A 228,651-nucleotide genomic window follows, 5' to 3' on the forward strand; every position below is an offset into this window, starting at 1 on the left:
AAGACCCAGTTCCCATGTCACTTCGTTGGCAAGTCATTCTTTCCTCAGCGTCAGTCTTTCTGCCAACACCCTCTCCACAAGAATAAATCATTTCCTCTCTGTGCTTCCTCACACTCACAGAATTTGTGTGGCAATGACCTCCTGCATGGACACACAGAACTCAAGTCTCTTTCATCCTTCATAATGTGTGGCTCATTCCTAAACCATGAGCTCTAGGAAGCCGGAGGAAATATTGTTAATTGTTTGCCACTAGTGTCATTTAGTATAGAAGCTTGACATAAGGTAAACCCCTAGTAAATGTTTGGGGAATAAATAAAAGGCACAAACATGATGAGAGAATTAATTTATTTGTGACTTACTTTAAGGTCTTTCTAGTTATAAAATTCTATGGTATAAATATTCCTATTGAATATGAAATAATGTTGTACATTAGAATACAATCTAAATTCTAAATTTAAAATACTAATATATATAGTAAAGTGTACATATAAAACCATATAATATGTGCATGTTTATGTATATATCACTGTGATGATTTTAAGGAAAAGTTTCTTTTTTTTTTTCTTTCATAAAAATGTAGAAGTTTATTGGCAGCAGATACAAACTTCATCTGGGCAGAGGTGTCCCCAAAAGGGACCCCCTGGGGAGGGGCCCCCAAATGGGAAAAGTTTGCTCTCTCTCTCACTAATGGGAAAAATAAAACAAAAAAGTCCTGCCTGTGTCCCTTTGTCTCCAGTTTATATATGCTGCAGTTCCTTGTTTGAACCTGATAAGGGAAAGTTTCTTAATCTTTATTCTTTTCATATTTATAGACTTCTTCTGATAATACAAAAAAATGAAGTGGAGAAAATGAAGAACTCCAAATACTAATGTCTGAGCTATGACTGGCTTTAAATACCAGCACACAGAACTTTCTGTATCTTTCCTCAGTTATAAGACAACAATAAAGATATCTGTTTGCTAGAGCTGGTTTCATTTCTCAATGCAAGAGATAAATACAAACAAAAAGCTGGAAGGCATTCATAGAAAAGCACAATTGAAATACTCGAGAAGATAAAACAGATTCTTACTTCCTCCTGAAAGACACATGAAACTTGGCCACTCATTCAAGTTCACTTTAATAAGAATTTATTGAGTTTCTGTTGTGTCCAATACTGGGGCAGTTATTCATTTACTCAACCTACTATGGGATGGGTGTTTTTTAAGGCAATAGAGATAGAGCAATGAATAAGTAATACAAAAAAAAAAAAAAAATCCCTGCACCCATGGAACTTACATTCTAGAAACATGAAAGACACCAAACACACAAATAAAACATACAGCCCTAACCGGTTTGCTCAGTGGATAGAGCGTCGGCCTGCGGACTGAAAGGTCCCAGGTTCGATTCCGGTCAAGGCATGTACCTTGGTTGCGGGCACATCCCCAATAGGAGGTGTGCAGGAGGCAGCTGATCGATGTTTCTCTCTCATCAATGTTTCTAACTCTTTATCCCTCTTCCTTCCTCTCTGTAAAAAATCATTAAAATATATTAAAAAAACAACAACATACAGTATGTCAGAGAGTGATAATTGCTTAAAAAAACAAAGTTGAAAAGGGAGTTGGGAAGTGTCTGGACTTGGGAAGGGGGCATTGCAATATTAATTGATGGTCACAGAAGGTGAAATTTAAATAAAATCTGATGGAGATCTTGAATGGTTTGGGGAATAAGCAAGATGTACACATGGATATAGTTTTCTCTATAGTCCCATCGACCTTGCATTCCATTAGGTTGTGTTTATTGGTGACCACCTACACTTTTTCATAATTAAAGGGTGCTGTCAGGCTGAAAGAGATACCCTATTAGGTAGAGGTGGAATTTACCAACTTGAGTCAAACTCTGAAGGATGGGGACAGATATTCCTTGAAGGATGTCGGGTAAAGATGACAGAAAGAATGACATAAGCAGAGGAGGCCCCAAGTAAAGAAAAACACTCCCTCTCTAGGGACAAGTGGGAGAGCTTCCCTCTGGGAGGTACAGGATAGAGGTCGTTACGTGAAGTGGAGAAGCCACTATAAGCTGGTGGGAGAAGGTCACACTTGGTCGTAGAGACTATGGAAAGCCACTAAAGTTAACTGAGTAGAGAAGAAACATGATAAAACAAATATTTTAGTGAAATTAATACAGTGGTAGAGTCAGGTTCAATTGAAATAAGGAGAAAGTACAGGCGAGGAGGCCATTTTCAATCTTATTTCTATTATTCAGATATTAATTTACAAGGGCCTGACTAGAATGGAAGGGGTAAGAACAGTGATATTTATAAAGGAGTGATGTTTGTAAAAATAAAGAATACATGACTGGCCTTGGTAGGTGATTAGATTTGAAGGGTAAAGAAGAGGAAGAAGCTAGAGCTGACACAATCATAAAGTTCAGAGAGGTGAACGGATGGTGTCATTTTAAGACCAAGCACTCTGTGATCCAAGCAGGGTGTGACTCGCTCAGGCTCACCCAGTAGTGAAAAGCTGAAGCCAGAACCAGATTTCCTGCTTTCCCCCCACTAGATGACTCCAAAGTTTTAAACCTGGCAAACAGGGAAATAGTCCTGCCAACAGAAATGGGTGAGTATGAAGGGATAGCAAGCTTACAATTGGGTAGAGGAGGTGGAGAGTTTTAGTTTTGTATATGTGGAATTTAAATATATTCAAGTGGAAATACCTGGGAGATAGGCAAAACTTCAGGATTGGAAATGAATCTGTCTCTTACCAGGTTGTGACCTTGGGCAAGCCAACCTCTCTGAGCCTCAGTTTTCCCAGTTGCAAAGTAGGGATAATGTTCGTTACTTAATGGCTGTAATTAATTAATTAATTAATGCTGGTAAAGAGCTTGGACCAGGCTCTGGTTCAAGGTGTTTGTATTTGTTTGTTTGTTTTTGCTAATCCTCACTCAAGGATATTCTTCTTTCCATTGATTTTTAGAGAGAGTGGAAGGGAGGAGGAAGAGGAGAGAGGGAGAGAGAGAGAGAGAGAGAGAGAGAGAGAGAGAGAGAGAGAGAGAGAGGAGAAAGAGAAACATCCATGGTGAGAGAGACACCAGGGATGGAACCTGCAACCCAGATACGTGCCCTTGACCAGAATCAAACCCTTGACCATTGGGCAATGCCATCCAGGGGAAGGTAAGTGTTATTTAATTAAACAAAATAGGTAAGATACAATGTAAAGAAGGTTGGCTTTCCAGAGAGGTAAGAAAAAGAAGATGCGGGGGAAACTAGAGGAAAATTTGAGATGATTGATAGAATGTCTGTCACAGACATCAAGGGAGGAATCTTGTGAAGGTGAAGACAAAATCAAATGACACGAAGATACACAGAAAGAGGAGGCCAAGAGAGGTCACAAGTGGAAAGAAGGAGGCCTTTGAAGTATGCTTTGGACAGAGGGGCAATGAGGAGAGAGTGGAGTCATTTTTAACCACCAGAGAAATGATGGCATGGAGGATAGTAATCCTGGCCTAAACTTCATAGTTGAATACCAAATACTAAGTAGAATAAAGCATGAACTGATATAAAATGGGAGATTTTATGATTCCTCCCTTCTCTCCTCTCTCTCTCTCTCTCTCTCTTTCTCTCTCTCTCTCTCTCATTTTCTTGATTGAAAATTCTCAAAATTTGTGGTACTCTCATTATGTTTTTGTGTGTTTGTATGGAAATCTGTATATTTTCACTGTGTATGGAAGTGTATATCACAAACACTCAGAAACTCAGAGAAGCCCATCTAAAAGGCTGACTTACTATACAGTGAACTAAAAACTCTGGTTTAAATTTTTTTCTCTGAATCATCTATTTGTTCCCAGTTTGAAGAAGTACTCATAGAATTGTTGTATTAGTGTTTTTCTACCTAAATGTTTGCTTATGGGGAAGGGGGCAGAATTTGCCATCCCAAAATATGCCTTTTTGGGATATTGATTATTTTAAGCTGGTTATTTTTTGGAAAGAAAAGACTCAGGAAAAACCTTTGACCTTCCCCCAACTGCTTAAAAGAATTTAGATGGAGAACTGGTCCCCAAAGGGAGATATCATCATAGGTAACTACAGCTTAATATGAACTCATGTGACAGACAGGGAGGAACCTAGCAAGTCCTTGACCAAAGTCCTCTCTGGGTTCCATTGTTAAAGATGGCCCAGCAAACATTTATTTACCAAACATTTGCTTTTCCAGCTCCATATAAATTGCCTTTCTGACCTTTGAAATTCCAAACCACAATCCCCTTCTCCTTAGCTCAAGATGGAATATGTCATATGAGCCTCAACTGCCCCATCTCTCCTCCAGCCCCATATTCTTGTGGAAACCCCATATGTGCATATATAATGAATTTGGTTATTTTTTTCTCCTATTAATCTGTCTCACATTGATTTGATTATTGGTCCAGCCAGAAGAACTTAAAAGGGGAGAAGGAAAATTATTTTTCCTCCCCTACACCTATAAATCTCAGTGCAGTAAAAAATACTTAGGGGAATTTAGAAAGTTCTAAATCTTTGTGTGTTTGTATGGAAATCTGTATATTTTCACTGTGTATCGAAGTGCATTATCACAAACACTCAGAAATTCAAAGAAGCCCATCTGAAAGGCTGACTTACTGCACAGTGAACTGAAAGAAAAAAGGCTTTCTTTTCTTTGGACCTCTTTTCATGTCCATGTAATGTTAGACTAAACTTTGTCTTATATTCTTAAAGGCATTGATATTCGGGAGCAAAAGTTACCTAACCAGCTCTGTAGTGTGGCTAAACTACCTGAGGCAGCCAAATCCAGAGACAGGAATGGGGGGAGGAGGGGTGATGACAGAAGGAATTCAGTGCTCAGGCATTTTAGCATTAGGTTGTAAACTGCAAACCAGCACTGTCCAATAGGAATATAATGTGACCCCATATGTGAGCTACAGATGTAATTTTAAATTTTCTTTAATGCAAGTCACATTTTAAAGAGGGGAAAACAAACAGGTGAAATTAATTTTAGTAATATATTTTATTTACCTAACATATGAAAAGTGCCATTTTAACATGTGACCAACATGAAAATCATTAACAAGGATATTTTGCATTAATTTTTCAATACTGTCTTCAAAACTCGGTGTATATTTTCACATTCAACACATCTCAATTCAGACTAACCACCATTTCCGTCAATAACCACATGTGGCTAGTAGCTCCCACTGAACAGTAGTGCAGCTTCAAACTTAAAATATCTTGCTCTAGTGTAGCGGTTCTCAACCTGTGGGTCGCGACCCCTTTGGGGGTTGAACGACCCTTTAACAGGGGTCGCTTAAGACCATCGGAAAACATATATAATTACATATTGTTTTTGTGATTAATCACTATGCTTTAATTATGTTCAATTTGTAACAATGAAGTTGGGGGTCACCACAACACGAGGAACTGTATTAAAGGGTCGCGGCATTAGGAAGGTTGAGAACCACTGCCTAGAGTGTTTTATTTAAGGGCAAGTTGACAAGAGGCATTACTTAGAGAGAGCTCTAGTCCAGCAAACCTTACACCACCCAGCAACTTGAAATAAACACGGACTTTCCTCTCCACTGAGCATTGGGACTTTCTGACTTTGCTTGAGTTTGGGGCTGGGCTTCCTCCTAGACTTCTCAGTCGGAAACTGAAGTAAACTGGGCTGCAGCATCTTCTTGAATCACAGGAAAACTGCGTGCAGTGTTTCCCCGAGAAAAGCATGGAAACCCACCCACGGTGTGTGTAATCTATAATGTATATTCCTTGGATGGGTTATTCATATTTATTTAAGGAGCCCCAGGAAGCATGATGGGCATATCATTACAAAAGCTGTTTTGTGTTCGGAAGTGTCCACTGACTCATTGTGTTGTTGTTTTTTGTTTATTTATAATCTGCCTTCTCCCGGGCACAGGGTGACCCCTTAATAAAGCCTCGCTTACAGAATTCCCGAATTCGCCAACTCCGGGGGGGGCGGGCGGAAGGTGCGGGTTCCCGCTCTTGCCCACGCGCCCCGGCAGCTTCGCAGCTTCGGGCGCATGGAGTTTCCGGCCTCGCTCCGTGGTCGCCGGGTCATCCGCCCGCGCTCCCTCCGGCCTGAGGTCAGGGCTCGGGAAGAGCGCGCCGTCGGTCGCCGCATCCGGAGGGCCGTCCGCGGCGTGTCCACACCCTCCGCGCCCGCCGCCCGCCTGGCTGCGCACCGGTGGCTGGGCTCGCCGCCGCCGCCGCTCGGAGTTGGGCCCTCCCCCGGGTTATTTCAGCGCCGAAGGTGGAAATGCGGAAGTTTCCAGCCTCCACTGACAGATGAGGCTGGCGACTCGCTCGGCATGCGCGGCGAGGGCTGTGCGGCGCCCCGCGTCCCCGCCGTCTGCACCCCTCGACTCTAGAGGCCGACCCGCGGGCGCGCCATGGCCACGCTGCCGAGCGCAGAGCGCCGCGCGTTCGTGCTCAAGATCAACAGGTAAGATGCGCCCTGCGACTCGCGGCCGCACCCGCCCCGCCGGCGGAGCGCGGTGGCGCCGGGGCCGCAGCCCCCGAGTCCCTGGGCGTCCGCGGCGGGGCGCGCCGGGGACGGCGGAGCGCCGGTCCCCTTGGCCGCTGTGGTGGGCACTTGAGCGCGCACTGGCCCGCGCGGCGGGCTCAGCCAGCTCCTCTCCGAGAATCCCACCCCTCGCGCTGGTCCTCGGCCACCTGTGTCCCTGCTCAGAGCAGCCCAGGGCCGCCTCCCACCCCGCCCGCCTGCGCCGCCCTCACAGGGTTCTGACAGGTGGCGGGCCTGGGAGTGTGAAGGGCGCAAGGGTAGCAGGTCCAGGCTTTTCTCACCAAATGCGCCTTACATAGGCGCTGCTCTGCGAAGGGGCGAGTGAAGAAGTAGCTGAAATGAGAGGTTTGCTCTGAGGCAGTGGTTTCAAGACTTAACTTGTCCTTAGTAGGAATCTTGCCCCTGTCGTTTTATATTTCCAGAAAAAGCTTGGCTCCTGCTGACATGGCTATTTTTATTCCCTGGCCCAAAGGAGCTATGAAGTGGAAAAAGTAATTTTTAAAATTCTCCATTTAAATAAACAAAAGGAATGGCCTGTGGTTGGCATTTTTACATTTATAGCGCTCCAGCAAAGCACATGGATCCAATACTCGCCATCCCATTCATAGCCACTGTTGTACCAACTAAATTCGAGCACATTTGCGGCTCCAAGTTCTCAGCAGAGGTGCTTTAACTGCAGTTTTTCCACCACTGAAAACTGCTGACAAGTGTTTGGAGACATTTTTGTCTTGTCTTGAGAAATCTAGACTGTCTGGTTAAAAGATAATATGAAACTCGTCCTGAAGGATCAACTTATTATTCTACTGCCCTCACTGCGCTAGGATTTGTTAGTCTTTTAGCTGAGCCTTTGAAAGGCTGGTTTCATAGAAAATTTAGGGGCTGCTAGTGTGTGAAGAGGTTTGAAAGAAGGAACTAGAAGTCCAGAATAAAAGAGGCAGTAAGGACTTCCAGAGGGCATATTGAGCTTTATAGGCAATTTTATTTCTACCTGCAGTGTAACTGTGAGCAAACCATTTTTTTTACCTATTTCTTCATCTTTAAAATGATTTTAATTATTAATGCGTACTGTATATATATATTTTTTAAATTAAATCTTTATTGTTCAGATTATTACATTTGTTCCTCTTTTTCCCCCCCATAACTCCCCTCCTCCCAGTTCCCGCCCCACCCTCCGCCCTCACTCCCCACCCACTGTCCTCATCCATAGGTGCACGATTTTTGTCCAGTCTCTTCCCGCATCTCCCACACCCCTTTCCCCCCAAGAATAGTCAGTCCATTCCCTTTCTATGTCCCTGATTCTATTATGATCACCAGATTATTTATTCACTTGATTCTTAGATTCACTTGTTGATAGATGCAAGTTTGTTGTTCATAATTTGTATCTTTACCTTTTTCTTCTTCTTCCTCTTCTTAAAGGATACCTTTCAGCATTTCATATAATACTGGTTTGGTGGTGATGAACTCCTTTAGCTTTTCCTTATCTGTGAAGCTCTTTATCTGACCTTCAGTTCTGAATGATAGCTTTGCTGGATAAAGTAATCTTGGTTGTAGGTTCTTGGTATTCATCACTTTGAATATTTCTTGCCATTCCCTTCTGGCCTGCAAAGTTTCTGTTGAGAAATCAGCTGACAGTCGTATGGGTATTCCCTTGTAGGTAACTGAGTTTCTTTCTCTTGCTGCTTTTAAGGTTCTCTCTTTGTCTTTTGCTCTTGGCATTTTAATTATGATGTGTCTTGGTGTGGTCCTCTTTGGATTCCTTTTGTTTGGGGTTCTCTTCGCTTCCTGGACCCGTAAGTCTATTTCTTTCACCAGGTGGGGGGAAGTTTTCTGTCATTATTTCTTCAAATAGGTTTTCAATATCTTGCTCTCTCTCATCTTCTGGCACCCCTATAATTCTGATGTTGGTACGCTTGAGGCTGTCCCAGGGGCTCCTTACACTATCTTCGTATTTTTGGATTCTTTTTTCATTTTGCTTTTCCGGTTGGGTGTTTTTTGCTTCTTCGTATTTCAAATCTTTGCCTTGATTCTTGCGCTCCTCTGGTCTGCTGTTGGGAGTCTGTATAGTATTCGTTATTTCAGTCCGTGTATGCTTAATTTCTAGTTGGTTCTTTATCATAACATCGAGGGTCTCATTAGATTTCTTGAGGATCTCACTACATTTATCGGCGGCTTCTAGACAGTTCTTAAGAGACCTTAAAAGTGTGGTTCTGAACTCAATATCCTCCATTGACAGTTTTGTCCTGTTTCTTTGTCTCCGCATTTTTTATGCTTTCTTGGTGCACCCCCTAGTGGTCTTTGTGCTCAGTCTTGTTGTAGTTAAGCCTTGATTGTTGTCGGCAATACCAGGGGTGATTTGACCTCCAGGCTAACTGGCTATGAGAGTCCGCTGTGTCTGCAGTGGGAGAGCTTCTGTGTTGGATCTCTAGGGCGGTGCTAATCTAGCATTTGCCTGAGGCTATCCGGCAAATGGCTCTGCGCAGGGCTTGGGCGGGGCAGGTCCCCGGGGGATCTACAAGGCAGGCCAGAGCGAGCAGTTATGGCTGCTCTCAGTTCCGTCCCTAGGGACTCTGCCTCACAGAGTCCCAGCAACCGCTGCAAACCTCGGAGAGAAAGCTGTCTTCGAGTTCTGACTGAAGCCAGACAGTCCCGCTTCTCCCGTTTGAGTCTGGCTCCCTAGAGACTCTCCCGGATCGGGAGCTCAGAGTCTGAAACTCCCTCCCGATTGAAAACAACAACCGCGCCCTCCGCCGCCAACCCGCGCTCCGCGTGCACTCCGCACCTTAGTATTTCACTTCAGCACTGCGCCTCCTCTGAGTCTGGGTATGATATTCTCTTTCCTCCTAGTTGTAGAATTTCCACTCAGCCAGCCTTCCTGTGGTTCTGGATGATGTCCGTTCCGTCTTTTAGTTGTTTTTTGAAGTGGTTGTTTGAGGCAGCAATCTCCGGTGTTAACCTATGCCACCATCTTGGTTTTCCTGCGTACTGTATATTGATGTTGGAGGTCAAAAGGTATAAGGTACATCAGTGATCTCTCTATGGGGATTTTTTTCTGCATTATGTTTCACAGGAGGGGTGATTCATTTGGCGATTATGGGGGTCAAATGAAGTTACTGATGTATGTACCACTTGTCATAGCTGCTGTTCCTCCATCCTTGTGAATTTGAGGTCAGGAACTGTGACTCAGGCAGAAAAAGACTGTGGGTTAGATGAAGTTAATCTAGAGAGAGCAGCAGGACCTGAACTAATCCTGTAGGCATTCTTGAAAATAGCAGTGAGATTGGTGTGGCCTGGCGGAATCAAACCTGCTTGCAGATGAGCTCTCTCTTACAAGCTAACTACGTGACAATGGATATGTTATTTAATCTCTCTGAACTTAGGTTTCTTTATATTTCAAATGATCATAGTACCTATCTTTTATTACTGTCAGGAAGATTAAGTGAAATAGTATGTGCTTGTAGTGCCTGGTTCAGAATAAATGTTAATTAGCCTCATCAGCATTACATCAACTTCATCTTTGTCACCATCATCTCTATTATCACTTCTTTGAGATCCTAAGAAAGAAAGGTAGGAAGAAAAGTTGACATTGGAGAACTTTCCATACAGAGACCAGTTTGGGTTGGGTATGGTGATGCCAGTGTCTGGTTGGATCTGCCTTGGGGTGGATGTTCTCCCTCATATACTGTCTATCTCTGTGCTGAGAATATCGAACACACCCAGTGGCACAGAATGTATGATGCCATCTGACCAAGAAGAGCCCCGCTCAAGTTAAATAAAATATAAAAGTTTCCCTAATTCTCAGGCAACAATAAAGACTGAGTGATCCAATTTTGGGGGTCCTTTTTCCCTTTTGAAACATTTTGTGTATGGGGCCGAAGAGCTGTGCTAAGGAGGTTGGCATAACTTATTGTTTAAAGGAGTGGATTAATAAGGATATACCTAATATTTAAATAATATTAAAATTCACCATTTATTGATCACTTACCATGCCCCAGACACTGCATTACATTTTTAATGGGTTATATCACTAAAACCTTACAAAATTTTTATAGGATTCACATGAAGCCTCAGGTAGAATAGGAAAATGAAGCTTGGAGATGTAGTTGCATAAGGCCATGCAGGTTTTGCAAGGCCACACAAGCAGAAGTGGTAGAGTAGGATTACAGACTGCCCCCAAAACTGTGCTCTTAATTGGCCATTAACTATTTTGGTCCATATATCTTAAGAATTTCCTTTAAAAGCAATAGGGAGTTAATTTAAAAAAAAAATCATTTCAGTAGCAGCATTGGCAAATTGTTCTGTATTCTGGTCAGTGTTTAATATCTAAACAAACTAACTGATATTTTGCAATTTTACAGCTGAAAAAGAAAATGTTTTCCCTCGCATGCCTACATATTATTTTTTAAACAGATCAACTTACAAAAGTACGACAGTGTTGAAATATGGCCATCAGTACACTCAACATGGGTTCATGTTTTCTCAGAATATTTCTACTCAGAATAATACAAACTATCTCCTAAAAATGTTTATGGAGTAAAACTAATATGCTTCCTATTGAGGAAATGTTGAAATCTCATGTATTAAAATTTTTATTTGTAAAGAACCTCAAGAAAGAGTGAGCAGACTTACCTCACAGTAGGAAAAGAATGTCCCCACAGTTCTCAAATTTTGTGGCTTCTTGCAAGCAGCATTGCCCTTTTAGGGGCAGGGCCAAAGTGAAGGAGGAACCTGGGAATGCCCATCAATGCCCATTCCCCCACGATTGCCCTGGCTCTCTCATGCTCTTATGAAGCCTAAATTTTCATGTGTTGAAAATCATCATATAAGACTTTTGTTTTAAGCACTAAGTAATTGTATGACTTGTTACATTTAATCATTTCTCTAGAACCCACAGCTTAGGGAGATATAAGAGAAAAAAAATCCACCATTGACTTTTTTCTGAGCTGGAAGAACAAAATTAAATTTCTTATAAATGGTATATACTTGTCCTTATTTCAGTTTAATTGATACTGACTTCCTGTGCCCAAAGACTAGATCTGAATTAGGCCATTCATAATAATGTTTGCATTTGGGATTTCAGGCACTGCTGCATTAGATGTCATAATACAGTTTTTGTGTGAGCACCAAGACTTATCAATACCTTTATTTATTACTGGCATTTAGGACTTTCATAGATTATAAAAAATATTACTAATATTCTGAAAATTCATTAAACAAAGTCTTTTGTTTCTTTCAAGCACAGAATAGATGTACAACTTGATCAAATATTAAAAATAAAATAAGGAACTTGGATAAAGAGGACAAAAGTGCAAAATGCAGAAAAAACATTAATGACCCTTTGGACATTCAGGATTGAAAGAATAAATGATAATGGCTTATGCTTATATAATGGTTACTTTATGGCAGGTACTGGTCTAAGTCTTAACATATTATAACTCATTTGCCCCTTATAAAGTAGGAACAGTACTATTTCCACCTTACAGGTGAAGAAACTGAGCACAGAGAAGTTATGAAAGTTTTCCAAAAGTCACAAATAGCTAATTACAAGCAGAGCTGCGATTCAACTGCAGGCAGCCTTGGTCCAGAATCCTCCCCCTTAACCACTATACCATGCTGCCATCTCATTTCATCTAAAAAAATTAAAAAAATTGACACTTATTGAGTATTTACTATGTGCCAAGAACTTTATATATCTTTATTTCATCAGTGTAAAAAAGGAACAAAATATTAAGCATAATATTAGTGAGTGATTTATGGAAGATCAATACAAGGAGCTAAGAAGACAGATTGCATTAAAAAACAGCCTCAGTAATTTTGAACATAAGAACCAGAACAAGTTGAAGGTCTAGAGATCTTCCTGAGAAGTATTTGCTACTTTTGTCTGCAAAGATGATGCAAGCATAGCAATATATATGTACTTATATGTATAAATGTATGTCTGCAGTGTAACAGTGCTATTCTTTTTTAAAAAAAATATTTTATTTATTTCAGAGAGAAAAGAAAAGGGAGAGAGAGAGATAGAAGCATCAATGATGTGAGAGAATTATTGATTAGCTGCCTCCTGCATTCCCCACACTGGGGATCGAGCCCACAGCTTGGGCATGTGCCCTGACTGACCAGGAATTGAACTGTGACCTCCTGGTTCATAGGTCGATGCTCAACCACTGAGCCACGCTGGCTGGGCACAGTGCTGTTCTTTAGTAGTGATGGCAGAGGGGGGTGTTGGTGCTTTCAGGAATTACTTCATTTGTCTGATCTATTCTAGACCAAAGACCAATAGTAGAGGCTTCAGGCAACTGAACTCAGAATTTGGCCTTACACATTCAGAATCATTTTCTCTCAGATTCTTGGGAAAGCCACTCGAACTCTAGGCATCTTGTGCAATTGAAAAAAAAACAAAACTTCCCAGGGTGAAATTTTGAGCTCTGACAATTCACATGTATGTGTGAAGCTAATGTTTACTTCTACATGGAAAAGAAGATAAAATTACATAATGTGATAGTGCTCAGGGGACTAGGTCTCCTGTGTCAATCCCCACACAGAGCTAGTGATGGAATGGGGTGATGTTTCCATCGTTTTTATTAGGGACCTTGAGAAGGCAGGCATGTGACAATACTCAGACTTCTTGCTGGAGAAGGCTAAGAAACGGGAGCTCTTAGTTCATTGTGGTGGCGAACAACTGGGGGCTTCTTCACATCTTGGTCAATAATAAAGGGCTAAAGCAAGAGGAATGTGCTATCTCTATCCCAAAAATGTTCCATCTAATTTATTACCAGTTAGCAGCCGTTAAGGTTCTCTAGGCTCTAGGAAAACACAACAGAGTTTTTACAGTGTGGGTAAGTGTGGTCCCTGTGCTTCTGGAGTTTGCACAGTAGTGGTACAGTTTTGTGTATTGACAGTTTGGGGGCACACAGAATAAAAACAGGTTGAAATCTCTGCAAGTATATATGAAGGCATCTGTATGCAGGGGGTTGGTGAAATCAAACAAATGGTAAAGTTAGCATATGGTATAAGACCGTTACATTGTGTCCCATTGCGTTCAGCCCAAATGCAGGATCAGAAAAACAGAAATGGTTGTGGCAGAACCAGAGCTTCTCCTGTCCTTTATTCTTTTCATTCATGTTCATCATTAGAAATAGAAGAGTACAGTAAGCAAACATTTCCACCACAGCTGTTGACATTTGGATGTGTATCCTTCCATTTTTACAAGATTGTATTGTTTATGTTGCCCTAGGATTTGTTTTTTATTTTAAAATATGAATAACTCTCCATGTCAATCCATGTAGATCTACATTATAATTTACCTAGGTTGTATAAAATGGCCTTTATTGGATATGCAATGACTTATTGAATTAACTCTCTATTATTGGGCCTTAAGATAGTTTCCAATTTTTTATAATAATGTATGGCGCTTAATGGAACAGTCTTATGCATACATCTTTATGTGTTAGTGAAAATACTTCCTTAAAAAGTCTAGGAGTGGAATTGCTTGATCAAAAGAGGGAAACATTTTTCAAGCTTTTGCTACACATGGCCAAAGTGTCTCCCAGAAATTATCTCTATTTACATGCCCATCAGTAGCCTTCAGTGTGATAATTTCCTTACATTCACACCCTGCTGGGTTTTATCATTCTTTTAAATCTTTATTCTGACGTTTTGACCCCCTCTCTTAAATGTGTCTGACCTCTTCCTGTTGAACTTCTCTTCTAGGTCCCTGTATGACTTCTTAAGTCATTCTTTGGGGATTAAAATAGTCATGCATTTCTCCCTTTTCCTTTGCCTTATATACAGCTAAAGATGGTGGTAACCCCTGCCTCTCACTTTCTGTCTCTGTTCATTGAATAGGTGGATTAATGATAATGGTAGATTGTTCTAGCAACTTAGTTCGTTTTAACTTCTGTCTTAGACTCTAGTTGTCACACTTTCTCTTGCTTTTTACTTTACAGTATAGTCCAGTCTACCCTTCTTTGCATAAACTTTAGCTCTTTTAAATGAAATGGCAAATAGAAAATCAGAATACCTATCTATTACAAAATAAGGTTCCAGATGGCATACTCACTGTTGTGTTTTCCCTTGAATCAGAGTATAGAGAGATGGACTTTTTTCACATATCTTTGGGTTCCTCTTCCTCTGGGATTGGCTTTGGGGTTAACACAACATATTAGTATTACTCTACTCAGAAATCTCAAAGACTTCATGAAGTTTTCCTATCATTTCCATCATACAATGGATAAAATTCATTGTTCTTCCCTTTGAAAGTCCAACATGAAAATAGCAGACAGATTACCTAATGATATTCAGGCTAAACTGAAATAGATTAAGAAATGCAGAACTGTAAAATAACTGACCCTTCTACTTTCTCCCATCTCTTGACTTTCTGGCACATGGATGAGTTAGTAGGCTTGTAAATCCTAGGCTGGTTAGTTTGATAGTTCGTTCGTTCATTCATTCATTCACTCCAGCTAGTGAGGGTTACTATATTCTAAGTACTGTGGTAGGCCTAGGAAATAAATTTTAAAAAGTCATAGCCTTGTCTGCAAACCCAACTGAATAAGGAGGGAGCCTTCTCTTGCCTCCTAGCCCTCCATACTGGATGTTGTACCTTCAAAATGCTCATCTTGAGGGGTACTACCACTTATTCTAAGGCATTATCCAAAAAACCTACATTTTTGGAAACCTATTTAGAATTGCTCTCAGAGACTGGAGTATAATTATTTTATTTTATTCCTTTTTATTGAGTTTATTCAGGTGACATTGGTTAATAAAATTATATAGGTTACAGATGTACAGTTCTATAATGCATCATCTGTATATTGTATTGTGTATTCACCACCTCAGGTCAAGTCTCCTTCCACTAGAGTACAGTTACTTTAAAAATAAATTTTATGGTATAAAATTCCTTTGGGGGAGAATTTTTTTGTCTTGAAAAGTGTAAAAAATATAGAGTATGATGTGGCAAGTAGCTGATGGCCCAGCGACCAGAGTTAACAAATGTTAACATTTGGTCACTTTTGATTTAGATATTTTTATTTAAAAAGAGAACACTATGGATGTTCAAAACCAAAATTCAAGCGAGTGAATTTGAAGACATAATTGGCTTTCTTATGCGCTTTATGAGTCAGGCAGCATTCCATCTAGCAACAGAAGGGCACTCTGAGGGGCTGTACAAAATGGAAGGTTTGTCCTGGCTGGTTTGGTTCAGTGGATAGAACGTCAGCCTGTGGACTGTAGGGTCCCAGTTCGATTCTGGTCAAGGGCACATGCCTGGGTTGCAGGCTGGGTCCCTAGGCGTGCAAGAGGCAGCTGATTGATGATTCTGTCTCATCATTGATGTTTCTATCTCTTTCTCCCTCTCCCTTCCTCTCTGAAATCAATAAATATATATTTTAAAAAAATAAACAAAATGGAAGGTTTTTATAGGCGGAAAAGGGCGGGACTAAGATGTTAAAAGAGTGTATTATTTCAGGCAAGGACATTTTTTCTTAGGGGAAGGCACAGAGTCTTGTCAACGAAATACCTCACTATTATTGCTCAGCAGATTTCAGGCTGATTGGTTTAAAATTCCAGTCCTGGAAGAGGCTAAAACTGCAGTTAGTTTAGTCATTAACTTTTGGTTTGGTGATGTGGCTTAGCAAAAGTGACTCCATTTTGGCTGTTTTTGTTTGTTTGTTTTTGTTTGTTTGTTTTAACACATAAATTTGAATTCACCCTTTGTTCTTCCCACTACTCCTATTCTCTCTTCTCATCTTCAGAGGCCAGCGCTATCTCCAAGTTGCACTTTTAGTGTGTGTGTGTGTGTGTACCTATCTATAAATGATATTGTATGATTTCTGGAATAAGCCATAGTGACTAGTATTCAAGCAAGCCAGTTAAATTAGGTAATATCAGTTTGAGTTAAAGATAAGATGGGACTATAAAATAATGAAGCTGTATTTTACATGTCTCTTTAAGTAGCTCTGAAATCAATTGGAAAGAAGAGTTCCAAAAGTGACTTCAGGAAGGCAGCTCTTTCAGAATAAACTGGCACTTCTTGTGTGGAATTCTAGAGAACAACAGTTATTTAGATGTGTACATTCTGGGAATGTTTTTCAATCACTCTTTGCATTATAGTCACATTACTCACTTCCTGGAATGGCCAGGAAATTCTTAAAAAACATTATTTTCTCCATCAGATAAATGTGTCCATGATTTTCATTTGGCCTGAGATAAGCTTTTGAGTTGATAACATGTTTATTTTTAGGTAATATGGTTTTAAGTTTATTTAAAATAAATAAAAGGATAAAGATTTTGTCGTATTGCCAGAACATTTGAGTGAGGTAAATATGTGATTAGCAAAAGAGAGTGTGGTATTTGCTCAAAAGTCTTTATGTTGTCACTTTGGCTTAGCATGACTGAATGGGCAGGCTTGATTTTCCTCTGTTCAGGGAGATATGGTGCCTCTGCTGCGCCATACCTCAAATTAGGCGAACTGGGGAGAATGCCCAGAGGGAGAAATGCTTTCCCCCAGTTTCTGCTTCCCCTGGCTGCCACACAGGGCAGTGCCCAGCACACAGCCAGCATGTTCTCTGGTGGAACTACCAGGTTCTCTGTTCTCAGCTTTCTGCTGTGGACTGAGAACGCTCAGGAGAAATTGTGTTCTCATCAAAGTTACCTACCTGGGGCTCAGAGTTCATTAGGGAGGCAAACTAGAGTTGCTTAGGGGGTGCTCGTCCTCATGCAGTAATTTACACTACAATGACAGTCCACTCTCCTTTATGTTAGTAGAAAAAGTCAGGTTCAAAGTCCACTAAAATGCACTTTATTCTACTATGTAAACTAAATGTTGTTTCAAGGCAATAGTGAACACCTTTTCTCTATGGGAACAAGATTGTCACCTCCCATCCTGGACGGCATGTAGCGGGTTCCATTCCGGTCAAGGGCATATACCTGGGTTGCATGTTCCCCACGCCAGTTGGGGCACGTGGGGGAATCAACCAGTTGAGGTGGTTTTCTCACATCGATGTTTCTCTTCCTGTCTCCTCTCTCCTCTTCCCTCCTCCCCTCCACTAAAATCAGTGGAAAAAATATCCTCTAGGGAGGATTAACTCCCCCCCCACCCCCCCACCCCAAAAAAGATTGTCACCTCCCTGAGGACAGTCTGGGTGGTTTGCTTCACCTCCCTAGTATTTTACTCTTTCATTCCCACTCGCCAGCTGTTTTGATGGTGTCCCTTTAGGAGGAGTAGCCAGTTTACCTATTGCATTTTGTTGCCTATCCAATAATTTCATTCAACTCAGCAGTAGTTTTTTTGATTGCCTATGGCTTTCTCTAGGCATTATGAGAGGCAAACAAAACCATAAACCAGTATATGCCCTGGAGTAAGCAAGTTAACATAAATGCAAAAGATGTAGAACACAGGAGATGGTGTTTTCTGGCTGGGTAAGGGTTAATAACAGGAATGTTGACAGAACTCAGAGGGGAAGACATTGCAGCAGCCCTGGAGGGTGAGGAGGTGAGACTTCAGCCAGGTCCCGAAGGGCAAGGAGGTGAGTGACAGAAACTGAACTAATGGGGAGACTAACTATTAGTATGCAGATGGATTGGAGGGGGTTGAATAAGAAGGATAAGGCGGGAGCTTCAGTCATTCCAATATGAGATGATGAGGTCTGGGATTAGGCTGGGGTAAGGAGAATGGAAAGAAAGGAGGCTGTGTCTACAAGTGCTTCCAAGGGAATCTACTGGACCAGAAAAGCAACTAAATGTTTATTCATGTTCTCATTTCGTGAATATTGAGGGCAGTGTTCTAAGTGCAGAGGATAGAGCTGTAAGACAGACAAGGTTATTTTTCTAAAGGAAGTAATTTTCCAGTGGGAACACAATAAAGAAATAAACAAGGAAATATCAGATACAATAAGTGCTATGCAGAGAATGTAAAAGGGCCTCAAGGGGCTGTGTGGATACCTTAGAGAGAATGGTCAAGGAACGAATTCCTGAGGAGAGAACTCTGGCCAAGACAGGCAGGGGAATTAGTAAGTGCTGGGGCTGCTGGGAAAAGTCTGGTGTGTTGGGAGAAAAGAAAGAGCCAATGAGTATGTCTGAAGTAGAGTGAATGAGGGAGAGAGCAGTAGAGATGAAGAGAAAAATAGGCAGAAACCAAACCATGAAAAGGCTGTGTAAATCATGGGGAAAGTTGAAATGTTCATCTAAGTGCCCTGGGAAGGTTTTGGAGCAGAGGCATGGTGTAATTGACTTTTGTGCTTAAAAGATCTCTCTGGTTACTATGTAGGGAAATAAAGAGTAGAAGTAAAGAGAGCAGTTGGGAGGTGGTGCAGTGTCCTGGGGAAAGGTTATGGTGGCAGGACACCAGCTGAGAACAGAGAAGCAGTCAACTCTAAGTGTATTTTAGAGATTGATGGGTTGGGTATAGAGTAAGGGACAGTGAGAGAAAAAGAGAAATCAAGATGTCTTCAATGATCGAGTGATGGGTGGATCTGATGCTTTTAACAGAGATGGAAAAGACTGGAGGATGAGCAGGCTTTTTGGGTGAACCAAGAATATAATTGGGGGCATATTAACCCTTTGAGTGCCAACCAATATTCTAGGAACTATGCTAAAATTGCCAAGGCATTTTTTGCTGATTTTACAGCAGTTTAGGAAAAAAATTATGAATCGCAAGTAAATGAAGTTACATATTCAAAAACTTAAGGAAACCTTTACTACATTGACATATTTAGCAATATCATCATCACTAATAAAAGCAGACTTAGAACTGGACGCCATTTCAAAGCGTTGATAGTGCTCCCGGCACTTTTGGCGAAAGACAGGAGGAGCGTGATCGCGCTCCCCAGCACTCTAGGGGTTAAGTCTAAGATGCATGTTAGGAATTCAAATGGGATTATCTACTATGGAGTTTTGTTTAGGAATTTGAGACTCAGGGGAGAGGTCATAGCTGACTGTTTAAATTTGCAAGTCATTATCATCTGATGCTTTTAAATAAGGAAGGTAAAGAAAATATTGAAAAACTTATCTTGATTTTTTTAAACAGCCACAGCTATATGTATAGTATAATATTTTAATTAAAAAATGAATATGCGCACATCTCACTATCTATAGTATATATATAATACATATAATAGGGAGGGAACCATAAGAACATATGCCCACATGTTTATAAGCGTTATACCTGGATAATAGTATTGATTTAGATTTCTGTTTCTAAGTATATGTGAAGTATGTGTACTAGTATGTGTGTAGTCTTCCAAATTTTCTTCAAAGACTGTTTTTGTAACAAACTCATATTTATAAAAGAGGTAACACCAAAATTGCCATTGTGAGGAAATTGGATAAAGATGGTGCCAATGAGAAATTGTGAAAAATTAGGAATTAGAGTTAGTTTTGGGAGGATAATTTTGTATTTCTCTTATAGAATTTTTATTTTAAGAGAATATAGTAGACTGCACATTTACATATATTTCTTGTCCCTCTTTGAGAGTGGATATTTCTTTCACTTTGTTGAAAGTGATGTGGTCACTTCAAGGTGAAGCTTTAAGACAGTGATGGCCAACCTTTTGAGCTCGGCGTGTCAGCATTTTGAAAAACCCTAACTTAACTCTGGTGCCGTGTCACATATAGAAATTTTTTGATATTTGCAACCATAGTAAAACAAAGACTTGATATTTATTTTATATATTTAAATGCCATTTAACAAAGAAAAATCAACCAAAAAAATGAGTTTGCGTGTCACCTCTGACACGCGTGTCATAGGTTCACCATCACTGTTTTAAGATCTAGCCTGACCTTTGTCATGTCACCTTTCCTCTATTCTACACAACCTGCAGTACTCCAGACAGAGGCTAATCTGTCAGCCTGCCTTCTGGAGCGGCTCGTTTTCACAAGCCACTACGACTTTGGGACTATTTGTTAACACAGCGTCACTGAGTCTAGTCTACCCTAACTAATATAGATGAGCATAAAATATGCAACATTTTCATTGGGCAGCTTGAGCTATAGGCTTAGGGGTTGAATGATAAATCAAAATGGAAAAATATATATTAATTAGGGAGGCATCAGGGAGTTGGGAGTGGGAATGAAGAATGGACACATTTCCTAAGTGGGAAAGTATAGTGGAAGGAAAAAGGAATGGGTGTAGGTGAAGAGTCATCGCCAGTGGGTACAAGAAGAAAGAGCTACAAAAACAAGAAGAATTTGGCCAAGAGATGGCTGACTGAGGTAGTATTAGAAAAGGAAGCTAACAAGGCAGTTAAAAAGGTCAGATGCCAAATTATGAGGACAAATAAAGAGCCATTGGATTTGCCTTGACGGTGGTCAGTGTGAACCTCTGAAACAGCAGTTTTGTGAAGTTGTGGGGAAGGAAGTCAGATTTCACAGGGTTACAGAGGGAGTCAATTTGGAGGAAATGGAGGAAGCTGGTAGAGGCCACTCCTTTGAAAAGTTTGGATGAGGCAGAAAAGAAGTGGGACAGCGGTAACCAGGAGGTTCTGCCAGACTTTGACTTTTTTACACAGTTAGAATATGCGATGCTGGACACAGTATGCTCTGATCTTAGAGAAAAAACTTTTTATTATTCTCATAAAATGTCTTACATGTGGATAAAGATAATCAGAATGACTGATACTGTTTAATGTATAACACCTTTTGCTTTGCATTAGCATTAAGACTCCTAACAATAAGTAAAATATCCTATTTAGATCTTTTCTTCCTAGGATATTTGGACTCTCCCTTGCATTATCTTTAAGAACGTGGTAACCCTTTCTATTTTAGTATCTGTACATCTATCGCCTTAAGTTTGAAGTACAAAAAATTATAGGAAAGAGTACCAACATTTTGCTCTTAAACTACCTATTGTGGGTTGATTTGTGTCCCTCCAAAAGGTTCCTAAGCCCTGGTACCTGTGAATGTCATCTTATCTTGGAGATAGGGCTTTGCTGATGTAATTACAGTAAGATGAGATCATACTGGATGAGGGTGGGCCCTTAAGGCAATCTCTGATATCCATATGAGAAGAGGCACAGGGACACTCAGAGAAGAGGCCAGTGAAGACGGAGGCCATGGTTGATGTTGTACCACCACAAGCCAGGGAGTACCACAGCCTACCAAGAACCACCAGAAGGTGGAAGAGGCAAGGAAAGATTCTTTGATGGGGCCTTCAGAGGAAGCAAGGCCCTGCTGCCACAGTTTAGTGACTTAAAACAACAGTAACTTATTATTCCTCCTGATTCTGTGGCAATTAGGGTTGGGCTCACTGAGGTAGGTCTGCTGGCCTTGCTGTGTGTGGTCATTCATGTAGCTGCAATTACCTGGTGGTTCGACTAAAGCTGGAGAGGCTCAGATGGCCTCACTCACATGTCCCAGCCTTGGTGTTGGCTGTCCCTCTTCACGTGGTCTCTTGTCCCTCAGTAGTGTAGCTTGGTATTCCTTACATGGTAGAGGCAACATTCTAAGAGAATGAAGGTGGACGCTGCAAGGTTGCATGAGGCCTAGTCTAGAACTCATACAACATAACTGCTGCCACATTCATTAGTCAAAGCAAGTCACAAGGCAGCCTGTCTTCACAGGGTAGGGAGATAGTCTCAGATTGTTAATGGGAGGAGCTGCAAAATATTGGGCCATTTGAATCGGTTACAACACCCAACAGAGAAAGTAATCATATCCCATTTCAAACTTCACATATTTAAGCAAAAGGTCTTGTCATTCCTAGCTAAAGTCAAAAGACCCATTTTACTGGCAGAGAAACTGAGAACAGATTAAGTTGACATCTTCAAAGTTACCTGTGAGTCATACTCTGTGAGAGACTCTTTTTTTGGCCCATGGAAGACAGCTATCTGTCTGGAAGAGCTAAACACAGTCCTGCCTGGAGGCAGGAATGATCTTAATAACTCCTTGGGTTTCTCTTAAATCCCATAATTACATTGATGGAGCCCAGATTGCAGAGCCGTCTAGTCCAGAGGCGAAGCAGCAGTTTGAGAAGATCAAGGAGAGAAAGTGCTTGAAAATTGCTGTGTCTGTCACTCACAGGAGCAGGATTTGAGGCTAAATTCAATGACTAGGAAAAAAGCCAGTGAGCTTTTTATCCTCAAGAGTTACCAAACAGGCTTAGAAATTCAGTGACTGCTGTGGTCCAGTGTAAGTTTGGGCTGGGAAGAATTAGAGTGAGTAGAAGAGAGAGGAGGCGAGAGGCAGAAACACCAACCCATCAGGAAGATATGCACTCTGGGCTGTCTTAGAAGGATCACCTTTAGATCTGTCAGGATGGCTTTTAGCTGCTGCGAGGAACAGACCACTTTGTGAACAGTGGCGTAAACAAAGTAGGGGCTTATTTATTTTCTTAGATAACAAGAATTCTAGTGGTTGGCCATCCAGGCTTGGTATGATAGCCCAAGATACCACTGGAGACCCAGATACCTTGTGTCTTTGTATTCTTCTATCCTTAGCGTGTGGCTCTCATCCTCATGGTCACAAGAGGGCTACTGAAACTCTATGCATTGCAAGTACATTGAAGACAGGAGGAAGAGGGAAGGCAAAAGAGGTATGGCAGCCAACTTGGCTCCCCTTTAGGAAATTTTCTAGAAACTCACACATGGCATTTGATAGAGAGATCTCATTGGTCATATCTGTGTTAACGCTACTTACAAGGGAGGTTGGCAAGTGCAGTTTTATTAGACCAGCACATTGCCATCCGCAACAAAACAAGGGTTAAGTTAGAAGGAAGGAGATAATGGTTACTGATAGGCAACTAATTATAACTGCTGTGATTCCCAGCAATTACTGTGGATGTGAATTAGTGACAGAACTTCCATTGTGGCATCATGGTACCTCCACCCCATTAATAATTATAGCAGATTCAAGCTCATCTAATTCCAGGACCCTGGCCTAATGAGGATGTATATCTGGGCTTATAGGTCCAATATTCATCAAGTAAACTATCTACTGTAACAAGCAATACTCAAATCTCAGTGGATTAACAACCTCCCCTCCCCACATAAAACTTATTTCATAGTCATGTTACAGTCTGATGCATGTCAGGTAGCTCTCCCTCAAGCAGTGACTAAGGGACCCAGGTTGCTTCCACCTTATGGCTGTGCCATCTTGTGAGTTTCAGGTTATTCTGGCATCATTTAGCTAGTGACCACGAAGAAAGGAGAGTTAAAGATTGTGCATCCAGTTTTTAAACACTTCAACTCAAAATTGGTACACATCACTTCCAGTCACATTCCATCGACGAGGATCACTTACAAGGTCTAACACACAAGGAGGGCTGGGGAATATAGTTCTAGTCTGGCAGTCACTTTACATTGACAACTCCTCACTGTGAAAGGGGAGCATGAACCCTTGGGAGTCAGCTAGCCATCAGTGCCACAGGATCCCAGTCCCAAAGGAAGAGCCAATAAACATATGTGTCGGCCTGGTCTGCTGTGCTGTTGGCAGACAGATAGCAACCATGTGGTCTCAGTCACAGGGAGATGGGTGTGGAGGCTACAAAGGAAGCAAAACCCAAATCATATGGCTGAAGCACCTGAGATTTGAGGAGACAGTGAGAATAATATAGTAGAAAAACAATTTAAAATCACAGTCAAGGACACCAGAAGTGTCGTGTGCAACTGAACACTTTCTAGAAATCCCACAGATGGATACGGAGCCAGAGTGCTCAGCTATTTTATTTTTTTATTTTTTTTTTTAGATCAATCAGCTTTAAAATATTTCAGGAAAAACCACAAGATTAAGATATTTTAAACTGAGTTTGAATGATTAACTTAGAATTAATATTTTATTTGGCAGGAAACAAGGTATTTCTGGTGTAAGAGAAAGAAGCATTCTAAAACTCCCACTTGCGGAGTAACGGTGTACAGCCCTCCTCTCCATGACAGGACAGTTTTGATGAGCAGTTGAGTCACTTTCCTTTTGTGACTGCTTCACTTTGGGTCTGTTGAATCCTCCTGCTTAATTTGCCTTTTAATCATTTTAATAATCTGTGAAATCAGTCAGCCTTATTCATGTTAACAGTTGTGATAATAACAACTCACAAAGCCCTCACTGCAGAGAGAAAACCGTATAGACATTCAAGTTGGAGTTTGAGGAGGCAAACAAGTCGGACTCCTGTCCCAACTCCGCTCACTGATTCTCGATGGGAACATCTTAGGCAAATTATTTAATTTCCTTTCTTATCTGTAAACCAGAAATAATAACAATACCAACATCACAGGGTCAGATGAAATATTATCTCTGAAAATGCCACATAAACCAAAGAGCATCACACACATATTAAGGAAACGACTATAAAATGGAAATGAGTGCCATATTTAATGTGCGATTAGTCAGTGAGGTGACATGTCATACACCTGGCACAGGGTCTCACTCTTGGTAGATGCTCAGAAAAGTCAAACTAAAAAAGGGCAAGATGAATCCACCTGAAATTAGAGATGAAGAAATGTTAAAACAATAACAACAAACAGCCCTAGCCGGTTTGGCTCAGTGGACAGAGCATCTGCCTGCAGACTGAAGGGTCCTGGGTTTGGTTCTGGTCGAGGGCACATGCACAGGTTGCAGACTCGATCCAGTAAGGGTTGTGCAGGGGGCAGCCAATCAATAATATTCTCTCATCATTGATGTTTCAGTGTCTCTCTCTCCCTCTCCCTTCCTCTCTGAAATCAATAAAAGTATTTTAACAATTAAAAAAAGAACAGCCACCACAACAACATAAAAGAAGGTTGTAACTCATTTGCAAAGCCAGTCTCCATACAGCACACACATACATGCACCCACACACACATGCACACTGCACACACTTAATGGTAAACTTGTAAGGAAGGAAATGTAAAGGCAAAAGAGATATTTGGACTTTAAATTTCCCCATGACCTCACATTTTCTGTTACTGAAAGAGATGACAGACACACCATTACCTTTTCCAAAAAATAACTTTTATGGAAACTTCTGGCAGTTCTGAAAGACTACAGAGGAAACTTGGTAAAGCCACTTAGGTAATGCATGCCAGGTGATCTCAGGAATGTTTATATGAGAGATGGGAAAGAAATGAAATGTTGAAGAAGTGGAACCATTGAGGAAAATAAGCAATTCATCCTAAAGAATAGCAACTAGAGTTATAGATTGAAGACCTACAGACGTGTTTCCTATCTTTTCTTAAAATGAAAAATGACTTCTTATTACAAAAGCTATATAGGGAATTACAGAAATTCAGAAGTGCACATAGCAAAAAATTTTTAAATAAAAATTATTTTTGGTACTTTGACCTAAAGTTAATCAGGATGTTCCCCCTAAAAGTACACACGCTTTAACAGCTGATAACTCACTTAATTTTCATTTGAGATTAAGAAATTAGTAAATTTTTATTCTGCAGTAAGGGAAGGTGTAGGTAAATTTTTTTAAAAAGTGTTTTATTTTGTTGAATAGCAGCTGCTGCTCTCAGAGAAGAAGCACAGCTTGAGCCTTCCCATCAAGTAGTTGTGATGATTCAGGTTTTCCTTCACCTCTTCTCAAACACAGCTATCTTGGGTTGCCACATACAACTGAAGAACCTTAGAAGAATCATACATTTCATCTCTCTGGGTCTCAGTTTCTTTGAGACAGGCTTATTTGCTAACATCGCTTGGTCTGTCCTTTTCTAAACCCTTCACCTACTAGAGCCACTCAAAGGGATGACTGCCAGGCGCCAGACTATCCTTGACAAGCAATTTGGGACCTCAGTCTATCAAAATGACAGCAAGTTGACTATGGCCTTTTTCAAAATTCTGTTTTATTGAGAAGAAGTGGAAAGATCAACTGTATAATTTGTCTTCATTGACAGGGGAAGACTAATACAAATAAGGAGAAACTGAAAAACCAGTGGTATATTTCTTGTCATGTCAGGAGAAAAGTGACCACAATGTGATCACTAATAATTATTTTTAAAAATTAATTCTTGCCCTTATTGAGCACTTACTGTGTCCTTCAGATGCATTATTTTGTATAAGTCTCATAACAGCCTAAAAGATTGAGTGTGGTCTTATTATCCCAAGGGTGTGGATTTGGAAACCGACACTGACCAAGGCTATGCAGTTTACCCAAAGACGTGTGAATGGTAGAGCTGGGGTGGAAACCAGGTCTAGCTGAGACCAACTCAAGCTCTTAACCACCTGTTATTGCCAACCATAGCTGCCTGTATGCCAACTCTCTTGCTGAAATAAGTTTTTATCATGGCCTTGCCATGGAATTTGTTGAGCTTGTTTTTTCCATATGCCGTAATATGTTTAGTTTTGCCTCACACAAGTCAGAGGATTCATTTTCAAGAGAGATGGCCCGTGTCCATTTTAAACACAACCAGAGGTAGCCTTACAGCACCTGAAACTCCTGTGGTGGTATCTCTTCACAGCTCAAATAATGATTTTATGGGTGGTTTTTTTTCTATCTTTTCATGAGAGTGGGCCAAAACAGACTTGATGTTTCTCTGAAATTAGCTAGGAACAAAGATGCATTTTCAAACTAACAATTGTAACTTTTATTCCCCCACCACACTGTCAAAACTAGAAACAATCCACTAAAAACACTGCCCAGCTTTCAGGGGCTTAAGTAACTCAATGGTATAATGCATGAAACTTGATTTTCCGATGGAGGAGAGAATGTTTGGGATGTTGGGAGGTGATCTCTCTATGCTTCAGTGTAACATACATTTCCATTCACATCTGGCCCCTTCAAACCACTGTACCTTTCCACCCCTGAGTGCTACTGACGTTATGAACCACACTGCAAACCCACGGTGGAAAGTCACTGAGGGAAGACATCACAGTGTAAAAGAAAGAGGCTCCGCCTGGTGATTAGACTTGGGTTCTAGTCTCTACTACCAATGAAATTAGAGTTTCAGAAACAAACAAGAAAGATCTGATTGGCCCCCTGACAGTTTAATTGGTTGGCACTTTTTTTTTAATGTTAAGATTCCCAGGGTTCCCCAATTTGGACAAGCGCTGTGTCCTTCTTCCCTACACTTTCCCCTGAGGCCTCAGGTGGCTCCACGTGAAATGGAGTGGGTGGGGTTGTTCTGTATATCTCATTGCCCAAATCTAGATGACTCTGACATCAAATGTGTTTCCCACCCCACCCTCTAGAAGAATATGTCAATGAAAGGGACCCTTGGGCCCACAATCGCCCTTTCTCTCCGCAGCTCTGTCATCCATCCTTAAAGACAGTCTGTGGTACCTGCTACTCACAATCTTAACTGGGTCTTCAATATTAGCTTTCAGAGTTTCTTTGCCAGAATCTACGAAGGCAATACACTTTATGTTGTAATTTAGTTCTCCCTCTCTCTCCCTCTCTCTCTCTTTCTAGTGCATATGGGCGCGCACACACAGAAATGAAAATTTCAAGAAACGATATTCCACTTGTACTGCTTCCAATGCACATTGACGTTTTCTATTCTTTTCGGTTCCATTGTATTTTTTTAAATGCTGGTCACAACCCACTAAATTGGTCTTAGATCAAACTTTAATAAGTTACGCTCTCCTTTTATACACACAGAGCACTCTCTATTCCTCCTTATTTGCACTTATCACATTTTGAAAAACTAAATTTATGTGATTGTTTATTTAATGTCTCCCCACCTATCCCTCGTAGACTGGAAGCTTCAAATCTTTAGAGCCTAGCATACACCTCGCATATAGTAGATGTTTAATAAATATTTATTTGATAATTTATTAATTAATTAATATGGACAGACTTCCCCAGGTCTGCATGGCCCCTCCCTGGAATTCCACCACACTTCTTAAGTCTAATGTGTGCTCCGCAGCTGTGGAGATTTGAAGCTCAAAATTACTGGAGGTGCTCCCCCATCATAGCCCCTGAAGTTTAGCCCCACTGATGTTTTCTTCCTCATCCACCTGTTGGTCGATCATGACAGGTGGGCCAGTGCATTTTGAAGAAGGCTAGTTGCTGTTGACCAAGTTCTTGGGGACAGGTGCCTCCCTCCAAGGGAGATGATGGAAGGGCTAGTTTTATGGCAAAGAAATCTTTGTTTCAAAAGCTTGACAGCCTCTGGAAAAATGAATATTTCCAGTTTAAGTTCTGTTGATAATATTATCATTTATAAATAAGCTAAAATATTTCAAGTTCCATTGTCTCCATGTAAGTTGTGTTTAACAGTTCTTTTATGATCCTCTGGAAATTAAAGGAAAAGAAGAAGAAAAAGAAGACTAAACAAGCTATGCAAACTTTGTGTTGACACTTTAATACCTTCAAGAAAAAGAATCTTATATTTTGTGCAATACAGATCCCAGTAAGCTGGTGGGGTGGAGGGCCTCATTTGAGGTGGCTTTTCTGTGGAGCAGCAACACGGAGGTATTACATACTGCCTCACTCACTCTTCACCCTGGGTGTGTCCCTCAAACCCCAGAAGGCCCCCTCAGTTCTCTTGCTTTGGCTATTTTCTACTATACTCTTCTTGGCCTGTGCCTTTTTGATAAAACAGATTAACACTGGCCTGTTCTTAGCCTCTAGCTCTGAATTATCTATCATCATATGGCCTGATTCATGACTAGATTTATTTGGTCAATTTTATGTTTTTTTTTTCTTTTCAAAAAACACCATTTATCTATGTCAAGTGCTCTTTTCTTCCCCTCTCCCCAATTCCACTATCAGAGCCTGATTAAAATTGGGACATAAGTGATGTTACCTGTAGACTCTCCACCTTCCTAGTCCCTTCCCTGCATAGCTCCACCCACTTCAGCGTGTTCCGAGGTTCTCATCCACACATGGTCTCCAAGGGCTCTATCTGTACCTGTCTGTCTTCTTTTTCCCCAAGCCACCTTCAAACCCAGCCTTCAGCTGATCCACCTTTCGGCATGAATTGGTTTGTGGCTGTTAAGCATTTAGTGGATTATTGCTCACACAGTTACTTGCATTTGTACTGAGACAATGCTGTTACCAAATGTAGGATTGCTGCGTAAGGAAACAAACCTGACTCTGGAAAAGGAGGACTTCCCAGAACCATAATAATCTCATGGATGGGCACTTGTAGCCTGCTATTGTTACTTCATTCTAGGAGACTGAGTGAGGTGAGTGCAAAATTGAATGGAAGGATTGTACTAGAGCAGGGAGAACACACTCTCCCAAGTTGAACCCAATGCACCTTCTCATTTCTCTCCTTGACCCCACTTGTCTTTGTAACCATCATCGTTGCTGTAAATCCTTCCCTTACTTGGCACTTCACAGGATGGGGTGAAGATGGAGGCAAAGGACTGCTGGGAAGTTGTTCCAGATCTTGGGCCAATGGCAAGCTTTCAAGACCAGAGATGGTCCTATGGCATGACTTCTGGGGAGAGAACTGCCTTCACCCTAGTATTCGCATCACCCCAGAGTCATCTCTGAGAGCAGACTCTGTAAACAGTGAAAGACAAGTCACCATCCAAGGCTCAGTCAGCTCAGACTGCAGCCTGTTCCTCCACGAAGGTAAATGAAGAAGGGCAGTGACATTCCATTTACTCCCAGTACCAACCTGACAGCCTCAATAAATTTGCCTTTGAAATTGAATATATCAAACCTTTTTTTTCTATTCCTGGTTGGTTAGAGTGTATCTCATCTGCCATGCCACTTTTGGCCTTTCAAAGATTATCCTATTACTTTTAATAATAGCATCAAGAAAATTCATAACATCCAGAAAACTCTATAAAGTTGCTATTGGCCCAAAGGCCCTCTCTCTTATTTTAGAAGACAGACTTTGTAAGGAGGAGACATGTCTTGTGACCCTGTGAACTTGTTGACTGTATCCCCCCAACTAAGGATCCTTTAGGTTGTCATTAGGTCCTGGCACAAGCATTACCAGATCTCTCAGAGCACATAGGGTTCAAGATGTGAGGGCAAGAAGGGTTGGGTTGTTTGTTATTAAACTGACAGGAAACAGCCAAGGCTCAGGCACTACTGCTTTCAGTTGGGCAAAAGAGGATAAATTAATTGCTTTGTAGAAATTCCTTTCTACATTCTTGAGGGAGAATTTTTCCATATGAGCTAAATGATCAAAATGGGCAGTTTGGGGCTCAATAGCTTTGACATTGTCCCCTGAAGGAAGGAAACCATTAAAGCAACTGATTTCCTGTGAGAAAAGGCTATTTATAATAACCTATCTACTCTACAGAAAATACTCACAGTAGACTCCTAAAAACACTTATGTACTATACTGGGTTTTTCATTGCTGAGAGTCCCCCATTTTTTTCTTCAATGCTTCCCATGTTTTAGGAACAAGATTTACTTATCTGGTGCAGCTGCTGGTGCAATCCCAAATGCATCCAAGTGCTGTCATTTAGCAATGAACAACATCTAAGGGGCATAAAGGGGAGGCAGAACAATTCAAGAAACTGAGGACAGTTGACTAGTAGAGTTGATAGTATGTGTATAATCCCAGAGTGGGGTTGTATGAAGGATGGAGTTGTATCAGTGTCTGATGCAACAGAAAGGTCAATTTAAAACAGGACTGGAAAGAGGTCATCCTTGGCTTTGTCAAGGACAGTTTTTGTGGAGGATGGAAGCTGAAAACACTGGATTAGGGAGTGCGAAGGAGTGGAGGAAGTGGAGGCCGGCTGGCAAGGAAAGGGGAGAGATAGGAAGCTGGAGGATGAAGGTTTTCTTTGCTGATGAAACTGAGTTGACCCAGTTTCTAGGAAGAAGCGAGGAGTCTGGGGATGGAGAGAGCTATTCAAGATAGTATATGATTTTGCTGCTTATGTTTTATTTTAATGCTTCTGTTTTTAATATATTTTTATTATTGATAGTATTACAGATATCTCCCATTTTCCCTCCTTTTACCCCTTTTATTCTAGGATTTTTATGGAAAACATGGGCAGTAAAATCCCAGTCATCTCTCAAAGCAATATTCTTGTCCATGTCTCGTAGGGTAAGGGAAGCAAATGATAAAAAAATAAATAAACAAATGGAACTACGTCACACTAAACAGCTTCTGCACAGCAGAGGAAACCATCAACAAAATGAAAAGGGAACTCACTGTATGGGAGAATATATTAGCCAATGATACATCTGCTAAGGGGTTAATTTTCAAAATATATAAAGAACTTATACAACTCAACACCAGGAAGACAAACAATCTAATTTAAAAATGGGCAAAGGAATAGACACTTCTCCAAAGAGGACATACAGATAGATGGCCAATAGCTACATGAAAATATGTTCAATGTCACTAATCATCAGAGAGAGGCAAATTAAAATGAGATATCACCTCACACCTGTGAGAAATGGCTATCATCAGTAAATCAAACAGTAAGTGTTGGTGAGGATGTGGAGAAACGTCATGCACTGTTCCAGGTACTTCCTCTGCCTTCTCCATCCCATATCCCGGAAAAATACTTGGGGCATTAACAGATTTGGGACTTCAAAGGACTTTGCTTTTATTGAGCTTGAGATTTGGCTTTTGGTGATACACAAAAAGAGAGTTGTGGTTGATGAAAAAGCACCCTCCAATAATTGCTCTTAAATCTTTTTCCCACTGCTAATGTGGGTATTTGAATTTCACTTGGAACATATTCTAAGACTACTCACCCATGGAAGGATTAATGATATTGGAGCTGGGTTCAGAGTCTCAGCGACAAGCCAAAACCTGTTCTCAGTAGTCAGGGTAAAGTTTACTATGCCTTCTTGGGAAAGCTTTTACACAGTAAGCTTTCCGTTGCTAAGCTGCTGGAAAAGGAACATGTCAAAAGTTTTAACTCCTACTGGAACATTTTTTTGCAAGTTACTTGGCCTTTCCTGGCCTACGTTTCCTAATTTGTAAAGTGGAGATAATAATGCCTACCTCAAAGGATTGTTGCGAGGATTAAATTGGATAATTAAGACAGTTCCTGTCAGAGAGGAAGCATTCATTGTGTGACCTAGCATTGTTAATTGTAGTAACAGTAGCTATACATGGTAGTAAGCTTTTCTAGGCTATAATGATTATAGATACTCTTAGGTTAACTCAATTAATGGTTAATTATTTTAAGGAGACACCACAAAGTAAGGAGAACAAGAAGCTACTTAGCCAGAATTGGGTCTGCAGATCCAAGAGTCATTCTTTCTTCCTTTTTTTCTTTCTCCCCTGGCAACATTTGCAAACTGCTGATTTCACATGCAAATCCAGATTTCCAGTAACATGAGGCGTGTGCTTCTACACGGCAGTGACGGTCTGGAGTTGAGTAGTCCCTCACATTTCCAAATGGGTCTGTGATCTTAGCTTTGCCTATGTTAGTGCCAATCTCTGCTGCTAAGCATGGGCCCAGGCCTTCCATGTAAGGCTGTGTAGGTTGCTCACTGCATAAGGCACCTAGCTATGAGGTCAAATGGGGGCTGAATTCCTACAGTCTGGCAAAGGCAACTCTTACATAGCCTGACAGGCCTGAGACTCCAGGTCTCCCTTTTCCCCTCTTTTCTCTACCTGCTCCTCTGCCTCCTCTGCTAGTCCTGTCGACATCTTCCCCTTATGGCTCCTGCTCACTCGTGACTTCTATTGCTTTACAACATCTGCTTAGAGCCTCCTCTCTGTGTGTCTCAATGCTTGGGCCCACCCCATCATGTTTAACAGGGTCAACTAATTTGCCTAAGATCAGACAGTTAGTATGGGATGAAGCAGGATTTGAACTAAGGTTATCATTCTTGGAAAATGATTATATAAGTTAGCAGGAGGATATTAAAGATAATTTCTTGTTAGATTTGCTTATTTAAAAAAATTTTAATTACAGTTGATATACAATATTATATTAGCATAGTGGTTAGACATTTCTATAACTTATAAAGTGATCACCCAGATAAATCTAGTACCCATTTGACATCATGCATAATTATTGCAATACTAGAGGCCTAGTGCATGAAATTTGTGCAGGGGGGGGGGGTGTCCCCTCAGCCCAGCCTGCACCCTCTCCAATCCGGGACCCCTCGGGATCGGGCCTAAACCAGCAGTTGGACTTCCCTCTCACAATCCGGGACCACTGGCTCCTAACTACTCACCTGCCTGCCTGCCTGATTGCCCCTAACTGCCCCCACCCTGCCAGCCTGATCACCCTTAACCACCTCTGCCTGCCATCCTGGTCGCCCCTAACTACCCCCCCCCACCCCCGCTGGCCTGGTTGCCCCCAACTGCCCCCTGCTGGTCTGGTCACCCCTCACTGCCCCCCTCTGTCAGCCTGATCACCCCTCACTAAACCCCTGCCGGCCTGGTTGCCCCACACAGCCTGCTGTTTAGTCATTTGGTCGTCCCTCACTAACCCTCCTGATGGCCTGGTCACCCTACGCAGCCTGCTGTTCAATGATTTGGTCATTCCTCACTAACCCCCCTGCTGGTCTGGTCACCCCATGCAGCCTGCTGTTCAGTTGTTACTGTGAGGGTATCCTGACCAATTTGCATATTACCCTTTTATTAGTATAGATTACTGACTATATTCCTTATGCTGTACTTTATATCCCTATGACTGTTTTATAACTAGAATTTGTATATCTTAATAGATTTGCTTATTGTAAAAAATTTCTTGCAGACTTCCTTGCATCTGTTAGGGCAGGCTTTTATTGTTAACTTTTATTTATAGCCAACATGCATTTAAACTAATTTTCTAATCTAAGGAAAACTGGGAAATGAGCAAAGTTGGCCCTAGGATGTCCTAAGGCACAGAGTGCATTGTTCTGTCCTTGGAACAAGGGTTTGATTCAAAATGCATTTGTCAGAGATTAGCCTTGAAAGCCTGATTTTACCTTCTTTACTCTCCATTCCTCCTGAAAAAAGACTGGATCCCCATTCCCACAATTGCTTTGGGGACTCATTATCTTCTTCAGCCCCCTATACCACCATGTGATGGTCTGGACTTCATTTTCTTAATGTTCCTGCATAAGATTAGTGGAAATAATAGTAGATTAAGCTGATATAATGGTCTGACACCATAGTAGGTTTAGTTTATATATTATTAGAGGCCCGGTGCATGGATTTGTGCACCAGTGGGGTCCCTTGGCCTGGCCTATGGGATTGGGCCGAAACCACCTCTCTGACATCCTTCAAGGGGTCCTGGATTGTGAGAGGGTGCAAGCCAGGCCAAGGGACCCCACCGGTGCACAAGTGGGGCTGGGGAGGGACGCGGGAGGTTGGCCAGCCGGAGAGGAACCACAGGAGGGCTCCAGGGTGTGTCTGGCTTTTCTTGCTCAGTCCCGATCTCGGCCGGACCCCAGCAGCAAGCTAACCTACCAGTCGGAGCATCTGTCCCTTGTGGTCAGTGAATATCACAGTGATTGGTTGAGCAGCCTTAGCATATCATTAGCACATTACGCTTTGGTTGGTTGAACGGATGAACAGACGACTGGACACTTAGCATATTAGGCTTTTATTACGTAGGATTCTCTAAAGTCACTAGTCATTCAACCCAATGAAACACTTCCTATAAGCTTTAGAGTGGTGGGAATTCCAAGCATGGCAAGTAATAGTTGACTTGCCTACTTCATAGCAGTGAGGCTCTGGGTGGGGGAGGGGAGCCTTTGTAAGGCTCTGGAAGTTATGCTAAAATAAGAGACTAGCAAAGCTGGAGTTATGTTCAGCTGCCTTCTTGTGGGGCACACCTTGTTCTTGACCAAAAGGGATGCCACAGGAAGAGCTGTGTGGATGTTGGCATTGTGCCCACCACATATCCTCTCCACCATTTTATTTCAGAAACCAGTTTTAGGCCTTTCATTTCTACAATCTCATTCATGTTGATTCTCATGTATTAACTTCACCTTAGAGCAGTGGTTCTCAACCTTCCTAATGCTGGGACCCTTTAATACAGTTCCTCATGTTGTGGTGACCCCCAATTTCATTGTTACAAATTGAACATAATTAAAGCATAGTGATTAATCACAAAAACAATATGTAATTATACATGTGTTTTCCGATGGTCTTAGTCGACCCCTGTGAAAGGGTGTTCAACCCCCAAAGGGGTCGCGTCCCACAGGTTGAGAACCGCTGCCTTAGAATGTTTAGCGCAATCATTTGATGCACAGGCACTTGATCACCCTCAGGATTATAACTATACATTCATGTATTGAGGGAAGAAGGTGAGGCCAAGATTTTGAATTGTGTTCAAATGCAAGAGGCTTTTAAAGCACAAAGTATTCTAGAACTATAGGAAGTTAAAGTTGTTATTCTCCTGTTGAAGGTCAAAAGAAAGCTATATTTTAGGAAAGTGTTTTTCCTTTGAGTTTAATACTGGAAACTGCATAGGAGAGCATTTCAATAGGAACCATGATATCAACAGTCAGACACATTCTTAATGTAATAGCCAGACTTATGGCAGAATTTGCATATCCTCTGTGGTGTGTGGGTGGCTACTAAAGAAGAATTTGGTCGGCAAGATCTCACTGAGGGTTGCCATTCCATTCCATAGTTTGTTACAGATTAAGGTTTGTGAAGGAGACCATCCTACTAAACCTTCATGGACTCTGCAGAAAATATGAGGCCAGAAAAGGAATAATTCCCAACTCTTACTATTTGGTTACTGGCCAGTTTGCTGGCTTAGCTGAGGACATGCCTTCTGAAGCAGACCCGGTAGTTATTCCAAATTTACTGTGCAGTTCACCCTACTTACGTGAGCAAATACTACCTTTCTTTTATTTTTTCCCTGAAAAAATTCCTTCTCTTCCTTCTTTCCTACTTCCTCTTTCTTCTTTCTTAACTTTTGTAATCTAAAGTGCCTTTATCTTGTTTACGTAGTGGTGAGGAGGAAAATGTTTACTGAGGTTATCCTGGGAACCTTGACCATACTGCCTTATGAATAAGTCATCCCTCCGCTGAGGAAGGGGGAAATCACAGACAGAGCCACACAGACAGTTTTTCCAGGTTCCACCTGAGTGAGCCCCAAGTATGTATTATTACCTGAGATTTCCAGGTTGGTTTAGCAGTGACCTAGGTTTCTTAGTCAGATTTTTCAATGGCTTTGAGTTCATGAGGCAGTTGTTGCCTGTTCTCAAGATGTGCTTAGGTGGGCTACACCTGAACCCCCTGGGGTTGTTAAAAATACAGATGCTGGCTGTGCTTTATGAATTTAAAGTCTCATGAATCAGAATCTCTGGAGATGGGGCCCAGAATCTGCATCACTGACCAGTTCCCTAGCTAATCTTATGGATGCTAAAGTCTGAGGCTCACGGCCAGAAGGAAAAGGATTCCAGGACAAGGATGGCAAAGATGGTGTTCAAAGTTTGGCTGAGTTAGCTAGCCTTGTTATTATGTATTAACTTGAAAATCTAGACGTTTCATATTAAAGTTTTCTTTAAAAGAAAGATTTTTAAAAAGAAACAGCCTCAGTACATAAAAGGAAAGATTGTCATATATGTTCCCAATTACAAGTATTTTGCATTATTTTCTAGGAGGCTAAAGACAATGTCTTTAGGTCATCCTTATAATTATTTTGAGGTTCTTGACAGTTTTGATTTTAAGATGAATAATAAGGGAGAAATCATCAATTAATAGAGAAAAATTAATTTCTTTATATACAATCTTCACCCTTGCCATATATCTTTCAAAAAGTTCCTATAACTTTACCATTCATGCCCTCTAGTCTCTTATAATTTCTCAGCATTAAGAATAATTTGTACCACCCAGCCATCATGGCTCAGTTGGTTGAGCATCGACCTATGAACAAGGAGGTCATGGTTTGATTCCTGGTCAGGGCACATGCACAGGTTGTGGCCCGATCTCTAGTGGGGGGTATGCAGGAGGCAGCTGCTCAATGATTCTCTTTCATCATTGATGTTTCTAGCTTTCTCTCCCTCCCTCTACCTTCCTCTCTGAAGTCAATAAAATTATTTTTTTAAAAAGAATAATTTATACCCACTAGTATATATTTTGCAATAAGTATAGTGTTATAATATTTTTATACAATAAATATAGTGTTATCTAATACTCTGTCATTGTAATGTTATGAAAAAAGTACTGCATAAAAAAATCTCTTTCCCTCCAATTAGATGAGCTGATGTTTTTAGCCAGTATTCTTGACTTAAAATACCTCCTTGGTTCATAACTCAGGCCTCACAATTTCACCAAAGCAAATACTACACTAAAAACTGTCAACTTGAATAACTGTTTAGTAACTGGAGTGTACTCCCATTATATTAGGAAGTGATTTAAGATATTTTTTTTACTTCTGCGTATATCATACTAATATGACCAACAGTACATGATGAGTAAAGGATCTTATTGTAACTAGATAGAAATTTTATTAAGGACGCAGCATTAGAATTTTTATGGCAAGTGGTAGGTAGAACACAAAATAAGCCTCTTTCTATCTGATGTCAGCAGGAAAAGTTATTTGCAGAAATGATCAAAGATATGGTGGCTTCCCAGAAAATGTTGTCAGAAGGCTAGGCCTTACTTCCGGAAAAGGATGAGTGTTAAAGTTAAATGAGTGTAAATATGCCTGTCCGGGCAAGGGGGTCAGGGGACAGGGACACTTCGGAGAGGAAGACGTGGTTCCTTAGGTCAGAACACACAGGCTCTGCTTCAGAACCCGACTCAGTCACCCAACTCTTCCCAGCTTCAGTTTCCTTTTCTGTAAAATGGAGATATGACATATCATGGAAGAGCTGTTATGAAAATGTTTTGGCTCTATAGAATGTGCATAACACTTGGAACCTAAAAAGATATAAACTTTAGAAGCTTCAGGGAGATTTCCTTTGCTCTGTGAGTGGCTAACTTTGGTTTGTTGAGATGGGATCTGGTTACTTTTCCTTTTTGAATAATTTTCCCTCATTTCAATCATCTCCATCCCTCCCATAAATGCGCCAAAAGATTCTCTTGCCTCAGATAACCACTGTCATGAAACACAGAAGTGCCGTGAACTGGAAGATCAGTGGACAGGGCAATGCTTGATACAAAATAATGATGGCAGAAGCTCAGGCATCAAAGCATGCCCTATATAATAAAGAGCTAATATGCTAATTAGACTGAACAGCAGAACGACCATCTGGACGACCTTCTGGATGAAGCCAGGGCTGTGAGGGCCAAGCCCCTTGCATGAATTTTGTGCATCGGGCCTCTAGTTCAACTATAAGCTTCTTAAGGGCAGGACTTTGTTTGCTTTCCTCACTGTAAATCGAATGGGTGATGCTCAATACATATTTGTTGAAAGAATAAATCAATGTCAGACTTCTAGGTTTATGTCTCATCTTTCCTTCCTATTCTTCTTAACTAAGAGATTCTCTTCATTCTCTAGCATTCCTAACCTTGCTCTTTTTCCCAAAACATTCCCCCTTCTAGTCTCTACTCCCCCTCACTTTAGAGCTTTTTTAAAAGGAAATAATAGTTAACCATTTATCGCTTAATAATGTAGGAACAGTGCCGTTTCTTGCCGGGAGCCGGTCCATCCTTGCTGTTTCAAGGGACCTGGCATATATGGCATACTGTTCTTAATATGTTTGCTCACCTTCTTGGCACTATGTGTTTTAACCAAGGTCACCTCTCTGAGAAAGGTTGTTTCCCCAGGTAGGGATTTTCCCCTGAAGTTAGGGAGGGAATAAAACCTCTTAACTAAGTGCCAGGCGGGTAATTAATCACTTTAACTACGAACAATCATGCTTAAGCTACATAATCTTTACTCCCTGGAATGGAGATAAGAAACGCCCTAACCTTTGGAATAGAGATTGATAGGATTGGAATCAACTGGTATAAATACAGATGTAACAAGACAACAGGAGACAGAACTTAGAAGACAGAACCAAGAGAACAGAACCTAGACACAGAACCTACACAGAACCTAGAGACAGAAGAACTTCGCTGGAGAGAACATGGCAAAAGATCCTGGACAGAAACTGGAGACAGAACCTAGCGAGAGAACATGGCAAAAGATTCTGGACAGAAACTGGCCACAGAACCTAGAGACAGAACCTAGCGAGAGAACCTGAAGAACCTGGACTGAACCAGACTACAGAAATTGGCAAGAGAACCTGACTAGAACCTGGCAACAGAACCTGGCTGAAGAACCTGGCTACAGAACCTGGTGACTGAACCTGACTGGAGAACCTGGAGAACCTGGCTGGAGAACCTAGCAAGAGAACATGGACACAGAACCTGGCTGGAGATCCTAACCAGAACTTCGCTGGAGATCCTGACCAGAACTTGGCTAGAGATCCTGGCTAGGCTGCTGATCAACTGAACGCTGTTTCCGTGTCATCCCTTCTTCGCCGACTCCGTCCACACCTTTGGGGACCCCTGGACCTGCTGGGGTCGGACCCCAGCAGTTTCTCTGGTTTAAGAAGCATTGTTTTCACTCTTCAATCTAAAATAAATGTTAAAAGATGGAAATGGTTTGGGACTGGGGAAGAAGGGAATGGGGGAAGTGGTTACTTCTAGGTGAAATAACTATTTGTATAAAGTGGCATACTAAGTAGTAAATGTAAGCGTCATTGAAAGAATGTCTGTTAGAATCTTAATTTTTCAAATTAACTAGCTGGGCAGTGTTAGCTAGGCTGAGGAAGGGTCCGAAGTCTCTGAGCAAGGATGAGAAAAAGGGAAGGCTGGCCAGTAGAGCTGGAATTTGTTTGGTCAAAATAGAGCAGTAGCTCTCAGACGAGAATGTATCAGAATTCCCTGAAGGGCTTGTTAAAACACAAATTGCTGGGCCCCACCCCCAAAGTGTAAGATTCAATAGGTCTGGGGTGAGGCCCAAGAAATTGCATTACTAACAGGAACGTTGATGTTGGTCTGGGCACCACACTTTGAGAACCATGGCTGTAAAGGGCGCTCACAAAGATACAGCCAACCTTACAGTCCTCAACATAGTTTCAGTTGTCCGACACAGGTTGATGCTATGTTCAAGGGCAAAAAACCTTTCTCAGTCGCCTCAATAAGTTCCACAATTTGACAGAGGACACTCACAAAAAGGGAGGGAGTTATATTCTCCCCATTTTACCTAAGAGTAAAAGGCATTTTTAATCCAGAGCTGCAGTCACCTTGGGTAGCAGAAGGCTGTCGGAGTCTTACTGAAGCCACCTCACCAAGACACGTAAATGCTGCTAACTCGCTGCTATGGTCAGCGCATCTGAAAACAAATAGCCCCATTGTATGGCCCTCGATGAAAATACAGCTTGTGGCCTCTAAGTGGCCAAGGAGCTGGCCATGCCCAGGACACATAACTTAGATAAATCACAAACCAGAGTAGAGAAACAAGGTGCTCTTCATCAGTAGCACCCAGCAATGTTTGCTGAGTTTAATTGAGCCCAGGTAGATCAGGAAGTGGGTACAAGAGCTCAAAGTATGCTGAGAACACAGTTTTATTTAGAAATCCCAGGAAGAGACTTGGAAACAAAATAGTAGTGTTGAAAGGAGCCCTCAAGTGACTCTTAGGATGTTCAAGCTCATTCCTGTGTCTCAACAGAAGAATTTATGTTACTCAGAAAGCGGACAGCATTGTAGGTTAAAATGTGTGTGTGTGTGTGTGTGTATGTGTGTGTGTGTGTGTGTACATACATGATTTCTGTCATAAAATTATGGCAACCACAGCACCATTTGGAGAAAGAAAAGAGAATAGGAAACACACACACACACACACACACACACACACACACACACTTACCCTGCCTCTCTAACATAACTGTGAATAGTATTTCCTTCTAGTGCAGCGGTTCTCAACTTGGGGGTCAAACGACCCTTTCACAGGGGTCGCCTAAGACCATCGGAAAACACATATATAATTACATATTGTTTTTGTGATTAATCACTATGCTTTAATTACGTTCAATTTGTAACAATGAAATTGGGAGTCACCACCGCATGAGGAACTGTATTAAAGGGCTGTGGCATTAGGAAGGTTGAGAACCACTGTTCTAGTGGTTTCCCTTCTATAGATTTTTAATAGTGTGCTTGGATTTAAATACAATTTTTTAAGTTTATATAATCATAGTGACTAAGAACATGGTCTTTGAAGTCAGATAGCTTGGGTTCAAATCCTGGCTCCGGACACTTCCAGCCCTGAGTTTTGCCTTTGTCAAATGGGGAAGATAAACTTGGTCCATAGTGTTGCTGTGAGGATTCAGTGAAATGGTGCACATCAGATGCTCAGCACGGGGCCGGAGCAGTGTAAGCACTCAGTGAATACTAGCATGGTTTCCTGTTCCCACTGAAACGCTATTCGAATCTTCCGCAATCCTAGTCATTGGGAAGGTTTTCCTCGACATCCGGAGGCACACCTATTTTCATTTCATGAGATTGGTAAATTTCATTCCACAAATTCTTCTGTGGTTCAAGATGCTGCTTTCAAGATCGTTGGTCAGCTTGTTGAGAGCTCTTATGACCCGCGTTTTCCTCAGAGATTGAACTCGTCAAAGAGGAGTCAAAGCCAAAACATGCAGATGATCGTTTGTTTTGAGAGGTTGGTTTATTTGCTCTTTAGCTAGGTTGTGTGGTTTTGCTCCAAGACCACAGGTTCTAACCACACCATTGTGCAGCCATCTACATGGTGGGTTGCTAGGGAGATGGGTGAGAAACCACAGCTGGAGAGCTAGAGATCTCTCACAAAGTCCTTTTTGCCTGGTGTTACTAGAGCTCACCATCTTTCTTTTGGTCGTTTTTGCATAACTTTTTTCACCACTTTGTAAACAGTTTAGGCATTTACCCAAGAGAAATGAGAGAATATGTCCATATAAAGACTTGCACAGGACTTTTTTATAGCAGCTTTATTTGTAACTAGAGGCCCAATGCAGGAAGATTCCTGCAAGAATAGGCCTTCCTTCCCCTGGCTGCTGGCACCAGCTTCCCTGCTCTGGCCGCTGCCTCCCGCATCATCTTTGCCACATCAATTTGCATATTCCCTCCTTATTGGCTGTGGGTGCCTCCATTTTGTTGTGAGGTCACAGTCAATTTGCATATTCCATCTTTATTAGATAGGATAGCCAAAAACATGGACAATCTGTTATTAAGTAAAGTATGTCTCCAGTAAATAGCAAAGTTTTTTAATGTAATTTGGTGATTTTTCCCTTATTGGAGAATTTATGTGTTTATATTTAATACTAGGGGCCTAGTGCACTTTAATATGATCACTGCTAAATTTCAATTTAAACATATAATCTTACCATGTTTTTTTTTTCAATCTGTCTATTGTTTCTATAGAGATTACAACAATACATAATCAACTTACTAGGGTTGTAATATTAATTGGTACTTTTACCATTTCTGAAACAGTGTAAGAACTTTAGAACATCTGAACTCCGTTTACCCCTCTCACCTTTTGTGTTGTTGATGTATATTTTAAACTCTGCATTATTATTATTATTACTTTGTATAGTCACTGTCACTGAGATTTACTTATGTACTTACCCTGTTGGCATATTTCATTGTTTTCAGCACTCTGTGCTTCCTTCTGGGATCATTGTCTCCTGCCTGAAAAAGTCTCTTTACTATTCTTTTAGTATGGCTCTGCTTGTAATAAATTCTCTCCCCTTTGTTTATCTGATGAAGCGTTTATCCTTTACTAATGAAGGGTATTTGCACTGGGTGGAAAAGTCTAGATTGGTAGTTTTCTTTCAGCAGTTTAAAGATGTCATTTTATTGGTTTTTGGATTTCACCTTTTTAAATGTGAAATCACTTATTAGTCTTATTATTACACTTTGAAGTAATATGTCTCTAATGTGTCTTTGAAGGTAATGTGTCTTTCCTGCAGATTTTTTTAAGAACATTTAAATTTTCTCTTTCTGTTTTACTGTGATGTGTCTAGGTTGGTTTTCTATATAGATTCTGAAGGGCATTTGTAGAGCTTTATGAATCTGCATCTTTGGTATTTTTTTGTCAACAGTATTTCTTTAAGTATTCCTTCTGTTCCTGTTTTGTCTCTCCTCGTTTGGGACTTCAGTTTACATATGTTAGTGCCGTTTCTTTATTCTCAACACATTTTTCTGAAGAAACCCTTTTTTCTTTAAACAGTTAAAACAAAAAGCACTTGACATTTACAGGTGTTCTTTTAGGTCAGTGGTTCTCAACCTTGGCTGCACATTAGAATCACCTGGGAATCTTTTTTAAATCCTGATTTCTGGGCCTCATCCTCCGGAAATTCTGTTTCTTCGTTATGGGTTGGGGCCACAACATTAGTAACAAAGAAACAGAATTTCCAGAGGATGAGACCCAGAAATCAGGACTTTAAAAAGATTCCCAGGTGATTCTAATGTGCAGCCAAGGTTGAGAACCACTGTTTTAGGTGATTATGCTGCCACATCAGTGGATGGTGATGATGTCAGGAGAGAAACTAACTTACATCATGATAAGTAAGGACCTGGAAGAGTGGGTGCCTTACAGAGGCATGAAGACATTGAGTAATCCTCCTCTAGGCTTGCTGTGGGACCCTGCCAACACTTAAGTCATCTAATAAAAACGCTTCTGTGTTCAGAGGAATTTTCCAAGTGAAAGAGATTTGGGATTCCTCCCACGTGAGGAAGAAACGTAAATTCTCCAGCTTGTTTATCAGGAGCACATGTCTCTTTGTAATCATGTTTCCACCTGTCAAATCATCTTTATAGAAGTTGTACATGTATGGCATGTCTCTTTACGAGAGGGATGGAAAATATAAGACAATATCAAGCTGAAATATCTATTACGAAGCCTCAGGCTGGCAAACTTCTGAGGAATTCATTCAGAACTTCTTTGCTCCCCTTGTTGGAGTGGCTCAGTTGGTTGGAGTGTCTTCCCGTGCACAGAAAGGCTGCAGGTTGGATTCCCGATCAGGGCATGTACCTGGATTTCAGGTTCAGTGCCTGGTTGGGGCATTGAAGGCAATTGATTGATGTTTCTCTCACATCAATGTTTCTCTCTCTCTCTCTCTCTCTCTCTCTCTCTCTCTCTCTCTCTCAGCATGTCTTCAGGTGAGGATTTAAAAGAGACTTCATTGCTCAAAACATGTATGCATGTATTTATATGCAAGGATAGAGATATATATATGTGAATAGATATAATATGCATCATATAATATTATATACTAGGGGCCCGGTGCACGAAATTCATGCACAGATAGGGTCCCTAGGCCTGGCCGGCGATCAGGGCTGATCTGTAGGGCTACCAGCGGGGTGATCGGGGCCCCCACTCACACCTGCCTTGGCTGGCCTGGTGCCACCTGCTTGCCAGCTCCCCCCCTTCCCCCCATCACCGCTGGTCGGGGCCTGTGGGCTGGGGGCAGCACCTGCGTTGAGCGTCTGCCCCCTGGTGGTCAGTGCGCATCATAGCGACCGGTCATTCCTCCGGTCGTTCTACTGTTCAGTCGATTTGCATATTAGAGTTTTATATAGATACATAATACATATATAAAATTTGCTTTGGAAATTCATTTCATAGCCTTTTAAATGTACAGGTGTACTTTACTACAAGTATCTGAGGATACACCTCAAACAAAGCCTTAGATCATTTCTATGTGGTCAACTCCAGGAACTACTCGCCTGTGTTTCTGGACCTTATACATGACATACACTGTGACCCAACCCAGTGCTATTGACATCATTCAGAGGTACATACAACAAATTTTAAAATCATTATTATTTTTTTAAATACTACACTGCCCTAACTATAATTCAGAAAGTTTGGGGGTAATATTCTTTCACGGCTTACTTGATCTGAATCATTTCTAGTCTTGAACAATGGCTATTTTGAAGGTTCAATTATACCATGTGTTTGTGGCTACATATGCCACCCACAAATGTCCATAATTATTGTTTATTACTAGCTATGTACTTTATACTTTGTATTTGTTGAGTGTTTTACAGTCAGGTATTAGTTACTAAGAGTAAATTATATGTTTGCTTTTCTTTATTCTACCCTTTTCACTGTTATTTAATACATGTCAGATTCAGGAAAACCCTAGACTTCTTTAAATACTTAAAGGCAAAGGTTTTCTCTTCAATCAGCTTTATAATCCTTCCAGCCACATTGGCTGCTGACCATACCAGCATAGTGAGAGAATTTTCTCTCAGAGATGACAGCCAGAGCGAAGCCTTCCGGTGCTTGGTTTCCTAGCACAGCTGCGGGTGTAGATCATGCTGCTGATTGTTCCGCCTGGAGATTCTTGAGCATCTTTGCCAGTTAGAGCTGGAAGGCTGCCCATCCAGGAGGTCATGTAGCCCAGTTACATGTAATGAAACTAAGATGCAGCCTGGATTCCAGTACTGAATTCAAATAGCTGGCAACTGTCAGAGCTCAGGACTAATTCTCCTTTTTCTTTGCTCTTTTCCCTATCTCTGTTGTAAAGACTTGGGGCAGCCAGGTGGTTAAAATACTTAAAGAAGGAGTATGGAAACCTAATGTCTAGATGTTAAGAAATGTTTTTTGTTTTTTTAATGCTTGAAGTGCATTGTCTGCTTTTCCATCACGTTGGCTCCTTCTCATTTTTTTCCCTTCAAAATATGGTTCAAAAGTCTTCTTATCCCAGAAGCCTCCTAAGCATTCCTGGGCTGAATTAGTAACTTCCTCCTCATAACTTAAAAGGCACTGCACATTCCTACATTATAATACTTAGTATATTGTGTTATAACTGTGTTCAATTCACCATCTGTCTTCCACCTTCCCACCCACTGGACTGAGCTTCCAGGAGCAGCAATAGTATCTTCTTGAACTTCAATCCCTAGCACTTGGCAAAGAGCTGGGCGTTTTGTGTGCCCTCCATGTTTTATGAATGAATGAATGAACCAACCACACTCTCATAGTCTTGCACTATCAGTGAATGTTATACTTTATTGGACGTATAAGTCACCCGGAGTTTCCAGACCACACCACAGAGATGCTGATTCAGGATTGGGGTAATGTTGAGGAATCTGCATTTTTATTAAGAAGCTGATGACTTTGATGCAAATGGTCCGTAGGCCACACTTGACAAGCTCTGCCCTCTCATTAGTTCCGCTGGTACTTATATATCCCGATTATCTGTCATCTAAATAAACCCATAGAGCTTCACTATTCACCCCCTTCCACCATTTTGACTCCTGAATAGAGGTACAGTAAACCCTCAATTTTGCGGACGTCGATTGAACGAACTTCAGATTTAGCAGACAAAATTTCCAGTCCATATTTCATATGTGAACAATAACACCCTGTTAATTTTAAAATGCTTTTAACCAAGATTTGCTTATAATTAAATTAACAGGTTTTTTTGTTTTGTTTTGTTTTGCACTCACTGTTATTTTTAATAAATTTTAGCGAATGGGCCATATGTTGGGGGAAAAAACACTGTAGTAATTTCACTGACATCAATAAATATCACATGTCTACAAGTATAGTCTACACATTTAAAGCCGAGAGTCACTGTTCATAAACAGTGTTCGGGGAATGCTGATGACACCGCATTGTGTGGTAATTGGTTTCTGCAGCCATTGTAATGCCTGCCTGGGATGTTCCCAGGCGACCTAAGCCACGCCCAGCCGTGTGTATTTCTTTACTCTAAGTGACTGGTGAATGCACGCACTTACCAGTCCTATTCAGTATAAATTTCAAGTCACAGTAATACATATAGAAGACTTGTCTGTGAAATTAAACTTTTCATACATACTCAATTTTAATCACACAAATGTGTCTACATAAGTAAAAGGTAAACTAATTTGTCAATTTTTAACAAATGCATTTGGAAAACCTACTTTATTCTATAACGGGTTTTCGGCTTTGACAGACACCCCCTCTCCTGAATCGGTCCATGATATCGAGGTCTTACTGTGTCAGCATTTTAAACAAACTCCAAGGCATCTTCCCAATTAAATTAGTAAAAATAAAGATAATATGTGTACAGCATTTTGAGTAATTAGAAGAAGAGTATCTTAGTTCATCAGGGAAATATTGTCATAATATAATCTAGCATCATGGAAATTACATGAGATATGTTGGATCCGGTTTGAGACTTAAATGCAAAGGAAATAAAACGCACACGCAATGCCTGCGTGGACAGCCTGCATGAGCTCTTGCCCCGGCTGGGTTCTCTTGTTTGTGTAGGCAGGCTTTCCCTCTCACTGGGGCTGGCCTAGAGAAGAGAGCTGCTTTAGACACTGAGGTGCTAGGTGCTCTTTTGAGAATGAAGCTCCATATTAGTAAACCTAATGGCTGATGTTTACATGTTTTAAAAAATCTCAACTGGTACATGTGTGCCTGCACCTAACTATATGTATGCATTTTTTAAAATTATGAACTTAAGCAACTTTGCAGGAAAAAGAACTGAATGGGTAGTTATTAAACTGCCTTTATATAACTATCCAAAAGGATTTCTCATCCTTGTGGAATATTTACACATATATTAAAAAGTATATCTATTCAGTTCCACATATTACTTTTTACTTGTAATTTATTTTGTATGCACATGTCCACGGGTCAACCTAATTCATATTTTTTTGTTATTTTAAATGGTAAAATCATATTTCTTCTATTTTATTCTATTATTTACTTAGTGTTCTGCCAGGGTTGGCTGTTTTAGTTATTTTCAAAGATTTGCTACCATATACAGAGTTCTTATGCTCATTTCTGCTCAAATTATGTTTTTGTTTGTATGAATTCCATTGTGCATATTCTCCAAAGTGAAAGAATTAGAAGGAAGAGTAATGACAGTTTTATAGTTCTTATTGCATATTATAGTATTGCTTTCTGGAGACACTGAACCCATATACAACCCACAGGGGTGTGGGCCATGCTGCTTTTCCCACAGCCTGACCAATATGTAATTTCATCATTCCAGCCTATTTTTGCTAGTTTAATGTGAGCATAGGGCCTCTCCAGAAATATTTTATTTTGAAGTTCTTTAAGTGATGCGAGGCAATTCTTTTCCATGTGGAATAATTAACTGTTTTCATTTTAAGGACAAACAATTCACCTCCTATTGACAGTTTTGGAGGGACCGGCATAACAACCTTTTGTAGAATTGATTCTGTAGAAATAGGACCCTTAGGTACTGGCCAGGCTAAGTAATTCACACTACCTGTTAGGGAGGAGCAGTTGTATAGATCTGAATTAGAAAACGTAGGTGAAGGGCTGCCGCAGAAGTGCCAGCTCACTCTGTTTAAGGAAGATTGGAGAGCAGGAACATTATAATTTCACGATGAAAAAAAGCACTGGGGCTTTGGCTTAGGATAACAGATTTCACCTCAAAATGAATGCAAAAACCTATCCCTCCTGCTATTCCATGATATCCTCACACAATGCCACTTCCTTTCCTGAACATTTTCAGATATCCCCATTTCAAGGAGACCCCCTGGTCTATGACAGGAAGGACTTTAGAATGGCCAGGACACTCACCTGGGCTATTTGAGAGGTCTTGCGGGGAGGACCTGGAGACAAGTCGCAAGAGCAGTCAGTCCCGTCTGTGGAAAGTCGACTAGGATATAAAATAGTGCCTTTGCTCATTGTCTCAGCATTCTGTGACTGTGGTCATCTTCTGTGTAAGCAAATAAATGCTTGCCATGCTGGTGTGGGTTTCTGTGGTGCCAAACACAAGATAGAATGTTATTTATGTAAGACGGGCCTTTTGTTTTGGACAGTGGTCTAATCTGTTGATCTTTTTAGAAATTGGTGACTGTCCAACTTGTAATGAAAATCAACCTCTTGAGCACTTGGGATCAAAATCTGTACTTTTCCTTTATTCCCAGATGTCATGCTAAATTGGACATTTCTTGCTTTCACTCTTGTTTCCATAGAATGCTTACACACACAGACACATTTATGTCTCTATCTTTATCAATCTGTGCGTACCTATCTATCTGCTTTATTTGGAAATAATTCACACACCACACAATTCACCCATTTAACATGTATAATTCAGTGGATTTTATTATATTCACAGAGTTGGCATCCATAACCACAGTCAATTTTAGAACATTCTATATCCCCCCCCCCCCCCCCCGCCACAAAGAAACCTCAGTTCCATTAGAAGTCACTCTCTATTTGCCTCCAACCCTCCCAGCCCTAGGCAACTAGGGCTTATTCTGGACATTTCATATAAAGAATCATATAATATGTGATCTTTTGGTTTAGCTTCTTTCACTTTGCATAATTTTTTCAGGGTTCATCCGTGTTGTCGTATATATCAGGTTCCCCCCTTTTTTATTGCTGAATAATACTTCATTGTCTGATAGACCACATTTTGTTTGTCCATTCATAAGATGATGGGTTGTTTCCACTTTGGGCTACTATGAATGACTAATAAAACATGTATATGTTTCCATGTGGAAGAATGTTTTCAGGTTTCTTGGATATATGCCTAGGAGTGCTGAGATGTAGGAGAACTGTTTAACTTTTTGAGCAACTGCCCAACTGGTTTCCAAAGCAGCTTCCCCATTTTACATCCTCACCCACAATGTACGAGGGCTTCAGTTTCTCCATATCCTCACCAACATTTGTTCTTGCCCATCCCTTTTGTCATAGCCATCCTAGTGGTTGTGAAGTGGCATCTCCTTGTGGTTTTGACTTGCACGTCCCTGATGGCTAATAGAATACTTACTCCTTATCTTAGTATTCTTCTTATACTTTTATAAAAATAAATATGTTTCAAGAAATTAAAAAGGGCAAGGAATATGAGCGGCTATAACTTCCTCTTGGGTTTCACACATCATCCCATCAGAATGGAAGGGACCTCCACTGCCATGAGTGTGCTCCAGCCATTTTCTTCCTTCTTGTATCCGTTCATCATTCAGAGCATGGGGAAGCAGAGACCATTGCCCTCTGTTGGGTAATGTCCTGTGTTGGGTAATGTGCCCACCCCTTGGGTTTGTAGTTATGACTAGGACTAGACAATGTACACCAGGAGTGTGCAAATCCTGAAAGGAAATTGAAGTACTTTTGAGGTGGGAGACTGGGTGCCATGGGTGGGACCAGAACACGTTTCCTGCTTCTCTGGGTGAACTGCATTGCCAAGGTTGGGAGCCACAGAGACCTTGTTAGAAACCTCACTAATGCTGTCAGAAACCTGTGCTATGCCCTACCACATATCATAGTGAAGAACACATATTAAGCTTTATTCATAATATTTCAAAATGATACAATTTTAAATGTACATATTCCTATTTGAAACACAGCATTTTCAAATACATGATCTCATCGATCCTCAATAGTCTGTTAGTTTCTAGTTATAGTCTGTGGTGGCCTCGTGGTTTAAGTACATGCCTGTGAGCGAGCCTCAGAATCCAACCACCAACAACTGATTTCCTGAGAACATGTGTTCTGAGCTCCAAACAAATGGCGAACAAATGCCCAAATCAACCTGCCCCTAAGCCAACATCTCACTGCTCAGCAGGCTCATGCCAGCAGGTTGCGTGGACAATAGAGAACAACTCTCATGTGCTCCATCCGGCCACCAGGGATGCTGACTGAGTGCTCGGCAATGTCAGGATGGGTGACTGGAAGGATCTTGCACTAGGAGCAGTGTGGAAAATAGGCAGTCCTCAGGATTTCAGACACCACCTCAGGTGCCTCGGGAGGTAGAAATGTTCATATCACAGTTCTCTAGCGTTTTCTGCTACAGCAGAAGGCGACCAGAAGGGTTTCACTGCTGTAAAGGAGAATGACCGGATCAAAACGACAGCTGGGGGTTTAAAGGACTCTGGTCAGAGACAGATGTCCTCACAGGGAGCCGACGCCTCTGAATGGCCTGGGAAGGAGCCGCGTGCCCTGCACCCTTTCCTGGGGCTTCAAGCTCGTCTTCCTCCTCCTGCTGTCATCCTTCCAGTCCTGGGCAGAAGCCACAATGGTGGGCGTCCTGGCCTCTGTGAACTTCTCAAGGGTATATATCAGTGATGGCGAACCTTTTGAGCTCGGCGTGTCAGCATTTTGAAAAACCCTAACTTAACTCTGGTGCCGTGTCACATATAGAATTTTTTTGATATTTGCAACCATAGTAAAACAAAGACTTATATTTTTGATATTTATTTTATATATTTAAATGCCATTTAACAAAGAAAAATTAACCAAAAAAATGAGTTCGCGTGTCACCTCTGACACGCGTGTCATAGGTTTGCCATCATTGGTATATATTGTCACACAGAAGTCCACCCATGGGCCGCTGTGGACATTGTAGTCAGTTCTGCCGGTTGCCCAGCAAACGCAGAAATTTTATAGCATGCCATCAAAGATTGTATCTATAACTGTGATGATTTAAAAAAATAATCACTTCATTTAGATTTTTCTATTTTAACCCAAGGTATTCTTCAGCGGAAATAAGGAAACAGTTTACTCTCCCACCAAACCTTGGCCAGTACCATCGACAAAGCATAAGCACCTCCGCTGGCTTCCCCTCTCTTCAACTAGTAAGTATGAGCTACAGCTTTGCTTAGAGGACGGTCACGTGCAGAAGCGCCCAGTGAAGGCTTTCTGCCTCACCTCTCCTGAGGTCTCCCCACTGCTACCTTCCACTTCCAACCACCAGTGCCTAGTTTTTAACATCTGACAATTTCCCTCTCTTCCTCTCTCAAGTAGGGCTTAGGGTGCAAAATGGGTTGTGGTTCTGAAGTCCCTGGACTTAGTGGACTTCCAGGCTATGTGATTTCACCCACATTATAATTCATATTGTAGGGAGGCAGAGGATTAGCCTTGGAAGCTTGCTACCGTTCATAACATGCTTTTATTGGGGGAAAATGTATTCCAAAACCTGAAAAGCCAAGTTACAAACCTTAGTTTTTTTAAAATAGTTTTCTTGGAAGTGTAATTTACATACAATAGAATTCACTCATTTTTAATGTACAGTTTGATGAATTTGGCCAAGTTATTGTTATTTAACCTCTACTCAATCAAGAGTCCCCATCATGGCCCCTTTTCGGTCTGTCTCCTCTCCCAGACCTCAGTTCTAGCCCTAGGCCATCACTGATCCACTTCCGTCTTCATAATGTTGCCTTATCTGGAACTTCATATAATTGGAATCAATTCGAACCCCCATTTTAAACACACACACTCTCCCTACATATGGTGCCTGGTTGGTATTGGAAATCTCAGGGGGGGGCACTTTGAAAAAGTATATGCTTGTCTAACCACTATGCTATACACCTGAAACCAATGCAACATCATATTGAAAGTTAACTGTAATTGGAAAACAAAACAAAACACCTAAAAAATATATTTTTTAAAAAACCAAACACTTCCCCTTCTAAGTTGAAGGTTGCCTGCATGTTTCACACCAATGGTTGAGCGTGCCTATGTGAGTTCTATTATTTGAGGACTAAATGCCAGACGTGTGCTAAGTAGGATGCATCTGACTTAAGTGAGATGGTTTGTCAAACCCGAAGGAGCCTCACTTCCTCTGTGAGAGCTGCAGCCTCCCCTGGCCTCACTTCCTCAGGCGCGGCGCAGCGCAGTGCACTTTTTTGCTTGTTCTGGCGGTTAGCCTGCGGAGGTTAGGTTTATTTTTTGTTGCTCACTTATTACTTCAAAACCACTTCTGCTCTTAGAAATTTTGTAACCTTCCACTCAGTTTCCTGTGGCTGCCATCTTGTCTCCTGTAACAATTTACACGCGACTCACTGTGTGTCCTTAAAGGTATGTTTACTGGAGTGATTGGTGGTTATTTCAGAGGGGTAACTTGTGTGTTGTGTCACTGATGAAATAGTCCTACTGAAAAATAGACTGCAAAAGGTCATTTGTGAGGACATGTCTTCCAAAAAACTACTTAGGACTTGGGTGGCTTGCTAGACTGCTGTTTTTATTTGTACTTTTCCTATCTGTTTCAAAATCGCGGATTATAATAAAAGCACATCAGGTGCATAATTTTCATGCTTTCAGATATATATATCAGGTGAACTGTGAACCAAGACAAATTAATTTGGTGCTAATATATATTTTATTGAAAACCCCTGAAAATTATTATGCAATTTCTGATTAAAATCTTACTCCAAAATATTAAACATTTGGTTAAAAAGTGACAGGATACACTTTTCTATCTTAAACTAGGTGGGGAGGTGGGGTTGGGTGCTTTGCTTCTTTGTAAATTAAGACCTCAGCGCTCTGCAGCCGGCTGTCTTGAGAAAGTGTGGACATCACTGAGAAGAGGCTTTGAGGAAGTTCAGCCAGCAGGCTTTAACCCCTTCTCTGCAGGCCAGCTTTGACTCTAATGCTGCAGCCTCACATTTCTTCAGGAGGAGATGTTTATAAATATAAAGTCTCAAAGGAAACAATTGCTTCACTGCAGGTGCTTTTTAGTTTTATGGAAGTAAATGTTGATGAATTAACTTCATTAGCTGGGCAGCCGAGTTAACACGTGGCTTAACGATCCATTTTCTAAGAGAAGATACCGAAGAAGTAGCACACATCTTTAACTATACAAGAATCATGTGTGCCTCAATTTATTCCTTTTTCCATTTGCAAATGAATAGCCTTTAAAATACACTACTCCGGGTTACTCCAGTTTAGTTTTCTGATGATCTTTTCCCAGATCTCTGCTTCTGCTTCTGCACAGTCTGTTACCCCTGTGCCTCCTATTAACTGACAGCAAAGCAGGAGGTAGGAGGGAGCCACCGGCCCCAATTTGATATCCACTAAAAAAAAAAAAGCATGGCCTGCTTAGGAAATCACCCTGATGTTTACCTGCTTGTCCCGTTGTAATGTCAGAATGAGTGACTGTTCTTCCCCTTGAGTCATCTTCCCAAATGAAGGTTCCTCCAACAGAAGTCAGCATACATGGTGATTTCCCTTTCCCTTCAAGAATGATTTCATTTCATGGGAAGACACTGGGACATTTCAGCAAGATTCATATCTGGGGAGGCAGAGAAGTAGTTCGTCATCTAAAGACTCTGAACCGGAAGTAGCTTTAACAAGCTGCTCCTAAGCAAGAAGCCATAGACTGTCCATTGTATAATTTTAGACAATTGAAAAGTAAGAATAAGTGCATTTTGACCTTTGTTTCTCTTACCTTTGTTTATATAAACCAACATTTCAACAACTCCACATGCCAAAACAAATGGTTGTTTAATTTTTTAAAGTATTTAACTGGACAAGGTTATTTAAAACTCAATCAATTATAAGTTTGTTGTTTTGCAAGAGGAAATAACTTGGAGTCGCATGGATCTGGGGTGAAGTATAACTGTCATGTAATTGGTATATAATTTGGGGTAAGTTAACCTCTGTGAAGGCTTCAGTTTCCTCATTTGCAATATTGGCATAATAATGCTGCCCATTAGGGTTAACATAAATGACATAATAGATGCTGTGTAAATAGTGTCTATTACTATCAGTGTGTTTGGCACTGTGGAGACACTAGGAGATTAAAAGAAGATCAATAGGAGATTGTTTTGCCTCTAAACGGGGCTTTATGATCTATTTGAGATAATATAGGAAATCCCTACTGGCTTTGAGTGTGGTAGGTGCTCAGAAGAGAGAAAAATCCATGACATAATAGGAGGTAAAGGCTTGATGGGGAAGGTGAGGAGACTTAGAGGAAGGTTCTCAGCCCTGGCTGCCCATCACAATCCCAGGGACCTTTAGAAACACCTGTGGCCAGGCCCACCATGGAATGAGCAAATAAAAATCCCAAGGGATGGTTCTAGGTCAGTGGTCAGCAAACTCATTAGTCAACAGAGCCAAATATCAACAGTACAACGATTAAAATTTCTTTGGAGAGCCAAATTTTTTAAACTTAAACTATATAGGTAGGTACATTGTTATTAACTTAATTAGGGTACTCCTAAGGCTTAGGAAGAGCCACACTCAAGGGGCCAAAGAGCGCATGTGGCTCGTGAGCCGCAGTTTGCCGACCACTGGCCTAGGTATTTTAAAGTTGCCTGGGACTTTAACATGTGGTCTAGTTTAAAAAATTACATAGTAGGAATATTCCAAACAGGAGGAAGAACATAAAGTGAAGTTTCTTTTGTTGTCCTACTTGTTCTGAGTTTCAGAGAGTATGGTCAGCAAGAGCCACATACTATCCCTATGGATATATCCTTATATAAAGATAGTTGTTTGAGTGTTGTCCCTTGCAACGAGGGTTGCTGTTCAATTCTCTGCCAGAGCACATGCCTGGCTTGATCCCAGGTGGGAGTTGGGAGGCAGGAGTCAGCTGATTGATGTTTTGCTCCAGCATCAAAGTTTCTCTCTCTCCCTCTCGCTTGCTCTCTCTCTGAGGATCAATGAAAAAAATCTTAAAAGAAAAAAAAGGTAGTGGCTTCTGTCATAAATCTGATAAGTCAAGTGAGAGGAAGGGTATGTTTGATTTCTTTTTCTGTTTAGTCAGGTTTGTGTTTTTAAACTCTAATTGTCGATGTTAGCTGTGATAATTTTGAATACAAGAATTTCAAAGTCAATAAAATATTTTTTAAAATTTTATATTTGAATATGAAGAGGAACCACCATTTGGAGTTGGTTTCTTAGACATGATGATAGAGTTGTTCTGGGCCTATCTGACACTCCTGTCAGAGTCCTTTGTGCCAGAGGGAGTAGCCTTAGTGTAGCATCGCTCATTGGCCGTGGCATTCTGCATTGCCACAGCCATGTGAACAGGTTGGCCAGACACTCTCTGATGTCAACAACTCTATATTTGATGTATTTATTAAAATGAAACTGTAAAATACTAAAATTATTTTTTAGTTATTCAAAGTAGAAAGGGGAGTAAAATATGCAAGAGAGGAAAGGGTTGGATCTATGCCCTAAGGTATAAAGAAGGATCAGAGACACTATCATGGTGTTAATGATCTTCACCTACATTTTTATAGAGAGAAAATCCTATTTTTAAAAAATGAGAATAGAAAATTTTGAAGTGAAATGGAATGAACCAGCTGAACCATAATGTCCTTGGGTGAAGAAAAGTATGTAAAAAGCCACATCCTGGATATGTACCAAACACCATGGTTACATGACATGTTTGTACACAGGGGTGGGCAAAAGTTGGCTTAAAGTTGTTCATATAAAAAAAGATATGCAGGTTATCATTGCAGTAGCTTTATTAACTCTGTTTCTAATACAACTATAAACCTACTTTTGCCAACACCTGTATAACACTTATATAGGAAAAAAAAGTCTCATACCTGAAAAAGCATTCATTTTTATTATGTGTTTAAGCTTCTGAACAATAAAGCAACCTTTTTCTTTTACTACTAAGGCTGAACGCTTGATAAATATGGCCCTTTATTATTTTTCTTGTGCCATTGCTCATGTGTGCTTCATTTTTCAAGCAGTTGGGCTATTCTTAGGTTTCATTGATTTCATGGAGGGGACATGATAGAAAATGAAGATCTCAGTATGGTGTATAGTGTTCATGCAAATTCACATGGAAGATAGAATGAAAGAGTGGGGCCCTGCATGCAGAGCAAGAGTTTCATTACTGTCATTGTTTAAAGCAGGGGAATCAAATCCACCTTGGTAAAATAGATGGTTGCCTACGATGGCATGTCAGCATCTTCCACTTGGTGGCATCAGGGGAAGATTGTCATTGGTGGAAGCAGGGAAGTAGTTAGTCTAAGACGTTGTACTTTGAAATTACTGAAGCCAGAAGAACATGTCTTCAGATCTTTTTACTTAAATATGGTAGAGAGTTGAAAGGATTGTCTTAAGCATTCACTCACTCATTCATTCATTCAGCTCATGGCAGGAGCTGGTCTAGGAGCTGGGGATACAGTGGTGAATATAGCAAAAGGTCTAGCCTCTTGGAACTTACATGCTAGAATGGGAGACATAGACAAAAAAAGTGAATGTAGACCAAATCAAGGGGGTTTTAATGATTTGAAGAATGAAACACGAAAAGGGAGAGAGAGTGACACAGAAGAGAGCCTATTTGGTGGTCTGTGAAGGCCTCTGTCTAGAAAGGAGACACTTGGGAAGGATTCTGAATGAACTTGACAGATATCTGAAGGAAAAGTCTTATAGTCAGAAGGAGAAAAGTCCCCAAGGCAAGAGTATGTGGCCTACTCTAGAAGTAGCAAGGAAGCAGAGAGCGAGATGAACAGAGTAGGCAGTAGGAGATGAGATCATAAAGAAAGCAGGGCTGGGTCATAGGCCTCAGAGACCATGGAAGAACTTGGGTTCTTCCCTTGGTTAAGATGAAGTCACTGTTTGAGACAGCGTGGAGGGACCTGGAGAGTATTAAGCTAAGCAAAATAAGACAATCAAAGAAAGACAAGTATCACATGATCTCACTTATATATGAAATCTAATGAACAAAGTAAACTGATGAACAAATTAGATGCAGAGACAATGAAGCATGTGACAGACTGATGTATTTCAGAGGGAAGGGGCAAGTGGGAAGAGATTAACCAATGAACTTATATGCATATATCATAGCCCATGGACAGATAACAGTGAAGGGAAAGCTTGGGGAGGGGGTGGAGGGAGTCAATGGGGGGGAAAAGAGGACATCTGTAATACTGTCAACAGTAAAGATAAATTTTAAAAAAATGAAGTCGCTGAAAGCATTGAGCATCAGCCAGGCACAATCATAATTTTTATAAAGATTGCTTATAGGGTTTTTTATATAAGGATAATTCTGGCTGTCACAGGGAGAATAGACTGGGCTGGGTGAAGTTGTTACAATAACTCAGGAAAGTAATGGTGGTGCTTTGGAATAGGGTGGTGGGAGTAGAGAAGGTGAGAAGTGGTTGGATCCTAGATATATGTATCAGAAGTAAAGTGGACAGGATTTTCTGATGGATAATACATAAGGTGTAAGATAAAGAGAAAAATCAACATTGACTCCAAAGCTTTTGCCCTCAACAGCCCGTGGAATGGAATTGCCACTTGCTGAGATGAGAAGACTTGGAAGATATAGGAAAGCAGATTGGCAGGGAAATTAAAAGTTTGTTTTAAATTTGTTATGTTTGATAGGCCTATTAGATCACCACGTGGTGATGTTGAGATATAATCAGAAAAGTCAACCTGGATTTCAAGCCAAAGGTTGAAGCTGCAGATATAAATTTGTAATATAAAAACCAAAAAAGGTATTTAGAGCCATGGGAGTAGATGAGATCATCTGGGCATGAATACAGATTGAGAAGAGAAGATGTTTTTAGAACTGAACCTTAAGGCAGTGTGTATGGGGAGGAGAACCTAGAAAAAGTGTCTCAAAGGGAGAGTGACTAATCATCTCAATTTGCTTGGGACTGAGTGGTTTCCTGGTACATGGACTTTTAGAAGCTGAGACACACTAGGACAAGTATTTCAAGAAAGAGGGACTGATTAACTGTGTCCAGTAGTGTAGAGAAACCAGGACCTTTAAATTTGGCAATATCGAGGTCTCTGGTGACTTTTTGTTGTTGTTAATCCTCACCCGAAGATATTTTTCCATTGATTTTTTAGAGAGAGTGGAAGGGATGGGGAGAGACAGAAAGAGAGAAGGTTGGGGATCAAGCCTGCAACCAAGATACATGCCCTTGACCGGAATCAAACCTGTGACCCTTCAGCATATGAGCCAACACTTTATCCACTTAGTCAAACCGGCTAGGGCTCAGGTAACTTACACAACTTGCCTAATTTGAGAACACCCTCCATGAAGATAAACATTCATGAGCGTATAAATAGCCAGTGTACCTGAAGACATCATTTCTCCTCCAGCCCACACAGAGCACCAGAAGCCTCCCCAGTGCTAAAACAAGGGACCCAGGTCCTCTGTGATTACTCCTGTGATTTGAGTCAAGCCATTTAGCCTCTGTTTTACTTTTTTGTTTGTTTCTCTCTTTATTGATTAAGGTATTAAATATGTGTCCTTATCCCCCCATTGCCCCCCACCCCCCAACTCATGCCCTCACCCCCCTCCCCCGTGTCTGTGTCCATTGGTTAGGCTTATATACATGCATACAAATCCTTTGGTTCATCTCTCCCTCTTAACCCCACCCTCCCCTACCTTCCCTCTGAGATTTGACTGTCTGATTGATGCTTCTCTGTCTCTGGATTTGTTTTTGTTCATCAGTTTATGTTGTTCATTATATTCCACAAATGAGTGAGATCATGTGATATTTATCTTTCTCTGCCTGGGTTATTTCACTTAGCATAATGCTCTCCAGTTCCATCCATGCTGTTGCAAATGATAAGAATTCCATCTTGTTTACCGAAGTGTAGTATTCCATTGTGTAGATGTGCCACTGTTTTTTAATCCACTCCTCTGCTGATGAGCACTTAGGCTGTTTCCAAATCTTAGCTATGGTAAATTGTGCTGCTATGAACACAGGGGTGCATATATCCTTTCTGATTGATGTTTCTAGTTTCTTGGGATATATTCCTAGAAGTGGGATCACTGGGTCAAATGGGATTTCCATTTTTAGTTTTTTGAGGAAACTCCATACTGTTCTCCACAGTGGCTGCACCAGTCTGCATTCCCACCAGAAGTGCACGAGGGTTCCTTTTTCTCCACATCCTCGCCAGCACTTGTCATTTGTTGATTTGTTGATGATAGCCATTCTGATAGGTGTGAGATGGTACCACATTGTCGTTTTGATAAAATAAAAATAAAAAGACCCCGAATAGCTGCAGCAATCCTGAAAAAGAAGAAGTAAGAGGGATCTCAATACCAGATATCAATCTGTATTACAAAGCTACTGTTCTCAAAACTGCCTGGTACTGGTACAAGAACAGACATATAGACCAATGGAATAAAATAGAGAACCCAGAAATTGACCCAAACCACTGTGCTCAAATAATATTTGACAAAGGAGGCAAGAACATACAATGGAGTCAAGACAGTCTCTTCAATAAATGGTGTTGGGAAAATTGGACAGATACATGCAAAACAATGAAACTAGAGCACCAACTTACACCATACACAAAAATAAACTCAAAATGGATAAAGGACTTAAACATAAGATGGGAAACCATAAAAATATTAGAGGAATCCACAGGCAGCAAAATCTCAGACATATGCCAAAGCAATATCTTCACTCATAGAGCTCCTAGGGCAGTGGTCAGCAAACTTATCAGTCAACAGAGCCAAATATCAACAGTACAACGATTGAAATTTCTTTTGAGAGCCAAATTTTTTAAACTTAAACTATATAGGTAGGTACATTGTTATTAACTTAATTAGGGTATTCATAAGGCTTAGGAAGAGCCACAATCAAGGGGCCAAAAAGCTGCATGTGGCTTGCGAGCCGCAGTTTGCCAATGGAAATTAAAGAGAAAATAAACAAATGGGACTACAGCAAAATAAAAAGCTTCTGCACATCAAAAGAAACCATCAACAAAACAACAAGAAAGCCCACTGCATGGGAGAACATATTTACCAATGTTATCACCGATAAGGGTTTAATCTCCAACATTTACAGGGAACTCATACAACTTAACAAAAGGAAGATAAACAACCCAATCAAAAAATGGGCAATGGATCTAAATAGATACTTTTCAAAAGAGGACATAAAGAAGGCCAGCTAGCCTTTGCTGTGCATTAGAGGGCAAGGAAAAGCTCAAACTTCATTAAGTAGCTGTAAATTTAAACTTGTAAGGTGTTTAAAATTTTTTTTGTGTATATCTTGTATTCTGATGACCAGGCCTCTGAAAAAAGTAGCTGGAAAGAAAGTTGGCAGAAAAGAAGTATTGAAAATTGCTTCAGGGCAGTGACTTTGTCCTCTCAGGCTAGTGCAGGACTGCTGTAGGATCCCAGTGAGTATTTGTTGAAGGAATGGAAGTAGGTGTATTAATCCAGATTCGGCCAGAGCAGCGGACCCAGTAGGAGCTGCGTATGTATGTATATTAAAGAATTGATTAAGGGGAATTGATTACACTGGTGGCTAATTTCCCAGGATTGTCAGGAAGGCAAGATCACCAGAAAGCTGAAGCTGCAGGGCGTGAGCTGAACTTTGAGAGGGCCCCCACCCACTTTGAAAAAGTATCCAATGTATTTAGACCACCCAGGATAATCTCCATTTTGATTAACTTAGGGTCAACTGATTAGGGACTGTAATTACTTTGGTAATATTCTTTCACAGCAGCACAGGTCGATTGTATGATTGTATCAGTAGAAGGTGTGTGTATGCTACAAATAGCTGCAGCCTCCCTTCCGTCCTCCATCCCTGGCAAGAGGAAACTCTTGTAGCTCACCCTGTCTGGCAGCATACTAGGAAGGGAATTCGGGGAATGTAGTTCAGCCTAGCCAAGGTGACACAGCAGAAAGTCATCGCTATAGATAAAGCGTGATTTAGGATCATTTGTATACTTAATTATTTTCATTTTTAGAGGGTGTTTTGTTTTTATTATGATTATTTGGGGTTTTTTCTTATATCATTTTAACAAATGATAGACACAATATGATCATGCATAGTATAAGATGACTTTGAAATTACTTTGGATTCTAACATTTAAACTAGTCTTGGGTGTCCACTGACTTAGGAGGCCATACATAGCTCAATAAGCAGAAAAAACAAAATAGTTATCACATTTTTCCGTGTATAAGATGCTATTTTTTTCTAACATCGTTAGACTGGAAATCGAGGGGCATCTTATACACAGAAATCAGCCAAGGAGGGAGCTGCATGGGTGCGTAGCTGCCCATACCTTGTCAATCAGGCTTCCTCTAATCATGAGCCTTCTTGTTACTGATGTCAGCTGATGCCACAATTGGAGGTAGAAGTGGAGAGGGACCAGAGCATTTTGAGTCCATAAAGATGTCAAAAACTAAAAATATAAATACTGGTAAGTGATTGTCTTACTCTGCAAAGTTCAAATTGAATGTAATCAGCTATGAAAAAAAGCATGGAAATAGAGCTGCAGAGAGACAGTTTGGACCTCCTCCCACTGAGTGTATGATCAGATGGTTGAGAAAACAGGAAGAACAACTCCTTAAGATGCCAAAAAAAGAAGAAGGCCTTAAGAGGAAAACCAGCAAAATGTTTAGAATATTGATTTCTTAATTTTGGGTTGGAAAAGTGAGGGGTGGGGGAGCGCATCTTGTACATTTAGAATGAACAGCTTCCTCCCTTGTTAGTTTCAGTATGGAAAGGGTAGAAGAGACTTAAATACCAGCTTGTGTGCAGTACTGGAACCAAACTCAATAGTACTATCATTATGGTTTGTGTTTACAGTCTATTTAGTCGTGAAACCTATTCAGACCTCAGGAGGTTATGACTTTATGATCAGTTGTGCATATAGCACTGGACACATTTCCACACAAGTAGTGCTCACCCTTTTTCCTTGGTTCTTAGAGATAATAGGAGCTGCTCTCAGCCAGGTTTTCATCAGATGTGGCTTTGAATTTCAGGGATATGACACTGAATTTTTTTCTCTTTGATGATTGCACACAAATGCCATGCTCTATGGAAGCTTGTCTTTTTCATGTCTTATACATGAAAAAATACGGTAATTTTCATGTTTGGCTTTTAAGCCCCCAAGAGCCCAAGTCCTGCCCTAGGGATTGACCTTAGATCAACTCCCCACCCCATCCCCAAACTTCAGCCCCCAATAAAATGCAGTGCCGTTGTAACACTCTCCAGTATTTATTTTCTCCCTTTGCTTACAGCTAAATAGGCATACTGTATGTATTTGTATGTATGTGTTGATTGCCTCACAATAAATCCTACTATTGAGATTAAGACCTCAAGTAGTTTAGAAAGAAAAATCTATTTCGGTTTCCAGTTATTATTTGAATTTGTAAGAGGAACAACTGTGCGAGGCCTTGTTACCCTTAATCGGGCTCTCCACCCACTTGCCAATGGCAAGACTAGTTTACCTCACATTTAGAATGAACAGCTTCCTCCCTTGTTAGTTTCAGTATGGAAAGGGTAGAGGAGACTTAAATACCAGCTTGTGTGTAGTACTGGAACCATACTCAATAGTACTATCATTATGGTTTGTGTTTACAGTCTATTTAGTCGTGAAACCTGTTCAGACCTCAGGAGGTTATGACTTTATGATCAGTTGTGCATATAGCACTGGGCACATTTCCACACAAGTAGTGCTCAATGGTGATACTTTTATTTTTTATATTAGCTTTTCCCTTCAAAGATAGTGATTTATACGTGCAAATGTGACAAACGGTACCACCTTATGGTTGTTGACTAAAGAGCGACGGAAACATGCATGAGAGGATCTCCCTGTACTCTTCTTCTGTGTCCCTGATGCCTAACCCAGTGGCTTGTGTTCAGTAGATGCTCAGCAGATAATTGCTGAATAAGGGACTCAGCCACCCTTTCTCCTTGGTTCTTAGAGATAATAGGAGCTGCTCTCAGCCAGGTTTTCATCAGATGTGGCTTTGAATTTCAGGGATATGACACTGAATTTTTTTCTCTTTGATGATTGCACACAAATGCCATTCTCTATGGAAGCTTCTGCTTACTAGGTATTAGTGCTAGAATCACATTGCTTCAAATTGTGCTTCACTATAATTCTAAGTATATATTTACAGTGCCTCTGCTTGAGTAATTGATATTCTTTATATTAAATTTACATTTATTACTTCTTTAATTAATTAATTAATTTACTCTTGTTTATTTTAAGCAGCCAATCTCATGAGAAACTCTGAATGGACTTGTGGGTAGTAGTAAATGTATATTTTTTACTCCCAAACACACTATTGCCTTGTGTTTTAATTATTTCTGGAAATACACATTTCCTGAAAAACCCGCAAGAGAAAATAAAATTATAGTGGTTAAGAACATGAACCTGCCTAGGTTTGAATTGCAGATGGGCTACTTCCATGTGTAACCATGTGCAAATTATTACATCTCTAGCCTTTACTGTCCTCATCTGTAAAATGGGAATAATAAAAGTGTGTACCTTATAGAGTTCTAGTGAGAATTAAATGGGATAATGTAAATAATGACCTAGCCCTATTTTTTGACACATAGTTAGTGCTCAATAATTGTTAGTTGAATAGGTATAAACTTTACACTAATAAGGTTGGCTGTGCAATAAATGCAGTTTTCTTCACTTCAAATATAAGTCTGCTGGTTGTGGTGAGGAGTGGGAAAGTTCACTTTCCCTATTGAGGTTGGTCTTACGTAGGTTTGCAGTAGGCTTTTTTGTTGCGTGCATAGATGATGCCTGTGGTTCCCTCTGGCTGAGGTCAACAATGTTTTTCTGCAAACTCTGTCCCCACCTGGCTCCTGCATAGGCTGCTGATTGGCTCCCTGCGCCCTGCTGGTCCCTGTTGCTTCATTTTGAGAGGCAGCCTATAAGGACTATGGTTGTCTCCTTCGCTGACCTCCAAAGTCCCTTCCAAATAGAAGCAAGAGAAACTTCCTTGTCCTCTCTCACACCACATGAGAGCCGGGGGGAGCTAGGGGGAGAGTCTTCGCTCTGTTGTTCTATTGAAGGATGTCTGTCGCCTTCTCTGCTGCCCCTTCTGGCATTGTGAAGTCCTCCACCTTGAAGCATCTCAGACAAAAAGGAGGGCAAAACGCTGCTCGATTCTCAGCTTTGTCCTCACTCCCCAACACGTTATTCATGTCTCCCCCACCAACAGGACCACAGGGGTGGGGAGGGACAGGGCAAGACCCATTTACATTCTCTTACCTTGCTTCTTTTTGCCTCTTCAGTAACACTCTGTTCCTCCTCTCCAGCTTGGAGCCCATACATCTAGTCTGATGGACAGTTTCAGGGCGATGAAAAACCGGTTTTATTAGCACTTCCTTTGGATCTGTCCCTGTTTCATATCGAGGTAGTACAAGTCAAGAATCTGGGGTGTTTGTTTTGTTCGTCTACAGAGAGGGGGTCAGAGGTAGAGAACAGTACTTCCTTGGGCAGATGACTCCAAATAGTCTGCCATAAATGAACACCATAGAGCTGCTATTGTATTATTATTATTATTATTACACAAATCTACTGATCTAAGTGATTCTTTTACTCCCTTAAGGCAGTGGTTCCTAAGTCTTTGGACTTCACAGACAAGAATATATATTTGTTGAATTGCCAACTTTTTATTTTATCAACTAAAGAAAATTATTTTTTTATTACCACCACTTCTATCACTTCTTTTATCCTCTCCCCTGTGGAAAGACATGAGTGAAGAGCAAAAGCGCCATCATTTTAAAGCAACTACAGAAACCTCAGCCCATTGCCCGTAGTTTTGCTCATTCAACAGCAGGCAAACCAGCACAGTCAGCCCAGCAGCGTCTGGAAGTCACTGCCTTGGGAATGTTTCAGCCTCCAGTCTGGTTCCCTGTGGGCCGTGATTGCGAGTGCAGGGTTTCAAGAACCCATGTCGTGGATAACCCAGGCCAAAGGAAAACACCATGCTGAAATAGTCAAAGGAATGTTGTTGAGTTTGCCTGCATTTCTGGAAATTTGCCTCTTTTCTACTTCACTGTATGGCCTCAGAGAGTGTTTGCAGGAGAAATTGTAAAAATGCAGCAAAGCCTTATGATCTCATTTTGGATCTCCTCAGGATTTCTCATCAAGGTGCAATTAAGCAGAGAAAAATTCTGCCTTGGGGTATGATTTTAATTACTCACCGTGTTCTGACTCGACTTTCCGAGCTGCGTTTCTTTTCCATATCGCTGCCTCTGTGTGTGACAGCTTCTCTGAGCTAAGAGTAGAGCACTTGTACTGAGTGGAAAGGGGTAGGGGGACCAACACCTACTGTCGCCTTAGTGCTTCTATCTGAAAACCGAGAGGGAACCTCCTTTTCCTTTTCCTGCCCCTGCAGCCTCAGTTTTATGACCCAGTGGAGCCGGTGGACTTCGAAGGACTTCTGATGACACACCTTAACAACCTGGATGTGGAGCTGGCCCAGGAGTTGGGAGACTTCACGGAAGACAACTTGGACGTGGTGTTCACGCCAAAGGAATGTCGGACTTTGCAGCCCTCTTTGCCGGAGGAAGGGTAAATCGTTTTCTTAAACTGTACATGGGATTGTGACTGTCTGGCCTGTTCTTGGTAAGGGGAAAGGTGCTCTAATTTTGGACTTCTTTTAAAAACAAACTAAATTACTCAGCTCTGTTGAGATGTGCAGGATGACTACGATAACCCAAAGACCTGCATGTAGACAGGTTTTGAGTTGGTTTGACCAGAGGCTTTGAAAAGTCATGTGGGAGCTAAGCCAGTGAAAGGGGTGCAGTGGGACAAAACAGAATGCTCCATCAGAGGTGAGGAGTGCAGGATCTGGAGTCAGACTGCCTGGGTGTCAGCTCAGTGACCTTGGGCGGGTCATGTGACCTCAGGAAGCCTCAGTTTCTCCATTTGTAAATACGTCAAGATTTTTCATAAATTTTTTTAAACCTCCATTCAGAAGCATTTTAATTGGTTAATGACTGGATCAAGTTATAAACATAAGTTGGACCCACATTTGTTGAGCATCCACTGTGTTGGGCAGTGGGATAAAAAGATGAATAAGGCAAATTTCCCTTCCCTTGAAGAAACTTTTGTCAAGTGGAAAAGCGATGGAGAAAGCTCTGTTGAGTGAATATGTGAATAGCTGTTTAGGGCTTGAGTTTCCACAGTGGGTTAGCCTATGTGTTTATAGGTGTGGGCGTTAGATCTTGTCATCGAACAATGGAATTATATCTAAATGAAACTCGTTACTTCTGTAGTGTCAAAAGCAATGTCTCTTTGGAGATTTTGGATGAACTTTGATTTGCATTCATTTTCAAAACAAAGTTAGCATTCATATCCTCCTGGACATTTTCAGCCTCCTCCTCTTCCCCAAAAAGTCCCAGAAAGAAGATCATGAAACATGGCCCCTGCCCTCATTACTCTGGGCTATTCTGATTCTAGTTTGGATTTCGTTTTATTACAGTTTAAGGAAGTTGGATGACAGTGAACAGTGACATGGTATTTTTTACCCTTTGCTCTGTTGTTTAGCTAGTTCTCATTCGCACAGAGCTGACCACATGCTCAGTTCTTAATGTTTTGAAAGTACTCACTTCCCACAAAATAAAAACTCTGCGATCCTTTGGAAACATTTTTCCCTAAGGATCAGTCCATCTATTCAGGTTTGTCTTTAACGTAGGTAGTGTCTATTATTTTTACTCTTAGGAGAATCATTTAATTTGATTTCTTTGTGTAAAATTTATGGTTAATTATCTTCAAGTGAGTTAGGATCTTGGAAGAGCCTGTTTAAAATACTCTAGAGGTAGGAGGATTTTTATTTCTTGAGATTTGATAGAGGAGGTAATATTTTTCTTAGCCTTATTTTTTAGTGTAATACTACCTTGTTACTGAAATTTATAGCTAACACTGTCTGATGACTTGAATACAACCGGTACCATTTAAATCCTTGCCCCAAAGTATTCTGTGTCACTAAAGCCCAACAAGGTACCATGGTCATCATCAGAGTCAACAGCGGATCCTGTTGAGCCCCCTGTGCCTAGCCCAGAAACTTTGTGTTGAGCAGTGATCGGTGGTCATTATAAGCCTGCACTCCAAAGGTGAGCTGCCTGGGTTCTGGCCCCTGCTCTACCACCTCCTGGGCGACTTTAAGCCAGATCCTTCTCACCTCATTTTTCTGCAAAATGAGAATAATGATAGCACCTGTCCTGTGGGGGCTGATAGAAAATTAACTGAATTACTACCTTTAAGGTGATTACATCAGTGCCTAATGCATAGTAAATGGTACTTAAGTATGAACTATCATCTGTAGGTCTTATGTGCTAGACACTCTTCTAAGCACTTCACATGCTAACTTATTTAAACTTCATCACAGCTCTCTAAAGGACACGCTCCACTATTAATATCACCAATTTAAGGCGAAGAAACTGAGGCACAGAAGGGTTGAGTGACTGGCCCAAGGTCACATAGCTGATAAGGGGTGGGGCTTAGATATAGACATGCAGAGCCCAGGGACCACGTGGCTAATGTTTAGAATACTTCATCTGATACTAACAGCAAGCCTACACAGTAAGTACTGTTCCTATCTCCTTTTTACAAACAAGAAAATTAAAACTTGCAGTACTTGGACTTACTTATCTTTAATACCAAAACATTGGGGGAAATAGCAAAACAACTTTGTTGCTGTGGGAAATTAATTATTTCTGATTTCAAGACTCTGGAGCATTTGAAGAGTGTCTCTCATGACGTGCAAGACCCACCCCAATCAATGATCACCAACCAAAGCCAGTGTCTGTCAACTTCTTCTTTTACTTTTTATTTTTTAAATTTTATTTTATTGTTTAAAGTATTACAAATAGTACGTAGTACATATGTCTCCTTTTTCCTGTCAGCTTCTCAAAGTATAAGAACGCTGTTCTCCATGGCTTTCAAAAAGAAAGACATGCATGTTCTAACAAGGTTACACGTGAACAAAAACTATGGCCAAGTTACCCCTCTGAAAAAATGGTACTTATACTTATTTTTCCTTGTTTTGTATGTGATTACAGCTAGTTCTACCTGTCTTGTGTCAGAATGCCTTTAGGGATAAGTATGGTTGAACATACAATTCTCTGTAACAAAGAAAACCCACAAAGTATAAAATGCCAACATATCTTTCATCAAAGTAAAAATGTTATTGCTTGAGGAATTCACTTGGAATGACTGGGTAAGGACTGCCCCAAGCATTCTCATTTGACATGGATTTGAAACCGTGCTGCTCTCTCCTTAGTTATGATAAGGCCTTGCTTTGTTGTTTTTGCACAGTAACAACATGTTTTTATTTCATTACCCATCTCATTAGGGTTGAACTGGACCCTCATGTCAAGGACTGTGTTCAGACCTATATTCGGGAGTGGCTAATTTTAAACCAGAAGTAAGTTCTTTTTTTTCTCTCTCTCTTTACATATTTATTTGTTTTCTATTTTTAGCTTTTTAATTTTTTTTTTAATTCAGATTTCTTTCAAGAGCACTTTTAGGTTTACAGAAAAATTTGGTATAAAGTATTGACAGTTCTCATGTATCCCCTAGCCCTGATCTCCCAATAGTTTCTCCTATTATTAGCATCTTTGGTTTAAATTTTATTTTATTTTTTAAAATTTTTTGCACATGTCCCAAAATGATCATGAATATTGATTTGGGGGTTTCAATAAATTTTAATGACTATGCAGCTTTGCAAATACAAAATTCATGAGTAATGAGGATTGACTGTATCTTGTATTACTCCCCTGCTCAAACACCTGCTAAGGCTCCCTACTGCCTACTAAGTCAGATATAAACTTCATCTGCTTGCCTTTCAGGGGCTTTAATAACCTAGTCCCATTCTGTCTATTAAAACTCACTTTCCTTAAGTCCTGGAGTCATTTCCTTTCTCTGGGCCTGCCTCTCTTCCCTGCTAGTCCACCTCTACCCCCTCGCTCTTGTTTCCCCTCTGGGCATGCCCTCCCTTCCCTCGCCTGCCTACTAGGTCCTCCCTAAGCATTACAGGTCAGATAAAATCTCTTTTACTTTTTGTAGCTATCTCTGACTGATTTATCCTTTCTTGGATGGATCTTAAGTGTGGTACATTTCATGCAAGTGATGAGCCAATATTGACACATGAATAATAACTAAAGTCCATAGTCTACATAAGGGCTCATTTTTGTGTGTGTGTTGTATATTCTATGGTGTTGACAAGTGAATAATGACATGTATCTGCCATTATAGAGTCATATGGAATAGCCTAAAAATCCCCTGTGCTCCACTTAGTCAGCCCTCCCTAGCAACCACTATCTTTTTATTGTCTCCATAGTCTGGCCTTGTTTCTCTATCTTTTTTTGTGGCTTGATACCCAGCTTCTTTTTTTGCTGACTAATATTGCACTACGTTGATTTACAACAGCTCTTCTATTTACCTACTGAAGGAGAAAGCTACATTTCAAATACAAGGAATAGAGTCTCTCTGTTTTGTTTCCATTCTGATGAATTCCTGGGGCGGGGAGGGTGGTGAATAAATGAACTGAAACTTGGGCCTGAGATTCAAAGATAACATTTAAATTTGTGACCAAGAAATAAACTGTTGCTAGCCTTTTAGTCGAAAGCCGCTCTCTCCTGGGTTAAACAAGTATTTTGTGACATTGTCCTGAGCTTTATGTCTCCATGCCACCGACCTGGACAGCATTCTGCAGATTGGGCGGCATGCCCTACTCGAGAAATATCAGAGAACCTGTGGCAACAGTCCTTTTTCACCTGCAGTTTTGCCTTCTGCACTTGTGTTTTCTGCAGTTTCAGCCACCAGCAGTGAACCATTTGTCCACAAATATTAAGTGGCAAATTGCAGAAATAATTCATAAGTTTTAAATTGCTCACCACTTTGCGCAGCATGATGAAATCTCGCAATGCCCTGCTCCAGGCCTGGATGTGAACCATCCTTTGTCCAGCATCTCCACGCTGTATACGCTCCCCATACGTTAGTCACTTAGTAGCCACCATCTTGGTTATCAGATCAACTCATGGAAATGCTTGTGATACCCTCAGGGTAGCCTAATGCTCCGTCACAATGCCTACGTCATTCACCCCCCTTCATCTCATCACGCAGGCATTATGTCATCTCACATCATCACAAGAAGGGTGAGAATAGTACAATATTAGGAGAGAGAGGGAGCATATTCACAGAACTTTTACTGTAGTATATTGTTATAATTGTTCTATTTTATTATTCGTTATTGTTAATTTCTTAATTTAATTTATAAATTAAACTGTATCATAAGTATGTCTGTATAGGAAAGAACATACATAGTATATATAGGGTTTGGTACTATCTGTGGTTTCAGGCATCCACTGGGGTTCTTAGAAAGTATGCCCCTCGGATAAGGGGGGATGACTAACTTCAAGTTCTGATACCCTCCATTGCCTATACTTCAGTAAGAATTACTGCTCTATGGGATAAATGATGAAAGACTTTGGGGATTGGGTTTTATCTAATTCCTGGAAGTGTGCCATTGAATTTGTGCTGGTGTTTTTTAAAGTCATGTCAGTATGGATAGTATTTTTAATAGCTTAAAAAGAGAAAGCTTCACTTCTATAAAGTAATTAAGAGAAAGTTAGATGTTAATCCATCATCTGTTCTAATGGGAATTGAAAACCAAGTTTACCAGGCAATAAAATAAGATTATGCTTTGCTGGTAATAAATAAAAAATTTCAGGACAAGTTGTTCTCAAGTTTTTATATGTTACTAGAGGCCCGGTGCACAAAAATATGTGCACTCGGGGGGATGGGGGGATCCCTCAGCCTGGCCTGTGCCCTTCCGCAGTCTGGGACCCCTCGGGAGATAACTTCCTGCTGGCTTAGGCCTGATCCCGAGTGGCAGAGGGCAGGCCCAATCCCTAGGTGCAGCCCCTGGTCGGGCTCAGAGCAGGGCCGATTGGGGAGTTGGGGCGCCGCCCCCTGTCATTCACAGAGCAGGGCGGATAGGGAGGTTGTGGCCCCACCCCCTGTCACACACAGAGCCGCAGGGCGATCAGGGGGTTTGGGCGCTGCCCCCTGTCACGCTGATCTGGTGCCGGGAGGCCTCTGGATCCGCTGATCCCAGTGCTGGGAGGCCTTGCGGCTCCCCTGATCCCAGTGCTGGGAGGCATATTACCCTTGTACTATATAGGATAGAGGCCTGGTGCATGGGTGGGGCTGGCTGGTTTGCCTTGTACGGTGTCCTGGACCAGGGTGGGGGTCCCCACTGGGGTGCCTGGCCAGCCTGGGTGAGGGGATGATGGCTGTTTGCAGCTGGTCACACACCCTTCAGGGTGGGGGTCCCCACTGGGGTGCCTGGCCAGTCTGGGTGAGGGGCTGAGGGCTGTTTTCAGGCTCACGGGTGACTGAAGCTCCCAACTGCTCCTTTTTTTCTTTTTCTTTTTTATTCTGGGCCAGCTTTTCTCTGGCTCCAGCTCTGAGGCCTCTGCTGCTGAAAACAGGTATCTGGTTTGTTTGTGTTCTATAATTGAAACAATGTATAACTCCAGCTCTGAGATCCCGGCTCGCTGAAAGCAGGTTTCTGGGGTTTTGTTTAGCTTCTGTATTTATTACAATGTTTCAAACTGCAGGCTCAGAGGCAGGCAAGGCAGGCGGGGAACGTTGGTTTCCTCCGTCACTGAAGCAAGCAAGCCTCATGTTAGTTTCAAGCTGCCTGGCTGCCGGCTGACATCTTGGCTGGCAGTTAATTTGCATATCTCGCTGATTAGCCAATGGGAAGGGTAGCGGTCGTATGCTAATTACCATGTTTCTCTTTTATTAGATAGGATAATTAGAGATACTTTCCAATATTAAGGTTCTGAAAAAAAGTCTAAGAAATGATAAATGGAAAAGTCCATTTCACTTCATTTGGTTTTTATTTGCTGTTTAGGACATTGCACTTTTTCATTCCTGCTCATTTTATTCATGAAGTTGAATTTCATGGCAATTCCCATTGGAATATTTATTTTCTCTATCTTGTACAGACTTAAAAGAAAAAATGACTCTTTAGAGTGCTCATTGTAGAAATTTTAGAGATTACTGCACAGGGAAATAAAAGGAGAAAACAAATCACTCAATTTCACTATAGACAGATAATCTATAAAAATTAAATCAAATTATAATGCTATTTGTTAGAATGGTGACTTCTCTGGAGCAAGAGTAAATGAACTCAAGTCATGGCTCCACCTCTTGCTAGCTGAGTGACTAAGACAAATTATTTCTTTGTACCTCAATCTTCTTGTTAGGAAATAGACATTAGAATAGTACCTGCCTCATAAACTTTTGTTGTATGTAAAAAATAAAGTAACATGTAAAGCACTTAGAAGATTTTTGACATATGGCAATTATTCCAAAAATATTAGCTGCTATTTATGATACTTACTAAATAGACTTACAGAATAAGATTCATTTGTTCTTGCCCAATTGACAAATTATTTATATTAAACCAATTAGTAAGATGTTATATGCAAAGGAAAAAAACAAGGGACAACTCTGTGTTGTTAAAGCTTAATTCAATGATCCAGGGTAGATGTCACATCATAGGCACCCTGGTTTAAATATTCACTAGAGGTCCGGTGCACGAATTCGTGCACAGGTGGGGTCTGGCCAGCCTGCCCCGATCATGGCCGGCTGGGCTGGCCTCAGGGAGGGGATGCAGGAGGTTGGCTGGCCAGCCTGCCCCTGATTGGGGTTGGGGGGAGGTTGATTGGGGGCAGAACCGGCTGGGGGGAGGAGCCTTGGGTGGTTGGACAGCCATGCCCCCTGATCAAAGTCCTGGACAAACTCTGGGTCGAAGGGACAATTTGCATATTAGCCTTTTATTATAGAGGATATAATAAAGTAGAATAAAGATAAGATTCGGAATATCATAAGATTTCTACTTTAGAGCTTATCTAGTTCCAATTCAACTCATCTAAAATGTTCCTCTCAAGTGAAATAAGATTTTCTGAAGACTTCAGAAAAAGCACTTATATTAGCATTTCAAAGGAATGAACCCAAAACTCTATCCCATATATTTTAATGCACCACAGAGGGAGAAACTCCCTTCTTCTAGAGGGCCATGCTTAACGAAGCCTGTTTGCCTTCTATCGATATATCTTTGTCATCCATAACCATGCAGTCAAACACTGATTCAGTTAGCTCCTTTATTCCCCAATTATCTCCTTGCTGATATTACATTTCTCTGTGATATCTGGGGTTAGTCTTTTATGTTCTTGCTGTCTGTGATAATGGCTTTGAATCCCACTTAGGGGGCAAAGGAGTGGAGTTATAGCCACTTCTGTTCCCTCCCACTCTCATAATTCTGTAGAGCGTTTGCCACTCAAGTTCTATAATTGAGACCCTTAAATCAGACAAATAGCACTGCCCATGAAGGGTAGAGGACATTTCAGATTTTCTTTTTTACTTAATAGAGAAAGATTAAACTATATGGAAACATCAAATACATAATCTCTTGGGGGGTGGGGTAAATATATTTTTCTACTTGAAATGTTTGTGTTTCTTACACTGGAAGATGCCTTGAATGAATTCCGCTCTATCTTTCATGGATAGAGCAAGTTTGGTGTCCTTGCTCAAAAAAAAGAAGTTTTTCTCTTTAGGATTTTTGAAAATGATCAGTGATTGAATGATTAGAACGGTGCCCTGGTTACTTGTTTATCCCATCTTACTTTCAGATATTTTGATAATTTTGTATGGATTAATGTTTGCTGGCATCCTTTGGGTGACATTAAACACTTTAAGCATTATATCCTCTGTCATTTTCTCTAAATGAGCTAAAGTGATTAACTGAAGAATGTGTTTGATGGAGGAGAGTCAAACTCTTAAGTAATTAAACTTATTTGCATGCTGTCTATTCTTGGTGTATTATCCATCGCGACAGTGAAACATTGCATGAGTGTTATGAGCAGCATCATAAAAAAGTCCTTATACTTTGCCTTTCATCTTAGGTGATTAAGGTTGTTTGGGAGGAAGGTCATACTCAAGGAGAGTTGGGATATCAAGGAATGGGGTATCATCTGTTTTATTATGCCATATTTTACTCCTAGTGAACTGGTAAACAATTAAAATTCAAACACATCAGTGCATATAATTCAGTTACTCCCCAAACACCATCAGAATGTCTCCCCGATCAACAGTTGCTTATTATGACATGCATTTGTTGTGCTGGCTGTCAAGGTGTTTAGCTATTAGCTTGCTAAATGTGTGGAAAGCAAGCCAGGCTTGTCAGCCCATGCAGTTACAAAGAGCAGTCCGGCTGCAGGTATCACTGCGCCACTCTCTTGACCTAGTATGTGCACACTAGTATGTGCAGACTCCTTGTCCCCTCAAAGCTACACCTGCTAAAGCCCACTTCAAAGGCCATGGCTTTCACAAAGCCTCCCCTTCTCTGCAATTTCAAAGCATGTTGTTTGTATTTCTCTTAGAACGTGGTTCTCAACCTTCCTAATGCCGCAACCCTTTAATACAGTTCCTCATATTGTGGTGACCCCCAACCATAAAATTATTTTCGTTGCTACTTCATAACTGTAATTTTGCTTCTGTTATGAATGGTAATGTAAATATCTGATATGCAGGATGCATTTTCATTGTTACAAATTGAACATAATTAAAGCATAGTATTAATCACAAAAACAATATGTAATTATATATGTGTTTTCCGATGGTCTTAGGCGACCCCTGTGAAAGGGTCATTTGACCCCCAAAGGGGTCGCGACCCACAGGTTGAGAACCGCTATCTTAGAAGCTTTTGTCATACTCAGCATTACATTCTAGTTCCTTGACTAAAATTTTTATCTCCCCTGCTAAATATGTGATCTTTCTCACTAAACTATCACTTCACTGAGCACAGGGACTCCTTTAGAGCAGGTCTTCTTGTGTCTTCCTCTCTGCATCCTCTTTGGTGCCTTATTCTCAGGAGATACTTTAATAAACATTTGTTGAATGGAAGAATGAATGAAACCTTAACAAGCAAGTATCCATATTGTGGTGCTCTAAGGCAAGTGTTCTCAGATCTATCAGACTAACACCATCTTTCTGTAACAAGTATTTTATAATACTACCTTTGTAACCCACAAGCTTTCTTGTTTTCAGAAGTCAATAAAATGTCCCAACTGTTATATAGAGGGCAGATAAAAGGAACATAATATCTAAAATAGCATGCATGCAAATACATAGATGCTTGGGCACAACTGCACCAGAGAACACAAATAACATAGCTGTTGGCACTTGCAGGAAGAATCATTGTGAAAATAACACCTACAAAAACAGACTGCAGCAAGTGTGTTGTATGGGTGATTCAACTACCACAAACAGCATTGCTGCTGTCAGAAATGTGATTTTCTAAAACGGGGGAAACCTCGTGGCAGAACTCGAATCAGCACAAAGTTTAATCTCCCCTTCATTTACATGGTAGTGGTTTTCCTGGAAAACAAAGTACAAAAATACTTTACATTTATTTGCAAGATGGTAGAGGGCCTTGGCTCAGATATTTACAGACTGGTCTTCCCACCTCCATAAATGTCCAACAGGACATTTGATAGATGTGTTGGATGCTGAATTTGGAGCGATCCTTCATTACGTATGATGCCCCATGCGTGCAGAATATGAAATATAGTAGCACAACCCAGTCATTGCGACAATCTAAAGGGGAAAGAAATACTATTTACCTTCATTGGGAACCATTGCTACTAAGACGTCAGATAATTGGAATCCCAGAATCTGTGGTTTTAGTAGCACATCTGGGAAAGGAAATCCACAAAGACTCCCTGGAAGGGGTGGAATGGAATAGGTTTAAGCAGGACAATAGTCTCATTCTGGTGGTGGTGGTGGTGTTTGGGGAGGGGGGGTGTGGAGAAGTCTACAAGTGGAGTCTTAAAGTGAGCACTTTTCAGAGTTCTACTTTTGTTTTTTGATAAGAAATTAAATGTCCCATCCTATATAATAGAAGCATAGTATGCAAATTATCCCCTTGACCGGGAGTTCGACCAGGGGGTGGGGCCGGCCAACTGCCCACGGACCCTCCCCCTGGTGGCAGCGGCAGCGGCAGCACCCAGGGGAAGGCCGGCAGCCGGGACTCTACCAATGCACGAATATCGTGTACTGGGCCTCTAGTATAAAAATAATACAGTCCAGCAGCAATAAGGTGTTAGAAGGCTTTAAATTCAGGATATCCATAAAATATGAGTCTTTAGACCTATAATACATGCATTGGTATTGCATGTGATTGTATAGTTTTTTTTATTTTAAAAATAATCTCATTTATTGAGCTGGTGAGATTTCTGAGAAGCTAAGCCAGAGACAGGGTTTTGGGCGCGTGTGATTTTCAAGAGCATGCTCCTTAGAAGCCTGTAAGGGAGTGGGGGAAGCAAGATAGAGAAGTACTAACTAAGATGATAGTACAATAAATTCTTGGCCTGATCCACAGGGTGCTCTGGAAGGATCACACACCAGAGTTGCCCAACTGTCCCACTCTGAGTCAAGGGGTGGGGCTGATGTACCCTAAACCAGTTGGGCATTGGTAGCCACCAACCAAGCCAAAGATGAGATTAGGGGACTGGGAGCTAGAGTGGATTGTTCAGAGGTCTCTCCTACACTTATAGGAGCTGCACAATCAACGCATGGTTGGTAAATAGGACGACTACCAGTTTTCATTTCAATGCCTGACACCTAACATATATTATTTTCCTTTTATTTTGAGATGATCTCAAATTTACAGAAAACTTGCAAGTACAGTACAAAGACCTTCGCCTCTCTTCCCCCAAACCACTTGAGAGTAAATTGCTGACCTAATTCTCCATTCATTACCCCTGAATACTTCAGTGTGTAATTCTTACAAACAAGGACATTTTCCTTCATAATTACTATAAAACCATCACATTCAAGAAATCAGTATTGATACGTTATTACAGTCGAAGGCCCATTAGAGCGAAAGGATCCAGTTTAAAGTCATGACTTGCATTAGGTTTTACACATGTTTAGTCCTGTTTACTCAGGAACAGATAGTTTCTCAGTAGTTCCTTGACTTTCCATGATCTTGACATGACATGCCAGTTACTTCTTAGAAAGTCCTTCCATTTTGGGGTTTATTATAAATGCCCCATTCCTCAACAAGCTTTCATTTTATTTGTATCAAAATGGAGTTATAGTTTCCTACGTTTTAATCAATTTCTATCATTTCCTTTCGTGCTCAAATTGTCCTCAAAGTGACCCGTGTGAATCTCTTCAGCTGGTTCTTAGGTCCTTTTTCCATGTCCCCGCCGTCGCTGATCACATTCTTGCTTTCTGCCACAAGATATTCCAGGCTGATCTCACGCTTTCCTTTTCCTTATCCCTGATCATTTCTCCAAAAGCTCTTATTCCTTTTAGTGGGAAAGGGTACTTAGAAGCCAAGATGTAGATGTTGACTGTGCTCATTGCTATTAAGGCGTTGCTCTTCCTATGTCTTCTTAGCGGATAGAGCTGTGTGAGCTGAAAGCTATGAGTTCATGTCAATATGTGCCACCCCAGTCCAACATCACAATATTCATGCTGGTTTTCTTTTTCTCTATAGTTTTAACTTGCTTCTCAGACAGTGAACAGTCTGACTCCTATTGTCCTTATATGTTTACTTACTTGATTAATTTCCCAATCCGTAGCCATTGCCAACACCCCTCCATCCCCATACAGTTGCCCTCTTCCTCATAATCTGACACCCCTGCCCCAGGCTTGCCCTCTTCAGCCTTTCCTGACACTGAGTGCCAGGCCATTCCTCTACAGGGACACCCTTGGCACCTTGCCTTGGCCCTGACACCTGTGGCAGGCCTCTCCTCCAGGTCCATGCCCTCCTCATTCCACTCAGGCTCTATTATCCTGTGCCAGGCTGCCCCAGGTTTGGATGCCCTCCCCACACCATATGGGTTCTGATTATCCATGCCAGGCAGCCCTTTTAAATCTTTTAAATGTTTAGTCTTCAGCTTCCCACTCTGCGCTTCCTCAGCACCCCCAGTGTGGATGGCTACCTTGTTCTGATGGCTTTTAGTGCCACATTGTGCAGGAAGGGAGGGAAGAGAAAGGGAAAGGGAAGAGAGAAAGATGAAGAGGCACATAATTATTTTCCAGTCCTCACAGTAAGCCTTCCAAAAAGCAATGTTTCCCCCTAGTTTACACTTGAGGGGACTGTGGTTCTGATAGATGAAGCCACTTGCCCAAGGTCTCAGCCAGTGGTACATAAGGAGCCAGCATCTGAACCAGGTCTTCAGGTTCTGTCTATCCCACCACACTGGCTCTAAAGAGAATGCTCTCAAAATGTGTTTGGTCTTTGGATGGTCCCCAAATGTGTAACATGGTGTTTGAAGAAAAGGGATGCAGTTCTCTTGAGAAGCAATAGGTTGTGTTCATGGCATGAAGACAATCTTGCCACCACTTGGCCTACTTCCCTGTCTCAGCTACAATTAGGCTCAACAGGAACATGGCTTTATTTGGCTTCGTTGTCTGGGTGGAGCCATGAGCCTGGGACTCTGGTCGCCAGTGGCGCTCAGCCAGAAGTCTCACTACCTACCCAGTGGTGGTGTCTGCCTTCTGTGGTAGGCACTTCTGAAATGAGTCATCTTTACATGCTTGCCAACCCTAATCCTCTCCTCCCCAGCTAGCCTCACCCTTACTGCCACAAGGGAACTTCGCAACTTTCTGAAATTTTAAATGGGGAAATAAATGCTAAATCCAGAATGAGGAAGGGAAAAAGGTTGCTCTGGTTCCGCACACACAGCTACAGAATACACTAGCCTTAATGCTGTCCATACCCAAATCCTGAGGGCTGGCGTATACATAGGATTAGAGTGTATATATTGTGAAATGAACGTCTAGCACTATTCTGTAACTTGTCTTAAATGCTCGTTTGTCAGTGTCTTTGGGGTCCATGTAAAGAACTCCAGAAAACATTCCAACAAAACCAAGGACAAAAAGAAAGAAAGAAAGCCTCTATTTGCATAAAAGAGCAAAAGAACAATTGGCAAATCAATTTCATTTTCCCCAGACTTGAGCATATTTTGAGAAGAAAATTTGATTTGAATTTTTTAGTGATAGTGTATGAACTATCACAAAATCTTCAAGCTGGGAGAAATATCCTAGAATTCATGTTATGCCCATGCCTCACCTTATGAAGCAACAGAGAGGCGACTTGAGGATGATGGCTGGAGGCACAGTCTGTAATTGTGTGAGTCTGCGTCTGAGTGTGTCTGAGTGTGTCTGTGTGTGTGTGTGTGTTGCACACATGTAAGTAAACACTCTTGGAGACAAGAGACAAAGCTAAAACAAATATTGTTCTGGTTACCAAGGCTTAACCTACGGTCTTAAACGAGGCTGCTTCCTGGCTTTCATTTTGGTGGCCCACACAGGTTTCCCTGCGAAGAGGCATGTGACTGAGCTCTGACATCAGTTCCCTTTGCAGTGCACAAGTCCTGAGAAAGGCAAACGGCCGATACTAAAGTGAGAAATTTGAATTTAATTCAGTTTGCTTCTATCTTAGAATGAATTAATATTAGTTAATTCCTTGGGGAAGGTTTTCCCTTAAAATTGGCTTTTCCGCTGATTCAGCATGTTGTCACTTGTGGTAGTATAAGCAGGATACAACTTGAAACTTGCCTGTATTTGTCACTCTCTGAGTTGGGTGGCTTTTGCCCCCAGGACATTAGATCATATGACACTATTTCTTTTCACCCTTAGGGAAAGTCCCCAAAAATTCATTTTCTGTACTAGAAAAGCCCAACCATCCAGCACCCACGTACATATTGCTGCCAAAATTTATATTGGCGAGAATAACTTTTGAGAAGCTAGCATGTTTATGAAATCCCCTGGGAAACTCTCTTTTCAAAGGATCTGTGTTAGAAAATAGAAGATCAATATTATAGTATAAAATAGAGCTTGGTCCCAATTGTATCTACTCCTTTTTTACTACTACCTTCTACTACCTAGAGCAACTGGAACCAAAATCATTTTCTTAAATATTACAATTAGTTACTACTTCTGAGGACTTGTTTGCACAGGATCTCCAAAAAGCTGTTTGTTAATTGATGATTATGAGCAATATGATTAACATTTTAAAGTTTCTTTATTGTGTTGGTGTTTAGGGATCTCAAACCAGAAGTTATGCTGGCTATTTCTCTTAAAATCCTTTCTAAATATTTAGCCTTATTTCCTTTTTCAGAGTACACCTTTTTCATTTCCTTGTTTGTTTGTCTTCGGTTCCCCATTTTGGCCTGTTGTTCACCCAGCCCGGTCAGTGCAGGTTGGGCCAAGGCGATGTCAGTGGCCGGGAGACACTGACAGTGGGTGGCCGTTTACAGTAAACCGTGACCTGAACTAGTCACCAAGCTCATCATGGCTCTCTTTTAGCCTATTTCTTGTGTCTTTTTACTCTAAACAAATAGCTCATCTTTAGAGCATAATACAATCCAATGAGAGTCATATTCTCCATTCTCCCTGCAGGTGACACCGGGACATCTCATTTTTCTTTAATTAACTCAACTAGAACGCACGGAATACTTGTTCTGTGTATGCCACTGCGCATGACCCAACACTTCGCCCTCCCAGAGAGCTATAAACTCTGCATTTGGGTCATTGCTAGTAGCCCTCCAACACCCCCTGCTTTATCTGCCTGCCATTTGATCTGCCACCAACTCAGTTCGCGTTCCCCTGCCAACTTGCTCAGTGGTTTTTCTAATAGTGTGGGAAATCAAACAACATGGGTGCGTGCTCGCGCTGTTGACTGGGCAGCATGTTTTCCAGGAAGTCTTTGAGTCATAAAACTGGGGAATATACATATTGGTTTCTATGGTTATTATTTGACAATTTATACCTGTTGGTTTTCTTGTTATGAAATTATGGTCTGATTTCTTTCCCCAGAGGTAGTCCTAGACATTATATTTTAAACCCTGCCCACAGCTACACATTTTCAAAACACCATTTTAATGGAGATTGAGAATGCTAGCAAAGATTTTCAGTATATAAATAATTTATTTCTATTTTTTTTCATAATCATGCCCTGCCTTTTTAATTCTTAAGAACATTGATATGGAGATTAAATGTTTTCCTCTATTTTTATCTTCAAATGACCTTTATTTGCTGCTTCTGCACTTTGCTAGATTTATTCCAGCTGCTTACACTAGAGTCATAGTTTAGCTTCAACTTGGAGCCAAATGCCCCACAGCTGAAATGACCGCACCTCCGAAGTGGCATTTTCCCAGGCCATCCCTGCCTTTAATAAGGAGCCAGCCAGGAGGCGAGTTTGTATCTCATTACAAGAGAGCCTTGTGTTAGGCCTGGCGCATAATTAGACGTGAGGAATTACAATTGGTCCTCTCTTTGCAAGACCTTTCAGCACCAAGTCTATGCTTAAGCCATTACTTTTATTTTTCATCTAATGATTTTGCCTCTCTCTCTCCCTCTATCTCCTCTCGCCCCCCATAATAACAACAATAAAGACACCAAGGAAATTCGGAGATTTGCCGTTTTAAAAAGACTGGATCCCGAAGAGATTTTCACAAGACGCTTCAGAAACAGACGTTCGAGTCAGAAATCTTGGAGTGCAGTGTACCCAGAGTTCAGGTATTTCCTATCAACAAACACGGTTACCAGGTTACTGGCTGCTCTGCCCACGGCAGGCTGTGGGGTTTTAGTAATTACTAAAAAGGCTAAATTCGTAGAATGTTAGAATAGGAGGAACTCTACCATCTGAGTCAGTGACTTTTTTCCAGACTTGTTTGTAGCCACAGACATCAGTGTGCAAATGAAAAACCCAGACGCTCAGTAATTAAAATAGATAAAAGTGGGGGTGGGGACTCTACTTGCTGGGGGAGGCCACTGGGCCCCATCCCTATAACATTCCTGTGGAGACTAGAGGTGCCCCTAAGGCAGGCTGCAGACTGATTAAAACAGCGGTTCTCAACCTGTGGGTCGCGACCCCTTTGGCGGTCGAGCGACCCTTTCACAGGGGTCGCCTAAGACCATCCTGCATATCAGATATTTACATTACAATTCAGAACAGTAGCAACATGACAGTTATGAAGTAGCAACGAAAATAATTTTATGGTTGGGTCACAACATGAGGAACTGTATTTAAAGGGCCAGAGGTTGAGAACCACTGGATTAAAAGCTCCACACTGAAGCACACTGCCTGGGTCCTCTGCGATTCTACCACATCTAACTCTGCAACCTCGGATAGGATAACGAAACTCCCTGGGCTTCCGTTTCCTTCCCTGGAAAACAAGAGTGGTAGCAGTAACTAACTCATGAAGTTGTTTGAGTATTAAATGAGTTAGTATGTGTAAAGCATTTAGAACCATGTCTCTTCTGACACTTAGTCCCAATAAATATTGGCAACTGTTATTGTTGTTACGATGATTATTATTACAGAGTAGTTACAGTTTAAAAGTCAGCTCTGTACATCTATGTGTATATGACAGCAGTATTCACACTAGCCCAGAGGTGGAAACAGCCATGTAGCCATGGTCAGATAAATGGATGAACAAATGTGGCATACACATACAATGAATTATTCAATCTTAAAAAGGAGGGAAATTCTGATAAACACCACAACATGTATAAACCTTGAAGCCATCGTGCTAAGTGAAATAAGCCAGTCACAAAACTACCGACACTATACTTTCACTTATTCGAGGTACCTGGAGTAGTCAAACCCATAGAGACAAAAGTAGAATGGTGGTTGCCAGGGGCTGGGAGAGGGGGTAATGGGCAGTTACTGTTTCATGGGTAAAGTGCTTCAGTTTTGCAAGATGAAAAGAGTTCTGGAGATTGGTTGCACAACAGTGTGACTATACTTAGCACTACGGAGCTGAACACTAAATTTTGTCATGTATATGTTACCACAATTAAAAATAAATTTTGAACCAGTGCTCTAGTCCAACATGCTCATTTTATAATTAAGAAAAATAAAACATATAGGAAGGGATTTGTCCAAGTTTGCATAGGACTTCTTCTGAAACCAGTATAATTTTTAGCTTTCAGGTGCTGTCCTAGCCCAAGCATCTCACCCTGCTGAATAGTACTGGAGGGTTTTTAAATAGTGTCCATTTTTCTAACAACACAGTCTCTCCAGTCCTGCCCGCTACCTACTCTGAGCTCTACAGAGGAATCAGCCATCAATGCTAGTGCTGAATGCGGTGGGCTTCCTGAGGCCTAGAATAGCTGTGTGCTGTATTCTATGGGAGATTGAAGGGACTTTTTCATTGGTAATTTTGACTAAATTCAGTTTTTACCATACACGATGACAAAGTAAATTGTTCCTTGTATCAGTCAGACGGCAGCCACACTAGGTATTTCCACAGAAGAAATTTAACGTAGGGAATTGGTTAAACAGATTTTGGGTGACTGAGAGGACCAAAAGGGAACATTGAAGTTACGTGGGAGTCATTACTGCAAACCATAGCACACCGCCCTGGGACTGGGGTTTAGGGCAGTGCCTCCCAAACTTTAGCTTCCTCAGAGTGGCCTGAAGAGCCTGTTCAAAGACAGGTTGCTGGGCCCCATTCTAGAATGGAGTGGGGCTTGAGAATTTCCATTCCTAATTAGCATTTCCCAGGAGATGCTGATGCTGCTGGTCTCAGGAACCATGGATCGAATGGGAAGAGCTTGGAGATCAGAACCTAGGAGCTCAGAAGAGGGGCCGCAGAGCTGCGACTCAACTCTCTGAGGAGGGGGTGTGGTCTAGCCAGTGCTGGTACCTCAGGATCTCAGGAGAAAGACCTTATAGAGGCCAGAAGTCTGTTACACCAGACTTCCTAGGAGGCGGAATTGCTCAGATGGTTCTGGTACCTCCAAGGAGGTAAGATGAGGATGGTTCTGGAAGCGCCCAAAGAAGCCAAGGCTAGAATAATTGCCACTACCATGGCAAGAACTATAAGCAAAGAGGAAGGGGCCAGTTTCTTCTCCCAGCCCCTTGTAGTGCCCCCTATTGGCATAACTTAAAAGGAGCAGCAGGTAAAGCAGAAATGTGATTTACTGAATGCAGACCTAGCATCACAGATTGTATAAAAGGGTGAATTTGGACCTGAGAGATAATAGGTGAATGACCAGCACCCCCATAAAGCACACTCATTCCTCCAGCAGGCTAACAGAACATTCAATGAAGTCATTGGCTGGGTTTCAGAGGCAAGTTATTAACAAACTATGTTTTTAAGTATTAGACTAATACTCATTATGGAGTGATACTCACACCATGAAATGACCAGCAACATCTTCCCTTTCATTCTCATTCTTATTTACCTTATTAAGTAGAACGGTGAGGCCAGATGCCTGAATTTATGTAAGTTAAATACCTATATGACATGACTTCATGGTATTCAGATATTTCATAAAATTGGGTCATATTATTCATAATATTATATAACTTTCTTTTTCATATTAACAATACAATATAATGAATATATGTCCTTTCTTTTTTATTGGCTGCACAACATTTCATTATATAAAAGTTATAAAATTTCTTAATGCTTCCTCTTTTAGGGGGCATTTAGATTATTTCTGTCATTTTGTTATTAAAAACAATGTTTAAGATATGCTCTTGTCTTTGTATCTTTGCTTACTTGTCCAGTGGTACTCTTAGGATAAATTCTGGAGATATATATGTATATCTCTTGATATCCTTTTGAAGAAATTGAAAATCCACTTCATTTTCCCAAGGCTTTTATAAATTCTAAAACAAACAAAAATATTAATAATTAAAGTGTTAATATTTTTTTTTAAATATATTTTATTGATTTTTTACAGAGAGGAAGGGAGAGAGATAGAGAGTTAGAAACATCGATGAGAGAGAAACATCGATCAGCTGCCTTCTGCACATCTCCTACTGGGGATGTGCCCGCAACCCAGATACATGCCCTTGACCGGAATCGAACCTGGGACCCTTCAGTCCGCAGGCCGACGCTCTATCCACTGAGCCAAACCGGTCTTGGCTAAAGTGTTAATATTGATTATTGCTAGCACATTCATTTTAGGTAAAATTTATGATCTGGCAAAGTAGCATTTTTTTATGAGGTAGATAGATGTCACAAAAAGTGTACCTTATAGAGAAATTGTAAAGGGTGTAATCCATTTAGTAGAACTTTAGGATAACATTTTACCATCAATTTTATAGATGTTTATAACAGATCCATCTATATTCTTACAACATATTATTGATTATGGTTAAATAGTCCTTGCCAAGTCTTTGGTTAGATATGCATTCCAAATTTCCAAGACATTTCTAATGGAATAAAGCATTCACTTCATGATTGATTTAAAAGTTTTTTCAAATACACTGCAGCTAAACATGGATACTACTTGAATAGCAAACACTTTTTCTTTTTTTCTGGTACTTTTTCCTGTAACTGTTACTAAAATGTGTTCCCATGCCCACAGCTCTGTCTCCAGAAACATAGATTCAGCTTTGGCGTTTAGATAAGGTTTAATGTTGAAGGCTCCTCACAGGTCATCTTATTTTCCAGTTTCAAAAGCCAGGTTCTGGAGTTGAGATTAGGATGAGGTCTCTCTGTTCCCTAGGCCAGTCTCCTTTCTGTTACACCTTGTTCCCGTCTGTTCTGCTTGAACATGAGACGTGAGCATGGCTCATAAGAGGCGTGGGCTTCCAATCTCCAGAAAAGAACACACCAGAAACCGATAGGAACACTGTGCCGTTTTCAAACCTTTCCGCAAGTTCAGGTGTACCTACCTAATGAGTAATTACCTGTTTCCAGGTGGGGAGGAGAGATTTCATTTTAGGATGCTCAGCGTAGGAAGCGAAGATGTGATTCTTGTCAAACCGCCCGTTGGCTCAGAAACTCCTTGAGGCCTAATGCTATAATCGCACGTGGGAGCAGTGTTGAGACCTCCCAGGTTGTTCAGTTCTCATTTGAGATCCACAGTCTCTCTCACAAGGATGTGTCTTTTCTCACAGGCAGGCCCCCGCCCCTTAAAGGTGCTGTGTGATGTGTCTGGGAAAGGCCCCCTCACTGCTTGTGACTTCAACCTGCGCAGCCTGCAGCCTGACCAGCGGCTGGAAAACCTCCTGCAGCACGTGAGTGCCGAGGACTTTGAGAAGCAGAACGAGGAGGCCCGGAGGACCAACCGGCAGGCCGAGCTCTTTGCCCTTTACCCATCGGTGGACGAGGTGGGTGAAAGCATCCCCATGTGGGAGAATTTCAGTGAAGACACAGAGAGGCTCCGGGACAGTCTTATTGTTCATTCTTCCTGTGTAGCAGCGTCAGGATGTTTAATCATATGATTCCTAGGGCTTTTTACATAGATATAATCTTATTTTCCAGTTTAAAACTTATATATATATGTAATTGTTACATACAACAATTAATGTTTATATATATATATATATACTGAGTGGCCAGATTATTATGACCACCCTATCAGCACTTTGTTGGGCCACCTTTTGCCTTCAATACTGCGGCGATTCTTGGCACTGACTCCACGAGATGTTGAAAGGTGATGCGAGGAATCCGACACCATGCCTGATGAATAGCACTGTCCAGTTCTGTGAGATTTGATGGTTGTGGAACCAGCTGCCTGATGGCTTTTAACTTCGTCCCACAAATGCTCCATTGGATAGAGATCTGGTGATTGTGGGGGCCACCTAAGCAAGGTAAAGTCCTCATGTTCTTGAAACCTGCACAATACGAGCACCGTGGCATGGCGCATTGTCTTGTTGGAAGAAGCCATTTCCTTTGGGATACGCCATCAACATGATAGGATGAACTTGATCAGCAACGATACTTAGGTATGTTGTGCTATTCAGACGTTTATAATGGTCTGGCCCTCTAGCAACTTCAGTGCAAAATTATAGCTAATTTGCCTACAAATGTCAGGTTGTTATAATAATCTGGCCACTATGTGTGTGTGTGTGTGTGTGTGTGTGTGTGTGTATAATATATATACACACCAGCTTGGCTGGGGCTGTTAGTTTTACTAAGGCAAGCCTGTGTAATAGCAGAACCCTTTATTGATCAATTACACAAATGAGATTCCAATAATAGCTAGGATTTTCATAAGCCCTCTACAGAATATTTTCACTGATATTATCTCATTTAATCTTCAAAACATTTCGAGCCTGATCAGCATGGCTCAGTGGTTGAGTGTCCACCTATGAACCAGGAGGTCATGGTTTGATTCCCAGTCAGAGCACATGCCCAGGTTGTGGGCATAATCCCCATTGGGGGGGTGTTCTCTCTCATCATTGATGTTTCTGTCTCTCTCCCTCTCTTATACTCTCTGAAATGGATAAAAATATATTGATAAAAAAAACACATTTCGAGGATCCACATGCAGTAATCCCACTCAGCTAGTCAAACCATTCAGTTACATGGGGGTATGTTTTGCAGTTAATCCATCAAGATGTATTACTTAAACCTTGATGTTCCTTAGTGCTTGGTTCAGATTTTTCTTTTTAAATCTCTGAAAGCATTCAAGCCCGAAATGTCACAGCCATGCTCCCAAGGCATAGAATGTTAGGATCTTGTTTGTTCATGTCTCTCTATATTGGACCAGGCCAAGAACAATTTGATAATTTAGGCTTTGGTCACTCCCCAGGGCACTTCAGATGGGATGAGGGGTGACCATTGTTCAAGACTGTTTCAGCTCCTTATTCTTCATATTAGGCTCCCAGTCTACCCTTCTGCATGTTAGAATACCTGCACTCTGGGTCTTATCAGGTCAGATTACCATAATATCTCTGCTGTCAATATTTTATTAAAAGTTCAGTTGCAAGGAATATGATTTGGGGCAATTTCGCATAAAAGATATGCCTTCCATCTACGTCTCTATCTGCAATTTCATTTTTGGATCAAGAAAGACCATGAAGGAGCCTGATTCTTGCACCTTGTGGCACCCCCATCGCTGAGAATTGTGTTAGCTGACTGGCCTTTCAATGAGTTCACCACTGGTCAGCAAAAAAAGGACAATAAGGGAAACAGCAGTCATGAGATGTGATATTGTGTCCTCTATGCAAATATGATAGAGGACATTGACCTACATTTCACCCAGCACCCACCTCAATAGGGATCCAAAGGGAAATTGTCCCTCAAACCCTCAGACAAAGAAGAGTTGTGCTTCCACTGAGAAAACTTATATACTTAGAGATTGTGCATATCTTGTAATCTACTCTTCTACATTCTTTACTTAGTTCACCTCTACTAAGTCTAGCAGTTTATTTATTGGTGGTCTGAATTTACTTCAACTTTCTTTTTTTTCTTATTCTTCAACTACCTTGGTTTTCTCATCTATTTGTAGACTTGTCAGTGGACTCAAATCCTTTTCTGAATGGGGAAGATTAAATTAAAAATAAATATGAATAATGTGGACAATGTTATCTTCTCCATCTTTCACATTGCAAAGTAAGAATCAGAGAGGTTAAATAACTTGTTCAAGGTTCTACAGGTAAATTAAATTATAGGATGGAGATCCTAAACCATTAATTCTAAATTTTATGTTTGCTTGTTTATTTATTTACATATGACTACCAGGTAAATTGGCACACATAATTGAAATTCAAAGATGATGCAGCATATTTTATCTCATAACTTTTTAATTTCCATCTACAACTTTAAAATTTTGTACCAAATTTGTCCAAGAAACATTAAGTTTGGCTGACTTGACCTTCACTTGCATTCTTCTTCCTCCCAGTTACATGATGGAGGTGCCAGTATGTAATAAGGAGACCCAGAGTGGGCACCAGAAGAGAGAAAACAATTAAAGGATGAGGAGAATACTTCCAGTGAGACACCAGCTCATTAAAGTTTCCCTCAATGGAGAATATCCCATCTGAACTGATTAAAAGAGTGAATCATAGACTATTTTAAAGGAACCTTGTTTTATGGTCTTTGAACAATGCTGAAACTCAGTTGAGATTGAAAGTTATAATCTAGCAGAGGTCCTAATGGGACCCACTTTATTGAGTGGGAAGGAATGCTTTGTAATTAGGGTGCCAGTTATTTGTAAATTGGTATGTCTAAAATGCTTGAGTGCTCCTACACCAGCCCTTTAATGTGTTCTAGGTAGACACATAGAAATTGCATTTATATTTGTAATTTGTAGTTGCTTTAAATAAAGCCCTGTGGAAGAAAGGTAAATTTTTGGCCTACCATGAAATGATTATAAATGCGGGTTTTTTGATAATACATTAATGAAATTATTTTATACTATCATTAGTTTATTTCCTAGTGAGGAAAGTTAGAAGAGAGGTGAACCATTACATTCAAATTATGACTTAGTCCATAGGAGAGGTAAAAGTAGAATTCAACCACCAACATAGACAAAGATGAGTTCTTTCCCTGATTCACTGAGTCTATAAAAGGTGTCCTGTGTGTTGATCCATGAGAAAGTTGCCTCTGTACTCCAAATCTGTGAAGATTTTGCATTTTAGTTGCAAGTGACAGAACCCAACAAAAAATAATTAAGAAAAAAATGGGATTTATTGGCTCACATAATGAAATTACAGGTAGGCAGCTGTAGAGTTGGCCTCAAGATCCATTGGGTCAACTGATGGAAGCATGTCATCTCTCTCATTCTCTATTCTCTCTTCTCCCTCTCTCTCTCTCTCTCTCTCTCTCTCTCTCCCACTAAAATTTCATATTTCCTCTTCTGCTTCTTTGGGAATTCATTCCTATTTCAGATAACTCTAAAGGCTTAAGAAACTCATACAGATTAGAAGGAACTTAGGAAATACATTAATATATAGACCCTGTTTAGATTCTAATTTTTAAAGCTAACTATAAAAAAATTAAGACAGTTGGGGAAATTTGTAACTGATTACATATTTAGTGACAACAAGAAATTTTTGTTAAATTTTTAAGAGTCATAATGGTATTACAGTTATGTGCTTTTATAAGCCCTTATCTTTTAAGAGTTGTACTGAAATATTTATAAATGGGATGATATGATGTTTGGAGCTTTGCTTCTAAGTAATCCAATATTGAGTAGGGGAAGGTAGTAAGTGGAATTATATAGATGAAACCAAGTTGACCATGAGTTGAAATTGTTGAAGCTAGATGATGGGTAAAAGTGGTTCACTATGTTATTCTCCATACTTGAATATGTTTATAATTTCCCAAATGAAAAGCTTTTTTAAAAAGAGTGAATCCAGGCCAAATATAGTCTTAGAAACCCATGAGTGTCTATATGTTGAGGCTGTTTTCCAATAAGGAGACCATCCCTCTCAGATGTGTCTGTTCTGAGCACCCTAAAAGTTCCAGCTTGTTCTGAGGGAGTTCCGCTCAGTGTAGACATCAGAACAGTGCCTTCCCTGGAAGAAACTCAGAAGCTACACTAGGCCCAGATTTTCCAAGAAGGTGACTTTTCTGCTATTTGTAAGAATGCTGTGGTTGCTGTGGGGTATTTGGTGGGGAGCGCCAATCCTTTATAGCGCAGCAAAATACAATTAGCTATGACTCTATTCTTAGACCCGTGTGAGCTGCAGAGCACTGACCAGGGTTTGGATAGCCTAGTGCAAAAGCAGGAATTAAAGTTTTCAGGGATTTGCACTCTTTATGGTTGCCTACCTGAATATAATTAGGATACTATAATAGTTTAGATTTGAATGCTAAAAGTTGCAATAGGGATTTGATATTTCTCTTTAAGTCTTGAGTCCCAATGTGGTAAAATATAGGTATATATCTTAATTTGTCATCACTAAGCCTTTTTGTACATAGAACTTTAGCAACTTTTAACTGAACTTATTTTTATAGAACCTATAAATTCATCCCCAAATCTCTATCATCTGTTTATGAACTGAGAAAGATGCTGTATTATAGTATTGATGGTTTACAGCCTTCAGTGAACTATACTGACTCAGATCTCAAGTCCGAAACACACATATTTACTAGGAAAGTCCTTGGCAGGAGAAATATTCTGAATGTGTACTTAGAGCAGCCAAAAAACAAAACCCAACAAAACAAAACCAACAATAGGCATAAGATTTTTGCAATGCCATCTGGTGGATGTTACTAAGTCATATCCATGTTCACATTTCCTTCCTTCCTCCCTCAGTCTCTTTGTCTTCAATGCTTGGCTTTCTGCAAGGAGAAGATATTTGCTGTAAATGCTGACTCTGAAGCTTAGGGGTTGGATAACAAACTCTTGTAAATGTCAGTGTTATTATGCTATTGGAAATAAAGCAAATGCAAGTTGAATTGAGCAGTGGATGGCAGCCTTCCCTTCCCTGGGTTAACTCCAGCTGGAACTCCTCTCGTGGAAATTTACTAATGATTTCTTTACCATGTGATTAATAACAGGAGGATGCTGTGGAAATACGTCCGGTGCCAGAATGTCCTAAGGAACATCTGGGCAACAGAATATGGGTCAAGTTGCTGACCCTAAAGTAAGTATGAGCAATGGGTAACTACACTGAGGTTTATATTGCCTCTTAGATGCAAACTGTGTCTTTAACATCAGAGCTTGAATTAGAGAGCATCTCCCAACATATATAACATTGGGCAGCTCTGGAAAGAGCAGTCTGGAGTCAGCTGGATTTTAGTTCTATTCCTACCAAGCCTTTGCCAGTCTTTCTTCTACAACGGGGAAGGCACACACAAGGGTTAGGCACATAGGGAGATGGAGTGAGATGGCCTACGTTAAAAACAACAGTGAGAGCCACTGGTGTGCCGGACTCAGCTCTGACTCATGACAGTGGATCATGCTCTTCTCTCCCCAACTCTTTTCTCAGTGAAGTCACATTTGTGGCTTGATATTGGCCTTGGTGGAAATATTTACATCAAAACCAGAAATGCTACAAATTAAAACCTTTTTTTTTAGGACATGTTTTTTAAACATTTGCCAGCATACCACTGTTGAAACACAATGATAAATGCAACTAAAACCCAGTTTCCGTGCACTGAACAAACAGCTCGATGCAACTTAATTTCTGTTTTGACAGTTGGGGGGAAAAGTCACTAGAAACTCCACTTCACAGTTTTCATCAAGAGAAATACAAGTGACTCAATTTGGTTTTTTGTTTATTTGTTTGTTTAATAATGCACGTCTATCTTAGTGGCCATGTTTTCCCACCTGTGAGAACAGCTGTCATTTATTGGAAAGCTCTAGCCGGCTTGGTGATAAGCATCATAGGAGAGAATTCCTTCCGTCCTAAACGGCATAGTCACTGCATCTAAAGTGCATCCTGGCATCCTGTGGGGGTGGGCGAGAGCCTCAGACAATAGGGTGGACTTCCTGAACGATGCAGAGGGGAACGGAACAGCCACTTCCACTCGGTCCTCCCGCTGAAAGATAGGAGGCTCCCCACTCTGGTCTGCCTGCCAGGGCTAGACTGTGCCTTTTTGGATCCCTTCCCTGGTGGAATTGGCTAGGGTGGGGAGAGGGCTACAACATCAAGGAGACATGCCCAAGAGGGTGAGCAGTCATGCTGGACTGGGTTCAAGGAGGGGAACTGTGAGGCTATGCATTAGAGTTAGGAGTTTGTGACAGCTGGGAACTTTGAGACTATCTGGTCTAACAACTTCATTTTCAAGAAAAGACTCAAAGTCCCCGAGAAGTTCTCAAGGCTGAAACAAAGCCTTGCATCCAGTATCCAGATGCCCTAGTTGCAAACTTGGTGCTGCTTAAAGGATCCATGAACTGATTTTAAGAGATGGATGACCCTCCTAATAGGATATAATAGAATATGCTTATGTACTTTTGCCTAGGTAGAGCATTTACAACTTAAAATTTTCAAAAGAGACTGTGATTTGAAGAAATTGATGAACTAATTCTCTAAAGTAGCAGCTTGCAAAGAGGAAAGAGAGGTGCACAAGCACCCCAGGGGGCTCCCAAGTCAATCCACTGGAGTGCAGAAAGCAAATGCTCCAATACCGTGATTTATTTTGAATTATTTAGTTCAGCCTTTAAAATGTCTTGATTATGTATGTTTTATAATGTATTTAATATTTTAATATGCAAATACAAAATTAATACACATAGATAGAGGATATGTGATTTATTTTTTTACTATAAAAGTAAACAATGAAGTAACTTGGAGACAGTTGCTTTATAGTAGATGCAGCAAATAGATGCCCACATGATGAATCCAGACTGCAGACATGCTTTGTTTGAATTGTGTGGCATTTAAAAAGGAAATGAGAAAAATCTTAAGAAGTCAGAAAGTTATGCAGAAAAATCTGGATTTTCAGTTTCCGGCACTTTCAGAAAATTTGCAATTATCTAAGTTAAATCCATATAGATTTTCTCTCTTGCTCTCACAGGTTTGAGATAGAAATTGAGCCTCTGTTTGCCAGCATTGCTCTCTACGATGTTAAAGAAAGGAAAAAGGTAAGGAATTGAAAATAATAGCCCATCCCTGAGGGCACACATATTGTTGATGAGTCTTTGGGCTCACAGGTTTAAATCTCACTTCTATTCAGCAAATACACATCAGATTTGAAAGCAAACGACCTTTGATACACCCAATTCTGTTGGCTTTGCAGTTTGTGAAGGGGTGATCAGAGAATGTTAGTCATTTATATTCTTTGAAGAATTTTTAAGGGAAAGCCTGCTGGAGGTTGGCCAGAGGATGGCTGGAGGCCTGGTTCAGTAGCGGGTGCTAGGTCAGCAGTGGTCTGAGCCCCTCAGCCATTCAGGACCCCAAGCTGTCCGTGGCTCCTCCATCTTCAATATGTGTTCTCCCAAAGTCATCTTTGTCACTGCCATTGCACCTCCCGAAAAAGGGGAAAGATGGGTGAAAGCGGCCTGGAGGTTTGACGCATCATTTGTGCACACAATTCACTACTAACTGCCATGGAAGAGGTTAAATGTAGTCTTTGCCTGGGCAGCCAGTTCTCAGCTATCACTCTATTAGTGCCGAAGGGGAGACCCAGCCACACAGTGGTTCTAATAACACTACACTGTGAGCCAAGGAGTCATGCTCTTGCTCAAAATCTTTAATGGATCCTCACTACCTGTAACTTTGAAAAAGCAATTCTATAGGCTGGCCGGAGTGGCACAGTTGATAAAAAGTTGTCCTGTGAACAGAAAGTTTGTGGGTTTGATCCCTGATCAGGGAGCTTATGGAAGGCAGCCAATCAGTGTTTCTCTCTCTCTCTCTCTCTCTCTCTCTCTCTCTCTCTCTCTCTCTCTCTCTCTCCCCCTTTCTCTAAACATGTCTTCATGTGAGGATTAAAAAATAATAATAAATAAACAATTTTTTAAAAATTTATAAAAACTCTTTAGCTTCCATGCCTGGCTTTCTTCATATGGCTCTCATTTATTCTTTCCCTCTTAGCCTGCCTATGCAGTCAAGCTGGACTACTCTCTGTGAAGAGAATTCACTCCAGGTTTTCTGGCCTCTGAGCGATTCCTGTGCTGGACTCTCCCCCTGGCACTCGGTCACCCTCCAGCTCTGCTGGCAGGATCTTCTTCCAAGGCCCATCTGTCTCATCTAATGGAAGCATCCTGCTCCCCCCAGTGACTGGGATCCCTCACCCTTGTAACTCCAACAGTGCTCTTTGTATGAATGGGGCACTTAGTATTTTGCTCTTCCTGTATTAGTTACATATTTAGCTTATCTCTCATTTGTAAATTTAAGCTAATTGAGGGTAGAGGCAGTGTCCTGCTCTTATTCAGGGCAGTACAGAGCACATCACATCACTGCTATTCAGAAATTATTGGTGGTTTAAGAAAAATTTAAATGTCTCCTGGAGCATCTCTCAAACGACTCCAAAATACCTAGAGATTGTGACAAAATATAGGGTGTCCCCCAAAAAATGTATACACACGCTTTGAGTAATATGAAGGCAGTGTTTATTAAAATACACTTCACTTTCGCCTTATCCGGTTTGGCTCAGTGGCTAGAGCATCGACCTGCAGGGTCCCGGGTTCGATTCTAGTCAAGGGAACGTACCTCAGTTGCAGGCTCCTCCCCGACCTGGCCCCTGATCAGGGCTCGTGCAAGAGGCAACCAATCAATGTGTTTCTCTCACATTGATATTTCTCTCTGTCTTTCCCTCTCTTCCACTCTAAAAATGAATGGAAAAATATCCTTGGGTGAGGATTAAAAATAAATACATAAACAAACAAACAAATAAAATACATTTCATTTTAAAAATTGAGCTATCAGCTATTAAAGTGTGTATACATTTTTGGGGGACACCCTGTACGTAGCAGATTTCCCAACAGCCACTAGTTATGAACTATGTCTATAATTATATTTACTCCTCTGGAGAAATTTCTTTGTGGTTTTTCATTCCTTTTTAACATGCTTAAACCATGAGAGCAACAAGTCTAACTTATTTTCCATTTTTCTACTCATTTACAGATCTCAGAAAATTTTCACTGTGACCTGAACTCTGACCAGTTCAAAGGATTTCTCCGTGCCCACACGCCCTCTGTTGCCCCATCGAGTCAGGCAAGATCTGCGGTGTTCTCCGTCACCTATCCATCCTCAGACATCTACCTAGTAGTCAAGGTAGTTACACACAATCTGATTTGCTCATTCTGATGTTCCCATTTTTGCATTAGACTCAGTGCATGTGTCAGGTAAGAGAGGTGTCAGAACATATCTCTGTGTCTTCTGTGACATTCCCTTTTTTCCTTCTCAACTGATCTCTTTTCCTTGACAAGCAAATTCTGTGTTGAATACTAGAACAACTATGGGTTTGAGAGTCATACCGTCCACGTTTTGAATCCTGGCTTTGCATCCTAGTTATTACATGACTTTTGGGGCAATTGCCTAACCTTTCTGAGACTTAATTTGCTCCTCTGTAAAATGGGGCTAATACAGGGGTGGGCAAACTTTTTGACTCGAAGGCCACAATGTCTTCTTAAACTGGACCAGAGGGCCGGAATAAAAGCATGGATGGAGTGTTTGTGTGAACTAATATAATTCAAAGTAAACATCATTACATAAAAGGGTACGGTCTTTTTTTTTTTTTTTTTTTTTTTAGTTTTATTCATTTCAAACAGGCCGAATCCGGCCCGCGGGCCGTAGTTTGCCCACGGCTGGGCTAATAACACCACTTTCAATGGGTAGTTGTGATTACAAAATGAAGTCTGGCACATTAAAGACACCTTTCCTCCTAACCAAGGAAAGCACCCTCAGCTATTCCGTCTGGGAGGCTGCTGCTATCTCAGACAGAGTTTCCTAATGATGTTCATGTTTTTCTAGAGGCCCATAATTAAATGACCACAAGTGCAGGCTCTGACAATTTGAGGTACGGGCTATATTTTGCAAGTTTAATTCTCTTTTTTTATCACCATCTCATAGCATAAGTACTATGTCTGGTGGGGCAATTATATGTAAAAGAACCTTTCATTCTAGGCTGTACTCTTTGCTGGTGTAAGAAAACTAGAGACTTTCTCTACACACCTAAATGACTGGTTGGAAATTAGCAACAAACATTGAGTATTTTACCTACCTTAAGTAAAATAATTCATTTAATTGATTCTTTACTGAAAAATTGTATTAAAAAATAAAAGAATTAGGTGATTTGATTTCATGTACACCCAGATGTCCAAGTTTGATGTTTGTAATCTCATGAGTTCCCCATGATCCCATGGGAGTAGGATAAAGATTTCAAAGAATTTAGGTGGCTTGAAAGACACTTAACAAGTGGCATATGTCTTTCCATTCTAGCTTCCTTTCCTCCATTTCACCAGACTCTGAAAGGCTTCTATAGCTTGAAGGGAACTTATTTAAGTTCATGGAAACTATAATTAAAATTCTGCCACTACAAAGACATATCTTTTGTTGTCAAACTTTAGTGTGTGTCCTTTATCTTGCAGTAATACTTCGACACATAGGAAAAATTAGCTTACAGCTCACTCTAGAAGCCCTGTGGTTAAATTCAGAATTCTCTCCCAGCCTGGGAAACCAACACTAGTTCTAAAAGCTAAATTTTACTTCAAACTTCACTTCTCAGAGGATGACTTTATTTTGGTTAATCCATAATCATGTGCTATATATCAGCAGTTACCTATGGACTACTACTACTACTGAATATATCCAAAAGTCTTCAAATGTATTAATGCATTCATTTGGCAATAACAAACTTTCTCTTAAATGTCTGGATTTAGTTAAAGAATTTAAATCTATTCATATAGTCCCTGGTTTGCTTCTGACCTGTTTTTCTTTTCTGAATGCCATCCTGTAGCTTCCTCCTCTCTACATATATAGTGAATGGTGCTGTAACATTGATCACATCTATCCACCCAGTTGCCATTCAATAAAGAGAACCTTTTTTGTCAGGCTGAGCATCAGGATATTAACTGTATTTTAACAGGGTAGGAGCTGTATTTAGAGTTACCTAGTTTAGTATTGTATAGGATATTGTTGTAAGGGGTTATTTCAGGCTTAAAGGTTTTGTTTCTCAACTGGAGGTTGGAGAGTAAGGATGAGTGAACAAAAATTTAAAAATACACATGGAAGGCATTGCACCAGCCCCTCCTGAGTAGAGCAGAGGGTAGCCTTTTACCTTCAAAAATGTTCCAGGTGATGCTGGTATGTGCCTTTCCCCTACCTACCATAGTTATGAGGACTCACTCATTTCTTTCACCCATAAATCACGAAGGACCATATAGTGGGCTCGCATAGCAGCCTGCAGCTCCTTCTCACCAAGTAGCTGGCGTTGCCCTTGTCCAGCTCGGTGAAGGGCGTGGTATCTGCTGGTCTGGTTGAATCTGAATGTTCCCACGTCCAGATTCTGGAGCTCCCTCTCCCGTGGGTTCCACGCGGTACTAATGCATGAACCCGTGGATCCCATTCCTCACCTCAGAGTCCTCATGAAAGAGTTCTTTATTTCTGTTCAAAGTCTATTTTTATCCATTGACTTCATGGAAAAACTAGCTTCCTTCCAGTTTTCTCTACAAGCTCCCATGAGCTTCAGGATCCTGGTGACCAGATGTATTGTATTCAACCCCTTATCTCCCCAGCAGCCACCACAGAGAAGGTACCCAACAAATGCTTTTAGAGTTAATGAATAAGCAAATGATGGCTGACTAACAGGAATGCCAGCCTCTAGCTCGAGTGTTACGTGTCTGTGTTCTCAACCTGGGGTATCGTGGGGATCAGCCTGTCTTCATCCTCTGGCAATGGGGAGGGATTTGAGACTTCTTTTGTGAGAAGACAGGCTTCTTGCTTGCAGTGTCCCTGAGATGGATGTCCATTGAGCAGTCCCATGTCACTTCCCTTAAACTCCGTCAAACACCCTCCATCACTAGGGTCTTTCTTGTTTAAACGAGGGTATTTCTGCACCTCACTGATAATACCTATTAAGAATGTGTGCCTTTTGGAATATGTTAACCCGTCTGTCTTCAAGAATCCTCTCGCCTAATGATACAGACTAAATCACTTGCTTTTCTCCTTAACATCTGAGTTAAATTAAATTTTCTTTGAACAGAGGGTTAGGGAGTTACAGTTTTCTCCTTTTCCGTCTCCTAAATATGCTGCTCAAATTTATGGTCAGCCAGATCCTTTACCTGAAGCAAAATCGAAGGAGATATTGGACAGTAGGGGCATTCCCACATTACCAGCAGTGGCATTCCCATATTACCAGCCAGTTAGCAAAGTGGAAAGCTGCACTACCTCACTGCTTTTGGTTCCTGTCCAAGTCCGTTAAAGCCAGAGAAGCAGCCCTATTAGGAAATACAAGGGAGACAATTACAGATAATTTATTCTGTTCATTTATTCATTTTGTGGAAGGTTTGAGTCCCCAACCTGACTTTTACAGAGGTCATATCTCTTTTTTACATTGTAAGCAATAATAAAGAAAATGAGCTTTTCACTTCCTACATATGTCTCATGGGTTTTGTTTTATAAAATAACTTTTATTGCATTTTTTTATTGTAGACATAATACATGTTTATTGTTTAAAAGTAGCAAATACACATAAACAATAGGAATAAAATCAACACAGCACATAATCCCATCATACAGAGATAACTATTAACATTTGCTGTGTATCTGCTATCATTTTTTTAATATGCCTTTATGATGTTTTTACAACAACTATACAGTACTTTTTACACTCATTTTTAAATCAAAAAACATAATCCCAGACATATTCCCACATCATTAAATATTGTCACAAAATCTAATTTTGATGGTTGCATAGATTCCGTTATGTGGATGTGATTTATGTGCATTGTTTTCCTGTTATTTTTGTTGGTAGATTGAAAAAGTCCTTCAGCAGGGAGAGATTGGAGACTGTGCGGAGCCCTACATGGTTATCAAAGAAAGTGATGGTGGAAAGGTATGATAGTTTGAATACTGCTAAATGGTAACAGCTTAGAATAAGGAAATATTTCCACAGAGGTGTTCCACAATATAGTTAATAGGGTTTAGTCCTTCATATGTTTTCATATGAGATCCTAATAAATTATATATAAACCAAAGAAGGAAGAGAAATTGGTCATTGATGATAACTTTTGAAAGAAATAAGCTATTAAACTCAACAAATAATGATATGCACATGAATGTCTAATTCTAAAATGAAACTAGGGCCAAGCCGGGCGCCTGTTGCCTTGGTTCTGAGGCTCTGACCCAGCTGTGGGGGGAGGGCCACAGACCCCATGGAACCAAGCAGTACCAGAGCGTCCTGGCTTATCTCCATAGCATGGGCACCAGCCTTTTCAGGCGTGGATGTTTGGAAATTGGCTGGGGTTGCTGCACATCATAAACTCACTAGCACAACCCCGGTACTGAGCCCATGGAGAGGACATCTTTCCTCAGCGCCCAGCAAGATTTTTAAAGTGTGGCCTTTCTGGACTAACACTTGCCTAATCAGCATCACTTAAAAATTTCAAATAAGATGTATTGAACTCAAGACATTTATTTTATTTTATTTTTCCCATCGTCATTTATCCCCTATATGCCCTCTTCCACCTCTACCTACCCCTACACCCTGCAATCATCACACTGTTGTCCATGTCTATGTCTCTCTCTCTTTTTTCTCTTTTTAAAAAAATCTTTCCACTTCAAGACATTTTTTAAAAAATCTACCTTTTATTCTGAATTTAGAAAGAACTCCTTGGAAGTATTGTCAACCTAATAAGGAAATTATTAAGAACCTTTATAGGTCTTTCTGGAGTTTTCTAAGGCAACTTTTGAAGAAACAGGCTCTCTTGAGAGCTTGGTAGATGATATATAAAACTTTTTATCCCAAGGTGCTCTCATGCGAATTCCAGTCAAGTTACTAGCCCCTAAAACTGACACTTGTGGATTAGTTTGTATAGGAAGCCTTGGACCTTTTTTTTTTTTTTTTTATAAGCTGGTGTATTTAATAGTTGAATGTAGCCTTTTTGTAAACTTCTCCTTTTCTAATCTGTATTTCCCTAGACTTCTGGCCTTCGTTGAGTGTGTCCCTTTGCTGCCTACTCACTCGTTCTAATCAGTAGGGTAGGGATTTTGGAGGTGCCTGTCCTATTCATGGCAGGGCAGCTGACTGGGTGCTGGTGCCCTATTGTTTGTCCCTGCTTGCCTCTTTCCATTTTCCTCTAGAGTAAAGACAAGATTGAAAAACTGAAACTTCAAGCGGAATCTTTCTGCCAGCGTTTGGGGAAATACCGGATGCCCTTTGCCTGGGCTCCTATAAGCTTAGCAAGCTTCTTCAACGTCTCCACCCTGGAGAGGGAGGTAACCGATGCAGAGTCCGTGGTTGGTAAGATTTTCAGCTGCCGGGGGAAGAGGCGGGCTCCCCAATGCACCAACTCTGCGGTCAACTGCTTATTTGTGGGGGCTTGGGGTACAGTAAGGTGTGGGAAATGGGAAAGAAGAAGGCGATTAATAGGTTGAGACACTCTTATGGCTTGATTACAAATGCATGATTGTAATAGAGAACGATTCCCCAAAATTATCATGAATGTTTGTGGAATTTAAATATTCTCTTATAGTAAGATTCTTTGTTAGAATTTTCTGGACAGTTTGACACATTAAAAACTTAATTTTAAGAAGCTACTTCCTCTTAAAATTATTGAAAATAACAAGAAAATATAATAACTATCTATAACATGTTAAAATAAAGGCACCATGATTGGTTCCAAAACATAAGGGGTAAAGTCATGGAGGTTTTGAAAAGCCAAACTCAGGTTTCTCAACAAAATTTCCAGCTCCTGGAAGTTTCTTTTGCCAACAGCAATGAAAAAGTGGATGCCAATAGAATATCTAGTTACTGTTCAATTTATTTAGCATGTTTCTTTTTCATCGCCTCACCCTTGGTCTGAATCATTAATTTTTAAAACAGGTTGGATATGAAACTGTTCAAGAGGCTATAGAATTTTCAAGTAGACCCACCCCTACTTGTGGCAGAGTTTCTGTTTTCCTAAATGTCTTTGGATCCAGCAAATATTTAAGTCTGGAGTCACATTTCTCGTGACTTTTCTCTTGCATTCCTTAGCTCTGCCACTTCTGAAATGTTGCCGTTAGCAGAGGAGTGGAGGAAAGGGTACTTTGTTATTACTGCTGCTATTCTGGAGTTATGGTTGCATAATTTCTGGTCAGAATTCCTGGATTATTTCTGATTTATCAATAACAAACCTAACTTTAGTGCATCTTGATCTTCACACCACAATGTTTTTGTTTTTGTTTTTTTTAATCCTCACCTGAGGATATTTTTTTTCATTGATTATTAGAGAGAGTGGGAGGGAGGGGGGGGGAGGGAGAAACATCAATGTGAGAGAGACATATTTATTGGTTGCCTCCCACATGCTAAGCCAGGGATCAAACCTGCAACCCAGGTACATGCCTTTGACTGGGAATCGAATCCGAGACCCTTTGGTATTCAGGCTGACCCTCTAACCACTTAGCAACACTGGGGAGGCCAGAATGCTTTTTTTAAATGCCAACCTCTATGTAGACCTAAGCAGCCTTATTTGAAAGAGTTATGCATAGAACCTAGAGGACACCCTAAATGAGGTGAACCCATAAATTCGGGCATAGGGCTTGCCGAGGCTTTCATAGTCTCTAGGTCAAGGATAAATTAACCTGACCACAGAGGCTGATTCTTGAGAAGCAACCAGAAGAGGCAATGTGGCAAGAGTAGATGGGCAGTGGTAGCAGAAAGTTCCAATTCAGCATCACGGCAAGAGTTAAGGATAAGGGAATCTTCAAAGACAGGGTTGGCCATTTTAGAGCTCTAAGCAATTTGACTATTCACGACAGAACCCCTGAGTTTTGCAGCAGAAAAGCAATAAAATTCTCACCTAAATGTCAAACGGGGATAAGAAACAGCAAAGCAGAGTATCAGGGTCCCAGCCCAGGGCAGGGTGTGGCTGGGTTCTAATCCCCGTTAGGCAGCTCAGCAGAGAGCAGAAGAAAACTGGGATTGAGAATATACTCAGGCTGACCCTAGCACATTTGGGTCACATTCCCAAATGCCTTCAAGGGCATTTGAGTGCATGCCTCTCCCAATGGAATGAAAATGTAAAAATAAGACAAAAACAAACACTGTTGACTAAATAAAGCTTATCTGCAGACCCCATTCTGGCTGCAGTTCTGGACTCTGCAGGGTGGCATCTGGCCTACCCTCCACGTGGGAGGGCAGCTGCTCACGGCCTCTCAGCTCTGGTCAGAGGAGGATTAGGGGCTCCAAGAGGGGGGTTAGGAAAGGGAGGGGTCAGTGGAGGGACATTTTTATTCAAGACTAGAATGGCCACATTCAGTGTTCCTGTTCAGTGACTTTCCACATAGCTTACGTATGGTAAAGTTAATAACTGCTGTGTCTTCAAACAGAAAGGCAAGCTTTAGAATGACAGTTGTTTTCCATAAAGGAAGAAGCTCTGTGGGTGAGCGGAGAACCTTATCCCAAACTAGAAGGCTTTCGGAAAGAGCTCTCTCCTTGGAGGAAAATGGGGTCGGATCCAACTTCAAGACTACCAGCATGACCATTAACAGCTTCTTCAAGCAGGTATCTCTCCATGTTAGTGTGTTTGGGTTTGTCTCCTAACGTTATGGGTTTTGGAGCCCAAAGTGGTAGTCTATGTAATGAATAAGAGAACAAGTTAGTTAACCTCACCGAGCCTAAATCTCATTATCCACAGAACAAGGATGATGGTGCTTGCTTCATGTGGCTTTTGGGGAGATTAGATGACATGAGGCAGGTAAAACTCTTCTCAGAGTGCCTGGGATAGAGCAGGTGCTCATTGAGTGTTAGCTCTTTCCGCTGAGGGCTAACTGTCCTAATACAAACTGTCCTGTTGGAACACTCATGGTCAGTTCGTTTGTAGGCTACGAGAGCTGTCTGGCCGAAGCATTGTCCCCCCTTGGTCTCGGAGTTTCCTGACCGGGCTGTTGTCCTTCTCACCACTGTTCCATGTGCACACTGCAGGGCTGCCCTACTTGCTCAGAGAAGGTGACCATTGCACATGACGCTCTGCATTGGCTCAGTAAACATTTCTTTAAAACACAAAGAATTTCCTAGAGTAGAATGATGGTTGCCAGGGGCTGGAGGGAGGGGTGAAGAGAGTTGTTGTTTAAAGGGCACAGGGTTTCAGTTTTGCAGTATGAAAGAGCCCTGGAGATCAGTTGCACAACAATGTAAATGTACTTAACACTAGGGAACTGAACACTCAGAATGGCTAAGATGGCAAATGTTATATTATGTGTATTTTTACCACACAAAACCTTAGGCTTGGTTTGACTTTGTTTTAGAAAATTTTCATAGCTCAATCTTCATGGGGCATTTCAAGGTGTTATGTTAATAATCTGAAATGCAGAAGGGATATTGAAGGGTCTGTGCACTGTACCCATAATAGCATGGGGCTGAAGGGGTTTCTAGTCCAGATATACTTCCAATTGTATTAACTTGGGGGGCAAAGTACTTAATTAAGTCTGAGTTTTCTCATTTGTACTTGGGAATAAGTTACACCTACCTACCTACCTTACCAGGCTACCTTACCTTGCAAGGATTAGAGCTCTTGCCTGTGACTCCCTTGGTAAAGTACGTGTCCCATGTAGGCACGTACTTATCGTATTTATGCTTAGCCTGCTTAGTCAAGACAAATATGAAAAAAGTGAGGACAGGGAAAAAATGGAACGACGCTGTCACCATCTTCAAATCTTTGAAGAAGGAAGTACACTTATTCTGTATTATTCCAGGAGTAAAACAAGCATCAGTGGCCTTAAGTTATAGGGTGAAGATGCTGTTGGCCTAGATTTCTAATGGTCAAATAGATTTCCTTAGAATGCATAGAAGCCCCATCCCCAGAAGGGTTAATGAGAGGCTGCGTGGCAATTAAGTCCAAGAATAGTAGAGAAGAAATACTAGTATATGATAAGGGGCTGAACTAAATGACTTCACCATTGCCTATAATCTTAATTTCTAAGAATTAAATAAAATTTAAAGAAAAATCTTCCCATAAATCATCGGTCCCTACCCCAGGAGTCAATGGTGCATCTGTACTAACCCTCACTTCTCTCTTGGCAGGAGGGAGATCGACTCAGTGATGAAGACTTATTCAAGTTTTTAGCGGACTACAAAAGGTCTTCTTCCTTACAGAGAAGAGTCAAGTCCATTCCAGGTGTGGATGGCTTGTCTTTATCCTCTTAAGCTGTGCCAAAGCCATTTGTGATTAGACACATTATTTGTCTACTGCTGCAATTTATAAAATTATGTGTACCAAATGAGATGTGGGATTTTACACCAGGAGTTGAGTCTGAATTGGTCTACTTTTTTTTGAAACTCTATTAGTATTTTCTATTCTATTAAATAATTGATTCTTTAAATAAACATGCTTTTAGATCTGGTTTCTTAGACAATCAGGTCATTGTTGGAATAGAAGAGTCTTTTTCATCATATACAATAGTATATGGAACTTTTAGTATACAAAGAAAAATGAAAGTAAGATGCTTTGATAGAAGGTGAGAACATCTTTCTTATCCTCAGCTTAATCGCTTCTGAGGTACTTCTGCAGCATCCTAAAGTACCAGAGAACCCAGTTCGAGAACCACCAGTGTTTACTTAAATATATACTATTATAGAGTGGTAGTTCTGGAAGGGACTTTAAAAATCCTCCAATCTATTTCTACTCATTCTACAATTTCTTGCTTTTTAATTTCTAGAAATAGAATCTTAAGAGTTGTCATGACATGCTTTTTTTCCAGCTACAGGAAATTAGCTGGGAATTTCAGAACTCTCACACTCCCACAACTTCTCCTTATTTTCATAAAAGAAATATGCTACAACAATTTTTCTCGATTCCTCTTAGTATGACAGTATCTTTCTTAAAACACTCGTTTTCTTTCTTTAGGCTTGCTCAGACTGGAGATTTCTCTGGCTCCAGAGATAATCAATTGTTGTCTGACTCCTGAACTACTGCCAGTGAAACCCTTTTCTGAAAACCGGACACGTCCACACAAAGAGATTTTGGAATTTCCAATCCGGGAAGTGTATGTCCCTCATACTGTGTACAGGTGAGAAACAAAGGCTCTTGGTAAACCATTGAGCCCGCATTTACAGTTTTGTTTGAACAATGCCTTCATCGTCCTTCGATCTACCTTCCTAGTTACTAAGTTTTGGAAAAAATGAAATATGTTTACAAAACTATAGATAATTGCTAGATCATGTTCTAAAAATTATTATTTAATTTTTTTCGGTCATAATTGTAGTGGGCATATTCTTTCCAGAAATGAAAAACTCCTCACCATCATTACCTTGGTTTTCCTATGTGCAGAAGGATGTAGTAGGGAAAGAGCAATGTGACCAAAAAATGTTCTCAGTGTCTACTAGACAGGTTTTACCTTGAAACCAGCTCTGGCCCATGGAATTTACAGCAATGACAGAAATGTTCTACATGTGTGCTGCCCAATACAATCGCTACTAACCACATGTGGCTATTCGGCATTTGAAATGTGGCTAGGGCAATGGACGAACTGAAATTTTCATTTTATTTAACTTTAATTAATTTGAATTTAAAGTTGTAGCTGTAAGTGGTTGGTGGGCACCATATTGAACAGCATGGAGCTAGACAGTAAGGGCCTAAAGGTTAGGCTGCCTCGGTTTCTTGGAGGCTTGACTTGGGACCGGGAGGGAACTTGTCAACACACATCTGCCAAAGCCATTGCTGCTCACATTTTTAGTTTTTATTTTGAGAAGATGTTTTTAATGCGGAGAAGAATGCTGTAACAAGCACCTTTTCTCCACCATCTGGAATTGACATTGCGAGTGTGTGTGTGTGTGTGTGTGTGTGTGTGAAATCATACTGATTAAGCTGAAGTCTCCTCTAGTCACAGACTTCTACCTTGCTGCCCAAGCATCAGTGATGAACTTATGTGTGTCTATTCTTCCATTCTCTCCTGTTTCACACACATGTGTATGTTTGTGCGTGTGTACATACATATATACGTATGTATCTGTGAACAACAAGTAGTATTATTTTTACATTCATTTTATTTTATTTATTTTTTTACAGAGAGGAAGGGAGAGGAGTAGAGAGTTAGAAACATCGGTGAGAGAGCAACACCGATCGGCTGCCTCCTGTACACCCCCTACTGGGGATGTGCCCGCAACCAAGGTACATGCCCCTGACTGGAATCGAACCTGGGACCCTTCAGTCCGCAGGCCGATGCTCTATCCACTGAGCCAAACCAGTTAGGGCTTTATATTCATTTTAAATGTCCATAAGTGGCTGCACACTCTATGTATTACACTGTACTTTTCATCCAACAGTATGATTTTTTTCTTTTTTGTTTAACTATTACTGTGGACTTGTGAATTTTATTGATTCCGTGTGTTACACTCAAAGGATATTTTAATTAATTAGATTTTCACAAATTTAATGAATGAGAATTACTTGACAGCTTGTATTTTAGAAATATTAATATTGATTTACATAGCACTTTGTCATCATTTTAACTGCTGTATAGTATTCCTTTGTATAAAGAGGGATTATTTTTCCATTTCTTTTTTTTTTTTAATTAATAGACATTTATGGGTTTTTTTCAACTTGGGGTTCTTATACTGTGCAATGAGAAGTTTGTCTTGGTCTCTCTGTGCACGTGTGAATGTTTTCCTAAGGAATATGCCTAAAAGTGAAATCACTGGGTCACAAGTGATATACATTTTAAGTTTTATCTATACTGCCACTTTTTTCCCCAAAATTGTACCAGTTTGCAATCCTTTCCATAGAGTAAGAGAATTCTGATTCCCCCAGACCCTCACCTATACTGTCCAATATGGCATGTGTATGTGGGACTGAATGCCAAGAACTTCAGAACTCACCTAACCCAAACACACCCAGCCCACATTTCCAGATGTACAAAAGTGAGACCCAGACAGGATAAATGAGCCGTGCACTGAAGTCAAAAACTACAGTGAAAAAAATCAAGCAACCATCCACACAATTAGAAATGGACCTCTTCCTTTTAATGTTGGTGTGGTACACACGTCTTTCCCCATTTAATCCTTTCGGAAGCAGCTCTTCGTTTTCTAACTTCATTCCTTCCATATAAACTCAACCCCAGTCCCCCTCCTAGATAAATAAGCATTCCTAAGATGAAGTAGTTTCAGTTCTCCATTCTGTTTAGGGAAATGAAGGCATGAAAATGTTTGCTTATGGATGCCGTGTTTGCATCTTTAGAAACCCTATCCTATCATTGGAAAAAAATGATTGTGGAATTGAAATAAACTTGCACCAACTGAATTCTATAGTTATTCAACTTCCCCTCAGCATTTAATTACCCATGGGAAGCACTTACAACTCTCTGTACTCCTTGCTGCAAACATTACCCTTAATTACATCACAGCGGGACTCAGAATGCATTAGTGTGCTGATGACTCAGAAATGTAGGCGTGCGAAGGAGAACAAGTCTGGAGGACTACTATGGACCCAACTTGGCTTCATGAGAAACGGACCCTGAGTGCAAAGTGAATATTCTTTAAGCTGTTCTATACACTATGGAAAGGCAAGGCCACGCCATTAAAACCAGGTCGCTACCCTTGGGAACGATAGAAGAGAACACTTCCCTCCATTTTGCTCATGGTGCCTTTTCTTGGCTCCCAGCCCACCACTGTTTATACCTTGTTTAAGAAACAAGAGATGTAATAAACTTGTTTAAGAATTTTACTGCGTGAAAACATCAAGGAATTTAGAGACCATCTTGTCTGATCTCCTGAGCTGCTGTTAAACTGTTAATAGTTCTTCTCTAGTCCTCACATGCTTTATCGTGGTTTTGTTTAGTTTGGTCTTAACAGTAGCCAGTCCTGGACTAATTCTCCCCTTTCCTTCACTTCCACTGCCATTTCACAAAATGGAATGGAAGACCCAAGTCAGGACTGAACGCCAGGTCAAATTGGTGGGGTGACTAATTTTGCCGTTGGTGACCTAATTTTCTCATTTCTGTCTTTTATCCCTTCTTTTTGTTTCTTGTCATCTCCCTGTACCTTAAAAAACGTAGAACCTCATATCTTTTCTACCCCCTCCTGCCTGAAAATCAAAGTCTGTATTCAAGCAAAGGTCTCCTAATTTATGTACATTATGATATCAGCAAGAAGTATGGTCTAATGCAGGCGTGGGCAAACTATGGCCCGCGGGCCGGATCCGGCCCGTTTGAAATGAGTAAAACTAAAAAAAAAAAAAATGACCGTACCCTTTTATGTAATGATGCTTACTTTGAATTTATATTAGTTCACACAAACACTCCATCCATGCTTTTGTTCCGGCCCTCCGGTCCAGTTGAAGAACCCATTGTGGCCCTCGAGTCAAAAAGTTTGCCCACCCCTGGTCTAATGTCTTATCTCTCCCAAGAGTATTATTTCAGTAGAGACAACAGTTCCTGTTTCAGTTAGAAAAGTTTTCCCTCAACTTAGTTGAATCCTGGATATCTTTCTAAGAATTTGCTAAGTAGGGTAACTTTCCACATTGACATTGCTATTTCCATGACTAATCCTGGTTACAGCTATGTCCCTTTAAGAAAATGAAACAAATAGAAATTAAGATTTACAGAGCAGATAAATTCAGGGATAATTCTTTATAGAGGATTCTCCTAATGAATATAAAATATGATTTGACTTATAAAAATTTTGATCTATCCAGAACTTATGAAGAATATGTCTGTTAGTGCCCTAGCCAGATTTTGGCTCAGTGGATAGAGCGTCGGCCTGCGGGCTGAAGGGTCTCACATTCAATTCCTCTCAGGGCACGTGCCCAGGTTGCAGGCTTGATCCCCAGTAGGGGGCGTGCAGTAGGCAGCCAATCACTGATTCTTTCTCATCATTATGTTTCTATCTCTCTCTCCCTCTCCCTTTTTTCTCTGAAATCAGTAGCAATATTTTTATATATTTATTTTTAAAAAGAAAAAGAATATATCTGTTGGGCAAAGGATTCAAATTGCAAATTTGTGTCCTTTTAACATAAATGGCAGAGCTCCCTTGGGTGGAGGGAACTATTACATGGCTCTAATGGCGGATGTTGTCCAGCCTTGAGTGTGAGTGGTGGCCAGAGTCACACATTACAGGATTCTAATATGGGTGAAGTTTCCATTGAACACTGATGGAGTAGAACCCAGGTTACTCGTATCTCTCTTAAAGGAGCAGCTGCCATGGAACTTCACATAAAACTGGCTTAGTTAGTATAGCCTGAAGTTGCCTTCCGGCCCTCTGTCTCCCCATTCTCCTATCTCTTCAGGTGCCTCCTCTGATTGCCCTACCCCTTCTGATGCATTCAGTCAGGGTCACTGTGTTGTACCATAACGGGCACCATTCACATCGTATTCTCTATGGATGCTGACCCTGGTGCCTCCACCTTATTCTTCTTGCTTAAAGGAGCAGTCATAGGAGAACTATGCTGGACTCAGAAACATCCCATGAGCCCGCCAGGGTTGGTCACTGATAAAATGAACACCTTCTCTAAGGAAAGAGGTGAACTTCTAGAGCCAGAGTGCTGATCCCAGGAATAGCCAGCGTCTCCTAGACCAGTGCCGTGTGCCACCTCTATGGGTTAGCGGCATGGAGCCCAACAGGTGTTCCCTGAAACAGACCCAGGCAAGATCTTTTGCAAAATCACAGAGGACAGCCATTCTGAAAGTGGAGAACAGCTGGAAAAATTAGGTTGATAAATAGGATTACCCAAATCTGAATTTAGCATTCCTTTCTTCACACCCAGATTAAGAAAGCAATACTTCTTAGCCCAGAAACACGTTTGGACCAACTCCTGGCTTATTTTACATGTGGCCCAGCAACTGGTAATAGAGACGCCAGCTGCCTTCTGGTGGGAGCGGAATGAAAACAGCACGGGCTGGGGCCAAGGCCTGGTGCGACCTTGAAGGGTATTTTATCCTGTGGCCACGGGGGCATGTAGAGAGATCACAGGCGCTGAAGTTGTAATGAGCTTGTTAAGCTCCTTGCCATCCCTTTAACTGGTGATTACATTAGGGAAGTCACATAAAGTGTGTTTTCATTTCTCATCCCGGCCCCCGAGAGCCTCTGAGGTCATTTTATCCAATTATCAGACTGCTGCGGAGGACTGTGCTGGCCGAGAACAAGCCTATCAGTTAGAACACGATTTCTTTGATGGGTTATTAGCTGTTTCCAGGCCTCCTCCTATTCAGCCGAATGTTCTGCGACCAGAAGCCTACATTCCCAAAGCTTGCCTGATAACTGGTCTGAACGGGAGGTGTCTCCATGTCACAGTGGAGTTTTGAGGAATACTACCAGCCTTGCACCCCACAGGGCCAGAAGGAATGGCATGGGGTAATTGTGCCAGCCCATTTGCATGAATGCCTGGAGGTTGTAATTGAGAGAATAGGACTTGTAAGGAAAGGAATGAACCAGAAATAATTCTGGATGAGATGGCTAGGAAGGACTTGGGGCATAGAGAATGGGAGCTGTCCTTGAGAGGGATTTTATTTTGTCCAAGGAAATGGATTCCCAATCTGAGCCCAGTGGCGCTTCTCCCTCCTGTGGGTGACGGGGTGGGGAGAAGGTGGTTGTGCCTCAGTCTATTCTGGAGCTTTATTGGACACTTACCTGCCTGCAGACTCCCATTCAGGAGGTCTGGGGCGGGGCCTTGGGCCTCCTTTAAGAATCAAAGTTCCCCCTCCCTTTTATGGAGTTCCTCTCAATGAGGTCTTCAATCTATGGAGTCACGCAAAGGTCCACAGTGACATCAGCTGCTGGAAACACTGCTCTGAAGCCCACTCGTTGGTTTTACTAAACTTAGCAAGCAAATGCTTGTGGAACACAAAGCTTATTGTGAACAAACACTTAATTTAAGAACAGCAGTGCAGCCCAGGCAAAATATAATCATTTGAATTAGCCAAGTAATGGAGACAAAGGCAAAGTGATTCCTGTTGCCTGAATTATCCAGATAATTAAGTCCCTATACTTAACTTTGCTGTGGCAAGTTTGTCTCAATAAATCAGGAGCGCAATCCCCATGTACCTAATGTCCTGCTCCAAAACTTGGCCAACCTCCTTTTTTTCCTGAAAAAATGAAAAAATTCGGGAGAAGCCAGTTACTTAAAATTACTTAGCAACAATTGCAGGTTTTGCAAAGCTATCTTTTCAGCCACTTGAGGGCACAATTCGCTCACTTTCTAGATTCAGCTGCAATTTGCTATCTTTCCTATTACAAAGGGAATTATTATGATTTTATTAAAGGAAAACACACATTTTACTTTTTGCCTTTGAAGTGTAGGAGCAAAAACAAAACCAAACAAACAAACGAAATCACAGGAAAGTGTTCCAGTGTTCCAAGAGATTGCTGTTGTCATTTTTTGCAAAGCATTTTATTTTGACCTGCCAGCAGCTTCTGCCTTCATTCATTAGTAAGTCATGACCTTAGAAATCTGGAACTTTTTGGAAGATATAGTAGGGATACACATTGAGATCTGTATCCTGTGGTTAGAGAGAAAGTGAAATCTCATCTGTGAGAGGTGGTGTTCACTATACACATTTACACATTGACCGATCCTGACTCACATACAGAACTAAGAGAATGTGGGTGAGGCAGTAATGAAATCATGTTAAGGAGGTTCCATGTACATTAATGTCACTGACTCCACAAGTCACAGCTCCACATTATACTCATTCAGTTTGAGTCGACCATGCGTTTGTGTTACTGCCTATTAACAACTGTCCTAACAAAAAATCCTGCTCTGTCTATTTAATGATGGCAGATACGTTCTTCACAGAGCCTTTATAGAGAATTCAGCATGAAGGTTCACGAAACATCTTATTTTTTTTTTCGTGTGTTTGGAGTATGAGGTTGGGGGCAGAAGCAATAGAAATGGTGATGAACATAAGGCAAATCTGGGCTTGCATTTGATTGCGAGGAGGCATAGTTTGCCTAGATTAGAAGGAGCCTCCTAAAGTCCAAGAAAAGCCTTCTTTCTTTGATTTCTATGGTTTTGTTAGTTTTGTAATTATTATTTTAAAATTAGTTCTTTGAAGTGGCTTGTCTTCTGGCGAGATAGCCTTCGGGGAATTGTTCTCTCTTATTTCTTTTGTTATTGGGGGTGGGGAGGGTAAAAATCTTTTCTACTTTTTAGCTTTTTCATCCTTAGTTTTGTCTTTCCTGTGCACTCTATTGGTGGCCCAAAGATCAGCATCCACCCACTCCTCCCAAGAAGTGTTTGGCCATCTCTAAAGCAGAGGTATTTTAATAGCTCTCTGTTAATGGATGTCCTGTGGTTTCAAGGCCTCAGACAAGCTGCCCTTGACCCCTTTCAGCAGAAGTCAGAATGCTCTGGGTGAAATATTACATGCTGTGTCACCACCACCAGCTTCCCAGGGAAAGAGTGGGTTTGGGTGGAGGCAATGCTGGCTAGCCCCGCAGCACAAAGCAAAGTAGAATTATGAGTAGGGAAGTCTGAGTTTTGACAATGTAACAAGATCATCTTTTAGAAATCATGGCTAACCAGTTGTATGTCATGAATTTTTTGTCATTAAAAATGAATTTCATTTATCCACTGGCCTAAACCCCAGAAAGGTAATAAAACTTCCAAAACTGCGGTTCCAACTCATTTGTTTTATCTTCTTTGTTTGACAACCTTCAAAATGTAAGCTGAGATCCAAGCAACAGGGTGGGAATATAAATATTATGGTTTAATAAAGATAAAAGTAGAGAAACTGAACTTAGTGGCTAATTTTAATGATTTTTTTTTTTACCCAATCTCCATGCCTAAGCTAAAAATTATGCATTTAGCAACAAGAATATAATTTCTCAGCATTTCCTAGACTTATAGTTTTTACGAGTAAAACCAAGCCTGTGGTTGCTTTTGTATCGATCCACTTGCTTGATGGGGGTGCGTGACATGGGCGGTGTTTTCTCTCCTGTCAGAATTTCCTCCATGGGTTCACAGATAGGAAGCAGACCAGTTTCTTTATCTTATTAATAGATTTCCATTTCTGTTTTGCCAAGGCACCAGCTGATGTCCTCAAAGATGACATATACAAATGTCTCACTTTTAAGAAAATAAGAAAGGAGTTGCACTTAGACACCTTAGAATTCTGACTCATTTTCCACCTGAGGATTGGGTGAATTTGCCGCCCAGAGCAGGAACAGGGGAATTCTTCTCCAGTTAATTGTATTCTGTCCCTTTCCCCCCTGATACAGATCTTCTGAGCTTGCTTGTCCTTTCCTTCGCTCCCATGATTGTCAAGGTGAGAACTTGGCATCCCTCAGTGCATCTTTGCAGAAAGCTCCCTGTGCGCCTCAGGCTAGACTCATCTCAAGCTCAGGGTTCTGTCCAGTTCTTGCATCATTGGCCTTTATGTTTCCTGGTTGAAGAACTTTTTATGTCACAGATGTCGAGCCAAATGCTACCAATGAACACACCATCCAGGACATTTAGAGGCTACCGTAATTCTTTCATACCATGAATGAGATATTCTTACTGGGAAGAGGAGAAGAGAGGGGGGATGATTCATTTCCCTTGGGCAGGTTTTCTTTCACTCTAATGGTCACCCAACCCGAATGAAGAGATTGATCAATGGCTGCTTCCTCTTTTGGACAGAACAAACATCAAGTTAGTGGTCCGTCCTTACTTTGTAAAAAAGCAAAATGATAACAATTATCCCCAAACCCCGTCCCCACAATAGTTTGAAACCACCTCCAAAACCCAAACAAGCCTTCTCTCCCACCAAGTATCCAAAGCAAGTATATGTTTCTAGATGGAGGTAGTGGGGGCATCTGGAGAATTTATTCTTATTTATTCAAATAATGCAGCTGTTTCCTCCAATTCCAATACTTTTTCCTCCAACCCAAACTGAGGCAACTAACAATATTAAAAACATCAGGAATGATCAGGCAAGCATTTTAATGAATAATATTGATTTATTCGTTGTTTGTTTGTTTTTAATGGATAGAGGACCAATAAAGGCTCTGCCCCAAACCAAAAGAAAAACAAAGGTCAGCTTCAGCAACAGCAGAAATGGGCATTTTCTGGTATGTGTATGTGCTTTCATTAGCTGGCAGATTTGTTTTAGGAAACTATTTGCAAAGCCTGGAAAAAATGTGCTCCCTCCATCCCTTAAAAGAACATGCAGGTTGGTTCATGTTAGTCATTCACGTTGACAATTCTGAATGGTGGTCTTTTAAAATATGCAACCCCATCTAGATTTGGCATTGAAACGATATCTTCAAACTTGAATTTTTGCTTTTTTATAAAACCAAATATTGAAACGTATGTGCTGTTTTACTTGGAGTAGGTTTTCATTAAAAATTTGTTGTTTTAGCCCAGCTAGCTTGGTTCAATGGTTGAACTGCAGCCCAGGAACCAAGAGATCACTGGTTCCACTCCCAGTCAGGCCACATGCCTTGGTTGCAGGCTCGATCCCGATAAGACGGCCTGTAGGAGCAGCCAATTGATGATGCTTCTCTATCATCAATGTTTCTATCTCTCTATCTCTCTGCTTTCCTCTTTCTCTAAAAATCAAGAAAAACATATTTTTAAAAAATAAAATAATTTTTTATTTAAAAAAAAAAAAGGACACTGAAAATAGGGTTCTAATGAACCAAGCTCGACGTGTTTAACAAATTCTGAGCCTTCCCCATGTGGGAATCACAAGGAATATCCAGATAACCCATACCATGGGTTCCATGGGGATAGCTGAGAGTTGGAAGAAAGGCAATTATCCAGCGAGCCTTTTGACTATTTTGTCAATGTCAAGTTTTTAAAAGCTTTAGAAAAAAAATTGTGGAATAAAAACTTTGGATTTCGGTACCTTCCCATCTGCCCTTGCTTTGTCACTCTCCTTGTCACCTTAAGCATCCAGATCTTCCCCGGATCAGTGCCTCGTGATTAATAATCACCCTTTCTTCACTCATACCTGCAGTCAGCCCAGAATCCATCCTCTTTGTAAAAAGAACAGGAACTGAGGAAACTAATTCAGACAAAGATGGGAGTGAATGATATGTAAACCACTTAATACATTAAATCTGGTAAGCAGTGTTTCAAAAGCATATTTAGTAATATGGGTATCTTAATTCATAAAATGTCAGTTCCACAAAGTATGGTTTAATTTCTTTTTTTAATTACAGTTTACATTCAATATTATTTTGTATTAGTTTCAGGTGTACAGCATAGTGGTCAACAAAGTATTGTTTTTAAAAAATTTCAAGCAAAGTTAGATTTTTAAAGAATGTCATTTCATTGATTTTAGAGAGAGAGGCAGACAGATTGACATCAACTTGTTGCTCTACTTTTTTATACATTTACTGGTTTCTTGCATGTGCCCTGACTGGGGGTTGAACCTGCAACCTTGGTGTATCTGAACGATGCACTAACCAACTGAGCTACCCCGGCAGGGCCTAGAGATTTACTTTTTCTTAAAGTAGTCAGTGTTCCGCAGCAGGTTTCAAATGTTTATGTATTTGTGATTCTTTTCACTGTGAATCTGATCCAGAGAAGACCTAAAAACATCCCAACTTTCCTGTTGGGTCTTTTGCTATTGAAAAGTAGTTGGACTTTTCTTAAACAAGTGAGTGGATTTTAAGGAGAGTTCAGGTACTTTTACCTGTTTCTAAAAGGGAACATTCTCTTTGCCCCAGCTTGAGGTCCCGCTTTATTTAACAGGAGGAATGCTGATTTTCCAAGCCCTTTCTTAAGAGGAATTGTTACCTTTCTCATAAGAAGAAGGGGTGGGAATTGAGGTAATAGAAGAGGTACTCTGAAAATATAGGATATGTGAGCATGTAGTCCATGTTCAAAGACAAATTATTATTAGTAATAATAGTTGTTCAATATCCATAGTTGTTCAAGATACCACCATATCGGATGTTCAAATTGTAGTTCGTCAATTGGGAAAGAATGGATTATTTTTCCCTTCAAAATCTTTAAAAAGTGGTATAATAACAAGTATAAGAGTTTGCTGGCTTTCTATTTGTTCCTCTTGCTCTCATTTGATTTCTGTTTTAGAGTGCATTTTTAAAAACATAACATGACTAGAGAGAGAGAATATGGGGTCATTTATTGTAGTGTTTCTAAACAATTTGGGTAACATTTTGTCTCTAGCTACTTAACTGCATTTGCTTGTTGCGGGGGCGGGGTTAGAGGTCCCTGATGTTCAGAATACAGCGCCAGCATTTACACAAAACATTGCAGCCTGGCCCACAGAGCAGAGGTTACTAAGGGGCAAGCTGCTGCTCGGGACAACACCCCAGCGCCTCCTTCTAATCTTGTGCCATTTCCCAGGGCAGGCAGCCTTGTGTGGACTCTGACTTGTGCCCTAGAACAGGATTCATGCTCCGTTTTCCTTGCTGATTCCTGAAGATGGAACATTCTCTTCACCCTACACATCAGGGGTTTTCTTTCCATTTTTCACTGTTTCCTTTGTGAGTTTGTGCTTTGATTTAACCTAAAGTATTAGAAATAGGAATAAACACAAGACATGGCATTAGACCATGGAATAACAAGACAGGATATGGCAAATGTTTTATGCTTGTGCATTTATTTATAAACTTTCCCATTCTAGAAAGTATCTGAGGCAGCTTATGGAGATTGTAAAACAAGGCATAAGATTTCTGGGTGAAAAAATAAGGAGAGGGAAATCAATCTAAACCTGGATAAGGTTAATACGCAGAATATATCCTAAGGTTCTTGACAGTTCCTTAAAAAGTGGTTGTGCCCTAGCCGGTTTGGCTCAGTGGATACAAAATCGGCCTACAGACTGAAGGGTCCCAGGTTCAATTCCAGTCAAGAGCACATGTCCAGGTTGCAGGCTCGATCCTCAGTAGGGAGCATGCAAGAGGCAGCCAATCAATGATTCTCATCATTGATGTTTCTCTTTCTCTCTCCCTTTCCCTTCCCCTCTGAAATCAATAAAAAATATATTTTTTAAGAAGTCGGTTGCAAATTTGCCTTTGAGCTTCCTAGCAGCCAAGCAAACAAAAGGAAACACAATAAATGACAAGATTCATGTGTCCATCGAAGAGACCAGGTCTCAAACTTGACTGTGCATTTGAAATCACCTGGGGTGTTGTTAAAATGCAGGTTCTGATTCAGCAAGTCACTGGTGAGTCCTAACTGGCCCAGGTGGTTCTGATGCTGCCGCTGCTCCTCCCTGGGCCGTTCTTAGAGTACCAAGTCTTAGCTCTGCGTAAGTGTGCATTTACAACGCCTGCTCCCGCCTCATACATATAGCCATGTTTGGCTTGCCGGTTTCCCAGGTAATTCCAGAATATACCAAATATTGAGCTCTAATATTTCTAACTTCACTTGCTCTTGATGTATTGAAAATATCAAAACCTCTACCACCGAGGGACAGTAGTTATTCTCATCTTCTAAGTTAACTATGTTATTTAAACCTTTTTTTAAAAAAATGTTTGTTTGAGGAAACATTCTTTAGCCCTTGTAAATAATACAATAGAAGACCACATTATAATGTCCTGGTGAGTCTGATTGTTGAGCAAAGATACTGTTTATGGTTGTTCTTAGAAATAGCCATGATTATGGGCAACAGATCTAGTATTAGCTTCAGAGCACCCAGATCTGAATTGCACCGTGCTAGCTGTGTTACCTCCTGCAAGTTATGCATCCTCTCTGTGCTTCAGTTTTATCATCTACCTAATGAGGCTCATTGTAGTACCTGTCAAAGGTACTATTAGCTACTATTAGCGTAGTGTCTTCACATAGTAAGAATTAAAAAACCTTAGCCATTTTTATTACATTTAAAATAAATTTTCCTTAAGAAATAAAATAAATTTTCCTGGCAGTGAGTGTGAATGATAAGTAAAAAACACCTCCTCAGTTGCTCACCTTGCATAAGTACCATAAAATAATATATCGAGATCTGCAATTTTCTGTGGAATGCTTGAATAAAAGACACCAGATAACTGTAAGATATTGTTGATATTAATAGGCATTTGAATTTTGTCCTGTTGGACTCAAAGCCTGCTGTTAACAAATTACTAAAGGGAGTAAGAGGCACCAACCTGCCCTAACCGGTTTTGCTCAATGGATAGAGCGTCGGCCTGCAGTCTGAAGGTTCAATTCCGGTCAAGGGCATGTACCTTGGTTGCGGGCACATACCCAGTAGGGAGATGTGCAAGAGACAGCTGATTGATGTTTCTCTCTCATCGATGTTTCTAACTCTTTATCCCTCTCCCTTTCTCTCTGTAAAAAATCAATACAATATATTTTAAAAGAAAAAAGAGGTACCAACCTTTTCCCATAGCCTTTTAATGAGGGTATCTCGTTTGTGCAATTGGTTTTGCTGCATTTCCACTTCCGCAAATAGCTCATCAATTCTTTGGCTCTGTCTTTGCAAAAAGGGCTAGAGAGGGGGGGTTTTAAAGCACAAGGAAGGAAAAATACCACATGATCTCACTCATTCATGGATAATAGAGACCATTATAAACTTTTGAACAATAATAGATACAGAGGCAGAGCTGCCTCAAACAGATTGTCAAACTGCAACGGGAAGGCCGGGGAGGGTTGGGGGGCAGGAGGGAGGGGGGTAAGAGATCAACCAAAGGACTTGTATGCATGCATATAAGCATAACCAATGGACATAAGACACTGGGGGATAGGGGAGGCTAGGGGACTGTCTAGGGCGGGGGGGCGGGGGGAATGGACACATATGTAATACCCTTTGTAATACTTTAAGCAATAAAATTAAAAAAAAAATTAAAAAAAAATCCTAAAAGAAACCAGAGGCAGTAAAATCTACTACATCAGACATCTTATATAGTAGAATTTTTGCTGATATATCACCTAGAGCAGTGGTCGCTATAAAACCATCAAGCTAGAAGAAAACTAATAACATAGAAAAACTGATTTCTTGGTATTTTATCCTTTCCCTTCCTTATATCTATAGCCAAGAACCTTTTTAAGACCCCCCCAAAAGCACCTGACCACATCATTTAAAACATTAGGATGCACTCACCTTCTCATTTATTATATACAGTATACTTTAATATAACTTTATAGCAGTCTGCAAAGTAGGAGGAAGTAATTTTCACCTGTAGGTTAAATTCAGTAGAGTTGTTGTTGACTAATTGAGAAAATGTTGCAGTTGGTAAGCATTTAATGTAAAATGCATTAGTTTTGGTTTTGAGCTTTTACTTTTTGTATTTTGGAGCTGATTACTTTTCAATGCACAGACATTTTTGTGGAACCCTAAAATGTTCATAGATATTAGGCTCTGTGCTTATCCTGAGAGAACTAAGGCCCTGCTCACAACCCAGTCCCAGATCACAGCAGGAAATCATCGAACACTCACACGCTTGTAAGGAAACGGATTTTAGTGATTAGATGGAACTAGTCAACAAAGATTGGTGAAAAAGAGCATTTTGTCATTTTTCTGAGGGGCTGTGAGGAGGAGGAGAGGGTGTATCAGAGAAAAAGAGAGACTGGAGGGAGACAGAAAGAGAGAGAGACACACACGCACAGATTAAAGGCAGGCAGACATAAAGAGACAGAGACAGAAAGAGTCTGAAAGATGGAGAGAGAAACCCAGAGAGACTGATGGGTTCCCTAAGTGACATATATTAAGATCTCATAGTCCTGTAGACTGTTTAGAGTTGTATTTTGAAGTTCACTCAGCTGTTTCACACAATCCTGATAAGTAGATAATCTTCATGGGTGTCATATTTTTGCAGTTTACAGCAAAGCACTTATCAGGTATCATTGAATTGAAACTTAACTCCAATCTTTTTATTACAGGTGAGGAAATTGATTTGTCCACCACATTTGTAGAGAATTTTGTGATTTTTTTAAAGGACTGTTCCACTTATTAACTTATTTGGCAAGGGCCACTAATCACAGGTCTCCATATAAGCCCATCTTCCCTGGGATAACAGTAGCTTAAATTACGGGCATTGCTGTCATTCAAGACTGTAGAGATACCCTAAGCTGCAGAATCAGCAATTTTTTGTTTTGTCTTTTAAAAAGTACATATTTGGTATTAGTACCCTATTACAGCTTTTGTATTGAAATAAAAGAAAGAAAGCCAAAATTGACACCAAGTTCATTCAAAAATCTTATTTACTTTTTTCATTTCTCCATATCATCTTCTAGCTGTAACCCTTTCATGCATATTTAATTTTTGAATATTTGCAGCCCTGTCATAGATAACATTTTATGTCCTGAATTTTCACTCAACATTCTGAGTACAAGCCATTTGATTCACTTCAGTCTCACTTTCAAAAAGATATATAAGAAGCACCAAGGATTGTGTGACTGAACAACTACTGTTACTCCTTTGGCTCTCTGGGAATCCCAAGGCCGTGTACATAAAATGCTCTCAGAGGATAGGAAGCTAGCTTTTTGCTTTATTACATGATTGAGTTTTCCTCCACCCACTCCTTGGGAGCAAGTGACACAAATATTTTTTTTTAAAATTCTAAACGTGGTTTAGGCTGCCATTACCAGCAATGGCAGATACATTAGCATTTGCATCAATAGGGTTAATCTGCACCATCACTATTCTTACCCAGGGTTTCTCACGGCAAAATTATTCCAACTTTATGAGTCTTACTTTGGGGGTCTATTTTCCAATAGAATAGTATTTCTACTTAAAATAATAATAATAGTGTTAAAATCATATTTTATTTCCAATAAAATAATGGTCAACTAAAATGACCAACAATGATCTACTCACCATAATGTCGTCCATCACTTCTGTCAGAGAAAGCCCACCTGCCTTGAAGAACACAGCATCCTCCATCTTCTGCTCCAGCAAGTTTAGCCTCTCATTGAATTTCTCTCTGTCCTTTATCCCGGCAATCATCTGATGCTGGAGCTCAGCAACCAGCTGATGGAGGTCGTCATTCCTCTTGTCGAGTTGCTCAGCTCTCCTCTCCAGGTCCTCTTTCTTTCTCTCCTGCTGGCTGACTTGAGTGAGAAGCTCAACTAAAGACATATTCAGAGAGTCCAGTTGTTTAAACAGGTGGCCAATGTGATTTTTGCTGTAGCTCACTTGCATCTTGAGCTCCACTCCAAGCTGTAGAAGCCCCTGAGAGAGGACATTGATGTCATCATGGAAATAGGGGACAGGAGCATGTCTTTCTCCTTGTCTCCTTGCACTGGATAAAGAATAGGCTAAACTGAGGAGAAGCCACACTGATGTCTTTTGCATTGTGGCTTTGAAAGATTTCAGGGTCCCTTGGGGGAACCTGTTTTCAGCAAAGAAAGTAGAAGACAGTCCCAAGACAGTAAAGAGCAGAAAGAGTTTGCTCTAAGAATGAGCAAATTCCACATTATCCTCTAACTTCCTGGAGCTGCTAAATCACAGTGGTTTATAAATTAGTTAAGAGGCTATGGCTGAATCAGTGGAAAGAATTTGGAGTTTCCAAAACAGTTTGTAATGGAGAGAAGCCATCTGAAGGATCTCTGGAAGAACGTTGTTGATGAATACCAAATGTCCTGTTCTTTGTTGTGATGGATATGACTGAAGAAAACCATTTTTCTTGGGGAACGATGAGATTAAACTAAATGCCTTGCACATACACTGGGCCTGTAGGTACTAAAGGAGTTTTCAAGATAATTTTGCTATACAAAGTGATTCCTATTTTGGTTATGGGCTATAGCCTCTCAAAAATCATTATATAATTCTCAGGATTTTCTCTAGGTAATATGAGACAATTTACCACATGTATATTATATGCACCTGTTTATCAGTTTGTTAATAATTACTCTTATCTGGTTTAAGCTCTGTGGGTTATTGACCATGCAGGCAGATCTTCCTTCCCAATAGAAAACATTATTTTTTAATATTCATTTCTTTAAAAGCATCCAGATTTAACAGAACATGTCACTTGGTAATTTGCCATTAAGAAATAGGACGAACATTGGAAAATGCATCTTCTTAAGAAAATGTTTAGGCAAAGTTATTTAACCTCCCTGAGAGTCTAGCCTTGCAGAAAGGAATGTTGGACTAAATTCTCTCAGTTTCCCTTAGCTCTGTATTCTGTGGAAAGTGTATTCAGTACCAGGCAGGACACTGAATGCCCAGGGTGATGTTGTTTACGCGTAGGGGTCAGCAACCCCTTTGAAAGCAATGTGAAAAATTGTTGACCAGTGTTGGGGGATGTGTGAGACAGGTGGGTAGTGGCCCTATATTGGAATGTAGGAGAGGAGTGTAGTGACAGCTAACTGGCTTAACCAGTCTGGCAGGGCTATTACTGTTGTGATTTACACAGACCCTTTCATCTCGCTACTTCAAAGCATTTTACAAACTCGGGCTCATTATTTCTTCAAGCACAGCATAAAGAAAGGTTGATCGGTGTCTCTCTAATTAATTCAAAGATGAAGAACTATATAGAACTGAAAGGGATCCTTCCCAAAGTACACTGCATTGCAGAAGGGCAATACATATATGTATACATACGTACATACATACATACATACATATATAAAGGGTTTAGCATCACTTTATAATATTAAAAAAAGGAAATCATCTAAATGATTATTCTTGGAGATTAATATAAGTTATGGCACATTCATAATATGGTATATCATGTATCCATTACAATCAGGTTTATTAAGAATATTTGCTCTTCCCATAAGCGGCCTGAGGTGATCTCTGAAAATGGTTCTCTATTCACTTGACCCGGAAAACCTCACAAAATCATGCAAATCAGGAGATTCAGATCTTCATGTTCACTTTAAGAACACATGAAACTTCCCAGGCCATCAAGGGTACGCATCTCTGAAAAGCCACCAAGTATGTGAAGGCTGTCACTTTACAGAAGCAATGTGTACCATTCCATTGTTACAATGGTGGAGCTGGGGTTGGGGCGGTTGGGGTGGGGGGTGCCCAGGTGAAACTGTGGGGGTGGATGCAGGGTCAGTGACCCAGAAAGAGTGCTGAATTTTTGCCTCGCGTGCTTAAAAATGCAGAAAGTAGTGTTAAACTTCAGGGTTTAGATGTCAATTCTCTGGTCATTGAGCACATTCAGGTGAACAGAGCTCCCAGAATGTGGCACAGAACTCAGAGCTCAAGGGCGGATTAACCCACACACCAGCTCTCCCTGCCACATGGAGATGGTCTTTCCCAAAAAAGAGCTGATTGATGACCCAGAGTTTCCACTTCTGGGAATATATCCGAAGAAACCTGAAACACACCCAGGACCTTACGACTCTCTCAGCTGCAGCAGACACATCTTTATAGGGGACAGAAGAAGAACACTGTTGGTTATTATCAGATGACTGTAGCTGAGGAGGAAGAGGCAGCAGTATCTCACTCACTCCTCCAAAAAGAATCCACTCCAGAAAGGAAAACCTCCTTCAGAAACGTCTCCTCTTGATTGGTTAAAACAAGCTCTAGATCTTACTCACTGGTTCTCGGTCTTCTCTTTTCCAGAAACCTTCTCTATGTCTACCCACAGAGGCTGAACTTCACTAACAAACTGACATCTGCCCGGAACATTACCATCAAGATCCAGTTCATGTGTGGAGAGGATCCAAGCAACGCTATGCCGGTAAAGACAGAAGCAAACGCTTGCCTCAAACCAGGGTGTGCTGAACTTCCCTGTCCATTCACGCGGACAGAACCCAGGGCTCATGAACATGCCGAGTATCTCTGTCTGTTCAGGACAGCGCTACTCAGCATGTGCAGAGGCCTTAGTGGCTAGTCCGTTATTGGTCCCAGCACGCTGATGGGGAAACAAGGCCAGTCTACATTGCAAGTCTCTTTCCTAACTTGTTCCATAAGGAGCTATGAACGTTGGACATGCAGATTACATTAGAAGACTGAAAAATATCATAAAGTCCATGCGACCCTCACAGCATGAGAAGTAGACAGACGGGCCCAGTGTGTCTGCCGTGTTTGCTGCACTTCCAGATGTGCACGGCAGCATGCAGCTGCGCACATCCAGTCCACCTCGAGAGAGATGTGAAGCATTCCTACGAATAGTAAACACGTGACACCTCAGCACCTTCTGGGTCTGGATCTTCATCCTGAGGCAAAATATAAATCCAGTAATAAATATATAATGCAGTGTTCTCTAAGAAAACTAAAATGCCAGAATTTGTATTTTTTTTTTAAATCATCTGCTGTGAATGCTGTTAGCTGTTTCTATTTTCTGCAAGTCATAGAATTCAATTACTAAACCTTCCTACTGAAATAATTTTTTTCAGGGATTCCATTCTCCAAATATTTTCTTCTTTATTTTTTAACCATCCTCCAAATGCCTCACCTACCTTCCCAATGCAAGGCCTTCTCTTGCAATGGTGGTAGGAAAGAAATCCTAGAGGAGGACTCCCCTGATTCTCTTTGCTCTGGCTCATGGCAAGTCCACCAGAGCTGCCGGGTATGGCTATGCAAATCCTGAATGGAACCAAGTGCCCAGCCAGGGATGAATGGGGGCCAAACTCCAGCCTGTTCTCTAATCACCAAGGGATTATTGCATCTAATAAAAAGGGCCCTTTTTTCTTTGTCCAGAAGTGAATCCACTTGACAAATCATGTACTGTTAAGGCTGAATGAAGCCCAAAAGGTGTCTCTTTCTAAATAGCCCAAACATGTGGACAGGGGAGGTCCTGATCACCCCAGTGACCAGGCCCATGTCTTTGGAGGGAAAAGGGCAGGGATCTTTAACTGATGTGACTTTGCCCAAAAATGTAGACCTCTAGGAAGTGAGGCAGAGTGGACAGGGCACCAGTTTCCCAGTCTCACAAACCTGTGGCCTTGGGGCCTCACTTTACCCTTCATAGCCAGTTATTTTGCATCCGTGTGGTTGGGCTGGTCGTAGAACTCAGCACTCTTAACTTACACAGTATAGCTATATGAGAAAAGAATGTCCTATTGAGCTGATGATGGTTGGTTTCATATACTCAAATATCACGGTTAATTTGGTCCTTTTTATATTGGTCAATAGGTCATCTTTGGAAAATCCAATGGGCCTGAATTTCTGCAGGAAGTGTACACAGCTGTCACATACCACAATAAGTAAGTGTATTGCAGAGTTCTAAACATAAGTCAAGATTGTTTCATTATTTGGTGGCTTTTCTGAATCCCCGAGGTGATTCCTTCCAATGGTTCTTATAATTCAGGGACAGAGGAAATTCATGCTAGTTACATGATTCTGTGTTGCAGATACACAATTTTTGCCATTAACTAAGATTGAGAGAAGAACATACACTCAAGAACTTCATAGCGTTTTGATTTTCTGGAGCCTTCTATCTAGTATGATACAGAGAAGTTTCATGGTGTTAAATAAATACATTTCTTAACTTGCTTTGAAATACTGAAGGGGCCAGAAACAAAATCGAGCTCTTGTCTCCTTGTCTACACCACTCCACACCTATACCACTACCTAGTTTAAGAAAAATTAAGTTGACGAAAGGGGAAATGGAGCACTCATTATTTTCTGGGTAAATTGAGTTCCAAAATAGTGTGTAAATTATTCCATTTTACAGGTGGGAGAGGGAAATCTGTACAGGGTCAAATGGACTTGGCCCATTTAAGTCTTCCTCTAAACCAGGGGTGGGCAAACTTTTTGACTCGAGGGCCACAATGGGTTCTTAAACTGGACCGGAGGGCCGGAACAAAAGCATGGCTGGAGTGTTTGTGTGAACTAATATAAATTCAAAGTAAACATCATTACATAAAAGGGTACGGTCTTTTTTTTTTTAGTTTTATTCATTTCAAACGGGCCGGATCCGGCCCGCAGGCCGTAGTTTGCCCACAGCTGCTCTAAACCCTCATTGCTGGGTTGGGATGAGGAGTAAGTGAGTAAGGTACATGAAGCTCTTGGTAAAGTATCTGGGACATTGTAATTCATCAAAATCAAGTTCCTTTTCCTCCTGCTTCATTCATTTGTTTCTCCAAAATCCTTTGATGTGCCTGTCTCTGTTCTTAGGGTAGAGACAGAAAATGAGGTCACAACAGGGCATTGAACCTCATCCCCTTTTCAAAATAAGTTGTTGGATTTTTCCATTGTGTGTGGAAATCCTCCACCCCCACCCCCAAAGTCTTCAGTTTCTAAGTGCCCTTATGTAAGTGAAGTGTATCTAGTGACATAAGCTTGGTCTCAAGGGCTTCTAGCCAAGGAGCAGAATGCTATAAAATGAAAAGCAAAACACCAAGCAGACAGATTCTGAGAAGTAAAGGGTCTGTTGCATTATAATTTATAGTCAGAGAAGTTGTCATTCTTGCTAAAAGTTATGTGTGTATAATGTGCTTTTGAAACAGGTCTCCAGACTTCTATGAAGAAGTGAAAATTAAGCTCCCTGCTAAGCTCACAGTAAATCACCACCTCCTGTTCACCTTCTATCATATCAGCTGTCAGCAGAAGCAAGGAGCCTCCATAGAAAGTCTCCTGGGATATTCAGTGAGTCGTTTTCAACTTGCCAATTCACACTGCAGTCCTTGGTGCATCCAAGGTCCCTGCAGAGATAAACAACTAAATTCTATTCAATTGCTTTTTTCCTGTCACAAGTAACAGAATGTACCAAAACAGATTATAGTAAAGAGCAGAGATGACTCGACTTAGCAAATGACAAATTTTAGGAATGGAAAGCTAGTGGGAGATAGATATTGAAAGAACACACATTTACCTAAAAAATAAAATAAAATAAAAAGCATTGTGACATCAAAATTACAACTAAACTACAGAACAGTCATCATTCAGAATTGCCTAAAGTCTAGCTAAATGAATACAACTAGGGATTTAAAGAAGAAGCCACATTGAGATTAAAAGGGTAGATGGAGATGCAAAATGGGCTGTTCCCACATGCACATGTGGCAGGTAAAAATCAGGGGGAATATCTTGGCTGGGAAAGTTCCCTCCTGAGGAGTGAGGAGTCCCAGCCCCAAAGTAGGCCCCTCCAAGCCCAGGGTTCCAGTGCCAGCAAGAGAAGTTCCCATGACTTCTGGTTCTAAAAGCCAACAGGATTGTGGCTGAGTAAGACTAGGGCTCATAGAGTCCTAGGCATTCCTCTTAAATGGCCCATGCATGTCTTACTTGGACTTAGTCCCTCTGAGCTCCAGCAATTGGGAAGCAGCTCAAAAGGCACCAGGAACACCAGGGAGGAACTGAATTGTCTGGCATCAGAGTGAGAGCTGGAAGGGCAGCTCTCTCCAAGACAGAAGTGCTGGAAGAAGCCATTGTTCCTTTTCTGAGCCCTCCCCACACAGAGCCGGCAGGCCGGTTCCTATCAACCTGGCTATCACTGTTCACTGCACCCCAGTGGTTCCCCTGAAGACCCCAACCCACCCAACTTGTGGATTCATCCAAGCTGTTTCCAATTGCTTTTCCATACAAATGGCCTGTCTTGGCTCATGCTTTATATTTTCCCCAAATCTCTCAAACAAGCAGCATCTGGCCAAAGTGTGTCTTGTATCTCTAGCGAATTGGCCCCAGGCCCAGCATTAGCAGCAGTTGGCCTTGGTTCACAGCTTGGCCTTACTGGGGCACCTCCAAACCTAGTCTAAGTAGCAGCCATCTGAAGATCACTTTGTGACTCATGTCAGATGGTCCTGGGCAGAACACAGGTGGTAGTTGACCTTGGTCTGCAACTCCCAGGAGGCCCCAGAACCAGCAAACTCAGTAGACAGCTTCAGGCCACATCGAAGTACCTCCTAACCACTTCCACAAGCTACACACTAAAGAAGTCAGCAGGCACCAGAGACCTGCTGAAGTAAGTCCTCCTCTGTAGGGTGGGCCCTTACACGGCTGATCCTCCATGGTGGCTGATCCTCCTGGCTGCCCTAGACATAAATCCCTCTCAATGACATGCCAATAGCAATCAAGGTTCAAATACAACAGAAGGGTGTACACAGCCCATACATTGGGGGTGTACCTCAAATGCCCAGCTTGGGTGATCGAGGAGGCTGTGCCACTGGATCCAACAGACATCTAATACATAAGGCCACTCTATCAAGCCTGGGAGCCATAGCAGCTCTACCTAATACATAGAAACAAAAACAGGGAGATTGCCAAAATGAAAAGACAAACATGTCCCAAATGAAAGAACAGAATAAAACTCCAAAAAAAGAACTAAACAAAATGGAAATAAGTAATCTACTAGATGCAGAGTTATAAGGATGCATAATGAACTTAGTGAGAACCTCAACTGCATAAAAAAGGACCAGTCAGAAATGAAAGATACACTAACTGATATGAAGAATAATTTATAGAGAATCAACAGTAGAGTATATGAAGCTGAGAATCAAACAGAAATTTGAAGTATAAGGAAGCAAAATAACACCTAATCAGAACAGCAAAAAGAAAAAAGGATTTTAAAAATTGAGGATAGTATAACGAGCCTCTGGGACAACTTCAATTGTACTGACATTCACATCATGGAGGTGCTAGAAGGAGAAGATAGAGTAAGAAATTGAAAACCTATTTGAAAAAAATGACAGAAAACTCCCCTAACGTGATGAAATAAATAGACATATAAGCCCAGGAAGCACAGAGTTCCAAACAAGATGACAAAGAGGCCCACACTAAGACACAGCATAATTAAAATGCAAAAGTTTAAAGACAAAGAAAGAATCTTAAAAGCAGCAAGAGAAAAGCAGTTAGTTACCTACAAGGGAGCTCCCATAAAACTGTCTGCTGATTTCTCAATAGAAACTTTGCAGGCCAGAAATAGTCAAAGTGAGGAAAAGCAAGGACCTACAGCCAAGATTACTCTACCCAGCAAAGCTATCATTTAGAATCAAAGGACAGATAAAACTTCTCAGACAAGAAAAAGCTAAAGGAGTTCATCATCACCAAACCAGTATAACATGAAATGTGAAAGGGTATTTTTTAAGAAGAAGAAAAAGATAAAAATATGACTATTAAAATGGCAATAAATACATATCTATCAACAATTGAATCTAAAAACAAAATAAAAGAAGAAGTAAAACAGAAACAGGCTCATAGATACAGAGAGCATTTTGATAGTTGACAGATGGGAGGTAGGTAGGGAAATGGTTGAAAAAAATGAAGGGATTAAGAAGTACAAATTGGTTGTTACAAAGTAGTCATGAGATGTAAAGGAAAGCATATGGAATATAATCAATAATATTCTAATAAGTATGCATGTCAGATGGGTATGAGATTTATCAGGATGATCATTTAGTAAGTTATATAATATCTAATCACTGGGGTGTACACTAAATCTAAGATAATATTGTATGCAAACTGTAATTGAAAAATAAAAAATGATTTATATTAAAAATTTTTTAAGTTAAATAAAACCTATTAATTCAGTGATATTTCAAAATCTGTTAAAATTGGCCATTGAAGTACTGGGTATGTTGTATTGTTGTATATATAGTTTTAGTATCCATTTGCAAGTTTTGTATGTCTCTAAATATATTATTTGAAGATATTATTTTTTAAATTACAGAGGGTATTTTAATACAAAAATGTATCATTGGGAAATATACATATATATATATATATAACTTATATATATTATGAATGTATACTTGTTTACCATGCGTTTAGAATAAACAATAGTAAGTAAAAACATTTTAAAGCATTGCAATATCTATTATTTCTAAATTTTATATATATGCTTTACATGGAGGGTGGGCAAAAATAGGTTTACAGTTGTTCATATGGAAAATTATACAATAATTAATAAGTAATAATACAAAAATAAACTGTGGTCCGCACATTCACGACTATAAACCTACTTTTGCTCCACCTGGTATAAAACTAGCTCTTTTTTTCTCCAAGGAGAAAAAAGTTGTTTCTTTAAAAAATATAAAAGTTAACATAAGCATTGATGTTGTTCAGAGACACACAAACATTAGCTTTAAAGAAAAATGCTACTACTTTGGCTCTGAAAGCAGTAAATCATTGATATTACCACCTCTGGAGCTCTCACGGAATTTAAAATGCAAAGAACTTGACAGAAATTACTGCCAAAAAGAGTCCTGGTCAATATCTAATCATCGTTTAGTTGCATTTGATTATTGTGAGCTAGATAAATTGCCAGAGTTATATGTAGTAATAAATTCCACTTTATTCTCTACATCATCTATTTCAGTGGCTGCCAATTCTCTTAAATGAACGTCTTCAAACTGGATCCTACTGTCTCCCAGTTGCCTTGGAAAAGCTGCCACCTAACTACTCCATGCATTCTGCAGAGGTAACCAGCAAGCTGGCCGTCAGCTGTTTCTTGTCCAGCCGTGATCTTAGATCACCTTCCCAGATCCACTTCCCAGTGCCTTCAACAGGACTGAGGATGCTCAGCATGTGTTGGGGAACAGTCATCTGTCAGCATACAGTGTTTTCTGGGAACACATGGGTCTGATAGGATGGGAAAAACAAGTAGCCATGAAAAAACATTCATTTAGACATCACCAATTCAGAACGTTTAGTAAATGCAGCCTGCGCCAGAGGCAGTATTGCCTTGCAAAAAGGGATTCACAAATAATGTAATGTGAAAGGGGGGCAAATGGAGCCCACTTCAGATAACAGCTGCTCCCAGCACGGATCCTTATAAAAGGTTCCTGGGCGAGATTCCATCAGTTTCTCCTATGGGTCAATTGTCACTGTCCCCAGATGGATAGTGGGGTTTTTATTCCTTTGCCAATGCCAGTAGCCTTCCCCTCCTCCTGTTTCCTGCACTGCTTCTTGCCCCATTAGAAGGGAGCCCAGTGGACTCGCCATTCTGACCACACCGGCACTGCTCTCATATTCTCAGTCTGGTTGGTGGAGGTTTATTTCAATAGTAATATTTTAAAGAAAATCCCTGACATCATAGCATTGCATCCTATATAATAAAACCCTAATATGCAAATCGACCGAACAGTGGAATGACTGGTCGCTATGACATGCACTGACCCCGAGGGGGCAGACACTCAATGCAGGAGCTGCCCCCTGGTGGTCAGTGAGCTCCCACAGGGGGAGCACTGCTCAGCCAGAAGCTGGGATCATGACTGGTGAGTGCAGCGGCAGCAGTGCTGAGGACCCCTCAGGGGATGTCCACGGGAGCAGGCCTAAGCCAGCAGTTGGACATCTCCCAAGGGGTCCCAGACTGCAAGAAGGCGCAGGCTGGGCTACCCCCGCAGTGCATGAATGTTGTGCACCAGGCCTCTAGTTTATGCATATTCTAGTATGTATCTTCAAAGATAAGGGCTCTTTTTTTAACCATTGTTGTATCTTAAAATTAATAATGCCTTAATATCTTCAAATATCCAGTTAGTAATCAAATTTTCAATGATCTCATTAATGCCATATTTTTATTTACAGCTGTTTGTTTGAATCAGGATCCAAATAAGGTCCATACATTGCTATTGGTTGACTTGTCTTTAAGACTCTTTTAATCTATGGATCCCCCTTCATCTCTTTTGGGTTATTTATTATAATAATTTTCAGGCTGAAGAATTTCCTAGGAATTTTAATTTAGTTCCAACCTTAATAGTCAACTTTCTTTCCTACTCTGACTACCCATCTATCATTCTCAGGCTATTCCATTTTTCTCTTATTTCTCTTTTTCTCTGGAGAGAGAATCTTTCTTTGCCCTGGGTCACAGTCGTGTGCCCGGCTTTAGACCAAAACCGCTCTCCTCAGAACCACCTGAGATCACCCTGAGTGTGTTCACAGACATGCCCTGATTATTCTTATGATTTGGATACACAGGCCCTTCTGATGCCCTCACCGCCGCCTTTTCATCATGCACATTCTAATTTCTTGGAACCCTTAATTATCTTCTTAATGCTGCAGAGCAAACCTGGGTTTTAGGAACAAACAAATTTGGATCCAAAATCCAGACTCTGCCACTCCCTAGCCGTGTGAACATACATGGGTGAATTTGCTTACCCTCTCTGTGTCTTAGCGATGAAACCTCACCCACACCTGTCCATAAGGTTGTTGTGAACATTAAATGAAATAATGCATATCAAGAAACAAGCTCTATGCTGAAGTAAATATTATTTTTTTTCTTCTTGCCCCAAACTATCTTTATAGATATACCCTCAGCCTGAAGACTTAATATTGTCCAATACAGTTGCCACTAGTCATTTGTGGCTATTAAAATGTGGCTTGTCCAGCCCAGCTGGTGTGGCTCAGTTGTTCAGAATCAACCTGTGAATCAGGAGGTGACAGTTCTATTCCTAGTCAGGCCACAGGCCCAGGTTGCGGGCTTGATCCCCAGTGGGGGGGCCTGTAGGAGGCAGCCGATCAATGATTCTCTCTCATCATTGATGTTTTTACCTCTCTCTCCCTCTCCCTTCCTCTTTGAAATCAATAAATATGTATACATTTTTAAAAATAGGGCTTGTCTAAACTGGAATATAATGTAAGTATAAAATACAAACCCAGTTTCAAAGGCTTAGTAGAAAAAAAAGTATGTAAAATATATCATTCATAATTTTTATAGTGATTACATATTGAAACAATATTTAGGCTATATATTTAATAATACATGATTAGATATAATAATCAATACTCTTTAGGCTATATTTAGGCTATATATTTAAGCTATCTATATTAAAATTACTATCATATGTTCCTTTAAATTTTTTAAATATGGCTACTAGAATATTTTAAGTGACATGTGGCTCACAATATATTTTTTAGTGGACAGTGCTGCTTAAGGTCGTAGGAGGCAGACTCCAGTGTCCCCAGGAGTTGGACTTTCTGACAGTGAGTTCCGGGTCCTGGTGGACTTTGTTCCCGCTGGAGATTGCCCACTGAAGGTCACAGCTGCTCCTCCGCCCCACAGATCAGTGGCATTCTGGGACGCATGCCCAATGTCTTCATATCTTCTGGTTCTCAAAAGAAGTTAGAAAAATAGGCTTTCATGTGAAATTTTTCTGACTTTTAAATGTTGGCAACAAATTCGAAAAAGTTTCCAACACTGAGCCAAACGGAATTTGTCCGTGGGCTGGGTTCAGCTTTGACCTGTTTGTGACTCTATCTTAGATATTTCCAAAAGTACTCACCCCGTCCACACATTCTACCCTTGTAAATACAGCATTCCTGCCATTAAAATGCAAGAGATGCCCTGGCCACACTGCTCAGTGGTTAGAGTGTCGGCCTGCTCACCTAAAGGTCAAAGGTTTGATACCTGGTCAAGGGCACATACCTAGGTTGCAGGAGGCAACCAATCTATGTATGTCTCTCTCTCTTTCTCTGTGTCTCTCTCTCTTTGTCTCTCTCTTTCTCTGTGTCTCTCTGTCTCTCTACCTCCCTCCTTCCCTTCCATTCTCTCTAAAAATCAATGGAAAAAATATCCTTAGGTGAGAATTAACGAAAAAAAATGCAAGAGCTGCAAAATCCACACTCATGTGGCTGTGTCAGACTAGGCCCTCCTCACCCAATGCTGTATGATGTCTCCTGAGGAAGATAATTCCATGGGAATTTAAGGCAAAAAATTGCCTCTTAGGGTTACAGAGCTATTAATACATAAATGACATAAGAGAGTCACTTAAAGTAATTAAAGTAGGAGCCTAGCAGGACTACTACTTGGAAATGTTTTGTTAAAAGGGAAAGCAATTGTAGGTGCTCAAAAGCATTACAATTTTATGTCGTGTAAAAGATACCCTAGGCTTTTTCTTGATATTCCTGACTAATGGGGAAATCACCAACATATTACTCTATTTCAATTCCTAGAATCAAGGATTTATCAATGCTGGGTAGGAGCTTAAAGACAGATCACTCAGTTCAAACCCATCATTTCAGCAAAGAAAACAAAGGCCCAAAGAGTTTAATTGAGTTGGCAAAGTAAAAGTAACTAGTTCAGGACAGAACAGCACTTGAACCCAGAGCTTCTAACTCCAAGGCCAATTCTATTTGTTTTCTGGGGAATTTTATATTTGAACTAGAGGCCCAGTGTACAAAATTTGTGCATGAGGGGGTCCCCTCAGCCCAGCCTGCACCCTCTCGCAATCTGGGACCCCTCAGGGGATGTCCGACTGCCAGTTTAGGCCCAACACCGCAATCTGGGACTGCTGGCACCTAACCACTTGCCTGCCTGCCTGCCTGATCACCCCTAACCATTCACCTGCCTGCCTGCCTGATCACCCCTAACTGCCTCTGCCTCGGCCCCCGTTACCACAGCTTCGTCCAGAAGGATATCCAGAATGACATCTGGAAGGTCGTTCAGCTGTCTGGTCTAATTAGCAATTACGCTTTTATTATTATAGATAACCTTACATTTACAGTCAAGTTGCTTCGTACTGCTTGCTAGTATTCAGAAAAAGGGATTGAATTGCTAATCTTTTTCTTTTCTTTAACACAGAAAGTCCCTTTACAGAATCCTCCTATTAAGTGGGCTGAAGGACATAAGGGAGTATTTAATATTGAAGTGCAAGCTGTTTCTTCCGTTCACACCCAGGTAAGGAACACTGAGGTCCGCTTCACCTCAGAGCCAGGAAGCCAATAGTGACGATGGGGGTGCAGCAGAGAACCTTCTAAGGACAGCCCAGTAACCGACCAATGAAAATCACTGTGCACAAATAAAACAAACATAACCTTTAGTTCTTTATGGGGGCTTTCCGAGCCTGTTCAGGTTTAATTTTCATTTGAATGGAAAGACCTTATCAAAAGGTTGAGCACCTAAATGAAGGAACCCAGTCCCTGCACAGTTGGCTGAGAAATTATGTGGAAAGACTTCATTTAAAGTCTCTATCTCATTCCCCTCTGGGATTCTGCCACTTCACCAGCCTTTCTCCCACTTCTACATTCCCTCCTTTTCGTGCCACTGTTAGAGTTTTGCACCCGTGTAGACCCATTTTGGGCTGTGTATGCTCACCTGGTGGCTTGCTTCTGCTTACAGAATATGTCAGAGTCCAAATTATTTTCTTCTTCAGTTAATAGTTAATGGAGAGGGTCTATTTTGTGCACACCACTCTACAAAGCGGTTCATAACCTTGGTCTGAAACATCCATGTCTTCTTAGAACTTGTGATCTAAAACCTGGGATAAAGGGCTCTGCCTATGAGGAGCCATTTGATTGTGTTTATGAATTCACTGGTGAGCCTGGATGGGATAAGACCCTGAGGCCTGCTGTCTGCCTTCCCAGGACAACCACCTGGAGAAGTTCTTCACTCTCTGCCACTCCTTGGAGAGCCAGGTGACCTTCCCCATCCGTGTGCTGGACCAGAAGATCAGTGAGACGACGCTGGAGCATGAGCTGAAGCTCAGCATCATCTGGCTCAACTCCTCCCGCCTGGAGCCCCTCGTGCTCTTCCTGCACCTGGTGCTGGACAAGCTCTTCCAGCTGTCCGTGCAGCCCATGGTCATCGCCGGCCAGACAGGTAGGAGGCTGGGAGGAGGCGGGAAGAGGCAGGCAGTGCCTTGTGTTAGGAGACATGATTTTCCAGAAATCCTGGGAGCAGGGAAAGTGTGATCTTCTTTTCTGTTGATAATGTGAGTCCAAAGCAGGCCAGGTCCAGGGCTATTTCTTACTCTCCCTGGATGTTAAAAAAGAAATTAAGATTGGATGCTTAAAATCATAGTTTTTAAAATAAATTTTTAAAACTATTAGAAGCAGTCTTTCAAATTCCATTCCTTGTAGTGGATAGAATTCTTGTACTTCTAAGATATTTTTGTTTTCTTGACCAACAGGGAAATAAAATATCTCAAAAGAATAAGACAATTCATATTAAGTAGAAGGAAAGGAATTCTAATTTGAAATGCAATGTGATCATGTTTTATATTGATCCCCTTAGCCCCTGGCAACCACTCAGCTATTGGCTGACTGATAGTGTATTTTAAATGCTTGCTTTTAACAAGTGAACATTAAATACAATGTGTAAAACTTCCGTTGGAAATAATGTCATGTAAGACGTGGGTCCTGTGGGTCCCGTGGTTCTCCTGACTCCTGCTGGGGCAGATTGGCTGGTGTAGGGCATTTTTGTCTGACACTGTTTTTGTCTGGGCTTATGTTATCCCGTGCTAGCGAGTCCAGGGGATGTCTTTTAGGCATCATCAGTGTTCCCAGTACTGTGCTAGCAGTTGCAGGCTTCGCAATAATAGAGAGCATAGCTGACCTGAGAGGACTTACAATAAATACAGTGAAGAGCAGCAGCATAGGACAAGAATCCTCGAAAGGACACGGCTAAAAATACTGGGGGGAGAGGAGGCGCTAGAACATCCATCTGGGAGGATGTTGGAGGCTCTAGGAAGAAGGTGCTTGCGATGACCTTGAAGGAGGTGTAGAGAGAAAGCAGCCCAAATGGAGACAGTGAAAGGGAGTGCAAAAGCAGAGACTCAGAAAAGCACGGGAGTGCGAGGAAAGAAGGAAATAGCCCAGTTGGGCTATGGAATCTGAGTAAATTGATTGGGGGGAGCGGAGGTACTTGCTGAACTCGTAGACCAGGGAAGAGATGTCTTCTTAACCCCTTGTTTGCACTGTATCCTGGGGTGTGTCTTTTGTGGTCCACAGATAAGACATCCTATGTTGTAGGCTACATTTCAGACGTGCAGCTGACACCTCTCCAGCGAGATTCCTGCAGAGAAGTGACCTCTCCCCTCCCTGGATTTCTTTCTATGCCCCCACCTATGTGGCACACTGCTTTGCATGTTTCAGCTATTTAATATAGACTTGTGTGTTAGACAAAAATATTCATTCACACGTCTTCTCCTTAGCAAGTTGCTGCCTTATCATGGGGACAGCAGAGTGTTGGGACAGGCAGAATAAGTAGAGGTGTTTAGACCACAAGCCTTTATTCAGACCTGTCGTTGTCAGACACAATGAAAGGCACTTGAGAGACAAGAAAGTATGAGAAATGCACTTTGCCTTGGAAGGGCTTCCAGCCTGCTCAGAAAGACAGGACTTACCACCAGAAATAGCCAACGCATGTTGGGACTTGGTGTCACTGAAGCCCTGTACTGAGTGGTACCAAAGGCTTTGTGGGGGCGATAGGATTGTGTTGAGCATTAAAAGGTTGGTGTGATTTTGTGAGTGGGAGGAGAGCTTTCTAGGTGAGGACAACGGTATCAGCAAAGTCACAGAGATGCGAAAGAGCAGACATGTGATGGGGATAATACAACCAGTGCCTCATTTTAAGGGACGTGGAGGTTGAGCAGAAAAGGGTCCAAAGTTGGGTAAGTAAGGTGGAGCCGAACTGTGGAGGCTGGAGCTCCAGAACAAGACAGTGGATGTGCTAAATCAATCCTCTGTAAAGGTCCATTGTAGGGATTCGCCTCAGTACACACACTTTTAGAGCAATCTGTACACCAAGATGCAACAGTGCATCTCAGACCACAGGGTGCGTGAGAATCCCGGGGCATCCTGTGAAAATGCAGATTCTGACTTAGCGAGTCTGTGGCGGGGCCTGAGATTCTGCATTTCTAGCAGCCTCCTGGGTGACGCTGACCATGTCAGTGCAGACCCCGCTGAGTAGCCCCAGTTCACATCATGGTTTAGAAAGGGAGGTTGTCTGGATAGTCTCAATGCTTTGTCATGAAAAAGCGCAGTGCTGGTGGGAGGGCGAGAATGGGGGAGGAAGCCTGACGCCGTTGGCAGCATGCGGAGCCAGCAGGCCATCATCCTGCCCGCCTAGCTCTCTAGGCTGGGGGTCATGCTCCCTGTCACTGCCCTGGAGAACACTTTACTTTGGGTTCATTAAGGACCGACTGTGAGGCTGCCCATTTTTATCTTGGTTCCTCAGCCAACTTCTCCCAGTTTGCCTTTGAGTCCGTGGTGGCCATCGCCAACAGTCTGCACAACAGCAAGGACCTGAGCAAAGACCAGCACGGGAGGAACTGCCTGCTGGCCTCCTACGTGCACTACGTCTTCCGCCTGCCCGAGCTGCAGAAGGACCTGCCCAAGTCAGGTAGCATGGCCTCGAGGTGGAGTCTGGTGGCCGGGGACCCTCACCCCCACTCCACTGCCACGTCATTCAAATAAAATAAAAAGCATGAATGTTACATTTTATTTTTCAGAATGACACAAATATGACATGAATACTAAAATTAAGAGTTTATTTCTAGATTTTCCTCTTGCTTTCTTCCTGCCTCCATCCTTCTTTATATACTCTAAGCACTTATTTTCTCTGCCTGTTTGATAATCCCTCACTGGTCTTTACCTAGTAGGTAATTTTCAATTCAGTTAGGATCTCTTTTGTAAAATATGGAGAAATGACAACAGACGCCTAGGAGTCTAGGAAATTAATGGTAAGGAGAATAATATATATTTGATAGTGATGATAAGCACTATTTCCTAGATTTATCATTATGAAAAATTAAATCCCTTTTCTCATGTCTCTCTAACTAGCCTTTTGAAATAATAATATTTCATTTCTCCATTCTTTGTTATTTACATAGGTAATACTCAATAAGACCTACTGGTCAGCTTGATAACCAACAAGTTCACAAAGTCCTTGGCCCCAGCAAAGAAACTGGGCCTTCTCATTAGTCCACCCAGCCTTATTTCAAGTAAACCTGCCATTTCAATTGAGTTTTTTTAAATACTGGTCTATGTCATAGACTAGTGATGGCGAACCTTTTGAGCTCGGCGTGTCAGCATTTTGAAAAACCCTAACTTAACTCTGATGCCGTGTCACATATAGAAATTTTTTGATATTTGCAACCATAGTAAAACAAATACTTACATTTTTGATATTTATTTTATATATTTAAATGCCATTTAACAAAGAAAAATCAACCAAAAAAAAATGAGTTCGCGTGTCACCTCTGACACGCGTGTCATAGGTTTGCCATCACTGTCATAGACTCACATAATCACTTTTGAAGACAAGTATATACTGACAGGTGAAAAACATTGAAATATAGTATACACTTATCCTCCTAAGGTTCAGATGATTCCTGGGATCCTGAAATCTCAGAAAACTTTACTTACAAAGTTGTCATCATTTAAATATTAATAAACAAATACATACATCCATGTTTCCAGCTTATCTTGAGAAATCAGAAGCTCCATCAACCCGGAGGGCAGGCTCTCTGTGGCCATAACAGGCAGGAACTGAGTAGCAGCCCCTGCCTTGGGATGAGGCCCGTGTTTCCAGTCTACCACAGCTCTCACCACTCCCTACTGCCTTACATCCTATCTGCTTACCCCCAAATCATTGTCTTCCCAAAGGCATTTGATAATAAGACCCTAATTCTAAGGCCCAATCTAGAAGGTTTTCATTCCACTATCTACCCCATCCCTCTTCAGTTCCTTCTCAAGTCCAGGAAGTGACTCTGACCCACTTTCTATTGACATGTCTGTACCTGATGGGATGCAGGCGGCCCCACTGCTCTCCCGGACCCTCGCTACCACACGTATGGACGCACTTCTGCGGCTGCCGTGAGCTCGAAGCTGCTGCAGGCCCGGGTGATGAGCAGCAGTAACCCAGACCTCACCGGGACACACTCTGCCGCTGACGAGGAAGTGAAGAACATCATGTCCTCAAAGGTAGGGGAGAGGCCAAACCCTGGAGAGGGATGCGGGCTTTCTGTTTTTAACTAACACTTGGAGAAACAACACATCAGCCACGACGGCTGCCCACGGTGTTGGTCAAATGCTTTCCTGCTCAGAGTAGTAACTGTCTTTTCTTTTGAAGTGATTGCGGCCATTCAGAAAGGTGCAGGGGCATTTGAGGATCTGCTCAGTTCACTCTGGCGGGACGTTTTTAGGGCATTGCTGGTTTAGCCACGAGGAGTCAAGAATATCATGAATCTTATTTTCAAGGAAAAAAAATTAGCTCTAACTATTTTTGATACCTAGAAAGGTTGTTTTTTATTTTGTTTTGTTCTTTTATATTTACCTTTTGCATTCATTAACATCTATAGCTTCATTATCCCCTATACTAACCCCAAAGAGTAAATCCACATTTTATAGAGAAATAAAAACTGAGAGGTTTGGTGACTTGCCCTGTTGCCTTTTCTTGATAACGTTTTTTATTATTTTAGAACAGATTTAGATTTATAGAATTATTGTGAGTACAGTACAGAAAGTTTTTGTATACACATACCCAGTTTCCCTGCACATTATAATGGTACATTTGTCACACTTACTGAACCAACATTGATATGTTATTATTAGTAACTAAAGTTCATATTTTCTCAGATTTTCCCTAATGTCCTTTCTCAGTTCAGGGCCCCGTCCAGGGCACCACATTCATTATATTTTGTACTCATGTCTCTTTAGGCTCCCGCTAGCTGTGACAGTTTCTTAGGCTTTCCTTGAGGTATTTTGTAGAATGTCACTCATTTGAAACTTTTAAAAGTTGTGATATAATTTACATACCATAAAATTCACCCTTTTAAAGTATATAATTCAGTGGGTGTTTTTTAAATTTGTTTGTTTGTTTTCACAAAGCAACCATGAATTCTTAGTCTGAATTTTATTTCCAGTTATCTGTGGCCTCAAAGTGGCTAAGCTTTTAGAGTAGGATCATTTCCCCTAAGGACGATAAATCAAACTCTCTAGGTTTCGGCCAATTTTCCTTACAAAATCCACCCATTTGAGACAGTATGTTTTGATAAAGGGAATCGGGACGCCAGGGTTGGGTCGACTCTGACACCAGCTAGCCTTGTGGTGAGAGGCAAGTCAGTTCCTGCCCTGGGCCTTATTGTCCTCACCTCTGTGGAGGTTTTGAACCCTGGCTGAACTTAAGAATCCTCTACGCATCTTTTAAAAACACTGGATCCACCCTGGTTGGTGTGGCTCAGTTGGCTGGGCGTCGCCCATGCACCAAAAGTTTGCTGGTATGATTACTGGTCAGGGCACATGCCCAGGTTTCGGGCTTGATCCTTGGTAGAGGTGTGTTGGCGGGAACCAAGCCAATTGATGTTCAGCTCTCTCATAGATGTTCATCTCTGTCCCTCTTCCTTCCTCTCTCTCAAAAAAATCTTAAAATAAAATAAAAAACACTGGATCCACCCCCAGAGATTCTGGTAGGATATAAGTGTATCATAGGTGATATTCTACCCATTTTTACTTACCAAAAAAACCCAGGGAGGTGTTGAAGCTGGCTCATACTACTTTTTAAGAGCTGATTATTAAATTTTTAGGATTTTTAAAAAATATATTTTATTGATTTTTTTACAGAGAGGAAAGGAGAGGGATGGAGAGTTAGAAACATCGATGAGAGAGAAACATCGATCAGCTGCCTCCTGCATACCCTCCACTGGGGATGTGCCTGCAACCAAGGTACATGCCCTTGACTGGAATTGAACCAGGGACCCTTGAGTCCGCAGGCCGATGCTCTATCCACTGAGCCAAACCGGTCAGGGCTATAATTTAATTTTTAATAATGTCTGTGTTTAATAACACATTTTTAAAAAATCTTAAAAATTTGCCCTGACCGGTTTGGCTCAGTGGATAGAGCGTGGGCCTAGGGACTAAAGGGTCCCAGGTTCGATTCCAGTCGAGGGCATGTACCTTAGTTGCGGGCACATCCCCCGTGGGGGGTATGCAGGAGGCAGCTGATCAATGTTTCTCTCATCGAAGTTTCTAACTCTCTATCCCTCTCCCTTCCTCTCTGTAAAAAAATCAATAAAATATATTTTTTTAAAAATTAAATTATATAAAATAACAATTAAATAAGTTATAGTAAAAACAGAGGTAATCTAAATGCAGGGTGGTATCCTGGGTTGTATCTTGGAACAGAAACAGGACATTAGTGGAATAGCTGAAGAAATCCAAATAAAATCTGTGGGCTAGTTAATAGTAATGTGCCAAGGTTAATTTCTTAGTTTTGACAAATGTACCATAGTTATGTAAGATATAACATTAATGGAACCTGGCGAAGGATGTACTAGAACTCTGTACCACCCTTGCAACTTGTCCATAAATCTAAAATTATTCCACTTCACAAATGCAGTACTCAAACCTTATCCCTTCCTAATTATTCTACTGCATTTTACTATTATCTGTGTTCTTGAGGTTATGTCTATTGTATCTGTTTGGTGGAAATACTATATAATGGTTTGCTACTGCACATCTCTTCTCAATGTTATGCTCAAAGCCATCGTGTTAACTTGAAATCAGCCACAATGGAAGAAGTTACAGCACAGAAATTGGCAAATGCTACAATTCAGGCCCCACTTCTCCACCCCTGAGAGCTGGTGGCTAAACATTTGCCAGCACACCATGGTTCAACCTTATATTTAAGGTTCCTCTGATTGCCCACTGGAGATGTGATCTATAGTTATCACTGACAGCCTTACTCATAACGGTTTTCTGTAATAAAAGTGAAAATATTAAATTCTATGTAGGGTAGGTTAAGACTTTTCTAATTTTTTGTAGTAAGGGGAGAAAAGTTTGTCCGAAGTGGTTTTTGACAATTTCTTACAGTGCTGAGGAGGCTAGTTACAGTACCATCCTAACCCACAGAGAGGCACTGTTCCCATACATTTTTTTCCTGCTCTCCCAATAAAGTCACAGACTGAGACTGTTGAAGGGACTATTACTAGTAAGCACCCGTGGTACTTAACTAGGTTTCACTGTAAGTAACTACACACCAAACTGTGGTCAGTAGTTGTCTCGGGTGCAAGTAGAACTAGGTGTAACTTTACCTTCTTTTGCTTTGTTTTCTATTTATGTAAACAGTCGTTTTACCTTTGTAACCAGGGTAAAAGTAGAAAATACATTAAAAGGGAATTTGGAGGTGGTGACCTCCCGGTCCCTGGCTCATCTTGCCAGTGAGCCACTGTTGGTTGCCTGTTGAGTGGTGGTTTGTGTATTTCAGATTGCTGATCGCAACTGCAACCGGATGTCTTACTATAGCTCTGGCAATAATGATGTTCCGAGTGCAACCGGAGCCCCAAGGCCAACCAGCAAAAAGGTACTGAGCAGGGCAGTGTGAGGACAATATTTCCCACCCTTCACACACACACACACACACACACACAGATGTTTGGGGCCCTCTCCCTATCCCCCATTTTTTGACCAGGTAATTACCTACTAACTCAATGGTTCTCCAACTTACCATGCATCAGATATGCCTGGGAGGCCTGTTAAAACTGATTGCTGGGCCCTCTCCCCAGAGCTTCTGATTCGGTAGATCTGAAGTGAGGCCCAAGAATTTGCATTTCTAATAAGCCCCTTGCTGATGCTGGTCCAGGGACCACACTTTGAGAACCACTGCATTAGCTTTTTTTTTTTTTAAGAGAAGGAGAGATGGGGACAGTTCATCCTCCACCAAAGTGCATGGCAATAATGTGGCATCAATTATTTTAACAGTACATATATTAAGGAACTATGAAATGCTTTCTCATAATTCTTTCTAATCACCCTTTCCTGTGAGTTCAGAGACTTTACAAGCGGTTAAACTGCTCACCAGAACTCCTTATATTAACAAACTTCTCTGATTGTAGTCCCTGACTGTGGCCCAGAGGTGGAGGGGGAAAACTGTCTGTCCCAGGTTTCCTCCTCTGCCATGCACCCAAGATTCTCATGTTTATAGTAGCTACTTACGTTAAGGCAGTGGTTCTCCACCTTCCTAATGCCGCAACCCTCTAATACAGTTCCTCATGTTGTGGTGACCCCCAACCATAAAATTATTTTCGTTGCTACTTCATAACTGTAATGTTGCTACTATTATGAATCATAATGTAAATATCTGATATGCAGGATGTATTTAGGCGACCCCTGTGAAAGGGTCATTCGACCCCCAAAGGGGTCACGACCCACAGGTTGAGAACCGCTGCGTTAAGGTCTTGCGTGTTTGTTAAGACCGCTAGTAAAAGGGAAGCCATTTGCAACAGCTGACAACTCAGGAAAATGTGTATTAAACAGGCGAGGAGGAAATGAACTCAGCGTAACTCACTTGGGACTAGGTGAGGGAAATATCAAGCGAGCGGGAGCCCTGCAGGGCTCATGCTACACTAACCCAGGCCCCATAAATCTGGGGAGAGGTGCCAGGAGTTCATGGTAAAAGAAGTGAAAGGAGATATGCGTAGGTGCTGAAAATAAACTTTTCACTTACTCTAAAGCTTAGCTTTGAGCTTTGCAGTGACTGGTGACAGGGACCATTTTCCTTCTAGAAACCATGATTTTCCTACAGCCTGACAACCTCAAGGCAGGGCTGATTTCTCCCAGGTGCAGTCATTATCTGGTTTTGTACTTGCTTCATTTTAACTTGGCTTCTGGTCAATGAGATAATTTCATTTCCGAGGGAAGTTTAGCCGGTGTGTTTCCTTAGGAGCTGAGCAAACAGGGTCCAGCTGCTTGGCTACTTCCTGTAACCTCGGGAGCAAGGTGTTCCTGTAATACTGTTGCCTGGTGAGCAGCATCAATTCTTTAAGAAGCAGTAATCCCTCTCTAATCTGTTCTTGCCATAAGACTCAGCCAGTCAAGCTGACCTACTTTCTGGAGGTTCCCTTTAAAGCCAGAAGAGTGTTCTCTCTCCTGCAGTGGGAAGATCGTGTGTAACCACATTACATCATGTGCGCACTTAGACCACCTGCCAGACTAACACTCACCTTATGCCTCTCCAGGTGGGAAAGCTTCCCTTAAGACTCCCAACAGCAAACAAATGTATTAACGTGTATTAAAATTATAAAGGTTTGACTCGCCTGGCAGAATGAGTGGAACCCACTGACTAGCTTCATTCAGCATTCTCCATTCATCACCAGAACCGGCCAGGGATGTAAATAGTTAGAATCCCCAGACATCTGCACGTGGATTTTCCATTTGCCTCCTTTTAGTATAGCTGAGTAACTCTCAGATTTTAATGTCCGTGAAAATTAATAAATTGGGTTACATGCATTCTGCACATTGTGGGTAATTTAAGGCTTAGTCAAGGGCAATCTTTGCTATAATCAGCTTTTTGCTTTAGGTGTTGAACTTAAAACTTACCTTCGACATAAGCCAGTGCTCTAGGGTGTGATATTAGGGTCTTCAAATTTTATCTTTCTTACCCACAAAATGATAAATAGTAACTTCACCTGCCTTTCTTCTAGGTTTTGTGGTCATTAGATAAATGAAATCCATAGAAAATGTCCATTTTTGTCATTAGTTAGGTTGACCAACCATCCCAGTTTGCCCAGGATTGAGGAGGTCCCTGGGACTTTCATTTTAAGACCATGACAGGCTCAGGCAAACTGAGGTGAATTGGTCATCTACCTTTAGTTTTGAACTTCGTTCCATCAAAACTTGTCAAAAGCATTAACAAGTAGCCAGATAAATGAGGGAATGGGAAAGGCACAAAAGGTATAAAAATTACCATTTGCTCTCGAGCAGTCAGGTGACTTGAAGGGAAGTGTGGACATAAAGTGGAGCTGAGGACTTTTCAAGCATCTGACCCTGGGACGTCAGAATTTAGAAGTTGTGAGTTCAGGCTGATGCCAGTATGCCTTTTACTGCAGAGGATCTGCTCATAAACCCAGCCCATCATGTTTCCCACAAAGCCATAGTGGGAGTATTAAAAAACAACAACAACTGTCCAATCTGGAAGGGAGTTTAAATATCAGCTAGGCATTGGTTCTCTAACAGAGGTCCCCAGGCCAGCAGTGCCAGCAGGAACTTGTTAGAAATGCAAATTCCCAGGTCCTGCCCCAGACTTACTGAGTCTGAATCCAAAACTCTGGGGGTGGACCCAGCAGCCTGGGTCCTCACAAGCCCTCCAGGGGATCCTGCTGCACAGTCATGTTTGAGAACCCAACAACAGATTTCATGGGTGAGAAAACTGAGGATAGAGGAATGGCTTGCACACAGAGGGTTTGCTGCAGGATCTGAAAGGAAAACCACAGGCACCCCCAGTTCTGACGGCTACCCCAGAAAGCAGATCCCCTCCCCAAGCTGAGGCCATTCCTTCAAACCCAGCTCTCCTGTGTGATACCACCACCAACCTTTTCCTACCGACCTAAATGTTCACCAAGCTCAAGTTATTGCAGCATTGGCTTTGCCATCCACCTGTGGTCTAGGACAGCCGTCGCCAGCCGGTGGTCCGTGGACCATTGGTGGTCCGTGAGGTCCAAAAGGTTGGCAACCACTGGTTTAAGGAAACTTTTGGAGCAGTGGTTGTCAACCGGTGGTCCGTGGACCACGGTTAGTCCGTGAGGTCTGAAAGGTTGGCGACCGCTGGTCTGGGACATGTAGGACACATGTGTCAGTAACTAACAAGCTATTACAATTGATAAGAAAGAAAAGAGGTGTTGGAATACGAAGCATTTGTCCTCACAGACGGTCATTACATGAATGTAATGTTTCTTTGGGTGTTTATCGTCTAGCATTTCCATGAGGAGCTTGCCCTGCAGATGGTGGTCAGCACTGGAATGGTGAGAGAAACAGTCTTCAAGTACGCCTGGTTCTTCTTCGAGCTCCTGGTGAGATTCTTGCATGTTTCTGTCTGTGCTCAGTAGGGCGTAAAAAGCACATGGCAGAAAGGCAGTGATGTGTCCCATAACAGGAACTGACATTTTATACACCAAGTTGCTCCCGCTGAAAACCTGAGATCATTCCTTAAAATCCTACTCTCCTTCACCCCCCCCCCCCCCGCCCAACCTCCACCAAATCTTGTTTTTTTTCTGTTTTGAAAATCTACCTCCAACACTTTGGTTCTCACCATCTTCAGCACCCACCACCAGGCCAAGCCACCATCATCTCTCTGGTGCTTTTTGCAATAACTTCCTCTTTGGCTGCCTGCATTCATTTTTGCCTGAGCCCATCCATTCTGCACAGGGCCCCCAATATTAAACAGATAACATCATTCTCCTCTTTAAAAACCTTCAATGATTTTCGGAGTATCAGAAATAAAGCACACATCTTTGTCATGGCCCCCAAAGCCCTCGTAATTCTATTTGCCTCCATCTCTAACCGACTCATCTCCTGAGTGGCTCCACATGGCATCCTGGAGCTCTCTTTGCAGGCGTGTTGTCTTCTCTGCATATAACAGTGGCTCTGTCCTTCATGTAATTCTACTAATGGCTGGCACCCCTGAGAAAGGAAAAATAATAGCATTGAAAATGGGTTGTACATCTTACTGTGTTTGTGCCAGGCACAGTTTTAAGCACTATCTCATTTAATCCTCAAACAGCCTTGAGACGGGAGTTCTCTATGGGGTCCGGGGAAGGGTGGCGGTCACAAGGAGGAGTCTCCAGGCCCACCAAGGCTTCCTCAGTCCCGCTTTGCTGTCCCTCACTGCAGGGAGCTAAGAACCATGGAAAAGGTACAAGTTGCTTTTGACCTTGCACATTTATTTACTGGGACTTGGGCCCAGGAGAGAAAGCAAAAGCTAAAGCACTGGGAGGGAGGGAAGGAGGACTATCCCTTATGCTAAACCGATGCTGGAAAGAAAGCTCTTGGTGATCCCAGCACATGGAGGAGGTTGGTCGACATGCAGGTCACCCAAGACACGGTTACCCGGGGCAATACATGTTCTAACCTAAGTCTGTCAAGGTCCTAGCCAGACAGCGTTGGCATTACTCAAAGGGGTCAACTGAAAAGCATTTATCGGAGGGACTCTGCCCAGGGTGCACACAAGTTACAGAAGCAGATAACGGTTGGTGAGGCACCTAGGGAGCTGCCAGTGCTGGAGGTTGTTATTCTAGCTCTAAAGAAGCCAGGGTGGGGAGCACTATAACAGGGCCTAGAGAACGCTAAGGCAGAGAAGGTCCCCAGACAGCAGCTGGAGTCTTAGGGAAATGTTGCCACTGCCAGAACCATGCTGCGGCAGGAATGAGGGCATGGAGAGGATAAATACCAGGACTCTCCATTCTCCAGCCCACTGATCCCTTGCTGGTGCCTCCTTTGGCCACTTCCAACCAGAAGCCAAGGAGAGGTGTAGTCCACGGAGATCAGCTTCCCAAGGTTCAGAGACAGAAAGGGGGAAGGGATGGATCTAAGGAAGGGCTGGGTGGAAGCAAATGGAAACTATCAGCCCCAGCCAGAACTTGGCAAGGAAACTGGCCTCAGACTCAGACAGGGTGCCCAGTCCTCCGTGCATTGTTTGTGCATTTGCTTTTCAGATGCCCAGGAAGCTATTTCAAAGCCAAGACAGTTTTTTGCCCAAGAAGCTTGATGAGAAAGAAAGCTCAGCCTTCTTGAACTTAGCCAACAACCTGGGAGATTTAACACCTTTCAGTTGTGTTAATGCCCAAGCAGTAATGAACAACCACTTTGGCATGAGAGCTGCCGAACACCCTCCTTTTGTGAATTGCACACTTGCTAATGAATAAATCCCCGTGCTTCTATAAGCCGCTGAGCCAGACTTTGGGGACTCAGAGGTAAATGGGTGACCTAGTTTGCTCAGGACAGGAACGTCTGCACCAAGGTGTTCTTTAGAGGTACACTTGTTCTGAATGGGTCACAAAGGCCAATATGAGGAAAAATATTTCCCTGCCTTACCCCACCCACAAATAATGGGCCAAGCACCCACTAACATTTCTACGGGGTGCTCCTCTCTAGCCGTACAGAGGACACAGTAGCTGGCAAGTTGCTGACCGCCTGGAAAGAGGCCATCAGCTGGAAGTGTGGTATTGTGAGAATTATTTATTTGGTTGTGGATGGCCAGACGCAGCAGGCAGGAGCCGAACACCGCAGTGAGCTCCAACAGCCGGGTGCGGGGTAGGGAGCCAGCAGAGAATCAGGACTAGGGTAGCCCAGAACAAAGAGGCCTTGTGTTCCCAGGTCCTTGGTTAGCACAGCGAGAGACACTCTGCCAGACAAAAATGGGGTCCAGTTCCCACCCCTCCTCCAGGTCCTCTCACCAAGAGTGTGAGGCTCTGTGGGGTGCAGACATGTACATGGGTCCTGAACCACAAAGGACTTGACAGTGAAGAGAAACTATGGTTCTTACACTGGGCTTTCAGATTCTGTGTTCTTAAGTCTTCCCCAAGCTGGCCATGGCATTATTATTTTTTTATTTTTGTAAATCCTCAATTGAGGATATTTTTCCATTGATTTTTTAAAAATATATTTTATTGATTTTTTACAGAGAGGACGGGAGATGGATAGAGAGTTAGAAACATCGATGAGAGAGAAACATTGATCAGCTGCCTCCTGCACACCTCCTACTGGGTATGTGTCCACAACCAAGGTACATGTCCTTGACTGGAATTGAACCTGGGACCCTTCAGTCCGCAGGTCGACGCTCTATCCATTGAGCCAAACTGGTTAGGGTGATTTTTTTTTTTTTTTTTTTTTTTAGAGAGTGGAAGGGAGCAGGAGAGACAGAGAGAAACATTGATATGAGAGAGACACATTGATTGGTTGCCTTCTGCACAAGCCCCAACTGGGGCCGGGGATCGAGCCTGTAACCGAGGTACATGCCCTTGACTGGAATCAAACCCAGGGCCCTTCAGTCTGCAGGCCAATGCTCTACCCACTTAGCAAAACAGGCTAGGGCCATTGCATTATCGTAAAACATGAAACATAGAAAGCCTGTCTGCTGTTTTTCTCTTCTTAATTCACCTTCTCCTTATTGTTTTATCTGTTTGTCTCAGTGCTGATGAAAATTGCCAATCCTGCATTCTAAGATACTGAAAATTACCCTTAGTGCAAAGCAGTTCTCCCATATAGCTCTTGTGGGGAGGGGTCATTTTTCCCATACAACTGTCTTTCCTCTTCTTCCAGCCCTGACCTATGCAGTCATCTTCAGGCAAATGTGGGCAGTCTAACTTCCAGGGCCATTTATTTTTGCCACAATTCTCTGACTAGCCTGGACACATTCATGAAAATGTCTTCAGAGGATAAACACCCAACCACCAGAACTCCCAGTCTTTCCCATCAGACTGTTCCTAATTGCTCCGAGCAACTTCCAACAAGGACAAAGTGCAACCTCAGACTGTATCAAAGGGAGGGGTATGGACCCACAAATCTCCTGGTCCCAAGAAAAAGTCCCTCAGATAAGGATGATCTAGATTTAAAATTGTGGTAGGCATTGAGCTGGTGGTGGATAGTTACAATACAATCACCAATTGACACAAAGGTTTTTATTTTTATACTAGAGGCCTGGTGCATGACATTGGTACACTGCGGGTGGGAGGGTCCCTCAGCCCAGCCTGCACCCTCTTGCAGTCCAGGACCCCTTGGGAGATGTCCAACTGCCAGCTTCTGCCTGCTCCCCTGGGCCTAAGCCAGCAGTCAGACATCCCCAAGGGGTCCTTGGTGCTGCCGCAGAGGTGAGAGAAGCTCCTGCTACCGCCACTGTGCTCACCAGTTGTGAGCCCAGCTTCTGGCTGAGTGGTGCTCCTCCTGTGGGAGAGCATCTGCCCCCCTGGTGTTCAGTGTGCGACTGGTCATTCCACCATTCAGTCGATTTGCATATTAGCCTTTTAGTATATAGAATATATATGTATATGTGTATATATATATATTTTATTTAAGTATATATTTAAATATTTAAAATATAGATAAAAACAGATCAGTCTTATAGAACTCAAAACATAATTTCTCTTAGAAGCAATGTTTAAAGTAGTCAAGATTCCAGCTAGCATACTATAGAACTGCTTCTGGGGAAAACTGTGCTCTTCATTTCAACTTGAGATCCAATAGGAGGAATGTTTCTTTCCATTTCTCCTTACTGTAATTTGAGGTATAGCAGGGACTTCAGTTCACATCACAAGCAGTTTCATAAACAGTCCCCCTTCTGGTGGTGTGCTGTGTGCTATGGCAGATTGGTGGCTAAGTGGCTCTGGGAGCCTCACGGGTCTGCCTTCCCGGACATAGGCAGTTGAGTGAAGGGGAGTCTCATGACACGGTGGCTAAAAATTAAGCTCCCTGGCTTTGTCAGCAGCAAGGAGGAAGCCCCCTGACTTGGGGTCAAAAAGAGGACACCCTCCCACCTCCTGCCACCATGGTAACCATCTGTGTATCAGGAGCATTTTTAGTCCCCAGCCTGCTTGGGCAACTACCAGCACAGATAAAGTGTTAGAAAGTCTATTGTTAATGAGCTTTTCTTCCAGCCTTTTCCCCTTTCCACAGTGTACAAGCAGGTCACCAATTTCCATGTTGACATTTCCCCCATCCCTCTATAGGTGAAAAGCATGGCCCAGTATGTACACAACATGGACAAACAGGACAATTTTCGGAGGACTCGTTTTTCCGACCGTTTCAAAGATGACATAACTACCATTGTTAACGTGGTCACCTCGGAGATTGCAGCCCTTTTAGTAAAGCCTCAGAAGGTAACTGTGTCGTGTGACTCTTTATGTTCTAAATTTTTTTAACTTGAACATGTTATTTTCATAATCAGAGAAAAACAAGCATCATCTTAAAGCAATAATTTGAATGTAACTAACTATACCTGACACGCAAATGCTGTTTTTTTAAACTGAATGGGACCTTAGAGTGGGACAGGAGGTTTGCTCTAAAGAAATTGCAACATCTAATTACAATAGTTTGAATTACTATATCAATGTAGAAATAAGAGAGAATATTCTTGTCCTTAGGAAATATACCATGAAGTATTATGGGGTAAATGGGCATGATATTTGTGACCTCCTTTTTTAATGGTTCAGAAAAAGAATTGTATAAAGGGAATGATTAATGTAGCAAAATGTCAAATATGTATGAACCTAGTTGAAGGGTATACAGGAGATTTTGTACTATTCTTGCACCTTTTTGGTAAGCTTAAAATTACTTTAAAATAGAAAGTTAAATATATAAAATGCAATAAAACAAAAATTTTAAAGGCAGCTATAAAATTTGAAGCAGCAGTGATCATTATTAATACCTTTATCATTATAAAGAACGTGTATAGCACCAAGTGCTCAGGAGAAATAACCACTTTTTCTCATGGCAAACTTTCTGAGAATGGCAATGATATCTCCATTTTGGCAGGCATGAAAAATGAGGCACCGTGAGGTTGAGATTTTTAAAAGTCACACAACTAGCAGCAAAACCAGGACTGACAATTCCATGCCAGAATATTCAGGCAATTATGTATACTACCCAGGGGTGGCCTGTGAGGATGCTGAGAGTGTGAGGACTTGGTGCTCCATGATATTGTGGAAACTTCTTTATCAGGTCTACATCCATGCCAGTGGCTGGTCAGCTTGGCCTGAATAACAAGAGGAACATAACATAACAAGAGGAAAATATTTTCAAGATATATTTTCAATAGTGTCAGAGAAAACTGATTCATCATTCTGGGACTAGAAGGCATGACCATGCACAAGTGCATCTCGATTGCTCTGAAGTCCTGTAAAACCCCTCATGCACATGAGCCCTGTGAAGTAATAAAAAACCCCGGTCTCACTTTATGCAATAATTCACCCTACCATGAGTGACTATGAATTCTTTTAGGCTGGGCCTGATGCCTAATTGGAGAGAAAAAAATCCTTAGGTAAAAATGGATTTTTTTATCCTGATTTGATTTTCTGCAACAGTACTTATAAGAATCTGTCTCATTGAAGATAGTGAATACATTTCAAGTTACTTTTGCCAAAACAGTACTTACCAGAATCAAATAAATTATGATAAAACCATCTGAAGAAATATGAGAGACTAGGATGTAGGAAAATGTTTATTATATAACTAGAGGCCCGGTGCACAAGATTTGTGCACTGGAGGGGGAGGGAAGGGGGCAAGGTGGGTCCCTCAGCCCGGCCTGTGTCTTCTCATAGTCCAGGACCTCTTGAGGGATGTCTGCCTGCCGGCTTAGGCCCAATCCCCAGGCCCTTTCGCAGTCTGGGACCCCTTGCTCCTTACCGCACGCCTGCAGTAGAGGCAGGAGAGGATCCCACCACCGCTACTGCGCTCGCCAGCCTTGAGCCCAGCTTCTGGCTGAGCAGCGCTCCCCCTGTGGGAGCCCACTGACCACCAGGGGGCAGCTCCTGCATTGAGCATCTGTCCCCTGGTGGTCAGTGTGCATCATAGCAACTGGTTGTTCCTCTGTTTGGTCAATTTGCATATTATGCTTTTATTATATAGGATGTTGAATGAAAAAATTCAGGACCCAGCATTGTATATAGAGAATGAGCTAACTTATATACATACATGTAGGGGGAAAGATTAGAAGGAAATGTACCTTAATATTAGCAGTAGATAAAGAATTACTTGATTCAACCTCATGGCATCAGTTAAGTTTTAAACTATATTTGCTCTAATTGTGCAGGGTTACCTGCTTAGCCCAGTGTCTCCTAGAGGAAGGAACACTGATTATAAAAATAGGACCTGCCTCTCCCAGCTTTCCCACTCGGGACCAGGGGGTTCATGACCAGGGTTTACCACAAAGTGACTTGAGTGTTTATATATTTGTTTTTAAGGAAACCGAACAGGCAGAGAAGATCAACATTAGCCTGGCTTTCTTCCTGTATGACCTTCTCTCACTTATGGATCGTAGCTTTGTGTTTAACCTCATCAAACACTATTGCAACCAGGTGAGTGTTCCCTTGGACACAGTTGTGTTGCCCCTGGTTCCTTCTGGTCTATGTGATGCTCGTTGTCATGGTGAGCTATCTTATCCAGTGCCAAGTTAGACAGCTTGGCTCTTGTACATTCTGAGTCTTATGCCATAGACATCCCTAGACACAATGGTTTGCATGGATTCCTAAAGCATTTATCAACCCAATACAGAAGGTTAATCTAAGGAAACTGAAATTTGTTACTGATATGGTCAGCTTTCTTCAATTTACATTTAACAGAAATTGCATGACCATAGCATTCGATCTTTGACCAGGCGTAGAATTCAAAATATGAGGTCTCTTTTCACATATTAGGATAATTAATTAAAGTGCATGAGGAGGAGGCATGTCCATTGGCAAGGATGAGACATTGGTTTCCTGTGACAAGGCGAGAGGTGTTTATGATGATCTATTGAGAGGTTCAAGCTCCATCAAAACCCTTCTTTCTGTGCTTTGCCTTAAGAGAAGCTGCCTCTCATTGGCAGCCTATTGAGTCTGGATCCTTCAGTTGTCACTTTCCCCAAGAGAAGCATGAGATCTCTTCCAGACTGTCACCTGTGTCAGCTTTTCGTTGCTAATTTCATGGTTGGTTTGTTCAAGGGAAGATTTTTTTTCTGAAAACTCTTCCAGTTTTCTGTTTCTTTCTCTTCTCCCTCTTTGAAGCAAACTCTGGGCTTTTTTTTTTTTTTTCAAAGTAATTTGATGATCTCATCCAGGGAACTGGCTTGAGAACTTCCTGTTGGGGTCTTTAATTAGAAACTACAAAAGAACCCTTGTGGCATTAAGGCCACCCAGTCATATTCCATTAGTTTTGTGTGGCCCCATGTGGGGGCAACGCCTTTCATTTAGTTTCTTGGACACAGTAGGGTTTTTGTAGAATTAATTATATTCTGTTACACTGAAGACATACTTCCAGGTTATGAACAGAGGCTTGCCTTGGTATTACAGATTTGACAAGACTGGGGTTTGGGGCAAGAGTCCTCATTTTGGGCAGTTTTTAGGCTAGGAATCATGAGAGGACACAGGTAGTGGATGAAAAGCTTTTGGGCCTCCCTGTAATACAGAGTTTGCCCTTGGAATCTTGTATGTGCATAATACCTCTCAACATCCTATAGAATCCGGGGCCCACTGAGCCATAGGATGTTGAGAGGTTTCTTTGCAGAGTTTTCTGTGTACTGCCCCATTCATTTTTATTAATCTGGGGTGAAAGGATATTTTTGTGTCTGTCAACCTCAACTCCATTCACCTTATAATAAATGCTTCTTTCCTGTCTTCATTGTTCTCCCCAGCTGTCAGCCAAGCTGAACAACCTCGCGACGCTCATCTCCATGAGGCTGGAGTTCCTGAGAATCCTCTGCAGCCATGAACATTACCTCAACCTGAACCTCTTCTTTATGAGCGCGGACACTGCTCCAGCATCTCCCTGCCCCTCCATATCTTCCCAGGTAACCCGTTACCTGAAAGAGTTATACACATGATTTCACTTAATTAGCTTAATTTAGTAATTTGTTCTCTAAAGGTTGGCGTTATTAATTTTTAAAGAACCAAGCCAGGTCGGTGTGGCTCAGTAGTTGAACCAGGAGGTCATAGTTCAATTCCTGGTCAGGGCATATACCTGGGTTTTGAGCTGGATCCCCAGTAGGGGGTATGTGGGAGGCAGCTGATCAATGATTCTCTCTCATTATTGATGTTTCTATCTCTCTCTTCTCCCTTCCTCTCTGAAATCAACAAAAATATATTTTAAAAAAGAAAAATCAAGCTATGGAAACAGATAAATTGATTCAAATACATATAAATATACTTCCCAAAGTTGTACCATCTAATCATTTACATACTAAGTGGTTGATTTCTCTCTAGACTCTAGAGTCTAGAACAAGAAATCCATATATACTATGAAAAATCAGAAATTTATAGAAAAGTCACATGTCTTCTTTTGTCTCACATTAATCATCTTTCTGCTTCAGCTTGACAGTCTCCTCTAGTCACTTCACTTTTCTGAAATCCCAGCACCATAAAATGTATGAAGTTTCAGGTTCCTTTTTATTGATTCCAAAATGACCTAATAGTGTTTTTAAAATATATTTTTATTTTTTTATTGATTTCAGAGAGGAAGGGAGAGGGAGAGAGGGAGAGAGGGAGGGAGAGAGAAAGAGAGAGAGAGAGAGAGAGAGGAACATCAATGATGAGAGAGAATCATTAATCAGCTGCCTATAATAGTGGTTTTTAATGTGGATATTATATCCTTGATCTCTCTCAGAACTTTTTGCTGGTACTATTATAAAATGGAATTCAGCACAAGATGAGTCCACCTTGAATCACATTCCAGATCATTTGGTTCATGAAACACTGAAAAGATTGCACCATAAACTAAGCAAATGGCCTGTTGTATAGGGAATATATTTCTAACAAGTTTTGTTCATGATCAGTCAGAAAGAGGAACACTTGTATTAATATTTATACACAGGAGTTCCAGCAATCATTTTTTGTAGAACAGTATTTTTCAAGTTAGGCTCAGTGGGCCCCAGATTCTATAGGATGTTGAGAGGTATTATGCAAATACAAGATTCCAAAGTCTAATCAGTTTGGAACCCCTGTGTTAGCAGGTTTCTTTGCAGAAGGCCAACTAAGAGTCTCTGACTTGGTGTAAATTGTAAATGCCCCAGGGGCGGAGGAGGCAATCGGAAGGAGGTGTATAATGAGCAGCTATTCACAAAATGATCTGACTCCAGAAACTTTTTGTTTTTCCTCCATAGATTTCTCAAGGGGCTAGTGTCCTCTAGAAAAACTTTAAGGAAATGCTATTTTTATAGTCACATTTCATTTATAGGGGAAAAATCAGTAGCTCAGAGAAGCAGGTAAGATTTCTCAATATTAGGTTCTATTTTTGTTGAATATTTCTGGATACTAGCACAAAGGTGAAGGTCTGTCTTATTAGTTAAAAAATAATAATCTTGGCCATTCATGCCCAAAGACATGATCTAGATATTGGCTATGCGATCATCTGAGTGAGAACTGGGAACGGTGTCTTACAAGCTGCAATTCCATTTGTGTTCACTTTGCCCCAGGTGCTTGCCCACGTTCCCTCTGACTACCCCAGGGAGTGAGCAAACCCAGGGGCCAGGCCCAGCCCCACCAAACATCAAGGATTCCAGAGACATTTTAGATTCTCTTAGTGAAATATAAAGTGTGCCGCAGGATAAGAGCACAGGAATTACCTGGGACTGGTCCATCTGACACCTCCCTGCCTTGACACCGCTTTTAGTTTCCAGGCCAGCACCATTCAGACACTGTGTGTAAACCATGTTTAGAAGTGCAGCTCAGTGTATGAGCCCTGTTCACTTTAAAGGGGGCAGTTTGTTAGAGAGGAATTGCCTGCTCACAGCTGCAGCGTTGGATCCCATTCCCATTTCCCTGTCCAAGTGTTGTCCTGGGATTTTCATCTTCAACCTTTGATTGCTTGTGAGGAAGGGAGTGTTCCGCGTCGTGTGACAGAACCTGAGTGCTTTATTTTCATCTTCCCCAATGGGCAGTTTTCCGCCTGTGGGGATGGGAAAGCTAAGTGACCACTCTAGTCTCGGTTTCCTCATCTGTCCCATAGGGAGAGTAGTGATGATCTGCCTCACCGGGTCGTGCTTACCAAGCTTGGCCGTACTCATGCTCAATAAATACCAGCTCTTGTGGTCTTAGTCCCAGTTCTTGTTACTCATACAGCTGCTCCTTGCATTTCTGTAGAACTCGAGCTCCTGCTCCAGTTTCCAGGACCAGAAGATCGCCAACATGTTCGACCTGACTCCTGAGTTCCGCCAGCAGCACTTCCTCACCGGCCTTCTCTTCACGGAACTGGCTGCTGCGCTGGATGCCGAAGGGGAAGGGTATGTTTCTGACATTAATAACGGGATACGAAGCACACACAAAAATGCTACCTGCTACTGTTTGCAGTTCCACATTCAGTCCATAGCACCTTTATACCCACTAGCACGGCTATAATAAAAAAGACTGATAATAGCAAGTGTTGGCAAATGGAATATGAAATCTTCATGCTCTCCTGCTAGGAATGTAAAGTGGTGTAGCCACTGTTGAAAACAGTTTGGCAGTTCCCCTAAACGTTAAACATAGAGTTACCATATGACCCAGTAATTCTACTCTGTGGTATGTACTCAAGAGAAGTAAAACTTATACCACACAAAAACATAAACAGAAATATTCATAGCAGCATTCACAATTCATAATAGTCAAAAAGTGGAAAGAGTCCAAATGTCCACCAGTTGATGAGTGGATGAATAAAATGTAATATATTCATCCTGGCCATCGTGGCTCAGTAGGTAAGCATTGATCTATGAACCAGTAGGTCATAGATCAATTCTTGGTCAGGGCACATGCCCAAGTTGTGGGCTCGATCCCCAGATTGGGCCATGCAAGAGGCAGCCAATCAATAATTCTCTCTCATCATTGGTGTTTTTATCTCTCTCTCCTTCTCCCTTCCCCGCTGAAATCAATAAAAATATATTTTAAAATAAATAAAATAAAGTGTTATATATTCATACAATATTATCCAACAATAAAAAGGAATGAAAGACTTGATGCTACACCATGATGAATTTTAAAATATCATGCTAACAGTGACCCAGGACTAGAACACAGGTAGTCTGTGTCTGAGCCATAAATACTTCTACCCAATTTTTCTTGATTTTCACATTGTCACCCCATTGTTTAGGAACATGCTGGTCACTCCTTATTGTTTAAGAGCATTTCGGTCCATCTCCCTTCATCATAACCTCTAGCTTTCTGTGTTGTGCCAACAGGATCAGCAAAGTGCAAAGGAAAGCTGTCAGCGCCATTCACAGCCTGTTAAGTTCTCACGATCTTGACCCACGCTGTGTCAAACCAGAAGTGAAGGTCAAAGTCGCTGCCCTTTACTTGCCTTTGGTTGGCATCATCTTGGATGCTTTGCCACAGCTCTATGACTTTACAGGTAATAATTCCTTCGGTTTCCTCCTCTGGATTGACGGGGACCCTGCCCAGTGCTCCACTAGAATGAGGTTTCTGTCATTGGCTCCAGGGCAGATATGCTTAAGGGAACAGGTCTCCACACCGTGCTCTCCAGACCTTTTTAAGGCCCCAATAAGTTTTATTTTCTTAAGGTACATAACCCTGTCTATGTTTTTATTTAAAGATTATTTATTTGTTCATTCATTCATTCGTTCATTGGTCTGATGGTGTATAATAACCTTTATAGACCATACACCACAAAGGACGAGATAATAACAAGATCACCCAACTTTGGAGATTCCTGCTTTAATGCCTTGAAATAAAGGTGTTCCTTACCTTCTGAGCAAAGAAGCAGCCTCAAATGAACCTAAACAATTGTTACATGCAAAAAAATATCCTGGTGTCTTTCAGGATTAGGAAAGTCTGCCATGGGGGAGGAATTTTGCCTTTGGCACTAAGAAGTTGATTCTGAGGTCAGAAGTCAGTATCTCTCATATAGGAAGGGGGGAAAGGATAAATTATCTCAAAGGGGTTGGAGCATATTACAGTGTGGATTCGGAATGTAGGTGAACAAAACTACCCTATACCTGAGAAAAGCAATCCCATTGCCTACCCTCCCCCCAACACACACACACACACACACACACACACACACACACACACACTTACACTTCTGATCACTTCAGAGTGGTGCTTGCTTTTCCCCAAACTCAAGGGAAGTTCTTAGAAATGACCATGCTGCTCTCTTAACTGATGAAGGATCCTGGGGTCTGAGGAATTCTTACATCAGCCTAGCATTCTTGTGGTCAAATCCTTGGAATCTTAGAACCACCAAAGTTCTTGCTTCCTCTAAATGCAAAGTGTCGTGTGCGATTTAATTATTTCTAAGATCATTATGGTGATAATTATTTAGCTCAGAAAATGAGCAAAAAAAATAACGGGCAAGGAAATTACAGAAGCAAGCTTGGCACACAGGGTGAGTGGGCGGCAGGAGGACATAGAGCTTCCTCTGGGTGTGCCTGACTGGAAGGCAAATAGAGAACAGAGTCATCTTCAAAATTTGAAGATGTGGCTCAGAGCAGGGCAGGTGTCTTGCAGACCATTTCTAGAATTTTGTGTGAAAGTTTCTAGAAAGTTTCATTTGAAGACCCATGATTGGTTTGTTTCCAGAGCAGGGAACCACTTTATCACACATTCTCCAGAGATTCCTTGTTGATTAGAATTTTCCAAATTAGTTATTTGGGATCAAAACTTTCTAGCAATTCGCTTTTGAACCTTTTAAGTCTTGACTATTTCTTTACATATGCATTGAACTTTATGGTCATAATGAGCTGACAAGTGGTAAAACAATAAAAAGTATTCTATTATTAATATGGTATAGTATCTATTGTATATGTAATCTTTATATTGATAAACTAATAAGAATATAGTCTTTAGAAAGAGATACAACTGAATTCAAACTGCAGCCCATTTATTACTATATGTGATTTTTGATGAGATCCTCAACCTTTTCTCAGATGTAAAAACTATAATGGTGCCCACATCATAGATGAAGTGAGAGAACATTTTGTATAGCAAATATTTAGATCCTTCCTTCCTTGTCTTATAACTATGACCCTGTGCATATTTAGAGGGAGAAAGAATGTATCCTCAAATATCCCTGTATTACCAGGTCTTGTATCATTTCCATGTGCTATTCATTTTACCATTTGTTTAAAGACCCAATTGCCTTAAAATACAATAGTGAATTATTATTTTTAAAAATTGAGTTCTTAAACTGCATCCTTTTTTCAAAATGTTAGCAGATGAAAATACTGTTCTCATTGTACTTTAAGAAAAATTGAAGGTACAATACTGATAATGTTGACTGGTCTAATAAAATTAGTTTGTAATGGATCAATCAGGTGCAAGTGTTTTAATATACTTTTCTAAGAATTTTCTAAATACTTTATATATGTGTGATTGGTAGTGTTTTTAAAAACCAACCTTTTTTTTACTTGCCTATATCTAGACATATGTATAAGGATAGATATGTCTAAATTACATAGATACAATAAATTGACATTCATTTAAAAACATTTAAAAATAAAGTATTACTGAATTTGTGATAATAGCTTGTTATTCTATAAGGTATTAATTAATTCTGTAATTATAGGCTCCTTTCTATTTAGTTATTATTTAAAATATATGAACACATTTTTAAATGTTATAGAAAAGTGTTATGAAAGTTCTGAAAATTTTTATTTTAACAACTAGAAAAATTAATTTCTAGCATAATCTTGAACTGGGCGTTCTGTCTTTTTTATTATAAGCCTCCCTCCCCTTTCCCCTATAGACAGTAGCAGATAAATAATGTAAACATCAGTTTTAAAATTACTGTGATGACTTTAGTGACTGATAAGGATCAGGTACACATTGGATATTGGGTTTAGGACATAAGAAATCACCATCTTTGACTTGACATTACCAAAGATATTTTCTTAATTAGTGTTTTGGGTTTCTTTTTTTTAAAATTTAAATTCTTTATTATTTAAAATATTACATATGCCTCCTTTTTCCCCCGTTGACCTCTCCCCGGCCACTCCCACCCCCCAGCACATGCCCTCACCCCCCCCCCCCCCACTATCTGTGTCCATTGGTTATGCTTATATGGATGCATACAAGTCCTTTGGTTGATCTCTTAATACCCTTTCCATCCTCCCCTGCCTTCCCTCTGAGGTTTGACAGTCTGTTCATGCTTCTGTGTCTCTGGATCTATTTTTGTTCATCTGTTTCTGTTGTTCATTGTATTCTACAAATGAGTGAGATCATGTGATATTTGTCTTTCTGCAACTGGCTTATTTCGCTTAGTATAATGCTCTCCAGTTCCATCCATGCTGTTGCGAATGGTAAAAGTTCTTTCTTTTTTTTTTTTTTTTTTTAAATATATTTTATTGATTTTTCACAGAGAAGAAGGGAGAGAGATAGAGAGTTAGAAACATCGATGAGAGAGAAACATCGACCAGCTGCCTCCTGCACATCCCCCACTGGGGATATGCCCGCAACCCAGGTACATGCCCCCGACCGGAATCGAACCCGGGACCTTTCAGTCCGCAGGCTGACGCTCTATCCACTGAGCCAAACCGGTCTCGGCAAAGTTCTTTCTTTTTTATAGCAGCGTAGTATTCCATTGTGTAGATGTACCATAGTTTTTAATCCACTTATCTGCTGATGGGCACTTAGGCTGTTTCCAAATCTTAGCTATTGTACCAAAGATTTTTTTAAGACGAATTACTAGCGCAGTTTTCAGTTTACAGCACAATTGAGAGGTGGGTATAGAGATTTCCCGTATACCTTCTGCCCCAACACATACATAGCCTCCCCATTAGCAGCATCCCCCACTAGAATGGTACACATCTTACAACTGGTGAACTACATCAACACATCATTATCACCTAAAGTTCATAATTCACATTGGGGTTCCCTCTTGGTGTTGCACATTCTAACGGTTTGGATAAATGCGTAATATGTATTCATCACTGTAGTATTATAAGTAGTTTCTCTGCCCTAAAACTCCTCTGTACTCTGCCTATTCATCCCTCCCTGCCCCCAATTCCTGACCACCATTGAACTTTTTACTGTCTCTATAGTTTTGCCTTTTTCACAATGTCATATAGTTAGAATCATATAGTATGTAGCCTTTATAAATCAGCTTCATTCCCTTAACAATATGCATTTAAGGTTCCTTCATATATTGTCATGGCTTGCTAGCTCATTTCTTTTTAGCACTGAATAATTTTCCATTGTATGGATGTACCAGTTTTTTTCATCCATTCACCTACTGAAGGACATCTTGGCTGCTTTCAGGTTTAGGTAATTATTAATGAAGCTGCTAAAACACCTACATGCAGGTTTTGATGTGGACATGTTTTCAACTCCTTTGGGTAAATACCCAGGAGCACAATTGCATTGATAAGACCAATAATGTTTGACTTGCAGCTGCAGATGCCCGTAGTGGAAAAAACCGCGCCAGTGGTTCGGATGAAGAACAAGATGGGACCAGTGGAATTAACCAGAATGTGGCACTGGCCATAGCTGGGAATCACTTTAATTTGAAGACAAATGGACCTATGCTGTCTTCCTTGGTATGTTGCACATTTCTCTAGTTTGTTTTTCGTTTTGAGTCTTTTCCCATCTTCTGATGGGTTCATTCTTATATTCACCTACCAGAACCCTCCCTAGAGTAGGCAGTGAGATTTCTGCCTCTTTGTTCGATGCTGGAACAAGTCACTGTGAGGCTGGCAGCTGTGGAGGGAAATTATGCAGATGAGGCTACACACACAGTCAGATGGGGTGCTGGCAACAGCAAGAGAATCACAAGTCCAGTTCAGACCATCTCAGTGGTGCCAAGTTCAAGGCTCAGAAAACCAGGAAAGAGGTGAAACGGGAAACCTGAGATTATTGCAGAGGATCAAACCAAGGCTCTCTCAGTGGGAGGCTTGAGCTATGTTTATTCTGTATATTTATTATTCATACTGTGTCTGCCTCCGAAAAAAGATTGAAGGTCGCTTGATAGATTGCTTATTAAGCAAAAGACTTCAGCTTTTCTAGGTCCCCGGAGAGCCTCAGCAGAGTTATCTGGCACAGTCCCTATGCACAAACTTGGGTTTAAAGAGGGGCTCTCCCTGGAATAAAACGTCTGACTCATGGAGGTGTGATCTCTCTCTGTTTCTTGATGAGCTCTGAATGCCCCTATGTCAAGTCGACTCTCTCTCATCCTGCTAATGGAACTGAGCATTTCAGAGTAGAGTGTATCTGTAAAGGACTCAACTAGGTTCTCTCCTGGAAAGGCAGTATTGAGACCTAACTCATCCATGCTAGATGACTTTCTTCTCGTCCCTCCAGCATTTTTAATCTCACATTTCCCCTCCCCACCCCCCACCCCCATCTCCAGTAAACCTCCATGAGGTTTGGAGGACAGGGAGATAAGAAAGAGAATAGACATTTGAGAGTTGACATTACTCATCCTACAGTTTGATAAATACTGTGTTTTATGACCTCCTCCACCTTTCTAATAGCCATCTTAGCAAAGTGAGGTGCTTGAGGTGGTGTATGCCTTTTACATTGTTATTTGATCTAAGGGCAAAAGTTCAAATGCCCAAAGCTCATCTATTAGAAGATATTCCCTGTGAGGTTATATCTAAAGACTTCATGTCTTCTTTTCACTGTACTCAGAAAAACTAAAGTTAAAGTAACTTCATAAGCCCTATCATTCCCATCCAAAACCAACATTTCCCTCCCATACTTACAAATAGCTCATTGCAAATTCACCACGACAGTCCATTGGATATTAGCTACATCACATGAACCAACGGTGCTGCCACATATTGTTCTCTCTGTTGATCTGATGAGTGACAGAAAGTATGCTCAGCACTCTAAATGAACTCTTATGGCCCGTATACTCAAGCAGGTAGCCTGAGTTCCCACACCCATACACCCAGAAAAACATAAATTGTGGTTAAAGTCACATTACAGAGGACTCCACTAAATTATGGATTTGATTAATTGGTTGAGCATATTATGCTTTAGTTCTCTGCTATAAGACTGCTTTAAGTCGCCTAGTGTCCAGATTGAAGGAGAAATACTTGGATATCTTAGCATGGGAGTCCCTTGTTATCACTGAGATTGGGGGAGGGGTGGTCAAGGTCCAGGGCAGACCACCAGACCACAATGCTCCTGAGACAGAGCGTCCCCAAAGTTATGTGGCTAAAAGCCTGGCTCAGATACAGCCCCAGGTGAGCCTGTTGGCCGATGAACCTGGCGGTGAAAGGCCAAGTTCCTGGAGACAGACCCCAGCCAAGTTAGAAGTACAGTTACTGTGTTCTAAGAGATTAATGTCCCTTAAGACTTTCAGTGTTTCTGCTGCTTAACTTCTTCCTCTGCGTTTGTCTCCCCATCTGCCTGCTTCCAGCCCTACAAGCAGTACAACGTGCTGAATGCCGACACGACCCGAAACCTCATGATCTGCTTCCTCTGGATCATGAAAAATGCAGACCAGAGCCTCATTAGGAAGTGGATTGCTGACCTGCCCTCCATGCAGCTCAACAGGATTTTAGATCTCCTTTTCATCTGTGTCTCGTGTTTTGAGTACAAGGTAGGTGTGGGGTGGCTCCGTTTTAAACTAGTTCTCATCTCTCAAGGTCCATCCTGTCTTGTCGCTGTTCCCCTTTGTTTGGGCAATGGAGGCATCAGTACTTTTTCTTATTTCTGTATTAAAATCCATAACCGATTTGCATATGCAACATCTATCTGGATATGATAATTCCTCAGGGAAACGGTCCTTGCCTTCTGCAGAGAGAACTCCATTCCTGTTAACAGGCTTTCAGCCATGGGATCCCCCAGAACAGTGTCTCTGTAGAGCACATGTCTGTACTGGCCGATCTCACCTTGGAGTATTCTGTTGTGAAGAGTGTCCCCATAGACAGAGATCTCACCAAACAAAACATCCTTCTTCCTCTGTCCTGTCCAGGGAAAGCCGAGTTCTGACAAAGTCAGTACCCAAGTCCTGCAGAAGTCGAGGGATGTCAAGGCCAGGCTGGAAGAGGCTTTGCTCCGCGGAGAAGGGGCCAGAGGGGAGATGATGCGGCGCCGGGTCCCAGGTGTGTTGGATCCGCCCTTCCTTGTTTTCTGTCAGAGACTTCTGCACCCTTTATGGGAGGAATGCCCTCCCAACTTGAGTAGACACCATCACTTTAGTAAGACACTATGATAGTAAAGACAAGCAGGTTCTGGGATTCTGTGCCTGATGTGTGTCATGTCAGCCCTGTGTCTCTTGAGGGAACGTTGCTTTCCTGCGATCACAGGAACCCCAGAAATGTCCCCAAATGGCATCTTCAGCCTAAAACTTGTCTGTTGTAAAAGATCACCTTTAAGAATGTGAGTCATCGTATGAGACAAATGGTGTCTCTCAAGGCTGAAGCCTCTCCACGGGATGTTTGACTTGTCTCCTCGGAGCGTGGTCAATACACGGGGTACTTCTGGTTTCAAGATCATCTCCCCAGGTCACTCAGGCCACTGTTAGAATGGAACAAATCCTCTCAGGGGCCTCTGAATGTCCTCGTCCTCCAGAGACCCCACAATACCAGGAATGGTCTCAAAGAGGCTGAGCTCATCGCTGTAGAATAGAGTGAAGTGCTCCGGTAGCCTCCGTCTGCTCTACTGAGCTCAAAGTAAAACAGAGCAACAGCTCATCCGATGCAACGATGCAACGGGACACAGTGGTCAGGAACTTGAAGGGAGCTCAGCGTTTACATGTGTGGTTGGTTACCTTCATTTGACACCCATCCTGTCCTTTCAATAACTTAACGAGAACCCCTAGAGTTTCACTGGACACCTGTGTTCCTGGAAACATGCTCACCGACACTCCAGAAAGGCAAGGGTTCTACTGTAGCTCTAGCTTGTCAATCAGAAAGCAAGCCAGCCCAGACATGAACATGGCCTTTGTCTCCTACCAGCATTCAGCATGGACTCTAACCGAGAAGCGGCGCTGAGTCCTCTTAGTTGACCTTGTTACAGAACTTCTGGTTATCTTGGAGGGTTTCGTGCTAATCACATTCCTATCATGCATTTCTTAACTCCTAGGGAATGACCGATTTTCATGCCTAAATGAAAATTTGAGATGGAAGAAGGAGCAGACACATTGGCGGCAAGCTAATGAGAAGCTAGATAAGTGAGTCACTCAGCAACTTTGTGCTACTTTTACCTAAAGTTCCAAACTATTTTTCCCAGGCTACTTGTATTACTACATCCTTCCAAGGGTAAGAAAGTAAAGCATTATGATCGGTGTAAATTCAGTTCATCCAGGGACTCGGTATAATCACGGGTATAAGGAGTTATGATTTCCAGCTCTTAAACATTTATCACATTGATAAGCATTTAAAGAAAACAACTATTTAGCAATCGCAGATAGCTTAACAAAAGCTGCTGATGGGGATAGCACAGGGTACCCAAGACCACATAATTTCAATTTATATTTCCTCTCCAGAAATGTGCACAAAAATGTCTATTCAGGGATATTTATATCAGCATTACATAAATTTATTTTTTAATGAGAAACGCTCTAAATGCTCAAGAATAGGGAAATATTAGGTTGGCATTAAAATGTTTTGAAATCATTTTAATGACACAAGAAATGCTTATGATATCGCTCAGTAAACAGAAGAAGGATAGACACTTGATATTAGAGTAGAATCTTAAATCTTTAATTACATGTAGTAAATACATTTTTGAAATATTGGAAAGAAATTTATCAAAATATTTTTAAATATGTTTTTATTGATTTTTAGAGAGAGAGGAAGGGATAGAGATAGAGAGATAGAAACATTGATGAGAGAGAAACATCATCAATCGGCTGCCTCCTGCATGCCCCCTTCTGGGGATCGAGCCCGCAACTTGGGCATGTGCTCTGACCAGGAATCAAACCAGTGATCTCTTGGTTCATGAGTCAATCTTCAACCACATGATACACATCTGAGGGGGGGAAATTTATCACATTATTAACAGTGGTTTTCTTGGGTGATTTTCTTTTAGAAATAATTGATGTTTTCTTCTTTATGCTTTGCTGTATTTCCTACAATGGATGTTTTATGGTATATATTATTGAAAAAAAAAATACAAAGTAATTAAAGAAGAAAAATCCTGCTTAGATTGCAATATATATATATATATATATATATATATATATATATACACACACACACACATACACACACACATACACAATAATCTGGATATATGAGGACATTAAACTAAATATGTTGAATATATAGCACATGTCTTCTATTCCTCTTAGCAGCAGGTAGCCCAATGAATCCCAGGGTTCACTCAGCAAAACATTGCACAGCTAAAGACACCCCTCACTTGACAAGGCCTAGGAAGGGTTACCCCATGATGTGTGAAGCCCCTAACATAAGGGAGTGGAGTGGAGGGTGGGGCAGACTTGAGTAGCAAGGTTATTTTGTAAGCAAATATAAGTTACTAGCTTTATTGTTGCCACAAGAATGCATCATTCTGGCCCACTTATAGGACGTTTGGGGACCTAATTTATTTTAAAACATTGAACACATTTTTATTATAGATGTTACTTGGAAAGCCCCATTATTTGGTCTTATTAATAACATCTATTTGTTCTAGGATTTTTATTCTTGCTCTGTGTCCCCTGAACTGGTTTATAAGATATTTGGTTCTGAGAGTCCCTAAGTTCTAGCTCAGGCAATGAACAAACCAAAAAATAGTTTTTTTGAACATGCATGCAATACAGACTGCACAGGTGGTTAAGACATCTACTGTATGCAATTAAAAGAAGAGCTTAATGGGGCATGTTTTGCTTGGGCTGTGTAAATCGATGTTTTGGGAAACTTTCCCTCTTGCTTTCAGAAACAACACCATATGGAGCCTTCCGTGCAGGGCCCTCCAGTTTTCTCTAGGTCAGTTCTCAGCCCTGAGCTACCTGGTGGGCTGCTTGCTCACTGTCAGAGCTAACGACTCACCTCTGCAGATTGGGGTGGTATCTTTTTTTCTTTTCTTTTAAGAAACCATAGTAAAATTGAGCAGCTCGATTTAGAAAACTTTTTTGGAAAACTTTTTGTAGTTATGAATAGTGGTGTCTTGCACCATTTTCTTTCAGATCACTTTTCAGTTATTTGGCTCTGTTCCTTTTGAAGCAGTAATTTTCAGCTAGGGCTGTATGTTGGAACCACCAGGGAGCTTTTAAAGCTTCCAGTGCCCAGATGTACCCACGGCCAATTAATTCGGAATCTACAGTGGTGGGGCCCAGAAATAAGTATTTGGTAAAACTCCCAGGTGATTCTATTGTGCAAATTTGAGAAACACCATTTTAAAGGAATAGTTAATAGGCTTAAAAAAAAAACAGATTTGTGGTGGTGATGGTTGCATAGCAATATGAATGTATTTAATACCACCAAACAGTACACTTAAAAATGGTTAAGATGATAAATTTTATGTTATGTGTATTTTACCACAATAAAAAATTGGGGAAGAGGGACTAGGATACCCTAGACCTGCAGGTCCAATATAGTAGCCACAGTAGTAGTGTAAGGGAAAAGTACCAGATTTTGAAGATTTGGTACAAGTAAAATAATGTAAAATATCTCATTAGTAAACTTGATATTAGATTTTGAAGACAGTACAAAAAGATGTAAACTGTCTCATCAGTAATATTTCTAGTGATTATACATTGACAATATTATGTGATATATTGAGTTAAACAAAATATATTATAATTAATTTCACCTTTCTTTTTTTTAAAATATATTTTATTGATTTTTTACAGAGAGGAAGGGAGAGGGATAGAGAGTTAGAAACATCGATGAGAGAGAAACATCAATCAGCTGCCTCCTGCACACCCCCCACCGGGGATGTGCCCGCAACCAAGGTACATACCCTTGACTGGAATCGAACCTGGGACCCTTGAGCCCGCAGGCCGATGCTCTATCCACTGAGCCAAACCAGTCAGGGCAACCTTGCTTTTTTGTGTGTGTGGCTACTGCAAAGTAGAAAATGACATATGTGGTCCCCGTTATGTTTCTGTTGGATAGCGTTGCTCTAAATCTAAACCTATGAGTAAATTTGTAAAAAGTGGTGTTTCTATTTCACTTATTTTACACAAATATTATCACTCAGAGAACGAGAAAAACAAAACAACGTAGGGCAGCTTGGGACCAAAGAGCCTCTCCTAAATGTGAAAAACAAGGAAAATATTTATTCTGAGGCCTGATGGCATGTGAACAACGGCGCTACCCCTATTGAGTGATGGGGACTCAAGAGCAGCTGGGGGTCCAGGGCAAGACTTTTGGGCTCACATCATGACCTGCCTCCCCCCACCCCCACCCCTGTGCTAACATTTTGGCCCCCCGGGACACCTTGGGAAAATCCATTCTTTACACTTCCCTTTCCCGGCAACTAAATTTAGATGAGGCACAATCTCCTTTCCCAACTTCACTTGGATTTTATGAAAATGGATGAACTAATGCATACAATGCTCAGAGTCCTTGAAATGAAACCTAGTAGAGAAGGAGCACCAGGCAATTTCCCATTCCCTAGTGCAGTGGTTCTCAACCTTGGCTGCACATTAGAATCACCTGGGAATCTTTTTAAAATCCTCCGAGATGAGGCCCAGAAATCAGGATTTTAAAAAGATTCCCAGGTGATTCTAATGTGCAGCCAAGGTTGAGAACCACTGCCCTCATGGATAATAACCAGTAAGGAACATCTGGGAGGATGTTAGATGGCCCGCCCCACAGGAATGCAATCCTGCTTCCCATTGGAAAAGGACAAAAGGCCCACACTTGACTATGCAACCCCAAGGCAGTCTCAGGGAGGTCAAGAGACAGCCTCTTCCCTGAACCCCTTTCCTAATCCAGCAGCATCATTGCCAAATTCACATCACACCCCGTCTCCTCACTCCCTCCAGTTCCTTGCAGAGGCTGCCCTTGGCTCAGATCTGGAGATGGTTATTCTGCATGAAATGTAGGAATGGCCCCCAAGGCCTTATGCAGCAGTCTGATTGGCTAGCCTCATTGCTAGTAGCAACCAATAATTGCCTTTCTACCCATCTTGTTATTTCTGTAATTGCCATCATTACTTATAATAATGGGGATGAGGATGGCCTGGAGACTCTACCTAGAAAACCTTTTTCACCAGACACCAACCACAAAAGGCACCCTGCACTCCTTCGTTACCCGTGTTGCCGTTGCTCTGTATTCACTCCAATCCGACTCTTCAGAAGATGTCTTTATGCCTTGTTGCATAGATTGCTATCGCTGCGATACAGCCAGGTTTGACATGTGCTCGAATTTGACCTCTTTTTTATTTCTTAGAACAAAGGCAGAGTTAGATCAAGAAGCCTTGATCAGTGGCAATCTAGCAACAGAAGCAAATTTAATCATCCTGGACATGCAGGAAAACATTATCCAGGTGAGGACAACAAACACCTGCTCTATTCAGCGCGAACATACTGAAATTTAATAAAGAATTCTTTACAGAAACTTGTAAGAGAAATAAACATGATCCCTAAATGCCTTTTTTGAAAAAATGAAGTTAGGCAGTTTACAATAGTGTCCGACTTACAAATTCCAGAGACAATGAAAATTCTTCAGGCTTCTTTGAACTTGCTGTTCACCTGGAGGAGTTAGATGCTTTATAAGCTGACCCTTGTAGTTAAATCTGCCGGAATGTATCAAATGTATAATGTGAATGCTGGGTTTATCATCCAGTATCCAGAATAAGGATGGTAGCTAGGGGTGTTTTTTGGTGGGTCCACTTGAGTTATTGATATCTGGTAGAGGAGCTAAGATTATGACTGGGTTAGGTGTAAAAAAGAGTGTGTCTGTTTTGCATACAAATTGGAAAGTAATTTATTTGTGCCATAAACTCGCCGTTTCTGCTGTAGAAAAGTGTAGCATCACTGTGAACAGTTATACAATTCATCACACTCACTTCATCTTCTAAGTGAATGTTTCCCCAAATTACCAAGACATCTAGGTGACAGTGGGTTTTTAGTTAACCTGAAAAATGAGTCCTGACATGTTTCCATTGAGAAGTCATTAGAGTAGAACTAGTATTGCCTTTTGGAGTCCAGAAGAAGAAAACTTGTTGAAATACAGTGGCACTTTAAATATCCAGCTCTTAAGTTGTCTAAAATCAAGGCAATCACTGTACAAAAATAAAAACAAAAAGTATATGGCATCTTTGATAACTTAAATGCTTGGGATCACATTGATTGTATCCTTACATAACACAACTTTGAGTGCTATATACTTAACGCCCGTCCTCACAATGTATTTGCGATTTTCAAAGAAAGCTGAAACTTGTCATTATCTTTGGTGGTTTTGATCTTACTGTAGCTGATAAACAAGCTCCTTCAGCCCCTATTGTACTAGGAAGCCCACAACTGTGTTTTGAAGCTCAAAGGAAGGCTGTACCTTGTATACAAAGAAAGAACATTACAAAAGCTATTGCCCGAGATTGTAACTTAGTTTAACAACCCAGATATAAACCCCAAATCAACTGGGAATTTGGGAATAGTTATTTAGATGATATGTGTGGTCCTTTACCAAACCCATAAGCTCTTAGATCAAGAGGAACGGAACTGCAGGTCCCCGTGCTCATTGTCAGAAGCATCTACTTGTGTCTTCACCCCTCAGTTCACAACTCAGGGATTCATTGATGCTGTTCTGTTCCCCCAGGCAAGCTCGGCTCTGGACTGCAAAGACAGCCTGCTGGGAGGTGTTCTAAGGGTTCTGGTGAATTCTCTGAGCTGTGATCAGAGCACCACCTACCTGACTCACTGCTTTGCAACACTCCGTGCTCTCATTGCCAAGGTAAACACAGAATGCTTGTTTTCTTACTCTTAATTAAGAGTTAAGATTCTCGTCTAGCATCAGACTTCTCCCTTCAGGTGCACAAACCCCACAGCGTCCTGTCTTAAGTGACGCGGTCAAGGTCTTAAGTCTCCCCAGGAAGGAAGCAGATGCACTATGGCGAGGAAAAAAACAGGCTCTCAAACTTGAAACGTGGGCTGAACTGTAGAAATATGGAATGGCCACTCACTGGAGACATCAGAGGAAAAGTCCATTAAGCAACGTTGCCTTTCACCCCTTTTCTTTAATAGTGCCTCTGACTGAGATTGAAGTCCTGTGTGTGACACCCAGCAGTAATCCTTTCAAAATGTCATGCCATGAAACAACAGAAAGTTTCAGCCAGGGAGAGGTCAATGGGGGAAAAAAAAGACACATGTAATTCTTTAAACAATAAAGAATTTTAAAAAATAACGGAAAGTTTAGAAATAAATTTCTCTTTCTCGCAGCCTGAAGACTATAGATGTTCCTTAAGATGGTCTAAGGCAGTTGGTGTCCTCCCGCTTTACTGCAAATCTCAGTTGGTGCCTTCCACATGGGATCTTTTCCATTTAGAAAGTGGAACTCTGCTCTCCCCAGCAGGGTCATTTTTCTTTCTTAGTCAGCAGTAATTTTTAGGAAACCCAGTAAGTCAGGATCATCCCTTCAGAGTGGTGACTTTGCCAGTGAATGCAACCTGGCTAACAATGCAATTAATTACGCAGCCCTATTCCTTGTGGTATGGTTCATAATTAAATCTCAACTCCATCATTTCATTTCATCTTCTGACTCAAGTAGCTCATTATCTTTATGGAGCAATGCATGAACTCTTCCGGGCTTTTGCTTGCCCAAGCAGATATTTGCATATTTCCAACAAGCATCCAGTCCAGAAAGCATATGAAAGTGCCTAATAGCCCCTGTGTCTCTCCTAGTTCGGCGACTTGCTGTTTGAGGAAGAGGTGGAGCAGTGTGCGGACCTGTGTCAGCGAGTGCTGCATCACTGCAGCAGCAGCATGGACGTCACCCGGAGCCAAGCCTGTGCCACCCTCTACCTCCTCATGAGATTCAGTTTTGGAGCCATCAGTGTAAGAGCTCAGACCAGCTGGGTGACCCAGAATCAATAGAGAAAGTCAGTGCAAAACATTGGTTGAGGAAATGTTTGCAGGACTGCAATTTACTTCTTCCTTTGCAAAGAAAACAATTGACTATGCAGAGGGAGAGCAGCCTTTGTTTAAATTTGCATCCAAAAATGAACATCAAGACTGATGAATGCAGTGTTTTCCACGTGGGTGTTTCAATAAAAAATGAATGAATAGATGTAGATTCAAAGCTGTCATCTGTGGGGGGCGGGGGGGCAATACAACAGGCAGAATAGAGATTCTGAAGAGTTTGTGTTATTTATAAATTCTCGTTGACTGGTTCCATCATGACCTGTGGAGGAGAATTTGAAACTACACCTGAGTTTTCATTGAAGCTTAGCAGCCTTTGGTGCTATTTTATTGCAAAAGAGTCAACTTTTGCTTTAGCTGGTCTAGATATTGATATGTTCTTTTGGAATTTACATTTGTGGTCATGTTCATGAGCATGCTCAAGTGATATTGAAAGATAAATTGGCCCCTGGAAGAAAGGCAGGGTCCTCAGACTACATTAGGCATAACTATTTAAAAGCCATTACAACATTCCTCAGGGGCCCTTAGAATAGTCATATTTTCCCATGGGCCTGGAAGGGAAGGAGAAACAGAAAGTGGCGGCCTACCCAGGGTCCAGAATCTCAGAAATCCTGGTGCTGGAGATCATGTTCTTCTGTGCAGTTTAAATAAAGTTCCAAGAAGAAGAATCTTGGCACAAAAGGAGACGTCCTGTGACCCACTTTACAGGAACCTGCCAGCCTGGCAGCAGGGAGGCTGCTCAGGCCTCCATGAAAATTTAATATCAGAGCAACATCCTTTTTAAGCCATTTAAACAATAATATGAATCTTGTGCAGAGGACACCTCACATTTTATTGAGAGAAAAGGAGATGATAGTTTCAATGATAAGAGTTATTGGTATCTGGCTCTACTGCCTTCAATGATCTACTAGCTGAGTGCCTCTTACTGTTCCATCTTTTCTTTTAACTGATGCAGAACTTTGCAAGAGTGAAGATGCAGGTAACCATGTCTCTGGCATCTTTGGTGGGCAAAGCACAAGACTTTAACGAGGAGCACCTGAGAAAATCCTTGAGGACAATTTTGGCCTATGCAGAAGAGGACAAAGCCATGCAGACCACCCTTTTCCCCACCCAGGTAGGCTGAAGAGCATGCCTTGTCTCATGCATGAATTGGGGATCAGCCAATAATAATAAATTCATATATATGTGTATGTCTGTGTGTATATGCATATATACGTACACTGCAATATATTATATATAAAGTATATAGTTATACATTATATACTTATATATGTAATATATAAATGTTCTATAATGTTATTTTACATATTATATATATACTAGAGGCCCAGTGTACAAAAATTTGTGCACTCCGGGGGGCGGGGGGGGGGTGTTCCTCAGCCCGGCCTGTGCCCTCTCGCAGTCTGGGACCCCTGGGGAGATAACGACCTGCTGGCTTAGGCCTGCTCCCAGGTGGCAGAGGGCAGGCCCAATCCCTAGGTGCAGCCCCTGGTCGGGCTCAGAGCAGGGCCAATTGGGGAGTTGGGGCGCCGCCCCCTGTCATGCACAGAGCAGGGCGGATTGGGAGGTTGCGATGCCACCCTCAGTCACGCTCAGGGTAGGGCCGATTGGGGGGTTGGGGCACCGCCCCCTGTCACACTCAAGGCAGGGTCGATGGGGAGGTTGCAGTGCCACTCCCTGTCACGCACAGAGCAGGGCCAGTCAGGGGGTTGGGGCGCTGCTCCCTGTCACACACAGAGCAGGGCACATCAGGGGTTTGGGGAGCTCCCCCCTGTCACTCACAGAGTAGGGCCGATTGGGGAGTTGGGGCACCGCCACCTGTCACACACTGAGCAGGGCGGATCAGGGGGTTGGGGCACCGCCACTGTCACACTCAGGGCAGGGCCGATGGGGAGGTTATGGCTCTACCCCGTCACACACAGCAGGGCCAATCAGGGGGTTGGGGCACCACACCCTGTCACACACAGAGCCACAGGGCGATCATGGGGTTGGGGAGCTCCCCCTATCAAGCACAGAGCAGGGCTGATCAGGGTGTTGGGGCGCCTTCCCCTGTCACGAACAGAGCAGGGCGGATAGGGAGGTTATGGCCCCGTCCCCTGTCACACACAGAGCTGCAGGGCGATCAGGAGGTTTGGGCGCTGCCCCCTGTCACACTGATCCCGGTGCCGGGAGGCCTCTCGGCTCCGCTGATCCCGGTGCTGGGAGGCATATTACTCTTTTACTATATAGGATGGAGGCCTGGTGCACGGGTGGGTGCCAGCTGGTTTGCCCTGAAGGGTGTCCTGGATCAGGGTGGGGGTCCCCACTGGGGTGCCTGGCCAGCCTGGGTGAGGGGATGATGGCTGTTTGCAGCTGGTCACACACCCTTCAGGGTGGGGGTCCCCACTGGGGTGCCTGGCCAGTCTGGGTGAGGGGCTGAGGGCTGTTTTCAGGCTGGCGGGTGACTGAAGCTCCCAACCGCTCCTTTTTTTCTTTTTTTTTTATTCTGGGCCAGCTTTAGCTTTGAGGCTTGGCTCCAGCTCTTAGGCCTCTGCTGCTGAAAGCAGGTTTCTGGCCTTTGTTTACCTTCTGTATTTGAAACAATGTTGTGATCCTGCTGGCTGAAGCCCAACGGACTAAAGCAGGTTTCTGGGGTTTTGTTTAGCTTCTCTATTTGTAACATAGTTGCTTAGAGTTGCAGCTCAGAGGCCTGCAGCGGCAGGCGGGGAACATTGGAGTCCTCCGTCACTGAAGCAAGCAAGCCTCATGTTCACTTTAAGCTGCCTGGCTGCCGGCCGCCATCTTGGCTGGCAGTTAATTTGCATATTGCCCTGATTAGCCAGTGGGAAGGGTAGCGGTCGTACGCTAATTACCATGTTTCTCTTTTATTAGATAGGATTAGAGGCCCAGTGCACAAATTCGTGCACAGGTGGGGTTCGGCCAGCCGGCCCCATCAGGGTTGATGGGGGCCAATCAGGGGGCGGGGGCTAGCCCAACACCCTGGTCGAACTCCAGGTTGAACTCCTGGTCAAACTCCCAGTTGAGGGGACAATTTACCTTTTATTATATAGGATATGTATGTATATATATATGAAGTGCTCAGGTAGCCTCAGTCTCATTTACTGTGGGTAATGAACATTAAGGATCACAGTTGCCAGTCTGTCTTCCTCTGCTAAGGAAGTTTCTGGAATAAAGCATGCTGATTAATGGCAGTGTTTCTGTATGTTATAGATAGATAGATAGATAGATAGATAGATAGATAGATAGATAGATAGATAGATGATAGATGATATAGATATAGATATATAGATATATAATGTAGAACCTAAGCTGATGTGCTAAGCTGTCTCCTACTTGGTATAAACAGCCCTGATGTTCTGGATTATACTTTAGGACTCTTCTGGTTGCAAATAACTGGAACTAGTTCACACTAAATTCTTTTTCACCTGCAAAGGTGAAGGCCACAGAGGATCCAGTCTAGACTCCCCTCCATTTGCAATCTCTCCTCTCCTAGAGAAGCCTGCTCCTGCTGCCCTTGCACTTTCAGTGCAATTCTAACTCGTTACCCTGGGCTACAAAGCGAAGATTACTTTTTCTACACTTTTTTGCAGGTTGAGGAACTTCTCTGCAATCTGAATAGCATCCTATATGACACAGTGAAAATGAGGGAATTTCAGGAAGATCCTGAGATGCTTATGGATCTCATGTACAGGTAACCTTCTCTGATGAAATCAAAAGGGTGTCACTTGAGGGTCTAAGGCAGTGGTTCTCAACCCTTTGAGGCCGAACATCCCTTTCACAGGGGTCGCCTAAGGCCATCGGAAAACACATATTGAATATATAATTACATAGTTTTTGTGATTAATCACTATGCTTTAATTATGTTCAATTTGTAACAATGAAAATACATCTGCATATCAGATATTTACATTACGATTCATAACAGTAACAAAATTACAGTTATGAAGTAGCAATGAAAATAATTTTATGGTTGGGGGTCACCACCACGTGAGGAACTGTATTAAAGGATCGCAGCATTAGGAAAGTTGAGAACCACTGCTCTAAGTTTTGTCACGGTGGAGTTCTTATTAATGTTATTATCACAGGCCATGTGGGCATACTCTTTTGGATGATACATCCAAAACTGTTTATAGAAACTGGTAGAAATTAATTATTCAGAGAGAGTTGATTCATGTACAAGTTATCAGGAAGATCTCCCTAATTTAAAGTAAGATGCCCATTTTATAACACTACCTTCCACTTAGTATAGAGTGAGAGAAAAGAACTATCAACTGTTATGTGAGTTATTTCTTATGTGTTTTTACTATTATATTCAGACATACAGGTACAGTTTCATTTTAAAAAATCATATTTTACTCTGTAGCTTAAAATTTTGCTTCGCAGCACTGCTTCGGGAGAAACTACTTACAAAGACAAAATCATTCTGCTATGATGAAATAAGAATGGTAGTACTGCCCTGACCGGTTTGGCTCAGTGGATAGAGCATCGGCCTGGGGACTGAAGGGTCCTGGGTTCGATTTCAGTCAAGGGCATATACCTTGGTTACAGGCATATCCCCAGTGGGGGGTGTGCAGGAGACAGCTGATCAATGTTTCTCTCTCATCGATGTTTCTGGCTCTCTATCCCTCTCCTTTCCTCTCTGTAGAAAATCAATAAAATATATTTTTTTTAAAAAAGACAGTACTTTTGTCTTCTCTTTTTTGAGAGAAAGGAAAGAAAAGGAAGAAAACTGCTAGAGATCCATTAACATAAATATCATTTTATCAGGCCTCTTTTTTCCCATAAAGCTTTAATTAAATGCTGTTCCTTGGGGGTTTAAAACACCTTAGACTTGGAGTGAAAACAGCTGGACTGATAAATGTTGGCCTTTTCTCTCATATTCTGAATGTGTAGGTAAACTCTGGGAGGGGAATTTCTTGGGGGGGAAAAAAATGGCCACACACAGTAGAAAAACAGTGTCATTAACCAGTTGTCCTTGAAACTTTCTCACTCTGTCCTCAGAATTGCCAAGAGTTACCAGACATCTCCCGACCTGCGGCTGACCTGGCTCCAGAACATGGCAGAGAAACACTCCAAGAAGAAGTGCTACACGGAGGCCGCCATGTGCCTGGTGCACGCGGCTGCCTTGGTGGCGGAATATCTGAGCATGCTAGAGGACCACAGCTACCTGCCCGTGGGCAGCGTCAGCTTTCAGGTGTGGGGCACATTCAGCTTTTCCTGCAGGGTAGTGCTTCTCAACTGGGGGCAATCCCCCCCTCCCCAGTTCAGAGGGCATTTGACAATGTCTGCAGACATTTTTTGATATTACCTTTGGGGAGAGGAGGGAAGGTGCTACTAGCATCTAATAGATATAAGGCAGGGATGCTGCTAAACACTCTACAATGCTTAGGATATCAATAGTGCCAAAGCTGAAAAACCTGCTTTAGTGTATTCTATTTGCCTCTTCTCATTGCTGTACCATCTTGGTTTGTTTGGTTTATTAAATTATTGATTGCAATAAGTGCAGAGGCACTTTAGACATTACCAAACACTTTCACATCCGTGACTTCATTTGACCTCCCCACCAACCAGTGAAGCAGGCAGACAGATAAAGAAACTGAGAGAGCATTTTTTCTAAGGTTATTTAAACACTTTCTCAAAGACTCATAGTTGGCACAGTATACTGACAACCATGAGAGAATTTTCCAAACATTGTAGAAATGATTTCCCTCATGGCCCAAAAAGCAAGGAAGAACCAAATCGACATGCTAAGGGAAAAGGGGGGCTGAATTAATATTTTCTCATGATAGGCTGAATATTGCCCATAGTCAGAAAAGGGAACTTGTCTGCCAGGTTGAAAATTGGTTCAGGCTAGGATGCTAAGAGGCCACTGGGACTGCTTTTGCTAAATGGTTTAACACAGTAGTTAGAGGAAACAAAAGTGTTATGAGTACTTTTCTTTTAAGAAACATAATCTGTGGGAATGACCAACCCTAAAACCATGAACAATATAACAAGTACAGTAATTGAGCCCTTTGCAAGCCAGACTCACAAAGTCATTTACAAGTGTTTGCATTATTCTTGTTTGAACTTACATGATTGGTTTTATAAAAGGCTTTGTTCTCATTATTGTTTTTCAACGTAATTTTGTGATGCCATGTGAACCAGAAAGAGGGGGCAATTGAGAGTAGCTTACACAGGCAGAGAAAATAAGTCACTGAGTCTGTTGCTGGTAGAGCCAGGAGTTTCTGTTTCCTAGAGTACTGTCCACCTGCTAAGCTGGGTATTGCCTCATATTAGTAACTCCTCTTTTCTTATGGTCTTCAATAACAGAAATATTCTATTTTTCATTCTATGCCAATAAATTATATTCTCAATTCAGAAATACTTGTTATAAAAGCCAAACATTTAATTCTCATCCCATAAAAAATCACATTAGGTTTTTGAATCACAGAAAAGTAAAGAAAGTTATAAAAATCATTTTAGATGTATCTACTTCTTTCATCCAATTTATTTTGGCCACTTGTTTTATCAAGGGTAAATATTACAAGTGATAGACTTTCAGTGCCCCGAAATCTTTAGGTCTATCGCTGAGTTTTGAATTGAATTGTCCTCTTTTCTTGTTTCATTAGCTGAACTATTATTCTTTTATACTTTTTCTCAGTTATTCTGTTTTATATTTATCACTTTAATAATTGGTAATCCTTACCATTTTAATTTCACCAAGAATTTGGTTGATTTGCTTATAATAAGTCAGGCCAAGGTGAGATAGAATAGTTATTCTAGAACCAACAGAACACTTCACATTGTTCCTGCATTGAGGGGTGCATATAGCTGTATTTTTTAATATTCTTTATCCATTCATTCATTCATTTAGATGATATTTATTAAGTACCTGTTTTGTCCCCATGAACTTTACATTCTCAACAGGGAAAGTGACATCATATAACTATTTCATTCCTTACTTATTTATAATTATAGTTAATGCAATAATAAGGTTGCTATGAATGTTTATAATATGACCCAGCCTGGAGGTAAAGGAAAAACTCAGAAGAACAAGGAAGGCAAAGGGGAGGGCAGAAGGAACTGAGAAGTGAGAGGTCTTCATGATACACGGAACATGGTGAATTAGGTGTTCTCAGCTACAGAAGAAAAGCCAAATTATGTTGATGCTTTTGAGCCAATTTTCTCTCAAAGGAGACATACCACATCCATTTGGAAATATATGCTTGCAGGGGGTGGAACACCTAACCCACAGTGACAGAAGGAAAAAAAATGGAATTTATCAGCTAGCATGAGGGAGGTGAACCTGCCAAACTGAACCTAAGGACCCAAACAATGTCATCAGAACTCAGTGTCAAAACCATTTCCTGTCTCTGCTTTCTGTTATGTCACCTTCATTCTTCACAGGCTTCCCACACTCACTGAGAAACACTTAGGCTTACATCTTCCCAGGTTCAAGTCCAGGAGAATAGACAGATGCCTCATTCCTAGCAGTTGCTGAGAAAGCCTCAGTGCATCTTATTGGTTCTGATGGGGTCGTGTTCTCCTGCCTGAACCAATCAGAACGGCCAGAGGAATGGAATGAGAAGTGGAATTGGCTGGGCCAGAGTGGAGGTCCACACCTGAAGTTATGGATGGTTCTCCAGGAGGCTTTACTGTGTAGAAGGATGAGGGAATTCTGGCAGCGTTAACAACAGATGTTCAGTGTGGAGTTCTTAGATGCTTTGTGCTTTAGTTTTCAACCTTGTTCTGCTCCAATAAAATTGAATTTGGGGGGAGGTGGGGGCGGTTAGAGATCAACCAAAGGACTTGTATGCATGCATATTAGCATAACCAATGGACACAGACACTGGCCCCTGGGGGCTTGCCCTCGGGGGTGGGAATGGCTGAGGCGGGGGGGGGGTCGATGGGGAAAAAGGACACATGTAAAACTTTAGACAATAAAAAAAAAGATTAAAAAATCAAATTTTTGGAAAAGAATTGTAAACTAGAGATAAATAAATCTGTGAAAGAGAAATAACTTTGAGACCACTGAATTTTACGGAACTGAGATCATTGAAATGCTATGCCCCAGAGTACAATATTTACTCCACAAGTGTGGATATGGATGCAGTCTCAGATACTGCTGTTACTCTTACCTCCTAATTCTGAAGCCAGGAAAGTCTGCCCAGAATCTTTTTCCTATGACTACAGCTAATAAAGCTATGTAACTTCAGGTCTGTTCCTCTGCATGTAGGAAATTGCATACAGTTCTAATAGTATTTGCTTTGGGGGTTATTAGATTCTTTCAAATGAATCTTTTGGACCTTCTGTTATCTCCAATCCAGAAACATCATAATAGAAAGACCAGGTTTGGAAGAAAGATTGGTTACAAAAGATTCTGAAAGCCTCCTATATTCCTAAAACCGCATTACAATATTGGAGGTGAAGACATAGGACCATAACAACTCTCTTTTCCTAGATTGCTAAGGTAGATTCACTTGATCCTACTAGCCAAGCCAGGAGGCAGACATATATTACTCCAAAAGCCAACTCTGGTCCATTGGTAGTGGCTGACTAGAGTACTCTGCTGAGAAGACTTTTGAGACTATATCTAAGCTTCAGGGGAAAGAGTGCTATGATTGATTAGTTACGCCTGCCATGAGTGCAGGAATAGGAAGGGACATGTATGCTGTTTGCAATTCCTTAAGCTAGAAAGGTTTCCCATTTCTTCCATGCTCCATATGCATTTCTTCCACAGCTGGGAGACAGGTTGAAGAAAATGACTCTTGACCTCTCAGGTCCAGAGCTGGGAAGAGGCATTTGAGGCAGTAAGGCAGAGATTAAGGTAATACTCTCAGGGTCAAGCAATTTCAGGGTTAGCACTTCCACAGCCCCAAGAGTAAGTGCCGCCCTGTGTTTCTCGGGGGTTCACCCTAGACCTGGCTTCAGCCACTGCATTCTTTGCCAGAGACTTCAAACTCTACAGCTTAAGTAAAGGGAAGGCATGTAGAAAGTAACAAAATGTTTGGGGTATAAAGGATAACTGCTACATTACCATAAAATTCTCTATGGAGAAGACATTCTAATTTGCTACTGTCGTATAATATTGTGGTTCTTCATCTGAAAGTCAAGTCAGGAGGAGCAATGTTCAGAAAAATACCCCCAAAAAGTAAGAGGTTCACTCAGCTGGTGAAACGAGGAGTCTGGTCACCTGTTATTTGGCCTTTGCCTTTTAAAAACCATGACCCCAGCTGGATGTCCCTTATGGTCATTTCCCTAAATGTTGTTCAACTGTTGTTATATTGAGGTAGGTATCCTTTCTATAGCTCCTAATGGTTGTTAAAAAAAAAAAAAAAGAAAATTGTGAGTTTTGAAGGCCTGTTTCTCATATGTTCTCTCCGAATGATGAATCGCCAGGGCCTCTTCCCGGGGGAATCACAGGCCTGGACCTGACAATCACAGGCTTGCTGCAGATCTTTGAGTGTGGCTCTCATCCCGACATTTGGGGTCCCCGTAGTGCCTTTTGTTAGCAGGGTTTCCCTGTTCTCCAAGCTTATACTTTCATTTCTTTCAGAATATTTCTTCCAATGTGCTGGAGGAATCTGCAGTCTCTGAAGATACCCTGTCGCCTGATGAGGATGGCGTGTGCTCAGGCCGCTACTTCACCGAGAGCGGCCTGGTGGGCCTCCTGGAGCAGGCGGCCGAGCTGTTCAGCACGGTGAGTGCACTCAGTGGTCCCGGAGCCTGGCCTCACACTGGGCTGAATTCCTGGTGCTGTGAATGTGGCCTTAATGGCCAAGCCAGTGCCACTTCGTGAGGACATATGCAGGGGTGTGCAGGACAAGGGATGGCCAGGACGACTTTGATGGCTGCAAATTGCACCAGCTCTCCAGGGAGGTGAGAAAGCCTTTCACCACTGCAACAGTTTGCTTTCACCGCGTGCTCATTGGCTGGGCAGCAGTTTCACAGCATTATTTCCATTTAATGGGGGTGGAAGCGAAGCCATGGAGAGGTGAAATGGCTTGCCCAGGGCTACACAATAAATGATGAGGCATGTTCTCCCTGCCTCATCTTCCCTCTCAGAGAGGAGAATATTGGGGGAGAGGGAAAGAATAAATCGGCAGCATCTTCCTTCCTAACAACTGAGTCGCCCTCAGGATCTTCACGGCCAGGTCCAGCTTGCAGAATGTGGGAGCGGAAACCACTGCGGCTCCCCTCATTGACCTAATCTGGGTCTAAACACTCCTAACAAAGAAAATATATGTAGATTAAGTCAGCGATTTTCAACCTTTTTCATCTCATGGCACATCAACTAATTACTAAAATTCTGCAGCACACCAAAAAGTATACTTTTTGCTGATCTGACAAAAAATATAATTCTGATTCATTTACACCAGACAGCTATTGTTGTGTCGACTGTTTTTTTTGTGTTGTTGTTTTGTTTTTGTTTTTTGACAATCTAAGGAAAAAGAGGTCAGTGCCCCTGACCAGATAGTCATGTACTGCATGTTTTAAAAATTCTTGTGTCATACCAGTTGAAAGTCTCTGGGGATTAAGTCACTGAGATTCAGGGCAGGGGAGAAAGTGTCTTGTCCATTTTCATTGTAATAATCTCCCTCTTCCTTAAATATTTAATACTCCACTATATCTAGATGATTAATTTTTATTTCATACTTAGGTTTTTTTCTTTTCTACTTTTCAATTCCCAAGTTTCCAACCAACAACTTCTATGTGTTTTAATTATTGTTTTAACTATATTCTTATTTCTTTTTTCCTGACTTCTTTTTCAGGATTCAGAAAAGAAGTCCAATGTACTCCTATTTTTTCTGAAATTTAAGAAAATAAACTATTAGAATCCTACTAACTCCTTTCAGGCATACATTGAACATCTGGTCATGAGGGGGCCCCTGATGACATTTAAGTATGCTAAATCTGCCTTCCTAAATTGCTCTTATTTTCTGCTCCAAATCTCCTGTTCTTTTTTCTTTTTTTCAGTGAAAACCCGTTTCCTTGCTTAACATCAGCATAAAGAACTATTTAGCATGTGTCTAGTTCAGTTTGAGTGCTATATAGCCATCCCAAAGATACTCAGACATCACTTCTGCTCTGTAAAATATCCTGGTGCCCATAATAAACCCATTCTCCAGCACTGGAAGGTGTCACTCAGTGGTTAGAGCATTGGCCCACGCACCAAAGGGTCATGGGTTCAATTCTGGGTCAAGGGCACGTACCTGAGTTGCAGGCTCCAACCCTTTCCCAGTAAGGACACATGCAGGAAGCAACCAATCAATGTGTCTCTCTCACATCAATGTTTCTCTCTCTCTCCCCCCTCCCTCCCTTCTACTTTCTCTAAAAATCAATGGAAAAAATATCCTCAGATGAGGATTAAGAAAAACAAAGAAAAAAAATTCTCCAGTACATAATGAACTCTGGTTTCTCTTAAGTTTCCAAGGATTAAACTCTCTTTGATTTTCTTCTCTTTCCAAGGGAGGATTGTATGAGACAGTGAATGAGGTCTACAAACTGGTCATCCCCATCCTGGAAGCGCATCGAGACTTCCGGAAGCTGACCTGCACTCATGACAAGCTGCAGAAGGCCTTTGACAGCATCATTAGCAAGGTAGCTGGGGATCCTGGCCAACACAGTTACCTGGCAGCAGGTGACCCTGATCTAGAGATTGCTTAGCCCTCCTTCCTCTCTAGGGAGTGATCTACCTTGAGCACATCATGACTCTAGTTCTCACCTTCCAAACAGAAAAGGGCTGGGAACAAACAAGAGCACTGACCCCAATTCAGAGTATGAAAGAAGGCTGCTTGAATTACTTCACAAGCCGGCAATGTGAGAATCTTTTAGATTCACTTAAAAGAAGTCCTAGAAATTTTTCATGGGATTTCTTTTGTTATTATTTCCAAAATTCATTTCATAAACATTAAAAATTTTAAGGCATGGTTTCTGTTTATACTTTCCATAGGAACAAACTGCTTTATAACACAACAGTGAAAGGCTCCCATCCTTTGCAATGCAATGAATCCTCTTGAAGTACATAACTTAGGAGAGGTTTTCTTATTTTGCTCATCAGGGTCATAAGAGAATGTTTGGAACCTACTTCCGAGTTGGTTTCTATGGATCCAAATTTGGGGATTTGGATGAGCAAGAATTTGTTTACAAAGAGCCTGCGATTACCAAGCTTCCTGAGATCTCTCATAGACTAGAGGTAAGAAAAGTGACTCTGTGTGCATGGCCTTATATACTTTACCAAAAAAGTTAGAGTTGGTCATTATGAAAAAAGACAGTCATGGGTTTATCTTTGATCTCTATATACATTTTTCCACATTGCATATATAATATGAAGGTATTAGGTGAGTTCATGAGGTAAAGCAAGATTTGGATAGTTTTCTTCTAAGGTTCTGTGTATGCTTGTCAATGTTTGTATATTTATAGGGTGAATATTTATTTTCCAGACTATCCAAAACTCAAAAGTCATCTACTTTCTTGTAACCCTTGCCAAATTTCAGTATGAGATTTTCAGATTGAAGATTATTACCTTGACTTTAAAGTAATCTGGCCAAATGACTGAATTGCCCTTTGAAAATGCTATGGCCATCCTTTTGGTGTCACTGGACAACACATCCCACTTCTGACACAGAGATGCTCACAGTAGCCACACCATGGACTGTGGCATAACGAAGTCTTCCTGCTGATCCAAGGAAAATAAGAGTCAGTATCACAACCCATGGGCTGGCAGCCCCAAGTTCAACCTGCTGGTACTACATATGATCCAGCATGTAGCAGAAGGGAGCAGCATGTTCCTGGAGGAAAGGCTGAAGAAAAAGGGAAACAGCGTAAAGAACAGTGAGAAAAAAGGAAGCAGACATTGAAAGAGCCAAGCACCAAGAACTTAGGAGGAAAGTCAAGGAGTGCCCCCAAAACAAAACCCTGTCAGGGTGAATAACTGGGGTCCCCTGAAATGCTGACAGCCATTAACCAGAGATTCACTCCTCGCTATTGCTTTGCATTTAGGTTCCACTATGACTATAAAACTTAAAACACCTTAGTTGCCAAGTTTCTTCTCATACTATCTATTCATGCCAACTAAGACAAGGGGCTTTAATCCTTACGTGGCTCAAAGAAGCAATGGCCCAGAGTAGTTAGGTGACTTACCCAAAGTCATTGAGCTCACGAGGAGAATTAGCAATTGACCCCAGGATACTGGCCTTCTTAATGTTCCCCCAACTTAGGGCTAGAGGCATATATTTGGTCGTCTTGTGCGCTGTGGTTTGTCACATTATGGAAAGGCTAGTGACCTCCAAGTTCCTAGGGCACAACAGGCAAGAAGTGAACAGTGCCATACCCCTGGAGCCGCTTCAGGAAATATGACGGCGCTGGTTGCATTTGAGGTGAAGCATGCATACTGTACGGAAGCATGTATCGGTTTGCAATGCTGCACTTCCTTATGTTTTTACTTTTGTCTCAGGAAAGGCTGAACTTGCCTCATTAGATCAGAGGGACTTTCAGTGATCAGTAAGCAAGTTGTCCCTTACACTTGTTCCAACCTTATTCTACTTCTGAGAGATGAAGACTTGCATTACATTAAAATAACCTTTCTAATTTGTCGGTTTCTCTTACCTAGGGATTTTATAGTCAATGCTTTGGTGCAGAATCTGTGGAAGTGATAAAAGACTCTGCTCCTGTAGACAAAACCAAGCTGGATCCTAACAAGGTATGGGGATATTTGCAAAAAATAGCCATCAGGCTCTGATTCCCTTTGCTCTACCCCAAGAACATAAAATGACCCCCTCTGGTGGGCTCTCCAAGTCATTTTAGTGCAGCCAAGTCTTTCTGTCTAGGGTTCAACTGCTATTTGTTTAGATCTTAAAGAAACCACACTCAAAAGTAGGAATCACAATAAAAGCTACTGCTCATTAAACACCAGCTCTGTACCTGGGACTGCATTAGGCCCTTTACATACATCATTGCGTTCTCCGATGATAGCCCTTTGAAGTAGGTGTAGTTATTCCTATTGTACAGGTGAGAGAACTGAGGTGTTAAGTGGTTAAGCAACTCTCCGTGGTCACTCAGGTGCAGAAGCCAGTACTCACACTCAGAGCCCTTCATCCTCAAAACCATACTATTAATAAAACCCTCAACCTAAAACATGTTAAAAAGATGCACCCGTTCTGGCTGGGTGGCTCAGTTGGTTGGAGCATCATCCTGGATACCAAAAGGTTGCAGGTTGGATTCCTGGTCAGGTCACATACATGGGTTGCAGGTTCGATTCCTAGTCTGGGCATGTACGGAAGTCAACCAATCAATATTTCTCTCTCACATTGATGTTTCTCTGTCTCTGTCCCTCCCTCCCTCCCTCCCTCACCCCCTCTCTATCTTCCCTCCTTCCTTCCCTCCCTTCTTCCCTTCTTTTCTCCTCCCCCTCACCCCCTCCTCCCTTCTCTCTCCCTTCTTGTCTTTAAAATCAATAAATATGTCCTCAGGTAAGGATTTAAAAAAATGATTCAACCTTCCCACTGACAACTTTTCCAGGCTGCAGGTAGTTCTTCCAGGCAAGTGCAGGCGAATGTGCTATTGGGGAATGATGCAAAGGGCTTGGAGTTCAGTGTCCTCACTTCTCATATGAGGGTGTGTCCTGTCTCACCCCTAACTAGGTGGACTGCAGTACACTCTGACACTCACCACAGGAGTTCACATCACACACCACCAGTGACAGGCTCAGTCCTCCATAGGACTGCTCTCACTCGAGATACCAGCCTCAAGTAGGGCCCCTGAGCTACCCACACTTCCATCCAGATGGCTACAAACCTGGACATTCCTGTTCGCCCCTCGGATTAGATAATTCATTAGAATGGCACAAAACTCTGAAAAGTACTATACCGACACTGTGCCTAGAAATGCAAAGATCAGATATATTCTTTCCTAGAGGCCCAGTGCACAAAATTCATGCACAGGTAGGGTCCCTAGGCCAGGCCGGCAATCAGGGCCGATCTGTGGGGCGACCGGTGGGACAATTGGTGGGGGGCTCCCGCTGGCACCCACGTTGGCAGGCCTGTGGGCTGGGGGCAGTTCCTGCATTAAGTGTCTTTCCCCTGGTGGTCAGTCAGCATCACAGCGACCGGTCGATCCACTGGTCGTTCTGCCATTTGGTCAATTTGCATATTGGGCTTTTATTATATAAGATTACACCACAGAAGGATGCCTCCTTCCCAGCCCATAGACATATGTTCATGAGAGAGCATTCTAAACCAGGGGTGGGCAAACTTTTTGACTCGAGGGCCACAATGGGTTCTTAAACTGGACCGGAGGGCCGGAACAAAAGCATGGATAGAGTGTTTGTGTGAACTAATATAAATTCAAAGTAAACATCATTACATAAAAGGGTACGGTCTTTTTTTTTTTTTAGTTTTATTCATTTCAAACGGGCAGGATCCGGCCCGCAGGCCGTAGTTTGCCCATGGCTGTTCTAAACTGTTGGAAATAATGCAAGGTCAAGGAATTATTAAGGGTTGGGGACAGAGGAGCAGTTGCAGTCTGGCAGGGCTACACGATGAAGAGTCCACACTCTTTTCCCAGTACTGCCCTCCAGGATATTAAGAAGATGATGCAAGTAGGGAGGAATGGGCCAAATGTAATAGTTTGTTTTTCTGCATATTTCAGAAGACTTGCTCATTTTAGACACATCCCCTAGTCTAGGTTTGAAGATTAACTGGTCAGTCCTGAGCTAAGCTTCAGACAGAAATGTTTGAGGTCTTTGAAAGTGGGAATTGGCCGTGTGCCCACAATGATCTGTGCACAGCACATGCTCTGGAGAGTCACTGGTGACATCCCTGACACAAGGTGCTCTTCTTCCCTTTTTTAAAATACCCCGAGTAGGTTGTGAGAGTTTAAATAAGAAACTGAACCCAGAATTATGACCAGATTTCATCACACTAAATAGTGATTTATGCTCTGAGATCAGTGACCTCACCCATCCATTTCAGTGGGCGGGTGTTGTAAATGCTATGGTCATTGTCATTGTTTTAGTTTTTTAAAGAGACCTTCTTTCTTAGTTAAGTGCCCTCATTCACTCTGTGTGTGTGTGTGTGTGTGTGTGTGTGTGTGTGTGTGTGTGTGTTTTAATGGGGTACAGGCAATAAAAATTGGCTCTTTTGGTGTTCTGTGAGTTTTGACAAATACATGTAACCACCACCATGATCAAGATACGTAAGAGTTGCATCACCCCAAAGTATTTCCCTGTTCACCTCTGTGGCCGTTTCCTCCCTTTGCTTTAAGCCCCTGCCACTCACTGATCTGTATTCTGTCTCTGCAATTGTTCCTTTTCCAGAACGTCATGTCAATGACATTCTACAGGAAATCCATGGAATCCCACGATAGCCTTTTGAGTCTGGTTTCTTTCACTTAGCACAGTGCACTTGAGACTCATCCATGATGTGGTAGTTTGATTCTTGGTATTGCCGAGTAGTATCCCATTGCCTGGATGTACCACCATTAGTTTATCCATTCCCCACTTGAGAAACATTTGGGTTGTTTTTGGTTTTGTCTATTCTGAATAATGCTGCTACAGACTTTTGTGTACAGGTTTTTACTTGAACATTCGTTTCCATTTCTCTTGGGAATGCTCGTGGAGTGGGATTGCTGGGTCGTGTGGTCAGTGTAATCTAACTATTTGGTAAAGTGACTGTACCGTTCTGCAGTCCCACCATCAGTGTATGAAAGTTTCAGCTGCTCCCCATCTTTGTCAGCACTTGGTGTTGTCCGTTTCATTTCGTTTGGCCATGCTACCAAATGTGCAGCAGTCATGGTTGTTCTGGGAAGGAAAGTTTGTCTCTTTGGACTAGCAGTTTGCAAACTCTCATACCAAGTTCCAGTTGGATCAGTCACGAGGGGTGGCTTGTGGATGTGACTGCAGAGACACACTGCCCTCTCCTTCTCGCTGTGCTCTCTCTCCCTGGGGTGGAGAGGAGGCCTGGCTGACTGCTGAAGTCTCCCCGATGCACTCAGCTTCTGTGGCCGTAGGGAACTCAGAGGGCGGTGCCTCGGCGCTGGTTCCAGCATGCCTCTCCAGTGCGTCCTGGCTGGCTGTTTGCAGAATCGCTCATCTCCTCCTTCCCCTGCCTTTTCTCCCTCAGGCCTACATACAAATCACTTTTGTGGAGCCTTACTTTGATGAGTATGAGATGAAAGACAGGGTAACCTACTTTGAGAAGAATTTCAACCTGCGGAGGTTCATGTACACCACCCCCTTCACCCTGGAGGGGCGGCCGCGGGGAGAGCTGCACGAGCAGTACCGGCGGAATACCGTGCTGACCACCATGCACGCCTTCCCCTACATCAAGACCCGTATCAGCGTCATCCAGAAGGAGGAGGTAATGGGCCCCGCTGGGGACGGGCTCTGGACTGAGGCTGACACCGAATTAGTGGACAACGCAACCCTCCCTCATGGCAGACTGGAGTGAAATCTAAAAAGGGACACACTGGAAATACCATTTCAGTGGCTGTTCTCTCATTCTTGTGGTGCCAGGGAATTCCATTGAGGCAGCTACGTATTTCATAGCACTACTTTATATTTAAGTAGTTTCTATTTTAAAGTTCTATCTTTAATATAAATGTTTACAGAAGTATAATTTAAATGTGTATTTTAATGATACATTTGTATGAACTGTATATATTTACATTTTAAACACTTTGTATTAAGTCTTTATATCTGTAAAGGCTTACAGGTGAATTAGGCGCAGTCGGGTGGTTAGTTATTAGAGACAGGAATGGCAGGCAAGCAGCCCCAGGGACAAGGGGTGAAGCTGGAGGAAGGGCTCCATGCAAAGTGGATAAGGAGGCCCACTGCCTCCCAGGCCCAGCTTCCTCCTGCGACATTGCTCAGCCCCCTGTCTTCATTCAGTTTCCTCATCTGTACTGACAGGAAGGACCCGTCTCTCTTCTGGGGTTCTGTATACGGGAGACGTCTCATCCATGGGCCTGATCAAGAAAGTATCTCAGGCCACACATCGTTCAAAATTAACCATACTTTAAACATTTTAGTTTTACTTTAAAACACATCCATGTACACTTATTTGTCATTTATTTTATACAAGGCCAAACCTTCTCTGTGATTTTGGGTTGGGCTATCACAATTCAGCATTGTCTTATGTAAACCCCAACCATAATGCACTGTCTATAACTTTCAGTTTTTATTTATATAAAGCAGAGTGAGAGTTTAAAGATCCTTGCCGGCAGAATCCTCCTGGATTTTTATGATTTTTTTTAACCCTAGCCTTTTTTTTTTTTTTTTAATATATTTTATTGATTTTTTACAGAGAGAAAGGGAGAGAGATAGAGAGTTAGAAACATCAATGAGAGAGAAACATCGATCAGCTGCCTCCTGCACATCTCCCACTGGGGATATGCCCGCAATCCAGGTACATGCCCTTGACCGGAATCGAACCCGGGACCCTTCAGTCCGCAGGCCGACGCTCTATCCACTGAGCCAAACCGGTTTCGGCAACCCTAGCCTTTTATAGTTGTCTTGTGCACACCTAATATGGCAGGAATCTTTATAGCAACTACTTTTCATAGCGCTTTGCCCAAGCAATCAGCTTGGTTTTCATAGAAACAACTCTTTCCCTTTCCACACCCATAGTTTGAGCATTATTAGATTAGGTCATTCAAATAACAAGTATAACAGGCATAATCAAGTTGGTTAATAAACACAGGTGAATTGTGATGACTACACACTTCACCAGGCAGAAGCAGAAGTGACTGAGCTCATTGGAGAGTGGCCCACATGCTCAGGTGTTCAGCAAGCGCGTCAGATAGTGGGTTTCACAAGGGCAAGGAAAGCCTGAACTAGTGACTCCGTTAAGAGGAGGATGGTTTCGAAGGCATCTGCTATATTTCTTATTGTTTTGGACTTTGGGACACTAGGACATAAAGGCATAGCCCAAAAATAAACCCATGGTCCCAAGAGGAGCCTTTATAGTTTTTCTTGGCCATCTGTTGTTCTCTGAGAACTTCAATATGTTCATTTGTTAGAGCTGTTTTAACAAAGTCCCACATTGCATGGCTCAAATAACAGAAGGCGTCTGCTGTGTTTATTGCCTCCTAGTTCTGAAGGCCAGAAGTCAAAATTCAAAGTATTGGCAGTGCTGGTTCCTTGTGAGGACTGTGAGGGAAGGGTCTGTTTGAGGCCTCTCTCCTTGACTTGTAGATGGCCACCTTCTCCCTGTGTCTTCATATTGTCTTTCCTCTATGCATGTCTCTGGGTCCAGAGTCCTCTTCTTATAGGGACCTAGGTCATACTGGATTGGGGCCCTTCTTAATGACCACCTTTAACTTGGTTACCTCTGTAAAGACCTTATCTCAAATAAGGCCACATTCTGAAGTACTAGGGCTTAAGACTTTGACATACAAACTTAGGGGGACATGAATTCACTCATAACATTCAGGAAGGATCATATCTTAAACCAGCAGAACTTAGCAGCCAGCAGATTGACCCTTGAGAGAATTCTGTTTACTAGGAATGCACCTTCAGGGTAGTTGGAGAAGGCACAACTGATGCCAAAATCTTGCGTTATAGTGGGAAAGAAAATCTTGAGTGCTCTATCTTTAATAGCATGGATTTTAAATGTAGACATTATTACAATCAGATTCTGGCCTTCTCGCTTACTATCTGTGTCATTTTTATGGCACTGTCTTCACCTTACAACTCCCTCTTGGACTATAAAATGGAGAAAAGAAGGAGGTTGTTTAAAGGAGTAAATAATAAGCGTATGCAAAGTTCTTGGAACATAATAAGCACTCAAAAAATGTTAGGCCCTTCCTTCCTCTTAACCTTTCCAGATATTTTAAATTACTCTGAAAGTCTCTTAGTTTCTCTTCAAATCCAGGTGCCCTCAGTCATAGCTCCAGGTTTTCCATGGCTTATAAGATCTGAAAGTGACTTTCCTACATTTCTGTCTTACGTTCAGTTTGTTTTGACACCAATCGAAGTTGCCATTGAAGATATGAAGAAGAAGACCCTGCAGCTGGCAGTTGCCATTCACCAAGAGCCCCCTGACGCCAAGATGCTTCAGATGGTGCTGCAGGGTTCCGTCGGAGCTACTGTGAATCAGGTCAGCAAAACGAGCTAGTGGCAGCTTCTCTGGTTCTTATTATTTTGATTTTCATATGTTTGCACCTTCCTTCCTTGAGGTTCATGGGGAGTCTGATCAGCACACAAATAATGTTCCTCAATTTGGGCTGAAGACTTGTGAGGTTCAGAACACTTTGAGTGACCTCTTCTGCTTATGCAACAACCCAAGGTAGAAAAGAAATCCTGGAGATTGAGTGGACCATCTAAGGCAGTAGTTCTCAACCTTCCTAATGCCGCGACCCTTTAATACAGTTCCTCATGTTGTGGTGACCCCCAATTTCATTGTGACAAATTGAACATAATTTAAGCATAGTGATTAATCACAAAAACAATATGTAATTATATATGTGTTTTCCGATGGTCTTAGGTGACCCCTGTGAAAGGGTCGTTCGACCCCCAAAGGGGTCGCGACCCACAGGTTGAAAACCGCTTATCTAAGGAGTAGCATTTTCTGACTTGGGACCAGACTCAGCAATATGATTGAGACCTGGGGTCCTATTGAAGAATGCTTAGTCATGACCAATTTAGCCAGAGTTGTTGCAGGGCTTGAGGCTAACCTAAGAAACCTATAGGAGAATGAGGAAAGGGTCTGGAACATGCAACTTCTGGGTCAGTCATCAGATGAAGCCAGCGTGCCAGGAGCCTTGCTAACCAGGAGTGACCTGGGACCAGGTTTCTTGGGCCACTTTAGGTCAGACTGGATCTTCTCAGACCCGTGAGAATCCTGACTCCCAAATTCAGCATGGATTAATTAACCCAGTCTCAGATGGAGGAAGATGCCAGCTTAGTACGCTGTCCAATGGACCACTTTAATTTCGGATCTGAGTCCGCTCTTGTCCACGCCTCCACACTCAGAAACTCTTGAGCACCGTGACTCTCTCCTCACTCAGCACAATTGGACTCCCCTGCAGAACTCTGTGTCCACATAACGTCAAGGGAACAAAAATAGCAGAGAGGAGAGATGGCTATTATATTTCCAAGATCAGAAAATGTTAGGAAGCTTTTGCTTTTGTAAGTCCCAATCCTTTGACGAAAATAGAAGACTGTATCAGCCCACAACCGTGGACTACATATGTGCTCTACATTCCCCTCTAGGGCAACTGAGCAAATGAATCTGAATGGAAGGAGCAAGACAATCCCCATTTTTATAAAAGCAACTCAAAGCACATACCCTTCGATGTAGCACCGTTATCTTTATATATTCAAGGAAACCTATTAGTAGTAGCATTTGATTAAGAAAATATGTTTATGCTTCTGAGAATTCTCTGAAAACTCCAGACTCCTCCTTGAGAATCAAAGATCCCTGAAGAGTTTAAGACCTCCCTTTATATTTTTATTTGTTTTGATCAAACCAACTACAAAATTAAATGTTCAAATTAAGAAATCGTGCCAATATTTTCTTCCAAGTAATGTCGTTTTATTTCCAATGTGAGTATTATTTTCCTGCTTTCTCCTTCAGGGACCACTGGAAGTAGCCCAAGTGTTTTTGGCCGAAATTCCAGCTGACCCAAAACTCTATCGACATCACAACAAGTTGAGATTATGCTTTAAGGAATTCATCATGCGGTAAGAAGGGAAATGACTAAGGGTTCAGTAGAGCAGAGGTTCCCAAAGTGTGGTCTCCAGGCCAGCAGTGTCAGCAGCACCTGAGAACTTGCTGCAAAGGCAAATTCTCAGGCACCAGCCAGACCTACTGAATCAGAATCTCCAGTAAAACTCACCCAATTCAGTAAAACTCATCAACATGTGCATTTACAATTGGTAAATGTTATGATCTGTCAGTTGCAACCTCAATACTAGTGGTAGGTGTGGAGCCTTCCTTTCCCCTCTTCGCTTTATTGCTTCTCAGGTCCAATCTGCGCGTGACAGCTTTTTAATGAATAGAGTAACGATTTTGTCCAGTGGTTTGGATCTTGTTATTTCTCCCCCACTCTGCTTTCAGGCAGCAGAGGTGAGCAGGAGTGGAAAATGTCTGGGGGCGTGAACAGCACTCAGGTTTTCCCTCGAGTGAGCCCCAGCTTCTCCGCAGACTTGGGCTGCAGGTCGATAAGCCCAGATATGCAGGGTGAACATAAGTGCACCTTCCGACACTGACTGCTAATAGCGGAAATGTACGCGGGCCAGGTGCCCCGCAGCGGGTCCTGGCCTTTCTGACTCAGCCATAAAGAAGCTGGCAGGCCCACTGCTGCAGCCCGTTGTGCAGCTCTTCAGATGGCTGCCAAGTTGGGACTTCAATCCCCTCCTACCTTTTCCTACGATAAGAAAAAAACATCTCAGGGTTTCAGGACCCAAGATGGAGAGATACAACATTCTGTTTCCACCCCTTCTGCTCCCCAAAGCACCAAAACCCTTTTAGACACTGCCAATCTGTGTTTAAATTTTCTTCTTATATTTCTGTCTTGGTCAGCTCCGGCTGGTCTAACAAAATGCCATAGATCAAGTGACTTGAACAATAGCCATTGATTTCTCACAGTGCTGGAGGCTGGGAGGCCAGGATGAAGGTGTTGGCAGATTCAGTACCTGGTGGGGACCCTCTTGCCGTCTTATAAATGGCCACCTTCTCCCTGCATCCTCACATGGTGGAGACAGGAAGAGGGAAAAAGCTCTCTGGCATTTCTCCTCCTAAGGCCATTCATCCATCATGTGGATCTCGCCCTCATGGCTTATTCTTCTTTCATCTATAATAATAAAAGCATAATATGCTAATTAGACCAGACAGCCGAACAACTTTTTGGATGCCCTTCCGAATGAAGCCATGGCGGCAGGGCCAAGGCAGACGCAGTTAGGGGCGATCAGGCAGGCAGGTGAACAGTTAGGGGTGATCAGGCAGGCAGGCAGAGTGGTTAGGGGTGATCAGTCAGGCAAGCAAGTGGTTAGGGGCAATCAGGCAGGCAGGCAGGCAAGCAGTTAGGAGCCAGCGGTCCCGGATTGCGAGAGGGTGCAGGCTGGGCTAAGGGACTCCCCCCATCCCATGTACAAATTTTGTGCACCCGGCCTCTAGTATATATATAAACTTACACTATTTTAGAAACCAGCAAAATCATTAAAGATTTTCAGTAGTAGAATAACGTGTTGTATTACATCATTTCCTTTTCCAGTTAGAAAAAAGAACATCCCATCCCTTAGGCTTGTAATTTACAGCATACAATTGACTGGCAATGTTCCTTAACCATCCTGACTAGATTTTAGCAGTTTTCAAACCCAAAAGAAAAATTCTGAAAATGTGAGGGTGTGAAGAAAAAGGATCCCTCTTGCACTGCTGGTGGGAATGCAGACTGGTGCAGCCACTGTGGAGAACAGTATGGAGTTTCCTCAAAAAATTAAAATGGAACTCCCATTTGACCCAGTAATCCCACTTCTAGGAATATATCCCAAGAAATCAGAAACACCAATCAGAAAGGATATATGCACACCTATGTTCATAGCAGCACAATTTACAATAGCTAAGATTTGGAAACAGTTTAACTGCCCATCGACAGATGAGTGCATTAGAAAACTGTGGTATATCTACACAATGGAATACTATGCTGCTGCAAAAAAGAAGGAACTCTTACCATTTGTAACAGCATGGATGGACCTGGAGAGCATTATGCTAAGCAAAATACTTGCAGAAAGACAAATATCACATGACCTCACTCATTTGTGGAATATAATGAACAACATAAACTGATGAACAAAAAAAGAGCCAGAGTCATAGAAGCATCAGACTGTCCAATCTAAGAGGGAAGCGGGGTGGAGGGCAGGGAAGGGAGGGAGGTAAGAGATCAACCAAAGAACTTGTATGCATGCATATGAGCATAATCAATGGGCACAGACAGTAGGGGGGTGAGGGCATGTGCTGGAGGGTGGGAGTGGCTGGGTAGAGGTCAATGGGGGGAAAGGAGATTTATGTAATACTTTAAACAATGAAGAATTTTTTATAAAGTCTGTCCCTTGCCCTAACCGGTTTGGCTCAGTGGATAGAGCATCAGCTTGCGGACTCAAGGGTCCCAGGTTCGATTCCAGTCAAGGGCATGTACCTTGGTTGCGGGCACATCCCCAGTAGGGAGCGTGCAGGAGGCAGCCAATTGATGTTTCTCTCTCATTAGTGTTTCTAACTCTCTATCCCTCTCCCTTCCTCTCTGTAAAAAATCAATAAAATACATTTAAAAATAAAAAAATAAAAAGTCTGTCCCTCAATACCTACAGGAAAAAGAGGATATGGTAAATAAACTTCCATAATTACTAAGAACTAAATTTTAAGTTTCAAAATGTACCCTTTCTGATGCATTTAATGTATTTCGCCTTTAGCCTAAAGTGAATGCTAATTTTTCCACACATTAAATCATCCCTTGATTTGCTCTTCCATAGCAAATTAATTTTTTTGATCTGTGAACAGCCTGAAAGAAGTTTTGTCCATGTATTTATAGAAAGTTCATCAAACAGGAGATTTTGGCACTTTGGGAAATACAATATCTTAGTTTAAGGATTTAAACTAAGCATTTAAAGATGAGAAAACAGGATTCCAATGGCTGTCATTGCGCTGAGGAGTAGCAACTGGGTTTCAACCCCATCTCTGACTGCATGTAAAGCATTTAGCCCAGCCTAGGGCATATAGTACATAGTATATGTTAGCTAGCTATTGTTCCTTTTGATAACACAGACTACCGAGGATTTAGTTAATTCTCCCGTTTTGTTAGAGTAGACATCCCCAAGTTAGCAGTCAGCTCCCGCCGGCCTCTTGTAGTCCTCCTGTGCTACAAACCTGGGCCTCAGAGTCACCCTGAAACTGACTGTATTTTACATATGTAGTAGTTCATAACTGTCCGTTAAGAAGCCATAAAAAATAACAAGGGCAATGTTGATTTCTCGGGATTCTAAGGCTACATGCCCTTCCTTCCCCTTCCTTGAAATCTTTGATCTATAACCTTAGATATCCTACAATTTGCTTCAATTAATGGCAAACTTAAAAGATGAATAAAAAAAAATCCAGTTAAGGGAGTTCTTTTGGCTTCTGGCTGAGTTAAATCAACTCTGTGTTCCACAGCAGGCTAATTCTGTGATGAAGCTATGGCCATAGACTTATTTTTGCCTAAGCCAGATAGCTTTCCCCTGCCCCACTGTCATCCTGAAAATGTGTGCAGTGGTAACAGGAAGAATTTGATAATCAGGTCTGAGTATCCCCATAACTTAAGTGAAATTTAGCACCACTGTTAGGAAAACAGTTTAAACCACGTTGATCACTGGAATCCTAGTCATCTGAAGGATGACTAAATTTCACCCATTATGTTGTCCCTTCAAGGTTTGTTGATTTGTAAGTTCCCTTGAGTAGAACAGTATAAAGGGCAAGATTTATTATGTTTAAATAATATGAGTTTCTTCCTTGGTATATACCATACTGTGGGAAACCATGAAAAAACTAGGCTTGATTGTCCACAAGTTTGATAAACACAAGTTTGGGTTTTTTGTGTTTTATTGATTTTTTTAGAAAGAGAGGAAGAAGGAGAGAGAGCTAGAAACATCGAGACAGAAAAATTGATCAGCTGCCTCCTGCACACCCCCTCCTGCACATACCTCCTGCAACTCGGGCATGTGCCCTCACTGGGAATCAAACTGGTGACCTCTTGATGCATGGGATTGATGCTCAATCCTCTGAGCCATACTGGCCAGGCAATAAACACAAGTTTTTAATATTTTTTCTTTAATGCTCTGCAGGTTCACCTTGGTGGGGCTAGGTATCAGTCTGTTTTTGTTGATTAGAGAATTTCTGTCTCTTTTCAATTCTGGGAAATTATCAGCTGTTATCTCGGAATATTGCCTCTTATTTTGCATTCTTTTAAACATTCTTTTAGATGTAGGTCCGGCATCTCCATGGTATCTCCAGATTTTTCAACCATTTTCTTCATATTTAAAATTTGTTTAAATCTCTTTGATGATTTCCTTAGATCTGTCACATAGTTCATGAGTTCTCCAGTTGTGTCTAGTTTATTGTTTAACCTGTCCATTGAGATTTTTCTCTTTATTTTAGTGACTACATTTTTATTTCTAGAAGTTCTATTTGGTTCTTTTCTGAAATTTTCCTGGTCTCTTTTTTCATACTCTTCCACTTTTTAAATCATGGATTTTATACCTCTTCTTAGACATCTATATTAACTTTGGTTTTTCTACATTATTCTGTTGTCTCTGATTCTTACTGGGGTAATTCTCCTCCTTGTTTCATCTGTTGGTTCTCCCTCATGGTAGTTGGTTTCCTCAGGTGGTTTGTAATTTTTTATTGTGAGTTCATCTTTGGTAAGGGTTGTTCTATCGAGGGTAGCCCATGGGCCCTGATTAAGAAACTGTTCCTCCTCAGCTGATCGATGTTTCTCTCTCATCGTTGTTTCTAACTCTCTATCTCTCTCCCTTCTCTCTGTGAAAAATCAATAAAATATATATTTAAAAAAAAAAAAAAAAAGAAAAAGAAACTGTTCCTCCAAAGCAACCTTACATCTACTCCCATCTGAGCCTTAGGGATTTTAATAATCTTGGTCTGGTTTTATAGTTAATGGGAGCACCCACAAGAGAGGAATGTAAATTAGTAACTCATACCCACATGTGGTGCAAGCCTAGAATTTCAGTTTCTTTAGGTGACTTTCTTTCCTATTAATGGCCCCAAGCTGATAATAAACTTCCATTCCACCTCTCTGGACAGTTTGCAGCCTTTTTCTAGACCCTTTCTCACAGATGGGGTAGCTTTTCAGGGCTCTGAACTATAAGCAGGTGGCATATGCGGAATCCCACTTTGCCCTGGCCAAGGCTTCCTCACTTACCTTGTGTGGCCATTGAAACCCACCTCCTGCTCCAGCCTCCAGGGCCTGTAGGCAATCTTAGCATCCTAACAGGCGGTCCTCCTTGCGTCTGCCACGGCACCAGCTTCTGCTGTCACTTTGATTTTGCTTTTTCTCTTCCTTTCTGGCACCTGGGGTTTCCCCTTCTCTTTCAACAGATTTTTGCTGTGCTTTCTCAGCATTTCCATGTGTAGGTAGCAGGGGGGGCCTGAATGGCACCTGCTGTGTCTGCCCTGTCACCATAAATCACAGGGACGTTTTTGTGAGCATAAGAGGTTCCGTTCTTTAGTGACCTGAGTTTGAATCTTGGATCCACCACTTCCTCACAGTGTTATCTTCGGCAAGAACCTAACATTTTTGAGCTTCGGGGACAACATAGAGATAAACATAGACTTCCCAGGTTTGCTGAAAAAAATTAAACCAGATAATGGATGTGAAGTTCCTTGAATAGCGCCTAGCACATAGTGAATCTGAGCATCAGGATCGCCTGGGCAACTTTTCAAAAATACAGATTCCTGGGTGCTGCCCCTGAGAGATTCTGATTCATCAAGTCTGAGGTGGGGCCAGAAATCTGCATTTTTAAAAGCTACCCAGATGATCCTGATAGGCTGTCAAGTTTGCAAACACTCTGAAGGTTACTCAAGAAATGTTAATTGAGCCCTAGCAGGTTTGGCTCAGTGGATAGAGCATCGGCCTGCAGACTGAAGAGTCCTGGGTTTGATTCCAGTCAAGGGCACATACCTTGGTTGCAGGCTGGATTCCTGGCCCTAGTCAGAACATGTATGGGAGGCAACCAATCGATGTGTCTCTCTCACATCGATGTTTCTCTCTCCCTTCCACTCTCTCTAAAGATCAGTGGAAAAATATCCTCAGGTGAGAATTAACAGCAACAACAAAAAAAAAGTTAATCATATCGTCATCCCTTATTTCTAAATGCTTCACACACCTATGAAATGAAACCTCATTTTCTCCCCACCCTGATATGTGTATCTCAGATGTGGTGAGGCCGTGGAGAAAAACAAGCGTCTCATCACAGCTGACCAGAGGGAATATCAGCAGGAACTCAAAAAGAACTACAATAAGCTGAAAGAAAACCTCAGGCCCATGATCGAGCGGAAAATTCCAGATCTCTACAAGCCGATATTCAGAGTTGAAAGTCAAAAGAGGTAAGAGCTGGCAGAGAAGGCCTCTTCCTGGGGTAAAGGATAAGGGCTTGGGGCCCAGCAACAGGGCACGCTCCACTGCACACAACAGGGCTCAGAGGGAGGGCTGCGAGTGGGCTAGAGTCAGGGGAGCTGCCTGAGCGCAGTCTGTTCTGCTTCCATCCTGATCCTCCCTGTCCCTTCTCCTAAGCTCACCGGGACCCCTCCTGCTGGCTGTCGGCCAGCCGTCTTCCCAGGCTGACTTACCGCCCACCCGGGTATTTTCTGGCACAGTGTGAAGGGATCTCACACCTTCTCTTATTAGTTACTGAGTACCCCGTGATTGATGTCCTTTTCGAGTGGGTGAGTTCCCCTTCCCTCTCTTTCAAAAGCGAATTGATCTTTCTTACCTCTGTTTTCTTTTTCTGTCTCCTTAATTTCAGAGACTCCTTCCACAGATCTAGTTTCAGGAAATGTGAAACCCAGTTGTCACAAGGCAGCTAAGAAAAGCTGTCTACACCCATGGAGACTGAGGCTCTGCGACCCCAGAGAAGGACTCACCGGTACTGAAACCACTGGACGTTGGCCACGCAGGACAGACTCATGCTCCCTGGCCAGACAGCACTCTAGAAGATTTGGGGTCCCAGTGACCCCGTGGGGTATTTTGTCCATTTAGGAGGGGGGTGAGGGTAGCCGAGGGTGGTTAATCAGAATGCCTGTGTATTTATTAAAGAATCGTTTTCCACAGTGTTGAACAAAACAAGACATAAACACGTCTCCTACTGAGTGGTCAGTTACTGTCTACCTGGAAGGTGACTTCCTCTGGCCGGTATTAGGATTTACAGGATCAAATTTCCGAAGGGAAAATGGAAAAGTTGCCCACCAGCCTATTCAGAGTGAACCTCATTCATCCCCGCTTTATGGGAAAGGAGGGTGAGCGTGCAGGGGTGCAAACCATGTTCAACAAATCTTTGAGGGCCTTAAGGATCTAAGAACCATGATGGTTGGAAACTTGGGGACAGATTAATTATTTGTGACCTCGTTACCCTTTTGGTAGCGGTGAACTATTGTTATACAGTTGTTTTTGCTTTATTGTTACTGGTAAGTTAATTTAACCTGTGTTTCTAGAGGAACACACTCGCACTGATTTAGGAGATACATGGTACTCTGAGCGGCGTTCCCTTAAATTGAAACCATTTTCCTGGTGCTTTGCATTTTTTCTTATGCTACAGCTTGTTCATTCTTTCTCTCCTCCTCAGTGGGACCAAGTTTATCTTTATAAAAGGGTAATATCTCTGCTTTCATATCGGCACACTGTGCTGTACGCTAGCATATGCATATCACATAGAGTCTTCTTTGACTTCTTGTGACAATGTACTTTAGGAGAAAGATGAACAAAATTATTATTTGAGAATTAAGTTATATATTTTTAATATGACTGATTACCTTGACTGGTACTAAAAATGTACTAAGAGTTGTAAACAAAAAGTTTCCCATTGCAACTTGTGCTTTTTGTACTGACAACTCGTAATGCCTTGTACAGCACTTCAGAGAAGAAGAAACATGGGTGACTGTGGCCTCGGCCAATCAGTGCTGTCCAGGGTCGGACCACTTCTGCAATATTTATTCTTGGTGCTCCTGAGACAGAATTTAATTTGGATATGCCAGAACTTCTTGTTTATATCATCATGAATTTATATCCGGAGAGGGACTATTTTTTGTTTTTAATTACTAAAGCTTAAGTTTAAGTGACAAACTTTGTTTTTAAAGCATTCAGGGCAGAACTCTTTTTAAACTATATTATATACTTAATTGCTTTCTTAAATGAGTATACATGATGTATATTTCATATCATTCCATATGTTGTTTAGTATCTTCTGTGTGGGAGCTCCTGAGTGAGATGAAGGTTAAATACTATGGTCACTACCCTCCAAAGTGTCTCCGTTCAGTGAGGAAGAGGCTCTGTATGCGCATAGCCGTAACACACAGCAGTCTACAACAGGCCTATGGAATATAACGTTTCCTGGGGGACTCCGGATGGCCATCATTATCAGCACCTATTCTATTCTGCTCTCAAACAACAGGGTTAGGTGCTAAGTTATAGGGGGCTGGCTTTTAATGCTGCAAGCCCTAATAATCCTAATAACCTAGGATATTCCTGACTAAATGTCCCTGCTTTTAGATACCTGTTGGTATCTTTTTTTACACAGTTGGTGCCACTTGCTGCCCAAGTGCAGGAACTGTGTTCATTGCTGCATTGCTGTTCTCTGGCCCAGTGCTCATCACACAGAAGATCCACAATAAATATTGGTTGAATGACTAAGTGAATAAGTGAGTGTAAGGAGGCCTGCTTCTAGAACAGCACTGTCCAATGAAACATAGTGCAAGCCACATTAAAAATAATCATAAAAAGAAATAAGTGAAATGAGTTTTAGTACTATGTTCTGTTTAACCTCATATATGAAAAATATTGTCATTTCCAAATGCAATCAATATAAAAATTATTAATGAAGTATTTTACATTCTTTCATACCAATTCTTTGAAATATGTATGTATGTATTTTACACTTACAGATTTTACATTCAACACTTAATATAAATTAAGGCTAGCCACATTTCAAGTGCTTAAGAGCCACATGTGGCAGGTGGCTACTATACTGGACAGTCCAATTTTCAAAGCTTTAATTTCATGCCTCCTGTCCTTCAGCAAGGTAAAGGGTGCAATTGTCACTATCTCGTAAGAATCTCGGAAAAATGAAACATGAATATACTGCATAGACCTGATTGGACTTTCCTGACATACATTGTCTTAAAGTCTATAATTCTATTTAGTCCTATCCATGACAACAGATTTATTTTAACAAAAACCTTTTAGGGCTGGCATTGGTCCTTATGATTGCAAGTCAGTAGTCAGACAGGGAGCCTTCATGACATGACCACTTACTTCCCTCAGGGTGAGTCGTTCAAGAGAAGCAAAACAAAAGTGGCAATATCTTTTATGGCCTAGCCTCAGAAATCACAGTCCCTCATGTCTGCCCGAAGCAAACCACCAAGATCAGTCCACATCCCAGAGGAGGAGAATTAGGCTCTAAATTTTGAACAGAGGACTGTTAAATAACTTTAACATATTTTAAAATCACCATAATAGTGTACATTAAAATTCTGTATTTGTTGTCTCACTGGGATAAATAGACAAAACAACTTGCTGCTAGAGATGACCAGCCTTGGAGCTCTGGCTGCTCTGAGTCCCTCCCAGAAGGCTGGGTGATCACCCTCAAGAAGCATCTACAACCCAGACCACTGCTACACCCTTGGCAAGCCCTACCCTAAGGATAGTGATCTTTTATAAGAGACAGAAAGTCAAACTTAAATCAGTATTTTAAATGGGTGGTTGAGTTCATTGGCTCACTTAGTTGAATAATCCAGAGGTAGTAATGGTTCAGACCCATTTTGATTCGGGGCCCACGTATCATCTCCTGATCCATTTCATCTCTGCTTCCTCTTGGTTGGCTCCATCCCCAGGCTTTCAGCAGTGGTCCCTGGAAATTCCAGGCTCATTCATCATAACAAATGCAGTCCTGAGTCTCACAACCTCATACCACCAACTCCCACAAAGAGGAAAAGTTCTGTATTCCAGAATTCCCAGTAAAATTCCTTGGGTTCACTCTAATTGGAGTGGTTCATGATAAGCAAGCTTCTCTTCTTGCACTAGAAGTGGGATCAATAACAACTCAATCCACATGGCTAAGGAACTGGCAGTTCTGCAGGGAATGAGGAAGAGTGGCTAAAGCAGTGGTTCTCAACCTGTGGGTCGCGACCCCTTTGGGGGTTGAACGACCCTTTCACAGGGGTCGCCTAAGACCATCGGAAAACACATATATAATTACATATTGTTTTTGTGATTAATCACTATACTTTAATTATGTTCAATTTGTAACAATGAAAATACATCCTGCGTATCAGATATTTACATTATGATTCATAACAGTAGCAAAATTACAGTTATGAAGTAGCAACGAAAATAATTTATGGTTGGGGGTCACCACAACATGAGGAACTGTATTAAAGGGTCGCGGCATTAGGAAGGTTGAGAACCGCTGGGCTAAAGGATGGAAAACAAACCACGAGAGCTCTCTGAAGGACATTTTGCTTTAAAGGAAACGCATCCAGAAGAAGGAGCTTGTGTGGACATAAGGATTACAGGTCATTTCATATCATGTTCACAAACTCTGGCCTGGTAGGGCCATCCCCTGGAAGGGGAGTAAAGGGGATCTGAAGTATATGAAGAACCCTAGGGCTCATCATATCCTGAAGAAGAGTGTGGACTGGGAGAGATGGAGCAGGGTGTTTTCCCAAACCAGTAATTCATATTCTGGAGTGTTTTGCCAAAACAGTCCAAATGGTTCAGGAATCAGAACTATAGAGGTGAGGGGGGAAAGCGAGGGGGGGCGGGGGGGACTGGGAGGCAAATGAGGGGACTAGGGGAATGGAATAAGATTAGATTTGAGTGGGAAGAGTCAAATATCAAAATTGTCTTTTGCTCTTCATTGTATCCCCAGTCCCTGGCCCATAGTGGACATGCAATGGATGCGTGCAAAAGATCAAGGTATTGAATGGAGGTGGCCCTCAGGGATGATTTCAGCAAGGCTGTTGCTTTTCTGTAGTTCTGGGTTAAAAGCTGCTCTTTAAAGAGGAGGAGGATGGTCAACTGGCCACAGAGGAATAGCCTTCCAGTTCCTGTTGACTTTACCTATTATCAATGCATGAACAAGAATTAAGAGGATTATTCCCCCTCCTTTTCTGGTGCTTTCCCTTGAATCATCCTAGTCCTTATCCTCAATAACCTTAAACCCAACTGTACAGAGCCTGATTCAAAAGCCAAATCTCTGCCGGTCACTAAGGTCTTCAGCCTTGGAATTACTGGAGGAAATGCAGCACAGCCTCGGGTGGGATCACATTCCTGAGCCCTAAGGCCTCGATGCTGGAACACATCCTGGGGAGCATGGCTGTCCCTGGAATGATGCTACTGAATCCAACCCAGCTCCTGTTTGATGACGATCTTTGTGACATTAGCTTGACAGCAGAATGGCTTCCACCTTCACTATTCTCCCCACACATTGGAAGACAGCAAATCACCGGTAGCAAGGATAAGGGCGTGATTTTCAAGGTGGTATAGCCCTAAAGGATACAGGTGAGAAACCAGCTCCCCTGCCTCTTATCAGTTCCTTTATGCAATGAGAGAACAAGGCATGGGTGAACAAATTTTTCTGTCATCCAACAGGTTATTAGTGAGATTTAAAAAAGAAAAAAGAAAAAAAAAGTGACTTCCAAAAGCCCCTGGACCGCAGACTCTGGCCAATCCCCTATACCTGTCTAAGCTTCAGGATTTTTCCCTATGAATAGGGATAAGAGTGCCTCCATCTTCTTCCAACCTGCTGCGGAAATCCCGTGAGATGATGAATTCCTGGGAATGTGTTTTGTAAATCAAAAGTGCTGTCCCAAATGTCAGGCAGCACTGTGTACAACGGACACCTCCAGAAAGTTTCGCCAGGCCGCGGGCAATATTTAAGTAAAAGCAGGCCAAAGGTGCAGGCAGGACAGAGGCCTAGGCGCCAGAAAACAAGAGCCTGTTCTATTCACCTTGCAGCGGCAGTGTATACACCGTGTGCCTGGCAAGGGCCAACAGCAAGGCCTTCAGGAAGGAAGAAAGGCTACCAGTGGAACTGACTGGGTACGCAAGGCGCCTGGAAACCCAATCCCACCCGGCTTCCCTTCTCACCGGCCCACGTTCCCAGTGCATTCCTCTGGGAAGTAAATACACTGGTTCCACCAGCCCAGCTGCGTCCCCAGGCTGTTGGTGCTGGTGGTGCTCTCTGAGGAGATCAGAGCCGACTGACTTCCTTCCACCTGAAACAAAGCACTGAGCGGCAAGTTTCCTGCAGCACTAAGGAAGCAAGGACTTAGCAGCCATGACGGATTTGCAACAATAAGCTGACATTGCTCCTTTGGAAGCCCGGAGTTTGGGCCTCCGGGGCCCCACTCCATTGGCTCCAACTTTGCAGCCAGGACGAGAATGTCCCTAGGTGCCTATTAAGCAAAAAGTTTCTTAAAAAGGATTGTGCAGAGCCCTACCATTAAGAGACTCATTGGCCCTAATCCACCGATGATTGAGCGAAGGGTGCTCCAGCAAATGCAACGGTTTAGATCAGTGGTTCTCAACCTTGGCTGCACATTAGAATAACCTGGGAATCTTGTTAAAATCCTGATTTCTGAGCCTCAACATTAGTAACAAAGAAACAGAATTTCTGGAGGATGAGGCCCAGAAATCAGGATTTTAACAAGATTCCCAGGTGATTCTAATGTGCAGCCAAGGTTGAGAACCACTGGTTTAGATGGAGTTTAGGAAACCAAGCCTCACACCCCTCCACCCGCCTCTCCACCCCCCATCCCCACCCCCACTCCCACCTCCACCCCCACCCCCAACCGGGTCGTGGGGCTTAATGCGCATGCGCACGTGGGGTTTTCAGCTTGGGCGCAGACGTCCACCTATGGGACACCCGAGTGGCTGGAAATTGGGAAAGGGAGATGCTATGAGGCATCAGCTGAGGGTTTCACGGAGACTCGGGGCCTTTTTCCTCAGGAGTTGCAGAGCTGCAGAAAAATGAATTGAAGTGAGAATCAAGTAGAGTAACGTCATGGCAAATGGGCATAGTCCTAAAATCTCCTTCCTGGGGCCCTCCGACTGGATGAACCTGGAGGTCGCAGCTAAATGTGCACTTGGAATGAAAAGGTGAGAAGCAGCAGCGGGGAGAGGGGTGTGGTGGAGTCCCCTGAGAGGAACCTCCACCTGCGCCCAGGCTTGGTTTCCGCCCGCCTGAAGGCTCATTCTCCCGGCAAGCCAGCACGGTGAGTGGGCAGCGGGATGCCCTTCCTGCAGAGATGAGGAAGTAAGCGCCAGTCTGTGCCCCGAGCGAGCACCCCACAGCAGCAGCGGACCGCATACGTGCACAGGGCTGTGAGGTGTGAAAGACTCCTCTCCTCCCTGAGCTCCAACTTGGAACCCAGTCCCAGGCTAATCCCTCACTCCACGCTTAGTTGAAAATTTCTTCTCTTTTCCACCCACCCCTCAGTGGCCTGTTATTCCTCAGTTCTATCTGTGTATAGGACTGTCCTCTTCACTTGATTAGAAGTTCCTTGAGGCCAGGAACAATCCCTGTTTTTATCGAAGAGATTTATCTCAGTAGACACCAGCATCCGGGGTAGGTAAGACAGAACCTTTAGTAGTTCATGTGGTGATTCTTTTTGTCTTTATTTATTTTTTTGAATGTACTGGGGTGACACTCGTTGACAAAACTCATGTGGTGATTCTTGTGTAAACTAGACAATGGAAAATTTAAAATTCTCCGTCAACTACACAATGCCAAGATTATTGTTTTACGGCAATGGAGGTGAGAGGGATGGCCACACAGACTTTCCACCAACGTGTTCTTCGCCTACTACACTGAACTTTGTCTTTCAGAGCTGACAGAGTTGGGCACGGGGAAAATCCAGCACCAATGGAGGCTGTAAACGTTGGAGTTTACAAGAAGGCACCAAGGAGGAATCAAGGAGGGATGCTATGTACTGGGGCAGAGATGAGGTTTCCCAAGAGAGAGGTAAGGGCACTGGATTGAGGGTGTGAAGGAAGGAACTGTAAGGGGCAGGACAGGAGAGACTGTGGAGAGAGGGCAAGAGATGGGGCTATTCGTGTAAGAATCCCTCCTTCTTAGAGCCCAGCTCTGCCACCTTCCCCGGAGTGGGACAGAATCAAGTGAGATGAAATCAAAAAATTTCTGGTCCTTCTTCACTCCACTGTTCTGTGAGGTTAATTGACATTCCCATTCATTCTCCTAAGCCTCCATGTAGGTGGGTGTTGCCACATGAGGACTTGTGAGCCAGCCATCAGGGACCAGGACTAACTCACTGGGCATAAGGAACAATAAAAAGAAATCTGATACCCATATCCTCCCCCTGTGCTTCAATCAGAGCAGCAAGAAATGCCCTGAGGTGACTGAAAAGAAGGGGCCCTTCTCCGCTAGGGCCAGGTTATATCCCTGTAGGTCCAGACCTGGTCTTGAACGGAATTATTGGCACTTCTTAAATAAAGACAGGCCTTTCTGTCAGATGATATAGTCGTCTTTATCCACAGCCCCTTGTAGAGGGCCTGTCCTGGCCACAGTTTCTGGAGGGTACAATTGTCTGTTCTGAGTGACTGAGTTCCTGCTGCTCCCTGACTGACCAAGGAAACCAGCGTAATCTGTCAGAGGCACAGCCTCAGGCCCTGCGTTTCTCATTCTTATTTCCACTTTCCTGAGGTGTGGTTACCTTCCTTTCTGTGAGGATCTACCATAGACCCCTCTTTTTGTGAGGTAGCTTGGGTGGGTTTCTGCTTCTTAGTACCTCATGGGGACCTGATTGCTCGTGGGAATGCAGAAAACAGGAAACGGAGGCGAGGTACATCTCCACACAGACTCTTCTTGGATCCGAATGGCCCTGTGAGTCGCTTTGGCCCAGAGTGCAGTGAAGTGATACTGTGAGAGTTCTTGTCTAGGTCTGAAGAAGCTTGCCAACTTCTTTTTTCACCTTCTTGGAGCTCTGGGCCATTGTGGAAAGAGATCTGACTACAAGGACTGGCTCTATAATTTGCAGGACCCAGTGTTAAATGAAAATGCAGGATGCCTTGTTTCAAACGTATTAAGGATTTCAAGGCAGTGGCCAGAGAATATTAAACCGATCAGGGCTGTTCTGGGTGCAGGGCCCTGTGTGATTGCACGTGTTGCACAGCTGTGAGGCTGGCCCTGCTGGCCACCCCAATGGAGTGCCTGGTGGAAAGAGAGGGATCCAGGCCAGGTTCTGCTTTCCAGCCATCCAGGTCTAAGTGCTTGGCATGGGAGTAAAGGCATCCTGGATTTCCTACCCCAACTAAGCCCCCTCGTGAGAGGCATGAGTGCAGGAATGGGTCCAGTGAGGCCAGCAGAAACACCACTCAGCTGAGCCCTACCCAGGTGCAGAACCGTGAGCAAATTCCTGGTTGTTATTCAGGTAAAGCTCACTAAGGCCCTCATGGCCGATGGAATAGTCCTTAGGGCTACTTACTCAGAAAAGGCTGTATCCAGCCACAGCTGACTGGAGCAGGAGGACAGAATTCAGTGGCTGAACACCCGCTGTGCTCCAGACCCGTGCTGGTGCTCTGCCTGTGCCAGCTCACCTGATCCTCACCACAACCTGGCTGTGGTTTCCCCTTACGGGAGAGGCCACTGCAGTTCTGTGGGCGAGAGACTGGCCCTACTGCTCCACGGATAGATAGTAAGAGGCAGAGGCAGAATTTACACTTGAGTCTGACTGATTCCAAGACCCGTATAATATCCCTACAATGAGACAGAGAAAGATCCAGGGAAGGGGCATGGACCCCACACTCAATGGGTGGGGATCTGATGCAATCTTTTCTCTAGTTTCCTCACAAATTCCACAGCTGAAATGTCAGACAGGGCAGTGATCACCACAGGAAAGACCCCTGATGGGGGACCATCTCAGCACAGTTCCGTCATTCTCTCCCATCATTCCTGTGATCCTGGGTGACGTAGGAGTGCCCTACAATGAGGCATTCTCTGGCTTTCTGGTAGGGATAATATTAAGAAAATGTGACATGGTTAGTGAGGGGTAGTCACCATTTATTTATATGTGTATAATCCTCCAACAAACCTCCGGTCACCTGGGAATGTGTCCAGGCAATGATCTTGCCCCCAGAAGGAACAAGAGTTGATTTCAACATCAGAGTAAGCCACAGTTAATTAAGAAGCTGAAACAGCTGTCCCTATGTGAGGGCATCTAACAGAAAAAGACTTTCTATTTATATTAGAATTTTTTTTTTTTTTAACTGAGCCTTCTTGAGTGTCATCAACGGGTGAGTGAGTGTGTAGGAAGGTGCCTGTCTGTCTGCCTGTGGGTCATGAACTCATCACACCAGGTCAGCCATGAGATCAAGGTTAAATGCTAAGTCAGCCTTAAGCAAAATAGTGGCATTCCACAGCACAGAGGAGATGGACAAAATACCATAGACTGGGTGGCTTACACAGCAGACATGACTTTCTCACAGTTCTGGAGGCTGGGAAGTCTATCAAGGTACCAGATGATGCAGTTTCTGGTGAGAGCTCTGTTTCTGGCTTGTAGATGGCCAACTTCTTGTGTGCTCCCATGGCCTTTCCTGGGTGTGTGCGTGCAGAGAAAGAGTAGCACCTCTCTTCTTCTCCTTTTTTCTTTTAATCCTCACCTGAGGATATTTTTCCATTGATTTTTAGAGAAAGTGGAAGGGAAAAGGAAAGGCACACAGAGAGAAACATCAATATGAGCGAAACACATCTATTGGTTGCTTCCCGCACTGCACCCTGACCAGGGCCAGGTATCGAGCCTGCAACTGAGGGACGTGTCCTTGACCAGATGAAACCCATGGACCCTTCAGTCTGTGGGCCAATGCTCTATCCACTGAACCAAACTGGCTATGACACACCTTAGAAGGCCACTAATCCCATTATTAGTGGGATTAGTCCACCCTCATGACCTCATCTATCCTAATTACCTCCAAAAGACCCCATCTCAAAACACCATCACATTGGGGGTTCAGGCTTCAATGTGTGAGTCGTGGGGACACAGACATTCAGTCTATGACACCAACCCTGATCATATGTGCAAATCTAAAACTCAGCCTCTCCTATTACCACAAGGTCACACACCTGTCACCACAATACACCAAGGCATCATCTTGGAAAAAGGGCAGGAAGCAATGCAAGACTAGCCAGTTGCCTTAAAACAAAAACCAAAACAACTCTTTAAACCAAAACTCTTTTCTAACAAAAGAGAGTAAGATACAGTTAATAATGGTCAATGCAGTAGAAGCCAATGAGGATTGTGTCATTTGCAGGAAACAAATAAACCATATTTACCTTGCACAGTGAATGTACTTTGATAAGTTTTTGACCCCATTATATGAAGGTGGGGGGATCACCTGTAACTCTACGATGCTAAATATCCATTACACCTTTAAGGTATGTCTTGTCCACTTGTTTTGCATATGCATAGCTGCGTAATTTTATACGGTGCTATTTGTAAAATTCATCAAAATCCCTTTTTCTTGCTGCATGTAATCTTCCTAAGTATCAATGTTAATGGCTGCATAAGTTGTCAGTCTAAACTCTTGCAGCTGCAACTAACATAAAGCCAACTCCAACTACCTTAGGGAAAGAGGAATTTAATGGGAAAATGCTGGGATTGCTCACTGAACTATCAGAACCAGGCTTCCCTGGGGTCCTAAGTATTGGGAGCCAGGGGCTTGATGTCACCAGAGTTCTTCATTACTCATTCTCCTAGACTTCTCCACACAGCGGGGGCTGTGCCACCTGCAAATGTGGGGTCAATTATGCAACTCTCCACCAAAAAGGGAAGACAATGTATTTTCAAACAGAAAATCTAGGGAAAGGCCTTGGACCTGGATTGGATCATGTGTCCATCCTGGACCAATCACTGTGATGACAAAGAAGAGATACAGTGGCTCTTTCTGAGTTGATTTTCCACTCATTTAGTGGGGAGAAGGAGAAAGCAGGGATGTGTTAGTAGAAGAAGGGTAATACCTACAACACATATCTGATTTAAACAGCTTATTGTTTACCATTTAGATTGTATCTGGTTATTTTGCTAGTTGAAATTATGCTATTTAAAATTACTTGCACGTCGACTTACTCCTCTTTGGGATTTCTTGCTTACAAGAGGAGGGAATTTATGTGTATTGATTACGTCTGTGTCAGGTTAGCCACATTAGGTACATTTCCATTAGCCATATTGCCAAGATGGGATGGGAGAGGCTCAGGAAGTTAGATGGGCCACTTAAGCTGATTCAGTGACATTGACTTGAAAATGTGCATCTTCATTAAGATCAGTAGATTACTACACATAGTTCTAAAAGTATATAAGAAAAGCCGCATAGGATAAAAACATTAGATTTTTGTGGGGGCTTCAGATGAAGGAGGAGAGAAAAACCAATGGTTTTTCATTTCCCCCGCAATAGCAGCTCCTTTCTTCTCAGAAGGAACTGCCTGGGGTCTTTCTGACCTTTGGCTCTCCCACAAGGAAGTTCACAACAACATTGTTTTCAGAAGCCAATACTGTATCCTCCTGTCTCCACTTGCAAGAAAATAACTGGGCTCCCAGTGAGTATAGTTGGTGTTAACAATGATTTATAATACACCCAGTTCTCCAGATGGCTCTTCACATAGAGATTATTTTTCCTGAAAACAGAAAAATATGGAATCCCCCCCCCCACACACACACTCATCAGGTTATAACAGGTCTACAATCCACTCTGTCAAAACTAGGACCAAAAGTTTTGAAAGAGTTCCCTTAAGACAGAGAGGAACACAAAAAACACATTCCAGCTGGTAAATAATTGCTGGGCTTGCATTCCTGTGCATTCAGGCACAAGCTAACTTCTGTACAGCATAAACCTGTGAAAATGTCTGGGCTTAATGGGGCGATATGAGATAACATCTACTTAGATCTATCATAGCCTCAAATTGCAGCCTTCTGGGGTCCTGGCAGCCTAGCACTCTCAGCTCACCCAGAATCCGATGAGCTAGACAGACATAAGATTATTCCAAGATGACTGAGAAAGTTCACTGTTAAGTACAAAAGATCGGGTAGACACATGCAGGCAGTATTCTACAAGAGTGAAGAATCTTTGCTAAGGTCATTTTCAGATGGCCACAGTTGCAGGACAAAGTCAAATGTGGTTCTAATGTGGTTCTGTGGTTTCCTGTCTTCTTCCTAAAGAACAGGTTGGAAAATGTCCACCGTAGGCTGAATCCATCTCGCGTTGGAATGCTTGGGAACAGGAAAAGTACTCAGCAGGACATAGTGAGCTACCGAAGAGATTTAAAGCAGTTAATTTGTAAAAGGTTAATTTCAGCTGCTGGCTCTCAGTTACGATTTTCAATCAGGAAGAACTCTTTTTAGTCAAAGCTTTCAACCAACGGAACAAACTTCCTACCAACTGACACAAAGAGTCAGGAGGCTTTGGCTAGAAATAAACAGCACAGATTTATTAAGGGGCGTTGGGGATTGCAAATCATAAGCACAGCTGAGCAATACCCGGAGTGTTCCAAGCCAGAGAGAAAAGCGAAGAGTTCTCAGAGTAAAAAGGACATTCTAGAGACGGATCATGCGTAGCCTCTGGATTGGTCTCAGATGATAGTCTTCCAGATGTGCAGGGGCTTGGCTAATGGATGTCAGGCGGTCTGGACACATGAACATTCTTTCCTAAGTCTCCTTCAGGGAGTATTCAGAGGGTTATCTATAGAATGTGTGTATACATATATTCCCAAGCTACTTAAGAAAGAATAGGATCATTTCCTCATGCCTCAGCCAACTAAGTTTAGTAATTTAGCAGCTTAACTATAGTGACTCTGTTTTATTTCTTCATTCATTCTTTATTCCTGCCTCTGGACGCATAGGCAAGAGAGCCATGTATTAGAGATGTTGTGGGGAAGATCCAAGAACTTGGGGAGCTGGACTCAAATTAGGGCTCACTTCCCTAGGTGGTTTAGCTCAGTGGATTGAGCTTTGGCCCTCAGACTAAAGGGTCCCGAGTTCTATTCTAGTCCAGGGCACAGTACCTTGGTTGCAGGCTCAATCCCTGGCCCTGGTTGGGGCTTGAGCAGGAGGCAACCAATCGAGGTGTCTCTCTCACATTGATGTTTCTCTCTCTGTGTCTATCCCCCTCCCTTCCATTCTCTCTAGAAACCAATGGAAAAATATCCTTGGGTGAGGATTAACTAACAAATAAACAAAAAACAAACAAACAAAAAAGAATCAAATTAGGATTTACAGCCCTAGCTGGTTTGGCTCAGTGGATAGAGCTTCGGCCTGCTGACTGAAGGGTCTCAGGTTCGATTCCAGTAAAGGGCACATGCCCAGGGTTGTGGGCTCGACCCCCAGTAGGGGGCAAGCAAGAGGCAGCTTATCAGTGATTCTCTCTCATCATTGATATTTCTGTCTCTCCCTCTCCCTTCCTATCTGAAATCAATAAAAATACATATTTTAAAAAAAGTAGGATTTACAGACTCAAATGCCTTTAAGGGTCAGGCAGATAAATTGTGTGAAATGCTAAGGCATTATGAAATGGATTAAATGGCGGAGGACTGCACAGGCACACCCCGCCTGTGTGCAGGCATGCACACTTAATATTAAAAAGAAAAAGAAAAAGAAAAGGACTGGCCTGGCCAAATAAAACATCTCTGCAGGCCTGTGGATCAGGAAGACAGTTTACCATTTCTTTGACTTGCATGTGCATCATTTCCATTTGCGTGGAAATAGATACAACTATGAAGAGTCAAACACTTGTGTTAACCTTTATGGTAGGAGAGGCGGGCTGGCCCAGAAGTATAAAATGTGATCTCTGTCCTCCAGGTAGATCCTAGAGTCTAGGAACTCAAAAATATTTTTAAACAAGCTATGCTCTTACAACTAACAATTCTAGGCAAAATCCCATCAAGGCCTGAGGAAACACTTGGAACGTACATTTCGATTGGTCCACAAAGAGCCACAGAAAAGCTAACATTGATTTAGGCTTAAGAGGATTAACAACATTAAGATAAATGGAGAATAGAGTTATGAGGTGGTGAGAACAGTTTAAAAAAAAAAAAAAGGCCAAAAGGTAGGTGGGAAGAGTGGAGCTCCTTGGATCCTTGTGAAAGACCTCCCAACTTTCCCCCAGACCCTAACGCTGGCTTCCCATCCCCCGTTCTGTTCTGAACCTGGGTCCTGCTCCTCCTCAGCTTCCAGCCTTCCCCTTACCTTTCCCCAGAGCCCCAGGTCCCCGAGCTGGGTCCCACCCCTTCAGTCAGAGCCATCGAGCTCCCCTTATATTGCCTGCTCCACACCCAAAACTACTACCTGCTTGCAGGCTCATCAACAGGCTGCACCTCGGCCGCCTCCAGGACATTTATCCTGATGCTAAACCACCACGCAAATGGATTCCATTTTCAAGGGAAGAGAATCATTCTAAAATTTTGATGAGCAGAAGTGAGGAGGCAGAAACCATTTTCAGAATTTGAACTTGTCTTTGAAACTACCTGGTGTCTGTAACATGCACTTAGTGGTGTGGTAATTGCCATCAGCAGCTAACAGTGACTCACGGCTCACAAGGTGCCGGACTCTGTACTGAGCTCAGCACTTGCATGCCCTCGCTTGCCTCCTCACAACAGCCTCTAAGGTGGGGCCCATTATTATTCCCTCTTTAGTGATGAATAAACAGAGGCTCAGAGGTGCCCAAAGTCATACATCACTGAGGGGTACGGATTCAAACCCAAGACTTCGTCAACCATTAACCATGACACGATACTACCTCCTGTTACTGCACCATTCCTGTGAGTGTGTAAACACACCCTCCAGGGCTCAGGGTGTCTGCTGGCCTATCACTGGATGTAAGCATCCTCTACCTCCTCCCCCCAAAATACCCATATATATGCCTGTAAATTTGTAACACCTGCTTTTCAAAGAGTGCCATATTCTGAGGACACCAGAGTCACCTGGGCACTTGAAAAATATTCAGCCACCACGGATGCCTCACCTCCAGCCACTAGAGCCTCAGATGGACTTGGTTTGGATTTGAATCGGACCCTGTACCCTCTAACATCTCCCCAGGCGATCCTGTTGGGCAGGGCAGGGTGGAGAGCCGGGGCTCCGGCCCTGATTTCGGTCGAGGCCAGTTACAGCACCTGTCAAATAGGAATCGCAGACGTGAGCGCTTTATAGGGCTGATGTGAGGATTAGGGTAGAGGGAGGGGGAATGAGCCCCTAACAGCCTCACTGATCCATAATGAGACTGAAGCTTATAGTTTCTCCTGCAGATACACCATTGGTTACAGGAGAACATGCATTCTTCCTACTTTCCACTCAGGCCTTCTGACACCATGAGGCAGGAAAGGGGGCTGGGCAGGCCCTCCTGGGATCTTGCTAGCTCTTTGAGAGATGTAAAGGCAAATGCTTTTGATTGTCCGACAGCTAACAGACAGGTGTGAAATAACTGGGTGAATGCTCTAAGGAGTGTGGAAATCAGGAGTGAAGTGGAGAGAAGATGCCCCATGAAGGGCTCTCAAGTTTATTACAAATGGGAGCAGCTTCCCCTAACAATATGGTAGTGGTCAAGCAGACCCATCTGTGCCCATCTGCTGTAGGCCGGGGTCTGTCTGTGGTCCCAGGAGCCGCAGCATCAACCGCACAGAAACAGGTCGGTGGCTCCTCATTGCTTCTGCCCCAGGTGAGCTCTGAGAGGAGCCAAGGGTTCCCAGGACCCGGGCCTTGACAGGGAAGGGGCCTGCAGACCACACCAGACTTGTTAGAAGCAGAAGGGCAGCTAGCGGGGAAGAGGTCTGCCTCAAGGACAGACAGCCCCCACTCCAAGCCCAGCTGCACCCCAGACTAGCTGTGCTGCCTTCATTTACACCCTGAGCCAGTTTGCTCACATAGGAAATGTGGGCGAGAGGATCCACCGCTGGAGGCTGCTGTAAGGACTGAAAGAACAGCGGGTATAGAGCGCTCAGCACAGTGCCTCTACTCTCCGCACTCCGGATGCGTCCGCTTTTGTTTGATTTTGCCATTCTTCAGTCAAGTAAGAGGAGCCTCCAGCACTGTCTCTCCCTGTGCCCTGGAAAATCAGTTAAAATGCGAGCTATACAGCTCATTCTAATCCATTACCTCATCCCTCCTTTGGCCCCACAGTCACAAGCATTGAGAATCAAGTTTGCAAGAGATAGTGAGAGGTGAGATAAAGGGTGTAAAATGACAAAAAATAAAGGAGGAGGATTTGTTTCTGGCTCGTTCTCAGGGACCACGGGGCTGCTGGCTTGCCGATCGGGGCACAGAGAGGTGACACAGGACTCCTCCCCTCGCTCCATCCCGCGGCAGCCCCCGTGAGCCCTGGGCAGCGCCCAAGCCCAGTCAACACCACAGAAAATAATGAGTGTTGAGCCAGGAGAGGACTCTCTGATTTATCTGTAGATGGCTACTGGCAATGTTTCTGAGAATCAGAATCCTGCACGTGATTCATTCTACTTGGCATTTGCCATGGAGAAGTCAAGAAAAACAAAAGGTAGGCCTCACGAGGCAGGTATGTGAGTGTTTAGGCCCTGGCAGGTCCAAGTTTTAGCTCAGAGAGGCCCTGGAAGCCTGGACTAGTTCTGGATCAACTTTGGTCTATGGGTATTTAGGAAGCAAAATCCATTAACCCAATTTTCAACCAGCAAACCACCCTCTCCCGCTCTCAGTTCCGGTGCTTTGGCTGAAACTGACTTTGCCCACATCTCCAGGGTGTGCACGTGGCCTGGCCAATCTGAGCAGCACATTTCTCTGACCCAGTGAGGGGTTCAAAAATGGGCATGCGACCCGATCAGCCAAAGAGATACAAGGAAATCTGTTTTTAATGGCTTTATTGGGGTATAACTTATATATCATAAAAGCACCCTTTTGAAGTATACAATTCAGTGATTTTTTTTTTTAGTATATTTACAGAGTAATCATCCCAAAAATCTGGTTTTAGAACATTTCCACAATCCCTAAAAGATCTCTCATGCCCATTTGTGGAGACTAGGAGACTTGAGCTGAGAAGTTGGGAGAGATTCCCACATGCCTTCTGACCGGGTCTGTTTTCAGTAAAGATGACAAGCATCTGGAGCTCCTAGGGATCTTCATGTAGAACCTGAGAATGAAGCAGTAACCTCAGAAGGAAGATCTAAGAGGTGGAGAAACACTGCGTCCTGACGTCACTGGTTGAGACTCTGATCGAGCCCAACCTGAAGCCAGTGCGTCTCCTGGACTTTTCGGTTACAGGAGCCAAGAAGTTCCCTTTTACCTTAAGCCAGTTTGACTTGGGGTTTTCCATCTCTTGCAACAGGAATCAATTCAAACTCTAGTGACTCTGATGACTAGCTGAAGCCTTTATCAATTGGATATTCAGATAGGAGGGCCCATCTCCAGGTTTGTAGTAATTATAGAATTGTTTTACACATGACCATAGAGCCATTTCACAGATGAGGGTTCAGTCCTGCTAGGTAAACTGCTTTCCCAGGATACACAGCAGACTCTGAAGAAGTCCTCTGCTCCGTGTAACCCAGAATTTGATACTGTTTTTCTCCCTCAAATCATCATCCCCATCATCATCATCATCATCATCATAATTCAGACAGGCCAGTAAGCTAGGACAAGCAGAATAGGGAAACTGAGATGGATAGTTAAATAGCAATTTGTAGGCACTTAGTAAATACCATCCTCTCTAAACCAGGAACATTTAAGAGTAAATGGTTTGCACTTCTTCCCCAAACAGAGGGTAAATAGCCGAAATCACCCTACTCAGGGTGACAGATAACAGAAATCCAATTAGTGCCATTTGCCAACCACACCCAAGGCCAGATGAAGTTAAGAGAATAAACCTCATTTTGGCACATCAACATAAAGTTGATGAATATTCTACTGAGACACTCCCCTGAGACTTTCCCTAAATGCCCAGCCTTTAAAACCCCTCAAAACAAATCTTCCTGGCAGGACCGCTCCCTCCCAGGAGCATACCCTGGCCTCCCCGACCACCTTTCCCCACAGGCATGCATCTCCTAAACCAGTGGTTCTCAACCTTGGCTGCACATTAGAATCACCTGGGAATCTTGTTAAAATCCTGATTTCTGGGCCTCATCCTCCGGAAATTCTGTTTCTTTGTTATGGGGTCGGCCACAACATTAGTAACGAAGAAACAGGTGAGTGCTCTGCCTTGTCCATTTTAATTGATATATAATGAAATAGTATGTGATACTTAATATTATAATTTTATATGAAAGTTTACATTTCATATCAATCAACTGACAAAAAAGTGAAAGGCCTGGAATTTAACAACCCACTTATAGAAACAAAATACACACATACTGAAAGTAACTCAAATCTGGCTTCTCTGATATCTTGAAATGCGATGTAAATGCTTCAGAAGCTCTGAAATGCCATGTGAACGTCACTCACCATAGTCTTCAGCATTTTCACATACATTGTCTCCGTCGATCCTTACCTAAACTGTGTGGTTGGGCAGGGATTAGCAGGTGAATAAACGAGGGTGTTTTTCAACGGCAGGACTGTGGGAGGCTTTCATTTTTATAAAAGGGGAGTGAAATTATTTTTACGTAGAAGAGTGAGTTGGTCTTTTAGAAAATTCAGGGGATAGACGTCTATAGGATGGTTGGGGGAGGGGGTTGTGGGAAATAAGAGCCATTTAGAAGGCTGCTCTTGCAAATACCTCAGGTATGTGTGGTTTATAAATATGTTGAGCCCTGGCTGGTGTGGCTCAGTGAGTTGGGCATCACCCCATGCACTGAAAAGTTGCTGGTTTGATTCCAGGTCAAGGCTCATGCCTGGGTTGCAGCTGATCCGTGTTTCACTCACATTGATGCTTCTCTCTCTCTCTCTCCCTTCCTCTCTAAAAATCAATTTAAAAATATTTTTTAAGATATGTTTTTATTGATTTCTAGAGAGGAAGGGAGAGGGAGAGAGAGATAGAAACATCAGTGATGAGAATCATTGATCTGCTGCCTCCTGTATGCCCTGAGGGCCTGTGCCCTGATTGGGAATAGAACTGTGTCCTCCTGGTTCATAGGTCAAAGCTCAACCATTGAGCCATGCCCAGTGGGGCTGAAAGTCTTTGAAAAACAAATAAATAACTATACCGAGTTCTGCACTAGTACTTGAGACTGACTTGCATCCTGAGGGCAAGAACTGTGTTCCAAGTTCTAACGCCATCACCATCTTTAAAATGAACGGGTCTTCAACAGGGCACTGAAAGCCTGAAGCAGAAGGGAGTGAACTGGAAATCAATGGGATGAGTGTTCTAGAGTGTGGATTGGAGGAACGGATGGTGGAACTGATGGGCAAGTTATTCTGGGCAGGTCTGTTCAGTCTTCAAATGATGGGGGTGGGCTGGAGTCTGGTTTCCAAACTCTCCCCAGCCACCCCTCACTGCTGAAGGCAGCCTATACCCAAAAGAGGTAGCGGCACAGACCTGGGCACTTTTCTTCTTCTTTTTGTTTGTTTTGCTTTTTGTTTTGTGGCAGTTTTATTTTTCAAATTCGTGTGGAAAGGGTGTGCCTGCGCTGGGAATTCAGGAAAATGGACAAGAAGTCAGCTTCTTCCCCAGCAAACCTAGGCCCCATTTTCCCCAGCTCTCGTTTCCCGTTTCCTTCTTCCGTGGCCCTGCATGGTATCATATCCATCTTGTAAAAAAACAAAAACAAAAACACAGTCCAGTGTGCCCGCTAACTTCCTACAAATGAAGTACTAACTAGTTAATATGCTCCATCAATCCCTACAAATATGGGGGCAGAGTGGGCACAGTTCCTGGGTGCCTTGTGTGCATTTGGATGGAGGTTTTCCTGCCATCAGTAGTATGCCCTCACATCGTCGCCATGGGCTGGAATGTGAAGCTGAAGAGGAGAGGACAGAACTGCAGGGGAGGGACAGGCTTTGCAGCAGGCGGGCAGGTTAGAGCTGCACTGGCAACAGGTTTCTCCCACCTTTGCTGCCCTTTCCTGATGAAGGAGGAAGAAAAGAAAGAAGCTAAAACTGGTATTCACCCCTAGATTATTTTATTCCAAGTTGGAGAGAGAAATTCTGGACTTGAGCCCTGTTTCTGCCATTTATGAGTTGATTGAACTTGATGTGTGAGCTCATCTCAGTTACCTCAGTTGTAAAGGGCAGTTATAATACCATCTTTTCTGTCTCCTTTATAGGAGACAGGGTTGTAGGGAGAATGCATGAGTTGATGCATGTGAAAAATGCTGCTCACTTGCTGGGTAAAGAATGGAGCGCCAATAATGACTGCCACTGTCCTTTGGGGTCAGGATTTTCTGTTACGGGTTTCTATTGACAACTATAATCTTGGTGCTATGGTTACAAATGAGAGCCTCAAGCAATATTAAGTGTATTATTTTAAGAATGACCTAGCGTCTGACACCATATTTTGCAAACCAAAGGTGGTAATTTTAAAGAAAATCAAATACTAAAAGGGATGTATTCTGGAAAATTGAAGGCCTAGAGAGGTTTTGTTGTTGTTTTAAAATATATATTTTTATTGATTTCAGAGAGGAAAGGAGATGGAGAGGTAGAAACATCAATGATGAGAGAGAATCACTGATTGGCTGCCTCCTGCATGCCCCACACTGGGGATTGAGCTCACAACCCGGGCATGTGCCCTAACAGGGAATTGAACTGTGATCTCCTGATTCATAGGTCGACACTCAACCACTGAGCCACACTGGTTGGGCATGTTCTTGTTTTTTAAATACTGGTCTAGGAGTTAGGAGACTTGATCTCCAGTCCCTCCTCTATCAGTGATCTTGAGCCATCATGACACCATTCTGGGCCTCTGTTTCCCCAATCTGTAAAATGAGGGTGCTGGACCCATTGTTTCTAAACAGGGTTGACGTTGTGGAGTCACTTGGGAAGATCCCCACAAGTAGAATTTTATTTTGTTTCTTGCTCTGTTTCCAAAGCATAGAAAAACACTTGATACAGGGCAGGTACTCATTACATATATATTTTTGAAAATTCACAGGCCTGGATCCATTTCAGAAGCTTCATGCATATGGGGTAGAACCTGTGTACGTTTTGCCAAGCACCCCTGGCTGATAGCCACTATACTCAAGAAGCCCCAAGTTTCCTTCCACATGGAGAGGCCAGATTAGCAAATAGAAACACAAGACTTTGAATTTCAGATAAACAATGTACATTTTATTGTAAATATGGACCACGTGATATTTGGTTGTTGCAACTTATATGGAGCCATTAGGTAAGGCTACTGCTTAGGCTGATGGCACCTTGAAACTGGTCCAGATTTGGGAATCAGACAGATAATCTTGGTTTGAGTCTCTGCCCTGCTTGTGTGTGCTTAACAAATTGCTTACCTTCATTGGGCTTTGTAACTGCAGTATCTATCCTGTACAATTGCTGAAAGTATTAGAGATAATATAGTCATGGTGGCTAGCACTTAACCTAATAAAGTTTAGTGGTTATAACTATAGTTGGTATATTTAGTTGGTTTAAGGAAAAAACTTAATATCAATGAGACCTTTATTGAATGCACTTGCCAACTAGTAAACTGGCCTTCTGAAATGACCAAGTGTACAGTTAACAGTTCTAGGTAGACCTGGGCAAGTTAGATTGAATGCTGACCTTTTATCAAACAATACCTCTGTGTCTGAGGAAAAAAACATACTAACTAAAGGAATAAAGGAAGGAAGTTCTTTCATTTCATGCCTTATGAAATGTCACCTGCTGCCCTGTCCTTTTCTAATGTTAAAGGTAAATATTTGTTCAAGTTTTATAGGGTCACTTTACAGAGCGACAGGCTATTACTTGGGCAATGGAAATACTTCAGTCCTGACCTAGCTTATTTCTCTTCTAGGATAAAAGCATCTTTTGTTTTTAGAATTTTTGTGGTTTCTAGAAATTTCTAATACATCTTCTAAGGTTAAAAAATAAACATACATGGCAACAAATGTAGACTGTTCATTAAAAAAAAAAAAATTGTCCGGCTGGTGTAGCTCAGTGGTTGAGCATTGACCTATGAACCAGGGGTTCGATTCCCAGTCAGGGCACATGCCCGGGATCCCCGATGGGGCGCATGCAGGAGGCAGCCAATCAATGATTCTCATCATTGATGTTTCTATCTCTCCCTATCCCTTCCTCTCTCTGAGATCAAGAAAATGATATTAAAAACTATATGTTGCATTTTACCAGAGTATTTCCTACAAGATTAAAAAAAAAAAAGACAGGTAACTCATATTGTCTACTCATGACAAAGGACCTCATGAACCTAACCTCCAATTTTTAGTCTTTATTTATTTACTCTGTAGCTGCAAGGAAATCCTGAACCACTTACCTAGAATGATGGTTGTGTACCTGTAAAGCATGGATAGGTTAGGGATTTCTTTCACAAAACTATGACTAGAGTGAATCCATGTAGCTTAGTGATGCTGTATGTGTTTTCATTGATCAGAGTTCATATTCTGATTTCCTTACTGTGCCCTTGAGCCAGTTACTTAACCTCTCTGTGCTTCAAGTCCCATCTCTGTGAAATGGGCAACTAACAGTGCCTCCTTTGGAGTTGTGAGAGTTGGAGGAGAGGGTCTGTGGAAAATGCTTAGCATAGTGCTTGGCACATAGAAAGTACTAAGTAACTATCATGATTATTTTTTGAAAAATATAATTAGGAGAATTAGGTATTTTTGATAAAACATTTCAGTGTATACCTGAAATGTATATTTAATAACTGAAACATGCTTTTGAGCAAAAATGCCCTATTATCTGTAATAATAAAAGGCCAGACGTCAAGACCAGAACAACCAATCAACCAGTCGCTATGAGGTGCATTGACCACTTCTCGGTCCCTCCCCCCAGCCCGCAGGCTCCCATCACTGGATGGCCAATGGGGAACCACGGAACCGGCTGGGTGGCAGCAGAGCGGGACTGGGGACTGGACTTGCGGGGCAGCAGCAGCATCGCAGAGGGCCGAGGGTGGCAGCAGTACCGCAGAGGGTCCTGGGGCAGCAGCAGCAGCATCGCGGAGGGCCGAGGGTGACAGCAGTGTGCAGAGTGTCCTGGGGCAGCAGCAGCATCGCGGAGGGTCCAGGGTGGCAGCAGTGCCGCAGAGTGTCCTGGGGCAGCAGCATCGCGGAGGGCCGAGGGTGACAGCAGTGTGCAGAGTGTCCTGGGGCTGCAGCAGCAGCATCGCGGAGGGCCGAGGGTGACAGCAGTGTGCAGAGTGTCCTGGGGCAGCAGCAGCAGCATCGCGGAGGGCCGAGGGTGGCAGCAGTGCCGCAGAGTGTCCTGGGGCAGCAGCATCGCGGAGGGCCGAGGGTGACAGCAGTGCTGCAGAGTGTCCTGGGGCAGCAGCATCGCGGAGGGCCGAGGGTGGCAGCAGTGCCGCAGAGTGTCCTGGGGCAGCAGCAGCAGCATCGCAGAGGGCCGAGGGTGGCAGCAGTGCCGCAGTGTATCCTGGGGCAGCGGCAGCATCGCGGAGGGCCGAGGGTGGCAGCAGTGGCGCAGAGTGTCCTGGGGCAGCAGCGGCAGCATCGCAGAGGGCCGAGGGTGGCAGCAGTGGCGCAGAGTGTCCTTGGGCAGCAGCAGCATCGCGGAGGGCCGAGGGTGGCAGCAGTGCCGCAGTGTATCCCGGGGCAGCAGCAGCAGCAGCAGCATCGCGGAGGGCCGAGGGTGGCAGCAGTGCTGCAGAGTGTCTCGGGGCAGCAGCAGCAGCATCGCGGAGGGCCGAGGGTGGCAGCAGTGCCGCAGTGTATCCCGGGGCAGCAGCAGCAGCAGCAGCATCGCGGAGGGCCGAGGGTGACAGCAGTGTGCAGAGTGTCCTGGGGCAGCAGCAGCATCGCGGAGGGCCGAGGGTAGCAGCAGTGCCGCAGTGTATCCTGGGGGAGCAGCAGCATCGCGGAGGGCCGAGGGTGGCAGCAGTGGCGCAGAGTGTCCTTGGGCAGCAGCAGCATCGCGGAGGGCCGAGGGTGGCAGCAGTGCCGCAGAGTGTCCCGGGGCAGCAGCAGCAGCATCGCGGAGGGCCGAGGGTGGCAGCAGCAGCAGCATCGCGGAGGGCCGAGGGTGGCAGCAGTGGCGCAGAGTGTCCCGGGGCAGCAGCAGCATCGCGGAGGGCAGAGGGTGGCAGCAGTGCCGCAGAGTGTCCTGGGGCAGCAGCAGCATCGCGGAGGGTCCAGGGTGGCAGCAGTGCCGCAGAGTGTCCTGGGGCAGCAGCATCGCGGAGGGCCGAGGGTGACAGCAGTGCCGCAGAGTGTCCCGGGGCAGCAGCAGCATCGCGGAGGGCCGAGGGTGGCAGCAGTGCCGCAGAGTGTCCCGGGGCAGCAGCAGCATCGCGGAGGGCCGAGGGTGGCAGCAGTGCCGCAGTGTATCCCGGGGCAGCAGCAGCAGCAGCAGCATCGCGGAGGGCCGAGGGTGGCAGCAGTGCCGCAGAGTGTCCCGGGGCAGCAGCAGCATCGCGGAAGGCCGAGGGTGGCAGCAGTGCCGCAGTGTATCCCGGGGCAGCAGCAGCAGCAGCAGCATCGCGGAGGGCCGAGGGTGGCAGCAGTGGCGCAGAGTGTCCTGGGGCAGCAGCAGCATCGCGGAGGGCCGAGGGTGACAGCAGTGCCGCAGAGTGTCCCGGGGCAGCAGCAGCAGCATCGCGGAGGGCCGAGGGTGACAGCAGTGCCGCAGAGTGTCCTTGGGCAGCAGCAGCATCGCGGAGGGCCGAGGGTGGCAGCAGTGCCGCAGAGTGTCCTTGGGCAGCAGCAGCATCGCGGAGGGCCGAGGGTGGCATCAGTGGCGCAGAGTGTCCTGGGGCAGCAGCAGCATCGCGGAGGGGCGAGGGTGGCAGCAGTGCCGCAGAGTGTCCTGGGGCAGCAGCAGCATCGCGGAGGGCCGAGGGTGGCAGCAGTGCCGCAGAGTGTCCTGGGGCAGCAGCAGCATCGCGGAGGGTCCAGGGTGGCAGCAGTGCTGCAGAGTGTCCTGGGGCAGCAGCAGCATCGCGGAGGGCCGAGGGTGGCAGCAGTGCCGCAGAGGGTCCTGGGGCAGCAGCAGCAGCATCGCAGAGGGTCCAGGGTGGCAGCAGTGCCGCAGAGTGTCCTGGGGCAGCAGCAGCATCGGGGAGGAGCGTCCCAGGGCGGTGGCGAGCAGCGTCATGGAGGGTCGCAGGGTGGTGGCAGCATCGTGGAGCATCCCCGGGCAGCAGTGAGCAGCTTTGCGGAGTGGCAGACATGGCTTTGATTGCAGGCTAGGCCTAGGGACCCTACACGCACACGATTTCGTGTGCTGGGCCTCTAGTTGTTATAAATAATTGTGGTAGCCAGCCTCCAAGATGATCCCCAGTGATCCCTGTCTCTGAGTATTCACCCCTGACTTTGTTTAGTCTCCTGCCACATCATCCCAGGGTGGGTCTATGTGACCATACAATATGGCAGAAGTGATGGTAGGTCACTTTTGAGATTAGGTTACAAAAGATATTGCAGCTATCATGACTATTCATATTCTCTCTCTCTCTCTCTCTCTCTCTCTCTCTCTCTCTCTCTCTCTCTCTCTCTCTCTCTCTCTCTCTCTCTCTCTCTCTCTCTCTCTCTCTCTCTCTCTCTCTCTCCCTCTCTCTCTCTCATCACTTGCATTGGGGAAGCAGCTGCCTGTCATGAGCAGCCCTATGGAGAGGCCCTCTGTGGAGAGGAGAGGTTCCCATGATAAGGAACAGTCAGCGCCTTATTGGAAGTGGACCCACAGCCATGGACAAGCCTTCAGATGACAGCAGCCCGCACTGACATTTTGACTGTAGCTTCATGGGGGACCCTGAGCCAGAGCCGTTCAGCTAAGCAGCTCCCAGAATCTGACCCTTAGCAACTGTGTGAGATGATAAATGTTTATGGTTTCAAGCTTCTAAGTCTTGGGGTTATTGGTTTATACAGCAATAAAATAACTAATACAATGATATATATGTTTTAATAAGCTTTTGAAGATAAAGAATTTATTAGACCTTAACCTATTTCAATCACTTTTGATCTCTGAAGATCATTGCTGATCCTTGGCAGTTCACAAGCATTTATTTTTTGACATAGTTGTTATCAGTGTTTACACTCTACATGGTATTTGATTTTCCCCCTTAGAATTATTTCATAAGTACCAACAGATTCAACGTTCTTAGCATTTTTACTGGCTATCTAGCATTCTTCCCTATGTCAGATGATCTCAAACATTCCCTATTGTACAACATTTGTGTTATTTTCAGTTTGCAAAATGTAACAAAATAATAACCGGCACAATAAAAAATAGCTCAAATTAGCCAGGCAA

The 228,651-nt window shown here is 42.2% G+C and overlaps 2 protein-coding genes across 7 annotated transcripts; one reads left to right on the top strand and one right to left on the bottom strand.

Moving 5' to 3' along the window:
• Window positions 1–6,077: 6,077 nt before the first annotated feature.
• On the top strand, window positions 6,078–202,923 carry DOCK8 (dedicator of cytokinesis 8). 6 transcript variants are annotated; one of them, XM_036330922.1, is made up of 48 exons: window positions 6,081–6,441; window positions 51,620–51,725; window positions 65,957–66,132; window positions 68,918–68,989; window positions 82,053–82,176; window positions 86,522–86,734; window positions 91,860–91,945; window positions 93,822–93,888; window positions 95,870–96,019; window positions 99,720–99,800; window positions 101,048–101,207; window positions 103,315–103,451; window positions 104,970–105,063; window positions 105,793–105,955; window positions 124,286–124,403; window positions 125,801–125,871; window positions 127,117–127,255; window positions 130,917–131,018; window positions 135,117–135,212; window positions 135,899–136,133; window positions 138,492–138,656; window positions 140,070–140,239; window positions 143,520–143,615; window positions 147,004–147,099; window positions 151,750–151,899; window positions 153,982–154,095; window positions 155,409–155,564; window positions 157,852–157,991; window positions 158,922–159,091; window positions 163,087–163,232; window positions 165,059–165,241; window positions 165,617–165,746; window positions 166,729–166,816; window positions 170,985–171,081; window positions 172,353–172,487; window positions 173,435–173,587; window positions 174,627–174,785; window positions 177,262–177,362; window positions 178,673–178,865; window positions 183,210–183,353; window positions 185,123–185,254; window positions 185,715–185,849; window positions 187,266–187,355; window positions 190,774–191,010; window positions 193,606–193,749; window positions 195,229–195,335; window positions 201,571–201,741; window positions 202,161–202,923. In XM_036330922.1, the coding sequence occupies exons 1-48, from the start codon at window positions 6,389–6,391 to the stop codon at window positions 202,219–202,221; spliced, it is 6,306 nt and encodes a 2,101-aa protein (XP_036186815.1). In that variant the 5' UTR covers window positions 6,081–6,388; the 3' UTR covers window positions 202,222–202,923. The 6 variants fall into 6 exon arrangements, with proteins under 6 accessions (XP_036186819.1, XP_036186815.1, XP_036186817.1 ...); XM_036330924.1 differs by lacking the exon at window positions 6,081–6,441 and adding an exon at window positions 52,860–52,947 and having other exon boundaries at window positions 51,639–51,725; XM_036330925.1 differs by lacking the exon at window positions 6,081–6,441 and adding an exon at window positions 64,872–64,969 and having other exon boundaries at window positions 51,695–51,725.
• LOC118667488 (angiopoietin-related protein 3-like) lies at window positions 116,051–122,411 on the bottom strand. Its single transcript, XM_036330929.1, has 3 exons — window positions 121,583–122,411; window positions 119,144–119,254; window positions 116,051–117,337 (listed from the first exon to the last, which is right to left on the bottom strand). The coding sequence occupies exons 1-3, from the start codon at window positions 122,057–122,059 to the stop codon at window positions 117,272–117,274; spliced, it is 654 nt and encodes a 217-aa protein (XP_036186822.1). The 5' UTR covers window positions 122,060–122,411; the 3' UTR covers window positions 116,051–117,271.
• Window positions 202,924–228,651: the final 25,728 nt, after the last annotated feature.

Source organism: Myotis myotis, unplaced genomic scaffold (assembly GCF_014108235.1).
Source record: "Myotis myotis isolate mMyoMyo1 unplaced genomic scaffold, mMyoMyo1.p scaffold_m19_p_12, whole genome shotgun sequence".
NCBI lineage: Eukaryota > Metazoa > Chordata > Mammalia > Chiroptera > Vespertilionidae > Myotis > Myotis myotis.

Bases quoted from the DNA above. Each gene is read 5' to 3' on its own strand.
- DOCK8 (XM_036330922.1), top strand. From the start codon at position 6,389: ATGGCCACGCTGCCGAGCGCAGAGCGCCGCGCGTTCGTGCTCAAGATC. The intron at 140,240-143,519 runs GTAGGGGAGAGG...TGTGTATTTCAG, and splicing joins AGAACATCATGTCCTCAAAG to ATTGCTGATCGCAACTGCAA. The intron at 201,742-202,160 runs GTAAGAGCTGGC...CCTTAATTTCAG, and splicing joins AGAGTTGAAAGTCAAAAGAG to AGACTCCTTCCACAGATCTA.
- LOC118667488 (XM_036330929.1), bottom strand. From the start codon at position 122,059: ATGCAAAAGACATCAGTGTGGCTTCTCCTCAGTTTAGCCTATTCTTTA. The intron at 119,255-121,582 runs GTGAGTAGATCA...CCCCCTCTCTAG, and splicing joins AAGTGATGGACGACATTATG to CCCTTTTTGCAAAGACAGAG. The intron at 117,338-119,143 runs GTTGGTACCTCT...CTAATACTTTAG, and splicing joins TTAAAAGGCTATGGGAAAAG to GTTAAATCAAAGCACAAACT.